Here is a 288,358-nt window from a genome sequence, read left to right as displayed (position 1 = left end):
CATTCCTTTTTCCTGTTTGTCTTTACTTCATTAATGTTCTTCCTTCCTTAATTTTTCATAATTTTTCCTTTTTTTCTTTATGTCATTTGTGTTCTTCCATCCATCCTTCCATACTTCCTTTTTCATAATTTTTTCCTGTTTTTCTTTACTTCATTAGTGTTTTTCCTTCCTTCCTCTTTCATTCCCTTTTTCTGCTTTTCTTTACTTCAAGTGTTTTCCTTCCTTCCTCTTTCCCTGTTTTTCTTTACTTCATTAGTGTTTTTCCTTCCTTCCTCTTTCATTCCATTTTCCTGTTTTTCTTTACTTCATTAGTGTTTTTCCTTCATTTTTCAATATTTTTCCTGTTTTTCTTTACTTCATTAGTGTTTTTCCTTCCTTCTTCATTTCTCTTTCCCTGTTTTTCTTTGCCTCATTAGTGTTTTTCCTTCATTTCTCATTATTTTTCCTGTTTTTCTTTACTTCATTAATGTTCTTCCTCTTTCATAACCTTTTCCTGTTTTTCTTTACTTCATTAGTGTTTTTCCTTCCTTCCTCTTTCATTCCTTTTTCCTGTTTTTCTTTTCTTCATTAGTGTTTTTCCTTCCTTCCTCTTTCATTCCCTTTTCCTGTTTTTCTTTACTTCATTAGTGTTTTCCTTCCTTCCTCTTTCCCTTTTCCTGTTTTTTTTTACTTCATTAGTGTTTTTCCTTCCTTCCTCTTTAATTCCTTTTTTCTGTTTTTTTTTTACTTCATTACTGTTTTTCCTTCCTTCCTCTTTCATTCCTTTTTCCTGTTTGTCTTTACTTCATTAATGTTCTTCCTTCCTTAATTTTTCATAATTTTTCCTTTTTTTCTTTATGTCATTTGTGTTCTTCCATCCATCCTTCCATACTTCCTTTTTCATAATTTTTTCCTGTTTTTCTTTACTTCATTAGTGTTTTTCCTTCCTTCCTCTTTCATTCCCTTTTTCTGCTTTTCTTTACTTCAAGTGTTTTCCTTCCTTCCTCTTTCCCTGTTTTTCTTTACTTCATTAGTGTTTTTCCTTCCTTCCTCTTTCATTCCATTTTCCTGTTTTTCTTTACTTCATTAGTGTTTTTCCTTCATTTTTCAATATTTTTCCTGTTTTTCTTTACTTCATTAGTGTTTTTCCTTCCTTCTTCATTTCTCTTTCCCTGTTTTTCTTTGCCTCATTAGTGTTTTTCCTTCATTTCTCATTATTTTTCCTGTTTTTCTTTACTTCATTAATGTTCTTCCTCTTTCATAACCTTTTCCTGTTTTTCTTTACTTCATTAGTGTTTTTCCTTCCTTCCTCTTTCATTCCTTTTTCCTGTTTTTCTTTTCTTCATTAGTGTTTTTCCTTCCTTCCTCTTTCATTCCCTTTTCCTGTTTTTCTTTACTTCATTAGTGTTTTCCTTCCTTCCTCTTTCCCTTTTCCTGTTTTTTTTTACTTCATTAGTGTTTTTCCTTCCTTCCTCTTTAATTCCTTTTTTCTGTTTTTTTTTTACTTCATTACTGTTTTTCCTTCCTTCCTCTTTCATTCCTTTTTCCTGTTTGTCTTTACTTCATTAATGTTCTTCCTTCCTTAATTTTTCATTATTTTTCTTTACTTAATTTTTGTTCTTCATTCCATTGATCCTTTGTAATCTTCCTTCCTTTCCTCCTTGTTCATTCTTCCGTCCTTTTTTGCTTGACTTCATTACTTCCTTCCTGGGTCTTTCTTTCATTCTTTTTTTCTCTACAATAAGTGTCTTCCTGTACCTCACAAGATCTTGGTAGCACTTGAGATCATTCTACCAGCAGTTCTGCTTGTCAATGAGATGAGTTACCAGCCACAGGTGAAGGACAAAGTAGGGGGTATCTTTACAACACTGGACTCAAAGTGGTTTCTTGAGAATAACTTGCTTGAAATCCTATGAAAAGAAATAAGACCTAATTTATGCAATAGTCAATGCTCTACAAAAGTGCTCATTTTCTTTTAATCTAGAGTGCTAAATGCTCCAAAGGTACAGAAATCAATTAAACATGTGTACAATAAAGGATGTAGTAATGGGGGCACTATGTGGCAAGTCCACAGCACTTTTGTACCATGATTAGAGTGGCAATACCACTTAATATATGAGCAAAAAGAAGATATACACTTTTGCAATTAAAATATCGGTAGATAACACATAAGTGCAACTCCTGGTTTTTATCTTTATACTATAGGTATGCGAAAAAAAGACTATCATTATTACAGCCAAGGTTTTGCAGCAACTTGAATATTACAATAACAGATCACCATGAATGGGCTTTTAAACATTATCACTTGCTTTTAGATACAGTAATTCTACCTAAGATGATATGGCCAACATGGCAGAATAATGCTTTCTGGTATATATGCTTATTAGCACAATATACTCAAGGTAAAGGATGACTTTGAGGTTACATGAAAATCATTAATGCATGCAGAGAGGACACCCACGCTATGTTCTTAGGCAGGAACAAAGCAGCAAACCTCTTTCACGCTCACAGTGTGTCTAGAAATCAAAGATGGGGCATCTCCTGAGTCTACAAAATTCTACTCAAAGCGGTTTCTTGAGAGGAACTTGCTTGAAATTCTGTGAAAAGAAATACGACCTCACTTCTGCAACAGTCTTTCAATAGAATAATCCCCCACATTTTTTAAGAAATTCAGGGATTGGAGTGTACACTAGTGCTATATGGCACTAAAACTGGTTCTTGGCTTGTAATCATAGTCTTGGTGTTTCAGTGGTTCTTCACCTGTTCTTTGGCTGCTATCATATACAGGACATGTTAAGATATGCTGCTATATAGCACCAAAAGTAGTTCCCCAATGATAACGAGCCAAGAACCACTTTTAGTGCAATATAGCAAAAAAAAAATTTAGAGTGTATTGTCTGATCTGATATTTTTTGCTTGTAAAAAGTAGAATTTTCCCATGTTTCTAGTGGGGTTTCCATCTCACATCTCTCAAGGTAATGGAGTTAAATTTCAAAAAAATAAAAAAGATATTAAAAGTCAAGGCTATCTACCTGTTGTGTAAAGTTTGTGAATACTATTATAATACTTTAAGGAGAAAAATCCCAATGGATCCCATTCCGTCAGTTTAAAAGGAACATCTGTCAAGAGTTCAAAAAAAAGTATTATTACTTCCTCTGAAAATACTCTGATCATTTAGAAAAGTAAAACCTCTCTGCAAAAATGTGCACGATTTTAGGAATTAATTAATGTCCATAAATGGTTTGGGATAATAATAATCATACATTTAAATATATAAATAGTAAGCAACAATATGAATTGCCTACTAATAATAACTAATAAATCACTATTAATTACCTATAAATTGTTATTAAATTCCATGTCCACAAATGCTTTGAGGTGAGTTACATATAAAGTAACATATAATATAATATAATGAATATAATATAATTAATATAATAGAATAGAATAGAATTTAATAGAATTAATATAATATAATATAATTAATATAATATAATATAATATAATATAATTAATATAATATAATATAATATAATATAATATAATATAATATAATATAATATAATATAATATAATATAATATAATATAATATCATATAATGTAATGTAATGTAATGTAATGTAATATAATGTAATATAATGTGACCCTGGACCACAAATAAGGGTCAGTTTTTTTAATTGAGATTTATACATTATCTGAAATATTGCAAGAATAAATAAGCTTTCCATTGATGTATGGTTTGTTAGGATAGAGAATTGAAACTATTTGAAAATCTGGAATCTGAGGGTGCAAAATGAAGTCCTTATGCATAATGCATATTACTACTAATAATTATACATTTTTTATATATTTATGGTAGGCAATTTACAAAATATCTTCATGGAACATGATCTTTAATCATTTTTGGCATAAAAGAAAAATCGATAATTTTGACCCATACAATGTATATATCCCCGTGCGACTTATGACTGGTTTTGTGGTCCAGGGTCACGTAATTATATGATATAACTAATATAATAAGATATGATATAATATAATTAATATTATATAATAATATTTAAATAAAAGGCAATAATATACATGTTCTACTAATAATAACAATTAAAACACTAATACTCATCATCAATAAAATGTTATCAAAATGCTCCATTTTATGTTCTAACTGCTTGATTTAACATTCTGACATTCAGACAATTTTAACCGACACAGCGAGGGCAATTAAAGTGCTAGTTTGTGTTATTTCAGATAGTAAGACGGGCTCAGATAGACTGATGATCACACATGGCAATTAACTAGATACCTGAAAGTGTAGATACCTGGCATGCTGTTATTTCCTTCTCCTAATTCAAAGCAGACAAAGGCACAGGCATATCAACTATACGTCTGAACATTCCTCATTACTGCTTCATTTCTCTACAGTCGACGTTTCGTGAAACAACTGTGAAATGACTTTGTGTCTTTCATGCATGTGGAAGGAGCAAAATCAGAGTTTGCTTATCAAAGTGAATCAAGTCAAGAGACCTCATCTAATTCTGCTTCATTGCATCTGAAGTTGTCCAGACAAATGCAATTCACAGCAGAACCAAGTCAAGCATTGGCTTCAACAGTGTGTTTCACACACACACACACACACACACTGACAGTGCCAGTGTGGTAATCGGAGTGCAATGTCGAACATTTGATCCATCTCAGGCCTGGCCGAGCAGCTGGTGTGTGGCTATGGGCACATCTAAGCTGTCAGACTTATCAGAAAGGGTGGTACATTGGGGATGGAGACACTGATAAGGCATCAATTATGCATGAAAATAGGTACTCTACATCGCTCGCTCTCAGGGTTGTCTTCGCCTTTCTTTTCCAACCATTTTTATCCAGGAGCACTCTGAATGCATGACTACTGGACGTGTAATTCATCTCATAACCTTTTCTTTTTTTTCCACAGACGCACTCAATTTTCCATTCCTGACCATCACGTCTTGGTCATAATTTTCTAGTTGGAAGGCCAGATAAGGCCCTGAAAGTTTTATGAGGACAAATAAGATCCTCATCTCATCTAAGGGCCGGTGTCATGATGTCATCGGCGACTGCATACGAGAAGACCCCAGATGAAAATCCGATACCTCAAAAGTGAGACTTTTCATGCTGGGGAGAAAGAGAGAGAGAGAGAGAACTTAATCTTATATATTAGATGGTCTCTTATTTCTACATTTTTTCAATATCGCTCTCTAGGGTATCAAAGTGGCCTGATATTACAGGGACTACAGGACCTGAAAGAGTAGGGCATAGTAATTCCCAGATGCAATACGATCCCTATTTATTTCTCCCGTTCTGTACGCCAAATGGCGAGTTTAACAGAGGTCATCAGCCCATCATTACTCATAACCCTATAAGAGGCCAGTTTTAAAAATTCATGTCTGACTGAAAAGCCCAACAAGAATTCTTTATCAATTATTGGACCTTCCGGGCTTTTCTCTCCGTTTGTGTACTGATATTTACTTCTGTGGAGGCGGAAAATTGGGCCAGTGAAATTGGATGAAAAAATTAAGCTGACAGGTAATAAGAGTGACAGTCAAAAAATAATCTGCCCGAGGTACCCAACCCACGTGGGAAGAAACCCACAGGTGCACCGTCTATCATCTTGCTTTTCAACGTCTGCCACTGCAGGATATCCATAGGCAGCACTGAGAGCTTTGAAGAGGCCTAAGAAATCATGTGCTTTTCTGGAGGGCTTACTGGCACACGTGGAATGTCAATTTAAGAGCATTTGTGCCCATATCTGCTTGGATTAGTAGAACCCAGGGCAGCGAGTGACTGTGGGAAGAGATATTGTATTTTTGTCCTGTTTCCATTCATCACTCTCTTGGGCTCTTTTGAATTCAGAACTCTGAGTTTTCTTGCAGTTTAGTTCTGGTAATGACTGTTACGGCCACGTAGGTAAAAAAAATCACAAATTTTAGTTTATCTGCATGTTGCTTGCACTGCCGGTGCTCAGTTTTGGGGAGTAACTAACTAAAAGTAGCAATGCTAATCATTTACAGTCTCTTTCCAGCAGGTTGTTGGGTAACAAGTAACTTTTTCTTACAGAGAAAATAATCAAATGCACTCCAATTCACTGAATCAGTTAATTCAAAAAAAATTTCACTGGTTAAATAAACAAATCATTTTCTGTCTTTTTTTGCTAAATATTGCTGTTTTCAACTAAATTATGTATATTCAAGTTTTTTTTGTTGTATTTATTTTCTGTCAACCAAAATTAGATCCTCGTTTTTGCGCCAGATAAATACTGCTCTGATTATAAAATTGAATCATCATTTATGAAGAGATTTCCCTATTAAATAGATCCAATGCTACTTTTTATTAGTAGTTTGTAGTGCTGACCACTTTTTGAAGGGTAACTTGACTGTAGTTCAACTACTTTAAAAATATAATAACTCATTTACACAACTGAGTCAAAAAAATGACAAAGAGCACTAAACGTTTCAATTAACAAAGGATGTAAAGGCTTGTGCAGAGTCAAATGAATCAGTGAATCATTAAATTTTTTTTCCCATTTTCAATTTATGTGGTTTACTTACATTCACTAAAATGAATCAGCTTCCCGAGGCTGTCACGTTTTAGTCCGATGATGATGAAGATGGGCACAAATGATGAAATGGTAGCCTAATTATTAAAATAACTCAAACTCAGGAAAACAACGAAGGCAAGTGCAACATTTTCACTTGCTGCCTATATATCACACCTACTAAAAGGTGCCATGATGAAGAGATAATCAGTGTTATTCACTGGTCATAATGTTATGCCTGATCGGTGTGTGTGTGTGTGTGTGTGTATATATATATACACGCATATATATATATATATATATATATATATATATATATACAATAACCAAGGAGACTAGCTAGTCTGAGAGCAAAGGAACACTAACTAGAGAACTAAGACAGGCTGAACAGGAACAGAAGACAGTTTTTGCCTAATTCATATACACTGAAAAAAATGATTTGTTGAATTTACTAATTTTTTTTATCGTAAGTGGTCGCAATCAATTTATTTTATCTCAATTTAAACAAAAACACATGCAATTCCCATAAAACCAATTCATTTTTTTTTATTAAAATCAAAAAACTAAATTTTAATTATTTAAACGAGCACAAATTAATTATGCTTAATTTAATCGGGCCATAATAATTTTTTTCAGTGTACTATCTGTCCTAAATAGTATTCGAAATTAGTATTAGTGTGTCCCAAATTGTAGTATGTTGAAATGAGTATTCCAAAGATACCCAGATGGTTTACTTTTTCCAGTTAGAATCCAAAGTGCAGATCCGTGCGCACTCTAACGGCTGATATTGCCCACAACCCATTGCACGTTGGACGAGGATTCGATTAGAACTACAAACATGGTGGTCAATCAAACCCCTTTATCTATAAACATCTCTATGAAAACCGCCGGGTGGTTTCATAGGGATGTTTATAGATAAAGGGGTTTGCTTTGAGTGATTAATAATTAGTATCTAACCTGACAAATCGATATGTATTCAATGTTATCCACATTATATTTTATCTGCAACAGCATTGTGAGCTTTTGTAATGATATGTTTGGCCACTTTTAAATGTATCATTGTGCAAATTGCAAACACATGAGACGAGTCTCCGCATGAAAGACCCACGACTGGCAGATCAACGTGCTACTACATTTCTCTCCGATATGGTAGGAAATTAAATTAAATTTAATGTAGAGGATTTTAACTGTGACAAGATGATTGACAGGGCAGTTTAAACTGTGACATGATGCACATAGCTAAGCGAAAGAGCTGTCCGTTAAAGGTCCTGTTCTTCGTGATCCCATTTTTCAAACTTTAGTTAGTGTGTAATGTTGCTGTTAGAGCATATATAATACCTGTAAAATTATAAAGCTCAAAGTTCAATGCCAAGCGAGATATTTTATTTAACAGAAGTTCCCTTTCAAAGCCTACAGCAAACGGCTGGTTAGGACTACATCCTGGTATTTCCTGCTTTAATTACGTCAGTAGAGCAGTTTGTCGACTAACCTCCGCCCACAAGAGTACGCGAAAAAGGGGGCGTGGTCTTGTTGCTCCCGCGTGGATAAGAGGAAGTGTTGCGTTCGGTTGCGTTTGTAGAGTTTGTTTGTCGCCATGTCGTCGAGACGCTGTTATTTTCATCCCGGAGTCAAGTCACCTTTGTTTGGCTTTCCCAGGGACGCTGTACTTAGAGATCATTGAGCGCATGCATCCCCGTTATGGTGAGAGGCGTGACCTTTCCGGTAACGTGCGCTCTGCGTGCGCTAAGCTGTTGTCGAATCACAACACGGGAACCGCTGGCACAATCAGAACTCGTTACGTGTTTCTGAAGGAGGAACTTCATAGAACAGGGAAATCTTTCAAGCCGTTTTGAGGACAGTGAAAACAGCAGTATACAGATAAGTAAATTGTGTGAAAAATACTGTGTTTTTTTACATGCGAAACATGAACACGTTATATTGCACACTGTAAACACAATCAAAGCTTCAAAAAAACACGAAAAACGGGACCTTTAAAGACCCAATTATGGCGAAGGAGCTTGCCTACTCTTCTGCTACACACTCAAAAGTACGCACTTTTTATTCACAAAAACAGAATAAGTAGGCGAATTGGAAGTAACAATGAAAGCAAACTGAACATAACTGTTAGGAAGGCTACATACATTAGGGCCTTGATCCACTAAACAATGGGACACTGATGACTCAATTAACTGTGACAGGATTACGAGGCTGTGCATTAAAACGTAGCTCGTATTTATGAACAACATTGCTGCGTAACGTACATATCAATTGTTTGTTTATCGAGCAGCTTCATTATAGCCGTTAGTTCACTGGCATAAACTTGCTCTCATCCTTTATTTCTGATGACATTTCTGGTACGTGACTATAGTGAGAGCCTGATGCTCAGTGGTTGTACAGTGAATTTCTAGTTTACTCGACTACTGAATGACATATAAACCAAACATGTTAAATAAATGTATGTCATAAGGCTGAGATCCTCAATCTAACCTCTTTAAAGATCCGTAATTGAGAAAGAAGAAGTGAATGACATTTGTTTTCCATCAATCTTTTCGCCATAGAAAAGGGTTCATGGGCCAATTTATCAGTTCAGAGAGATTCAACATCAGCAAATAGTGTTTGAAGCCAAGAAATATGAATACCCTCCTTGCCACCCCTGATAAATCTCTGCCGGAAAATCTGTGCTGGCAACCTCAGGAATGGTATATATCAAGATATGAACCCTGAGATCTGAGTGAGTTATCTATATAATACGTCATATTCTTTATTTTAACTGTGTGTCTTTATCCAAATCATATTTGCTGAGAAACAGGAGAATGCTCCAGGCTATTCAATTATTTGAAAAGGATTTTATCACTGTCACAGTGTTGCTGTCAGAAGAAACTGCAGTCTGCTGTACTCAGCAGTTCAATCATCTATGAATAAAGCGATCACTGCCGGAGCACAGGTTGGAGATGTGATGAAATCCGTTGTGATGTCATAAAGAGAGTAGAACTGAATCACTTAGAGTAACTTAGTAGGGATGGGAATCGTAAAGAATTTAATGATTCCAGTTCAGGTTCACCTTGGCGGTTCCATTAGCGCGTGTTTTATTACTTTTAAAGAACAAATATTTGAAAAAAATAAAAGCAATTCCACTGTGAAATAAGACAATTTAAACAATAAAAAAAGGCAGATTTTTTTTCCATCCATTAATATTTATAAAATACTACTGACTAAACGCATAATGTACATCTTTAACTACATTTTGTCAAAGTAACAACTAATTTATCAGCACGTTTGATTCACTAAAAATAACATACTCAAAAGAGTCATTCATTTGGGAATGGATGTTTTTGATTCACTAAAAAGAACAGACTCAAAAGAGTCATTCATTTGGGAATGGATGTTTTTGATTCACTAAAAAGAACAGACTCAAAAGAGTCATTCATTTGGGAATCAAAATTGGCTGCACTCTATGTTTTGATTAACTAAAAAGAACATACTCAAAAGAGTCATTCGTTTGGGAATGGATGTTTTTGATTCACTAAAAAGAACAGACTCCAAAGAGTCATTTGTTTGGGAATGGATGTTTTTGATTCACTAAAAAGAACAGACTCAAAAAAAGTCAATTGTTTGGGAATCAAACGGCATTGGTTGCGCTTGATGTTTTAGATTCGCTAAAAAGAACCAACTCAAAAGGATTCATTCGTTTGGGATTCAAAATTGGTTTGGCTGGATGTTTTTGATTCACTAAAAAGAACATACTCAAAGAGTCATTTGTTTGGGAATGGATGTTTTTGATTCACTAAAAAGAACAGACTCAAAGAAGTCAATTGTTTGGGAATCAAACTGCATTGCTTGCACTGGATGTTTCTGATTCGCTAAAAAGAACCGACTCAAAAGGAGTAATTCGTTTGGGAATCAAAATTGGTTGCGCTGAATGTTTTTGATTCACTAAAAAGAACTGACTCAAAAGAGTCATTCATTTGGGAATAAAACTACATTGTTGTGCTGGATGTTTTTGATTCACTAAAAAGAACAGACTCAAAAGAGTCAATTGTTTGGGAATCAAACTGCATTGCTTGCACTGGATGTTTTTGATTCGCTAAAAATAACTGACTCAAAAGACAGCCATTTGTAGTGGTGCCAAAACCATAGTGAACATTATCGAGTATACTCATTCAATCCCACAATGGACCACAATAACGAGTGTACAACCGATGTACGCTCAACGCCTAGGGAATTACCCATAATGCACTGTGACAGTCGCACCGAACAAATTCCCGCGTCTCGCCAGAAGATGCCGCCTGCAGCTGAACCGTTCATTCATCCATTTTCCAAACCGCTGGTCCAATGTGGGTACAGCGTAATATCATACAGGTATAAATTCCTTTTTAATTGATTATTCAATTGTTTAATTAAGGTTTATACATTCTAGTTTCCATGACAGAGTTATAAATTGTTCCATTAGGCTACTACTGGAGCTGCCAGTATGCTAAGTTTCAAATGATTACTAAACAGCAAGCACAAACTCTGCAAAAGCGGCAGCCCTTCCGGCGTACTCAGTGTCCAAATTAACTCACTTGTTTTCAATCACTCCTTCAAGTGGACTATATTAGTGGAGTAATGTAGGGAATAATGAATGAGTATATAGGGGGCGATTCCGAACACAGCCCTTATTTGTAAATCGGAGCGTCACTTCAAAGCGCCATCAGCTGCACTCAAGGGATTTATGTTGTTAAAGTTTGGCTATTTAAGAAATTCATAACAAATCTTAATAAAGCAAGATGCCCTGTTGAAATATGTTAGATGTGGGGTTTATTTAAACTGCAAAAAGAGAACTGAGGCTGCGTCCAAAATCACATTCTCTCTTGAGTGAGTATATTTGAATAATTACTGTAATAATATCATGAAGTAATTACTTCATGAACGCTAAAAAATGAATGTATGTAATCCGGACATACTACATTCACCATGTTGCCCTACCAGCGTCAGATGTATCTAGTCACCGCCATTCACAAATCCTCTCCCATGGCCATCATACGAACATTTCCTAATCTCGCCAGGTACTCTTTGCCTACTCTTTTATTAGTACTGTGAATTCAGACATACTTCTTTTGTCACATATTGTTTTCGCCTACTATATAGTAGGGAAGTATGCGATTTCGGCCGCAGTCAGCCAAGACTTGAAGGGGTTCAGGGTCACAGGCTGGAGGACGGAGCAGTGAGGAAACTAGGAAGCAAACATTTGTGTTCTGAGAAGCACCCTTATTTTAGCCTGACAAGCCAGACCCAAATCAAGATGTTGGGTCTGGGAACTCACCATTGGCAGGGCTCAATCCGAGGGGCAGGATAAACGGTTGTCTTTCAAATTCCCTTTGCACGCAATAGGATAGCGCTACAACCAACCAGAGCAACGAAGGTGGAGCGGAGCTAGTTGATAGATTAAACTTTAGCCGTATCTGGTCGGCAAAACTCTGAACACATCTTCCTTTCTTAAGAATGACTTCAGTGCCGTTATTTGTTCTTTTCTCAAAGAAAAGCTTAACAAGTCTTCCAGAGTCGCGGACAAAGACGATTTGAAAGACCGCCGTTCGCCAGCTTCTTTGTTTACGAGTAGCATGCGAAACCGCGTCAACTCTGCCGTCATTATGTTAAGCCCGCCCACCGACTCTATACACGATGGGATTGGCCTGACCAGAGTTTTGTTTTTTCCAGCTCGCAAGCCAACGGAAAGTTGCTAGAATACCCTGGCTGCACATTAGATTTTCTGCTGCTATGGTGCGTCTAGATTTCTAGGCTACCCTTATTTTTGATTCACTGAAAAGAACCAACTGAATAGAGTCATTTGTTCGGGAATCGATTCGAACTACATGTGCTGTATGTTTTTGATTCACTAAAAAGATCCGTCTCAAAGAGTTATTCGTTTGGGAATCTGACTACAATTGTTGCGCTGCACATTTTTGATTCATTAAAAGAACCGACACAAAAGAGTCATCCATTTGGGAGTTGGATACAACGGGATCGCTGTTTGTTTGTCATTCACTAAAACAAACCAGCTCAGTAGTCATTCGTTCTGCATCAGGCTGGTCAGTTTTGACCTGTAAATTCAGAAGTGGTGTTGCGCCGCTGTGATTTTAATACAATATTCCATCCAAATCAGCAGAAGAATATGAGAACTGTTTACTGAACTTACTGAACATCGATTTCTGTCTTTTTTTCAAGTCGTCAATCATTAGTGCTTGATAAGACTAACATCACTATTAATATTCAAACAAACGACCAACCCTTTTAAAGTATCAACTTTGGACATGAATGAGAGCTACCTCAAGTCACGCAAGAAATGTCCTAGCAACCACCTATTAACATTAACATCATGACAGAAACACCACTCACATTTTCCTCATAAAAAAGTGTTATATAGATGATTATTTAAGTTCAAGACACACAGAGTACTGCAGCTTTAATCAGTATGCAAATATTTCATTCTCTTCTACTCTTCAGTCAAGCTGATATCATTTGTACTTTGTTGTCATTGTTCGACCTGTATAAATATGCTAGAAGATTGTACACGAGTCTCTTGATTGGTGGATTTATAGGGTACAGAGAATGTAATTTCATACTGCATCTAACGCTTAGGGTGGCCCAGCCCAGTTGATCATTTCAACATAATTAATTTGTTTGTTGGCACTGACTGGGTCCTAGGCGCATATGCGCATTAATGTTAATTAAATGAGATGTAAACTCCCTCCAAGTAGAGTATGAAAAGAAATACTTGCCTGCAGATCGGAGACTGCACACTATATGTACAGTCAAACCAAAAATGATTCAGACACCAGATATTATTTTTTACTAGTGGGTGCAGGACACTATAGCTCGTTTATGTAAGTGAGGAGAGCAAAATAAAGTAAACTGTGACATACACTCACCTAAAGGATTATTAGGAACATCATACTAATATTGTGTTTGACCCCCTTTCGCCTTCAGAACTGCCTTAATTCTACGTGGCATTGATTCAACAAGGTGCTGAAAGCATTCTTTAGAAATGTTGGCCCATACTGATAGGATAGCATCTTGCAGTTGATGGAGATTTGTGGGATGCACATCCAGGGCACGAAGCTCCCGTTCCACCACATCCCAAAGATGCTCTATTGGGTTGAGATCTGGTGACTGTGGGGGGCATTTTAGTGCAGTGAACTCATTGTCATGTTCAAGAAACCAATTTGAAATGATTCAAGCTTTGTGACATGGTGCATTATCCTGCTGGAAGTATAGCCATCAGAGGATGGGTACATGGTGGTCATAAAGGGATGGACATGGTCAGAAACAATGCTCAGGTAGGCAGTGGCATTTAAACGATGCCCAATTGGCACTAAGGGGCCTAAAGTGTGCCAAGAAAACATCCCCCACACCATTACACCACCACCACCAGCCTGCACAGTGGTAACAAGGCATGATGGATCCATGTTCTCATTCTGTTTACGCCAAATTCTGACTCTACCATCTGAATGTCTCAACAGAAATCGAGACTCATCAGACCAGGCAAAATTTTTCCAGTCTTCAACTGTCCACTTTTGGTGAGCTCGTGCAAATTGTAGCCTCTTTTTCCTATTTGTAGTGGAGATGAAGCTGTTGTAGCCCATCCGCCTCAAGGTTGTGCGTGTTGTGGCTTCACAAATGCTTTGCTGCATACCTCGGTTGTAACGAGTGGTTATTTCAGTCAAAGTTGCTCTTCTATCAGCTTGAATCAGTCGGCCCATTCTCCTCTGACCTCTAGCATCAACAAGGCATTTTCGCCCACAGGACTGCCGCATACTGGATGTTTTTCCCTTTTCACACCATTCTTTGTAAACCCTAGAAATGGTTGTGCGAGAAAATCCCAGTAACTGAGCAGATTGTGAAATACTCAGACCGGCCCGTCTGGCACCAACAACCATGCCACGCTCAAAATTGCTTAAATCACCTTTCTTTCCCATTCTGACATTCAGCTTGGAGTTCAGGAGATTGTCTTGACCAGGACCACACCGCTAAATGCTTTGAAGCAACTGCCATGTGATTGGTTGATTAGATAATTGCATTAATGAGAAATTGAACAGGTGTTCCTAATAATCCTTTAGGTGAGTGTATTATACCCAAAAATTCTTCATACAGTGGACTACCAATTGATAACAATTTGGGACCAAAATTATTCAGACACTTTGACCTGACCAGGTGTTTTTTCTTTAATTGCTAATGCGACCGTTTACACCACAGACTGAACAAAATGAAGCATTGCTTGGTCATTGGTTGACCTAAATTGGTATTATCAAATTGTGTACATAAATTTAACAGCTGACAGCTGATTGGTTGATTGTAATCCATTACATACCTTTCTATCAAAGTTAACTGACATTATCAAGATTAATTTTTTCTGACACAGTTCAACTCTGAGTTCTTGTCATATTTTATTCCCATTTTCTAAACTATAGCGAATAAACTGTCATAATGTGAGAAAATGTTGAAGGTGTCTAAATAAAGTGTGTATATGTTGTTAATCTGAATGTTGTTTGCTCAAAAGTCACGCTAAAGTGGTTGCCAGGGAGTTGCTATTGTGTTCTAGGTGGTTGCTAGGGCATTTGGGGTGGTTTCTTATTGGTCCAAGTCTAAAGAGCCCACCCCCATCTCTTTGATATTTGCATCCCAAGTGTATGACTTAGGTAAGCATGAGAAATAACAGTGATGGTTGCCTTAATAATGAATAATAACATATATTACCTGATAACATAAATGCTCCTCCAGGGTAATTTCACTCTAATCTTCTGCATGTGCTTTGACACAGGGAAGTGGAGAAACATTGGCTTCCATTACCGAGGTCACAGGCAATAGCAGACTCGTCTGTTTTCACCATAGGAATCTCCCGTAAGCCTTGTTCAAGGTGAATGAGTCAAATGTGGGTAACCAGCTCTGTAACAATTCAGCGTTTTTCCTTTTCAGGGTCACCTGCGGTAGATCAGGGAACAAGCAAAGGCTTCTGATCTTGTTATGTTTGCAGATTGTATCTGTAACAGAAAAAAAGAACCGCATTGTTGACTTTTTGTTCATTGGAGGACACACATATTTAACCTCCTGGGTAGTTGAATAACGAAGTCCTATAAACAACATGTCTGACTTACCGAAAGCTATTCGCAAGCAGTCCCAGACTAAAATGCACGTTTGAACTGTTTTAACTGAAATCAACTTGCACGAACATGTCTTAAAATATATCAGTGTCATTGTTTTCTCTCAAGATGCACACCAGTAATGTTTTTTCTAAGGCATGTTTATGAAAGCTACTTAAATCTAAGCCTTGTCTGTGAAACCAGGCCATTATGTTACATTAAAAGTAGTTAACATTAACACTTGTTTTTTTTTACAGAAAGCATGTTTTACTCTGCCTTTTCATCGACTGAGCCTCCCCTCCTATATGCTTGACTTTTATCTCTCAAACTTTGATAAATGCTAGCCACATTTATCTACTAGAAATACAACTCACTTGAAAATGTACTAGACTATCACAGATTATGAGAGTTAATGTCAAATAGAAAGAGTTCAGTTGTTACAAGTTGCAACACTAGCTGGGGATAGAAGTAACAATGAGAGGTAATTTGTAAGGGATAATGTACATCCAGACGGTTGTTATCGCAGAATAAACCCCGACAGGGTGATCAGGGCGGTCTTTTATCAGCCTGAAGGGGTTTATTCTGCGATAACAACCGGCTGGATGTACATTCTGCCGCTTATTACACGGCTACTTGCCACATAAGTAAATAATTAGACGTGAAATATTGATCTGAGTTGAAATATTTTACTAGTTTTTTAAATGCAAAGCTTCCACTGAGAGAGCAGTTGCTAGCAAACATTAAATTCACTAGACGGACATTTAAGGGATACGGGGCAGCCATACTATTACACTGTATTTCGCATACCATACTATTTCGCATACCATGCTATTACACGGTATTTCGCCACATAAAAATATTGACTTTGTATTGCGTGAAGCGGCCTCCTAGTTATTTCTGATGTATAACAAAAAACAGAACAATGTCTAAAAGCTGCTAAATGACAGAGTGTTCAGCAAACAAGCTAAAAAACCCAGAACTAAGTTTTTATAAGCGTTTAAGGAGATAAAAGTGGATACAGGCAATAAGATGTGAAGCATCAGCAGGAAGAATGGGCAAATTGTGGGATCCTGACACTCAGTATGCCTACGTGTGCAGTAAACATTATGTCACTGGTAAGTCAAATATCCAAATGGCAGTTTTTATATTATATTTTAGCATATCCTGTCGCCGATTACGTTCTCCTCCAGTGGGCGTAGTTCTCAGAGTAATATGACCTGTTGTGCTCTGTCTCAATTGCCTGTATCCACTTTTGTGTCCTTAAACGCTCAGGTTTTTTTTAGCTTGTTTGCTGTACACTCATATGTCATATAGCAGCTTTTAGGCATTGTTCTGTTTTTTGTTAGAAGTCAGAAATGACAAGGAGACCGCTTCACGCAAAGTGAATAATGAATGAATGAAAATGAAATGAAATGAAATGAAATTAAAGTTGAATACAAAGTCAATGGAGAGGGTTGGATTGTTCGGATTGTTATCGGGGAATAACATAACGCTGGATGGCATGATTGACCAGTCAGAGTCAAGTATTCCACAGAGCCGTGTAATAAGCTGAAATACGATCCACACTATGTAATTTATGCAAGAGCTTTATTAAAGAACAAAGAATAATCCGTTTTGAATAAAGTGAACAATATAAAGTGACAAAAAATATTGTATTTCTTTTAGGTACACACAAAAACGCTGTGAGTGTTCATATGTACTATATTCCTGTCACATAGGCTAAGGTTTCAGTCACTAGCTATGTTGCCATGTGAATTATGTGATATCACATAAAAAAATGCTGGATGGAAACATACATTCCAAAAATGTGCACAAAAAAAGGCATGTGCTCAATTGAGGAAGATAATGTTTTTATCTTATTGCAAGACATGCACATTAACTACGATAGAAACACATTTATTGAATAAATCCCTCAATGCGCAACAAAAAACTCTTTGCCTCAACAGAGCATGTGACTTATAACTGGACTCATTGTTTGGAATCACCATAAGTGGTTGGTTGTAGCCTTTTTAATGAACTGTTACAACTATTCAAGCAATTTTGCGTTTAAAAGACATCTAATAGCCGTCCAAACACAGCCTGACGTCTAGGCTAAAACAAGGCATAATTTGGGCTGTCAGTGAAAATTTAATATACGTCCAAAAAAATGAAACCAAACACCTTGTAATCACTGTTGACTTTGCTTACATGGTGGAATATTATACATCTCGCAAGTTATTTAGCAAAAATGACATGTAATCAAATTTAAGGATATTTTGGCTAGAAGTTGGTTACTCGTAACCAGACTATATCAGGTCTATAGTTATGGTGAAATGACGGCTTGCTGGGTTCCCACTCCAAACAACCATAACATAGCGGTTTTAGCATGTGGGTTTGAAGTTAGCATGAATTAGCAAATCATCAAAATAAACTAGAGAAATGGCTATTTTAGGTTATGTAAATCAAATAATTGTATCTGCAATACAATGATTGCTAGACCAAAACATTTTTACTTTCTTTCCTGAAAATCAGTTTTTTGGTCATAAAATCTACAATGTTCATCACAGTCAGGTCACTTCTCCTGTGAGCTCAAAAAGGTAATGGGAGTGTATGATATTGCTGACATTACCACAGCTCTTTTCTGACTTTTCAAACTGACAATGTTACAACTGACCCCGCTGAACACTCCCCGGTCTCCCCCTATAATAAATATTAAAGATATGTGTTATGGTTTTTTTTTAAAAACTCGAATAACACATAAGTCTAAACCCCCACTACTGCTCACACGTACAGTTGTCACCATCGATGCAACAGGACCATATGGATATTAAATACCTGGTCCATAACAGCGATGTCTCAAGTGCTCTCTACACATCCGAGCACTGCTCTTTGCTCCCTAGCAGACCCCCACCGCCTGCAGTCTCCAGGTTCCCTTTAATCATTTTAATGGACAATTCTGGGATTGCAGGAGATCTGGCAGCTTTTAATGAGATGGGCTTTTACCTCATATACCTGCTGTGGTGTTTTATAGTTGTGGTATAAGGCTGCTCTATGTTGTAATCTGTTTGTTTTCTCTCTAGCTTCCACCCCTCACGAGTCGCCTTTTAAAACACTTGTATAATCCCTTAGGCGAGGAAAATGTCAATCAGCTTGCTCTATACATTCGGCATTGGATCTATGAGGTGTGAAAAATGTTCAAAAGACACGGATAAATACGCTCGTGTTTAACCTTGTGAATCCTGGGAAGAGATTGAAAGCCTCTAGTGGGTTGTAAAAGTAAACTAAAGACAACTAAACAGCTTCTGTTTGGTGCACGTGAAACTTGCAGTTCTTAAGAACAGAATCTCAGCTATATCTACAGCTTCATTTTCAGGAATTATTTAGTTGTTTAATTATTGAAATGTAATTTATATATTGTCCTAATATTAAAGGGTTAGTTCACCCAAAAATGAAAATTCGGTCATCATCTGTATACATTTCTTTGTTCTGCTGAAAACAAAGGAAGATATTTGGAAGAATGTTTTAGCAGATCTCGGCAGACATTGACTACCATAGTGGGGGGAAATACTATGCTAGTCAATGGCTGCCGAGATCTGTTTGGTTTCAAATGCAGTGTGTTTTTGTATTCACCGTGCTCTGCCCCGCTGATGGTCATAAATATGGCGGGTGAAAAAGTAAAGTGACTGAAACAGATGAATACACACACAAGGAGGGTATGGACAGGAGCAGTTCATCACATTAACTATGAAGTATGATTTTAACATTTAAAGCCAAATAAACAAGTTCAACTTGAAATATAGGCTATATATGACTAAATAAAGAATATAGGCCTATATAGTCATATGATGAACTTCACATCAAAACGAAAAAAAATTCTTGTCAACTTAGATCTCACAAAAGGGAATGATTAAATGAAAAAGATCAAAGTTAACAAGACGGCTATGGCAAATCCCAAGAAAGTTTGAGTAAATCTAAATAAATACTGGTTAGGATATACTTGTTGACTTTCCACTGAATTTCATATTTGTCATCTAGAATATTCATTATAATACAGTACAGTTTTTGCATTGCAGAATGTCTGAGTGGCGCCCTTCCATACAATGAAAAGTCGATGTGATCATCATGCTCTTTTGTTGGTGTACTACATTCCAAGTTTTCTAAAGCTTTATGTGAGGAATATTCATTGAAAATATTGGTCAGCATTCACTTCCATTGTATGGAAAAGAGCAGCTAAACATTCTGCCTAACATCTCTATTTGACTTCCAAAGAAGAAAGAAACTTGTACAGGTTCTAATGAGGGTGAGTAAATGATAGCAAACTTTTCATTTTATTACAAACTTTTCAAAATATTAGGTAGCAAGTGAACATTTTGTCCTCAAAGTTGATGCGTTAGAAGCAGGAAAAATGGGCAAGCGTAAGGATTTGAGCGAGTTTGACAAGGGCCAAATTGTGATGGCTAGACGACTGGGTCAGAGCATCTCCAAAACTGCAGCTCTTGTGGGGTGTTACCGGTCTGCAGTGGTCAGTATCTATCAAAAGTAGGGTTGGGAATCGTGAGAAATTTTCCGGTTCCGGTTCCGGTTCCGCCTAACGATTCCGGTTCCGATTCCGGTTCCATTAAAATTATTAAACAACTAGTGGTAAAGGAAAAAGGCACAATACGCAACTCAAACAATCCATTTTGTGTTTATTACTTGCTCTAAAATTAATTTACAGGTTGGCAATGTCAAAAAAGTCCTTTACTGTACATAATTACAGTATTATTAAGCCATTCTTGCAATTTTTTTTCAAATGAACACCTCTGAAATTGTCTTATTACATTTTATCTCTCTGTCTCTGAATAAAACCAAGTTATAAATTATATTTATTAATTAGTTGTATATTAATTTAATAGTAATTCAGTTATTCAGTGAACGTGTAAATAATAAATTGCAATTCAGCATTACAAAGGTAATTGTGCCTAAACGCTTACCTAAACCATGGTGACTCAACGGTTGACAATATATATATATATATATATAGGCCTTTCACTATAAATCTGGTATAAGCCCTGTGGCACTCTGTGCTGTAGCAAATGTTTTGTCAAATTGCTAGTGCAGCCTCCTTTGCATGTTATTAACTTTTCACATGTGTTACATTTTGCTTCATTATCATTCATTCTTTGGAAATGAATCCATACTTGTGACTTTCTCTTCGCCATGCTGGTGGTCAACGAGAAAATATCTGACGCAAAACCGTAAATGTGTAGCGCGAGGGCTTTCAGTGCTGAACTGCGTTGCACTCCTGGAAGCGGTAGGCAACGTAATTAATATTCATGATGAGGTGAGCCAGGGTTGCCAGGTTTTCACAACAAAACCCGCACAATGGCTACTCAAAGCTAGCCCAAAACAAGCCCAATCGCGTTTCAGGGGGGCTTCTCTGGTCAAATTCGCATTTCCGGGGCTAATTATCACATAATTGGGGTCGCTTCAACCCGCGGACATGAAACACAGCCCGCGTCAACAGTGTTTAGTAGCCCAATTCCGCGGGAAAACCACGGACTTGGCAACACTGGCTGTCACTCGCTATTAAAGGATACGCTGCCAGCGCTTCGCACACACATTGCACCAGAACCGTTTTCGGAACCGAAACTTAGGAATTTCGCGCGGTTCTGGTATTTTTCAAAAATCAGTTTCGGTTCTGCATAAGAACCGGTTCTCGGTTCCCAACCCTAATCAAAAGTGCTGCATGGAAAGAACAGTGGTGAACCGGCGACAGGGTCATGGGCAGCCAAGGCTCATTGATGCTTGAGGAGAGTGAAGGCTGGCCTGTGTGGTCTGATCAAACAGACGAGCTACTATAGCTCAAATTGCTCAAGAAGTTAATGCTGGTTCTGATAGAAAGGTGTCAGAATACACAGTGCCTCTTAGTTTGTTGCGTATGGGACTGCATAGCCGCAGACCAGTCAGGGTGCCCATGCTGACCCCTGTCCACCGCCGAAAGCGCCAACAGTGGGCACGTGAGCATCAGAACTGGACCACTGAGCAATGGAAGAAGGTGGGCTGGTCTGATGAATCATGATGCGTGTGCGTCACTTACTTGGGGAAAACATGGCACCAGGATGCACTATGGGAGAAGGCAAGCCGGCAGAGGCAGTGTGACGCTTTGGGCAATGTTCTGCTGGGAAACCTTAGGCCCTGCCATCCATGTGGATGTTACTTTGACACGTATCACCTACACCCTTTCATGGAAACGGTATTCCCTGGTGGCTGTGGTCAATTTCAGAGGGATAATGCGCCCTGCCACAAAGCAAAAATGGTTCAGAAATGGTTTGAAGAGCACAACAACAAGTTTGAGGTGTTGACTTGGCTTCCAAATTCCCCAATCTAACCTCAATCCAATCGAGCATCTGTGGGATGTGCTGAACAAACAAGTCTGATCCATGGAGGCCCCACCTCACAACTTATAGGATTTAAAGGATCTGCTGCTAACATCTTGGATCTAGATACCACAGCACACCTTCAGGGGTCTTGTGGAGTCCATGCCTCGACGGGTCAGGGCTGTTTAGGCAGCAAAAAGGGGACCAACACAATATTAGGTGGTTATCCCTGATCTGTGTATATTTTCCAAAAACTGTTTTACTCTAAAACTGTAAGAAAATCAAAGACATAAAGTTGTCCTCCAAATTGGAAGTTGATATCTAAAAAAAAAAAAGCTTTCAGTAAGAATTTGTCTCCCATTCATTTTCAATGAGGTCATTTTTGACTGCAAACAATACAAGTGACTATTTTTTTCAGGACCATATAACCTTTTTGAATCATGTCCATGATTTGTGTGTGTGTGTGTTCACACAGCAAGTGCCAAAACCTTTACCAAGTTTCGTACCATTCCGATAAAGTAAAAACATTTTTTCAAAAATGAACTAACAGCACCATGCGCTTAAGGCAAATGCTTGAACACCCCCAGGATCAGCCAGAGATCGTTTTAAACTCCTTTTTAGGACACTTGAGGCGATTATAAAAATGACACGTGGGGGGGTAGTATCTCTACTAACTAGAGATTTTGTCCATTAGCACTCATCTCTTTCGTGAAGATAATATGATAAGGGTGGTATATGATAACTGAGCTATAACGTTACACAGTCGTGATGCTGGCAGTCTCAGAGCAATCAAATGGTTACTGTGCCAACAGACAACATTTTATAATAATCTGTGCCAGAAAGATTTTATCCATTCTGTAGTTAACAAACATTATTCATATAGATTATTTGTGAGACTGTGATATGCATCATTTTGATCATTTAATACAATATATCTATAGTACAATCACTGCTAGCATTTAGAGGCAGGGAAGCTTGCACTGGATTTTGCGATAGTAGTTAGATGGACAAAACTAGAGGCCACACCGCAAGGGACAATTGGAGTCTGAGTGGAGACATAATGGACAGATAAGGCCCAACAGCAAGGGGAGATTAAATGACAAGACACTAAGTGGCTTTAAAGATTACAAAGGGGAAGCAAATGGAGACACACACATTCCATTTTGCAATCTGCTTGGAACTGATATTAAAGTTGTACACAGAACGCAACTAGGGCTGGGCGATACAGTACATCAAATATTTGCAATGATTTTGCTGGCAAAATAAAATTATGCAACATTGTGAGTATGATCATTCTAATGGCCAGCAAAATAAATGGACAGTTTAAAAAAAATCGGTCTTTTAACTCATTTCGCAAGTTTGAATGGCTTTTCCAACAGCAGCACACAAAAGAAAATCTTTAAAAAAAAAAATGGTTTCACCATGAAAGTTAATGGGGCCCAAAACAATGTGTGGAATAGTGTGGAAAAACATACATTTATTATTTTTTAACACAGTAGCATTTAAAACCTGAATGAATCAGCGTTTCTGAACAAAACAGTTAATAAATCAAGGGCCTAATCAAGTCACTTGTTTTGTTCCTGAATGAAATAGTTTTTTTTACAAATTGGTTGAGTGAATGATTCAGCGAGTCACTTCCTGAATTAATTAGTGTTTTGAATGGGCCAATGGGTCCTATCATACATCCGGCCAGGCGCGACGCAGTTATCATTTTCAGCCGACGCAGTTATCATTTTCACATCCTGCGCCACATTGTTTTTAATAGCAAATGCATTTGCGCCCATCTGTTCACCCATATGCGTGCTGGTCTGAAAACGAGGTGTGTTCAAGCGCCTTGTTGGAGCGTTAGAGCTTAGATCGGGCCCAAAAAATCAAGCCCGACCCTACCCGAGCCTGTACACATTGTGTCCGAGCCGGGTCTGACACATTAACTGTAATTATGAGCCCGAGCCCGATTTAAACCCGACCATTTTTTAATACTCTATGCCAGCGCGCTCCACTCATGAAACGCTCACTGGTAAAATGACATTCGCTCAAATCCAAATTGTCAAAATTACTTTTATCTGTACTGTAGCCTACTATACTTGTTGTGGCCATTAAACAATGTATTTTGTTTCATATTTATGTTTAAATATTATAATGTTGTTTTTAAATTTCCTCTAGGCTATATTGATTATGAAAAGTGCAAAGATGCGAGGGGGTCAGAAATTATTTTGACCACTTCATTAAGTATTGTTTTGTAGAAAGCCTTTCTTTAAAGTGAATTTCGTTTTGTATTAATTGTATCTTAATTTTAATCAATGTTTCATCAACCAATTGCCTGGATTTAATAAATAAGAAGCAAATAGGCTACAGCAGACAATAACCGTGACATGGAGGCGCCGGAGCGATCACTTGCATTGCTCTTGAATATGTCTCATAAATAAACCGAAACTCAGCAGGCTACTTGCCTCACAGACATGAGAAATATGTGTATAGAAAGCATGCAATGTCTACTTTTAAACGAAGCAATTCGAAACGAAAATAAATAGTTAAGCAAAGCGCAGTGTTCACGCGAGCAGCTCATGACTGGCGTCTCAGAGCGGTTCTGTTCAGAATGCTAAACTTCATCAGTGCATGTGCTGTGAGTTTAACACGCATTTTTAGACTAATCCTGACTTGTGCAACTTTGTACACATTTGTTTCTTAGTTGTTCTATTAGTTCTTACTATATATATATATATTATTTCTGATTATGGCATTGCTCTCTGCCCACCCAATTAGGCTAATAAAGTAATGATTAAAAAAAACACAAATGCTTGATCAAGGGCCCGGCCCGGCCCGGCCCGGCCCGAGGATAGTGGTGGGAAATATCGGCCTGACCTGGCTCGCGGGTCAAGTTGGGTCAAGTCGGGGCTCGGTCAGAGAATCCAAACTCTATGGAGCGTTGCTATTTTGAGGCATGGAAAACAACTGTATCATTGACCATCAAAAACCTGGACTAAAGTCAATAGTGCAGTATTTTTTGTGTTATTTAAAGGGCACGTCAGTAATATGCACCTATAGGAGAGTATACAACGCGTGTACGCTCTGCTTATTACACACACAGGGACGCGCAGCAGCACACAAACATTTTTAAATATTAAAAATAAAAGGATTCCTCTCTGTAGAAGCGTTCAGTCTTTCCGCTTGCAAATTCCGCCATGTAAATAGCGAATGCGCCATGGTGCAAGCGCAGCTGGCTTTTAAAGGGAATGGGAGATGAGACTCTGATTGGTTTATTGCTGGTTACGCCCAAAAACACACCCATTAATCATTATGAGACTAGGTACAACCCTTTTGGACCAGTTAAACCAGCAAAAGTGGATTCGGACACTCCATAAGTGCATCTGCGATTAAGTGATTAACTTGTCGCCACCCAGTGGCGTATCAATGTAATCTACAGAAAGAGATACCGAAAAAGCATATATGTTTATAAGTAATATCTCACAAAGTTATTTTGCAGCTGCTCAGCTTAAAATTATATATATATATAACTCTACTACATTTGCATTACACCACCAAGAAACAAAAATGAGCGTCTGTCCGCAGCAGATTACAACATCAGCACTCTTTTTTCTCTCCTTTGTTTTATTTTAAGCTTTCCAGCAGTGTGTCATACGATCTAAAGCAGTGTGTTCAGCAGTCTTGCTGTTGTTTAATTAGCACCATCTACCATGTAATTACACACACGGCAACACACACTGGAAACTGTGTGCCAGTTTTATCCGATCTGAATCAAAACAAGAGGAAGGGGACGCAGATATTTTCTGACTATGAGCATAACACAGAATTGGATTATTATGGCCCTTTGCTCAAAGGAGATAAGAGCAGTATAAACTCTCATAATACATCTTATAAACATGGCCGCTGAGGCTGACAGCACAGGCTGATGTAGTCAGGATTACTCTGATATATTGCTCTCTCTGTTCTTTTTAACCCTATAGACTTTAAGAAAATAAACTATTAAAACACACACTTACTTTAGTTTAATTGGTCCACCAACAAATGTCCAGCAGTTATTTATTCATTTTTTTGAACAAATATTTTTCATCACATCTCAAATCATGTGTTGTGTTAACTCTTTCCCCGCCAGCGTTTTTGATCACTTTCACAAAAATGATATGAATATCTGCATTCCTTTTTTATCAACACTTGAATATGGGTAATTTTCATTAAAAAAAAAGCAACAAAATTTTAAGCAAAAGGCTGAGAAAATCGCGTTTTTTTGTAAAACCCTTTAACACAGCAATACTGGTAAATTACCTTAAAATTACCAGAACAACTTTACCAATTCACACACACACTGTAAAAAATAAAAACGGAACATGTACTGGTAATTTTCTGCCAGGACATTATCCAGTAATTTTACGGAAATTTCCGTTAACGCTTAAAACACAAACTAATGCGATGTGTAATTCAAAATACAGGTAAAACACCTGTAAAAAACCAATATGCAAAATTCCTTCATATTTATACAGTACATTGTGCCCTATTTTTATGGACTTTTTTTTACAGTGTACAGTCTTAACTGGTAAATTACCGGTAACAGATTATGTGTGAACAGGACCTTTTCAAAAATACTGGTAAATTGCCGGAACCAAAGGGAAGCTGTAACATTACCAGTAAATTACCAGTAATGTGCTCTGTGTGAACGCGGAATGAAGATTACCGGTATTTTGCACGTACGAAGTCAAAATGCGCTGACGTAAGTCTGCATTGAGCCAATCATAAAGACTTGCTGCACTGTGTACGGTAAGCTTTTTAATAATTTTTCTTTTTAAGTCTGAGATTGCTGGCCTGGCTACAAACTTTTTAAATCTAAGTAGTTGATCTACGTTGGCTCATATACAAATGTACCCAAGCAACTGCATAGCAACACCCTAGCAACCACCCAGAATACCCTAGAAACCACATAGCAACACCCTAGCAACCGCATAGCAAAAGCAAATTCTTGTTAAATCTGTTTTTGTAAAAAAAAAAAATATATATATATATATATATATATATACACTCACCTAAAGGATTATTAGGAACACCATACTAATACTGTGTTTGACATCCTTTCGCCTTCAGAACTGCCTTAATTCTACTTGGCATTGATTCAACAAGGTGCTGAAAGCATTCTTTAGAAATGTTGGCCCATATTGATAGGATAGCATCTTGCAGTTGATGGAGATTTGTGGGATGCACATCCAGGGCACGAAGCTCCCGTTCCACCACATCCCAAAGATGCTCTAATGGGTTGAGATCTGGTGACTGTGGGGGCCATTTTAGTGCAGTGAACTCATTGTCATGTTCAAGAAACCAATTTGAAATGATTCGAGCTTTGAGCTTTGGGATGGACATGGTCAGAAACAATGCTCAGGTAGGCCGTGGCATTTAAACGATGCCCAATTGGCACTAAGGGGCCTAAAGTGTGCCAAGAAAACATCCCCCACACCATTACACCACCACCACCAGCCTGCACAGTGGTAACAAGGCATGATGGATCCATGTTCTCATTCTGTTTACGCCAAATTCTGACTCTACCATCTGAATGTCTCAACAGAAATCGAGACTCATCAGACCAGGCAACATTTTTCCAGTCTTCAACTGTCCAATTTTGGTGAGCTCGTGCAAATTGTAGCCTCTTTTTCCTATTTGTAGTGGAGATGAGTGGTACCCGGTGGGGTCTTCTGCTGTTGTAGCCCATCCACCTCAAGGTTGTGCGTGTTGTGGCTTCACAAATGCTTTGCTGCATACCTCGGTTGTAACGAGTGGTTATTTCAGTCAAAGTTGCTCTTCTATCAGCTTGAATCAGTCGGCCCATTCTCCTCTGACCTCTAGCATCAACAAGGCATTTTCGCCCACAGGACTGCCGCATACTGGATGTTTTTCCCTTTGCACACCATTCTTTGTAAACCCTAGAAATGGTTGTGTGTGAAAATCCCAGTAACTGAGCAGATTGTGAAATACTCAGACCGGCCGTCTGGCACCAACAGCCACGCTCAAAATTGCTTAAATCACCTTTTTTTCCCATTCTGACATTCAGTTTGAAGTTCAGGAGATTGTCTTGACCAGGACCACACCCCTAAATGCATTGAAGCAACTGCCATGTGATTGGTTGATTAGATAATTGCATTAATGAGAAATTAGGAACAGGTGTTCCTAATAATCCTTTAGGTGAGTGTATATATATATATATATATATATATATATATATATATATATATATATATATATATATATATATATATATATATATATATATATATATATATATATATATATATATATATATATATATATATATATATATATATATATATATATATATATATATATATATTAGCTTTTATTAAAATAAAATGTATTCATATTTTTTAGATAGATTCATATTTTAAAACATTTAAATCTGGGTCTGGGACAAGGTAAACAAACAAACAAACAAACAAACAAATAAATGGTCACTTGCAAGGTAAGATATGTAAATGAGTAAGGCATGGTAGAAAGTTTCCAAGAACTTTTTTTTTCAGTCGCTCTTGAGAAACTTCAAGCAAATTGTAAATTGCTTGTAATACAACGTGCAAATTACAAACGCAAGCCGTGCAAACTAAAACTTGCAAATTGCAAACATAAGTCAATAAATATTAAGCATAAATAAACAAAACTGAAGACAAAATGCATTAACGAATATAGGGAAGGTGCCAACAAGATAATCATATCCACCGCCATCAATCTAGATCTGCCGCAGATCTTATAAGAAAAAAACACACACCTGAAAGCCAAATTAGGAAGCAGATGAAGTTCAGCTTAGTTCAGCTGAGCATAACAGCTTCTACCAGGCATGTGGCGGGTACCCATCATCCACCTCATCTGTCATACCGGCATCTATCAAACTGACAGCCTTTCATTCTCTTCACATGTTGAAAAAGAGGAAAATAACGCACTAAACAAGTGACAGTGATGAAGAGCAGTCTTCCACAACTGACTCTATCACTCTCTACCTTGTATCAAACAATCTCTGCCACGAGCAGGTTTGATGGAAGATAGTCCATGACTTAAATGACATGTTCTTTTTAATACAAAAACACGTGATGGCCTCCCCTATCATTTAACATCAAAAATGGTCCTGTGAGAGCATAAATGCATTTATATCAGCGGGACATCTGAGAAAGGACAAACTCAAATATCCTGAAGCACATTTCCTGATCCTCTCCACCACTGGGACTAAACTAAAATGGCAGGACTAATAGTGATTTCTGGGTCATGAAGGAGAAGAGCTGCAAGCAGTAGAGCAGACATTTTTATTTACTGAAGAAGGAACATTTCAAAGCTTGAGAGGAGTCACAACCAGTACAGATGTACGTGTTACTACAACTACAAACACTTTGATATCCCAGCTGAGGACATCAGACAGACTGTTACAAACTGCTCGGAGACGCATAGGCTGAGGATCTAGACTTTATTCCATTTAAATATCTAAACGTTAGTGAGAAGAAAAAGTATATATATGCGAGGGACATTGGTTATACTTATCTTTGCTCGCTCCTTTTAAGTTATCTCGAGTAAAACAGCTACTTTTTTTAACAAAGAACATACAAAAAACGGAAGCGCTGCAATCTGTTTTACAGAACACGGACGTTAAGTTGCACACATAGACTGTAAAAAAAATGGACGTAGTGTGCGTGACGTCACCTATAAGATTTTGATGAGCAGTTTTGAAGCGCAAAGTATGGACGAGATGGCCGTTGCCATCTTGGCAGCGCCACTCCCGGATAACAGAAAATGGCAAAAAGGCGGGACGTGGGCGGAGCTGAAGTGATGCGATAACTAACAGACAGCAGATAAATGGCTATCCACCTGTCACTCGAAGTAACCACGCCCTTAATTATGCAGAACTTTAATGCTTTATATAATGTAAACGAATGAGTTATAAAAAAATTCACCCCCATCACAGTTGTCATGAAGGGCAAAATTAGCCGTATAGACCAAAACCACAATTTGTACCAGGCTGTAAACATGTTTTAATCTGCTGTAAAGTTGGCCATTTTAACATGGGGCTCAATGAGATTCTGCTCCCTTCTGGAGCCTGTCCCTAGCGGCCAGTCGGTGTATTGCAGTATATGTCACTTCCGTATTGGCTTCACGAGAAACTGCGGGAGGTTGCCGCTTGGTTGCACATAACCCCTATCCAAAGACATAATCCAAAACAGGCAAAAGGTCAAAACACAGGAAAATAATCCAAACAGATTCCAGGGGTCCGTTCTTTGTACCTCGCTTAATACATCTGAGATGATTTGACAGATGCTAGATCTTCTCATCGTGATAACTGAACTCTGGCTAATTTGGTCCTTCAAATATCTGGATTAAATTGTCTGAGATTACTGCATGTGTCCCAAAACGTTTGGCAATATAGTGTATATCTATCAACTGAAGTTTCTTAAGGGTCAAGCTATGACATTAGAAATATAAACGAGTTTTACAAATGTTAAAGATGTCACTTCCACCACAAAATGCAGTGAAACATGATGCATCCTTTGAGATGGGGTGGAAATTACATTTCTGAATGTCCTGTCCACAGGGTCAAAAGATCGCTCCTATATTTCTGACAGCTTTACTTTGTGAGACAATTTCATTTTCTCACATCTCCATTCACTGTCAAGAGAAGCATTTGCACTTTTCTTGCTCTTCTGAACCTAGTATTTCACAATGTTCTGGGGCATTGTTTTGGTTGTTCAGAGAAATTTCTTGGAAAACAATTTTGGAAGGTCCAACACTGCTACCTTGTAAAGCGTAAGAGAAATCCATGCATACCTGTCCCGGTTCAAGTGCTGAAGAAGAGATGAAGTGGAGGGAAACGCATTCCAGCCGTGCAGTTGAAGACAAGCATCTACAGATAACAGGAGCTGAAACACCCAAGTCACCCTTTAAGCATTGCACAATGCCACCTTGATGCTTTTCAGTCTTTTCTGATGAGCTCTGGACAGCTGAAGCGGTTTCTCAAGAGGCTCTTCCAGACAAGCCCAATTCCTGCTCATCCCACACAATGTGCGTGTGTGTTTGGTTGCTGTCCGCGGTGCTGAACGGCCGTCTGTGTGTAAGCCTGGCTGACAGCGGCCTCACTTTGTTTGAATGCGAGTCAGTTCCTGTTATACCTATAACACAAAGCCCCAACAACCTGTTTTAATAGTAGAAGTAGACTACTTGCTGTGCAGGAAGACGCACGGTTCACTTCCTGCATGATTAGATCTGAACTGCCAAATAACTGCAGCTGAAAACAGGGCATAATTGTAGGCTTACAATGTGAAAAGTGTTGTTGGCAGTGCTGCACTGCATTATTTGGAGCAGCTGTTTCAAGTTTTCAAAGTTCTTTTTGACCTCTCCCTAAAGTTTGGAAAAAACAATGATACAAAATGTCCTATTTAATCTATTTAATATGTTTTATTTCGACGTCTATATCTCAAACAATAATGCAACTTTATAGTACCTTATACATGTTAACTGTGGCAAGCAAATGGAAAATAAGAGTTATTTCAGTGACAATATTGTAATTAAGGTAGGTAAAATGTCAATATTGACAAAATTGAGTTCGGCTTGCTCGGCTTAGGAGATTAAATGTAATTAAATAAAACATTTAAATTCAGACTTTAGTAAGATGTTGCATAAAATCACCCCCCAAAAATTAAAATAATAATATATTTCTATTAGTGCTGTCAACGTTAACGCATGCAATACTTTTTTTCAGTTTAACGCGTTGAAAATATTGAATGCAGCATCCGTTTTTTGTCATCCTTTGGCTAGCGTTACATTATATGATCACGCTCTTATTCATGCAAATGCTTTTAAACCAGGGGTCTTCAACCTTTTTCAGGGCAAGGACCCCTTAGGCGATTAAGACATGTAGCTGGGACCCCCGATACAAAATGTGTCAAACAGAGCTACATATTAAGCATATAGCCTTCGATATTAAAAGAAACTAACTATATGATATATACTAACTATAACTCTATGATTAAGCATACGATATATTATGCAAAGACAGTAGATCAGAACTATGCACATTATTGTTGTTGCACCCCTGTCTGCATATTACTTGCCATTGTTAAAATGAACAACATGCTGCGATAAAAATCACAATTCATTAGTTGTTTGCAGTTGTTGTAAATTATTTGAATTGATTTGCAGAGTCATACATTTATTTTACTTATCAGATGGACAATTAAACATTTACCTGGACTTTAGTTTCAAGTTTACTAAAACAAAATTTTTACTGTGAGATGGACAGTTAAGAATCAAATCACTATATATATATTTTTTGTGTTTTTTTTTATCTATGATTCTGTATTTACATCGCATATATGTTTTGATATACCATATTTTTGTCCCGTACTAGTTAGCACTGTCGAGAGTGAATCACGCATTTATATGTAGACGTCACTTCCAAAACTTTGCAGCGTGTAATTTGGCGTCGTTCCTCTTAGCATGAAAAAATGGTTTTTATATATGGTTTGAACTCATTTAATAGTCCATAATTCATAAAACATATACTACAAAATATTTATTTGGATCTCCTGAGGTGCATAATAAACTTTTTCTGAAGGTTTTTCCTTTCACTGATCTGTGGGCTTTTTTTTCAACTGAAAAAGGAAAAAATCAGGAACAGGAACAACTCATGGCTTCACTCTGTTATGAACAGAACATTAAACATGCCCTGATAATCTTGTTCTTGCAAGTTTTTTTTTTTTATGATTGGGTCAAAAAAAATTCACCTGAGACTTTGCCACTCTAATTAAAGAGGATCGGAAGCCGTTCCTCTCACGGACTTCTCTTTGTTCCCTTCATTCCTGGCAGAGTTAATACTCTCTTCCTTTGTAATCTCCGTCTGTCACTTGTGAAACCTGACCAAAATGAACGATGGAACAGAAAAATATGTTAAGGGAATACGCCAATTTGTCATCCAACATTGACTCATGATACATTAAGAGGAAGAGGATGTACTGAAGCAGAGTCCAAAACATTTCAAATATCATCAACACAACTAGTTTCACAACATAAATAGTTGTAGTTAATACTTTTGGAGATTTTTTTCCCTCTGGCATCACATTCTCTTTTTTTTAATGTAAATTAAGTGCACAATTTTAACATAACCCTTTTTTTGCTGTCTTGGCTGTGTTCATTTTAAAGGCAGCTGAGCTTATCTAAGCTTTTCATCACCAGATGCTGAATAGATTCAGTCAATAACAGCGAAGCTTCTAAATCCTAAGGAGTTTGTCCATGGCAGATTGAAATCATCTTCGGAGGAGACTGTAAAACCATTAAAACCTTGCATAGCCTACTGATAGCTATCTTTACTAAAAGCTGCACTTTTATACTGGAGGCCAAACTACATGACCACAAAAAGTATTTGTAAAATGAAGCTGCACTTAAAAAAAGTATAACTTTTATTGCATAGATAGGAAGATTTCAACCCAACTGGCATCTGCAAACAAATGATGCTAGACCTTTCCTCTATTTAGGCTATTTCTATTGTTTAAAACAAGCAGGTTTTTGTCAACTGCTTTTCGCGCTTTACTGTCTTTACAGTACACAACTAATGCAAATTTGTAAATGTGGCTTAAAGGGTTAGTTCACCCAAAAATTAAATTTCTGTCATTAATTACTCCCCCTCATGTCGTTCCAAACCCGCAAGACCTTCGTTCATCTTCGGAACACAAATGAAGATATTTTTGATGAAATCCGAGAGCTCTCTTACCCCTCCATAGACAGCTATTTAATTAACACGTTCAAGGCCCAGAAAGGTATAAAGACATTGTTAAAATAGTCCACGTGACTCCAGTGGTTCAACCTTAATGTAATGAGGCGACGAGAACACTTTTTGTGCGCAAAAACCAAACAAAAATAACGACTTTAATCAACAATTTCTTCAGGTCTGTGTCAGTCTCCTACGCTGTTGACGTAGTGTTAACAGGGCAGCGCTTCCGAGTTACGTCAGTGCTTAGTGTTGTAGCCAAAACCACATAATCCGAGACCAAGACCAATGTGTGTTGAGACCAAGACAAGACTAAGACTTTGAGGGGTTGAGACCAAGACAAGACTAAGACTTTGAGGGGTTGAGACCAAGACAAGACTAAGACTTTGAGGGGTTGAGACCAAGACAAGACCAAGACTTTGAGGGGTTGAGACCAAGACTGGACCAAGGCAGGGCGAGACCGAGTCAAGACCAATACCAGACCAGCACTCCTTAAATTCATAAAGATCCACATTACTGCCTGAGAAATTATTTTTCATCAATAAACATAATTAGAATAAGACACTATATAGAGCTGTTACCAATCAAATGAATATATCGATATATCGATAGTAGATGCCTCATTCTACTGATCCGTGCAGTCGCTAATGAGGCATCTACGTATACATCTATGACCACGATCTAATTTGACCTCACTTGCCGGAAGTTATGGCGGAGCTCAGAGACGATCGCGTTCATCTGTTAAGAGGTAAAATAATAGCATAAATACTGCTCGGTTTCTCGCAGAAACTGATCGTTTCGCAAGATAAGACCCTTATTCATCGTCTGGTATGGTTTAAAGCCCTTTGAAGCTGCACTGAAACTGTCATTTGGATCTTGAACCGTTTGGAGCCCATTGAAGTCCATTATATGGAGAAAAATCCTGGACTGTTTTCATCCAAAACCTTAATTTCTTTTCGACTGCAGAAAGAAAGACATGGACATCTTGGATGACATGGGGGTGAGTAAATTACCAGCAAAAGTTTATTTAAAAGTGAACTAATCCTTTAATAAATAAATCAGACAATGCACTTGCAATTTATTAATATCCCAGCAGTTGTGGTCTTGACTGGTCTTGAAACAAAATCCAGAGTCCTCTAAGTCTGAGTCCAAGACAAGACCGAGTACAAATGTGGTCGAGACTGAGACAAGACCAAGACCTTCAAAAAGTGGTCTTAAGACCGGTCTTGGTACTGCAACACTATCAGAGCTACACCAGAACGCCGGCTTACTATTGGCCGACGCTGTTCACATGAGCACCACGACGCATGCGTGTGATGCTGACGCAGGAGCTGGCCAATGTAAACTGCGTAAGAGTCTGACACAGACTAAATGAAATTGTTGATTAAAGTCGTTATTTTTGTTTGTTTTTTTGCGCACAAAAAAGTATTCTCATCGCTTCATTAATTTAAGGTTGAACGACTGGAGTCACATGGACTATTTGAACCGTTTTTACTACCTTTCTGGACCTTGAAAGTGTTAATTAAATTGCTTTCTATGGAGGGGTCAAAAAGCTCTCGGATTTCATCAAAAATATCTTCATTTGTGTTCCGAAGATGAACGAAGGTCTTACAGGTTGGGAATGACATGAGGTTGAGTAATTAATTACAGAAATGTCATTTTTGGGTGAACTATCCCTTTAATTGTTGAAATGCATTTTTCATTCACTGTATATTTATGCGCGTTTCTGTGGATGATGTGATTAGCATTTATGCATATCAGTTTAAATGGAGTGACAGAAAAGGACACAGTTAATGAGAAATTGAGCAGTGTTTTAATTACCGTAGCCGCTGACCTAGAACATTCTCAGGTCTTGGTAGACATCAGCTGATTTATTTTAAGGCCTGCCATTCTATTAAAAAAAATAAAACTTAATAACTAAAGGTTTTTCTGTGCAGCTAAGCATTAGAATCACAAAATGTTGGCATGCTTACAATAATAATAACAACAACGATATCTTTGTATCACACTGATTTGTATTATTTGTTCTAGTTTTTATTTTATTTTTATGTCGTCTTTGTATTGTCTGGTTTTTTAGTCTGTAAACAAGTTTGAGGATAATAATTCTTATGGTGATGGTGACGAATATAGGGTAAGGAAAAAGTCTTAACTCTTAAACGTAAAATTATCTTGTATATATCTTCATCTTAAGATCTTATGCATCTTATATTATCTTCATTAAATATTTATTTAGACACATAAACCTCACATAAAAGTTCTGGCACTGACTTACACACTTTTCCAAACTTCTAGTACAGAGTTTGGTGTTACGAAATGTCAGAGCCAGAATCAAACCTGAGCAGAATGAGAATCAGGGAAAAGAAAAAAAAAGAAAAAGAGAGAAGAAAAAAACGTTTGCACTGAGATTGTGGAATGACCTATTTAAATTTTGGGAATTAAAGACTTTAGAGATTTAATCTTATTATATCTTTCTGAATCGAATGTGGTAGATGTTTTTATTTATTTATTTGCATGATCACAATGCATCAATATTTAAAATCTGTTTTACATTTCCAATTCCATTGTTCACACTTCAGGAAATTTCTCTTTCTAGTTCTTTCATTTTCACTCCTAAAGCTGAAGCGTGTAAAAATCAACATCACCAAATAATGCACAAATAATGATTGTATTCAAACAGGACAACTCCCCCCCCCAAGCCTGCCATTGGTCAGAAAATAAATCTAATTGACCAAATATGATTATGTTTGAACTCATAATGCAATAATTAACTCTCAACAAGCCATCATTTCAAGGTGAATGAATCTTTAGGATGCCAAGGCACAGATGGAGATCAAGGTGGTAAGCGTATGATTGCCATCTGAAAAAATGTTGGCCAGATCTGAAGGAATATTATCATTGACTTCCATAGAGCCACATTGCGAGCCTCAGGGAAATAAAGATTTTTAAACAGGCCCCTCCCCCCAAAGTATGCCATTGGTCAGAAAAACAGTTAGCCCCGTCCCACGCTATGTTTTGCCTCACAATTAAAAGAAACTTGGGTTTAACTGTTGAAGGCGTTTCAAACCTTTTCCACAAACGATCAAACATTTAATCCGAATACTTTTTAATTATAAATGTAGAAAACAAATGAGCATTTCGTGGAGTTGTTATAAAAGAGACTATTTTACAATTAAGTTAGCGGTCGCGCCGGCGCCGGCGCCATCGGCTCGCTTTTTTTCTTATCAGTGCCAAAGAGACTCAAATAACTCAAAAAACAATTCTATTCAGTAATTTGTGCTCAATCAGTGATTGAGATGGAAGTTAATTATGATCTAAAGTTGATCAAATATTTAATACAAATGGACTTTTAAGACTTGTTTCCCACACACATTTAGCAGTATTTCTTATTGAAAACATCTACAGTGCAAACCTTGGGGGAAAAAAGGTTTATTTTGCCAATGAGCCATCAAATATGTCTTTGTATATTCTGTAACATATGCTGTTTACTATAGTCATAAACATATTCCTCAAGAATGGCACTATACTCACTAAGTTCAGAAGTTTGCTGCTGTGTGTTCTCTGAAGCATAAAGTCAGCTGTATTTTAGCTCTCACACATGTCAGAAAGTCTTCAGATAGGATCCACACAACCCACGCTATCCTCTTTAGATCCAGCTGATATCCACAGGCACCTTATCGCCACGGGACACACTTGTTTCTGGAGATCCCAGAAACAAGTGTGCGACATTCACATACCTGAATACAAACAGACATTTGGTTAGTCTTTGGTAAGTCTTAATCATCCTCCTAATACTGCTGCTTTAAGTTACAATGAATGCATTATAGTTAAGTGCCGAAGGCCTGGACGTCCCCGCGGAGCAGATGGGATGAGAGGGTTCACAGCTGGCCATGTTTACCAAGCATTTACTTTCCTAATGGGAGAAAAGAGAGCAGGAGAGAAAGGAAAATAAAGACACTGACTTGGCAGGAAGTGGCACACAGCTCAGTCAAAGAGTTTTTGGCAGAAACAGGGATGCAATGTACGGGATATGCAGTGCTTTTAGGGAATAGGATGCAAAATGAGTCAATCGTTAATCAAGCTGGGGGAAAACAGATCTCCTGAGGTCAGGTCATTTTGAACCTGTTAAAGGAGTGATATTTTCCATATAATTAATGTCTTGATAAACTTATCAAAAGGCTTATTTATTTTTGTTGCATTTGGAATATATTTAACAACAATACTATTAATAACGCATTTTAACAATAAATGTTACAAAACAAAAAAAGTATAGGTGTGTACTTTGAGTAGAATTTCCCATTTAAATTGTTTTAAAGTCTTGGTTTTTAAAAACATTTCAGGCTATTTTAAAGCTGTTAAATGAACAATGTAGTTCATAGAATTAATGAAATTCTAAAGCTTTTTTCTTTTTCATTTGTTTTCTGGAGGGGGGAACCTTATATTATTTATATGTTGTATCTGAGATAATAATAATACATTGTAACAATAAATATTTTTATATATTAAACACACTGAAAAAAATTATTTACTCAATTTTTTTATCGTAAGTGGTTGCAATCAATTTATTTTATCTCAATTTAAACAAAAACACATGCAATTCCCATAGAACCAAATCATTTTTTTTAATTAAAATAAAAAAACTAAATTTAAATTATTTAAACGAGCACAAATTAATTATGCTTAATTGAATCGGGCCATAATCATTTTTTTCAGTGCAGTTGCGCACTTGTCATTATGAATTTCCCATTTAAAAATGAATATTTTTATAATAATTTCAGGCTATTTTGAAGATGGTAAATGATCAATATTTATAGAATGATTAAATTACATGAAACTGACTTAAAAATGTGTTGAATATTGAATAACTTATAAAAAAGTAAAAAATTGCTTAACTTATATTTATGAGTTAAAGCAATGTAAAAATCATATTGACTTCTTGATATATCCAATGTTTCCCCCCCCCACCTTTTTTCTTTATATTATTTGTTTAAAAGTTAACATTAAAATATCAAATTGCTTGTATTTGTAACTGATGAGCATACATTTAATAATAATAATACATTGTAACAATAAATATTTTTATATTGTCAGTTGTCATTATGAATTTCCCGTTTAAAATGAATATATTTATAATAATTTCAGGCTATGTTGAAGATGTTAAAAGATCAATATTTATAGAATGATTAAATTACATTAAAATCTCGACATTAAGGCTTGTCCGGGACAAGTGGATTTTTTGAAGGGGCAAGTGAAAGAGAATTTTACTTGCCCGACGGACAAGTAGCCTGATAAAAAGTCATTAACAAAAATAACTAGGGAATCAACAAAATGCAAGAATGATTCTGCATTCATTACTGTAAGTGGCGATTGACAGTGAATGATAATAATGTATAATAAACTGACGGTAACTAAGTTGCACTGTTGACGCTTGCGCAGCCTCTCGAGGAGAAATCGAAACAAATGTGCGCCGCTCACACAGAGAAACTCAGTTAACACACTGCCCTATAAATGTAGAAATGTGGAGTTTATTTATATTTATAACATGATACAGTTGCAACGTCACATTACCAAGAGTGCTGTTTTCCTGAATAACACCACGACTGAAAATGACACTGATTTCATATGACAGTTCCAAAACAATTATTAACATTAAGTCACTTACATTTTAGATGCAATATTGAGTGTTTTTGTTCTATTTCAGCAGCGAAAATAGTTCCAAAAGATAACAGCGTGTCACAGCAACGTGTTAGTGAATGATTCAGCGTTTTGAATGAATCGATAGAATCAAAGATTCAATGAACTATTCATAAACGACTGCCTCATTCTTGAATGAATCAGCGTTTGAACGAATCGACTCAATGACTCGCTCATTAAGACGGTCACATGCTGCCACCTACTGGTGGTTTAGTTTCATCTTTCCAACATTTCTTATTTATATATTCAAAAAATATTTAAAACAATCTCATAACATTATTTAATGCAGTTGTAATTTTTCAGTGTATATTATTTAATTTGACTGGTAACAGCCTATAGTGTCGTCTTCTAATTTAATTTATTGATCCAATTTAAGAATATAAAAGGAAATCTGAATCATAGCCTATATTTAATAAGATAAAAGGTACAAATATCACAAATATGCATATGTCAAAGCTGATTGAACACTGGTGAGAATATTGCTTCAGAATACATTTTATTTACAACACACACAAAAAAAACTTTTTTTTTTCCGGACAAGCACATTTTTTACTCGGACAAGTGGATGACAGATTTACTTGTCCGAAGGACAAGCACGTGAACATGCTTAATGTCGAGCCCTGTTAAAATTACTTAAAAATAGTTAAATATTGTATAACTTATAAAAAAAGTTGAAAATTGCTTGATGTAAATTGATGAGTTAAAGCAATGTAAAAATCATATTGACATATCTTGATATATCCAATGTTTTTTTCCCCACCTTTTTTCTTTATATTATTTGTTTAAAAGTTAACATTAAAATAAATAATTTAAACAAAATAAATAACTACATTTTAAATGATGAGCACTTCCCATATAAAATTGCTTAGTTTTAATAATAGACATGAACCAGCATGGAAACAAACTAAAGTGACATTGATGATCAAATTGCTTTATCAAATCAATCGATACATATATGAATGATTAGTTAAGCATTGTCCAATGAAGTCTGGTAGTGTTAAAGTACATTTTATGGAAATTAGATAACAGAAATTACATATGTTTGTAACTGTTGAAGATACATAAAAAAAGGAACAAATATTTTGGTTCACGTTTTTTTTGTCTCATCGATATACGCTCCCCATCAGCCATTCAGCACCAGTAAGTCACTTCAATACAGTATAACAGCAGGAAGTGTGTCCAGCTTCCCTCTGCCCTCTACCTGCCTGTGCCTGCCAGTGTATCCTGCTGGGCAACAGACATTAAAAATTGATGGTGCCCATCCCGAGCAAGACTCCATTATTTATTTACAGGAGCGGTTTCGTCCCTATCCCTTTATGGAATACAAATGAAACATGGCTATTTGTATTCCAGATTGCATTCATTCCCGTAAATAAAAACACATTTCTTTATTTCTTCAAAAACACATTCTGTTATTTCTTCAAAAAGCTGTGCTGTTGTTTAAAACCACTGTGGTTGTTCTGAGGTGGATTTAACCGTGTAATGAGTGTCACATTGGTGTTAATGTATTCGTAGAGTGAAATCATTTGAGTTAAATCTGATGTGGCATGAATATAGAAACATGATCAGGGAACAATCTGTTCCAACTCATAATGCGACAATCAACTCTCAACAAGCAGTAATTTCTGGTATATTCAAGGTGAATGAAAATTTAGGATGCCTGGGCGCAGATGGAGATCAAGGTGGCAAACTTATGATTGCCGTCTGAAAAAGTTGTTGGGCAGATCTGAGGGAATATTATCACTGACTTCTGAGGAACCTCAGAGAGATGTTGAAAAAGCCTCAGGAAAAGAAGTTGACCTTGAATTTTGTAGTCTTTCCTTCACTTTCCCAGGTCAAATATTGAGTTGTCTAAATGTATTTATTTTTGCCGGAAAGACAAACACGCATTTGCTCCATGTGCTAGGATTTCCACAGACATTCTTCTTGATTTTTAACTCAAGCTTCTCGAAAAACACATAAAATCTCAAACTCTGCTTCGAGATATATACCCATTAGCTGGGCAGAGGCGAAAATGATAGCCAAGGGGGAGAGAGAGATGTTATTTCTACAGCGTTACGAACAGGAAACCAAACAAGAGACAGACGATCATTCTTGTGTGGCTCTGTTGCCCACAAAACATATAGAGGCACTAATTTAATTTCATGTTTCATTGGCTGCTGGTGCCACAGACAGGAAAGTTAGAATGGCATCCCGAAGGTTGATGTTTGACTTTGCAGACTGGAGGAAGGTCCTGATTGCTGAAGTTTGCAACGATTTACTATCATCTGGTGTCAATGTGATTGGTTAGTAAGTTCTCAGGTATTTCAACATGATATCATGAGCAATCATAGGTTTTAGTGTAGCTCAGTATTAGCATTGACTGTATCGAAACTTCAGAGACGTAGAAATGTTCGCAAATTCTTTCATTAGGTTCACAGAATTTTAAACACATAATTAGCTTAAAATATGTATATATATATATATATATATATATATATATATATATATATATATATATATATATATATATATATATATATATATATATATATATATATATATATATATATATATATATATATATATATATATATATATATATATATATATATATATATATATATATATATATATATATATATATATATATATATATATATATATATATATATATATATATATATATATATATATATAAAACTATAAATATAATTGTATATTATTTATTATATGATAAATAATATTATATTTATTATTTCAATATAATATAATTATATTTCTATTATATTATTTATTTGTATTTAATCAAATATCTACAAATAATTATATATATTTTACATTTTAAATATCTATATATTATGTTGTAAATATACAAATATATTTATAATATACATATTAAATAAAATAATATAAATTATTAGCATTACATAATAATAAATCATATTATATGTATTATTTAAATATAATATAATATAATATTTTATTTGTATTATATTACTTATTTATATTTAATTAAAATATTTACAAATTATTTTACATTATTTATATATATATATATATATATATATATATATATATATATATATATATATATATATATATATATATATATATATATATATATATATATATATATATATATATATATATATATATATATATATATATATATATATATATATATATATACTAATTATTATTATAATTGTTATTTTTATTATATTACTTTTATTAAGTATGCATTTAGATGCTGTCAAAATGCCAGTATTGGTCATTTCAACATTTGTCCAAATTTACACAAATATTGTGTAATAATTGTTATACAAATAGAAATATTTACTATTAGTATTTAAAGGCTTATCATTAGACAAACTAAACTACATTTCTACTACAAACTTGGAAAATACCATCAACACAAGTGGCTGTACGATTTGTATTTAAATGTAATTCAATTCTGTTTGTTGATATAGGAATTCATATTAATATAGAGATAACAAAAACTTGAAATACATGATTATAACACTTTAGTCCAGATGATGATGATAAAGATGCAAAAAGAGTTTACTTGACAAAAAGAGTTTTTTAAATTAAACTAATTCAGATAAATTATATGCCTAGCGGGAAGCTAGAATAAAGGAAACAGGAAACTGAAATAAAACAAACAAAAAATCTATGAAAATTAAAGTAAACATTTAGGAATCATTAAGCATGGTCCAATGAAGTCTCGCCCCAAACGGCAAGTCTGGTAGTGTTAAAGTACATTTTATGGAAAGGGAGAAATCATTGTGACAATGATATTACAACTGCAACATAGGTTAAAAGGCCTTCTTCCTCCATTCAAAATCCTTTACTTAAAATAAATTGTCCCCCTCAAGAAATAATGAGTACTCATTTAATTATTTAAATGAGTATGGACAAAGCAAATCAATAATAGGATAAAACCAAGTGGATATAGCTTATTAATATTTCTCTCCAGTCCGCATTTAAGGCGGTGAAATGTCACCTTATCTCCTTGGTTTGCTTTTTTTGTTCAGCTTTCTTGCGGTCTCTCTCCAGAGTGATTGTTCTAATCTAGGCCATAATGAAATTCCCTGCAGAGAAACATTATGTGTAGGAGGGGAGGGTTGAATGAGGGGATATTTAAACAATTTATGAGAGCACGACACACGAGCAACTGCAGTCACCTTTTTCATAAAGCAAAACTGATAAAGACTCGGACACGTAATAAAACCTCAGATCACAATTAAACCGAGTGTTAAAGTGGAAGCTGCATTGTGTCCCTGTGTATTTCTTACAGCAGACGTTATTGACTTGGAGTGGGATTTGCTGTGTTTTATTTATTGCAGATCATCTATGGCTGAGTTCTTGTTAAGCGTGACGATCTGGAAAAGTTATGTTGGAAAAAGCAACATAAAAACATTTACAAAAAGCCACGAAACAGTACAGGCTGAAATCACGTAACTGCTAAACCAGCCGTGAAATGTTTTCGTCTGGATGTGGGTTCGATCGATTTGGCTGTTGTTGGGGTCAATGCTCTACATGTGCAGGTGAGAAACGACTCAAAGCTGATATTTAATACACAAAACAACCCTTAGGCTAACAACACATGCTATAATAATTTCAAACTTTTTGTATTGTATGCTGGTTGACAAGATTTTAAATTGCCCATAAAACGTTCACTGAGGTTACACATTAAGGGCCCTATTTTAAGGATCTGAGCACATGGTGTGAAGCGCATGGCGCAGGTGCACTTAGGACTTGTCCGAATCCACTTTTGCTAGTTTAACGATGGAAAAAAACACCAGGCGCATGGTCCAAAAGGTTGTTCTCTCTTGTCATTCATTTGTCATCTTCACTTTATTTTTCACAAAGCATTATTTTGCTTCACTTCAGCTATGATAAAGAGACGTTCACTCTTACATTGCGTGTTCATGTACTAGACACCGAAAAGATTTCCTTAGTGTTTTTCGCGTACAGGCAACAATGTCGAAACGATCCCCATTCACACAAAAACGATTAAAAACGTGGTAATATGCTTCCAGGCCAGTAGTTGGCAATGTTACACCTTTAAAAATAAAGGTGCCAGGAAGAACCAAAAAGGGGTCACAGTGATGCCATAGAATAACCATTTTTGTTTCCCTGAAGAACCATTTTGTGAAAGGTTCTTTAAAGAACCATTTTTTTTTCTAACCATTTTATAGTCTAAAGAACCTTTCTGCACTACAAAGAACCTTTTGTGCAATGGAAAGATTCTTTGGATATTAAAGGTTCTTCATGATACCATACACCCCGCCAAAGAACCATTTAAAAACCTATATTTTGTGTAAAAGCATTTTTGTCGTTTACACAGAGACGCTAACAGTATCGTATTAAAAAAACCTGTTTTCAAAGTTGCGTTTCCAGGCCTCCAAATAGCCAAATAATAGTGTAAACACCCCCCTAAATGAGTTTTTACCATAGATGGTAAACTAAATTTGGACATAGTGTCCGTGACGTCACTACTAGGTTTCTGAAGAGTCTTTTTGAAGCATAAAGTCGGCCGTCGTCCTCTTGTCAGCACGTCACTACCATACTCTGTAAGAAAATATGGACGTAGTGTCCGTTACGTCACTCATAGGATTCTGAAGAGCAGTTTTGAAGCGTAGGGTCGAGCTGGCCGTTGCCATCTTGTCAGCGCGTCCCTCCCAGATAACAGCAAAATGGGCAAAGAGACGGGACGTGGCTGGAGCTGAGGTGACGCGATGACTAACAGACAGCAGATAAATGGCCATCCACCTGTCACTCAAAGTGGCCACACCCTTAATTATGCAGAACTTTAAAGGTCCCATGGCATGAAATTTTCATTTTATGAGGTTTTTCAACATTAATATGAGTTCCCCTAGCCTGAATATTGTCCCCAAGTGGCTAGAAATTTTGATCGGTATAAACCGAGTTCTGTCTGTCTTTCTCTGCCTTTGAGAAAATGACAGCTCAGACGAGCTGATCTTGAATTTTCCTGTTATGACGTCATAACAGGAATGGTTACCTCCCTTTCCTCTGTCCAGAGAATTTGGCATGCCCATGTGAGCACCATATTTGTTTGTCCTCGAGAGATCATGGCTTGTGAACGCTGGCAGTTTCTCAGTGTTCTTTTTTCAGAAGTCTTTTTTCAGTTCCTTCTGATCTGTGATCAGTGATTTCTGATGCGTAGCTAATTATTCAAGTTCACACAGAACTTTATTATTCGTGCTCATGCTGCGGCTTCTCTCTCTCCTGACAGAACGGTGTTTTCGTGTTTTCTATCTTGTGAGTCAGTGTTTTTGTACATCCTGTTCGCATCTTTCTGTTCTAAAATGTGCATACAGTCGTGAGTTTCTGTTCAACATCGGCAGAGCAACATCTTGAGAGATAAACCTCATGCACGCCGAAGCTCGGGCTGCACTGACCGGTCGGCCTTCAATATCACCGACCCCCAGTACTGCATCTGGCCCACAGCGGAGGCGCCATATGCGGCGCGAGATCAAGCAGAGAGGGGGTAAGCGTGAACGTATCCGGGCTAGGCTAGCCAGCTATCCCCACAATAAACTGGATTACATTTGATTACTGTGCTGTGTCTTTGTTTGCACTGTGTACTCAATGCTGACGCTTTTCATATGATAGGAAAATATCTAAAAATAATGCTATAATCAACACTTATGTGTGCCTCGAAGACCTCGTTAAACCCCGCCCCCTCCACTCATTTCAAATGCAAAGATGTATATAGACCAAAACCACAATTTGTACCAGGCTGTAAACATGTTTTTTTCTGCTGTAAAGTTGGGCATTTTAACATGGGGCTCAATGAGATTCTGCTCCCTTCTGGAGCCTGTCCCTAGCGGCCAGTCGATGAATTGCAGTTTAAGTCACTTCCGTATTGGCTTCAAGAGAAACTGGTGGAGGTTGCCGCTTGGTTTTTACAGAATAATCCAAAGGCTTTAACAAAAATATAAGATTCAAATTTTGGCTTTAGAAACCTTTAAATAACTGGCCACATTTATTAAAAGTGCCTTAAAAGACGTGCAAGAACATTACTATGATTTAAATTAATTAATTAATAAAAAATAAAAAAATAGCATGTAAATATCTGTGAGGCCACCAAAAGCAGTTTTGAAGTCTTGTCTTTGTCCTGTTTATGGTGGATTGATGATGCTGTTCTGTTAGTTACATGGATCCACAACCCTAGGCTGAGCCCGAGGTGCTCAGATTCTCAATGCTTCAATTGAAAACACATTATCTGGAGATAGCTAGTTATACAGTACCATAGTCACAGTTATAATGAGATATTTGGAGTAGGCTAAGATCACAGTCAGTGCTGTAAAAAGCTAAAGCTACAAGCTACTTGGGATTTGATGGAGTTAAACTTTAATATGCTGCTTTTGAGATCTGAAAGGTTCTTTGAGGAACCCAAAAATGGTTCTTCTATGGCATCGCGAAAACTCCTTTTTGGAACCTACATTTTTAAGTGTAGTCGTAATGTTGTCTTGCAACCTGTATTGGGCAAGTATGCCGCACAAGTCCTGAAAAGTGAAGCCAAAACGTTTCAATCGCCCCCCAGATGGCTGGATGCATTATAGGTCATAAACCCCGCCCTCTAATCTAATGGGACGTGAGACAAACAAAAAAAACGTATTACACTTCAAATAGATTTTTTCCAAAGATGGTTTCTGTCATTCTAGTTTTTATCACGCTGATGTAAGTTGAAGTGTTCATTGTTTTAAATAAGTTTGGTTTTAGGTAGTTATTTGATGCTATAAAAACAGGAGTGTGATGTCATGATTGACAGAGCGAAGTAGTAACTGAGGGACCAACAGACTTTTTTCAGGAATTTTAGGAGATGGGAGCTTCAACTTTAAATTCTACATTTTCATAACTGTTTATTTCATGAGTTGCTCTGCAGTAAACTACTAACCAATTCGGTGGCGGCTCCACTTCACGCTCAGTGCTGTGCAAACTCGGGCTCCAAGATGTCAGCCCCATATTTGGACATCGCTGGCTTCACTTCTCTACAACGGAAAAGAGTTGAAGGTAAGTCATCCATATATATATCTTTTTTTTTTCTCCACATTTTTTTTTACAGTCTATGGTATTGAGCGCCAACCATATTTGCAACACAAGTCATTCGTGGCCATCCTTCCTCGTTTTGTCAACAGAGCAGATAGCTCTCCTGACATGAATGGTTAGTAGTGCAACACATTTTCAAAGTTGTGCATGTCTCCCTGAGAGTAGTGCATTAAATCCCCTTTGCAAGAGCAGAGAAAGTGGTCAATTATCCACTACAGACAAATTTAACACAGGTAATTTAGTGTCACACTATTTTTCACGACCCTTATCTGCTATGACAGTGAAGCCTGAGGCGAAAACAGACTTGAAAGCAAAGTGTACAGGGGCATTACAAGGGAAAGGATAATTCTCTAAAAAAGTGCTTTTTATTTCTCTTTAAATGTAAGAAAGTTTGTTCTATAGGGAATACGCTTTCTAGTTTCCAAATGTCTACCAGTCAAAAGTTTGGACATCCCTTCATCGTTATCATTTTCCATAGTTTCGGGAAAAAATTGCGCCTTTCAAAGCTCTTGGATGCTTTGTAAACAGAAATGAAAGAATTTCCAATGATGTTCCTTCACTATCCATTCCAACCTCATAAAAAATCAAATGAAAAAATGAATATAATAACACTTTAGAATAGTTTTGCACGATATACCGGTACTATAATTTGTTACATTTATAAAGCGCTTTTCTAGGCACTCAAAGCACATTACATAGAAAGGGGAATCTCCTCAACCACCACCAATGTGCAGCATCCACCTGGATGATGGTGGGCATTCTGGCGCCAGAATGCCCACCACAAACTGGCTTATTGGTGGAGAGGAGACCGATATATATATATATATATATATATATATATATATATATATATATATATATATATATATATATATATATATATATATATATATATATATATATATATATATATATATATATGGGGATGATTAGGAGGCCATGATGGACAGGCGCCAATGGGCAAATTTGGCCAGGATGCCGGGGTTACACCCCTACTCTTTATAAAAGGACATCCTGGGATTTCTGATATTAGCACTGTTTGTTGTTTTTCTTGTGGTATGAGATCCCGGAAGCGCTGCCGCATGACGTCAGACTTATGCCGCGTTCCAGGCAACCCGTAACCCGTGTTTTTCCAACCTTCTACCCGTGAAAGTGTGCTGGGACAGGTGTTGTGCCGAATTTCGACCCCCTGCCAAATTATTACCCCCCTCGTTGAAGTCACTAGCTGATTGCCTAATCCTAACCTCACCCCTAATCGTAACCCCTCCCCCACAACTAATCCTAAACCTACCAATACTAGGGGGGTAATAATTTGGCGGAGGTCAGAATTCGGCACGACAACGGCAGTCAAACCTGTGACTTCCCACCCGTGAACTCGTACTAGATCGATTTACTTCCAGTTACGAGATCTGACGTCACATAGCCCACGAAACAACAATGACAGTCCAGTACGAATGCGGTGTTTATGAAACAAATATACAATTATCGTTAAATAAATGGTATAACAGCTTATCTTGCCGCCGTTTCCCTCAAATAAGCAAGTAAGCATCTTTGCGCTCAGGCAGTTTGGCGTGACTTTGCCTGGAACGCAACAAAGTCGTGAGTCGTGGTTTGAAGTTGTAACTTACTTGCTCAAAAAAATATATATATATATATATATATTTTTTTTTACCTCTAATACACCACTATTTCCAACAGCCTTCAGCGCGATCACTCCAGATAAGTAAGGTCAAGTCAAAACTTGAATATGATGAGCTTGTGGGAAGTACATTTCCGATAGCACATGAGGCAGTATAACATTAGCTAACATTGTTTATTGTTTAATTTTTTTAGATTACTTTTGGAAATTAAAATCATTAAACATTAAATCTGTTTTGAAACAATTATAAAAAGCATTTTCCAAATAAAACTGACTTGGCTTGACTAAGTTCATATATGATCTATTCCTTACCTGTCTAAAGGACCATTCACACTTTAAGAACAATAATTATAACGATAACAATACAAATAGTTCTAAAAATTCGTTATAACGAAAAGAAAAAAAAAAACCACGAGTCCACACCACGATAATGGCAGAGGAACGATCGTTAGAAACACTTCCATCTGATGAATGATAACAAGACTGACAGCCAATCAGAAAGAATCCTTCCTGCTCTAAAGAGCTCGAGCATTTAAAGAGGCAGAACGATTTTTAGAATGGACAAAACGTATAGTTGAACGGGCCTTGATTCTAATGTGTCAAGATACAAGAGATCCACGGCTGAGAAAAGTTATTTTACAACCAGCAGGACCATAAATCAAAAAATGACACATAATATCCAGATGGCCCACTGACAAGAAAAAAACAAACGGCAGAGTTAATGATCAATGTAAACAGGTTTCAGTTTGATAGGAAGATGTACCACACAAAGCATCCAGCAAAATCTAATCAAGTTAAAAGGGAATGACGCTCATTATAAACAGAGCTTCTAAGCAATGTTTTATTCATAACACTCGGATGCTTTTCAATTCTATCCATTTTGGGAAATATTAAATTTCTCCTGAGGAGTTAGAGGTATAAATTAATGATGAACTGCCGTCTTTCTTGAAATGATCCTCCTGTCGAAATTGCATGCGTTTGACATGCATGTTTTTTTAAAAAGAATAAAGCACCTGTTTTTCTGAAGGACTTGATACACTTTTATTTTATCGGAATAAACTGAAATATGCATAAGCAACATTCATATTAATAACAGTAAACTTAAGGAGACCAGCATGTTTGGTAGGTATCCAGTCCTGGAGGGCCACTGTCCTTCAGAGTTTAGCTCCAACCCAAATCAAACACACCTGAATCAGCTAATCAATGTCTTCAGGATTACTTCAGGTTTTATCAGGGTTGGAGCTAAACTCTGCAGGACTGGAAGTGCCCACCCCTGGTCTACAGCACCTGCACTGACCTCTAAACCCCGGAACACTTCTTAAAGGGATAGTTCACCCAAAAAGGAAAATTCTGTCATCACCCTCAGTTGTTCCAAACCTGCGTGAATGTCTTTCTTCTTCTGAAGACAAAATAAATTATTTTGTAGAATGTCAGTAACCAAACAGATGATGGGCCACATTGACCTCCATAGTCAAAAAAAATAAAAATAAAACATTAATGAATGCATCAACACATGACTTAATACTGTACATTTAAATAAAAATAAAAACTGCACTTTGGTTTTGAGAAACTTTACATGTCAGTCGTGGTACTCATGCAGGCGACTCATGCAAGTTCACTTCCAGTCTTGCAATATATATATAATATTTTTTTAATGTGATGCAAAGCAGCCATTTATTTGTAATAGTACCCAATATTATATTTAAAACGTCTTTACATTTTGATCAATTCAATGTCCTTGCTGAAAAAAAAAAAAAAAATCTTGCTGACACTTTTAAACAATAGTGTCTATATTAAATTACAACAAATTTAAAGAGTGCTTCTTTAGGCACTTTTATTTTCTAGACTAGAGGTTAATATTTAATAAAAAAAATAACATTTTAAGGTATCTTATTTTTGTTAGATAGATAAAACTGAAACTTTTATCAAGCCTTCATCATTTATTTATATTCAAATGCCTCATATAAGGATTTCTTTGAACTTGGTGCAGACATTCACTCTAAAAATATGAAAATCCTCACAATGAAAATGTTCAAACTATATGAAGTTTATGAACTAAAAAGTGTACATTTTTGAAGAAACAACCCAAAACCACTTTTCATAAGCAATATCCCTTAGAAATAAATGTTGTATATAGAACCTGTGTTTTTTCCTTTGTTACAAAAAGTCCTATATAAGAAGATATGTCATATTATATGGTAGGCTATTATATGTCATAACCCTTGAATGTTCAATGGGTTAGGCTATTTCATTTGTTTTCTAGCGATAAAGTATGATTAAAAGCAGTTTATTTCACAAAATGTAATTTAAATTAAAATTGATTAACTAAACTAATTCAAACTAAATTAATAAAAATGATCCCATGATGGGAGCCCCTAAAAGTTTTGAATGAAGCACCTGAATATGAATGCTTGTTTCTCCGCCATAGAATACAAAAATAAATGTGCAATTATGACTTTTTTTGTCATCATATTTTTTGTGCAATTTATGACACAATTGAGAATTGTGAGACACCGTATCAAAAATACACGTAGAGTAATACTGAGAAAAAAATAATTGTGAGGTAAAAAAAGTCTCAATTATCCTTTTATGTTATACCAGTGTGTAGTATTTATGAGGATCTATTGACAGAAATGCAGTAAAACATACATAACTATGGTTTCAGTGGAGTATAAGACCTTAAATAATGAGCTGTTATGTTTGTATTACCTTAGAATGAGCCATTTCTATCTCCATACACCACGGGTCCCATAGATATCCATAATAAAGGCTAGATATCTTACGGCGGAGTCTCTAACGTCATCACCGGCGGCCATCTTGTCACAGTCCGGTACCTGATGATCTGCATGAACACAAATACTCTAATCTCACTGAAATCTTGACGGATTTACAAATGATTTGGTTTCTTACAAACGTTATTAACATGGCTATAATTTTGGATGCTTGAACAAATTATGAATAATTTTTCATAAGTATGCAATGTCCTAACTACATCTCTGACGTTTATAACAAACCAAACAGTTTGAAAATCGGTAGAAAATTTAGCAAGTTATGGTTATTATAAAAGTGCATGCACCCATGAAAACAATGTTACGAGTGAGCGAGCTGCCTGTCGACCTCCATTGGCCAGCAGCGCGCACGAGACATCTAGCCTTTATTATGGATATCTATGATGGGTCCACCTACTGCGAAGTCCCCATTTTGACCGCCATGTTTCTACAGTAGCCCCAAACGGACAAACTTCTCTACAGAGCGCTAGCTAGTCTCTGCTCTCACCGACGACGACATTTTTGTCCTGTTGGCCACCGTAGCTTCTCTATGTGCTCCTAAAAGGGAGGGGAGGGGGGGGGGGGGGTCAATTCACAACCTCATCGCTAGATGCCGCTAAAAATCACACACTTCCACTTTAAGGTTCTATATATAAAACCATTTTGCACGTGTATAAATATCGGCATTTGATAAGTCTTTTGGCAACATTACAGCCTACAGTCCTTCCTTGCGTCCATGCACTACAGATCAGCACTGTGTAAAATCGGAGCCCCCTATAGCTATTTAGAGAAAGCCACCTGCTAGCTGAACGTATGTGATAATGTAGTTATCACTATCACAGGCCTGAGAGCTCCTGGGGGGTCATTCGGCAGGGAGGGGAGAGTAATGCGTCTTCCCGCTTCGTCTGCGGTGGGTATAGTGGCAGACAGAGCTGGAGAGAGACACAATTAAGAAATGCAGTGGTGTGTGCCGTACCCCGCGTCTGCAGCATACCAATGAAGACCTGCCCACCTCTCCGTACTCAGGTAGAGCCCACCCCTGCCAGGATCTAATTAGACCATCTCTTTGTAAATGGGAATGAGATTACAGGACAGGATAGCATGCCGTTTGCTGCGGGTTGCTGGAGGTCACAGCTAAGTCATTACCTACCCCTAGATTGAGCCCTGAATGACACAGGGAGAATGAAAATAGAGTCATTACCCATACTGCCTTTATTCAGAGAAACAGTGCACTTACCCCTCTGTTTACTAAGTTAAATTCAGTGCATTCGTTTTTTTCTGTGGGTAGAAACTTTACGGTTGTTTTAACTCCTGCACAGTGTGTGTAGGCTAAATATGATTGGCCCTATGATTTATAAGCACTTTTCTCATTGGGACCACACAATTTTTTCCCACAAGGTCAAACATTTCTGGTATTACTATCCTTGTGGGGACATTTGTTGTGTCCCCACAACATAGGATTCACCAGGACCACACACACACACACCTCTGGTTCGCTATCTATCCATAGGCGTAATGGTTTTTATACTGTACAAACTGTATATTCAATCCCCTTACACTAATCCTACCCCTAAACCTACCCATCACACAAAAGGTTCTACATTTTTTCTGCATAAATCATACAGATCTGCATCTGTATGACTTATAAGCGGCTTCCTCACGGGGAAACACATTTTAGGCGCCCATGGTGTCACGAGTCCCCATGAGTCTGTGCGCATTCATGTTGAAGTGCCCACTGGGATAGAAAAATATGAACACATTCACATTCACACACACATACACATACAAACACACATGTTGCACTTAATAACACCCTTTAGCCATGATTATATTCATAAAATGGCTATATTCATAAAACATAGAAAACATGATAGAAATACAGTAATATTGCTAGTTGTGAAACTTCTGTCCCACAGACCGAAGATGAACCCATTTAACGCTATTTTGTATACCTTTGAGCTAAAAGTGTCAGTCTGTAATTGCTGGCTTCTGTTGACTCCTGAATTTGGACATGGACTGACATGAGTTAGTCTTTGTAGCTTTGCTCCCAAACCAAAGGTTGTCCAAATTGTGCAGAGATGACGGGACTCATTATACGAAACATTCTGGGGAGAATTTGGATGAAATCTGTCTCAAAGGCTTCGATTGCCTTTGTATCAAATTATATGTCTTATCAAAACTCCAATATTCCCTTAAATTGGATAAGATGAAGGAAAAAAAAAACACACACACAAAAAAAGACCAAGACCACAAACAGCACATATCTGACTGTATTTTACATTTAATTTGGTGTCCATCTCTTTATATTGTTTCAGTGCCCCGTATATGACTGCCCTTATCAAAAATTATTCAAATTATGAGTTTTGTTCACCTATGAAAATGTCACTGCAGATTTTTTTCGTAAACACCAATATTCTTTTCTTTTTTTACTTGTATATATATATATCTATGTATGCATGTATAAACATAAATATATATAAAAAAAGAAAAAGTGATACAATATCTCTCTCTCTCTCTCTGTCTATACATTTTATATGTAGAAGTATTTGTGCGTATTTGTATTTGTATGCTTAGAAAATCGCACATTTGCCTAGCAACATGTCACTAACAGTATGTACACACACTATATTGCCAAAAGTATTGGGATCCCCCTCCAAATCATTGAATTCAGGTGTTCCAATCACTTCCATGGCCACAGGTGTATAAAATCAAGCACCTAGGCATGCAGACGCTTCTACAAACATTTGTGAAAGAATGGATCGCTCTCAGGAGCTCAGTGAATTCAAGCGTGGTACTGTGATAGGTTGCCACCTGTGCAATACGTCCATTTTGTGAAATTTCCTCAATACTAAATATTCCACGGTCAACTGTTAGTGGTATCATAACAAAGTGGAAGCAATTGGGAACAATAGCAACTCAGCCACGAAGTGGTAGGCCACATAACATCAGAGCGGGGTCAGCACATGCTGAGGCGCACCGTGCGCACAAGTCACCAACTTTCAGCAGAGTCAATAGCTACAGACCTCTAAACTTCATGTGGCCTTCAGATTAGCTCAAGAACAGTGTGTAGAGAGCTTCATGGAATGGGTTTCCATGGCCAAGCAGCTGCATCCAAGCCTTACATCACCAAATGCCATGCAAAGCGTCGGATGCAGTGGTGTAAAGCACGCCACCTCTGGAATCTAGAGCAGTGGAGACGTGTTCTCTGGAATGACCAATCACGCTTCTCTGTCTGGCAATCCGATGTACGAGTCTGGGTTTGGCGGTTGCCAGGAGAACGGTACTTGCCTGACTGCATTGTGCCAAGTGTAAAGTTTGGTGGAGGGGGGAGTATGGTGTGGGGTTGTTTTTCAGGGGTTGGGCTTGGCCCCTTAGTTCCAGTGAAAGGAACTCTTAATGCTTCAGCAAACCAAGACATTTTTGACAATTTCATGCTCCCAACTTTATGGGAACAGTTTGGGGATGGCCCCTTCCTATTCCAACATGACTGTGCACCCGTGCACAAAGCAAAGTCCATAAAAACATGGATGAGCGAGTTTGGTGTGGAGGAACTTGACTGGCCTACACAGAGTCCTGACCTCAACCCGATAGAACACCTTTGGGATGAATTAAAGCGGAAACTGCGAGCCAGGCCTTCTCGTCCAACATCAGTGCCTGACCTCACAAACGCGCTTCTAGAGGAATGGTCAAAAATTCCCATAAACACACTCCTAAACCTTGGGGAAAGCCTTCCCAGAAGAGTTGAAGCTGTTATAGCTGCAAAGGGTGGGCCAACTCCATATTAAACCCTACAGATTAAGAATGGGATGTCATTAAAGTTCATGTGCATGTAAAGGCAGACATCCCAAAACGTTTGGCAATATAGTGTTTATAGTCTGAACTATCAAGTACCACTTTGAAACTAACCACAAAAACATACATGACTACTAATCTTCAAAATCTATGATAATAAATACACATTATTAAAGGTAAACTTTATATGCAGTGCTATCTTACAATATCGAGTGCTTACTTATGAGTTTCTGTGGAAGGCTAGTTCTATGGCAGAGTACTTTTGTCAGCAAGCTACCGGCTTCTAGTTTACAGTAAGAGCAATCGTAAACAAACCCACCTGCAACACCCTGATTCACCGCAAACACCAAAGCGCCAAAACACCAATGAGTTCATCATGCCATTATCATTATGCAACAGTGAATTACTCTTCAAGTGCTGTTTTATGTGAGAAACACATTCAAATAGTTTATATCGGTGAGCACAGGTGGAATCTACTAGCAAATGTTTTGCAGGTGTGCACGTCAAGACAAAATGCTAAATATTTCTGTTTCACCCTTATGATAAGCTAATATGAAATATAAATAACAGAAAAGACAAACAAAAGAGGCCTAACACAGGTAGCCGTTACTGATGTCAATGCCGTTACACTGTCCACTCTTGATTGTTAGAGTCTCCAGGGCGTCCTGTGGCAGGTAGTGAGGAACAAGCTGGGACTTCCTGTCGTTATGCCGCCTCCCGTTCCTACAGACTTCCGCATCATCTTCATCCTCATCCGCACTGGACGTGTTGCCGTTCACCTCCATGTCCAGTTCGTTGGCGCCCAATGGGTCACTGCAGGATGAATATTCGATTTCCTCCGTGCAAGGTGGCTCGTCGTCCTCGAAACAACTGCCGAAATAAACACAAGGGTAATAAGTGTTGTTATCATTAACTAAAATTATTAAAAAACAATTCAGAAGCGGAAATAACATTGATATTAGATGAAAAACTAACTACAATTAGAAAAGTTGTCTTGCCAACTAACAAAACAAAAACAACTATTTTTTGGAAAACTAATACAAATTACAAAAAGCACATGCAAAAACAATGTATTACAAAAAGAAAACTGAAAAATAAAAGCTAATTAAAAATATTAAATCTATAATGGTATATACAGAATACTAAAAAACTGCAGCAAGGCTTTTGAAAAAGGCCTTAGTTTTGAAAAAAATAAATAATGAAGTGCTCTGTAAGTCATCACTTCATCACCACAGAGCGAAATTAACTTGAACGGAAACACATCGCTCTGTCCCCGCTGCTGCATCTGCCGAAGGACACTGTGACCTTGAGTTCGCTGAGCATTTTGATTGACAGTAAACATAAAGCCCAGTCACACTAATCAGATCAAAACCACAGGGATCCATGGAGAACGTGGATGTGACGAGCAATCCGATTCGGCCGTCCTCGCCACCGGTGTGTGTGTGTGCGCACGTGTGAGTCTGTTTATCATTTTCTCTGCCCTGGGTGGAAATTAAAGGGGAAAAAATAACATCTGGTGTGCCACAATGTGAAGAACAACATTGTATTTTTCCCTCTTCATTATATGGGAAAGATGAGATGATGCTCTGGGAGAAAGACAGAGTGTGTGGGAGCGGTCTCATGAGACGCAGGAGACACGTCCCTTTCACAAACAAATCACGTCCTCTTGACTCGCAAAATGAACCAATTTGTTATGCAGTTGTCAGTGCGGCAACAGGTGTGTGTTACTCGTCTATTCTTCTGGCTGTTACTGGGTGTCCAAATTCAGTGCGGGACACATAACAAGCAGGGATATTAGTGTCTGTTTTGTGGTCGGAGCACCTGTCATTTGTAAGAAGGCATGATTTGCATATATAGAACTCTAAAGCGGCCTTTTGAGTATTTGAACAGTTCTGTTTATGGAGTTATCATATGTTTTAAAAATCTTAAAGGGATTTTTTTCACCCAAAAATGAAAATTATCCCATGATTTACTCACCCTCAAGCCATCCTAGGTGTATATGACATTATTCTTTCAGACGAACACAATTTAATATATCCTGGCTCTTTCAAGCTTTATAATGGTAGTGAATGGCACTCAAGATTTTGCGCATCTATCCATCATAAAAGTAATCCATACAACACCAGGGGGTTAATAAAGGCCTTCTGAAGAGAAGCAATGCTTTTTTTTTGTTTATTTATAACCAGTGTTGGGAAGGTTACTTTGGAAATGGAATAGGTTACAGATTACAAGTTACCCTATATAAAATGTAATAAGTAGCGTAACTATTTCAATTACTTTATTAAAGTAATCTAACTGATTACATTTGATTACTCTTCGATTACTTTCCTATTTTCAAGCACTGGAACACATTTTTATCACTCGTCATGATGGCAACTCTCAGACAAGGTTGTAGCCAAAAGCTTTCAGCGGCAATGTGGATTGATGTAATTGGCAGAAGTACCAATCAAAAGCATCAGAATAGCATCGCTTTACTAAACAGCCTTTAAATGGCAGGAGGCATTGTGCACATCAAAAACAGGCAAAGCAAATGAATATAATTCAACATATCCCAACTTTTTACAGAAAATATTCAGATGTAACCTCCTTTGTAATTCTTAACATTTTCATGTTTTAACTGTAATTTAATTACACATTTTTTCACAGTAACTGATTACAGTTACATTTATTTTGTAATTAAATTACGTAATCTAGTTACATGTAACTAGTTACTCCCCAACACTGTTTACAACCTTATAAACTATAATAACTAGCTTCCGGCAAAAGGCTGTACGCATTGAGCTATGGCGGAAGAGTAACCTCTGACGCGATGAATGATGTAGGAAGTAGCGTAAGCTTAGGTGAGAGACGCCTCTTGAGGTTCAAACAAATAGGGCTGGGCAACAAACTCAAGCTCCTCTTCTCTTATATCGAAATCCTCTGACATTTCTCTTTAAAAATTCTCATTTTAGACTTCTAATTTGAGACGCGCACAGTCATTTCCCGATAAAGTGAATTTGCCAGTGGCAATTTCCCGAAGGACAAAGCTGCTCTCGGTGGGTACATGAGCGCTGGAACAGCCGCTGACGGTCTGGAGCTCACATCTGCGAAATCATCAACAAATTGTTAAATTGGCGCTTATATTGTTAATATATAAGTCAAATGTTTGGGGTCTAAATAACTACATTCTTGACTAAAAAATTCTTAAAACTACATTCCATGACAAAACAACAACTGTCTTTGTAAAATGGTGAGTTTCACCATGACACTCGCTGTGAAGCGGAGTGATACAAACAGTGAAAAGGTTCTGTGGTGATACTGGAAGAATATCACATGGCTGGAAAAGGCTCTCAGCCAATCAGATTTGAGGACCAGATAAAACTGTTGTATAAAAGAATTTATACTACGGGGCTGTCGAATGCTTGAATCAGATTTTTATCTGAGATTTTCAGAGAAACGCACAGCTAAAGTAGTTCCAGGCAGGTCTTGACCGCATTACAGTTCCAAATCACTTCGCCAAATGATTTCAGTAATTTCGCCAAAATGATTTCAAATGATTCTATAGCCTACAACAGCAAAAGAATCAAAACGCACAGAAACGTGTTGTTAGCACTGCTCTGACGATTTTATCAGTAAAATAATTTAGCAACTTAAAAGCTACATGACATTTCTCACTAGCGATATCATAAAGGAGCTGTTCTTATAGTTTCGTATTAGTAGACGCTGCTGCCGAACACTGTTCAAAGAGACGCACAGACTGAGGTAATAATTCACATATTCTCTCTCTCTCTAATAACTCACAGCATTAATAACTGCATCAGTCTGCTATCAGGTGCTCAAGCCTCTGTTAAAAGCTCTAAAATGACTCTAAACTCTGCTTCACATCGTGACCGCATTACCACCTCAGGTGTGTATTATTTTTCTAATAATCGACCTGTCGTCAATTATTCCTTACATAAAAACGTTTTTAACAAATGTAACTAGCTAAAAAAGCTCTTTCCCTTGAGTAAGAAAACATCTCTTATCAAAATCTCTCTTATGGCCTCATTTGATGTTATTTTACCGGTATAAAAATACACCATACAAAACTTTTATAATGATGTTTTTGTGAAAAACCATTTATACTATAGCAGTGAAACAGATGTGTGCATTAAGGCGGACCTCCATTTAATTCTTGGCAGAAAAACACAAAATCGGAGCCAAATATGAAATATGTTTGGATAAAATTACAAAAAGGCAACAAAAAAAATGCAGTACATGTACACACACATTATAATTATTCAATTGTACACATATTTGTAAGCAATTTTTGTCCTTTGTACTTTGTCCTAGTGAGCTCTGGAGACTCGCACATTGAGTTATGACACTGCAGAAAGGACAAAATCATTATCGACTTCCATAGCAATACCGCAGAGACATGTCAATAGCCAACAGAATGAACTCATAATGATCAGATTTGAGGAAACAGGGCACCTTCATCTGTGTAAGCTACACCACCTCAAACTACGCGGTTTGCAGCAGTTCAACAATGATGCGGGTTTCGGACTTGATGAGCTCTATTCTTGACTTCTCTGAAAGCAAAGACTTGTGTACTTATGCAGGGCTGCTTTCAATTACTTTAAGTGGCCGCTGAGAGTGAGAGCTGTGTTCATTTCTGTGCCGCCCGGCCACGGGGAGTCCATGCATCTTTATGCCAGTCAGCAGGTCGGCTTTTCAGCACTCAATCATAAAAACACAACACCGCACATCTTCAAAGATCATAAGATGACAGTGTAGACAGAATAAGACAGAACATGAGATAGATACAGGGGAAACTTGGCTAGTTGTCTCACTTTTTTTCTCCATATTTGCTGACTTTCTGTAATTGTCTCTATAGACACGTAGCTTAAAGTGTTCACTAAAACCCCAGCATTATTGCCTTCGGGAAAAATATGCAGTTTAATAGTGTTTTTTTAGTAATATATTTAAATCCAAACTAAAAAACTAAGCAACTAAAATAAGTACTAAAATGACTAAAACTGAAATAAACAAATACATCTAAATAGAAATATAAAAAAACCCCATAAATGCACATGTATTATTATTTTGAATTAACATTTATTTTTATATTTTCAGTTTCAATTTTAATTTTAGTTTCAGTAATAATGTTATTTTCTTTTGTTAGTTTGTGATTTTTATCAGTTTTTTTATACTTCTATTTAGATTTATTTATTTATTTAAGTTTTAGTAATTTTAGTACTTCAACTTATTTTTAGTTGGCTAGTTTTTTAGTTAAGTATTTCAAATAATATTTATTTCAGCTTATTTCTAATAACAAAAATAAAGTTTTTAATAGTTTTATTTGACAATAACAACACTGTTTAACCCCACTGAACCTCTGTGACAACATGCCCCAATAGTGGGCACTATAAAGGATAACATTTCACAGTGGGAACCTGCTATTAAAGTCCACATGAATTGGCATTTACAACCCATTTTGTTTCTTTAATGTGACATATTTCCAAATTAAATGCAATTCAACAAGAAAAATAAATGCAGAATGGGACATTATCGATCGAGAAATTACTGGATGTTGAAAAGTAGGCGTATGCATGCCAGAATGGAACTAAAACAGGGCCAAAATAGCTATTTGAGTATTGGGTAACATTATCCAAAGGAAACCAAAAGTTGTTTAAGAGGGAAAATTATGAATGCATTATGATTTAAGATTATTAACATGGTATTTTGTGCTCTTTATAATATGTAACAACTACCCTGTCTCCTTTTTTAGAAAAGGAAAGCGCAAAATGGAAGAAGACAGCATGAAATCTATAATTCAATTCCCTAAAGTCAACGGTGTTTTAGGGGAAGTTGAGTGTTCTGTGTGGCTAATTTGCTGCAGGTTTCCAGAACACAATCACCTGCCATTTCAATTAATCCAAGATCACTTGTAATTCACTGTACGGATGGAGGACGATCAATGACTATCAGGAGGATTATACTGCTGTGGCTGGAGACTGAACACAGGGACTCTGGGGGATAGATAAACGGACAGTTGCAGGGTTTGCGGTTGACCACTCGGCACATAGCACTTGCTTTTACATGCGCTTCCACTGTCAACCAGCAGGGGCTAACTGGACTGTGCTAAACAGCCAGACATCGACTCTTTGAGTTCACCATCCTAAAAACAGAGGAGGAAACAAAACAAGGTTGTTCTTGCTTTTTAGAAATACAGTATCTTGCTAGATAGCACAGCACAGCTTCAGGGGTCTAGTGGAGTCCATGCCTCAACGGGTCAGGGCTGTTTTGGCAGCAAAAGGGGGACCAACACAATATTAGGAAGGTGGTCAAATAGTTATGCCTGATCTGTGTACATGTGTGTATGTAAAAGTTAACACATAAGGTATTACGTAAATATTTTAATATTTATTTAGTTATATTTGTCATATATAATAATAATTAATAATAATAAAAAAATATTTTTGTTTGTTTTATTGCCATACCAGCTTCAATGACTATTTTCATGGCAAGATCAATGTATTTTAAAAGAAACAAATAGTGGTAACATTTAGTATTATTGAAAACCAATATATAATATAATATAATATAATATAATATAATATAATATAATATAATATAATATAATATAATATAATATAATATAATATAATATAATATAATATAATATAATATAATATAATTAATATAATATAGTTAGTGCTGGGCGAACGATTAATAACGTATGTACTGTGTATAATTATTATGCATATATATAAACACACACATATGCATGTATATATTTAAGAACTATTTGCATATATACTGTGTGTGTATATATATATATATATATATATAAATAATTTATCTTATATATAAATATAAATATTTTATATATAAATATGACATTTTTTCTTAAATATATACATTATGTGTGTGTATTTATATATACATAATAATTATACACAGTACACACACACATATAATATAATACATGTCTTAAATTCACAAATGATCAAAATAAAATGGTAATTAAAGTAAAAAGAAACTTTAACATTATAAATGAAGGAAAAAACCTTCTGAAGTGTACATTACGTGTTCCTCTGCTGTATGATGTCACAGCAGCGTGAAGCTCTTTAAAAGTCATTTATGGTGTCAAACCTAATCCCCTATGGGTGATGACCTCTGACCCCTACCCATAATTCTTTATGACTGTCCTCTTTATATGTCATTATGCTTGTTATATATGACGCCATAAATTCAACATGACTGATGGTAGTGTTGATGAGCCAAATACCTCTGGAACAGTTCAATCTATCAAAATACAATTAACAAGATTACAACGTTTCAACCTCTTTCTTGGAGTTGGGAACACATATTATATAAAACATTTTCAGCGTTTAACTTGTCAAACGCTCGTCTGATGTAAAGATAAACATTTTCTGCCCTAGTTTCCTTCCACCCCCTCCAGTGTGTTTAGTTTACCCAGCAGAAATAACTTCCGTCTTATGTTTTGCTATAGGTTTGATGGTTCAGAGCCTTAAATATCTGATTTGCGCTATTGTCAACTCCAAATGCAGAGAGTCATCTCTTGGACACGGGAAGCAGCACGACAAAGCCACTATTTTGGTCTAATGATCTACAGAAGTCTTTGTTGGCTCGGCTAAATTGGTACGCGTGCATCTGAAACACCAGCGTGTTCTCTATTTGTCATCTTGCCAGAACGAGTTTGAATTCCACTTTGGATAGTTGCTAAGTAAATATATCATTCAGTCAAGTATTATGCAAATATTTACAAAGCCTGTGCCACATCTCGATGAATATGAGTACAGAAATGTGGCAAAGACAAGGACTTTTTTTCCCTCCTGTTGTATAAAAAACGAATCAATGGTGCACAGAAACTGACCCTGCAATCTACATACACATTGTGAATGCAGACATTTGATTGCATTATTATTCCGGCAGGCTGTATATGTCTGCTGGGAGGATGATTTCAAACAAACAAGAGTTTCTAACAATCTGTTTATATTGTAGGCTATAAACTGCAAAAAAGCAGCTCAATGCTCATTATCATTACCTTGGCTAGCCTCACCGAGTTAGCATTTTGGCTGTTTTCAGCATGTTTTGTGTTTACAATTCAAAGGTATTCTCAGGTCTTGTCAGGGGTGATCAATAGACCACAAACTGTGGCTTAGACATAATTAGGAAAGCTTATTTCTGTTTCTATTCAACCAATATTCAACAGAAGAAAGAATTTCGGGGCCAAATCTTTTGATATGGTTTTAAATAAATAAATATATTACCATTCAAAAGCACTTATTTGATTATAAATACAGTAAAAGAGTAATATTATGAAATAACTTTTCTATTTTAATATATTATAAAATGTAATTTATTAATCTCAGCATTTAATAGTGCATTTTTAAGATCAACAATCTGTTACCATTAGTTAATGCACTGTAAACTTACATGAACATTAACAAACTTACAAAAAAACAACTAACATTAACAAAGTTAATACATAAATAAATAAAACACATACATATATTACCGTTCAAAAGATTGTACGATTTTAATGTTTTTGAAATAAGTCTCTTATGCTGCACTTATTTGCTCATACATATAGTAAAACAGTAATATTTTGGAATAGTATTCGGCTACAATTTAAAATAACTGTTTTCTATCTTAATATATTTTAAAATGTAATTTATTAAATCCAGCATTTACCAGTGCACTTTTAAGATCAAAAATAGTATGTAAACACTTTATTAAATAACATTACCAAAGTTATAAACAAAAATAAAATAAAAAGCATACATATATTACCATTCAAAAAATGGTAAGATTTTAATGTTTTTGAAAGAAGTCTCTTATGCTCATTAAGGCTGCACTTCTTTGATCATAAATACAGTAAAAACTGAAATATTGTGAAATATTATTACAATTTAAAATAACTGTTTTCTATTTTAATATATTTTCAATTGTAATTTATTCCTGTGATCAAAGCTGAATTTTCAGCATAATTACTCCAGTCTTTAGTGTCACATGATCCTTCACAAATCATTCCAATATTGGTAATTTGCTGCTCAAAAAACATTTATGATTATTATTCATGTTGAAAACTGTGCAGCTTAATATTTTGGTGTAAACCGTGATACCTTTTTATTGAATTTCTAGGTCATTATATTTATATATTTATATACACAGTCAAACCAAAAATTATTCAGACACCAGATATAATTTTTTACTAGTGGGTGCAGGACAATATAGTTAATTTATGTAAGTGAGGAGAGCAAAATAAAGTAAACTGTGACATATTATACCCAAAAATTCTTCATACAGTGGACTACCAGTAAAATTGTAAAAGATTTGTGACCACAATTATTCAGACACTTCGACCTGGCCATGTTTTGCTTAAGTGTTTTTTCTTTATTTGCTAATGCGACCTTTGACACCACAGACTGAACAAAATGAAGCATTGCTTGGTCATTGGTTGACCAAAATTGGTATTATCTAATTGTGTATTTAAATGTAACAGCTGATTGGTTGATTGTAATCCATTACATACCTTTCTATCAAAGTTATCTGACATTATCAAGATTAATTTGTTCTGAGTTCTTGTCATATTGTATTACCATTTTCTATACTATAGAGAATAAACTGTGATAATGTGAGAAAATGTTGAAGGTGTCTAAATACATTCTGGTTTGACTGTATATATATAATATATATATTTGTTAATAACTGAAGAAGTTTTGTGAACATGTAAGAGTGGCATTTCATACTGGTTATAGATTCATTGTCAGTCCTAAAATGAGATTTATGTAATTCGACCACAAATATTTTATTTACATAAGTCATTTCCTCATTTACTCTCCCATGGCTTGTCTATTGTGCATGTACAATAGCAGAGAAACCTTTTGTTAGTTTTGTAATTATATGCAATCTCTATCGGATTATCTATATCATCCCATCGACAAATTCCAGAGCAATCAGAATCAACAAATCAACACACAATGGAAGTGAGAGACGGGGGCCAATCTGCTCCCACCATCACCTACAGAAGAACAATCCATGGGTCATTAGAATTCTCCCCTCGCTTGTTTATTAAAGAGTCTTAGCAGCTTGAATTTTAAAAGCCTAATTTTGCAGCGAGAAAAAAAAGAACCCAGCTTCAGTTGGGGCTGGAGAAGACATTTTTTTTTACATTTTTGCTCTATTCAAATCAAAAAGCAAAAGCAATGAAATAAACTGGCCAGCTCATTCATACACAAAGCTGCTGTTCTGACACAAGCACAAGATGCATTCAAATCACTATATTCATGCACAGCGGATTGTGCCATAAAGTCCATTTGACCAATTTCAGTTTCAGCAACTTCATTTCTGTGTACTCCAACTAAACTATGCAACCATCAAAACTTTAATAATACTACGCTCACAGAGAAATGCCACTATAAAACACTGCTACAATAATATGTTTGAATATTTGGTAACACTTTACAATAATTTTAGTTAACAGTGAACAACACTTCTACAGCGTTTATCTTAATGTTAATCAGCATTTACTAATGCATTTTTAAGATCAAAAAATTGTTAATGCACTGTGAACTTACATGAACATTTTTATTAACTTACAATAACAAAGGTTAAAAATGCTGTAAAAATATACTGCTCATTGTTAGTTTGTGTTCGTTAATGCATTATCTATCTAGTATTGATTTGTTGAGCAACATAAAGTCTTAATGACTTATAACCCTCCCTGAATAACTGAATAAATAAAAAACAAAAGCATTTTTGTCATGAATTAAGTTTGTCTGTACTTTGTGATGAGGACAGATACAATTTTGGTCACCAACTTCAAAGTCATCTTTCTACTATGATGCAGTTCATAAGCACAAGATGCAAATGACATTACTAATATTTTAGCTCATTAAAATGCAGAACCATGATTTAAATCCACTTCAAACTTTGCTAGTTATATCTGGAGAGAGGTGATCACAACCACATGGCATGTAATTGCTTCTCAAATCCCCTGGTAAAGACCTGCTCCAAACATAAAATAAAATATCATAAACTACTCACAATAGATTACCGTTTCACATCCATAAACTACTTATGAGGTGGCAGTAAGTACGGATAAGACGGATATACTTACTTTCTCGAAATATCATGATCTTTACTTTTGCTAGTCAGTCTGACTTTTGACTGCAGTCCTTTGTTAGTCAGTGTCATAATTCTGTAATCTTTTATATATACTAATAAATGATATAATATAATATATGTAAGGAATAATTGACGACGGGCCGTTCAATTATTAGAATGATAATGCACACCCGAGGTGGTGATGCGGTCACGACACGAAGCGGAGTGGCCGTTACACCTCGGGTGTGCATTATCATTCTAATAATTGAACGGCCCGAAGTAAATTATTCCGCTTATACTACGGTTACCACACCTCAAGACATCGATCCGATTATATATTTAATGGGATTCGTCCGGTTTTTGTACTTAAATCGCTATTGTGAGTAGGACTATTTCTTCCGCGTCTCATCCAACAGCTCTTTTGCTAGTTCCGAAACGTCATTTTAAAGCTGTTAACGAAGGCTTGAGCCGTTGATAGCATTCTACTGCAGTTATTAATAAAGTTATTAGAGAGAGCGAGAGAGAGAGAGAGAGAGAGAGAGAGAGAGAGAGAGAGAGAGAGAGAGAGAGAGAGAGAGAGAGAGAGAGAGAGAGAAAAAGAGCACTTGTGTGAATTAGGCTACCTCTGTGCATCTCTAAACAGCGCTGTTATTACCTCGCTAGTGAAAAAATGTCACGTGTAGCCTTTAAGTTGCTCCACTATATAGGCTAACTGATCAAATCGTCAGGGCAGCGCTGACACCTTTTTGTGCAAACTGTAGTGCGTGTGCGAGCATGTGTGATTTCAGTAATGAGACAGAAAAGCTTGCCTTTGATGTTTTTCATCTGGACTGTCTAATACTGCTGCTGCCCAGTTGTTGAACGTGTTATATTCACTGTAAATATTAAGATTTACTTTAGGAAAATCGTCTGTCATATTGTTGTTTTTTAGTCCTGTAATTTCCGTTATTACAGTTAACTATGCGACGTGATATGGAACTGTAATGCGGTCAAGAGAGCTGCCTGGAACTACGTTCGCTGTGCATCTCCCAGAAAATAATTGCACACCTCAGAACGTTCATCAGCCAATCAGATTCAAGCATTCAACGGCCCCGTAGTATAAATTATAATAATAAATGTATTATATTCAAGATTTTTACAAATACTGTCATTTGAAATTCCAGGACTTTAAGCACTACTTTTTTGGTTTTCAAGGACTACAATCAGAGATCTCACTTCTCAAACAATATCTTTATTATCTTTCAAAATCTAAAAAAAGGTAAATAGATAAAAAAAAAAATAATAAAACAAAAGAGGTACGAATAAAGTGCAGCACAATGACTGGCAACTATTGAAATATACTATGACAAAGATATCGCTTATTCAAACAGATTTTTTTTCCCCTCATGAATGATTGACCTGAAGAATGAAAGCTGTATCATATACTATACTATCATATATATTTATATGAGCAATATCACGCTCATAGTCATGCGAAATGGCTCTATATATACAGTATAAGATTGGCTGCAGCATTAATTTCACATGGAAATATATTTAATCATTAAAATTAAAAACTAATTTCACATATTTGTCTTTTAATAATTTAAGCACGTTTAAAGTACCTTTTCATAAATATGGCTGTTTTTAAGTGTGACTTAAATTAAAAATTCTAATTCAAGTATTTGAACTTTAAACACCTTGTACAAACTCTGAATATTAATATATATTAACATAAGTTCAAATAAATACATTATTTAGGGATTTAATTATTTACATTTAATAATATTTTTGGCATTAGCAATTAAAAACATATAATGGTCGGATTTATTCCTGTTCAAACTAGCAAAACTAATTGTATTTATTTACTATGGTAAATAATATATATTATAACAATATAGGCCTACTAATAAATGTACTTTACTAGTATAAACTAATATATTTAAATTTAATATTTTTAATACAATTATTTTAAGATTTAATTATTTAAATAGATACAATTATTATTAATAATAATAATTAGTATTATTATTTTTATTTTTGGCACTAACAATTAAAAAACATATTATGGTAAACCACTACTTAAAGGACAAATGTAAAAAAGAAAAAAAAAAAGAAACGCAAAACCAACAGGCATTTTAAGACCTCAATCAATGGCATGCATTATTTCAAGAAAATGCACCATACATCTTCTACCCTGAACAAAATGTCAAGCTCTCAGGTAAAATTACTTGAGTTAAAAAAAAAAGGAGTCCAAAGTTCCGGAAATAATTTCATTTGCAGATTAGAAGGGGCAAGCTGTGTGCCGCATGTCGGGCGAGGGAGTGTTCGTGTCTGCGTGACGGCAGGGGACAGCGATTCAATCAGCTCTCTCCTGGGAGACGGCCATCGCTGCACAAGGATACGCAGCTCTTGTTTACAGTGTGTGCTCTCACAAACCATTACAGACACCTCATAAGAGATCTGCCAGCAAATATCTCCTAGAAGGCATTAAAATCAACGCCACTCAAAAGCTGTTTGCAGCCCACTTTTCAAGCTCTTATCTTCCCCTCCCTTCTCTGTCTCAGCGTCTGAACGCATGCTAGTAAAAGATGTGCAAAGGTAGTTTCATTTTACAACACGTCCTGCTATCAAGCCTGTTCATGCGGGGACTGTAACACAGGGAACAGCAGCTCTGAATTTTAAGTATGCGTATAATGATTCTTTTGGAGGGTCTGTCCAATTGCGCATTCATAATTAAACGTGCAACTGAACAACTGAACAATATGAAGTTCTGGCAAACTTTCACAGAAGCAGAACAATTAGCGGAGCTTCCCTGCGGTTGATCAGTTCAGTGATTTTGGTGGAATATATCGAAATTAATTCTTAAGATGCCATTTTCATGGATAAATAAAGGGGCTGAAAAGTAGATTTTGTGCAAAAACACTTAATGGATTGAATATAATATAATGCATAAAATATATTTTGCTTTTTTATATATAGAATACATTTTATAGCTGGCAAATAAAAAATATAATTTTTAAGCAAAATACATTTACCATTATATATATATTGCTTGATAATAATAATAAAAAATATTAGCAGTTTTTTTTTCTTTCTCTCATTTTCACCATGGTGAACCAAAATTCCAAAGCAAATACAAGTAATTTTGTCCTCATTTCTGAATATTTGGGGTAGTTATACAAAAAAAATGCTATTTTTCTGAACCTATGACCAAAAAATGTGTCAATAACACTCTTCAGGATCACAAAAATTAAGAGGAATCCCAACACAAAAATGTGAAAACTGTCCCAATAAGGTAAATAATATTTAATATTTAAACTTATAAACTAGTCCTCCCTCAGAAAAATAACTAAAGAATGAAGACCGCCTTGGAAAGCAGCGTGATACACGCCTATTTCTCTCTAAAGACTTCTTAAATGCTCTAAATAAATTGAAATGAAGCAAGCTAACTGGCGGGTTCAACCTTCCTCAGTTTCCTGAAGGGCGACCATCATTTCAGAGTGGATTAACAAGTTAATGTAGTTTGTGGTAACTTCTGATGGAATAAGTTTCACAAGTCGGCTCAATTTTCATTGTTGGAATAGCTGAAGGTGCTGGGTGAATCTGAGGACAATTGCAAATGGATGAAATGGGCCAATTGGCATTTCAATTCGGCTAGAATTGTCGAGGAAATATTTAAGATTATTATAATCAATTGCTGTTGTTATTATTAGCGTTATTTCTTGTTCTTTCCCGTCTGTTTGTTTACACTTCTAAAGATCCCCTTTTGTCTCACAATTGAATGCGTTTCATGGTTGACTAAGCTTTCAACTTGGAGGCTTTGGTGAACCGCTCTGATGTGGGGGAAGAAAAGAAATCGAGCCAGAACATACCGTGGGGACTCATTTCCAAACTGCGTAATGAAAGAACTGAACAAATGTGTCAAGCTGTAATATAAAATGTCATGAAAGGTGTGGAGACGTTCAAAGCCGTTTTTATGGGAGCTTGTTATCTTCTTAGGGGTCCGGCATCAAAACGGCTTCTTGGACGTCTTTCGTTCATTAGATAAGAAAACACTTGCTGTTAAGTGACGTCATCGGGAAGCGTTTCTAAAGAGACTAAAATTGGGGTCAGACATTTTTTCATTTCGACGCGCAGCCTTTGATAGAAGCCTATATCCGAATCTGTTTTTTTTTTTTTTAAGTCATGCTTTATTATTAGAAAATCAATTCTGTGGACTTTTTTTTTTTTAACTATGAAAGCAAAAAAGCTGAACTTTTGACACTAAATATATAATAGACTTGAATATGAAAAAAGCCAGAGTGTTCATGCGAGCCACATCTAGCAGGTATTGAGCGTTCTGTCGGGCTACTTTTCATTCGGAGGTGCATAACTAAAAGTGTTGGGCAGGAAAATAGCATCCATCTGAATGGGAATTGTTTCCCTCACAGAGGAGTCACTAACAAAAAGGGCTTGCTGTCAGCTCTGAAGCGCTCGCTTCTCTTTTGTGTCTGGGGCTTGAGGTGAGTTAACCATCCACATGACTTTGTCTGGTATGATTTTGGATGCGTGGCATCAGTGGAGCCGGCTGTCCTGGACTGACTTGCATAAAAGCACAAAAAGCAAGACTAGAGCCGTAAAGCTGGCGGTCACTGCCTTTGAGTGGAAAGTGATATCCATCTGTTGTCATCGGCTGCGTTGGCTGTCAAAAGAAACGAAAGCTGATCAAATCACTACAGACCTTAAAGCAGAAAAGACATCCTTAATAGAGACGCTCTCTCTCTCTCTCTCTCTCTCTCTCTCTCTCAGACACACACACACACGCGCGCTGTTCCGTGTTTTATGGGGACTTTCCATTGAAGTGATTTTTATACTGTAGAAACTGTATATTCTATCCCTAACCCTAAACCTACCCAATCACAGAAGACCTTCTGCCTTTTCAAAAAGCATCATTCTGTTTGATGTATAAGCTGATTTCCTCATGGGGACCAAAAAAGATCGTCACTCAACACGTGAATACCAGGTGTACACAAACACACGTTGTGTTTTATGGGGACTTTCCATAGAAATAATGATTTTTTATACTGTACAAACTGTATATTTTATCCCCTAACCCTACCCAAAACTTTCAAATTTACAAAAAACATCACTTTTTTAAGCAGTTATCCTCATGGAGACCAAAAAATGTCACACACACACATACCACACGCACACACACACACACACACACACACAACCAAACTCTAACCCTAAAATACGACTGACCTTTTCATTATTTAGCATCTTTATTAACCAATTTTACTTTCAAAGATGTCCTTTTAATGAACTCTTTTCTGATGATAAGTATTTTCATGTTTTGTATTACCTGTAATTGATAAATGGCTTATATTAAAATGCTATATAATTTTATCTAGTTAAATAAAAAAACTATATAAAAGTGAATTTAGCCATCACAATACTTTTTATGTACAGTATGAAATATAGATATTCCTTGTGAGATCTATATAATATTTATAAAATAAATATATAGAATGATAAATATAAAAACCAAGCCGCTTGTCCTATGTTGGGTCATGGGGATGGTACAGCTAAAAATAAACATCAAAATAAGAAAGAATACATAAAAAAGAATAAAAAAAATAAAAATAAAATAAATATTCATACATATATACATACTGAACAAAAACATTTTTTTAACATGATTTTTCAAGTGTTGCAGTTATTTCAGTCAGTGTATTTGTTTGTCTATGAAAGTAAAAAAATGATGGGCTACATCTTACATCCATCTAAGAAGAGCTTAGCTGAACCAGACAAGGCTCATAAGCAGAATTCTGCAGTTGCGCATAACTGAGTTATGCAATACTCTCGGGTAGGACCAGTCAAGTTTACAGTTTTCTCTTCAGTAAAGGGAAGCAGAAGAAGAGGGGAACAATAGGAACGCTGTGAAATCCTGGAGAAGAGAGAGGGGTGGGATAATCTCCTCAGAACACTGAGCGGTCTGTGTGGACAAGATGTAACAATTCAAAACGCACACAAAAGGGATTTAATTGAACTCCGTAGAAATCAATAGCTCTGCTTTGGTCCATTTCATTCCATGACAGAAATCAAGACTCTAAGTGAATTTTAACTTGAGGATGCTGGGGAATGGAAAATAGAGGGAGAGTGAGAGAAAGAGTGTGTGTAGAGAAGAAGGGAGTTGGAGAGACGAAAGGAAAACAGAGAAAGTGGCAGTGCTCCCAGGAAACCCCTTTAGTGGCAAATTGAAAACTTGAAAGGGAGCTGATGCACTTTGAATGGGTCTCTGTCCACGTCTCATAGCTTGAGATCATATTTAAAAAGCCAAAGTAAAATGGCTGCCTCACTTGGCAACAGCAACTCTGGAATATGACTCTTAAAAAACACTAACAAGGTCACTTTGGGAATAATCTCATATCATAATGTGGTATAGCGCTCAGAAGGCGGCATTGCACAGATTCTATTTTTTACAGTTCTAAGCAAACTGAGAGTGATCACTTCATTGTTCTATTTGCATACTGATTGCAATTGGTTGTCTTTCTTGCATATATTTGCATACTGAATTCTCACATAATTAACCATCTACACAAGCTTCATACAGAAAACAAGACGAGCAAGTCATGACAACAACAAAAAACCTCTGATGCGGCATTTCCTTTACCCAGAACCAAATCCTAACATTTAAAGGGGGCATGAACTGAGAAATCAAATTATCCTTGAGCTTTTGACATATAAGAGGTCATCATACTATAAGAATATCCTGTAAGTTTCAGAACTGAAAACTTCCTTGTTAACAGCTTTTATTGTAACCAAGAAAATCAATGCCTACTTCATCATTGCAACTTTGGCCCCGCCCACTGGCATGTTAGTGAGATGACGAGGATAGAAGAGCGATACAGGATCACTGGACTACAAATAACATTACCTTCCAAAGAAACCTAATGCTAGTAATGTGGTTATTTTATTGATTTTCAACAGCGTGAATGTCTCAGTTGAGCAATATTTATTTGTATTTGGTAAATTTCACTGTGGATTCTTTGGTACATCAGTCACTATTTCGCCACAGGCTTTGCAAAAAGACTTATGGACTCGACAGTAATGCGACAACATGTAAGTAACCATGTTAATTGTTAGTTCTTTTGAATGTTAGCTCTTTGTCTGTGTCAGTAAATCAAACCATTGACTAAACGGTCAAAATGACTAACCAGTGACTACTTCACATGGTTTCTCTTCACACAGAGACGCGTTTACTTGTATACATAAAAAAAATGTATCGTTGCGCCGTTTCGTCCACACGGATCCGCCGTTTTGGGAGCCTGAAACCGCTATTTTTTGAAAACTAATGGATAAATCATAGATTTAGAATTTCGATAGATTTCATATGCAGCCAATCACCGCAGTGGGCGTTTACACTGAAGTCTCACAGCAGCCTTTTATTTCAAAATTATGACCATTTTTTATGTAAAAATCTTACTGACATTACAGGGAGTGCAGAATTATTAGGCACGTTGATTTTCTGATCATATTTTTTTTCCAGGCACATTTGACCAATTCCAAACCACAGTAATCCTAATAACTACTATTGATTTAGTATTTAATAATGTATAAGTGATATCTAATTGTTCATGAAGGCTGGAAATGAAAATCACCTTATATTCAGGTGTGCAGAATTATTAGGCATGTTTTCTTTTACAGATAAATTGAGCCAAAAAAGAGATTTAACTCAGACTGAAAAGTCAAAAAGTATTAAATGCCCATGAGAAGGATGCAATACTAATGCAATACTAGACATTGCAGTTAAGGCATGACCATTGGACAGTGAAATGCTCGTTGGGTCAGCAGGATCTGACAAAAACAGGTGGTGAAGAAAAGACACCTGTTAACTGCAAAAGAATTAAGAATTAAGGTGAAGAATTAAGGGTGAAACCATCAGGAACCCTTTAGTCTCCAGCGCCACCATTTTCCAGAGCTGCAACCTACCTGGAGTCTCCAGAAGTGCAAGGTGTCAGGATCTCAGAGACTTCAGTTAGGTAAAGAATCCTAAAAAATGACCCCCAATAGATAAGAATCACAAGCTGAAGTGTTGTAAAATACATGAAGAAGGTTTTTTTATAGGCTTTATGGACAGATAGGTTGAGAGTGACTCTTGAAGGACCAGCACCTCATCCTCTAGTACCACTGTTTGAAGAATTCATCTTCAAGAATCTGGCAGTACGTTTTGGGAGTTCATTTTAGTCCATCCTGAAGTCCGTTTTGCAGAGATGGACTAAAATGAACTCCCAAAACGTACTGCCAGATTCTGGAAGATGAATTCTTCAATCAGTGGTACTAGAGGATGTGGTGCTGGTCCTTCAAGAGTCACTCTCAACCTATCTGTCCATAAAGCCTATAAAAAAACCTTCTTCATGTATTTTACAACACTTCAGCTTGTGATTCTTATCTATTGGGGGTCATTTTTTAGGATTCTTTACCTAACTGAAGTCTCTGAGATCCTGACACCTTGCACTTCTGGAGACTCCAGGTAGGTTGCAGCTCTGGAAAATGGTGGCGCTGGAGACTAAAGGGTTCCTGATGGTTTCACCCTTAATTCTTCACCTTAATTCTTAATTCTTTTGCAGTTAACAGGTGTCTTTTCTTCACCACCTGTTTTTGTCAGATCCTGCTGACCCAACGAGCATTTCACTGTCCAATGGTCATGCCTTAACTGCAATGTCTAGTATTGCATTAGTATTGCATCCTTCTCATGGGCATTTAATACTTTTTGACTTTTCAGTCTGAGTTAAATCTCTTTTTTGGCTCAATTTATCTGTAAAAGAAAACATGCCTAATAATTCTGCACACCTGAATATAAGGTGATTTTCATTTCCAGCCTTCATGAACAATTAGATATCACTTATACATTATTAAATACTAAATCAATAGTAGTTATTAGGATTACTGTGGTTTGGAATTGGTCAAATGTGCCTGGAAAAAAAATATGATCAGAAAATCAACGTGCCTAATAATTCTGCACTCCCTGTATAAGTGCATCACAGGAAACAGTATAAAACAATAAAACAACGCATTTCATGACCCCTTTAAATTTACCCAAAACTTCAACATTTGCTCCCTTGCAATATGATTTTTCCTTCAGGACATGTTAATCTAGTTCTTCACCTTCTCACACTTTTCTGCAATTAATTCTGCTTAAAACCACCTAATATACTCCATCTACATGTTGTTTTGTAGATAATTTCAGTTTTACATTTATGCATGAGTAGTTTTCACAAATTTTTAGTAATTTAAGATAAAACTGTTTAATCTCCCATTGATTTACACTCAGGCTCCATTGACAGCCATTTAAAAGTAGCCATGTAATACAAATCTAATCAAATAATAACATTTATAAAAAATAAAAAAAGCAAAGCAACATAAAACAATTGCAAGTGCCTTTGTGATGAATGGAAAACATAACAGATAACTTCTTTGTATCTAAGTTTTAATCAAATAAGTTTAAAATGAGTAATAAGTAATAAAATAAGTTTTTAAATAAGTTATCAAACATAAGGTTCAAGTAGTTTATTAATAAAAAAGTGAACCATAAATGCAGAATCTTCATCAATTCCTCTCTCCCTCTATAATGTTCCATAATGTTTCAATGCTAATTTTAATAAAAACTTTAATGATATTCCTTTGCTGCTGTGGGTCTGCACTGGTATTCCTTTAGAAAATGCACATCTAGCTCTAATTTTCATTCTCCTCCACCGAAGAAGAATATAATAATTTAGTTACAGACAATTATAGTTATCGAATATAAATCCCACAAGGCAAGCTGAATGTGCCTATACTAACAAAAAAAAGTGTCTGTTAGTATGCTAATTTCAAATTATAAAAGTAATTTGTATATAGCACAATACAAAGATTTATATTTCAAATTAATATTCCAATTTTTAAACAATGCTTCTCATATCCTTCGTTTTTAACATTTTGTTTAAGGCCATGTGTCTAATTAGACTCTGCGGAATTCGTATAAACCTTTGATTTAGAAAACCTTTTTATTGTGGTCTATTTTGATGAGTTTTGAAGCCTGGGATGTGTCTGAGGTCAAAATATCTTTATTTAAAACTCACGTATTGGATTTGTGGTCGAGCAGCCTGTCGTCCAGGTCCAGCAGGGCAGGCGCGTGGTGGATCAGACGGCTGTTATAATGGATGGAGTTCCTCCTGAGGGTGAGAACACTCTGGCTGAACTTCATTCCCATCTCCTCCAGCTCCCGCGTCCCTGTCTGCAAGCCCTGCAGGGTGAAAAAACATTTGAGATTGGCTTTTGAGATTTATGATTGACAGACTGATTGATTGAGGCTGTCAAACCACATTTACAGACTTGTCTCTTAATTCTGGAGCCGTTTTGCAAGTGACCCTACGGCATTTGCTCTGTGAACCTTTAGGAAATTTAGAATACATGAATGTCACTGATTTAAAGCACAAAATAAAAGTAAAATACAAGTCAATCAAAACAAAAAACAAAAATAGACAACAAAATTTCAAAACAAAAACAAAAAAGACAACAAAATCAACATAAAAAACAAAACCAAAAACAAATATGAAACACAAAACAAAAATAAAAACCAAAACAAAATAGACAACAAAATCAACATAAAAAAAACAAAAATAAAAGCAAAATAGACAACAAAATCAACATTTAAAAAACAAAACAAAAATAATAGCAAAATAGACAACAAAATCAACATTTAAAAAACAAAACAAATATGAAACAGACAAAAAAAAAATCACCAATTCTGATGTAAAACTAAAGGTTTATGAAAAAACTTTTGCATTATTTGTTTGCAGATGCCACTTGGTTTGATATGTTTTAATCTAGTAACATTACGTGAGACTTTAGTGCCCAAATATCTTGTGTGGCCTCTGTATTTTCAGCCTTTTGTAGCACTTTTGCTGAATGTTTTCCTGAGAGTAGCATGGAGTCAGGTCCCAAAATGAATCTGCATTGACACCACAATGTTATTGCTCACTTCCCGCTGTGCACAAACTCTCTACTCATATAATGCATTGTTCCAGAAATAACCGTTAATGGAAATCTTGACACTAACAATCTTTTCTGCCACCAGTAAACAAACACCGCACAGGCATTGAAACGTTCACGCTTTTCTAGGCACACAAACCCCAGCAATAGCCCAAAGTCCTGACCCAGTGGTTCAATGAGCTGTGGATTACTGCAGGTTAACAAAATCAATAAATCTGCAGCGTCTCCGTGTTTCTTCAGCGCTTCACTCACCGGTGAAGCCAAAACAAGCAAGCTTGTGGAGTTTTTATCTGCTCATCTACGTTTCCATCAAATTCAAACCAAAGCATCCATAATATATTTTCATTTTAAACTATAGACATTTTATAGAATACCAACAATCTATGGCTTAGTATTTAGTATTTATAACAGGTATTTATATAGTATTTTATAACAGGATTAAGTATTTAATATGTAGTGGACATTAAATACTTCAGAAAAGTTGATATGCCCTGCTATGTGAAACTATTTTAAACTGCATTTTGCTAATGCACAATTATTATGCATGTTGCTTTCATGGTTCCCAAACATTTTGGCTAATGAAACTCAATGATTTTTCTAGTCGTTCAAAATTATCATTTTGATAATATTTTTTATTTATGAATAGATTTTAAATAAGTAAATTTAGAAAAATTTAGAAAGTCTCCAATAAGACCATTGTAAAATCTAAAAACCGAATTCTGAATTGAAGAAACTGTATTTTCATATACATTTTCATGACTTTTTTTCATTAATTTTGTAATGCTGGAGATAAGTTTTGAATTCCTTGATATTTTCTTGATGAGGAAAACTGAACTACATATGAAAAGTAAATTTAACAAAAATACATTTAGTTTTTCAATTAAATGTATTATATATATATATTAGGGCTGCAACGACGCGTCGACGTCGTCGATGACGTCGACTACGAAAATACGTCGACGCGCGTCGACGGCACATTATTTACGTTCTAGAATGGAACAGACGATCTAGAATAATGGCAGCTTCTGCTCCCGGGCATAGTGAAAATGATCATTTATCATATAAAGCCAGACCGCGACATTCAAAAGTGTGGGAGTACTTTAAACAGAAGCCGAATAAAACTGTGCTTTGTTCGCTCTGTAACGCCGGTTTCACACTGCACGCGGTGACAGAGCAGGAGCTGTGCGCGTGGAGAGCGGGAGCTTTCACACTGCAGTCAGTGTTGCCAAGTCCGCTTTTTTCCGCGGAATTGGGCTACTTCTACACTGTTGCCGCGGGCTGTGTCTCATGTCCGCGGGTTGAAGCAAAAAAACACACATATTTAACCCCCCGAACGCGATGTTTACCAGAGAACCTCCCCGAAACGCGATTGGGCTTGTTTTGGGCTAGTTTTGAGTAACGAATGGGTGGGTTTTGTTGTGTAAACCTGGCAACCCTGCTGTCAGTGTTCTTCTCCATGGTTCTCTCGCGCAGCTGAACGCGCCACGCGTGTATTGCAACAGACGGTCACATTTTCCGGGGTTCTTCTCCGACCCCAGTACGTCTCGTGCTTTTATTTATTATGGGCTGCATTTATCTCCTGTATATGCGACCTGGTTCCGCTCTGTCCCAAACACATATGCATAATAACTTGCTGTATACAGGTAGTTTACATGATTAAAGTAACATTACAGTTAAGATATGCCTCTAGCTTTAATCATTTAAATGTGTCTTTGAAGTTTGGGCAAAAACTTCTGGCAGCTTTAGTCGTTGTTTATGCACATGTATCTTCAAAATAGACGACTAGTTATACATTAACACTATGCTGAAAGCTCCTGTATGTGAACCTTTTGCAGATAAATACAAGTGCATTTTCGTTTACTATTGACACAAATCAATAAGTAAATCATACTCAACTACTATAGTAAACAACTTTTCCTAATTAGGCCTACTCTGTATACATTTTATGATGAATAGTATCATTATATATTATGTTTAAAAAGCTTCTTGTGTTCATATATTTAATTATAAAATGGCATAATATGTACACTACCCTTCCTGAAATACAATTAATATTGTCATCATTCATTGATTTCATGTTAAAATAATATACAAATTCACTACCCTCTTTGAAATACAATAATCAGTAAAAAAGAATAATAAGATTAATCTGGAAAAAATAATCGTTAGATTAGTCGACTAATCGAAAAATAATCGTTAGATTAGTCGACAGAAAAAATAATCGTTAGTTGCAGCTCTAATATATATATATATATATATATATATATATATATATATATATTATATATATATATATATATATATATATATATATATATATATATATATATATATATATATATATATATATATATATATATATATATATATATATATATATATATATATATATATATATATATATATACACACACACACACCGACCAGGCATTAGATTATGCCAATACTATCCCTTCAGTGAAGCATGGTGGTGGCAGCATCATGCTGTGGGGATGTTTTTCAGCGACAGGAACTGGGAGACTAGTCAGGATCGAGGGAAAGATGAATGCAGCAATGTAAAGAGCCATCCTTGATGAAAACCTGACCTCAGGCTGGGGCTAAGCACACAGCCAAGATAACAAAGGAATGGCTACGGGACAACTCTGTGAATGTCCTTGAGTGGCCCAGCCAGAGCCCAGACTTGAACCGGATTGAACATCTCTGGAGAGATCTAAAAGAAATGGCTGTGCACCGACGCTCCCCATTCAACCTGTTGGAACTTGAGAGGTCCTGCAAAGAAGAATGGGAGAAACTGCCCAAAAATAGGTGTGCCAAGCTTGTAGCATCATACTCTAAAATGCTTGAGGCTGTAATTGGTGCCAAAGGTGCTTCAACAAAGTATTAAGCAAAGGCTGTGTTATATATAAAAAAAATAATGAATTTAATCCATTTTGGAATAAGGCAGTGACATAACAAAATGTAGAAAAAGTGAAGCGCTGTGAATACTTTTTAACCTAAAATCTTCCAATGAAGACATTATGCATCAACTATGTGCAGTCATTAGATGAAGTCAAACAATATGAAAACAGTCATGATTACAGGTCTTTTCCCCCCATATCATATTGATTCTTGTCCAAATAAAGTCTTTAACCTTGCCTGTTTCAACATTCAGTTTTCTGTCAGATTACGCCTTTCATAACAACATAATGATTACAGATTATTTCTGCAAGAAGCAGCTGCACCTGCTCGCTCAAGCATGTTATTAGCGTGTGAACGCCGCACGCTTCCCCTGAGAAAGCGCGACAGCGAATCCCCGTGAGCCCTTCATTCACTGCAACCTCGGTCTGGTGAGATTGATCCCCGTTAGGCTGCAGCGCAATCTCCATTAGAGACGATTCATTACGAGTGATCGCCACAACCTCGCAGGGACACAGTGCATCACCGCCGCTCAAGCCATGTAGAAATCAAGCGAGAAAAATATGCCTATTTTTTAGATGAGCCTGCACACTTATTTAGTCTGCATCTTTTACCTCATGTAATACCTTCATCCAGTGCTGGGTAGACTACTTACAAGTTGTAGACCATTACTGAAGGCATTACATCAAGGAAATTGTAGTTAATAGCGCAATCTATTACATTACACATTCAAGGTAATATAATCACACTACTTTTTGATTACTTTCAGATTACTTTTGACCTAACTTTTGATTTTTTACATTTATTTGAATAGGATAATCTTGTACCATATTTGACCCGTGCTGACAGAATAAGTCGCAATAAGCAAATTGTCTAAGTTATTGTTATTTTTCGCATTCTCTATTAAAGAAACCTTAAAATGATATATGCTTTGTTGGAATCTGACAAAAAAATGTATTAGAAACTCCTATTTTAAAAAGATTTAATCAGCAAAGACAATTTTGAGAAAAATTGTTTTCTGAAGGTTCCAAAACAAAATCACCTAGCAACTATACCTTAACATCCCTGGTAATAAGACAAAATTTGACACACACCAAGTCAAAACCAAATATCTATAGGAAAAAAATATATATTCAACTTTTTTTCCATGATACCACAATTGTGTAACATTAATGAGACAAACATACTGTAATTCACGGATCTTATATAATGTTACACATCAAATGTTTTTCCCCAAGTTAACTAAACATTCACTTAAGACATAACGGATAATCTTTGTGTGAATACTTGTCAAGACAGGCGTTTTGAAATACTGTAATTTTGTGTGTATTTGTATATCCGGATCATGGCGTTTGTGTGTACGCGTCAGATCTTTCAGTCAGCACAAGTAAGATTGTTTTGTTTACATCAGCACGAGTTTGAAAATCACATTTCATTGGTTCAGACTCATGCCATCGAGAATTCGCTATGAATATTCACAAAGTTGGAATGCTGCACTTTAAAACGATACCAAACTTGTGCAGAGGGGAAGCGCTAGTTGTCGAAACGCGAAAAGAAAAACTGAAAAACTTACATTTTTCATGAATTATTAAAACAAAGGAAAGATTTAGGTAGGTAATACTCTCAGAAAATAAACAAATAAAGATAATTTTAGATGTTTAATTGCTATTTGGAGCATTGGGATTGCTGGACGAGGGCTTAATGGACTCATTTTTGTGAAAACCTCAAATTCGACCCAAAATTTTAATTTATTTTGCCTGTAGCTTGTAATCAGCTCAATGCGCATTCAAACTCATTTTTCCAGCATGGGTCACGCACATACACACACACTGCACACACATATTATGTGCAATTGTGTGCAAACATATATAAGCAATAAACTTTTTTAGAAAAGGACATTTTTAGAAAGAAGATGTCATTAATTCTGAAAATTGTACTGCCATTTTGTGAATATTCAAGGATTAGTTCACCCACAAATGAAAATTATGTCATTAATAACCCTCATGTCATTCCAAACCCGTAAGACCTTCGTTCATCTTCAGAACAAGAGATGGTGGGATACGTCACCGGTGTAGGAGACTGACACATACAAGATAAAATTGTTGATTAAAGTCGTCATTTTTGTTTGTTTTTTGCGCACAAAAAGTGCTCTCGTCGCTTCATTAATTTAAGGTTGAACCACTGGAGTCACATGGACTATTTTAATGTCTTTACTACCTTTCTGGGCCTTGAAAGTGTTAATTAAATAGCTGTCTATGGAGGGGTCAGAGAGCTCTCAGATTTCATCGAAAATGTCTTCATTTGTGTTCTGAAGATGAACGAAAGTCTTACGGATTTGGAACGACATGAGGGTGAGTAATTAAAGAAAGAAATTTCATTTCTGCGTGAACTAACCCTTTAAGCATTCATGTGTAAAAAAAGAAACGTAATAAAATGTAACGTAATCTAATTACAAGTATTTAATTTTTGGAATCTGATTACGTAACCCAGATAACATATAATCAGATACTAAGTAGCACTGCTTACATCCCTCTCTCTTTCCATTTCTCCCGCTGTAGATAAGTGAGTCTTGGTAGTGAACTCAGCATGCCAGATGAGTCAGAAGTGAGCTAGCGTCGGCGCTAATACCTTAAGAGTCTCGCCACACTCTGGGGAAGCAGCCAAATTAATGGGAAGCCGTGTAAGGAAGAGAATGATGGGCGAGCAACACCAGGCACACCCACCTACACCTGACCTTTACGCGATCGAGAGACGCAGCGGACAAAAACACACACACACACACACACACACACACACACACACACACACACACACACACACACACACACACACACACACACACACACACACACACACACACACACACACACACACGTCCACGCCGCAGACACAAACTCTCTCTGTCAAGACGTGCGCAACATAAACAGACGTTTACCTACAGCCTCCCTCTAACCCGCCAATGGGACGCTGAGGTGCCGAAAGCGAGGGAGATCTGCTCAGTATGAGTGCGGCGGTGTGTTCTGGGTATCGCTCGTCAATAATTTAGAGGCAAACCGGGGGGTTACATGTGTAGAATGCATAGAGCCTGGGCTGTTTGCTCGGAGTCGAAAATCGATTCTCACCATGTTTGTATTGCGAAGGCCACACTGATCATTTCAACGGACGGAAAGCCCTTTTAACTTCCGCTCGGATGCAATCGTTCATGTTAAAACACTTGTGCTTGTATGTTTAGAGCGGAAGCCGAACCCATCAGCTATGTTTGCATGTAGCTAATTGAAAATTAAGCACAGCAAAGCAACTATGTTAAGAACAAACTGTTTTTTTGTTGTTGCATTATTATGATAAACAGCTCCATGATTAACAACCATCTGACAATCTGACATAGTTTTAGATTCAAAAACAAATAAAATGCTGATCAATAAAAGTTTCCAGATGGAAATGTGGGATCATGTGAAAGAAGTTATGAACAGAGTTCAGTACAAATACTCAGATGTTTATACAACATTCAGAATTATGATTCAGAATGCGCATGAACCTGTCCTCTTAGGATTTCAGATATTCCACACTATGTACTTAGAAAGTTCCCACACTTTCAGCAGAATTCATTTCCATGACATTCAGTCGTTTTTGATGGGTCATTTAAAAAAGAAAATCTATAGAGATTGCACTCACAAAGTGTCATTTCTACGAGTAATTTTCAGATTTTTCACCACAATAGACAACTTGAATAACAATACAACAGACAGACATTTAAAGGTAACTGCAGTTTGTTACTGGCACAGTCTCATACATTTATGTTGAGCATTTGCATCTGCATTTGCATCCTTGCATAATGTGTTTCTGGCCTAACGGACATCTTGACGATGTGTGTGTTTACTGAATAAAGACATTCCAGGCATCAGAGCTGATTAACTGAGCAAAGAATGCAAGTAACGTGAAGTTATAAACCAGTTAACAAGCACTGCTTTAACCCTCGCCGAGGAACAAATGAAACAAAAATGACTCACGTAATAGATGAGTCCCAAACACAGACAAATACACACACTTTGCATGCTCTTGTTGGCAAATTAGCCAATCTAAATCACTTTGAGCCTAGACTTTTTGTGTGACAGAGAGAAAAGAAAAAAAAAAGCCGCTTGTTCGCTTATGCAGCAAAGCGTTTCGGTCGGCAAGGGCAAATTCCTTGTTTATTGGAGTGACAGTTTTTCCCTTTGATAAGGCCAGAGTTGAGGAGAGCCAAGCAGGCAGCAGGAAGACTGCCAAACACACACAGGCATAGCAGCTATCGTGCCCTTTCAGAGGGCCCAAGCCATTAGAGAGGTAAATTACCCCTCCTGATCGCTCTTATTAACTCTAAGCTAATCTCAGCGGCATACGGCTTGATCACCATGGCACTGTGCCACTGAATAGACTGGTATCAATCGTAGGAAATGGCCCTGTGGCTCGATTTTGGCGCATTAATGTCAAATGAAAGCGCATTCATAGGGATATGAAAACTAAATTTTTTGTATAAAATAGCATATAAAAGATATTAAATATACACTAGCATATATATATATATATAACATTCACATATGTACACATAAAACATCAGTGCTCAAAAGTGTACAAACAAATTAAAGTCACTCCGATAAAGGCCCTTTCACACCAAGGGTGATAACTATAAAGAGAACTATATGGATAACTATATTGGCCTCCATGCCAACACATGATAATATCATTTTTATTATATTGATTGTTTGTGTCATGTCCGGAAGTATAGAAAAGAAGCACCAGCTACTATGGTGGCAGAGATGCTAATACCTTGTTCAGATAAAATACTTTTCAGAATTATGGTTATTATTATCCTCAGTTAAAATTGCTGTGAAATGAATTAAAATTCATTTTTTTTGTTTGAACAAATGCTTTATTATAACAAACTTGAAACCATTTGTTTGTTTTGTTCATTAAAATGTCATTAAAACATGTCTAATCAACTAAAATGATTAAGAATTAGATTAACAACTTATTTTTATCATTTAAAATGTTTAAGAATAATAGAGTCCAATGAAATTGATATAGTTATATGCAAAAATATTTTATCAAAAACGGTGGTAATCAAATAAAATGTAACAAACTTTTATCATTACATTTTTTGGCAAAGTGCTGCAAAACAGAGATTTACTAAATTAAAACATGGATTAAACATGTATTCGTAAATGATGTTTAAATTATGTATTATTATTATTTTGACAAGTACATTCTATTGTTGGCCTACAATAGTAATATCTTTCTGTCATAATTTCTAGTTAAACCAAACTTTAATTTTGACGGGTTGTAGTGAAGACCTTATTCAGAGTGTATTTGACAATAAACAAATAAAATGATGAAAATGCTCATTAGGGATTCTCTCAGATCAGCTCTGGAAATGTTCATGTGTTCATGTCCAAATATGGTTTGTGAGACGTTAAAAACACCATGAGAATCATACGTACGTGAGTATGTAGTATATGAAACCGCGCTGCTCATTCACACAGAGACAGAACAAACAGATCATATATTTATATAGCAGTGTTTTGCGCTTTAATATTCAAAGACCATGTCACGATTTGATTTATTGTACAGCTCTACTTTCGATTTATTCATTCATCCATCAGTTTGCGTGCTTTACGTGACATCAGCATTATACTGTAAATTAAATTTCCATGACTGGATTCCGGGATTCCCTCTGCATCACAGAAATCATTCGGCCTTGAGTTATAAACATACCTTTATCTGCACAGAGGGATGGTGTTCACAAACATGTTCTATGTGTTTCCTCCTCCGTTTGCAGCCACGTTGCATCCACATTTTTTGCAAATGGGATATCCTCCAGGACAACCACACGTTGATTTTTTTTATTTCTATATCCAAAGTATTTCCATACAACCAGGGGTTCACGATGGCGTTTCACTTTCAGCTGGGTCTGCATCACTGATATCGGTCTCGTAGGCCTACGTCTCCATCTCTTTGTGATTTTTGTGTGCTTGTTTCCCTGCCCCTTCAATTCAATGCAGTAGCCTAGTTTTCAGAGTGCGATTTTCCCCCCATTGTATTATTTATTTTTACTCAGTAACGGATATGGTTTAAAATGTAGCGACGTACACTACTTCAAACAAAACATACTTAAAGGGGTACTTCACCGCTGGAAAGATGAATGTGTATTTAAATTGGGTCATTTATGTAGTAGAAATGTGACATTTTTTAGAAGTTGGTGCCTTCTAGACTGAGAAAAGACAGAAAAAATGTATTTTTCGCTCATATGGATGAAAGACAACAACTCCCAGAATGCACTTGCTTCGCTGCCCAATGAGGCCACTGCCAAGCCACGCCTACCGGTTACATTTCTTGCCCACCGCAGCACCACCCCACCGTCGTTTTGATTTTTATAGTAACAAAATCATTTAGTTCAGTTAGAGAACAGACACTGAAATTAAAAACTGAACGTGTCTGCTCAATACAGCACGAGCCCAATGAGTGTCGCAGCACAAACGCAGCAGCAGTCAGATTTCATTCATCAGAGAGTGAGGAGCTGACCAACCAGATGATCGCAGAAGATTTGGTTTCAAAGCGAAATGCGCATATTTAAGTGAGTTTGTCATTGTACCGTTTTGTTGTTGTGTTTTCATGAACCCGCCCCCAAATTGGCGCTAATTTTAAACTGAAACTATAATGAGCACGGCCGACCGGCATTCATTCACGGCCACATTGTCATTAATTCACGGCTGCACAGTCATTCACGGTGCGTGTCCAGTCTGTTTCAGTTCATGCCTATGGAAGCTTAACTTTCATAGGAATTCATTGAGAACACTCGCTTTGCTCTACACCGCTCCGTTATCAATGCCCAAGCGGCCGTCTGTGTCTTACATTCTGTGAGTGCAGTGGTGGGGTGTCAGGGCCATCAGGGCCTTCTCTGCTGGCCCTGTCAAAATCAAAAATATATATATATTTTTCCATAATTAACCCTCTGGTGCTCTTCGTTTAGGGGTTGCATTGGTTGTCTTCCCGGTCATAAGTGACCGGACACCTAAAAATTAAACTTCCTCCACCCCAGTAAAACCAATGCAATTTATAATATTTTTTCTTTTTATTTTTGTATTTTGAGATGATTTGATGGTATTTTGTAATATTTATGCAATAATTATGGTCTATTTTTGCCATTGAAAATTTTGCAATTTTTTTTTAACATTTTTTATTGCAGTATTTCAGGTTAAAATAGAGGCTAGGCCTTCAAAATAATTTTTTTGAAGGCAGATTAGTGCCCTCTTTTGGAATTATTTAGGAAATCATGCAACAATGGGTGTAACCACTAGAGGCTTGAGAATTCCCTAGTTCTGTTTTGGACACATTAAATGATTTTTTTTTGTTGATGGATTTGAATATATATTTAAAAAAATCTCAAAGACTATTTATTATAAAGTTTTAGATATTTTTTTGTTTTGTAAGCAATATAGATTTTTTCTGTGAATTTTGTGCTTTTGCAGATTTCCCACTCATTTCCTATTGTGTCATTTTTGACCGAAGAGCACAAGTGGGATTATTTTTTTTACGACCACTTAGCATGCTTGAATCATGCCCCCATTTTGTGTGTGTTCACATACCTAAAGCTAGATAAGTCACCAAGTTTCATATCATTCTGATGAAGCTGTGATTTTTTAAAATTCCAAATGTGGTTCATAGGTTCAGTTTTTCATAGGTGTGTGTGTGTGTGTGTGTGTGTGTGTGTGTGTGTGTGTGTGTGTATGTGTGAGTGGATGTGTCAATATCTCATTCTTGATGTTTTAGAGTGTCACCCCTTTACTGCTGTGTACTTTTCTTCCGCATCGTGGCCGATTTGTAGATTGTACACACAAATATTCTGATAATTTTTGTGTTTTTGCCGATTTCCCATTAATTTCCTATGGTTGGTCATTTATGACCGAAGACAATGAACGCTACTTTTTATTTTTTTACGACCAATTAGCATGCTCGAATCATGACCCCAATTTTTTGGTGTGTTTACATACCTAATGCTAGAAAAGTCAACAAGTTTCATATCATTCCGATGAAGCAGTGATTTTTAAAATTTAAAAACAGAAAATTTTCCGGTCAGAAATGATCGAAGACCATTAGAGAGTTAAATTAATGTGTGTCTGAACGTGTCTAAATTCAATTACTGTCTATTTCAGTACATTACAATTATATTTCCAGAAATAATGTGGTTATTTTTGTGAGGCTGAGCTGTATTTTCATCATCTAAAAGCATCACAGCTCCGCGGACCAGCACTAGAGGTATAGCTAGCCTTCAGTTGAAGCTGCCATTTTCCATTGGATTATAACTTTGACTGACGTGGGTCATCAGCCAATCAAATTTTGATGTGTAGTGATAGAACGCCCCAGAGGCCCAGCGATGTGTCAGTGCTACCCCCCGCTGATGTCATCAGCCGTTTGAACTTTTCATGGGTTGTGAGTGAATCGTGAAATAAGCTATGGCCGGTGCGAATAACGGGCTGCGTGAGCTTTGTGTGCATCCTGATGTCAAGCCGGTAACGTTAGCTGACAAGCTGTGTTTTTCTGTGTTTCTTTCAACGTTCTTGTTGGTCTGTGTTTTTGTTTGTTTGTTTAAGAGTATTTGTGACCAATCACGGAAAGTAGGGACACAAGTCGGTTCTGGGGCATTTTGAGTTATTCACAGATTCTGAAAGTGTAGTTTTCAAGATTTCCAACAATGTGGCACTCAAAACAGCTTAAAAGTGAGAAAACAGCCTCTAAAGATTCTCACCTGTTCTCACCTGCTGGGAGTGACAATAGGGCTCATTTACATCTCATTTAGATAAGCCATACCCCTTGTAAAGCTCCCCCCTGTAAGGACCGCGTACTATTAATAATAAAGGATAAAGTGCATTGTAAATGTCAGTTATTTGTCTTTTTTGACTTTTATAAAAATGATTTAGAGGCTGAAATATGTGAGTTTTATCTTTTTATAAAACCTGTTTTGTCAAAACTCTATTTGAACTTGTGCATTGTAGATAACATGAAGATAGCAAAAGAGCTTAGGCTCATGTAACCAGTCTATTTTTGCAATATTTCACGGTGTGTCTGTGAAACGCTGAGGTACCGTAGTAGTTTTGTGTGCGCGTGAACATCATGGCAACGTACAACACAAAGTACCTCACGCGGGAACTTAACGTAACGCATAAATGCAAGTAACAAACGTAAATCAAGCATAGTCCATGAAGTGTTGGCGAAATAACACATTATCGGACCGGAGAGAATAATATGGAATTTCTTCCAGAAAACTTCTTGCACAAAATAAATTCAAGCACTTTCAAGGACCTCTAGCCTATGTATGTTTATTTTCAGTCATGTCGTTGTACTCAGCCCTCTCTTTCTGCACAAGGGAAAGATGATCTTGTTGCTTCTTTACTGCTTCAGACTTTCTATCATCTGGGAGGTTTGCACTTCGTATCAGCTGCTCGTTATTGCTTTAGCACTGCCAGCAGAGATCTGTGTGCAGCCAGCCACCAGGGTTGCCAGGTTTTCACAACAAAACCCACACAATTGCTACTCAAAACAAGCCCAATCGTGTTTCAAGGGGGCTTCTCCGGTAAAAATCGCATTTGGGGGGTAAAATATGTGTTTTTTTTTGGCATGGTTGCCTACTAAAATTTGCATTCTCGGGGCTAAATATCAATTGGGGTCGCTTCAGCCCGCGGACTTGAAAAACAGCCCGCGGCAACAGTGTTGAAGTACCCCAACCGCGGACTTGGCAACACTGAGCCACGCTTCCCTTGGAGGGCGGGGGCAATAACAAAAGAAACATGCCTCTGCTGCATGCTAGAATCTCTGAAAAACAAGTCGATTTCAACCTCAAAGTGTATGCTTTTAACTATACCAATACTGCTATCTCAAACACGGAGAGGCTTCTTCGTGATCTCTACTAACAGATTCTGGAAAAAAGCGAAAATTACCAATTTTGAAAAAAAACCCCGCTTCCTTCTCATTTTGCTCGAAAGTTGTGCTGCCGACTTGTGTCCCTACTTTCCGTGACGGGTCACATTTGTGTCAGTGAGTTGATTTTCATTCATTTCACCAGTTGCCTAAACGGTGACACGTGAGTGCAGTGGTAAAGTTATCAATAAATAGTTAAATTGCCTTTTTGTCTCGCGTGTCCTTTTATGTTGCTTGCGCCCTTCCCAGCGAGCACTTTGAAAGCGTGGTTCAGAACAGTAGTGCATACAGTATATGATTGTATTTTGTGTGTGTGGTGTTGTTATGGCAGCGGGCGTGGGGTGTGTTGATTGTTAGTGAAGGCCTTGACTGAAACCCCTACGGTACGCTACTGTGTGAGTGAGATCCCACCCCTATGGGTGGGTTGATAACATGCAGAACTAGCTCCTGCTACTGGCTGTAGTCTTTAGCCTCTGGCCAAAAAAGCCTCCGATGACGCAAAATTACGACTTTTTTCCAGACATAAAATACATAAATCTCTCATCTCAGAGGGATATGAGGGGCAGGGAAGCACCACCATTCGAATATACCACTCGGTTTCTACTGATACAAAGCTTAATGCTAAATCGCTGAAGTAAGCCTTTAAGTAAAAGTAAAATTACAGATTTTTAAAACTACTTAAAAAAGTAGAAGTACACAGATTACTCAATTACAGTAACGCGAGTAGATGTAATTCGTTACTTTCCACCTCTGATTATCTTACTAATAAGCTTTAAACACTTTGTTGCAGGAACAAAATGTTTAATGTAATCAAAACACTTCATTTCAAAAACTAATTGACTCATCAACCATCCTGGCCAATTACCATTTTTGGCAGGTTCCAAGTGATTTTGTACATTTTAATGATTTTATAGACAGTAACTTTGCTAATTAGCATGTCACATGCTAATGTCACTGTCGGCATTTCAAACGACAGTGATGTATTGCATATGAACTGGTCCTGTGCCGCATGCCCACTTACCTCCTGACATATACGCACAAAACACACCTTTCTTCCTTTCAGCCTGCAATCATAAATCAATGACAAGTCTCACAAATGCTAACTAGTTGCTACCTGGACATTTTCAACCAAGTGCTTCATTTCCCCTGAGGCTTCTGTTGCTACGTCTTGTGGTTAAACAATCTAGCAGGACATTTTTTTTTTTAGCAAAGAACTCAAACTGTTTTTCAATAGCGGGCCAAGCATATCAGAGCTCTGCTAGCAAGCCTCAGTGTCATTGATGAAGTGAGTCCTGATGGAAACAGTTATCGACTCAGCGGCTCCCTCTAGTTTTAAACTGTAACACTGCACCACTGGAAATAAACTAACGTGTTCCTCACACAATCCCTATAGTAAAAATGCAAATTAGCTACTGTTTTCTCAGATGACCTCTGAGAAATATCTGTAATATCTTTGACAGAGGAATATTATTTTTATCACAATGCTTCTCCTCATTTATTCTGACCTTCGTCGAGTACAGTGATTAAAAGCTAAACTTTTCTTTGTGTTGCCTGGTGCACATTTATAATATATTTAGACCTTTTTGCCAATTTGGGGGAAAAAATTGTTAGTCAAATCCCAGAAACTGCTCAGAAAAGCCTATTTATTTTACTATTCTTTCTATGCATGATAATAAGATTAGCTGCGTTTTATTATTAGCATAAAATTTTTATCACAGCTGTCCATGGCCAACAACATTAATATAGTCTAATACAGTCGGGCAGCAGCCAGCAGGATTTTGGTGCTTCTTTGTTAATCTTAACATCAACAAATGAGCAAAGCAAATCTCTTTGAATGCTAAATAATAAAGTACAGATAAAATAATAAAGAATTTGGAAACAAGCCCGGTGAAACGTGCGTCTTTCATGAAGTCCTACTAAACACAAGGATCAGAGGAACCGTGTTCCGTTGAAGCGGAAGTCTAAAGACAGTCAGGGCTGGTTATGATCCACCATATGTTCACGTGGCCCCTGGAGTTCAGCTAGAAACTTTTAAAGATTGATAATCACAAACTAAGTGGTATTATTAATGAAGATTATTAAAGAAGCTCATGCAAACAACACCTGTTTATTCAAGCGGTAAACATCACACTTTCAAAACATATCCCATAAATATGGTTTGTACATTGTGCCCGTGTATGCCAGACAAAAAGCTGTGATTGACATACTGCATGTGAATTATTTTCTTTCGAAAATGGTAATATCCTGAGACACAGAGGAAGCATCTCATTTCTATCCAAGTGGATATGGGATTTTTGGCCTTTAAAAATAAATTAAATATTTTAAAATACTAAAATGCTTATTAGCAGATTTTGAATTGCACGTTTTTAATATGGACTCTTTTTATCCCCACTGTATTATAAAAATACAGGCAGCTTTCTTTAACCTACTTGAACATGTCTATCTATTTGTGTGTGTGTTTGTGCATGTCCGAATATCTGAAATCCTTGTCCTTAAGGGGACATTTTTTGGTCCCCATAAGGAAATCAGTTTATAAATCAGACTAAATTATGTTTTTTGAAAATGTAAAAATGCTGAAAGTTTTCGGTGATGCGTAGGTTTAAGGTTAGGGGATAGAAAATACAGTTTGTACAATATAAAAATCATTATGGAATAAAACATGAATTATGTTGAACATGAAAACCCAACATCTGTGTGTGTGTGTGTGTGTGTGTGTCCGTGCGTGTTTGTGTTCACGTGGTGTGCATCAGTGTGAAATGAATCCTCATTTAAAATCCACGCTCCCTTCCAGTAGACCAGGCAAGAACTGACATTTCCTCTCACATTCCTGCATGACACCATCATTTAACATCAGCTACTGATGAATAGTGAATGGAAACAGAGATCCGATTCTAAAAGCCTGACCTGCAGAAATGATTTAGAGAGGTCTGTGGTGTTCATCGTTTGAAGTGCCAGCTTTCCCTTCACCTTGGAGAACATTTGAGATGGAGACGCTGGAGGCATCCAGAACATCTAAGTGCATATCACACCACCAAGAGAGAGGAAGTCCAGACGAACATCCAAGCGCATGAGAATTTCAATGGCACAACATCTGCAGAACACTAAAAAGGAGGAATTGCTTCATTTTTAAACGATAATGAGCTTCAGCTGTACTTATCCAAAGGAAATATACTATTAACTATTGCTACTACTACTATACCTAAAAACGAACAATATTTTAATTATTTTATTTTAATCTATAAATAATATTGATATAATATTTGTAAATATATATATATATATATATTTTTATTATTATTATTCATTTTATTTATTAACATTACATTTACATTTTAAATTAATTATAATTCTTTATTAATGATATAATATATGAATATTTTTTATTTTAATTATTTACATTATATATATTTAAATTACATTTATTTAATTATAATTATGTATTTACAATATGATATATACAGGTATGCAATTGCATGAAAAATAAAATAAAATGAATAAAATAAAATAGAAATATTTCTGGCGGAATCTATAATGTAACTGGCTTTGAATAAGATATAATGATTTGACAAGCAACCAACAAAAGCAAAACCTGAAAAAGCTCTTTCATGCATGGTGCAAGCACATATTAAACTTTTAGATAGACTCATCTTTGGCGTATAATTTAATGGACGTTCTCAGCTGATTGTCAGACCTGCACACTCAGCACAGTCAGTGTCCTCAGTTTGCTGCGCCTCGCAAAATATTGCCGTGGCCATAATTAAAAGCCGTCCTTTGATATTAATCACATATTATGTGAGTTGCTTTAATCAATTTGCAAACATCAAATTACTGTCTCAAGCATATGCTCCTCAAAATGGCTGTAGCCATCATTTTTTTTTTTTTTTTTTAAGAGATCCAATTAAATTTCTGGAAATCAGATGGGTCATAACTCCACTTACTGTCCTGAAATACAATTATCAGATCAGTCATCGTCTAGGAAACGCCTCTCAGTGGCAGCCATAGAGCAGCCCATCCAAACAGTCGATCTGATTCATGTCTCCAGCCTGTCGCAATTGATCCACAATTCACCTTGTATGACACATTTATCCCAAAGTGAACATGAAACTGAACTCACAAGCCATTTTACTTCTATAATGTCACATATTTTTGCAGGATGGGATATGATTTGAATTGATTGGATGAGTAAAAGTAAATACATGCCAGAATAGAGCTAGGTGATTGAAGGGACTAGGCCAACAACCTAAAGTCCCCCTGTGGTGAAGATCAATATTTTAATATTGTTTATATGTCTATGTGGTGTTTTTAATATGTGCAAATTCATAAGTCAACACCATTGCTGAGTATTTTCTCCTTAAAACTGCAGTGATAAACGGGGTTTGAAATCGCTGGTGTTTCTGACGTCACCAACTACCTTGTAACCAATCACGTCAATGTGTGATTATCAACGAGTGGATCCTTAGCTGGTGCGAGTGAATGGAGGCGGGGATAATTTGCATATTCATAGAACCACGCATACTAAATGAGGCAAGGGAGTAGTTACATTCAAGCTAGTTTAAGGCATGAATAAATTTTTTCTAGGAAAAAAACCTTTTAAATATGTAATTTCGGTGATTAAGGGATACAATTATTGACTACTGGGGGACTTTAAGTGGCCTTGATGATGTCAGCCATGAAGGAAAGTTGCTTCAGATGATGAAACATTGTGAAATTATGAACATTATGAAAGCAAACCAAATATTTATTTGGACTAATGTGCACTGATAAATCGCTTGCATATAGACATAAAAATGTGAATTATGAAAGAAAACAGGGTTAGTTTTGTTTAGCATTATTTATTTTTTTAGTTGTTTAAATGTATAAATTCAGAAAAATTGATGGGAGGCTCACAAAAAACAAGCTACTAAAATATTTCTTAGTATATATTTAGTATATTTTTTTTATTTCATGAAATGAAAATCAATGCCTGCACTGAAGCTCTATTTTCAGAGTTTCTCCAACCTTCAAACTAACAAACTACCAGGTCTAAACATCTGATGTTGAAACAGACAGTATTTACAGCCTATTACATGATTTTAAGATGAGGAGATAAATTACCCACTGAAAAATGTTCCACAGTTGCTGCAAACTCCCTGTAGGACTCACTAAGCTAAAATCAAACTTTGCTTCACAGTTTTGTTTCGACACAAAAGTGTTTATCCCAGCTGCGACTAAATTGAACCTAATCAGAATGTAGCACTCTGCATACTTAATTAAAGGAACTTTGTACCAATTTCATCAAGCCTCTCCTTTATCTTAATCCACGTTTTTCCTCAAAAAACGTCAATAGCTGATTAAGTTTAGAAGAGAAAAGAAGTGCAAAGGAAAGGAAGTGGGGAATTTCATTCGGCAGCCTGAAATTGCAAAGCTAAGGTGATTAAAGGTGCCGTCTTTGTGATGCAAATGAGATTCCTTTTGAAGATTATCCTTCGTTTGGCAAAAGACACCTCTGCTTTGAGTGGGAGACCGTCAGAAAAGGTCCTACCGGTGTCATTGGCAATCTGGGAAAATGGATAAATTTCACTTCATTTTCAGTCTAGAGCAAAAATGCTTGCCGGGATCCCACACTCTTCATGGAATCAACAACCACAAGCTATGTTGTTTAATGCTGCGTTCACACCGAATGCAAATAGAGCGTCTGGAGCGAGTGATTTCCATGTTAAGTCAATGTAAAGGCGTTGACGTGCGTCTGGAGGTCCTGTGGCGCGATAGATGCGATTTTGTCTCATTCGCGCGTACAGTTCGCACGAAAGACGCAAATTGAGCGTCTTGTGCGAGTGATTTTATTTGGTGCTTTTTGTGCATTCGCACGTTTGAAGCGAATTCGCATCTGACGCCCGAGTTGAAAAATCTGAATTTTGGCGTCTGTTCGCGCAGCGTTAACCAATCAGGAGCCTGCTTGCTGCTGTCACGTGGTGAAGTGACGTGATAAACTAATGGCAAGTCAATAGTGGATGAGAAACCCTGCGTAATTTAAAAATACTACTGTTATTATTGTGTCACAAAATATAGTTTTAAGACTTTTTCAGGCAAGAATGTAGTTGTTTAAAGCTCAAATCTGTGGTTCATTTATAAAGAGAGCGCCTTTTTGAAAATTTTATCTGCCGTTTTCGGAGTTGTGAGATCCAGTCGATCAGCGGGCGTTCATCGCTCGTTAACCCCGGCGAGAGCAGCCTTTCCTCGGCTAATCCTTCTGACGTTTGCCGCTGGCTCTGATGTCTCTGTAGTGGTTAAACACGAGATATCATTTATGTAGATCTAACAGGCAATATTTGGTCTCATGAATATATCATTTGTTGCCTGCCAAATAGTTTTGACTGAGGGCAAAGTGAAGTTTCGTAACTTTATATTTTTATTTTATAACGCTGCTGTTCCATTAGCAGAGTACCGGACTTGTGTCCTCCCGTCCTTGGGAGTTTGTTCACCTGAGTCCAACTTGGCAAGTCTGAACTTGGGTGCGGGACAGACGGAAGTACCGCTGAAAGTGGTCGTCATCCAGGCGCAGCTCCTTGAACGCAAGATCAAACTACAAGCTTCAAACACTCGATTTATATGCGAGTCCAATTCACTGTAGACGCGCAAATGGATTCATAATGTTCAAGCTAGACAAGTCCAACTAGACATGATAGACGCGAATTTGACACTCTATTCGCGTTTGGTGTGAACACAGCATAACAGCTGATTGATTTGGTAACGTTACATGTCCATCAAAGTATGCAAAAGCAAGCGTTATTCATCGTCCCCGTAGTTGTGTATCTGATCAGTATGGAAGCTTGTTTCCACCACTGAATAAAAAATAAAAAAGGTAATTGCGACTTTTTATCTCACTTTTTATCTGACCTATTCTCTCGCAATTGCGAGTTCACAAATCTGACTTTTTTTCTCAGAACTGCATGATAAAAACTTGCAATTGCGTGATATAAAGTCAAAATTGTGTAATATAAAGTCGCAGTTGCTAGTTATCAAGTCAGAACTGTGAGTTATAAAGTCAGAATTGTGTAATATAAAGTCACAGTTGTGAGTTATTAAGTCAGAATTGTGTAATATAAAGTCGCAGTTGTGAGTTATAAAGTCAGAATTGTGTAATATAAAGTCGCAGTTGTGAGTTATAAAGTCAGAATTGTGTAATATAAAGTCGCAGTTGTGAGTTATTAAGTCAGAATTGTGTAATATAAAGTCGCAGTTGTGAGTTATAAAGTCACAATTGTGAGTTATAAAGTCAGAATTGAGATATAAAGTCACAATTGTGTAATATAAAGTCAGAATTGTGTAATATAAAGTCGCAGTTGTGAGTTATAAAGTCAGAATTGTGTAATATGAAGTCGTAGTTGTGAGTTATAAAGTCAGAATTGTGTAATATAAAGTCGCAGTTGTGAGTTATAAAGTCAGAATTGTGTAATATAAAGTCGCAGTTGTGAGTTATAAAGTCAGAATTGTGTAATATAAAGTCGCAGTTGTGAGTTATAAAGTCAGAATTGTGTAATATAAAGTCGCAGTTGTGAGTTATAAAGTCAGAATTGTGAGATATAAAGTCAGAATTGTGAGATATAAAGTCAGAATTGTGTAATATAAAGTCAGAATTGTGTAATATAAAGTCAGAATTGTGTAATATAAAGTCGCAGTTGTGAGTTATAAAGTCAGAATTGTAAGATATGAAGTCAGAATTGTGTAATATAAAGTTTCAGTTGCAAGTTATAGTCAGAATTGTGTAATACAAAGTCGCAGTTTCTAGTTATAAAGTCAGAATTGTGAGTTATAAAGTCAGAATTGTGAGTTATGAAGTCAGAATTTTGAGATATGAAGTCAGAATTGTGTAATATAAAGTTGCAGTTGCAAGTTATAGTCAGAATTGTGTAATATAGAGTTGCAGTTGCGTTTCACAATTTTAACTTCATAACGTTCAATTGCAAATTTATATCTCACACTTCTGACTTTATAACTCACAATTGCAAGTTATAAAGTCAGAATTGCGAGATATAAACTCGCAATTGTGTGAAAAAAGTCTGAATTATGATGTAAACGTGCAATTGCAAGAAAAAAAAGGTCAGAATTGTGAAATAAATGTCACAATTATCTTATTTATTTTTTACTCTTTGGCGGAAACAAGCTTCCATAGATCAGGGATTCCACAAGGCAGTGATGACATTTCAGAGAGAGCGTTACTCTGAATAACCCAGGCTCTGATTTACTGACTGAGAACGTAATTAAGCTTCGCTCCATTCCCGAATCCCAGAGCTTGTCTGAGCTGCTAATTGGCATGAATTAGCTGTGAACAGAGGGAGTGTTTCTATCCACTCCCCACTCTTTTCTCTCCCTCTTTTTTTTAACGTTTCCACTCTCGTCTAGCTCACATTAAAGGACCCGGAGAGGGCCCACTTGAATTGGCTCCACAGTCTAATGGTCTGCCAGGTTCCTGACATCGGCAGTGAATATTAGTACAGACTTTTTAATCAAGAGACTCTCGGGCTGCCGCCCATTGCTAAAAGTACATGTACCAAAACATCTGGCCTGCCAGCTGCACTTGTGTGCGCCGCTCGTAATGAAATGTCTGATTTTCTGATCCATTAGTCCAAATCTATACACATTTAGAAGCTCATGCGTCCTGCATATTGTCCGACACGCTCTTCAGACACCAACAGGGATTCGTTTTACTCTGACATTGGCCATTCGGATAGGTTCGGAAACACAAACAATGACGTGTAGTTGTCAATCAATGAAAATATACATTTATACATAAAAATATATCAAATATTAATTATAAAATAATAAACATAAAATAAAAATTATGTTAATTATGTAAAAAAACTTTTTTATTATTTATATTTAATTTTTGTAAAATCCTATTACACTGTGTATATATATGTTATTATTATATATTAATGAATATTAATATACACATTTTATGTTATATACATTTATTAATGACGTATTTAAACATCAATACAGTGTCTATTTTAGCTGCTGAAGTATTGAGTGCACAAAAAAACATTTTTCCACATTAACACATTTTTCTAGAAACAGTGTGTTATATTTTTTGAGTGACTAAGGCTGTTCCACACACTACTGCCTTGAACGAAGAAAGCAAAATGGATCTAACCAGCACAGTGAGAGACATGGACATTCCAGATGCACAACAACAAGACGAGGAGTACATCAGAGTCTCTAGTCTGAGAAACAGACCCCTGACTGGTGCTCTGCTGGCAGCTTCATTGAACAGAACAAACTAAACATCAACAGTCAAGAGAAGACTCCAAACTTTTAAGCAGAATGCCAGAGAAGATCTAACACTGAACACTACCAAAAAAAACTGTAGATAAATAACAAAAATTGGATGGTAAACAATAATGAATGGATAACTCTAAGGTCTTGTTAGTCAATCATGCCTTTCTGAGAAAGAAAAGGGCTGTTCTCACCTGTCCACCTGCTAGCTGGCACATATCCTGTCTGTTTTATTTGAGCTAAAAGTCCCATTTTGACAGGAAATAAGGACTTAAACTTAATAAAACATCTCCCTCAAGAGCTGACATTCTCCTATCAGACATTATTCCTCAACCATTAGTGCTTTCCGAAAACATTTTTCTTACGTGCAGAACCTTTAGAGGTGCAGTCCTTGGTCAAGAGTAATTCGGCACCCTGTCCTTTATTAAAGGGCTGCCAGACCTCCCAGAACGTTCGCAAATGTCACCGCGTTAGAATCACTCTACTTTGACTAAATACCATCTGCCAGTATCGCTAATATTACCAAGTTTGGCCTGTACAACATGACTGTTTGCTAAGCTAGCTGAGTCCCAAACCAAGTCCTTTTAAGGCAAGTCAGTTCACTCGGTGGCCACCTAGGTAACGTCCCCAGGGAGCTATTTCTATAGCTACTTCCTATCCACTCGTACAATTTGTCAAGATCACGTTTCATTAACAAATATCAAATCAGCAATACAATCACGATGCATATTTGTTCCATCTGCTGTATCAAACTAGGCAAAAACTCAGCAAAAAAAGTGAAAATTAAAATGAATAAAAAACCTTCTGAAAGTTAATTGTCAGGGAAGCTAATACGCAGTTATCTAGGCTACGTTCTGAAACCGCATGTGGCTAAATAAGCAGGTTAATGAATGATTATTAAACTTGTAGATGGGGAGAGGATGAGTGGATAATGAATACCTGGGAAAATGAGGGATGGTCCCTCAGACGGCATCATTAGAGAAGAGGACGGCAGTGGGAAGGCCAGACGGAGAATGCCAAGGGATGAAAAGAAGGTCAGATTTAAGCTAGGCGCTTGCAGCTAATCTGCTTAAAAATGGAGTGTGGTATGTTTCAGCCAGGGATAGTTCACCCCAAAAAATGAAAATTCTATCATCATTTACTTAGCCTCAAGTTGTTCTAAACCTATATGAGTTTCTTTGCTCTGTTGAACACAAAAGAAGATATTTTGAAGAATGTGGGTAACCAAACAATTGCTGGTCCCCATTGCCTTCAATAGTATGAAAAAAAAAAACTATGGAAGTCAATGGGGACCTAGTGTCGTGTAGCCAGACCTTCAGACTGACGGCAGAAGGTCTGGGCCCGGTTGCATGAAACCTCTTAAGTGGTTGTATCCCTAAGGAGGAAAAATCCCTGAGGCAGAGCGTTCTTTAAGAGCGTTGCAACAAACGCCTTAACCGTCACCCTTACCTAAGTGTTTAAACTAAGCTTTTCGCGATAGTTTCTGGCAAAACACGGCAATGGAGAAGCGGTTGATATAGTTACGAAATCTCACGCAATAAACAGAACATAACGGACCACTGACTTTTAAACAAGTCTGACATTTACTAAACTATACAGCTGTATTACAATATTTGAGTTATGGAAAATATTAAAGGCGGTCTGACGAACGACCAGAGGTGGACAGTAACTAAGTACATTTACTTGAGTACTGTACTTAAGTACACTTTTTGAGTATCTGTACTTTCCTTGAGTAGTATTTTTTCTGGAAACTTATGACTTTTACTTAACTACATTTGAAAGACAAATATCATACTTTTAACTCCATTACATTTCTATCAAGGCCCTCGAAGTAGAAAGTCGTAGCCGCTTTGAAAGACAGTGGATTATTTGTTTTCTTCTTTAAAACGTGATTCTTTTTTTTTTTTTGCAGACAGCCTATCAGTAATCACTCTTGTAGGATCACATGAAGTTTCCAAGTATTTTTTGAACACTAATCAATTGATGGCAAGGCGGCAGTTCCCAGATGCAGTGCGCGCAACCATGGTCATTACTTAAAAGTTAAAATTCAGAAGAGCAGACGTGGATAAGTCTGAAAAAGTGCGACGACACGAAAGTGCACACAGAAAGCTGCCTCTCAGACGCCAGACCACAAGTACTGAATTTAAGTCTATTGAATCCACTAAAATGTTAGACTAAAACAAGACTAAACTAGACTAAAACTAAAACAATTCAGATGCCTAAAATGTTATAATCAAAAGACTATAACTAAAACTAAATCACAATTTTCTGTCAAAATTAAAACTGGTATGAAATATGGTTGGTCAAATGATTTTTATAGATTTACCCGCCAAGTTGCCATAGACTTGTGGATACAGCGCTAACGCATAGGTAAGTTCGACAATGATGTTAGTTAGCATGCAAAAACGTAGTTGGGCTAATAATGTTAACTAAAGTCCTTTCAGAAATGTGTTTTACATAATCCTGTCAAATAAACACAATGTAGAAACCTTTCTTTTCTAGTATGATTTTGACTTTGATAAGAGCTTTGTAACTTTTAAACAAGTATTTAAATGAGTTCAAGGCATGTCAGATGGAGCATGACTGGCTTAAACCACCATGATGGAACAGAGTGCATTCATACAACAATGCAACAATAATAAAATAATGCGTTTACTTTTACTTTTGATACTTAAGTACTTTTAAAAGCAAGTACTTCTGTACTTTTACTTAAGTAAAAATCAATCTTTACAACTTTCAGTTGTAATGGAGTAATATTTGACCAGTAGTACTTTTACTCAAAAAAATGTAGTTGTGTACTTTGTCCACCTCTGCGGACGACACAGGCCGCGCCACTCACATTATTTTCCATTAAATGACATTATATACGTCCAACTCGTTGTTGTTGTTATTGTATTGTACTCACGCATCAAAGCCACTTTGTTCACAACTTCAGTTTGGTGATTATTCACTGATGCCTTCGGTTGTCCTAGACGCAACGTGTGCTAACCAGCTTTACAGTAATGGAAACAAAAAAAATCTAAAACAAACTGGACCAAGGACAAACAGCATTTTTTTTAAAGACAGGGGAAAAACACCCAAGCCTGCCACTATAATCAGTCACTCTTGCGCACAAAATGAAAGCCTGCCATGAAATAATGAATTCAAGTGCACAGTGGAAGTAATGAAAAAAATATGAAAAACTTTGGTGTTGAATGTTTATTTAATCAATATACACCATGTCACGTCATACTTTCAACAGGCTTATTTTTATTGATTGGTAAAAATGCACATCGGTGCATTCTTTCTCAATTAACATGAAATCATCCATCGCGTTTGAGTTCAGCAGATGACTTAAGGGACCTATTTTTTTCCCTTCATTTTTTAAGGGCTAAATGGTTACTAAGGACTTTGTTGCAACACATAACAGAACTTAAGGGAAAACTTAAGCATTCAAGGGAAATAATTAGTAACAGCCTTAAGATTCCTTAAGTGGACCCTTAGGGTTTTTTCTTGCAACTCATGTTTCACTAAGGGTACCCTTAACCTTGTAACTAAGGGTTTTCTTAACTTAAGGGCTTTCATGCAACCGGGCCCTGGACTCTATCGCAGCTTTCATTGGTCAAGGACCGCCCAAGAGGAGTTTGACTGACATGTGACGCAACCAATCACAGTTCGTTTTGTTCCGCATCATGTTAAGGGGCGTGAAAATGTAAAGTTGATGTCCCTGCAATAACAGAACGCCGCGCATCTATAAATGATTCATTCAAGAACGTTGTGCATGTTTACTACAACAATGGAGCCGCAAAATTCACATACTTTAAAAAATCCAGCGTTTAGTTGATCCTGGTAAGCGCTCATTGTCACAGTTGTAAACACGACGGCGTTCTTCTTCCACGAGGGAGTTTGGAGTCGCGGCATTTGTTTCCAGGTAGACCGTTAAAGAATGCAACACACATGTCTTGTGGACATTCTGTAGAATTCAACCAATCAGATGACGACTTCGAAACTCCTGAAGTGTTTCCAGGGTGTGCCATATGCATCAGACGTTCAGCCAACGGTCCGTGGGCGTGACGTCTTAGGCTGAGACTAATGGGGATCAGAAACTCTTTGGATGCCAACAGAGTTGTCTTCTTTTGAGTTCACCAGAACAAAGAACTCATACAGATTTAGAACAACTTGAGGGTGAGTAAATGATGATAGAATTTTTGTTTTTGGGTTAAAAAGTTAAAGTCTCATTAAAAAGTTAGATTGTTTGAACATGTGTTTGACTGTACTGTATGTCTTGATATGTGGCAGCTTATAATACTCTTATCCATCACTTGATCCTCATTAGTGAATGAGATGATGATCTTTGTGCTAAAATTCTGCATACAAAAGTGGCGCAACCATTTAGTGAACCCTCTGAGGTTTATCAAAACTACAAAGTACAGAAAAAGAAAAATAGTTAATTCACTAAACTGTGTATTCGGCCCCTTCATCTAAAATGGCTAACCTTGTAGATGCCCTGATTGCAGCCGTTGTAAGTGCTTTCCATGGTGTAGCTTCGGAGAACGCCGATCTCCCTCCAAACGACCACCCGCGCTGTGGACGCCCGAGACTTCTCCACCAGATAGTTGCAGTTGTTGAAGGAGAACGCAGGGGCTATTCTGTCCAGAGTTTTTGCGATGGTCTGTCGATACAAACAATGTATACAGTTTGAAAAAAAATCATGTACTTCATTATATATTGCATCGATGGCAGACATCAGACAGACAGACAGCTAGCGACGCCATATTTTTCACATTACAGATTCCACAGATTTACATACGCCTTTAAACTGTCCTTTAACTCAATTCATCACAGCCTGCATGTTGGGGAGAAACTACCTTGGGTACTAAACTTCAAACACTGGCTCACAAAACAAAAAAGTTCCATACAGGATGGAGACATCCATGCCAATCAGAAAACAATAAGTCAGACAATAAAGTCATTCTCACTGTATAATTGGATACATATTACAAAAAAAATAAAGATGATAAAATATATAAATGCAGTGTTTTTCTCTCTTTCTGTAAGGCCAAAAATAGTTTTCGGGGATGCTGTAAAACAGACAGAATTTATTGCAGCAAGGTTGCTTTTTTATTGCTCAGAAGATGTAATTGAGACCTCAGTTTTGTAACACTGACAAATCAACTTTTTTTTTCAGATATTTCTCCTAAAATAGGAACCATAAAAATGCAAATGTACAGTACCTACACACACAACCATTCAAAAGTTTGGGGTCAGTTTTCTAAGACTTAATATTTGTATTCACCAAAAAAAAATTTAATTGATCAAAAGTGACAGTAAATACATTTATATTGTTACAAAACACGTTTTCCACAAAAATAAAGCAGCACAACTGTTTTCAACATTAATAATACGAAATGTTTCTTGAGCAGCAAATCAGCATAATAGGATGATTTCTAAAGGATCGTGTAAGACTGAAAACTGCTTTTACATTGTTACAATGTTAAAATATATTATTATATAAATATTTCACTATTTTACTGTATATACGATTGTGGCGAGGTGGGCGAGCGAGAGACGTGGGAGGAGCGAGCGAGACCGGTGCATGATTGAGAAAGAGCGTCACCTACAATGCCTGATCCTCTCTCGTCCTTCACTGGTGTCGCTCGTCCTTATATGCCTCCGGGCTCCCTCATGAGAGGACTCGAGGTGACGCTCATTTTCAATCACGCACCAATCTCGCTCGCTCCTCCCACGTCTCTTGCTCGCCCACCTCGCCACAACGATCAAATAAATTCCGGCTTGGTGAGCATTAGAGACTTCTTTCAAAAACATAAAAAAAATATTAGTGACCCCAAAATTAATATAATTTTTTTTATTATAATTTTTTTTTAATCGTAGACTGGTATCTTGGAAAATCTGAGCACAGTTTGAGACAATTTAGACTATGGGCCAGATTTACTAAACAGGGCAAATTAGTGTGACAGCGCAATTCCATTTGCAATAAGGTCAGCCACAAAAAATAACCCTGTCCACGCCTTTTCAGCACTAATTTATCACTGCGTGTCTTTAGTAAATCCTAACAGTAGTTTGTTTTTTAACGCCAAAAAGAGGGTTTGCGCTGATGCAAGCTGTTACTAAATCTGGTTTCTCAGGAGAAAATCTGCTGAGCGATGTGACGCAATCACAGCCAATCAGAACATATTATGTTTAATATCCACCAATGTGGATCGGGATTTGGGGCCAATGAGAGTTTACTGTGAACAGAGAAAAGTGCAATGACATGGTAACAAAAACCTACAAAAGATTAGGACTAACCCTAACAGGTCTACAAAAGATCTACAAAATCTTGTCAAGGGACAAAAACAAACATTCACCTCTTTCTCCATTTTTACCTTATTATCATCCAGAAGAAACATTTGAGGTATTAAAGGTGTGTTCACACTTGTGGTTCGGTTCCCTTGGTTTGTTTGGTCTGGACCAAAAAAAACATAGTCCTGGTCCATGTTCAGATTGGCATTTTTAACACGGAACTTAAAGATACCGAACCTAAAGGCATTGGGATACATTCACAACTTGATTGGTCGGCTTTTATGACGTATTGCCTATTATGAGACGGAACTTACCGAAAATCCAAAACAATGCTGTGTGTTGTATGTGCATAACCAACAGTATTTTGACCAGCTGAGAACTAGTGAAGAGCTTATAAAATGTGTAAAGGAGTCAAAACAACAGCAGGAATCCCTCTGTCACACACACAAATAAGATCTGCTGCGAGGACACGCGTTTCTGAAGCCTGTACCGAACTGTGATGGGCAACGTCACGACTGTGAGGAGAAGACAACAGGTTTGCGTGAAAATTCTGTCTTTTTTAGGGTCTCATCTTCCAGTTTTTAGTTCGTTTATATGTCTTTGGTCCTTGTTGCATTAATATTTCATTCAAACCGCACCAGAGTTTGTTTGGAAGCTGACCGAGACTGCAAAAACTGTGCGTTTGGTGCACACAAGGGTTCGGATGTCAGCGTTCACAATTATTCAAATGAACCGCACTAACATAGCTATCGCACCTGGGTTCGTTTTAATCAAACCAAACATGCCAAGTATGAACACACCCTAAAGAGATCTTTTTATGAATTTCTTTGTCATAGGCAGTAAGCGTACCCTGTATCCTGGGTCTTCTTTCAGGGAGACAGTGTTAATGGGAGATCCAGACTGCCACAGGGTTTCCTTCATACTGCAGCCGTACAGAAACACATTCTTCTTCCTGGAGTGACCGTGGTAATCGCAAAACACCTGTGGGATGTGATAACACAGCAGTTTTTCAAAAGATACAGAGCCAAATGGCAAGATTGTGTTGTATTTGTACGTGAATAACAGCCAAGGACAATGAGTTCAAACGCCAGGTGGAAACAAAGGTTCTTTTTTAGCTTTCCTGACATGACAGCAACACAGCGTTAACTTTAGGCAGAGCGGCACATAATTAATCTTGTGACAGGACACACATATGCGTACGACGAGGGGAATAAAATGCTAGACAATGCATCGAGTTTAGACTCTAACTCAAATTTTGTCTCTTGACACTGTGGCTGCTAATTGGAGACATGATGCATGTCAGCTTTTTGTAAAGGCTCAACAAGAGAACTCCATCTTCATTCATTAACTGCTGCAAAAGTCACATTTTTTTCATTTTTCATTGCAGGTTTTGGAGAAATGACAACGTTCCTTTGACCAGGTAGGCTGAATAATTATTAATGTGATCAATTATGAATTGTGGCATAATTGATATGTAAATCTGGCTAATTGTGTCAAAGTATTTGGTTCTTCGCAACAGGTCAGTACCACTCAAAATTGTTGGTGAACCTACTTCTGTTGCTTTGTTTTTTCCCTCCTGACTTGCATAGATAGGGCAATGGGTCCATTACTCCATTTCCTGAGAAGCCTCTTTTGATAAAGGACAGGGGGTGGAAAGGGACGGAGGTAAAGATAGATGCTATTCTTCAGTGCTTTAACAGCATCAAAAGAAGCTCAAAGGCACAGGACAAGACTCTATGAATAGACCTGACTAAAAATAAAAAAAGCTCTTAATTTTGTAAGGAGACACAAACTAGAGGTCAACTAAAACTCTGACTCTTTCTGCAGGATAGATAGTTGCGGCAATAGGTGGCAGCGGTGACTGTCTTTATTAAGACATTCAAAAACTGTCTTTATGAGTGTGTTATTGAATAATTTACTCAACTGATTCACTCAAAATGCAGATTCATTCAGGAACAAAACAATTGACTCTTTATGAGTGAGTCATTTGAAACACTCATTGATTCTGGAAAGAAAAAAGAGACTCCATTTTGCATGCTACATAAATAGTATTCTGGATTATTAATCTTGAATAGTATTTAGGGCGGATAGTATGCAAATTAGGAAAAAGTTCTATTTAATAAAATAGTTTTATTAAGGATTTGTTCAAAACCTCTGATACATCTAGTAATTGAACAAGTGATACAGTGAGTTCGACTTGAAGCAGCTTAAATGAGTATTAATGAGTGTGTCTTTGAATCCTTTAATCAAGTGATTCATTCAAAAACATTCATTTATTCATTCATTCAGGAACGGAACAAGTGAGGTTCTGTATGAGTGAGTCACTGAATCCTTTACTCAGCTGATTTAATTCAAAAACACTAATTCATTTATGCAATTAAATGATATTTGAATGATGATATTTAATATTTCCATGCAAAAATATAGAAATATACCCCTGTCTGTTGCCTTGTCACTGAATTATTAAATCATTTGACAGCCCTAGTGTCAATTTATCAGTCGGCTGAGGTCAATGAATCATTTATTAACTAAATCTAAAACAAAATCTTTTTTGCAATGAGCAATGATAATATATCTACTCGTCTTAAAAAATGCATCTTAGTTAGTCACATTTAAGTCTTTCTGACATGATTTCATTACTTGTAATGAGGTTCATTTAATCAATTTGATTAAATTAGTCATTTCAAATTGCATTTGTTTTTTGATCAACACTGAAGTGCATAGATCCACACAGGCCTCATTCTTCAGTCTGTATGGTCTACTATCCAAATCGGTCTTACTCAACACACATTCATGGCTTTGGTCGCCCCTGACCTGCATCTAGTAGCGGAAAGCTTCAAGATCATGGAGCAATTTCCGGCGAGCCCCTCGTGGAACTTTAGGATTCAATAGGTCAGTTACAGTGCAGCGAGATTTAATGGAAACTTACCAAAGGAGTCCTGCCTATGCTGTTGAGGTAATAGAGGAAGCCTTTGGTGTGGTAAATTGTGGGGCTTAAATTAGGGTCCGGCTTCAGCCACTGTCTGTTGAGATCCTCAGCGGTGAGAGAACAGCGATTACTGAAATAAATGAAAAGAAGAGAGATTACAAAGAACAGAAAGCCAACTTTAAACTAGTCTAATTTGGATTTCATGATCTCTTTAATGCATTTCCAGGGATCAAAGTAACATCAAAACCCATCTGAATTCGCAATCCAATATCTGATTTAGCGTACCTGTCTGTTTTAAAACAAGATAACCAATCTGACTCTCTCTGTGCTTGTCCGTGTACCTGTGTGAATGTTAAAACCAGCAGAATTGTGACGCTCCCATATCAGCGTTTTCCTTTACAGGTTACTGAAAGGTCGCCGGTGAACAGAGCTATCTAGCACACCACACAACCAGTCTGTTGATTGGAGAGCGAGTAGCAGCTGAGCTTTATCTCCAGACAAAATCCTACTGGCATTTGGAGGCAGCTTGCCAACTATAGACTCCCCCACATTCAGCTCCTGAAAGCCAATTATAAGACACAATGTTCAAACATTAACAAATTGATAGGCCGCGTTTGAATTGTTCTCTGATCACAGGTGACCGTGTGATGATTTCTCTGCGTCGCTCTTGATCTGGAATGAGCTGAAGCCTGTAATATTTTAGTAAAACACAATCGCCACCTGAAAATAAATATTACGCAACAAAATATTCTGGGTTTTTATCAAATTCTGTGGTTGTTTTCACAGACATCTTCAAAAACAAAAGATGGAAGCTGCAGTCTTTTTTGCCTCTGAACAGTTTGCTCAACCAGACTTTTTCAAAGGATATCGGCGATTAAATGCCGTTAGATGCATTAGAAATTAAAGGAAAAACAGAACCGCATGGCTATAATTACAACACTCTCAGAAAAGCTGCGTCTCACTGCTGAAGAAGTTTGAGCAAAAAGCCACAATCTTCAGAGACTTTCATGGTAAACAAAAATGCTATAGTCGAGGGGTCTGGAGACAAGGAAATTACTGTATTTTGTAGGCGACAAAACACGGTTGTTCTGGACGGTTTCCAATGTACCCCAGGGGGCAGCAAAGCGGAAACGGCAAGAAAATTGTTCCTCCCCACAGCTGTCTATAGTTTAAAGTGAACCTGCATAGGGGAAATAAGAAAAAAAAAAAAAAGAAACACTGGATGTCAGCTGAGATGACTTGAGAGTTAGATCAACATTACCCGTCTGTCTGTTCAAGCCATGTTTACACCACGCGATTTCTGACTTGGATTTCCAACTAATTTTCTCTCATTATGTATTAATTGCTTGATATTTAAATAAATATCGTAAATATTTGATGTACCAAACTGAGGCTTTTGCAACAAACGACATCAATGACAATGTTTTTTCCTCTCTTTTTGGGGGGCACCATTTTGCTCTTGGCAGGAATAATTTATGAGCACTTCTCTGCTCTTCCGTCTGATGACAACTGAGAGGTGGAACAGTATTTTGTCCCATTTTATGGTTCTCCAAAAACTGACAGCTCCTTGAACACGTACTGCTTTTAAAATGTCTACTTCTCAATATTTCACCCAGTGCACCGCAGTGCATGACACATTCTGCAGTAGCCCAAAGCAGCCCTGGTCTCAAAGGCCAAATATAATTCAAACAAAATAGCTCCAGGTTTAAAATGTAAGAGAACAACACAATTACATCATCCAATAACAATTAACACGTGACCCGGATGTCTATGGGCCATTTGACTCAAATCTCAAAAACACAGCATTTAATGATAATTTTGACCCCACCCACCTCAAAATAAACCCCCATTGGGCATTTGACTCCACCCACCCCAAAAACATAATTTCTAATGAGCATTTGACTCCATCCACCTCAAAAACAGAATGTCTAATGACCATTTGACTCCACCCAACCTAAAAAAACGGACACCACCTACCACAAAACAGAATGTCTTATGACCATTTGACACCACCAAATCTAAAAAAACAAACACTCAATGACAATCTTGACTCCACCCAGCTCAAAAAGGAACACCCAATGGGCATTTGACTCAACCCACCTCAAAAACAGAATGTCTAACGACCATTTGACTCCACCAAACCTAAATAAACGAACACTCAATGACAATCTTGACTCCACCCAACCTCAAAACGGAACACCCAATGGGCATTTGACTCCACCCACCTCAAAACACAATATCCCACAATAGCCATTTGGCCTACGATTAAAATACAATGGTTGGGGTTTAATATTTACCAAAGAAATAACATTCATTCATAAACATGTTAATAATCAAGAGAAAGTGCTCAAATAGTAATTAACCCATGTATTATAGGCATTTGACTATCTAAAAAAATGGTAATTTGACTTCACCCACTTCAAAAACCAAAAGTTTGATGATCATTCGACTCCGCCCACCTGAAAAAAATGACCAATTATCATTTGGTCTTCGCTCACCTCGAAAACTCAATGAGTACTTGACCCAACTCGACCTCACAAACGAAATACCCACGGGCCATTTGATTCCGCCAACATCAAAATCCTCCAATCAAATGCCTCCTAACTAATTGTCAAAAGCAAACACATCACGCTTCAGCATGCAAATGCTAACTGCTCTAGAAACATTTATTTCACAGCGGGCGAGAGCTAGTTAAGACTTTAATTAAGAATACTGTTGTTCAAGTGTATACGGATTATAATACAATCATCGTTTATACAGTTTATGATCCAAAAAGTTATAATGAAGCCATTAACGCAAGTCACTCCCCCTTTATAATCACCCGCTGAAAAATAGAAAAGCATTTGATGCTCACTGAGATAAGAAATGACAGAACAGTGGGAGTTTTTGGAGAGAAAACTGTATCTCATACATTTGTTCACATTAACTATTTATAAGGATATGAAGTGGCTGACAATGAGAGGAATCAACGCAAGCATCACCTCAGAGAGGAAGTGCTGTAGCTGTAGTGCTCTGTTGACCAGACACATCACTTCATCCAGAGATGAGTTACAGTTCACGCTCAGTTTAGCTACAACACAGATAAATTAGAGAAGGGGTGGGAAGAGGGGTTATCAAAGCCCCATCTCGCTCTTCCAGTCACATCCGTCCTATACCAATCTATTTTATGGGTCTTCAGTGTAACTGCTAAGCATTATGCAGTGCGATATAGATCTTGTATAATTTGCTTATGATTGATTTGGGAACCATTAGGAAAGGACACAAAAACGATTGCTTGTGCCACATGATGTAACAATAATCACAGAAATCGATAAGCAATCCTGGAGTTACTTAAATTGTATGATTGTTGGTGTGGAGCAATTCCCTCCCAAAGTGCTGTGTTAAAAAAAAAAAATATATATATATATATATATATATATACAGTATATATGTATGTATGACAGGTGAAGTGAATAACACTGATTATCTCTTCATCACAGCACCTGTTAGTGGGTGGGATATATTAGGCAGCAAGTGAAAGGTCCTGTTCTTCGTGATCCCATTTTTCAAACTTTAGTTAGTGTGTAATGTTGCTGTTAGAGCATAAATAATACCTGTAAAATTATAAAGCTCAAAGTTCAATGCCAAGCGAGATATTTTATTTAACAGAAGTTCCCTTTCAAAGCCTACAGCGAACGGCCGGTTGGGACTACATCCTGGTACATCCTGCTTTAATTACGTCAGTAGAACAGTTTGTTGACTAACCTCCGCCCACAAGAATACACGAAAAAAGGGGCGTGGTCTTGTTGCTCCCTCGTGTAGAAGAGGAAGTGTTGCGTTCGGTTCGGTTCGGTTCGGTTCGGTTGCATTTGTCGCCATGTCGTTCAGACGCTGTTATTTTCATCCCGGAGTCAAATCACCTTTGTTTGGCCTTCAGGGGCTGTAGTTTGAGCGCGTTCATCTCCCCGTTATGGTAAGAGGCGTGACCTTCCCGGGCAACATGCCCTAAGCTGCTGTCGAATCACAACACGGGAACCGCTGGCACAATCAGAACTCGTTACGTATTTCTGAAGGAGGGACTTCATAGAACAGGGAAATCTTTCAAGCCGTTTTGAGGACAGTGAAAACCGGTATACGGATAAGTAAATTGTGTGAAAAATACTGTTTTTTTACACATGAAACATGAACACATGTTATATTGCACACTGTAAACACAATCAAAGCTTCAAAAAACACGAAAAACGGGACCTTTAATACAACAACAAAAGACAAAAGAGAAAATCACTCTCTGCTCTTGACTGAAAAACTAATACAGTAGCTTTAATAAGAATCAATGTATATTTTATAGTGAAGACTATGTAGTGTTTTATTTTCACATTTATTCATTCAATTTCATACTTAAATGCTGCTGTACTGCTCTGAGCTGCAAGTGTAAATATTTATATATATTTATTTTATATTACACAATACACTAGGAATGTGTACAAGGTTTTTTTTTAAGTAAAGTTAAGTTTTTCAATTCTTTTAAAGTCCCTGTAAAGTCAAAACTAAACATGTGTTCTGAGTTCCTCACACCACAGATAAATGTGTTATTAACCACCCAGCCAAATTTGAATCATAAAAAAATCCGGGAAGTACATAAAATAGCTTATCAAAAACCTGAAAAAATGAGCAGCATTCTCTGCTCTCAAACGCTGGGGGTGTGTCCGCTGTCGGCGCCGAAACCACGCCCACTCGCGGGAAAGCGGCAGTAGCACACAAGACAACACTCACTGATCACGAGCGTCTATCACGACGCACCAGATGTCGGCGGGACGGGAGGATGAAGGCCTGGGCGGGGGATAGTCGGTTCTGCAGCGGATTATCAGTGAATCCCAGTTGTCTCCGGTGAAACTTTGTAAAACGATCCGGTGTAAAGTCACTGCAGAGGTAGGTGTCGGTGATGATCCTCAGCTCTCTCCATCAAGGTTGCTGTTCACAAAATTAATCCACCTCTTCATCGTTTTTGTTTTGTAAGCTGTAATGTAAGTTGTTGACTAACAGTAACTAACAGTACTAACAGTAACTCGCTAGTCGCGACCGAACTGATGCGAATGTGCTCTAGTTATGATCGTGTTAGGGGAGGAGCCAGGCTCGGTGGCTCCAGTGCGTCATCGAGCCACCGTTTTAGCCCCGCCCAGAAAATCCTGAACACAGCAACGGTGAAAAACTGTTTAACGGTCTAACTTCTGAATTCAGTACTTCATAGTTCACAGTCTTTGTAATTTGTTTCAGCAATACATTTCTAACATTTATAATGTGTTTAGAAACAAATCTCAGAATTGCCTTTACAGGGACTTTAAGTAAAATAAAGAAAGAGTATTGCAATAAAAAAATAGTCTTTATTCTCCTAACCTCTTGCTGTTCCTGTCGCTTAAGAATAGAATAGCAAAAAACTGATGTGACTAGCCATCAGAACCGAACCGAACCGAAAACCGTGGTTAAAAACCGAGGTATGTATTGAACCGTGGACTAACTGTATTGTTGCATCCCTAGTACAAACCATATAATCTATCCCCCTACACTAACCCTACCCCTAAACCTACCCATCACAGTTTACGAGGCCACAGGGAGTGTTCTCATAAACCATGTTTACATTGCAATTCCCATGTAATTATACACATTTGTGTCCTCATAAACCACATATACCTGTACACACTCACACGCCCCTCATTTTCAGACTGTTGAAATACTCAATTATCAGACTGTTATAATACTGACATCATCTTTGGGTGACCGTAAAGTGAAAGACACCTGCTCTCAGCAGACGTTAACCCACTGAACTCACACACACTAGTATACTGCGCACACAGACACTTCCTGATCAACTTACTGAAGCAGGACAGTTCAATTTACTCTCATGGTTACAGATAGATCAGTTGGATCAGTCTCAATAGCTTTTCGTCGCCTCGGCTAATGAGGTTATATCCTCGTTTTCTACTCAAATCTCCATCAGCTGGAGATTGGGGCAATCAGTGACGTTTAGTCGAGCGAGAAGTAAAAAGAAAAGCTATGAAAGATGTCAGTATTGTGAACTGACTGTTTCTGGGGAAAAAAAAGGATACTATGGATGTTTTTGAGCCAATCATTAAGGTCATCATGACAACACTGATTGGATGCTGGTACCATTAAAATGTATAAGAATGTAATTGACAATCTAGCTAATAATACATGTATACATACAACAAGTACACTTGTCACTGCATGGTACAACAAAAGCAAAGAGGACATGTAGGCTGGATTTACACTGGCACAAAAAAATCTTTTTTACTCACATATGACAAAGATCGGAATTTGTTGCAAACGTGAAACACAAAAATCTACAGAGATCAGATTTTTTCGCATCTGATCTGAGCCACTTACAAATGTGGTTTTAAATCAGATACATACCCGATATCTGAACATCTGACCTACATCTAAACACGTATATCGGATTCCCTTTGGAATTGCAAGCCACCGCAAGGTGAGGGCGAAACGTTTGCTGACAAAGATAGCTTTTTAATGTTGTATTATGAAGCAGATGTGTGTATGCATTCGCTCGCAGCTTTTTTAATTGAGGTGGGAACTTTATAAAGGAATTTGCGCCGACAATGAAATATTCAGGAGCTGGTTTTCAACATCTGCCACATAATGCTGGGTACACACTAAAAGATAATCGGGGCGATTTTTGGCCGATTTCTCCCCTTCTGACAATCCTAGGTAAAGTCCCGATTTTCTTAATGGTTCAACAGATTATTTTATCAGATTTTCCTGTGGTGTGAGGTGTGTTAAAGGGTTAGTTCACCCAAAAATGAAAATTCTGTCATTAATTACTTAACCTCATGTCGTTCGACACCCGTAAGACCTCCGTTCATCTTCGGAACACAAATTAAGATATTTTAGTTGAAATCTGATGGCTCTGAAAGGCCTCCATTGGCACAATGCACGGTTCACTATCAAGACCCTTAAAAGGTACTAAAGACGTCGTTACAAAGTCCATCTCACTACAGTGGTTCTACAATAACTTTATGAATCGGCGAGAATAGTTTTTGTGCGCAAAAAAACCCTAAATAACGACTTACATAGTGATGACGATTTCAAAAAACGGCCTCATGAAGCTTCGAAGCGTTATGAATCAGTGAGTCGAATGAGCAGTTTGGATCGCCAAATTTCAGCAGTTTGGCGGTTTGACACGCGATCCGAATCATGATTCGACTCGTTTTAAAGCCTTGCTAACATTTTAACATGCGCTTTTCCGAGCGCGCGCATTAAACGCCTGTCAAACACGTGATTACCGGACTAAGTAGTCTTACTGCGCTAATACTGTCAAATACACACAAGGTTAACATAAACACAGTCGGTTATGTCTAAAGTGAAAGTAAAATTGGCGTGTCTGAATATCAGATGCACGCAGGTCTTAAATTGACAGCAGCACAGCCTAGTGAACACGCTGTCCTTAAAGGGACAGTTCACCTCTAACATGATGTCATTATTTAGCCTACTCACTCTAATATTGTTTCAAACCTGTATTCATTTCTCGATGACAGAATTTTCATTTTTGAGTGAACTATCCCTTTAATGTTAATACAACAACAAAAGACAAAAGAGAAAATCAGTGGTTCTACAATAATTTTATGAATCGGCGAGAATAGTTTTTGTGCGCAAAAAAACTCTAAATAACGACTTAAATAGTGATGACGATTTCAAAACACGGCCTCATGAAGCTTCGAAGCGTTATGAATCAGTGAGTCGTATGAGCAGTTTGGATCGCCAAATTTCAGCAGTTTCAGTACTGATTCATAACGCTTCGAAGCTTCATGAGGCCGTGTTTTGAAATCGTCATCACTATGTAAGTCGTTATTTAGGGGTTTTTTTGCGCACAAAAACTATTCTCGCCGATTCATAAAGTTATTGTAGAACCACTGTAGTGAGATTGACTTTGTAACGACGTCTTTAGTACCTTTTAAGGGTCTTGAGAGTGAACCGTGCATTGTGCCAATGGAGGCCTTTCAGATCCATCAGATTTCAACTAAAATATCTTCATTTGTGTTCTGAAGACGAACGGAGGTCTAACGGGTTTCGAACGACATGAGGGTAAGTAATTAATAACAGAATTTTCATTTTTGGGTGAACTAACCCTTTAAGAGTGACTGAATCTGCTCAGAAGAACGTCACCCCGATTTCGAACATGTTGAATATTTACGATCTGAAATCCAGTTGTGTGGGGGGAACCCCGAGGACAAACGTGCACATGAATTATCACATGAAACAAAACAATACCCAATCAGAAAGCAAGCTAACGGAAGACTCACCTCCAGCTCGCGCTGTAACATGTAAAGTCCATCTTCACACTGTCTCCATGACTTCATCTAAACACCCCCCCCTAATTTTTTAGTAAATAGCAGTCCATACACTACAAGCGCAATTTCTTCTTGCCGGTCATCCGCCATTTTTGTTTACTTTAGTCTGGTTTGAGATGTTTTGATGCGAGAGATTTTGCGAGATTTCCTGTGTTCACAGGCGGGACATGCCATGTTTGTGGTCTCTCAAATTTTGAAAATATTATTAGAGTTTAAAAATCTTTTAGTGTGGCCCCAGCTTAAGTTTTATAAATAAAACCGCTTTACTACTGAAGGCTACATTATATTTCTCAGCAATGAGGTGATAACTTAGCTATAATTAAACCAACAAGCTTCACTATTAGGCTACTCTTCCTCTCCCTGTCTCTCTCTCTCTCTCTCTCTCTCTCTCTCTCTCTCTTTCTCTGGTTAATTATTTCACTTCAGAATTCTAGATCTAATGAGCTGTATGGATAAAATAACAAAAACGGAAAAAAATTACTGTTATTTCCCTGTATATATATGAAATCTGAGAGCCAGGGGCCAGTTGCATAAACTAGGCCATTATGTTAAGACAGTGTCTTAAGATCTAGTATGAGCCACTAGCAGTTAGGCAAGTGGCATTCAGTCTTACTTTTCGTATCAAATAAGGCCAGTCTATGTTTTTATGTAACTGATTTAAAAAAATTATGAACAGTCTTATAGAAAAAAATGTATGTCTAACTTGTAAGACTAGTCTTAACGGTTTATGCAACCGGCCCCAGATTTTGCACTTTTCGGTCAGATTTTGCACGGTTATCTTGGCCATGCTGGCAAATAATCATGGCCACCTGACATGAGTCATATAAATAATAGGACGGCCATTCAAAAACCAGAGGGTCTACCATGTGCAATCACCGGCAATCATTTTGAGTGAGAATTAATATAAACATCGGATACCAGTTGTGTCTTAAGTGAATGTAAAAAGGCAGGCCAACATTTTTTTTCGGATATTTTACGCATTAAAGGTGTAGTTCACCCAAAAATGAAATTTCTGTCAATAATTACTCAATCTCATGTTGTTCCAAACCTGTAAGACTTTCGGAAGGATCTTCGGAACAAACATTAAGATATTTTTGATGAATTCCTTTCCATTCCATTGCAGTCTATTGAGGGTCAGAAAGCTCTCGGATTTCATCAAAAATATCTTAATTTTTGTTCTGAAGATGAACAAAGGTCTTACAGGTTTGGAACGACATGAGGGTGAGTAATTAATGACAGAAATTTAATTTTTGGGTGAACTAACCCTTTAAGCCTTGCAGTGTGAACACAGCCGTAGAGTGTGCACTGTTTGGTGGGACACAAAGAACTGCCATTAACGGAAATTGGAAAGTGAAAATTCATTTTCACTTTTGTTTGTAAGGTGCTGATGGCATGGATGATAGAGGTTGAGGTCAGAGAAAAACCAGCCGACTCTGTGAGCCCAGATCTGATGATGTAAAGCCTTTCTCCCACACGTTTTCTCTGACTCATCAGTACTTAAGGGAACGGGTGTTTGTTGGTTCACCTTCAAGCTGAAAGTGTAGTGTTATTTGTATTTCAGCCATCAATAATGGATAGTGCTGTTGGCTGTTGTTTGATTCATGAAGAGAAACCTGCAGGCCAGTTTTGACAAGTTTTCTCTTCTGTCTGCGTATAAAGGTCTGTTCACATCAAGTCCAATGATTCTCAACAATAGTGCTTTATTGTTTTTAAACAAATCCGTGTTTTTTGATCTTTTCGGAGAACTGACTTGCAGGCGTCTTTTAAACTTTCTTTTTTCTAACTTAAAGGGGGCATAACACAGTTTCTGCCAATCTCATCTTAATCTTGAGTACATAGAGTAGTATTGCATCCTTCATAAGTCCGAAGAGTCTTTCGTTTTATCATATTTATAAAAGACAGATATGCTGTACTGATTATTTTTCCGAAAATAGCTGAACTCGTGAAGGCGTGCAGTGGGCGGAGTTAAAGAATCTCAAGCACACAACATTCCCTGGATAACTTTCAATTCACTATAAGTTTGTGTTGTTGATATTATATGCACTTACATGCAATTTTGGCCATATTCACCATGAGAATCCAAATATTTAAGAATACTTTCCGGATGCACTGTATGTATTATATACATCCAACCAGCCCCATTGTGAAGGAATTCATAGACACGTTAATCATAGAGTGTATTGTTTTAAAATCATGTCAAAATTCTGACTTTGTGCACATAAGCCACAATTCTGTAAACTTTTAAACTGCACAATGCAGTAATTATGCTCTACCTTTATAGCACATTCTTATCGGTGGAAGAAGAGGGGCAAGCAAGCGTGAAGAGCATTTGGGAAGTGAATATAGTGAGACGTGACTGTTATGGTACAATATAACTTTGAAGAGAGGCTGCAAGGATTATCATGTTCATAATGACGTTCCATTCACAATGAAAACTACAGGAAGAGAGAATGATGAATCATTAAATGATAGGCGTTATCTTGAGGCAGAGTCTTCCATTTAGTGTGCTTAGAAAAGCAACTTTTGGCATTTGTTTAGAGCTAATGTTCCTAACAGTGACTTATAAATGGCAGGACAGCAGTGCCAAAACAAGTTTTGAAAAGAGGAGCTGCTGGCGAGCTGCTTGTGACGTCAGAACATGGTGATGGTTCTGTTCATGAATATTAATTTGGTTAGGTGTCACTAAATGGCACTTTGGATTACCTAGCAACCTAATTAACATTATTTTGCCAAATCCTTCTCATAGTTGGTTTCAGAAATCCATGTCCTAGTCTACCACTTAGAAGATTAGGGGTGATGGTCTGCAGGATGAAAATTAATTTATCTAAAAATAAAATATAGCTTTGCTGTCTGTCCTTCTGGGAATTGGTCACGTTTCCCTGTGGTAATTTCAAAAATAGAAGCGTTACAATTCTTATAAGTCTCTACTTAATGACCGAAGAGACAGTAAACCTTTAAAAAAAAATCTAATGAATGATTTCCAGTGTGATGCTTTGCATCATTTCAAGAATAGGGAACAATCTGTCACCCCGGTGAATAGTGTGGTGGGTTGCTGATTGACTCTGACTCTGCCACAGAAAATCAGTGGAAAAGAAAATGGGGCACCATCTTTCATAAGCAACACAACAGGGACAACAGAGAGAAAAGGTGGGCATTAGCTAAACCTTGAGTTCTCATCACAACACATTATGAAAGAAATGAACAAAAAATGGATCTTGCCGCTCAAGGTCGCAGAGGATTTGTGTGCTTTAATAAAGCAAGTAAAGCCGGTGAAATCTGCAAACAACTGTCTTCATAAAGAAAGCATTCTGTTACATAATGTACTCAAGTTTGACAGAAGCATCATGCCCCCTCAGATTTTTGAACGTAATTTATGAGAAAAAAAAAACAGTATGTTGCACCCGGTGTTGTGGAAAGTTACTTTTAAAAGTGATGCGTTACAATATTGCGGTACTCCCTAAAAAGTAACTAATTGCGTTAGTTACTTTTTATGGAAAGTAATGTGCTACGTTACATTTGCATGACTTTTTCTCTCCAGGGCTGGGCTTGCTCGTTTGTGTTTTTAATAACAAAAAAAAAGTGAAATGAATAAGCCTCAATCTGAAGGAAAAGCAAATTAATGCCTGTACAGTAGAGGGAGCAGCTCAAGCACTTACATCAGCAATAAAACACAAAAAATGAAACACAAATGTGATCCTGGACCACAAATCCAGTCATAAGGGTCAATTTTCATCACCTGGAAGCTGAATAGATAAGCTTTCCATTGATGTATGGTTTGTTAGGATAGGACAATATTTGGCCGAGATGCAATTATTTTAAAATTTGGAATCTGATGGTGCAAAAAAATCTAAATATTGAGAAAATCGCCTTTAAAGTTGTCCAAATGAAGTCCTTAGCAATGCATATTACTACTAATAATACATCTTTTATTTATTTACGGTAAGAAATTTACTAAATATCTTCATGAAACATGATCTTTACTTGGCAAGGCAAGGCAAGTTTATTTATATAGCACATTTCATACACAATGGTTATTCAAAGTGCTTTAGATATAAAAGGTATTAAAATATTGATAGAATAATCACAACATATGCATAAGAAAATAAAATACCATGTATAAGAAAGAAAATAACAATACTAAATTTGGGGCTCTGACTCTGAACAGAAGAGTCAGAGATTTTCGGTTCGTGAGACACACTAGTAGCAACCTGGCTTCCTAGTGACCTCCCTAAATATTTATTTTTAGTCATTTTAAAAGTAATGCGTTAAAAAAGTAATCAGATTACGTAACTCGCGTTACCTATAATGCGTAACGCAACACTGGTCGCACCATCTGCAGATCATATGTTTTAAAATAAACACTATAATTTACCCTGAATCCCCTTGCACACTAAAAAAAGCATTTTTTATGATGCTGAATACTTGAGCAACAGTAAACAAAACAAGAAAACAGCCATATTTGGTTCACTTCCAGAAAATGTGTCAAATATCTGTTCTTTTTGCATTGACATATCTGTGCTGAATTACCTTGGCTCTGCAAATTAGATTTCTCAGACTTCCTCAAACAGTCACGATGCATACCTTTACTTTCCGTTAACCTTGAGCAATGAAATTGAGATGCTTTTCTCCTTGTTAGTAGTGACTGTCCCTTCTTTGCTTCTGAGTTAAATATAATTTCCAATACAACATATGCCTCTTTAGTCCCTCATCCCCATTCAAAAATCTGGCGGAACTATCGTTCCAGTGCGGAACCGGCTACATGACTGACATGTCCCGCAGGACAAATCCTAGGGAATGAGAATGGGGAGCAGATGTAGGACACGAGAATAAATGACAGCTACAACAGACACTCTATTTGGTTAAAAACGGCTTTGTTGTTAATATAACCAATCAAGCAATTCCTCAAGCACTGAGTTCAACCTCCCACATAACCAATGAATATACAATAGATTTTGCCTAGCAGATTTTACATTGAACATCAAGTGGCCACACAACACAGTACCAAAATGGTTTATCATACAAAAGTAACAATAATTTTTTTAAAGTGCCCCTATTATGGCATTGACAGGTTCCTATTTTTGTCTGGGAGTCCCCAACAACAGGTTTTTTGTCAACAACAACATTGTCTTATAATATGCATTAAATTTGACCTTATTTGCTCAACGACTCACAAAGGATTCGCTCAACGATTCATTTTTCCAAACCCCTCCTTTGCGTGACGCTAATCTGCGGTGATTGGTAAGATATACTGCATGCAGCACATGTCGGAAATGGAACACCTATAACCATTACTGGATTACGGCTTGTGAAGTCTTGAAAATTTTATACAGTGTATAAACAGACATGGCATCAATTTTGCCTTACAAATTCGAGCCAGAGTCTGACGAGGAAACGTTTAGAGTTGCTGATGAATCAGAAAGTCAATCGCAAACACGACTGGAGCAGGACCTTTCTCAAAGGTAATCTGATTAATCTTGCTGTCTGTCGCCATTTGTTAATTCAGTGTAACACGTCACAGACTAATTAATTGCCGAATTTATTTAGGTGCACGTGGAACTCTATTAAAATGCCAAGTGAGGCTGAAAATGCAAGCTATATGCTGATGTTTAGTCTTGACGTCACAACGAAACAGCTTGGGATTTGTTTTAAAAACGATTTGTTTAATTGACTCAGAGTCTACTTTTAGTTTTGAGAGACAATAACTTTATATACGGTGCACTTTCAGATTGAAAACTTTGCAGGATGTTTCATTCACTTAGAGCTATGTTACACACTACATGAAAGGTAATTCTGAGCTTCTCTGAGAAAATTGAGGAAATGGTGTATGCTGGAACCAGACTATCACACTCAATCGCTGCAAGCCCCCAGACATCCAGTAAAAAGCGGCGACCACCAAAGCCGATGGGCCCAGCTCGTCGACCCCCTCCTCCTGTGAGATTTCTTCAGTCACAACGCCAGGGTCCACACCCTCCTCCATCTGTTGTAGGTGAACCAAAAACAACTGATACCAGCTCTCAGTGATGTGTGTCGCGGACCCACTATGATAACACTAACTTTATCAAATATTTACAGAACAAGCGGGAACCCAGTGTGCCTCTAGCTTTCTTTATTTCTGTTCTATTACGTGATACAAAATCTAAGGCCTTCCCAAGCCGTAAGGCAAACCCCGTCCAATCTGCTGCCTATTACACATCAAACTAATATTACTATGGGGACAAAAAGTAAGACTATTAAGTTAGCACTTTTAAACATCCGCTCACTTAAAAATAAATCACTTCTAGTCAACGACTTAACCACAAACAACCTGGATATTATGTTTCTAAATGAAACATGGCTAGAAGACTGCAGCTGTGCAACAATCCTAAATGAAACAGCCCCACCTAACTTTACTTTTGTGAATGTGTCTGGAGAGCAGTTAGGAGAGGTGGGGGTGTAGCTGATCTATTTAAAGATGTCTATCAATGTAAACAAGTGTCATTTGGTGATTACCTGTCGTACGAATATCTGGGTATTGTATTAAAAGGTGCTCCACGCATTCTACTTATCATTATTTACAGGCCTCCAAAATACTCTCCAATCTCTTCTGAGTTTGACTGTTTTACTATTGCTGGCGATTTTAACATTCATATTGACAATGCTGAATCCAGAAAGATCTCATGACTGTTCTTAACACTTTTGATCTGACTCAGCATGTACATTGACCCACACACAATCGTGGACACACTCTAGATTTACTTATCAGTAAGGGTCTAAACATTTAAAGGGCATATTGCAGGTTAGAGACTCCAGTGAGTCAATGTTTAGAAAAATAATGTAGGAACTAGATTTTCTTTAAAATATACTTTAAAATACGCTATTAAGGCTTTTGGAGTCATTTTTGTGAGAAAATTGTACTTCCGCATCTAAAAATGCCAAAACCGGACGTGACATAACGAGAGGGAGTGCGGAGAATCTCAGCGATAGGAAAACAATGAATCGCAATGACGGGTCGGACGCTGAGGACATTATAAATGTTTATTAATACTCATATGGCAGACAACAGCCATACAATTATGACACACAATTAGGGACAGACCAGGATTAGACAGAACAACGATTAGAGGATATAAATTGAGTTGTTGTGTGAGGAGAAACTGTGGAGAACAGCGGCAGGTGTCTCCGTGAGAGACCAGTGTTAGCTTATATATAAGCTAGCTAACGATATGAACACTGCTCAGATTACAATACTGTACTGATTATTATCATGTCTCAGGCAATAGCAAAGCTGGTTATTGTCATCTAGTATACTTAACGTTACCAAATAACAGAAACTAATAGGCTTTGACCATCAGGAAAAGTCACACTCGTTAATATCCGTCCACACTAAACGTTATGTGATATAACGTCAGCGGTTTCTCATCACGTTGACTGATTTGGTACTTAGCAAATGTTTTAAAAACAAGACTCACGGTGCACAGTTCACGTTTTCTCCGAGCTGCATCTCTGACGGATCCGGGACCGTCACATCCCACACAGCAAAAGGGTGTCGCGGCTTCCGGAACGCACCCGCGAAACGGACCAGTATCGGAATCTATATATATCTTCCGCTGGCGGCTAAACCACAGACAGTGTTATTGTGTTTATCCTTTATTCATTAATTCTGTTATGGGTTTATTTCGTGCCAATTCATCGATAGTGTGTGGATGCGTATGACGTTTGATATTTGAGTGAACTTGAATGTACATACATGGCATGAATAAAATATTTCCATTACCAGCACATAATTCAGAACTTTTTTTCGAAAAAGTGTGTTCTTAAATAAAAAGACTGTATTCAGTTGTGTTAATGTACACTTTGAATTCATCAATGTAAACACGACGGCAAAGAAGCATCGCGTGTGGATGTTTATTCATCCTTTAGGCAAGCTACACACTGGCTGCGTGACACGCGCGGCTCGAGCCGAAAGCACATGCTAGAAATAGAACCAAAGCGCATTTTTCACGGCACGCAAGAGTGTTGGAAGCGTTTCCAGGCAAAAAAGCTGTTTGTCATTTTGACACGAATACATATTAATAAATGACATTAGTCAGGGCACTGATAAGGGAGTCAGCCCATTGACTTATAATGTCCTGATCAGTATCCTGAGTACTGAACTAGGGAGCTCATTGAGACCATGATTGCGACGCACGCGTGGTCTTTGCTATGTTTAACAGGAATATAGCCCTCACTGTACGTCACCTAGCATTAGCAGCGCCGCATCAGACACGCTTCAGGTGTGTATAAAGACATAGAAAACGCCACGCTCAAGTCACGTAGCCAGCTTTACATGAGTATAACAATGTTTGACTCCATCATATCACTGGGATGATAATCCTCCGGTCTAAAGCACTATACACACCACCGTGTGTTTCGAAGCAGATGCGCAAAGGGAAGTCCCGTTTCTTCACCTGCACAAAACGCCACCATGCTGAATTCCTAACTTTTTTTTTTTTTAGGAAACCTGTAGACTCGAAGTCCAGACAGGCTGGACACAATAATTTAACATGACAATGATAAATTGAAATAGAAAAACTACCGAAAATACAGACTCTACTGAATACCAACCTATTCTGCACTGAGCCAACGCAGAGCTGGCCAGCGACTCCCTCTCGTGATGTAATATGACGTGATGTTGAAAAAACGCTTTTTCCAAGCGGCCAACGAAACGGCCACTTTATCTACTAAATTTGTGCTCTTATGTCTTTTTAAAACATTTTAAATCCTGCATTACCTTTTCATATGGTATTTTCATACAAGGTTATATATTAATCTAAAAAAAATTTAACCTGCAATATGCCCTTTAATCGATTGCTATTGTTCTGTATCATCTATTTCTGGATTCATGTAGCTTTCTTTAAAAATGGTTGCCATAGTAACATTCCAAAACAGTTAAATTCAGTTAATTGCATCAGTTAAAGTTAGTTCAACACAGAAGAAACTTAAAGCAGCCATTCTTCTCATGATCCTCTGTAGAAAGTATTGTCTGTAAGTTTATGATTAATTTTGTATTCTATCTATTATATTTACTATTTATAAAGCTGTGTAATGCAGAATTCTAGACATTTAAGAACCTATATACTATTCATTTATATTAGTGTTATGTTGTTGGAGATAACTAAGCAGCTCTATTATTTACATCTCCTTTCTGTAGTTTCACTCTGTTTCAACATAATTGTTGTGGTGTGGAATAAAGCAGCATTGTCCCACAAGCCTACGTGTTGAAGGAATTTATCTATCTGTCTAACTTTGGGAAGACTGACACCAATGTGAGAGCAGAATAGTTATTAAGGATGTAGCACTGTCTGATCATTTCTGTATTTTTTTTTATATACTGATCTCTTCTGCCATTGAAGCTAGATCAGTCACTGTCAAAAAGAGATGCTTAAATGAGAACACTAGTGTACTATTTATGAAGGCCATATCCCTAACACCAAGTATATCTGCAGGCTCTGTTTATTTTCTTCTTGAATGCTTTAACTCAAAAGTCAAGAGTTTAATTGATGATATTGCTCCTGAGAAAGTCAGGAAAAAGTATGGCAGACATAAAGCTCCTTGGAGAAACACAACAGCAGTTCAAAGTATGAAAAGAAAATGCAGAAAAGCTGAGCGCATGTGGCGGAAGACACAACTTGTAGTCCATTATAACATCTACTGTATAAAGACAGCCTTCATGCTTTTAATGTGGAACTAGGCAAAGCTAGACAGACCTTCTTCTAAAATATTATAAACAGAAACACTCTTTTTGCTACTTTAGAGAGACTAACAACCCCCCCCAAATCACATTCCCAGTGAACTGCTCTCTGAGAGCAAATGCAATGAGTTTGCCTCCTTTTTTTTCTGAGATGATCAATAATATCAGACAGGCTATCAGTATATCATCGTGTTGTGCTGATGTCAGACAGACTCGTCCAAAATTTCAGAAATGAGTCACCATGTCTGATTTGCGAAGCAATTGACGATAAAACTTTAGAAGAAACGGTACAGCACCTTAAAACATCAACCTGCACTCTTGACACACTCCCCACTTCTTTTTCAAAAGTGTGTTTAACTGTTTAGAAGCAGATCTCCTAGAAGTGGTACATTCCTCACTTCTTTCTTTTCCAAAGTCCCTTAAAACTGCAGCTGTTAAGCCCCTCCTGAAAAAGAGCAATCTGGATAACACCATATTGAGCAACTACAGACCAATCTCAAATCTTCCCTTCATAGGCAAGATTATTGAAAAAGTTGTTTTCAATGAGCAGAACAAATTCTTAAGCTCAAACGGATACTTTGACAATTTTCAATCTGGTTTCCCACCGATAATAAATGATATTCGCCTTAATACTGATACAGGTAAATGATCAGTGCTGGTGTTACTTGACCTCAGTGCAGCATTTGACAATGTCGATAACAACATACTTCTCGACAGGCTGGAAACTGGGTCTGGCTTTCTGGGATGGTCCTTAAATGTTTCAGGTCATATTTAGAAGGGAGAGGTAACTATGCGAGTATTGGTGACCATAAGTCTGAGTGGACATCCATGACATGCAGAGTCCCACAAGGGTCAATTCTTGTGCCACTCCTATTCAACCTGTATATGCTCCCACTGAGCCAAATAATGAGAAAGAAACTGCTTACCACAGCTATGCAGATGACTCAGATCTACTTAGCCCTATCGCCTAATGACTTCAGCCCCATTGACTCCCTGTGCAAATGCATTGATGAAGTTAACAGTTAGATGTGCCAAAACTTTCTTCAGTTAAACAAAGACAAAATTAAACTCATTGCATTTGGAAACAAAGATGAAACTCACAAGGTGAACGCATACCTTGACTCTAGGGGTTAAACAACTAAAAATCAAGTCAGGAATCTTGGTGTAATTCTGGAGACAGGCCTTAGTTTGAGTAGTCATGTAAAAGAAAGAACTAAATCAGCTTACTATCATCTCAAAAATATTGCAAGAATTAGATGCTTTGTTTTCAGACAAGACTAAGAGAAACTTGTTCATGCTTTCATCAACAGCAGGGTGGACTATTGTAATGGACTCCTCACCGACCTTCCCAAAAAAAAAAACATTAGACAGCTGCAGCTCATGCTGCTGCCAGGATCCTGAGTAGAACCAGAAAATATGACCATATCACCACAGTCCTCAGGTCTTTACACTGGCTTCCAGTTACATTTAGGATCGATTTTAAAGTATTATTACTGGTACATAAATCACTAAATGGTCAAGGACCTCAATACATTGCTGATATGCTTATAGAATATAAACCAGATCACTCATCACATCAGCTAGTAATACCAAGGGTTCACTCAAAGCAAGGAGAGTCTGCTTTTATTTTATTTGTTTCAATTTAACCGTGTTTTTATTTTTGGTTACAATTATATTTATTTCTGAAGAAAAAAAAGGGGGGGGGGGGGGGGGCAAACCATAGAGGTTGGGCTGGCTCTGTGGTAATGTAGCATGGTTAAGAAGTTTCTGGAAGAGAAATTGAGATAACGTGGGTAAATGCAGCGCAGTTAAGAAGTTTCAACAAGTGAAATTGAAATTGCGTGGGCGATAAATCGGAGCGTGGACTGAAATAGTCCTAGCTCTGTCTGTCCGAATTTAGGTGAAAGATAGGATATGCTGGAGATTATTTAGGCGCGCTGAACGAAATCCACAGAGACAACCAGTATGGGGAAGTCCCAGAGCAAGTGGGGGAAATTAATTAAATATAAGAGACAAACATAAACCAGATTTCTTACCAGATGAGAAGTCTATCTATGCATCATCTTTTTACTCTTTTAATTCCTTTTATAACTGTATTATCTTTGCATCTCGATTAATTCCTTTTATAACGGTTTTAATTTTCCTTACTTTTATTTTGTGATTATTTTAATTCCCTTTTCTGTGTAAAAAATGAATTACCATAGTGTATGAATTACCATAGTGTATGAATTACCATAGTGTATAAAATGTGCTATATAAATAAACTTGACTTGCCTTGCCTAATTTTAAAAAAATCCATAAAAAGGGCACTTTAAAATCGAACATTTACATCTATTAATTTGACCAAGAACTGCCTAGGCTCAACAATAAGCAATTTGTTTAAAATTCTGAATAGGAAAAATGATCATTTTGGTTACTAAACATGACATATTTTCCATTACTTCCATGTCAAGCAATCTGTCCATGTTGTCATCTGCCAAATTTCTGAAAGAAATTGCACCAAAATACCACGAATTCCAAGTCTGATTGAATGCACAACCTTTGACACTCTCTCCTCCCACTTAAAAACTTAAGAGTCTAATTATTATGCTATCCAAACTATGCCTGAAAAAAATACCTATTTAAATTTTTTAAATGGATAGTTCATTCCAAAATGAAAATTGTCATTTACTCAACCTCATGTCATCAGTGACAATGAAAGCCAAATGGGGTTCCAGTGTTGTTTGGACCCCAGTATTCTTCAAAATATCTTTTGCGTTTTGAAGCAACTTGAGGGAGAGTAAATGACAGACTTTTCACTTTTCTGTGAACTATCCCTTTAATGGGTTCACCATTGTTTTTCGGTTTCCAACCCACCAGTTGAGAACCACTGACAAGTTTCATCAACCGAAACGGCTAATGATGATTTGAACAGCCTAACATATCCATCCGCGCTGAATTCAATCTGCATTTCAGCATAAATGGACCATGTAGGTAGCATGAATCCTACAGTAGTCGCGTATAATTCAGCTGTCAAACTTGACCTTCAAGCTTCCTACGTACTCTTCCAGAACACTTCATATATTTTAGCTTGTGTGTGGCACTAAAGTGCGAGGTAATCAGCATCTGTGACAGGCCAACACAAACGAGCCACTTGCCACTTCCAGACGCCCCCTGCTCCTATACCGGAATAGAAGCGTCTTTCAGGTCTGAACGCCCTGCCTACACGTTCCTCAAGCATCTGCGCTGCCAAACCCTGTTAATATCCATCAACATAAAAGGGAGATGGCACCTCTTTCAGAAATGTGAAATGAACGTAACATACACGGCAACCGATTACCAGCGGTTTGTCACCGCTGGGAGGTCCCCGCATTGGGCGCCACATGCTCCTGATTTCCCCCTAGACAGCAATAGTATCTCTAATGTATCCTATGCTTTTCCTCTAAGTGTTAATCTTAAAGAACAGTAAGAATGGTAAGTGTGAGCGTGATACTGCTGGTATTTCTCCATTCATAATGACCATTTCTAGCTAGGAATGAAAGTGGGTTTGATAAAAATGCCTTTTTGTTGTGCACGACTGGGCAGCGCGGTATTATCACCAGTGCAGATTGCATAAGGGAGATCTGAAGTGGCCTTGTCTTGAATATTCATGTTTTGCTTATTAATGCCAGCAGGGCACACAAATTCTCCCGGGGGAGACGTAGTCATAGGAGCTTGTTTAATATCTCCCTTTTGTTTGGTGTGGCAATTATAAAAAATGAAGAAAATACAAAGAGTCATTGAAGCTCAATCGACTCGTTCGCCTGTGAATTCAAATATTCATGATGAACTTGGGGGGAAAAAAGTAAAATCAAGCGGTTGTTTCATATTCCGTTTGTAATGAGGACTGAAATCTTCATTACACATGCTCGGTATTACACTTTCATATTATGTGTAAGATGCCAGAGTATGATAAAATATTCAATTATATTCATAATGCATAGAAGAAAAATACCACAATGGCAGCAGAAAAACGCTTTTGAGTATAAATAATCAGGAATTGGATTATGGCACTTTGGAAACACGACACCTTATTTCATTTGACGTGAATGAAAACAAGGCTATGAGGCATTGTTGCCATGTTCCCCTAATATAAGTGAATTTGGGCTTGTTTATTCATAAAGTCCCTTTTAAATATAAGAATAATGGTATATGCAACTTTTGACAGTGATTGAATAATTTTCCACTTTGTTTCTATTTTTCCCAGCCCCTCTCCAACCCCGATATTCAATTACACCTTTATATTATATACTTTGTATTACATTATACACCTTTACCTGTTACATTTCTTTAAAAAAAATTCTGCTGTAGCAATCAAAAATACAAGAAAAATAAAGATTTTTCCAAATATTTTCCTGCCCTTATGTTTTTTTCCCATGCATATTTGGAGTACACATAAAAATGCATAAAAAAGGCAAGGGCGAAAAAAAATTAATAAATACGTTTTACTGTATAGTGCACTACAAACAGCTAGAAATTCCTCTTGCATGTATGTGTGTTCAATACTGAAAAGAGAAGCACTCCTCACAACATCTACTGTAAAATATTCCCACACACCAGCACACATGACCGCCCACACACACACGCTTGAATCTTTAAGAACGCAGAGGTTCACTTCGGCTTAGAATAATCACATCAACCGCTGTCTACGGCCAAATGGTCACACCGTGGAATTCAAATGAGTCCCATGTAAAATACACAGGTTTCAGCTTCATTTAAATAAACAAGTAAGTTTAACGCAACGCCTCGCTCTTCAAAGGCATCTCATTACCTTTGTTGAAAAAAATATGAAAGTTTAGGCTTGTCATTTATTAATTCATCTCTTTTTATTCTTATACATTCATACTTTTTTCCATTGCTGCAATGCAGCGGCTTTTGTGATCAAATGTTTTTCATACCTCAGAAGAAATAAGATCAAATATGTTGAATGATTCACAACTTGGGTTTTATGCCACTGCTGGTGCGAAACGATACATTTCAAAAATATGGAAGATAGTGCGGAGTTATGCATAATTAGGGGTGATGTTGGATCAAGTGCTTTCAAAGTCAAACCTCCCACAAACACAGGGTTCAGGTCCTTGTTTGGTTTCAAATAAGAGAAGTCAGGAGCTAAATAACTAAAAATAAACATTATTACCAAAAAATATTTAGATAAAGCGGGTGCTAGAGTTACCTTCAAATCTCTGTGGCATTAAACTAGGGCTGAATTTGCATGCTTAAGGCCTGGGTATACTTCATTTTTCGCATCCGAACGAGTCTCGCACGCAGTCGTGTCCATACAGCTTTCAAAGTATATTCAACCGCAGATGAGTGCGGCCAAAGACTATAGATAAAGACAGACGGTTCACTCCTACTACTTATGAATGGGCGAAACTGCAATGCACAATATGGCGGAATAGTCGCGCCTGCTAAAGTAAAAGAGCCAATTGCTGATTGGTAAAGTCATTGCGTCACTGCAGCTGCTATTAGAAATTCTGGTTCCCATAGAAACCTGAAACTCGCGCTTAGGACTGCACATGCGCATTGGCTCATCTAGCCTAAAAATACGCTTTTTAACTTTAATTGATAATAGAACACAACATTTATGGGACCGTTCATGTTAGATTTTGTTGCTGATTTGAAATATGTTATTTAATTGTGAGTTCGGCAAGCAATTTTTGAGATTCCAGGATTTCCACATTCAAATAGATAGGACTTGGTCTTGTATGCCCGGAAGCGATATTTTTTTCCCCAGGATGATAGGGGAAGGTACCGCCTTTTTCGTCTATGATTGGCTAGAAGGGCTCTCCTCCGATTGGTTATTTGATTTGGCCGTGAAACGTTATCTCACGTTCATGGCAGGCCAGGCTGTCGTGTGCGTGCCATCAGATTTATATTCCAAGTTCACATGGTGTATCTAGTTGAGGCAAACACTATGGGTAAATCGACTGTACAGTAACTTTAAAGCCACACAGAAATGTGGTGGTTAAGGGCCACTGTGTCATGCCAATGTACTGATTCGTCCCATCTTCTATAGAAACAATCTCTTTCCAAAACAAATAACATTTGTTAGCCATTTCAAGGTAAGGATTACACAATATTAGTGCATCACCATTAACTGTATGTTAAACATTACTAGTAATTATTGTGTGTGTGCATGGGGGTCGGAAGCAAAAACAATGTGGGTGGGTCCTCAGAATTTTTTTACTGGAGTAGATGCCAATTACATTAAGTACAAATATACCGCTTTACTTGGTAAACGTATAGGTCAGAAAGACAAAATTACGTAAATCGCCATATCATTGAGAGCGACAGTAGTGTAGGGGTAAGACGCACGGCATCTAGTTTTGACACAAATCGACCCGCGGTTCGAGTCCGGCTTTCGCCGAAATCAATCTTCTCCGTTTTCCCATCACATATCAAATCGGAAAGGCATTTATTTTCAATACAAATTAAGAAAATATTAGAAAAGTGGAATTAAAGCGTCTAATATGTGTTTAATAATAAGTGTTTATCGATTAGGGGTAGGTAAACAGACATGTGCTGAATGTTAGAGACGATAAAAGTGAGTGGGTCCAATATCATTGATCGTTAAAAGTGGGTGGGTCTTGTCCCACCCACATACAATGGTTCCGACGCCCATGTGTGTGTGTGTAGCCATGAAAGTTAAGTGTCGCTGGTGTCATATTTGTGCAAAGGAGAACTTGGAGAACATCATACCGGATCATCTTGAGGTTAGGATTAGGTATAAATCAACAGACAGGGAGAACAGCTCCAGTAATAAATGGTTTTGGCGCAGGTATTGAGAGGTTAGGGTTAGGGTTAGGAAACAGCTAAGACTAATCTAAACAGGCTATGAAATTGTGAACTTGAAATATAAATCTGAAGACACGCACATATAGCGCTTTTCTTAGTAGGCTATGTTGGATTGACTTCGTTTAACGAAGCCTGCCATGAACGTGAGATATGATGTTTTATAAACAAAGTTCGGGAGGAATACGTTCAGATAATTGACACAGGTGGAGAGCACTCAGCTAATCAACAGTAAGAGGTATATATACACGCAGCAGTCTTACCTCCATTCATTGAAAGTTTTCTAGCACGGACGGCAGGTCGCCCCGCCCGCCCACGCTGTCTACACGGCTCGAAGCAACTCTACAATACTTCAATACTTTTTCCTTACAAATTTATAAGCTATCTAAAAACCCCTTTCGGCCGCTTCCATCAGCATTCACGAGCCAACCGCAAGAGCAGTGCTCGGACAATGTAAAGGAGTGCACACAGCACAGACTTGCAACAGGGAGACCTACAACAGTTCCTGTCTTAAGATAAAGTATTACAACTCTTTTACTTTTTCTTGCGATCTTTCCGCCTCTGTGTACTACAGTTCAGACAGATACTTTTCACACAGGAAAAGTGCGTTCATCATGTACGCGCACGCGGTCGCCGTGGTGATGAACGATCAATTTACTTGCAGCTGGTAAAGCGAGCGAACGTATTGTGAGGCTAAATCACTAAAATGCTGTCAATGCAACAGGGCATATTACGCCAAACAATCAGCTACCAGTTGGACTCAGCTGATAATCACCGCCTTGATTCAATACTTCTCAACTTGACGCTCACATAAGCTCGGTCACACAGGGCTCAACACAGTGCGACCATACTCGCTTTTGTGACTATAAATAGACGTGTGCGAACTGAACAATGTATTTGGGAGCACCCGCTTTTTTAAATGTAACATCAATACCTTTAGGGCAGGCTATCGTATAACAAGCATATCAATGATTGTTATAGCCTACCATCTTATTATGAAACAGAAGAAATTCAAAGGCTATGATTTCACTGAATTAACGTGAGCGATCACGTTTCAAAACCTGAATGTGGCACCATTGTGCGTTCTACTGGATTGAACAATGCTCGAGTTCAGAGCATTTCACAATCAATGAATAGCATACATTTATGCAAAGCGAATTTGTATCAACGACAACATATTAAGATAAATCACTGTAAAGAAAACGGTGTATACAGTTGTAAGGCTGTATTTTCTCTGTGGCTGCGCCACGCCTCTGGAATAGCCTCCCTCGGCGTATCAGATCTTGTGACTTGTTAGGACGGTTTAAATCTGTGTTGAAAACACATCTCTTCTCTCATGCTTAAAACTGCCCATAAGGACTGGGAGTTTGAGATGTGTGTTTGTGTTTTGTGTGTTGATGTAGGGGTGTTTTTTCAATGCTTTATTAGTACCGTTGAGAGCGTAAAGCACTTTGGTCAACTCATGTCGTTTTTAAACGTGCTATAGATATAAAGGTTGTTGTTGTTTTATCTCGTATGAATTTGAATGAGCATCCCGCAATAATAAGGCATAAACATTTCAAAATAAGAGTCCTTTAGGTTACACAATGCGTTTCTCCATTTGTCCGTCTAACTTTTTCTCCTTTTTCTCCCACAGGAGCTCAGTTTTCTCTGGCTAATTCTCCACTGCCACAGCAGTGCTGTTCCCTCGGCTCCTACAGGAGCTCAGTTTCTCTGGCTATTTTTCTCCACTGCCACAGCAGTGCTGTTTCCTCGGCTCCCACAGGAGCTTTGTTTCTCTAGCTAATTTTCTCCCACTACAGCAGTGCTGTTCCCTCTGCTCCCACAGGAGCTTTGTTTCTCTAGCTAATTTTCTCCCACTACAGCAGTGCTGTTCCCTCTGCTCCCACAGGAGCTGAGTTTCTCCGGCTAATTTTCTCCTACTACAGCAGTGCTGTTCCCTCGGCTCCCACAGGAGTCCAGTTTCTCCGGCTAATTTTCTCCTACTACAGCAGTGCTGTTCCCTCGGCTCCCACAGGAGTCCAGTTTCTCCGGCTAATTTTCTCCCACTACAGCAGTGCTGTTCCCGGCTCCCACAGGAGTCCAGTTTCTCCGGCTAATTTTCTCCTACTACAGCAGTGCTGTTCCCTCTGCTCCCACAGGAGCTGAGTTTCTCCGGCTAATTTTCTCCTACTACAGCAATGCTGTTCCCTCGGCTCCCACAGGAGTCCAGTTTCTCCGGCTAATTTTCTCCCACTACAGCAGTGCTGTTCCCCGCTCCCACAGGAGTCCAGTTTCTCCGGCTAATTTTCTCCTACTACAGCAGTGCTGTTCCCTCGGCTCCCACAGGAGTCCAGTTTCTCCGGCTAATTTTCTCCCACTACAGCAGTGCTGTTCCCGGCTCCCACAGGAGTCCAGTTTCTCCGGCTAATTTTCTCCTACTACAGCAGTGCTGTTCCCTCGGCTCCCACAGGAGTCCAGTTTCTCCGGCTAATTTTCTCCCACTACAGCAGTGCTGTTCCCGGCTCCCACAGGAGTCCAGTTTCTCCGGCTAATTTTCTCCTACTACAGCAGTGCTGTTCCCTCGGCTCCCACAGGAGTCCAGTTTCTCCGGGTAATTTTCTCCCACTACAGCAGTGCTGTTCCCGGCTCCCACAGGAGTCCAGTTTCTCCGGCTAATTTTCTCCTACTACAGCAGTGCTGTTCCCTCTGCTCCCACAGGAGTTCAGTTTCTCTGGCTAATTTTCTCCTACTACAGCAGTCCTGTTCCCTCGGCTCCCACAGGAGTTCAGTTTCTCCGGCTAATTTTCTCCTACTACAGCAGTGCTGTTCCCTCTGCTCCCACAGGAGTTCAGTTTCTCCGGCTAATTTTCTCCTACTACAGCAGTGCTGTTCCCTCTGCTCCCACAGGAGTTAAGTTTCTCTGGCTAATTTTCTCCACTGCCACAGCAGTGCTGTTCCCTCTGCTCCCACAGGAGCTTCGTTTCTCTGGCTAATTTTCTCCTACTACAGCAGTGCTGTTCACTCTGCTCCCAAAGGAGCTCAGTTTCTCTAGCTAATTTTCTCCACTGCATCAGCAGTGCCATTTTCTCTGCTCTCACAGGAGCTCAGTTTCTCCGGCTAATTTTCTCCACTACTACAGCAGTGATGTTCCCTCTGCTTTCCCAGGAGTTCAGTTTCTCTGGCTAATTTTCTCCACTGCCAAAGCAGTGATGTTCTTTTCCAGAAACCTCAATCCTACATGACGGCCTGGAGATGTTTAAAGCATTTCACTTCTCTTATAAACATACCGTTCCATGATTTTTCTCTCCTTTCAATCACCTCATTTATTTTCTACCTTAATACATCAAAGGTTACTTGAGCTGCATGCAGTTTTCCACAATTGATGTACGGCGATTCCTCCCCCGAAATAAACAATTAACCAAACCCTCTCTGATCAAAGGGATTCAAAGATCCCAGCCCACCCGTCCCGACACCAGACAACCTATAACGCTGGTATCCTCAAAGAAACACCTCAAATCCGTTCTCCAACTATCAGGGGCTCAGCAAAGAACTTTTCAAGCCACTCCTTCCGTATTGGGGTAACAACCTCAGCAGCTCAAAAAAGGCCTCTCCCAACAGCAGATCCAAGCTCTCGGGAGATGGTCTTCTGACGCTTTCCAAAGCTATATCAGGACCAATCGATTCCACATCAAAAAAGCCCACCAAACCCTTATTGACTAGTACACAGTGAGAATATACCGATCAAACACTCATCTTTTCCTTCTTATGTTCTCAGGCTCCAGTAAGAAATGGAAAGTTTCCATGGACGCAGCACAGGGGGAAGTTCCTCACAGCTTGAAAGAGTGGAACATTTCCACGCCATATGAAAGAGTGGAAGTTCCACGCAGTACGTAAGAGAGGAAGTTCCTCGCAGTATGAAAGAGAGGAAGTTCCTCGCAGTATGAAAGAGAGGAAGTTCCTCGCAGTATGAAAGAGAGGAAGTTCCTCGCAGTATGAAAGAGTGGAAAGTTTCCACGCAGTATGAAAGAGTGGAAAGTTTCCACGCAGTATGAAAGAGAGGAGGTTTCCACGCAGTATGAAAGAGAGGAAGTTCCTCGCAGTATGAAAGAGTGGAAAGTTTCCACGCAGTATGAAAGAGAGGAAGTTCCTCGCAGTATGAAAGAGTGGAAAGTTTCCACGCAGTATGAAAGAGAGGAAGTTCCTCGCAGTATGAAAGAGTGGAAAGTTTCCACGCAGTACGAAAGAGTGGAAAGTTTCCACGCAGTACGAAAGAGTGGAAAGTTTCCACGCAGTACGAAAGAGTGGAAAGTTTCCACGTAGTACGAAAGAGTGGAAAGTTTCCACGTAGTACGAAAGAGTGGAAAGTTTCCACGTAGTACGAAAGAGTGGAAAGTTTCCACGTAGTACGAAAGAGTGGAAAGTTTCCACGTAGTACGAAAGAGTGGAAAGTTTCCACGTAGTACGAAAGAGTGGAAAGTTTCCACGCAGTACGAAAGAGAGGAAGTTCCTCGCAGTACGAAAGAGAGGAAGTTCCTCGCAGTATGAAAGAGTGGAAAGTTTCCACGCAGTACGAAAGAGAGGAAGTTCCTCGCAGTACGAAAGAGTGGAAAGTTTCCAACACAGTACGAAAGAGTGGAAAGTTTCCAACACAGTACGAAAGAGTGGAAAGTTTCCAACACAGTACGAAAGAGTGGAAAGTTTCCAACACAGTACGAAAGAGTGGAAAGTTTCCAACACAGTACGAAACAGTGGAAAGTTTCCAACACAGTACGAAAGAGTGGAAAGTTTCCAACACAGTACGAAAGAGTGGAAAGTTTCCAACACAGTACGAAAGAGTGGAAAGTTTCCACGCAGTACGAAAGAGTGGAAAGTTTCCAACACAGTACGAAAGAGTGGAAAGTTTCCACGCAGAACGAAAGAGTGGACAGTTTCCACGCAGAACGAAAGAGTGGAAAGTTTCCACGCAGAACGAAAGAGTGGAAAGTTTCCACGCAGAACGAAAGAGTGGAAAGTTTCCACGCAGAACGAAAGAGTGGAAAGCTTCCACGCAGAACGAAAGAGTGGAAAGCTTCCACGCAGAACGAAAGAGTGGAAAGCTTCCACGCAGAACGAAAGAGTGGAAAGCTTCCACGCAGCAAGGAAATGTTTAATGTTTTAATACTGTTGTCTCTCCCATGTTTCTCTTTTTACATTTTTCTATTGCAGGCAATCCCCCGGCATGATGTGCCACAGCAGCCCTCAAGGGCCTACCGGTCAAGCAATCAAGCCCCTTCACGAATGCCAGCCCGCCAAGCTCGGCTCTTCTTGGGGGGTATTTAGCAGGCGGCTGTCCTATGCTTAGCATTTTTGGGGGGTACTTTGGGTTCGGGCCAAAATTCCGAGCTCGAAGCCCTCCCCCCGGACAGCACGCCAAATACGCATTTAAACTACTCTCCATAAATTATATGTAAGTGTGAACTCGTGAAATGATGTTTTATAAACAAAGTTCGGGAGGAATACGTTCAGATAATTGACACAGGTGGAGAGCACTCAGCTAATCAACAGTAAGAGGTATATATACACGCAGCAGTCTTACCTCCATTCATTGAAAGTTTTCTAGCATCCCTCCACCACCCCTTCTCCACACTTTTATTTTATCAGCCACTTACATATACGGGGGGTACTTTGGGTTCGGGCCAAAATTCCGAGCTCGAAGCCCTCCCCCCGGACAGCACGCCAAATACGCATTTAAACTACTCTCCATAAATTATATGTAAGTGTGAACTCGTGAAATATAACCGATCGGAGGAGAGCCCTTCTAGCCAATCATAGACGAAAAAGGCGGTACCTTCCCCTACCATCCTGGGAAAAAAAATATCGCTGCCCGGAATAGCTGCTCGGAGGCATTGCAAATATGGCCGCCAAGTGAACAGACTTTCCTTTAAAGGGACTTCGACGCAGATGGCCGAGTTCGACACATAGTACATGCTCTGTTGTACGCACACCGTCTCCAAAATTGGGCTGCACGTGGACGCGGTGTGCGGACGTCCGCGAAACCTCCTGAGGATGAAAATAATGTCACAAGGTGCGAGGATGGCCGAAGTATACTTTGGGCTTTAGGCAGCTGACTTGCCTTGCCTTGCCTTGCTGCCCTATCCGGCAAAGACTTTGCAGGCAGCATTTACACACAAAGATACCTCACGCTGAGGCAGAGTAATGGTTTACAAAAAAATAGAGAGAGATTTGGTGATAGCTAAGCAAATATGTAATCATATCAACAGCAATTCCTTGCTAGAAATGACATCAAAAGTGAAAAAATTTGGTCAAAAACATACATTTACACACAAACTGACCATAAACGGCAAATTTCAGACGGCATCTTTACTTTGACCTTAAATGTCACATGATTCCGGGATATCATAGGCTTTCAGAAGCACAGTAGTGGAACTAGACTTTTATACATGGGGTGGCCAAGGCTACTTTAGGGGGTCTATAGAAAGAATATTATGTGTAATATTTGATTTCATTGTTTTGACCGATGTAACATTGTATTCTAATAAATAAGCTACCAGACATGTAGATACAGTGAAATTTCACAATTCTCGATTCCAACTGATGTTCCACAGCAAAAATGACTAATATAAGCCTAAATCATTATTGAATACAAGTAAACAGTCAGCAATAAAGTAAGAACAGTGCTAAGAATTAAGTTTCAGGTCTAACAGTAATTCAGGTAAAGAAACTGAATCAAATGTAAAATAACATTGCATAATCTTCACTGTATAAATTAAATATAGAATAATGCATGTTAAAACTATCTACAAAAGTTATTCAATCAGAATCAGTGGGTGATTTATGTTCTTTTATTAACTTGACAGACGTACGGCAGGAGGTAGGCTATAGCGGTCACTTTAAGACACGCATCCAATTTCATTTGTCACCTGCTTACATTCGGTTAAGACATAGCCGACTGTGTTTACTATGATACTCGCTATTTTTGGCATACCTTTATGCGTATTGTATTCACGTTATAGATGAAGCGCCATATGCCGCACGTTATCATGTTCAAGGAGGTAAAATAAAATAGTGAATCTAATCACCATATAGGCAAAAAATTTCACTTCAAAAATGAAACAAAGTGTTGTCGATGTGTTTTGATGTAAGAACTGCACAACGGAAACAGAAAGGACAATCTATATTATATCTTTCTATAAACACAGACTTTACACAGAAAGAAAAATACAGAAAAATGTCTATACACACACTTCCAGCCAAAGGTAAAGTCATTATACATTAACAACGTTTAGACAAATTGTGTTGTTTAATGGAAAACAATGTGAATGGCGCAACAGGATTTTGAACAACTCTGCGCCTATGCACGACCCCCTTTATTATTAATCGTTTGTTTGTCAACTAACGTTAATATTCTCTTAATATTCAATGTTAATACGTGAACAATACGTGAACAATGTGCCGTGCTGCTGCACATCAAAATAAATGTTTCTTTCAATAGGAGGTGAAATCTACATTTCAATCTACAAATCAACATTTCATCTACATTGTAGAAATCTACATTTCAATTTTTTGATCTACATTTTGGGGTGGCACCCTGGGTGGCCAGTCAGATGTCGCTCCGCCACTGCAGAAGCAGCCCACATATTACGCAGCTCCAGCTCTACAGGATTCTCCTAAAACTATTAGTTCACCATGACAGTATTTAGGCTTATTAATTAAATTGTCGTTTGAGAAACTGATACATCAATTCAAATAACAATAAACCATAACAAACTGTGAAACTGCTACATTTAAATGAGTTAAAAAAGATTAAATCAAGTAATCAACTATAAATGTGGATAAATAATGTAGAATTTGACTATCAAAAGCAATCAGTTAATAAATTAATATATTGAAAACAAAAAAATACCAATTCATTTAACCAATTTATAATAATTATAGAAAATGTTCATTTAATTGGTCTACTCCCCTTTTTATTGACTTCCCACTGAACCAAATCTGCTGTGATTCACTGCTCATCTCCAATGTAACAGAAGCTGCCATTGGTCTATGTGACTTTTATGATTAAACTGATTGTAGAAGAAGAGCGTAACATTCATTTTGCAAAAGCCCCTTGTGGCAAGCCTGATGCACCTGTGTTTTGTAATAAAACACATTCTGGCACATTTCAGAACACAACAACGGATGAAATCGAGAAGTATTTGCGTTCACGAAATTGTATAGAGAATGTTTCAGGCCTTAACGTGCCGAAGCTTCAAGTCCTCATTTCATCTCAAACTCCTATTTCTAAACAAATCAGAAAGAGAAAAGCTTTTTCTGATAGCATGCGTACCAGCAATCTGTCTTAGTCTACATTTGGGTTTCTGCAACAAGCTTCAATTTGCCTAGGCAATACAGACTTACAGTTTCATTAGGAACATTATGTGTTACTGACACAAAGCTGTCGCTTCACATTTACGACTAGCGGAAGTTCTGTTCTGGTGGGTTAACTGGGGTTGCTGGGTATTCATTTGGCTCTTTTGATGGGAACAGAACAGGCTAACATCTAGATAATAGTTTGTTCTCGTCTCACACTTAATACTGAACCTCGTTTTAACACTTTGAGATGAAAGCGACGTCAAATATGCAAGTTTTGTTGCTACCTGCTAATTCTTGACACTCATCTGCTAAGTCTAAGTAGCATCAAAACAACTAGCATGACACTCCAGCACGACACAACTGAAGGATTAAACTCTTATTTTGCTCTCAAATGAAATGCAACCTAAGCTACATCTATCATTTGCGAAATGACAGTTTTATCATACATTTACACTCCTACATTCGGCTTGTGCCTGGCAATCACTGGATCGGAGTTTAGTCCCGGGAAGTTCTGTACGAGTTGAGGGGGATAAAGCGAAGTGCTTCGCTTACTCATAGCACTCAGTGTTATCTTGCCCGGACAGCATGGCTGTAATACTGGCTTATGTCTAGCTGCATAAAAATCTAAACACATACGTGGCAGTGCTATTGTACAGTTCAGGTGCTTTTGCCAGTCGAGGACGGAGCATTTTGTGAGGCCTGCAGTTTTATTCAGATATACCTCACTGTGTCTTAATTTGTCCCCAGGCAAGAGTTGGCAAAGGAACAGAACTTCTTCCTGAGCTGAAAAATAGGCCGGACTCAACTGAAAAAACAAGGCAGTGGTCATATGAAGAAGAAAATTAAGACCAAACAACAAATGCCCTCTTATTTCAGGTAACATTTGATACACAAATTAAGCATAGTAATGAAAACCTCTTCATATTCAAGTATGACACTCAACTGTTTTACAATGGTGCCATTCTTAAAGGTCCCATGACATGAAAATTTCACATTATGAGGTCCCCCAGTGGCTAGAAATGAAGATAGGTGTAAACCAAGCCCTGGGTATCCTGCTCTGCCTTTGAGAAAATGAAAGCTCAGATGGGCCAATCTGGAATCTTCCCTATATGTTGTCATAAGGGGACAGGTAACCTCCCCTTTCTCTGCTTTGCCCACCCAGAGAATTTGGAGAAAATGGATAAATAATGTATAAAAATAATCTTCTTTTTAGAACCATTATATGAAGTTAAATCTTATTGTAGTTTTGAAATCTGGGTACTGTCTTACTCTCAGCGAGGCACACAAACATGACAGTCACGCGGCTCTTAGATGGTAAGCTTTTCTTAGACTGTTTGCGTTTTTAAGACTGTCTTTTTGCGCAATCTTCTAACAATACACTCTGACACCACATTTCTTGGCACACTCGTTTTGCGCATATTTGGCACCACCTATTGTTGCAGGTGTAAAAGTCTAGACCCTGACTATAAGACAATTTTTTTCAGATGTATTTCTAAGAAAAAAAACATTGTCTTATATTCAGAACAATACAGTAATCTTTAGGGATGCACCGGTTGACCGGCCAAAAACCGTAACCGGCCGGTTTTTGCTTCTAGCGCACGATCGGCAACCGTTTTCTTTGTATTTTTCTGCCGATTTATCCGGAAGTGCGCCCGTGTGCACATACGCCTATATTGCAATCATCCGCGAACATGTCACTTGTGTGTTACAAACGGAAACTGGAGAACGGAGGGAAGAGACGAGATACGCTGAAGGGAATGAAGAGCCGCTTTCCTGCGCGAGCTGAAGTTGCACGAGCTTACCTCTCCGCGCCCTGCACAAGCGCAGATAGTGAGCGTTTGTTCAGCTCAGCTTCTCACGTGTTGGATAGGATGAGAACGAAACAGACTAACTTGTGCAAAAGCCGAAATACTTCTTTTTGTAGCCTAAAGAAAAACATGCATGCACTTTAGAAATGAAATACTATCAGTTCTGTAGCCTATAGGATGATCATTTTTATTTGGTAACACTTTAGAATAATGGTCATTAGTTAACATCAGTTAACTACATTAATTAACATTAACTAATAATGAACTGCACTTATAAAGCGTTTATTAATCTTTGTTAATGTTAATTTCAACATTTACTAATGAGAGATAACTGCATTATTAAAATCTTGTTAACATTAGTTAATGCACTGTGAACTAACATGAACAAACCATGAACAGCTGTATTTATTTTAACTAACGTTAACAAAGATGAACAAATACAGTAACAAATGTACTGCTCATAGTTAGTTCATGTTAGTTAATACATTAACTAATGTTAATTAATGACCATTATTCTAAAGTGTTACCTTTTATTTTACCTTAAAATTACATTGACTTAATTTGATTTAAAAAGCACCATGCTGTAGCATCTTAGTTTTTTTCATTGCACTAAACATTATTTGATTTAACATTTTGGAACAATTATATACTTTGGTTTTATTGAATTTCACTGGTAAAGACTTTTTTTCTTTACACTGAATTTAAAAACAAATGCTGATTTAAGGAACATCTTTGTTTGGATTGCAGAATATGCAGTTGTTGCCTTTAATTTCACGTTTCAGCCTTTTAATTTCCAATTAAATTTCCTGTTAATTTCAGATTGCGGACTTGTTTTCATTAGCCAAAAGCCAATTTAGCCTGTTAAATACCAAATAAACATATTGTTCACGTATACTTTCATTATTTTATTGTGTAAAAAAATCGGAATCGGCCAGTTTTCTTTAAAAAAAATCGGTATCGGAATCGGCCATGTAAAATCATGATCGGTGCATCACTAGTAATCTTTAATCAAAGCAACTTCCCCTCCCTCTTACAGCAACATCTCTTCTCTGATGATGTGTTTAGTTGCATTAGAGCAGGGCAACCTGTCACTCACACAAGATCGTCCAAGAGCAAACCAGAACAATCCAATCAATTCCCAACTGAGAAAGTCAAGTCCAATCCTACATTTTTTCTTGCTCGAGAAGTCGTTTCACTCGAATATACATCACAATTAGAAAGAAAAGACAATTGGAACTTACGTTTCATGCCAACTTTAACCCTTAAATGCATTCCTCGGGTCTTTAGCGACCCGAGACGTCATTCATTTTTTAAAGTTAGACATCAACCTTCTTAGTATTCCTCACTCAATCCATTTTAAACAATATAACAAGAAAAAAAAATAGTGTTTTTCAACTCGTTTTTTGTCAAATTGTATAAGGGTCGCTAACGACCCGAGGTGTGTAAGATTGTACGTATTTTTCCCCTGCACGATAATAAATTAATCTATAATGACGAAAAACTGCAATTCACCTTTATCTATAATGTCTGATACACAATGATGAAGTGACGTTTCACTCATACTTACTGCAGACTGAAAACGAAACAATAATAATTATAATCTGCAAAACTTGAAATGGCTCAGCAATTTACTGCAGAGCAAGAACTGAACACAATCAAATATTAGTGTCACTGTCACTTGATGATGGATCCGGATAAGGAAGCTGTCAGTGATCAAAATATTTATTTTCAAGACGTTGAAAATGAGTTTTGAGAATATGCGTGAGATCGCGAATATGATCCAGATGCAGAATGTACTGGGAAATTAGTTCTGATGAGGACAGTGGTGATGCTATAAAACATCTGTTCAAACTGAACCCTTCCAAGCTCCAAAAGGTAACGAAATATGTTTTATTTTATTCTTCTGTAATTGTTGCTCTAATATCAGGAGTTTTATATATTATCGCGACAGGTATAGACCTATCCATGTTAGATATAGATCCGGGTCGTTAAAGACCCGAATATGTAAGAATGTTTTGGTGAAACCGTCATGCATTAAAGGTCCCATGGCATGAAATTTTCATTTTATGAGGTTTTTCAACATTAATATGAGTTCCCCTAGCCTGAATATTGTCCCCAAGTGGATAGAAATGTTGATCGGTGTAAAACCGAGTTGTGGCTGTCTTTCTCTGCCTTTGAGAAAATGACAGGCCAGACTAGCCAATCCTGAAGTCTCCTGGTTTGACGTCCAAGCAGGCACGGTTTCCTCCCTTTCCTCCGCCCAGAGAATCTGGCACGCCCATGCAAACGCTCGTCGAGAGATCATTGCATCATTGCTTGTGAACGAGTGAACGCTGGCAGTTTCTCAGTGTTTGGATGTACAAATGAAAACAGAAGTCTTTTTTCAGTTCCTTCTGATCTGTGATCAGTGATTTCTGATGTGTAGCTAATTATTTATTATTCGTGCACACAATGCGGCTTCTCTCTCTCCAGACAGAACGGTGTTTTCGTGTTTTATATCTTGTGAGTCAGTGTTTTTGTACGTCCTCGTCGCGTCTATCGGTTCTAAAATGTGCATACAGTCATGAGTTTCTGCTCAACATCAGCAGAGATAAACCTCACACACGCCGAAGCTCGGCCTTCAACATCCCCGACCCACAGTACTGCATCTGGCCCACAGCGGAGGCACCAAACGCGGCGTGAGATTAAGCAGAAGGGGGGTAAGCTTGAGCATATCCGGGCTAGCCAGCCTAGCCCCACAATAAACTGGATTACATCCGATTACTGCTGTTGTGTCTTTGTTTGCGCTGTGTACTCAACGCGCGTCACTGACGCTTTTATTTTATTTTAAAAATAATGCTATTATCAACACTTACTTTTAACTCGTTCATCTCGACAGCTGTAATGGTACTTTGCATGTGTTACAAAGTTGGTAGAATAATGATGAAGAGACGGACTCGGTGTGACTGTTTATTCAGAACTCTCAGATACAAACACAATAAACTCGCGCTGACTGACAGCGCTCTCATAACTCAGTAGTTACTATAAATAACTTTGTTAGCAATCGCTGAGCTCATTCTCTGATACATTAGTGATGTCCGGTTCGCGAACGATCTTTCTTTTGAACCAGTTCTTTTTAGTGAACCGAATCAGTTCACCAAATCGGACTGAATCGTTCTAAACGGTTCGCGTCTCCAGTCAGCGCTGATCCATAATTTACTAAAGTTACTAACTTTCTGACATGAGTGACAGTCCCTCCGACTAGAAATAGACTAATAACCTAAAGTATATGCTGTAACTACAACAGTTCAGACATGCTGAGAACTGATGTGAAGTGAACTCAGGTCCATCCGTCTCCCTGGCAGACTCGTGCCTGCTCGTGCCTCGATAAACCACGCCCCCTCCGCTCATATAAAATGCAAAGATGTCAGCCAATCACAACAGTGGGTGTTTTTACTGAAGTCTCACAGCAGACACGCCTCTTGAAGCAGGGCATTCAGCCACAGGGCAAACAGCAGTATAGAAAAAATGCCTTTTATTTCTAAATTATGACATTTTATGATGTAAAAGTCATACTAACAATATAAGTACAGCTCAGGAAACATTATAAAATAATAGAAAAATGCCATGCCATGGGACCTTTAAAGGGTTAAAGCTTAAATAATCTACACTGCTCTTTTCAAAATGGTTGTCGAGTTCCAATAATTACAAATAAAATGCCCTATAGAAGTAGTCCATACAACTTGTGTTCTATATTAGTCTTAGCAATTCAATAGCTATATATGAGAAACAATCTGAAATTTAAGCCATTATTGACAAAAAAATCCCCTCTATTGAAGCTCTCAAATTTCGAAACCTTCAAATATTGTATGTCAATATGTTGCACCAGATTTGATGGCCACAGAACCCTTTGCGCAATGTGTCTTGATGTGCTATATATGAATGTACAAAAACAAAAAGTAATACAGGTTTGGAACAACATGAAGTTGAGTAAATTAAAATTTACAGTAAATTTTTGGCCGAACTATCCCTTTAACATCACAACTTTGTCATAATTTATTGTTTGATAATAATAATTATTAAGTCATCCAATTTCTTTGCTAACTTTCCTTCTCACATTACTTGAGGGGTACTAATAGTGTGTATTCCCCAGGATCCATACTAAATTATATTGTTTTGAGTTTTTTAGGTCTGAACACATTAGCAGTCCACCCTGGAGCAAAAGCAACCGAGAAGTGCTTCTTCCTGCCTGGTTATAATGAGCACTGTATTTTTAACATTCATAAGTCTCACCAAATAAGAGGGGAAAGAAGAGGAATTCACATTGTCATTTAATTTTATTATTTTTTACGACCCATCTATGACCTCCATGCTTTAATTGACAAGTTTTGCCAACAAAATAACATGGTCTATTCAAATGAGCTCTCGAATTTGGGACTGGGAAAAACACAGCATGCTCCAAAACCGCGGGAAGAGTAATTGAGTAAAACGACAAGGTTTGATCAAAACTGAGGGTGCCTATTTACAGAAAGTGTCAGCTTTCAGTTAAAACCAGTAGAAAGGCCCACGCTATCACTGAAAAGCATAGACCAGCTTTATCAACTAGTGGGACACAGGACAGCAGGTGAAAAACAATTATACATGCTAATAAAACGCAACTATGTAGTTTTGTCCCGTCAGTGAGGCACGGAAATATGACAGTCACGCGGATATTAGACAGTGAGCTTTTCTTTGACTGTTAGTGTCTTATATAGACCCTGTATTTCTAAGAAAAAAAACATTGTCTTGTAATCGGAATATTTAATAATAAACAAATAATAAATATAAAAAAATTATAATGCTTATAAACAAATAAGCTAAAGAATTTAAATGATACAAAATAAACATAAATAAGCAAAATAAACTTAAATAAATGAATAATACTAGCATAAAACAAAGAAACAAACACCACTTTTTTTCAGCATTTCCAGAATGTTACAGAATATATTGGGAGTATGCAGGATGTATCTACTTGGTTTAATCCACCTATTCAGAATAATATTTAATGAGATATCATGTTTGCTTTCCATACGTCAGCATGGTAGCAGAAGGGGAACAGATGCTACGTAATGAATCTGCATTGCATTCGCTAGAGTTATTATTAATCCGGGTCATCGTAGAATGCCTGGTGGAATTTAGTCATAAGCCACCGGACTGTGCTTTCCATCTGTCGGCGGTGTTTCAACGCGCTTCCGAGTAGCTTCGTCTCCGTCAGACAGCTGATAAAGCCAGTGAGATGAGTGGTGAAGCGTCTTCAACAAATAGAAAGCAAAAGGTCAGTTTGCTTATGAATAAATTCTTCCAGACGTTTGAATCTGTTTCGCTCTCATGCCAGCCCATTCTGTCTCTCGGTGTGCAATTTCCTGTGACGTTCAGCAGGCCATTTCTCAAGTCCTTATCACTCATATGTCCTAACGGTGATGATAATTACAAGCCCCAAATAACGTGCAGCTTATACTCGCTGACACAGCAGGCCCGAATCGAAGACAACTAATACAAGCAGTTTATTAAACAATACCTCAATTGAGTGCCACCGCTTCTGGATTCATTGACCTGCGAAATTGTCATTGCCTCCACTTATAAAGCATGACGGCTCCTTGACCCCTTATGTCACGAGTCACCTTGTGAAAAATAAACAGTATCCTGCCTAGATAAACTAGCTTACTTGAACAATTACTGCAGTTCTTGCCAAAGCACTAGGGGAAGGAGGTAACTGTAGTGATGTCAGATTCATGAATTGTTCTTTTGAGTCAAATCTACCCTAAAGCTCAAAATAATTATTTGTTTTGAGTAGAGCCAACTCAAATGAAACATATTAGTTCAATCAAATTAACTTTTATGAGTATTTAGCACTTTCTTTTTATTTTGAGTTCACAAAACTGACATATTTTAAGTAATGTGCATTGTTTCATTGTTTTGAGTTTTATGAATTTATGTACTTTAATTTATACCAGGAGTCGGGAACCTCAGTTCCTCACTTAATGTTAAGAATTCCGTTCTCATTCGCGACTTATCGTGCTTTTATTATTTCTTTTCAATATAAAGCACATCCCGCTCTTTTCTATCTCATTCATTCATGTTTCGTTTTTAATAACTTCAAACAGTATCATCAACTGAAATCTACACGGATTATCATAAATACGACACATTTATAGGACATAAAGAGTCTCTGCGGCGAAGTACCAGCAGGTGAAATGTTTTGAAATGTCTCTTTGCACAGCAAAGCACCAGTTTCAATAAAAGGATATATTAAAGTTTATATAGCCTACTTTAACATTTTCGCTGCTGTTCTAAAAAATGGTTTTCACCATTAACTTAAACAAGCCACGCAGCTGCTTGAATCCCAGTGCAGGAGCTGTAGGTTAGGCATCCAGGTTTGCAGTTGATTGCTGCCATGACTCGTGACACTCGCGAACAGCACCGAGCATGCACTTTGGCCGGTACAACTTGAATATTATTATCATCATAAACTTTTCATTAACTTTGGTAGGCTGTACAAGGGAATTGTAATTGGCTGCTTTTTTCTGCAGAGAGCAGATCTCTGTTGATGTGTCAAAAAAAAATGTATCGTTCATTTGTTGGTCAAATACCCCTTTTCCACCAGAATGAACCGGGTGCTAGTTCAGAGCCAGTGCTAGTCCCAGTTCATAGTTGGTTCGACTGAGGAACCGTTTGCTTTTCCACATGCTGAGAGCCACAACAGAGCCAGGTCTTACGTCACTGTATACGTCTCATCTTTCTCAGCAACACTAGCGAGGCAGCGGGAAACACAAACACACCAGGCTTGTTCGAGATGCTGCGCAGACCGATCAGCTTATGATATGAAAGTACCACAAGAGCGATTCAAAAGCATAATGAGTTGTATGCTCTCGCTGGACTCATTGTCATACGCCGATCGTCTGCACAGCACCACTGCAAACAAGCCTTCCATCAACAATGCAAACGTTGCGTTACTATTGATTCACATGGCTTTACGATCCTACATCGGCATCAAAACACAACGCAAACACAGCGAATCCAACGCATTCATGCAGTTCGCCGTAATTTGTATAGACAGAAATTACAAACGAGCAGCAGCTGTTAGCTCCATTAGCTGCTATTTCAAAAATGGCGGATCTCAAGTTTGTGTTCGTCTTGTTGTAATCGGTTCTTACTTCTAGCCCAGCAATGTTTTGGTGCTACTTAAGAACAACTTTTCCTGGCTCGGAGCTGGGGCTTTGGGTGTGGAAACGCAAAGAACCGATTTGAAACTAGGCTCTGGCTCCGAACTAGCACCAGCACTGCCTTGATGGAAAAGGGGTAAAAGAGCCAGCATAGGTTCCCGACCACTGATGTAGACTAACCTAAATTTATCTGAAACTGGGCTGGGATTTATATTGCAGCATGCTTTGCCATGAAACTCAAAAGGGAGAGTAAATTATAAAATTAAGTGTTATACACCCTAAAAACTGAGCTCATGAGCTCAAACTGAGCGTGGGAGATTTAGTAGTGTTTAATGTTTTGGTTTGCTAGTATAGAAGAGTTTCTGTTATGTTGGGTTTTTTGGGGGTTACTATCATGACGAGTTTGAGCTCAGTTAGAGAACAGTTATATATTGCTGTACTCCTTCAGCAAGTGCTATGCTATGCTAATGCTATCAAAGCATTGTCACTAATTAGCAAGGTAGCATGTATTGAATTAGCAAAAACTAGCTTAGTTTTTACTAAGCTACTAAAATATTAAAGTTGAGATCAAATGATCATTTTAAGTTCAATGTATGAATTAGCTTACTCAAATATTTCAAGTTAAGAGCAATTTAAATGTATGTGTACAAAATAAAAATATGCAAGTTCTGCTTAATTAAACAACATTTCTTAACTAAAAATTATTAACTTATTACCTCAAATGTTTTGAGTTATGCCAAGTGTACAATGAATAAGTATGGTCTGAATATTTAAAGGGTTGGTTCACCCAAAAATGAAAATTGTGTCATTAATTACTCACCCTAAAATAACGACTTTATTCAACAATTTCTTCTAGCCTGGGTCAGACTCTTACGCTGTTGACGCAGTGTAAACAGTGCAGTGTTTCCTTGTTCTACGGCAGAAGGACTTGTGCGCATGTGTCGAGATGTTTGCGTGAACAGCGTCGGCCAATGGTAAGCCGGCGTTCTGGAAGCGCTGTACTGTTACTGCATAAGAGTCTGACACAGACTAGAAGAAATTCTTTATTTAAGTTATTTTTATTAGTGTTTTGCGCACAAAAAGTGTTCTTGTGGCTTCATAACATTAAGGTTGAACCACTGTAGTCACGGGGACTATTTTAACAATGTTTTACTACCTTTCTGGGCCTTGAAAGTGTTAATTAAATAGCTGTCTATGAAGGGGTCAGAAAGCACTCTGAGATTTCATCAAAAATATCTTAATTTGGCTTCTGAAGATGAATGAAAGTCTTAAGGGTTTGGAACGACATGAGGGTGAGTAATTAATGACAGAATTTTAATTCAGTTATGATTTTAAAGAGGATGATGACTTTTGGAGCAAAAAGTAAGTTAATGTTAAAGACAAGTAGCAGAAATGTTAAAAACGAATCAAATTGTTCAAACAAATTGTTCAAAAGAACTGATTTACGGAAATGAATCGGACTTCCCATCACTACAAGAGGATGTTTAATGCTGAGGGCTGGTAACAAGGGCCTTAAGATTAGACCCAGGACCCTCTTTCTATCTCATCATGGCCCATCCATTGTGACTGATCAACTGCCCCAGGATGCAATGCGTTACGTGGGCCTTGCTGCATTGCTTCCTGCTAGACACTGGTGTAAATTGAATGGATGGAACTGCCAGCTCAATCCTAATCTTGGAGCCAACAGCAGGTCCCACAGCCTCTGACAGCCAGATAGCTTGTGGAACAAGGGGGAAAAAACGGTTGAGCCCACACCGAAATGCACGCTTTTCTTTCAGAATTGGGGATGGCCTGAATCAAAATAAGGTAAAATGTGTCTTGCATTCAATCCAATCATAAAAGATCTTGAAAAGCATGAAAGTATGAAAAGTTACATGCCGGTCGGTATCTTCGGTCAATTTCATCATCCTCCTCATTTTTTCCCTTCAATGACAAATGGACCATGCTGTGCTCTCTCGCAAAGATAAGCTCAAGATAGTATTCTCCCATCATCTTTTTCTGTCAGCTTTGATTTGGCCGATGCCTCACTGCGTGCTTTGAAATTTCCCTGTCTTCAAGCAATATCAAGTGTGAACTTTTGTAGAAGCAAACCTTCATTCCTCCACATAAAAGTGCAAAACAAACATCTTTCCCATATACTACATCACACAATCTCCAATCCAATATGGAACAAATGCATCACCTTGTATTTGAAGGTGATTTGTTTATTAATCACAGGCTCAAAACTTGATACAACAACCGTCATGCTCATCTTGATTAAACTGCGTTCACAACAAAACCGGACTTAAAGGGATACTTCACCAAAAAAATTTAAATTCTGATATTATTTACGGATCCCCTCAGATTCAAATAAAATGGGTACTGGAGCTTTCAAGCTTCAAAAAAGAATAAAAAAATAGTTAAAATGCATCTTTTCCACAATTTTTCAATTGTTTTTTAAAGTCATATGATACCTTATGATATATTTGTGTGATTAGTCAGTGGAAATATTGACATTTGCCTTAGATCTCAATTGTGAATTTAGAAAGTCATACTGGAAAAAAAAATTGGTGTAAAAACAATTTTTACTTCGAAATTGCAAGTATATTTCATAACGAATTACAAAGAAATAGTAAGTAACATTAAATTAAATGTGAAATTGTGGAAAAAGTGAAATAGTATTTTTTGTAAAACGATAATAATATCCAATAATCTTTTTTAACAAGTGTCTTTTGCTAGTTTTAGCCAAACACAGTTATCATTTTCACATCTAGCGCCATGTTTAAATAGCAAATACACTCGCACTCATCTGTGCTGGTCTGAAAGCGAGGTGTGTTCAGGCACATTGTTGGCGCGTTGCTATTTCAAGGCAACTAAAACGACCATTGCTTATTACACACTCTGCTTATTACACACACAGGGCAGCAGCACACAAACATTTTTAAACATAAAAAATAAAAGGAATCCTCTCTGGGGAAACGTTCAGTCTTTGCACTCGCAAACTCCGCGATGTAAATAGCGAATCCGCCATGGTGCAAGCGCAACTGACTTTTAAAGGGAATGGGAGACTCTGATTGGTTTACACGTTACACCCAAAACACACCCATTGCTCATTAAGAGACTAGGTGCAACCCTTTGGGACCATACGCCTGGCACGTCGACCATTTTTTCCGTCGACTAGCAAAAGTTGATTCAGACACGCACCAGTGCCATGCGCTCAGATCCTTAAAATAGGACCCCATGGGTTAGTAAATGACAGATTTCTCATTTTTGCGTGGAATATCATATTTATTCTGTGAAAATATTTATGAAACCAGCCGTACCAAAAGAGGACTTCATAATTCACCGCACATGGCGTTAGCGTTGTCAGACAAACAGACATTTCGCCCTGGCTTTGTGCATCTTTAATAAGCAACACAGCTGCTTCCATGGAGGCCATTAGAATCTCATCGACACATTCTGTGTAGTAAACATAGATAATCAATAGTCTGAATTTATGGTCGCTTAGAAAAAATAATCAACATACATCAGCGCTCTGATAATAGGGGATGGTTGGTTTCAGATACAAGCATAGAACACAAATGGATAGATTATAAAGCAGAAGGTCAAACGCTCGATACGGATCAAGCATCGCTCCCTGGAGATATTGCACTTCAAGGTGTTGGTTACGTTTAATTTACCTTGTGCGGTATGAATAGTGACATCTTTGTCTAAATAAATCAGCTGATTTCCGTGGTCGTGCTCTTTTCATCCGATAAGGCTAGTGGATCATCTTCACACCTCAGGTTTCGACCACCAGAAAAGCTCTTAGATAGATGTCCCTAGGTCACAGCCATTAGTTCTGGATGGGGCGGTTTCTTCAGCTGTGCGTGACCTCTCCATCCCCTTCCATTTTAAACCCTTTCATAGTGTGTTTCTCTTTAAGGATGACATCCAGCAGCTTATGAACCTGAGAGCTCACCGTGAAAGATTACCAAACAACAAACTCCTCCACATGTGAAAAATGTGTCCGTTCAGCAGCCTGCAGGCCTGCCTGATGAGTGGGCCCATATTACGCCTCACACTGTTCAACCTCAAAAGGCCATTGATTGCTGGCTCACATTATGGCTTCTAAGTCTCTAAAACCAACAAAAACCCTCTTTAAAGACAACACAATAAATGATACAGAGCGTAAACAGTGCAGCGGGTTATTTTCTAATCATTTAAAAGGAAAATAAAGATTAGACAAATGCAAACACCCTGGCATCTTTGCCATATACTCTTAACAAAAGCTTTCAAAATGAATGAATGTTTAATACATATATATATATATATATATATATATATATATATATATATATATATATATATATATATATATATATATATATATATATATATATATATATATATATATATATATATATATATATATATATATATAAAATTAAATCTCACATTTTTTTCTGTAATTAATCGTGATTAATTAATATATGTCATATTTTCCTGTGGCCTTCCTACCTCTCTAACAGGAAGGAAATATAAAAAAATGTAATAAAGTTATCAAACTAAATTATAAATGAAATATAGATTAATCCTTATTAAAGCTACAATTTTCTACATTTTTCTCTGTTACCTTTGTTCTGTGATTAACATGAATTAGTTGCTGCTGTCACTTTAAGATCTGCCGCTGCCGAACATGATGCGGATCTGACGTGTTGTCACGCTCATCTCATTTTTTTTCACAACCCTTCAAGTTCATTTAAGATGTTATTTAACTAATTTAAGACTGCTCTTATGAGAATACTCAACAAAATGGATATTTTGCCATAATTCTGAGTGTTATTGTTCGTTTAAGCGCAAAAGAGATTCTGGCACGCTGTCTGTGCGCACAATACTTTTATTATACTTTTGTACACAATACTTTTGTCTTTCTGTGCGTCGTGTGTGTGTCAGGTCATTCACAGAGAGCGTGGCCTCTTTTTTCTTGTCGTGCTTGAATGGTTTAAAAGCATTTGCATGAATAAGAGCGTGATCATCTGATGTAATGCTAGCCAAAGGATGATAGAAAAAAAAACATGCTGCGTTAATTGCATTCAATATTTTTCACGCGTTAAACTGAAAAAAAAAATTATTGCATGCATTAACATGCTAATTTTGACAGCACTAATACAGTACATTGATAGATAGATTTAGATAGAGGCCACTGAAGTAACTTGAAACGCACAGCATTATTCAATGTGTTCACGGAATTTCCCCTGAAACAGGAAGACAGGGCGGGACATATCAAGCAACTCCTCCCATATTTTTAAAACAGCCAATAGCGTTTTGTTTATATCACAGTTTGACTAGAGCATTTCAGCTCGATAAAGCCGCAGTTTCCTCCTAATCTCTAACCGTTTCTCATCATAATCTTCTCCATATTGCTTTGAAAATGAAATGGGTCCGATATGTTTTGTTGTCTGTTCTGACTCGCGCACGTGATCCGCTCCCTGTCTCTGGACCGGAACAGACCGTGTGTGTGTGCTGCGGCGGTGCACGTGAAACTAACGTGAAACCAGACTTCATTCACCTCAACTGAAAACATATTTACACTGTCTGAATCGTTCCCTATCCACTATATAGTGCACTATGTGTCATCCACCATGTAGAAAATAGTAAATGTGTGCACAAGTGATCGATTTCAGATGCAGCTTCAGTGTATATTAGGGGGCGGGACGCATCTGACTCTAAAGAGCATTTGATTGGACAGAAGATGTGATGAGAAGGTGAAGTCTGCGGTGATGTAATAAATCCATGATCTACTTTAGCGGAATTGAGAGACTGTAAGTTTTGAATGCTTTGAATCTCCAAAATGTGAATTTTGTCATTGTTTTGGAACACACCAGCTTATTCATAACCTTAAGGATAACATATTCATACTAAAAGCTAAAAAAACTTACATTTTGATTTCAGGGGGCCTTTTAATGTGTCCAAATGGCCTCTAATTATAATTGACTTACTCTTATTAAAATGTGTTACTCTGATGTTGTTATTTTTTTTTTTATTGAAAAAAAAAATAAAATTTTGCACATTATCACTAAAATGTTCTTTTCATCAACCAACCACTCGTAACCCTTTTGGGTTAAAAATGAATTTAATGTATATGACATGACAAAATGTTGCCTATATTTAAAGGGCATTTAAAGGTCAAAATCTGGCAACTAAAAACAAATTAACACTGGCTGGCCAAGCACCTCAGAGGAAGAGAGAGGGAAGAAAGAGAGGAGGAGCTGGAAGGAGGAGGTGAAGATGGTGGGGGTTTGGCTGGGGTAAGTTGGCTGTGGTCACTGTTAGCCCAACGGAATGATGAACAGCACGGGGCGATACCCATTTGTCTTCTACCTGTCTGCCTCCAGCCCACGGGGGACTCCACAATATGTCACTGTCACATGCTGGACCGCCCCCATGCATCAAAACATTTTAATACAGCTCAGCCCACATCCAACCTTCTCCGGGGTTGGGATCATGGACAGGAAGCCGCCCCCGATCTGTGTTTGTTTCGTGTGCGACACACTATGAATGAATCAATCCGTGCTTTGGTGCCTTTTCACGTACACTAAAACGGTCACCTCACTCCCAGTGAGAACAAATGTTGCACAAACCGCAACATTGTGAGATGTTTTTGACCGTTCTGTTGTTTTTCAAATTGTCTAGGGGGGGGGGGGGGGGGGGGGGGCGTACAAATGAAAGGAAAGAACAAACAACAAGGCCGGAAATGGGCTGCAGGCATTGGAAAAAAGGATGATAGGACAGATGGGGCGTGCGCTGGAGATTACACTGACTGTTTAAACAAAAACGGTTTCTATGTTTCCAGAGGGACAACTGGGAAGCAAATCCTTGTTAGGAGGGATAGTTTCGGTTTGATATTGTTTTGACGTTAGGGGTGAGGGCCAGTGGGATACTCTGTGGAGAGTGTACATTTTCTAATCCAGCTAGGTTGATACCAATGAATAGAGGGATACTAATGAATACAGCACCTTCACCTTGTGCAGCAGGTGCTCTGTTTGTCCAGGCAGCCAATACCTTGAGAATAAAGCCAGAATCTGCGTCAGCACCAGCAGCTGAACAGGGTCAGGCTATCTCAAATTTCCTGTCTGAGGAGGGGAAAGGGTACTTCACGCCCCAAGAGCAGCCAGAGAAAGCGTACCTTGCCGGGACCAAATATTTCAGCGTTCATCACGCTTTACAGAGCTGAAGCATTTCCATTGACGTGACAGTATTGTACTCCGTGCTCCTGACAGGGGTAAAGCATATCCCAGCTGGGTTATTTCATTAGCTGAAAGCTGTCACCGGAGAGTTTCCGAGTGTCAGCAACAGTCAGAAAGTTGCAGAAGTGAATTAGCGCTAGGTGTGGCGCTGTGCACAGCTAAAACTGACTCGCCATGGTCACAGAGTACATTTGGGCCTTCATAATGGACAGAAAGTTACTTCCGACTGCATGGAACATGAGGTTTTAGTTTTTTGTTATGGAGCTGCGTATGCTTCATACTAGTTATAAATGTCAAGGTAGATATTCATGTGAATTCTGATTTACTAAAAGGTTTGCAGAACTGAACAAAGCGACCCAAGAACGACAATTTTTTTTTTCTGCTATAATCCACCTAAAGGCCTGTACACACCGGGACGAATATCGCGCGCGCTTATCGCCAGCGTTTTTCGTGCCGTCTTTCGGCGCGTCTTCAGTGTTCACACCCAAGCGATTTTCACTGGCGCTGCGCCGAGTGAACGTGCACATTCAGTCGATGCGCTCCCGGTACACAAGGTGGTGCTGCGGCACTTTAAGCCTCTGACACTCGCTTGTCACACAGAAGGAGAAGAGAGACAGTATTTACGTGCTTGCCAAAACCATAGATATATTATGTATATGGACAAAACCATTCACACACTTTTTGCTAACTGGCAAGCAGCATTAGCAGTTCATCTTCTTCTTTGTCTACTTACTACTTCTTCGTCGTATCAATGTGTGCTCAGCAAGACCGTTTTGTGCTTGAGCGCCACCAAGTCGTGTTTTACTGTCACTTCAGCAGCTCCAGGCACGTGAACAAAAGCGCCGATCTCATTGGTCGGACAGTTTTTTACGCGCCGCGTCAAAATAAAAAAACGAACCCGAGGCGTTTTTTTAAAAATGACGCTTTTACGCCTGCCGTTTTGCGCGTCGGTGTGAACACTCACATTGGCGCCCATTGTTTAGTCCCGAGGCGTTAAACGTCGGCGATAAACGCGTGCGAAAATCGTCCCGGTGTGAACAGGCCTTAAGGTTGAATTCACAAGAAGTGAGAGTCGAGGCATTGAAAACCATGATGTAGCTTAGCTGAATTATATGACCTATACTAATGTCGCTAAACTGTCTCAAATACATTTATTTTAGCATGGCCATTGCCTTTAGCATATGTGAGTTGCGTGTGACTGTTCTTAAATTTTCAGCATTTGAGGAGTCATGACGAATGTTTAGATATGAATGGAAATATCCAAATGCTTACAGCCGAAAAGCCTGTTCCTTATGCCACAAATAAATAAATAAATAATAGTAATAATAATAAAAAGTAAACCAAATCATAAAAAAACATTACAACAAACATAAGTAAATAAAATATAAAAAACTAAAAAGAAAAAAAAGAAAATATGTGAAGTAAAAAAAAACGGAATATAAAAAAATATTTTTTTTTATAAAATATAGGTCTGGAACACTCGAAAGCAGAGTAAAACAAACAGGTAAAATAAAATAAAATAAAATAAAATAAAATAAAAGGTCTGGAATGCTCGAAAGCAGAGTAAAACAAACATGTAAAAATAATAAAATAAAATAAAATAAAATAAAATAAAATAAAATAAAATAATAAAATAAAATAAAATAAAATAAAATAAAATAAAATAAAATAATAAAATAATAAAATAAAATAAAATAAAATAAAATAAAATAAATAAAATAAATAAAATAAATAAAATAAAATAAAATAAAATAAAATAAATAAAATAAAATAAAATAAAATAAAATAAAATAAAATAAAATAAAATAAAATAAAATAAAATACAAATGTCTGGAACACTCGAAAGCAGAGTAGAATTTAAATAAATAAAATAATTTACAATAAAAAAATAAATAAAATAAATAAAATAAATAAAATAAATAAAATAAATAAAATAAATAAAATAAATAAATAAAATAAAATAAAATAAAATAAAATAAATAAATAAAATAAATAAAATAAAATAAAATAAAATAAAATAAAATAAAATAAAATAAAATAAAATAAAATAAAATAAAATAAAATAAAATAAAATAAAATAAAATAAAATAAAATAAAATATTGGTCGGGAATGCTCGAAAGCAGAGTAAAACAAACAGGGATTCATCGCAGTTATGCTAAATGTACACTAAAACTCACTTGGCCAATCAAATGATGACCAGTTGCATAGTGTAAATAAATCAACAATTAAAATAAAAAATAAAAACATTTAAAATATTACAATAAATACTCAAATTGGCTCCATTTTCCACTTTAGTTCTTGATTACTCGGCTGACATATGTCAGCTACTTAAGAAGACAAAACATCCAAAATGCACTTCCAAGTTGCTTAAGTGAGTCTCTGAAAGAGAAATCTCTAGTTTTAAGAACACCACAGCATTTAAATATTTATTAGGATGAGAAAATAACGGTACTAATTGAGTCCTTTTATGCTGATGAGTCAATCACGATCCAGCCAGCATCTACAGCCAGTGAAAGCTAACTCACGAGCTCGTTTCCCAATTAAACACTGCAGAAACACGGGCAGTCGTGTCATAATCTCAAAGCAAACTTTCTGGAACAAACCATGGGGTGAACACACAACACTCAAAAGTGTTGGCATCCAAGCTCACACGCACAAAAGACACATCAGGGGCCTCTGTAAAAAGGTACGTATGCCTGTGTGGGTACACGGACCCAGCTTGTACGTGCAGACAGCTGTGATCATTACCTCTAAAACCCTTTTTGAAACATTCTGTGATCTGACAGGCCAGTGAAAAGCCTTTAAAGTTCCCCTGGCTCGCCAAACCAAAATTACACATCACAGTCTTCAGGTTTCCACTAGTCACAGTGGTCAAACTAATTCAATTTCAGGCATAATTCAAATCCATCTTGCATCTGAACTAACAAAGCATGATTTACTGCTTGTTTGTTGGTTCGTTTTACAGAGTCTTTAGTCAAGCAAACAAGCCGGTCGAGTTCTTATCCAACGCCATATCTGGGTCGTTAGCCCACACAAGCATTGGCAGCTTATGAGAGACCTCATCTGGTGATTCGCCACAGTAAGAGAAAGCACTGGCAGATGCCTGCTCAACTGTGCTGAGCGCAGCCTGATCCGTGCCAGCCGTCGGCCCGATGATTCATGTGAATTGCCCTAAATGGTTGCAATGTGCCAGGCTGACATTGGCCTGGGGAATAGGTGTGGAATAGTTGTCAAATATGTCCAATAATCAGTGAATCAGATAAAGCTGTCCTCTCCAGTCAATGCTAAATATTTGGCTGAGGGAAATTAAGATAGAAATAAAATGGACAATTTGAGGATTGATTCAGGCCAGCGAAATCTCTAGGATGTGCAAATCAACATGTTTTGATAACTGACTAGTTGGTTGTCTCAACTAGTCAGTCTTAAAGGGTACATAACACACACAGTTTCTGAAAGGTCTCATGTTGATACCGATAAAGTAGTATTGTATCGTTCATATCTCAGAAGAGTCTTTAGTTTTATCATATTTATAAAAGACAGATACGCTACCGATTTTTTCTGAAAACAGCCAAACTCGTGGAGCTAAAGAGTCACAAGCACACACACACACACACACACACACACACATCATGGCATTATCCCTGGATAACTTTCGATTCACTATACATTCGTGTCAGTGTTAATTTCGTTGACAAATAATTTTCGTCATAATTTTCGTCAACGACCTTTTTTCACTAACGAAAACTGAACTTCATCTGAACTTGAATGAGCTCCTGCAACTGCAATAGTAAGTCGCATTTCAAAATAAGAGTCCTGGTGTATTTCAAGCTTGTTTATCATTAAAAGTCACACATTATATATTCGTTTTTTGTTACACAATAAACTGTATTTCATTGAATTCCCATTTAATTCATAGTCAGGAGGAAAGACCATTATTTGACACATATTCAATAAAGTATCAGGGTTATAATGGTTCACTAAAACCATTCAAAAAATCTTCAGTACTTGAAATTAAATAAATGTTAACTGAAATAAAATAAAAAAACACTTATTTGAAGCTTTAGATTAACCTGATATGGCCTACTAACTAAAACAGAAATACAAAGTTATAAAAACTATATAGATGTTTTTTAGAAAACAAACAAAAAAGTGAATTGAGCTCTCTTTCGTGTATTTTTAATGTCAAAAACAAAATTAAGTCAAAATGTCAGTTCAAGTGACAGTCGGTTATGTAATGCTTAAATGCTTAATGTATTACAATTTAACTAAACTCATTCGATTTTAGTCGACTAAATCTACTGTAGATTTAGTCGACTAAAATCTTATGATATTTAGTCGACTAAAACTAGACTAAAACTAAATGGCATTTTAGTCAAAAGACTATGACTAAAACTAAATCAAAATTTGCTGTCAAAATTAACACTGATTCGTGTACACTTGCAGGACGCTGGAAAAACAAAAGTTTCCTTAACTCTTATCTTATAACTCTTACGCTAACTCTTAACTCTGAGTCATTTGGGAAGCTGAACAAAGGTTATCTTTCCCTCACAACCAGAAACACACTTCTTTAGTGACATTGTTGATTTCGTGGTCTGAAAACAAAATGACAGCTCGTCCGGGAGAAGTGCCCATACAAGGAATTCTGTCCTTTATGACCTCATACAGGGCCATACTCTTAAACTTTCCGAAACTTGTTTGAATCCCGAAGGAGTGTATTTGGCAGAGAAATACTCCGTCATACGTCCAACTCAAAAAAAATTTTAAACTTTGGCCATGTTTAGCATGAGAATCCAAACCTTTTAACAGTGTAAATAAGTCAGAAATAGCATCAGAATCCCCTGTACAATTAGGGGTCGCTGACACAGTGTTTTTGCATTTTGCATCACTGCACTGCTTTTCAGTTATTTTTCTATGTAAACATGCCAGATGTAGGCCTGTCACAATAACTACTTTTTGTTGGGCGATATATTGTCCCAGAAATAATTTTATGCCACTGAATATAGAAGCATAATATAACAGCATAATAATGCAAGTAGGCCTACACACTTTCAAATGACAATGAACTTGCTGTAACTCTTTATTTAGATTCTGGAATTGAAGCATCTAAAAATAATGTTAAATACATAAAAAATAAACATTTGCTAGCAACAAGTGAAAAATAACAAGTAGAAGAAAAAAACATGGAGATTTTTCATCTACAGATTTTACCCTGACCTTCTTTTCTCAAGTAAAGGGAGGATGCACACTACTGCTGAAAAACACAAACCATACTTAGCAGTCAGATATGAACATACGAACAAAGACACCGATGCCTCAACAGGCCACATCTGCTGCTGAATCTATTTTTCTAGAGGCGTGTTTTTTCAAAGTTGAAGAACTTCTTTTAACTTGAGCGCCACGAGATGCTGCGATAGACGCGAAGGTCAAACACGTCTGTCTAGCACACGTTTGCATGGAAAAACAGCGCAGTGGAATGCAAAAACGCATTCTCTGTGAAAATGAACTAGACACTTGCAACCCCCGCGTCCTGTGTGAAACAACACTTCGCTCTGTCATGTTTATATTTACACTGGTACAGGGGATTGTGGAAACCGAGTGCTAATTCTTCCAAACTGTCTGTAGTTGTCAGGAAAATACGTTAATGCCTCGAATGACGCCTTCTTTTCACCTTTCGATGTCCGCTCTGTGTACGAAGGAGCTGCATGAGCACGTTTTCACCTCCAACCCAAAGTTATTTTTGGGTTATTTAAAAATAATCTCCCTGCAACGTTCTGGGAATGTTATTTTATGGTTGAAAAAAAAAGAACATTTTTATTTGGTTCTCAAAAAATAACCAAATGGTAACCAAATACTAACGTTAGGGGAATGTTCTGTGTTTGCTGATCTACAACGTTTTAATTGGAAGGTTATTTTACATGGTTAATAAATAATAATCTAAAAATAAACATTAGGAAACATTCTGTACAAGTTATTTTTGGGTTATTTTAAAATAACCTCCCTGCAACGTTCTGGGAATGTTATTTTATGGTTGAAAAAAATAAAACCATAAAAAGAAAGTTCCTTGAACATTTTTATTTGGTTCTCAAAAAATAACCAAATGGTAACCAAATACTAACGTTAGGGGAATGTTCTGTGTTTGCTGATCTACAACGTTTTAATTGGAAGGTTATTTTACATGGTTATTAAATAATAACCTAAAAAAAAAACATTCTGTACAAGTTATTTTTAAGTTATTTAAAAATAACCTCCCTGCAACAATCTGGAAATGTTATTTTATGGTTGAAAAAAACAAAACCATAAAAAGAAAGTTCCTAGAACATTTTTATTTGGTTCTCAAAAAATAACCAAATGGTAACCAAATACTAACGTTAGGGGAACGTTCTGTGTTTGCTGGTCTGCAACGTTTTAATTGGAAGGTTATTTTACATTAGGGAACATTCTGTATAAGTTATTTTTAGGTTATTTAATAATAACTACCTTGCAATGTTCTGGGAACGTTATTTTATGGTTGCAAAATAATAACCTAAAAATAACCTTTAGGGAACACTTTGTATAAGTTATTTTAGGTTTTTAAAAATAACCTCCCTGCAACGTTCTGGGAACGTTATTTTATGGTTGCAAAAAATAAATCCCTAAAAAGCAAGTTCCTAGAAGATTATTTAGTTCTCGAAAAAATAACCGAAAGGAAACCAAATAGCAACATTAGGGGAATGTTTTGTATTTGCTGGGTGGGTTGGTAGATGACTAATTCTGTCCCAAACCATAACCTCACTGTCCTCTGCTAAATACATTTTGTCAATTATTATAACACATTGACTGAGTGTCACACTAAAAGTCACTCTCATTTTAAATAATTGAAGTCCAAATTCTTAACTGATCAATGCTTCATGTTTACCAGTCCAGCTTTTGTAAGCAGTATGAACAGGGAAGTTGATCAGAAACACTGGGACACGACGCCGCAGGCTCTGTACAGCTGATGTGCAATTCGTATGGGAGTTCGCAATGTCGGAAACCCAATTCTATTTGACATTACGAGAGACGCTTTTGACAACAGCCTCTGTGATGAATACACCCAGAGATAAAAACATAACCTCAGAACGCCCGAGTCTGTTCACACCTCTCTTGTTTTGTCCCATGCTAAGCCAGAGCAGGAAGTGAGCTCTGTAATCTCACCCCCAACGCGTCGCTCTGCAAGATAACACCAGACGCCAAACTGCTGTTTGTCACAAGTCACATCCGTTCACGTCTCCCGCTCCCTGCAGTCAACAAAAGATTGCTGAACGGATTGTCTTTTTCCAATTTCAACAAGAGAATCACACAGATCTCTGTGAATGCTAACGCTACATGCTACATAAACAGCACCGAGAGAGCTAAACTTTACACTGTTTTATCAACAAACGTGTGTACATCTGCGTGCTTCTCACAGGTTGCTGTACACATTCGAGAGGTTTAAAATGAATGTAAATCTAGCCACAAACAAAAGCTATTTTGTACCTTTCTGAAGTAAATAATATATATATAATGCTAATTTGATTAACTAGCTATCCATTACTGATCCTTATCTAAATTTACAGACACTAATCCACAAAAATGAGATTAAAGTAATCATAATCGTATTATATTATCTAACAGTATTATAAAACGGTTTGTGCTAAAAGCATTTCACAATGAACGCCGCTTTCACATCTCCATAAACACTTTTTCCTTGGTGTTAAAATACTATTCAAAGCGGACAGAGGGTTTCACGAAACATCAGACCCCTTGACCTACATTACGGATATTTCCCTTCAAAATTTCGAAAGTCTGTGATGAATTTGATGGCGGCAAATGTGACCTTTTCACACATTGTCATTTCCATTTCAAAGGGCTTGCAACACCGCTGTACTTATATCTATGCAATACTGCATTACCATATAAATGAATCTGACGAAAGTGCCCATATTTAGAAGACGTCCAATCTTAAAGGTGAGCTCTGCAGCTTTGTTAGTGTGTAGTGGACTTTGTGAATTCTGTTGCTAAACGTCTAGGTTTTGAACACACTAACAGTATCAAATTGAATAAAACCACAAAGTTATCACAACGCATACATTAATGTTGCTTTCTAACTGCACCTACAGCAATGTCACCAGACCTAGCATCTGGGTTATTGAGGATGTGAGATCTGCGCTTAAGGCATCGACCGTTCTCCCACTTACCTCATACCTGTCACCAAGCAACAAGCTGCCCTGAACCTGTTAATAAAGGCTACCCACACAGGAAGTAATACCCTCAAGGTGAATTCGCGCTTTGTCGAAGTGAAATCTAAATTTGTCACTGTAATTTGTGGGGGCTGATGGGAAAACAAACACTGAATGGTTTCAATAAGAGTGTGGGATTGCATTGGTGCACGTGTTGTGACATTCACTTAAAAATGAAAATGTATTTACTCACCCTCATGTCCAAACCTGTATGACTTTTTTTTCTTCTGTGGAACAAAAAGAAGGTAGTTTGAAGAATATTTCAAGTGTTTTTGTCCATACAGTGAAAGGCACAAATTTTACAAAACAAAAATTGGACCTAATTGAAAAAATATCTTCTTTTGTTTTCCACATATGAAAGTCATACAAGTTTGGGAACAACATGAGGGTGAGTAAATAATGAAAAAAAAGTTGCCAGCCACCATCAGTGTTTTTGATCATTTTCATACAAAAAAAAAAAATGTCATGGCCCCCAAATTTTTTTTACATGCAATATATCAAAAGAAAGAAAGAAAGAAAAACAAACGTTTTATTTTAGCATCATGAATACTATTTTTAATCAACACTTGAATGTGGGTAAGTTTAATAAAAAAAGCAAAATTTTGAGCAAAAAGCGGAGAAAATCAAATTTTCCAGATCTAGATCATATTCAGAACGATGATTAAAACATTGATGGAGTAGATCGAGTCCATTAACACCCAAAGCTTGCACAGTCCTATAGCTCGTCCTGGGTCGACATTTCATTCAGTAACATTAGGTTTTGATTTATATGATGTTTAATGTTGAGGATTGCTTTAATTTGCATATGCATCTCACTTGTTTCTGCTTCTTCTTCGCACGCGTTTTTATCCAAAGATTCGGTACTGTTTCAGAAGATGTGGAATAGCGTCCCCTAACGTATAACAGTGAAAACACGGAAATCCGGAAAATTCCGTCAATGGCGGGGAAGCGTTTTTTCACAAACAACGGAAATTTACATCAATGGCAGTGAAAGAGTTAAGATACAATTTACAGTAAGTGAAATGTGCAGCAATATCTTTGCACTGCGTAAATAGTCTATACTATTTTTGATACTACAAATTGTGGCAGATACTCTTTATACCTGAGTGCACTGTAGTATATTATAAAACAGTATGCAATAATAACATTCTGTGTATATGATTATATTTACTAAAATCATAAATGGATGCTGCCTTATTGGGGCATCACTTGTCCCTATCCCTAAACCTACACCTAACCAAACCCGTTAAACACTTTATTCACACTATTTAACACCCGTTAGCCAATTAATTTTCACTTTTCAAATATTTCCTTAATTTTTATTTAAATGAATGCCTCTCGAAGATGATATGCAATGGGAAAAGGGAGATAAATGAGTTTGGAAAAAGGTGAAATTGAACTTGGGTCGAACTCGTCAAAAGCTACCACCACCTACCTACTGCTCAATCAGATAATGGTGGGCAGAGTTAGTGTAAATAGCCACTGCCAAGGTGGGCTATTTGCACTTGGTGTGAATAGACACTCCATTTAAATTTCCTTAATGAGCTATCCTTTTAAGAGATGTTGTGATTAGAATTATGCATGTTTGTGTCTCAACCCCACTACCCTTACTCTCTTGTCCATAAAAGAGCCATAACCATTCTGATTATTGCACATTTCCAGACTTGAAGCCTATAACTTCAGGAGATCATGGGCCAGATTTACTAAACAGGGCAAAGGAGCGTGAGAGCACAATTTCAAAAAAGCGATGGCGGTGGTAAGTTCTGCAAGTGATCTACTGACAACGAAATCAAAGAACACAGACTCAATCCAACACAATATACCATGAACAACACAAATTAGCCCCTGGTTTAAGACATGCCTTTTTTGGGCGGTAAATAATGGCGCAAATACCAAAAATTGACGAGTGCAAACCTTAGCAAGTCACTTTGCGTGATTAATTTAAATATTCTCCTCCCATAAATGTTGCTTCTGAAATTGCATATGCAATAAAGTCAGCACTAATTTTTCACTGAGTGTCTAGTAAATCCTGACAGTAGTTTTTTAATGCCAAAAGAGGGTTTGCGCTGGCACAAGCTGTTAGTAAATCTGGCCCCATGTCTGAATTCATCTACACACTTGTTATGAGGTCACTAGAGGAGTAAATCCTCGCTCGGATGGAAAGAGCGAGTCTCCTTTAACTCGCCGCACACTGATCTACACCTCCATTTTCTGAGCATCCTCTCTAATACAGTTAGCATGCCTGATCAATAGCGTGGCATACAGAAGCTCCTGTACACATGACTGGAGATAAGGGGGAGGCCACGCAACGGAGGAGACCCCGGTCTCTCTGCGAGGAAATCAGGTCACCCTCGCTTGTGAGGAAGCCGTGAGGAGAATCGATCATTCCCTGACTGTGAATAGAGTGTTGATAAGCCGGGGAGGAGAGCTGTTAAATAGGCTCAGCCACAGAGTTGACCTCTGTATTGGTTTTACACATGTAAATACTATCTAGCTCAGAACAGCAGGGAAGATATGGTGATATCCGGTAGATTAAAACACGCTGGCATTTGTCTTTTTCATTTCAGCACTCAATTCCAAGGGCAAAAAGGTGACTGCCTTAATGTGTGCGGCTCTGTTGGACAAGATGGTGACTGAACTTTCCGGCAGGAAGAAATAGCCTGCTTACAGATGCCCAAGGCAATCATGAATATTATAGTGCCAAACGCAGGGACCTACTACACTGATATTATGGCGAGAGGTCACATATAACCTGGAGGCTATGATGTAAAGAAATGTATAGTTTAAAATGACATGTTTTGACATCTTTGTGACCTGTCACTCAGTTGTTGGGGGGGGGAATTACAAAACATAAAACCTCACATTCTTAAGAATAAATTATATAATTACAATAAAAAAATATATAACTCAGTCTAGCATTAAAAATCCATGTTGTGTCTACCAGGCTATCAAAACCAGAATCATGGGCCAAATCAAAAGCTGGATTAGAATCAGGATATCTGAATCTATATTTGACATCAAATTCTGCAACTGAATTTATATATAAAAAAGAAAGTATATATACATATCAAATAAATGCTACACATAAAATTATATATTATTATTATATAAAGAAATAAACTTTTTTTAGGATAATTATTTAGGATTTACTCCTAAATAATAACAAAAACACAAATGAATCATGTCCCTGATCTGTACAAAAATATTTAAAAAAATGAATGTTCCTAGAACAAGACTTGACCTTCATACAACCATAGAAAAGTTCTCGAACAATGTTCCTCCTCATAAACACGAGATCAAACAACACACAAACAGCAAAGGTGCCAGTATTACAGCACACTTCCTTGCATTCAAACAACAGAATTGAACAGAATGCAAAGGTTTGATTTTTTTTCCTAAATTCAAAGTAATAAATTAAGTCATTGTGCATGCATGTGTACATACTTGCCATGAATGACCCCGTCAGGGTTGAGCATGGGGATGATTTTGAAGATGTAGGCCTCTCTCAAGCTCTCGGCTATAGGATCACTACTGCACAGGAACTCCAGCGTGCCCTTTAGTACCCAGCTGGCATTGCTCTCTCCTGGATGAACTCTTGCTGTCAGCACCACACATGGCCGGTTACCTAAAAGAAACATGAATATAAGGAGAATAAGATTTGAATTTAGAAACATCTTGCTTAATGACTCAATTATATGACTTTATGACTAATGCATGTAACTACAAGTGGCATGAACTGAGCAGCTTCTATTGTGGATTTCTCATTTTTTTTAACAGGAGAAAGCCACCAAATCAGTGTGACGCTTTGCTGTCACAACATTACATGGCAATTAAGGCACGTCAGATTTTCAGTTGACACCTACTTTGACTCGTTTCATCTGGACAGGAAAATTACATCACCTTGCTGAGCAAGTTTACAAAGCCAAAAGAGATGGACAAAGCTTATCAAAAACACATTAAATTTTAATTTAGCTTGACTATTACGGCCCTGGCTGCCACCCCACAAAAGACGGCAGAAGGGGCAACTAATTTGTGTGATTCTGGTATTGATGATTTCATAATGAGTTTCTGCATGGCCTCTGTTTATGCGCTCTTTCACTGGCTCCGTTTCATTTTCTGTATTTAATTGAATCTGAATACGTCCATACAATTAGGCTGGAGTGATTTTTTTTTCCCTTTTTTGAGCCGTAAAATGAGATAATGCCATTATTGCTGCCTTTTGCCATAATAATGAATGGCATACGTTTGTCATGAATAGTAAGTGAATAGTAATCTACAATTTTGCATTCAGCTTAAGGGTCAATGATAAATAAGGATGGCCAAGATGATGACAAGAAAATTATTTTGAAATAAGTGGAAAAACATGAGAGTGGAGGAAAAAATAAGTCAATGCTTTTCCGTTCTCTCGCAAATGTTGGCCGAGCAGCTCATCCAAGCCTTACATCACAAAGTGCAATGCAAAGCGTTGGATACAGTGGTGTAAAGCACGGCGCCACTGGACGACGTGTTCTCCGGAGTGACCAATCACGCTTCTCTGTCTGGCAATCCGATGGATGAGTCTGAGTTCGGCGTTTACCCTTAATTCCAATGTAAGGAACTCTTAATGCTTCAGCATACCAAGACATGTTGGACAATTTCATGCTCCCAACTTTGTGGGAACAGTTTGGGGATGGCCCCTTCCTGTTCCAACATGACTGCACACCAGTTCACAAAGCATGGTCCATAAAGACATGAGTGATTTTGGTGTGGAGGAACTTGACTGGCCTGCACAGAGTCCTGACCTCAACCCGATAGAACACCTTTGAGATGAATTAGAGCGGAGATTACGAGCCAGGCCTTCTCGTCCAACATCAGTGTCTGACCTCACAAATGCACTTCTAGAAGAAAGGTCAAAAATTCCCATAAAAACACTCCTAAACCTTGTGGAAAGCCTTCCCAAAAGAGTTGAAGCTGTTATAGCAGCAAAGGGTGGGACAACTCCATATTAAACCATATAGATTAAGAATGGAATGTCATTACAGTTCAAGTGCATGTAAAGGCAGACGTCCAAAAACTTTTGGCAGTATAGTGTATTTATGTACTATTTATAATGAATGTTAAATAAAAAAACTTTTAAATAATCCCAAGCATACAATAGCCATAATCTGTTTGTAAATGACTGTTTATATATAAAAGGGGCCCATTATTGACTATTAAACAACAATCTGTAAGTTGATTGCAGATAATGCAGTTTAAATGCTGAAAATAACTATCCCATACCAAAACAATCCAGAGAAAGCACAGGTATCTCTAACAAAATGTCCTACAGATAAAATATGCTTGATAAATATCACATCAGCTTTGTGCACGGTGCTCAATTCCCCTCAAGAGCCGGCTGCTTCAACTCCGCAAAAAAACAGAGATAATTTAAATTCCAATTCAAGTCGGAATCAGAGACTGCAGGCCCTCAATGCGTTCGGCTGATCTCCTGATGATGTCTTGCCTGCAAAGCCTCTGTCCTCTCCACTTAAATTCTCTCTCCATCTGTCCTTCATCTCTGCCTTCACACACCCTCACTTTGGTTTTTTTGCACATCCGTTTGTCACTACTCTGTCTTACCGTTTTCGTGCAGTAATCTGTAAACAAATGTGCTTCTTCCATTCTACATCCAACAGCAAACTACACTGCACAAATAAGCTCAAGGAGCTATTTTTGTCCATCTGTGAAAAGAAACCCCCACATATCCATTCCATGTGTATTTTCGCCTTGATCCCATTTATTTACATGTTCACACAGCTAAATGGCGAATAAAATATATGTTGTCTGCCACACACGCAAAGTGAGTGTATAAAGACGTGGGAGTGTTTCGTGAAGCTACGAGAGAATGGAGTCCTTCGTTAGATTTCTTTGCCGCTACCACACAAGTCAGTCTTCCCACGCTCCCAGTGGGAAGAGCACAGCCCGATCCTTTAAGAGCCTTTCACTCTGTGTACGGAGGAGTCGGTGGCACATAGTCGACTTCAACCCAAATGGTATACAGAGAAAGAGCAAGAGAAGTGAAAACAGAAAACATAAAGGAAAGGGGAAGATGAGAGGGCAAAAAAAAAAACTCCCTTTTGTGTCTTTGTCTCTCCTGCTGCTTTGCGGCTATCTGAGCAAACTTACCTCCCACTGACATTGCCTAAAAACATGCTGGTTTATCTCCATCCTATTTGTGTGTGTGTATGTGAATGTGGGGTGTGTGTGTCAGGGTTTAAATAGCCAGGTTTATGTGCCTCTGTTGAACGGCACTTAAGACATTCAAAGGAAAGGCTTTTGAATGTGCGGCTTATAATACTGCACATTATGTGAAGAAAAAATACAGGTTTCATGGGTTCCTTGAGTGTAGTCGATTTCCATAAAGATCCACTAGAGTATGAAATGTTTCCCAGTCCTCGGATTGATAAGAATGTGTAAGTGGCATTCTTAGACTTAGACAAAACCTAGACTTACACTGAAGTTGCTAATATTACACGCTTTAAAGGGTCCATATATGTACACTTAGACTTATATCCTTAGACTCTGACTTAGACCTTGACCCCAACTTAAACAAATTAAGCTGGTAGTATTACACACCAGACTTAGATCCAGCCAAAGACCCAAACAGAGATGCAGAAGTAGAACTAGACTGTGGCAAGCAGGGCGGGGACGAGAGCCGTGAGAACGGAGTGAGTCTCACGGAAAGAGATCCGGGAGAATAAAAGGAGATGAGAGAGGGCCAGGCCTGGGCTTTACGTTGTGTTTTGTTTATGTTTGTGCGTCAGACTGTTGTGTCTGCAGACTAAAGGTCTTTGCACACTGAATTCAAAATTTTCGTATGCATATTTTTCGTATTCATCAACCGGTGGCTCTGAATGGTCAAAACCCCTCTCAAAATGCTTGCTGCGGGTGCGAAAAACGCAGAAAATCGAACCCAATCCAATTTTTTTAATGACGGACGAAAGTTTCGGAGGCAGTGTGTAAACGTGATTGACACAATGTAAGGTTGTATTTATTTTTAACGCGCAAAAATTTCGGACTTTCAAGGACCTTTAGACCCAGACTTACACAGTGACTTTGAGATAATTTTACACAATTTTAAAATGTCTTCAGACATTTAACCAGACTTAAACCCAAATTTAGATCTTAACTTAAGTTAGTTTAACACACTTTAAGTCTGGGTCTAATTCTCGTTATATGTCTGCAGACATTTTAAAATGTGTAGAACTAACTTACTTTTATAAGTCAAGGTCTATATTTGGGTCTAATTCTGGTTATGTCTGAAAATATTTTAAAGTGTGTAAAACTAACTTAATTTTGTTGGTCGTGTAAGTCTGGGTCTACGTCTGGTTCTACGTCTAAAGGTATTTTAAACCACAACTTATAAAATTGAATTAGTTTTACACACTTTAAAAAGTCTCCAGAAATATAACCATAATTATTTCGACTTACACCCCAAACTTATAAAATTAAGTTAGTTTTATATACTTTAAAAAGTCTCCAGACATATAACCAGAATTAGAACCAGACTTACACCACAATTTATAAAATTAAGTTAGTTTTACAAACTTTGTCTGTAGACATAGACCACAACATATACCCTGACATTACATACAGTACACCCCAAATTATCAAATTAAATTAGTACTTTTAGAAACTTCTGAAATATCCATAGAACCAGATTTAGACCAACGTTGGTGGTCTAATTGTTAGAGAATCAGACTAGTAAACCAAAGGTTGCGGGTTCGAGTATTAATACCAACATCAAGGGCAAGGCACCTAACCCCCAATCACTCCCAGGGCGCAACAACAAAAATGTCCGGGTGTGTTTGTTCACAGTTTGCTGTGTGTGTTTGTTCACTACTAACTACTACTAATGAGTGTGCACTAACTTGGATGGGTTAAATGCAGAGGACAAATTCCGAGTATGGGTTTCCATCAGGTCTTGACATTAACTTTTTTGCTCACCAGCCACTGTGGCTAGTGGTTTTCCAAAGTATATGGGAAAACTACCATATACTGTAGATATTTTAAATATTATGTCATAATTTGGCAGCAGGTACATTAGGCGGCTGTCACTTTAAGACCTGACACCAGGATCCATTATACTGCGTTACACGTGTTTTCTTTCTCAACTGTTTATGTTCACTTAAAACATAACTGACTGTGAATGTGAATACTCACCAAGACCGGCATTTTGACATTATTTTGCGTGCATTTGACTGTTTACGCACAATACCAGCAAAAAATAACTCAATTTAGCACTGAGAGGCAGTTTTATATGCGTACACTTTGGGTGTGAGCACAAAATCTATGGGAATTATGCACAATACGCGCAATCCCACGGCCAAATTCAAGCCCTGTAACACCAACAATATTCTTGAGAGAGAGAGGGAAAAAGCAAATCGTGTTGGAATTGTTTCAGATATTTCAGTATCGATATGTATTGAAAAATCCATATTTTTGACAACACTACATTGCACTTAGTTCATTATTTCAAATGCCTTTTTAAAAGACTACAAATGAAAAATGTATAGATCAACCCACCAAAGTGGCTAGTAGGAGTGACTGTGTTACACGCCACTGCATTTCAAGTCCTGGTTACCATACTTGGCCTTCACATGTCACTAACGTCAGCTAACTAACTCATATACACGCCCAGGGAGAAAAAGTCTCCGCCTCTTGATCGTGAAGTACAAAGCCAGCCTTAAGCTATCAAAACCAATCTCTGTAATCCTTTCCTGTATATGCAAATCAGGTCCAATTAGAACATATCAGACTTGTCCATTGGTAATCATGAGATGAATTTGCCCTGCAAAGCTTATGAAAATGCAGCTTTTAATTTAGCCTTTTATTAATTAAAAGTGTTTCATAGGAATCTTGCTCGTGCTCATTTCTTGGGTTGTTAATTATCAAGAGTAATCCCGTTTAGCATGACAGTTTCGCCAAAAGCGATCTGCGGGGAGACACTTTCCGCGACAAGAGGATTCACTGTTATATGCATCTGTACTTTTTATAATGGGGTCATCCTTGTTTTTACAATGAAGGCATCTGTATTTTACAACCATATTATCTGATTTTATAACTGCATCCTTCATTTAGCGGCCTAATCTTTATTTTATGCGTTCAGATTTATTCTTGTGTGTGACTTCAACACACCCATAACAACAGACGACGGGCTGTTAAGTGAATTATTGAAAAGCCAAAAGAGCTGAGATAAACACATTTCACAGTAATTGGAAAAGGCAATTTACATATTTTATTTCTATTAAATATATTAATTAATATTAACATATCAATAATATACCTAATCAAAATCCTATATTAAATATAGTATATATTTTATTTAAATATTTTACAACTGAACATAACTACAAGTGCACTGGCTGTAAAATACAATATTAAATAATTTTGTATACAGGAATAATTTCCTAATGTTTCCACTAATGTCTTAAAATGTACTACTTTTAGACTTTCCAGGTTTGGAGTCACACTTTTAAAATTCCCTGATATTTTTCAAATGACCATGGAAATACTGACAATACAGAAATATATTTCTTTAGTTTTAATCATTTAAATAATGTTTGATCATTGCATCAAAACCATCTCATAAAAGCATAAAGATGCTTAGTCATGTTATGCATGTTAAAATGTGTCCTAAAAACTCAAAATCTTTTTCTGCCTAAAATAAAAAGGTAGGCTAAAATCATCAGTTCTGAGAGCTATTCTTCAAGCTGAGCGTTGGCTCCAGCAGAATTTAAGTTGAAAAAAAGGGGTAAAATCGAACAGCGAAGTCATTATTTTCATGTAATGTAACACAGTTTCTGGATTCTGCCCAGTGGACTGTGGGTGAAATGGGGGTTATGACGTCTATTCAAAGAGACTATGTGAACATGAAGGACAGAGCGACAGAACAGATGGCGATATTAAAAGAGAGAGGGAGAAAGAAACATGTAGGCTGCAGGATGCATGGAGGATGGGCTGTTAATGTAGAGTCAAACGCAAGCAGAAAGGTATTGCAAATAGGATTTATCATTCTGTCAGCAGAAGGCATGGGCAATGTGACTAACCGATAAGAACCTGTATTTCTGTTACACGACTTTAAGGGGCTTTTCTAAATTGTCAACGGATGGAAAACATTTTAACATTTTTCACGGCCCAGTCAAATAAATGTACATGTAATTTTAACAATTGTGTCACGCCTTTTTTGCAACACACTGAATTTTTTGGAGGTTGTGTGAATGCCTAAAACAATGCTCTTTTAATCAGAAAGGCTATGGTTGAGGTTTTCTTTTTGTGTCTCTTACCATGATTTTGCTTTGGACAGTATATACATCAGGTATAACATTATGACCAGTGAAGTGAAAAACAATCTCCTCATCACAGCACCTATTAGTGGGTGGGATATATTAGGCAGCAAGTGAACATTTTGTCCTCAAAGTTGAATTTTGACAAGGCCCAAATTGTGATGGCTAGAGGACTGGGTCAGAGCATCTCAAAAACTGCAGCTCTTGTGGGGTGTTCCCGGTCTGCAGTGGTCAGTATCTATCAAAAGTGGTCCAAGGAAGGAACAGTGGTGAACCGGCGACAGTTTCATGGGCGGCCAAGGCTCATTGATGCACGTGGGGAGCGAAGGCTGGACCGTGTGGTCCGATCAAACAGACGAGCTACTGTAGCTTAAATTGCTCAAGAAGTTAATGCTGGTTCTGATAGAAAGGTGTCAGAATACACAGTGCATCGCAGTTTGTTGCGTATGGGGCTGCATAGCCGCAGACCAGTCAGGGTGCCCATGCTGACCCCTGTCCTATGCTGAAAGCGCCAACAGTGGGCATGTGAGCATCAGAACTGGACCACGGAGCAATGGAAGAAGGTGGCCTGGTCTGATAATTCACGTTTTCTTTTACACGGCCAGGTGCATGTGTGTCGCTTACCTGGAGAACACATGACACCAGAATGCACTATGGGAAGAAGGCAAGCCGTATTTCCCTGGTGGCTGTGCCTCTTTCAGCAGGATATTGGCCCTGCCACAAAGCAAAAATGGTTCAGGAATGGTTTGAGGAGCACAACAGCTAGTTTGAGGTGTTGACTTGGCCTCCGAATTCCCCAGATCTCAATCCAATCGAGCATCTGTGGGATGTGCTGAACAAACAAGTCCGATCCATGGAGGCCCAATCTCGCAACTTAAAGGACTTAAAAGATCAGCTCCTAAAATCGTGGTGCCAGATACCACAGCACACCTTCAGGTGTGTCAAGTTATACTATAGTGCAATATTATACATATAGGCTTGGAAGTCACAGGTTTACAATTCCTGGATATTTCCCTTTTTTATGCAAAGTCTGACGATATAAAAATACGTTTCAGCATATAAAAAGTTTAATTTCTTGTAGAGCACCCAGAATGTCCCAAATACATAATAGCAAAAAATTATAACCTCCCTTAGTGATATACACCTCAAGGCAACGCACACAAATAACAGTCAACAAAAAATTGTTTTTGTTATGTAACGTGACATCTGTGTTACTTAGGGAGTGCTGCAAGACATTTTGACTGACGCTTTTTGTAAGAAAGCACAAACGTGTAAATGTACAGTATGCTGGTGTTGTTTACAGGTACAGCTAATCAAAGGGATTTGTTTAATTAGAAGCCTGTGAGAATCCCTGAGAGTTATGCAAATACACCGACCACATATTAAGCCGTTAAGTTTTGCTGCCGCATTAATCCATGTTGCTCTGTTGGTCAGCTACACAACTTTAATAATAAACAAAAGCTGACACGGCTCGTCTGAAGTGTCATATTAACAAGTCTTCATTCCACAACGGTGTCCATTCGCATGCTCTCCTGTACGCACAGAAACAAGCCGTGACCCGCACCACCTCCTAATCACCATTGGCTTATAAAAGCGGCCTAATTTGTTTGTGGTGATTGATGTGGGGCGCCATGATTACAGTTAATCATATCTGAGGCCTTTAATTCAATAATGCAGCGGACAGGAGTTCGCATAAGTCCTGCATTTGAGAGAAACCGTAAAGTGATTATGAAAATCCTAGTGTAAAGGCAAAGCTCATGTGCTAACGCTGCTAAACACCAATGTGCTAATTAAGGTGTAATCCTCAGACAGGCAAATGTCAAAGTTTGTTAGTTTGTTGCCACATTTTGCCACAGATAGCAGCCACATGTGTACAGTTCACAAGTACAGTAAACTCATAAGCACATGTTCATTTGAAATTGTTCATGTCATTCTATGAAACGGGTAACATCAAGCTTAAAGCGTCATAGCAGAGCATTAAAGTTGACAGATAGAAAGATAGATAGATAGATAGATAGATAGATAGATAGATAGATAGATAGATAGATAGATAGATAGATAGATAGATAGATAGATAGATAGATAGATAGATAGATAGATAGATAGATAGATAGATAGATAGATAGATAGATAGATAGATAGATAGATAGATCAGAAATCAATTAATCTATACAAGCAAGTCTGTTTTACTGACACAGCCTCTTCCTGTTGGAGGAGGTTTTTTTTGTATGGATGTTCAGATTAATGAAATGCACTGTGATGTTTCGGCATGGTGTCAGCTGGGACGACACACTCAGCAGGACGATGACAGATGGATGAGTTGCCCTGCATGTGTGAGTGTGTGTGTGTTTCGGGCTTGATGTTTACACAGAGCCACGTGAATCTCGCTGGATGCTGTTCACTGCGGTGAGGCTGTGTTTGACTGCTGCTGCGGCTGTCACAACAGCACTGTGTGTCAACTGATGGGAAAACTATTTTCTTCAAATTTGGTAGACTAAACATATTTGGATAGAACTGTACTAGAACTTATTTCTATTTAAGCAGCGATTTTAAGAAGAATTCAGTTACAGTTGCAAAAGTTTAATTGGCATTAATTGGTGAAAATGCAGCGTCCTGATGATATGGCCACTTGTAGAAGACGCAGCTCACACAAAATGTGCATACTTTTTACAATAAAAATTCATATTCTATTCAGATTGAATTGCATTAGATGTGTTGTGGTAACATGAGCCTCAATTACAAGAAATAGAGTTGCAACTGTAAGATACAAAGTCAAAATATGAGCTATAAAGTCGTAATTACAAGAAATAATGTGTCAATTGTCAGATATAAAATTTCATTTTGAGAAAAATAACTGCAACTGTAAAGTCATAACTACATTTTTCCTAAATAGAAACTGGCTTCCATAATAACAAAAATTTTCTTGAGAGAAATTCAATAAATATATAAAAGTATGTTCATTTTAAAAGTAACTTTCCCAGACACTGTGCTTGTTTCTTACATATTTTGCTTATATAATTGGTATTTTGATCATTGAAGGGTTAAAATAGCCGGACATCTATTTACAATTAGTGAATCATAAATAATAAGCTCTTTAAAAAAAATGTAGTTCTAGAATAATAATCATCTAAGGGTCCCGAGGCGGATAGTAGTCATATTAAAAGTGTGATGCTGTTAAAACAATATCACATAGAATATCATCATTTCTATGTCACTGATTTCACAAACCATTGAATTCCTGAAGAAAGTCCATTTGTGTGCTTTCATTGTGTGATATGAGTACACTAGTGTACGCAAATGCGTGCGCACATATCAGGCACAGCTAATGTAAACGGGCTAATAACTGACAGTCTTTGATCAATGGCACAAGTTTCAAGTTAGCGAGCAGGTCACTGTGTTCGGCAGTCTTTGGGAATTGTCAGCAGGTCACTTTGCAGTATGTCGGAGTGTCTTGGGGACTGTCAGCAGTCGGTTGATCGGAACGGGGCGTCTCTCCACCCCCAACCGAGCCAGATGCTCCATGTCGGTCTATGGGGAGAAAGCTGCAGATGTCTTGCCTCCATATTCATCAGGAGATGAGGGTTGGTGAGCACCGTGCTACCCAGAGGATCTGGCCCACAGCTGGGTCAGCATGTCCCAGCGTGTCCCTCTAGGTCTTCCTTCAGTTTGAAACATCTATCTCTGCAGTTTCACCTGCAGCTGACAGTCACACCTGTCAGCTCTAATGCAAGAGCGGGTATGAGTACCGGTTCAAGAGAGTAACCCGCCACTAACTGCTTTTGCTAGATCCTTCATTAGGCATGAACATGATCAAATGAGTTCAAAAAAGTGTGCCACTGAAAACTAGGTGGAAACTAACAAAACTACAAACATAATTCACGCGCACACACACAGCACAGATATTTGATTGGTCGGATCACAAAGCTGTGCATCCCATTTACACCTTAATTTATCTAATAAAAAGTAAAAAGACAAATAAATAAGTAAACAAATCAATCAATCAATAAATAAATATTAAATGTGTGTATTATTTATTTATAAATAGATAAATATATAAATATGTTTGTACAATTTATTTCATAAAAAATATGATGCTCCAAGTGCATTAATACCAAATAATATATATTTTTTAAAGTATATATATATATATATATATATATATATATATATATATATATATATATATATATATATATATATATATATATATATATATATATATATATATATATATATATATATATATATATATATATATATATATATATATATACACACATTATTTCAACACTTTATATTATTTCATTATACTTCTTTTTTTGTATGATTTATTAAAAAAAAGTATGCTCTAAATTCAAATCAATTTATTGAGTAATAAAAACCTAATAAATAATTAAATGTTTATTTATATTATTTTATTCATTTATATTTTTATGTATTGTCTTTTTGTCTTTCATCAAAAGGTGTCTTTCGTGAAAAATAGGCTATGATATTATTGGTTTAATGTACGGCCTTGAACAAAAATGTTCTAAATAAAGGACACTGCTAAATTAAACAATAATCCAAGGATATTTATTATTAAAGTAAAATGGGTTAGTTTTGATTTCATGTTGCCTTTGAAGCGACTACCAACAAGAAAGAACCTTTCAACCTGACTTCCTCTCCATCCATATGTGCTCTCCAAGTTTTTGGCATAACATATGTCTCAGGTAGTGAGTCAAGCACCGTCATCCACACACACACCCACCCAACCACACAAAAAGGCACACACACACACTGAAGCTCCTCAACTCCTCCTCTGACAGGAGACGTCAAAGCTCAGATGCTCCGAGCACCTTGAAGATCTGCCAGACTGTACGAGCACACACACACATACTCCTTTCACTGCTGAATACAAACCCAAAGCAGCATCAGACGCTCAGTACACAGGTGTGTTGACACACAAGAGCATAAATCTGACTCATTGCGAGTTTTACTGTCAGACTTACGTAGCTGGTGCAGATGTTTCCAGGCTCTGGAAGTGGGGCAGGCTGTGATCGTGACTAAGGAGCAGGAGTTCCCTGCCAGCGTGTCGCAGAGGTTTTGTTGCCTGAAGAAAATTTTCCGTGGGTCGACTGACTTCTCCAACATCTTCAGATGGGTCTAAAGAACAATTTGTAAAAACATCTGCTTTAGTCATTAACCATGACTAGTGATGCACTGAAAATACATCAGTTAAGGAGGGCTGAAATCATTGACATTTAATTAGCACTCTGATGGCGTGTTTTGACTGTGTCAGTGTCTATTTCATGAAGCTAGGTTGACAAGAGCGATATCTTTATTTAAATCGATTTTGATGAACTGAGATATTTTAGTGTATGCTGTTTTCAGCTGATGTGTGATCAAAACATCACAACACATTATTTGTAGCGCACATATCGTCCTATAATCTTAATAAGCTTTTCGGAAGTCAGAGCTTTCAAATGGTGTACATTTTTAAACGAAATTAAAACAATAAATGCCGTTTTGACGTGTGACAGATCGCTGTTGCCACCTCAGTTCAAGCAGCATGTGAATCGAACATCTCTTCCTCTTTACTACTAATTATAGTAGAGCTGCAGGATTATGGATAAATTGAGGATCACAATTTTTTTGTGTAAAATGGAGATCGCGATTCTCCCACGATTCTGAAGGGATATAAACATTAGACAACTAAACAAAATAACATGCAAACTAGAGGTTCTGACAAAATGTCCATTGCTTTAGTCTATTTAAAAAATATATTTGAATGGAGCCAATGTCTCGTTCATATAAAGACTTGTTTATTTATTGTATGAATCAGCAATTGTGAATAAATCTTTCAAATGAATGATTCAATGATGTTTTAAACCATTTTAAAGATAAGCAATACCATACATACAAGTGTCAAAATACTATTAAAAAGATGATTTACTCTTATTTTGATCACTACCTTAAACATCATTGTTTACACACAAACTATAAACTTTCCCCCTGTTATTTAAATATTTGTAACACTAACACATAACTAAAAATAATGTGTGGTTGAAAAAACTGTTTGTGAAGCTGCTTCTTACTGTACATTTACTGTACATGGCAGCTCCTCTCTTGGGATCAGCGGCAGCGCAAACTCAGATTTGAACTTTGCAGTGGGATGATTGTACTTTCAAAGGTTAACCAAAGTCCCTAAAGTCTTTGGTTTAAACAGTTTCACATCGCAAACGTCAGCGGAGCATGAGCAGCACGTGTTTTGTCGATGTCCATATCGATGAATGACACAGCCACGGAGCAGAGCATGCGAGCGTTTCCAATTAATTCCTATGGAAGTTGATCTGCATGATCTGAAAACGCTGCTCTGCTCCGCTCCCTTCGCCCCAGTATGCACACACTATGAAAGCACTCACATTATTTAATTTGAATAAGATGTCAGCCACCGTTTAAACGTGGGGTTTATTATTATCTCCATGACAATATTAGAGGACACATATACATACAAAGTGGGCGATTCCAAGCACCTGAAGGGTGGTGTACGTGTAAGGGTAGTGGTAGGCCAAGTAGCACACGTCATCATCATGGCGAAAGGTCACCGTGAAGGTCAGCGTGTAGAAAGAACATTGTTGACCTCTTCTAGGGCAGAAATGATTTCTGTGGAAGTCAAAAGCACAATTAGACGCTACAAGTGCAATATATTGAATAAAGAAAAGATATCACCTTTCTATAAGAAAGAGTACAGTAAAGCGAGGTGAAGTAAAGAACTGTGGGGTTAAATGTGAAGAACTGAAGCGAAATGCGAAAGCAAAGTACCTGTAATAGCAGATTTCAGAGCCTGATCGCACCCAGTGTGGTCTGCCCTCCAGAGCCTCTCTCACAGAATACAGCACAGGCTGCATGCCTGAAACAGCACGGGCTACTTTAAAACCATCTAACATACAGTTGTCAAACATTTACCCCCGGTTTCACAGACAAGGCTTAAGCTAGTCCCAGACTAAAATGCATGTTTGAGCTGTTTTAACTGAAAGAAACTTGCAGTGATACATCTTAAAATATGTCAGAGCCATTGTTTTGTCTCAAGATGCACACCATTAATGTTTTTTTTTTTTTCTAGGGCACGTTTATAAAAGTTACTTAAATGTCCTAACTGAGCTAAGGCCTAATCCTAGCTTAGTCTAAAGCCCAATTTATACTTCTGCGCCGTCGAGTGTACGCTGTAGCAACGTCGTTGGCTGTGTGTTGCACACATAGCCTACGACGTACCCTGACGTATACCTCTCCAAAAATGTAACAGCGCGTCAATTCAACATGGACCGCAAGCGCTGTGATTGGTCTGCCAGAACCTCTCCCTCAGGGGTACACATGCTCCCTCTGCATGTGTAACTGCATGGCGACGCTTACAAGGATAGAGAAGTTTAAATGAAAATCTATACGTAGCAGAAGTATAAATCAGCCTTAAGCCCTGTCTGTGAAACCGAGCCTTAAAGGTCATTCCCTAATTGCTAGACATGCAGATTGTTTGTTTTTGTACAATAACAGCGACAATAAAAGTGGATGTTTTTATCAAATCATTTTTGGTTCTACCCTGAATTAAATTTGTAGACATATACAGTGTGTAGCATCGCATAGATGTGGCACTCAATAAAAAAAAAGTTAAACTTTTAAAAAACATGTCTCTAGACCTTATGGCTTTTTTCCCTATTCCAGTAACCTGTGTCTCACGTTTTTAACCGCAAAAGCGCATTCTGTGTGAACATTACAACATGTGACATTAAATACATTTATTATATTACAAAAGATTTATATTTGAAATAAATGCAGTTTTTTTCTGTAATAAAAATGTTTCTTGAGCACGAAATCCACATATTAGAACGATTTCTGAAGGATCATGTGACACATTTAACCACATGATTACATGTATTAAACTAAAAAACAGCAATTAAAAATTTTATAGATTTTTCTCATTTCAAAAAAAGTTGTTAAGTTCAATTCAAAATACTTTAACAACATTGAACGAGGAAAGCTTAAATCACCAAAACTGTCATAGTGTATATATATTTTAAAAAAATAATTAAATAATATCAGCAAAAAAAAAAAAGCTGATAGGCTCTTTCAACGGAAAGGCACGACGTAACTCTCCGAGGAAGAGATGTTGACAGAATTCCCAGAGTAGGATGTTTGTTGGGAGTAAGTTTTACTCAAACTCAAATAAGGTCAAAAGTAAAGGACATCTCATTTAATATAGAGACATAAAACACTGACTTCGGGCCAGCATGAGTCTCTTAAAATGCCCAGCTGCACACCAAAATGAAGAAAAGGCAGTCAAGGGCCATTGAAACGCTTTATCGGGGGAGGAACTCAGAAATGCCGGAGCACTGTATTTTTCTGGGAATATACGGCTAGTGTCAGATTTAAGAGCTGCTCAGGCCCACCGCTGTCTCTGAGAGCAATGTGAGGCTAAGATATGATTTAGCTGCTACCACTGTGGCATATTCTTAAGCTGGGTGTGCAGGTGGCGATGGAGTACTGTATTTCTTTTGAGGAGAGGGATGTCAAAATTAGTGTTAGCTCAACTGGCCCACATAACAAACACAGCATTGTTTACACAAGTAGGACATGATTTTATTTGATTTTATTTGATAGTTATGTACCAAAATTTAATATTAAAAAAGTGTGCTTTGCATTAAAAGTGCACTGTCTAAATCTTAGCGGCATCTAGTGGTGAGGTTGCGAATTGCAAATGCCCACCGCTCAGCCATCCCTTTGGAAGCACATAGAGGAGCTACGGTGGCCGACACAGGACAAAGATGTCATCTGAGACAGCAGGGAGTAGCTAGCGCTCAGTAGAGCAGTTTGTCTGCTTAGGGCTACTGTAGAAACATGGCGGCACAAAATGCTGACTTCACTGTAAGGGGACCCGCAGTGTATGGAGAAAGAAATGGCTCATTCTAATGTAATCAAATATAACGGTTCATTATGTAAGGTCTTTATACACCATTGGAAACATAGTTGTGTATATTATACTGCATTTCTGTCAATAGATATACATAAATACTACACACTCCACTTTTAAAGTGTGCATAAATACTCATTACTTCAATCAATTTTTGTTCCTGTTATTTTAGTATCATTGAGATACCATTATAGTTTTATAGTTCCATATTTTGAAATAGTTTTTATTTATTTTATTTAGTTTTAGTCATTTTGTTGTGTGATTTTGTCATTCTTATGAGTTAGTTTTTCTTTATAGTCTTTACATATTTTTGTTTTAGCTTTAGTTAAATAGAACTAAAGGAATAGAATAAACTACTTGTGTAAACCACATGGCTCCATGGTAGTCGCTAACGCATGGCTTACCGTAATTATACTGGCTGTTTCCTTTCTCACAATTGATGATGTTGAAACGATAAGGCACGCCGGCCACCATGCCGCTGACTTCAAAATAGAACCACTGACAATGCGCAGAGGAGTTGACATCAGCATTGAGAATCAAATCATATTCATGACTAAGAGAGAGTGCGAAAGAGAGACAGACAGGAGAAAATCAGACAAAGTGGGCGTAAGAGAGAATAGGAGATATGTAATGAGAGAGAAAGACTAAGAAATGTGTTGCATAAATGACAGTGAGAAATCTCTCACTCCATCCCTATCTGTTGTTACGCCGCCACATTTTATTTGGAAAACTATAACGTCGGCTCTTTTATTTAAGCGCATCGGAACTGCTCTGTAGACAGCGTCTTTGATTTGATCTTGCATGCGTTGACGAGACAAGCTTGCTGAAAGAGTGGAACATAAGAATGAATGAGAGAGAGAGAGAGAGAGAGAGAGAGAGAGAGAGAGAGAGAGAGTGTATGATTGCGAATGCACTACAAATGAGGCCCAAGGGCACTCGCCGTGCTGTCTGCAGTACATGTTTGCACGTCTGTGTGCTTGTGTACGTGCACTGTATTGCAATGCAGTCTCACCTGCGGACTTGAATGGCTTTTCGCAGGTTCCCACTCTCAAATTTGGAGAAGAATTGAAGGGAACTGGGACACATATCGGTGGAACACTGTGGACTAAAGAAAGAAAGAAAGAAAGAAAGAAAGAAAGAAAGAAAGAAAGAAAGAAAGAAAGAAAGAAAGAAAGAAAGAAAGAAAGAAAGAAAGAAAGAAAGAAAGAAAGAAAGAAAGAAAGAAAGAAAGAAAGAAAGAAAGAAAGAAAGAAAGAAAGAAAGAAAGAAAATAGAAAGACAGGGAAAAAAGATATGAATGAAGGAAGGAAAACAAGTGTTTTAAAAAAAGAAATACAGGAGGGAAAGAGAGAAGGATGTAGGAAGGAAGGCAGGAAGGCAGGGAAAGATAAAAACAAGAAGGAAGGACAGAATGAAGGAAGTAAAAAAGAAAACAAGAAATGTTTGAAGGAAGGAAGGAAGGAAGGAAGGAAGGAAGGAAGGAAGGAAGGAAGGAAGGAAGGAAGGAAGGAAGGAAGGAAGGAAGGAAGGAAGGAAGGAAGGAAGGAAGGAAGGAAGGAAGGAAGGATAGAAAAATAAAGGAACCAAAAACACAATACAGAAAGGAAGGAAAAAAGAAAGAGAGGAAGAAAGGAAGGAAGCAAAACAGAAGGAAAAGAGAAAGAGGAAGGAAGGAAGGAAGGAAGGAAGGAAGGAAGGAAGGAAGGAAGGAAGGAAGGAAGGAAGGAAGGAAGGAAGGAAGGAAGGAAGGAAGGAAGGAAGGAAGGAAGGAAGGAAGGAAGGAAGGAAGGAAGAGGAAGAAAGGAAGTAAGCAAAACAGAAGGAAGGAAGGAAGGAAGGAAGGAAGGAAGGAAGGAAGGAAGGAAGGAAGGAAGGAAGGAAGGAAGGAAGGAAGGAAGGAAGGAAGGAAGGAAGGAAGGAAGGAAGGAAGGAAGGAAGGAAGGAAGGAAGGTGAATAGGAAAGGAAAGGAAAGGAATGGAAAGGAAAGGAAGGAGGAAGAGAGAGAAAAAGGACAGGAAGACATGAAGGAAGAAATTACAGAATTAAAGTAGAAGGGAAGGAAAACAAAGAAAGACAATGGAAGCAGGAAGAAGAAAAGGAGGAAGGAAAGGAAAGGAAAGGAAAGGAAAGGAAAGGAAAGGAAAGGAAAGGAAAGGAAAGGAAGGACAAATTAGATTAATTGGATATGTCTGATGAACAGAAAAGCATGAAGAGAAGAACAGATGAAAGAAAGAGAGAAACATTTTTGGACAGCTGTGCTGATTGAGCATGTTCCACTCCACCATATTGTCACATTAGCTTAACAAACACGTGAATTATGACCATACTTGTCCCAGATATTGATTCACACTAAGCATGATTCTTGCTAAATCATTCATTCTATACCGTTTGCGTCAATAAATTCCAGTCACGCTTCGAATGACAGGGACAATCACCGCAGAACACTGTCCACATGATGGAGGCACACGGCTCTGATAACACAACACTGCTCTTTATTGCTAACCTGCTGCAACCCTCAAACTACATGACGGTAAACAGCAGCTACAGACGACAAGCTGTCCATCAGCATCTGAGCGGGCAGAGAGACACTGTCCATTCAAGGGTTTATCACCCAGAATGCCCCTGACACTGACGGTCACGTCAAACCAAGCTTGACTGGATAAACACACACAAGGTGAGGAACTCTAAGATTAAAACCCGGTCGCAAAAGACTGGACCTACAAATGTATTTCTACCACAGTTAACCTTTTCAAATCTCTATTGTAATTGTTTTAATCTCTAGAGCTTTGAAAAAATAAATCTTGAACGTAACACTGAAAATCTTTCAGGTTGTGGTTGCCACCAATTTCAAAGAGCGCCCGTGAAAATCCATCAAAGGCACTTCATGGATTTATCAATTAATTTATCAGCGTACTATCTAGATGGTTCCCATGCCACTGATGTGATGATCTAATGAAAATGCTTTATCATAAAAAAAATAGAAGTGTGTTACCTGGGATCGTCTATGTCAAAAACAACCTTGTTGATGATGTCCTCTGGACAGATGTGACGCTGGATGTCTTCAAAAACTTTCTTCCTGGAATAAAAAAAAGGAATAAGAGAAAATAATTGAAACCAGTGAAGGAAGGCTTTCATTTCCAACAGTAGAACTCATAACTTATATAAATTATGTATTATTTTGCAATGTATGTTTTTAAATTGTATTTTATGTGAAAATAAACACTTTAATTTGTAAATATATATATATATATATATATATATATATATATATATATATATATATATATATATATATATATATATATATATATATATATATATATATATATATATATATATATATATATATATATATATATATATATATATATATAAGGGCTGTCAAAAGATTAATCGCGATTAATCGCATCCAAAATAAAAGTTTGTGTTTACATAATATATGTGTGTGTACTCTGTTAATTATTATTTATATTTAAATACACACACATTCATGTATATATTTAAGAAATATTTGCATGTATATACTGTATATACATTTATATAATCTATAATATATATAAATATAAATGTTTTATATATAAAAATAATATTTTTTTCTTAAATATATACATGCTTGTGTGTGTTATTTATATATAAATAATAATTAACAGAGTACACACACATATATTATGTAAACACAAACTTTTATTTTAGATGTGATTAATCACAATTAATCTTTTGACAGCCCTAATATATATATGTATATATATAGTGCTGTCAATCGATTAAAAAACCCAAATTAATCAATTTTTTTCTGTAATTAATCGCGATTAAAAACGTCTGCGTTTTTAAAAATGTCATATTGTAATAATTTCACAGTTACTCTCCAATCCAAATGAACGTAGAAACAACTTAAATACAGTATATTTGAAACATTTCTTGTAATGGCATCTTTTATGAATGCCAGAATCACTAATACTAAAACTGTTACTGATGTCTCTGAAATAGATTTTTTTTTTAAACATTAATGTTAGACATTCACCATTACAGTATAATTAAAAGCTCATTTTCAACATGTATTAGGCTTTAAAAAATTACTTTTAACTTAAGTGAACTTAAAACAATCTTCACATAAACCCATTAGGCCTAAAATAAATGCCATATTTACCTGTGGCCTTCCTAGCTGTCTAACATATTCATGGATGAGCTAATGTATTAAAGATTTATTAGCGTTACTGTAGTATGAAGCAGGGTGGGGCTGAAAGCCGTTGGAGCGGAACAAGGCCGCTGGATCGATGGCTGTCACTTTTTATTCGATATTCGAATATGCATTCGAACATGACGTGAAATATCCGTAATCTAAACTATAAATAAACTATCCGGTTTTTAAAGTGCCATGTAGCGCATTTTTTACAGTCTAAGATTAGACCGTTTGTTTTTTATTGTTTACCATCTCATCCAATAGAGGGCGCTCTAAGCGTATTTTTGCAAAGGCCCATGATCAAATCAAGCGAATAATAGCCAGTCTGTTTTGAAAATGGAAGATAACTCTCAGAACGGCCAGCCTGAGCGGACAATTACGACCCCAACCCATCTACTAGTGTCTGGAAACATTTTGGGTTCTACACCGTAGATGGTAAAGTAACCGTTAAAGATAACCACTTCTCTCAACATTGACGCGCAAATACCTGTGTGTGCCAGGCACGTCTGTGTGCTCCGAATGAGTGTTCTCCACCGCGGGGAACATTGTCAATAAAAAGAGAGCCGCACTTGATCCAGATCAAGTTGATAGATTAGTGTTTCTAGCAAACAAAATAAAGAATTGGGCTAGGCCATAGGCCGTACTCCTGCTGCTGTTTAAGTTGTCACGTTATTGTTTGTGCCTGTTCTGATACTGTTTTTTTCCATGTAGCCTGTGATTGGCTATGCATAGTGGCACTTCATATCAATTAAGTTGATAACCTGCTGTTTCAAACATTAAGTTAACAATTTGTTTTTCCAGACAGGCTATGGCCTGAGTCCTGTTTATGGCTGCAGACTGTTAATACATCTGTGATTGAATCTCCGTTGCGGTGTTGTTGTTGTTGTCTTTTGTTTTCTTTTTTTTTCGGTTGGGGGCGGCGCTCGTAGATATTCGAATATATTCGAATACATTGCTTGACATTCGAATTAGATTTTTCTCAAAAATGACAGCCCTATTGGGTAATTCAGCGCTGTTTTATCATATTACATACATTTGAGAGTTGAAAGTTATGTTATAATGCTACTCTGTGCGTTCGCTCTGCGGCTACTATGAGACACTTGTTGGTAAAACATGGTACTCAGGGTAAATCAAGAAACTGGAAATCAGAGGTAACTTGGTTATGATGTCATTGTCCTGGTTAATTTCTTATTTCTCTGGATTTAAACATTCTTGGAAACATTTGGGATAACACAAGTACACAAGTCAACAAAATATATAACATTGTTATAGTGGTTTTTGGATATTGTAATCTAAAAATCGTACATATTTTGCCATTAATTAGCGAGTCCACGAATGGTTTGGGTATGCAGAGCATCCGCAGCTTATATGGACTGCTCGCCCCGGATATATACATACATTTTCTTAAATTACATAAAACGTTAAATAAAAGTGGTCCATATGACTTGCGTGCTATATTGCTGTATTATAATATAATATCATCCTATATTATCTGATTTATGAATTAATCACCGTTTTGAATCAATTCTTTCAATTCACAAGAATGGCCTTAACGTTTGATTTATGAATCTAGTTGATCCAGTTCACGAATTCAACTTATTGGAAGATTATTGGTGAATAACAACTTAAAGGGTTAGTTCACCCAAAAATGAAAATCAGCCCATGATTTACTCCCCCTCAAGCCATCCTAGGTGTATATGAGGTTCTTCTTTCAGACGAATACAATCGGAGGTATATAAAAAAAAAAATCTTGGCTCTAACAAGCATTATAATGGCAGCCCAAAATTAGGAAGCTAGATATTTTACTTTATAAAGTTTTAAATATGTATATTTTTCTTAAACCCATCGATTCACTTCATAACCTCCTGGAGCCGTGTAGATTACTTTTATAATGGATGGATGCATTTTTTAGGGCTTCAAATTTTGGGCTGCCATTCACTGCCATTTTAATTCTTGGAAGAGCCAGGACATTTTTTAATATAACTCTGATTGTATTCGTCTGAAAGAAGAATGTCATATACACCTAGGATGGCTTGAGGGTGATATGGGACATTTTTGGATGAACTATCCCTTAAAATTTTCACCCAAACTTATTTTTAGATTTTAAAATCATTTTGACTACCATTATGGTGCTGTTTTGACATGTTGGAGCTTGACAAGCTCAGTCTTCATTCACATTAATTATACTGTACGTGATACACAAAAGATAGTGAGTGAGTAAATGATGACAGATTTTCATATTTGGGTGAACTATACATTTAAGGTTGATCTGTAGTAGTTTATTAGTGTTATTATTATTATATAGTATAATTGTCTCATCTGCAGAGGGAGCTCTCGCAGTAAACACTGTACACACAGCATAACAAAGGGTGTGACAGTCGTATCATTAGATATTACTTAAACAAATGACACGTATCAAGCGGCCAGGCGAAATAATACTGTATGCAGAAGTCTGCCTAAAGCAGTGATAATTGGTGGGGTTGTTCTCAATTCTGTTTGGATGATGCCATTTCCAAATCAAATCTATGATGCCTCATCTTTTTGCACTGTATTATGCTAATTGGCTAATTTTCATGTTTTTTTGTGTGCATTATTTTCTTTGTCGCAGATAAACAATAATAATAATAAGGCCTTTCTCCCGATGTGAATGAGCAAAATGCGAGAGAGAGCGAAAAAAACAATCTGTGTGGACTTTTCAATCCCGAGAGCAAATTTCAGATGATAATGGGGTTGAATGAATGAGCAAAAACAAAGTTAACAGTCCGCCGTGGCCGGCAATAAACTGGGAGAGCTCTCATCAAACGGTTTATTCATGGAAAGAACTATAAAACAATAAGACATAAACAAGCATTATGTCCTTCGTTAATGTTAAATTCTGAGTGTAGACCATCACGAAGGGTAAAAAACACACTATTTCCGGCAACCGCTACCACTTTAAAAAGTTTTAAAGAACATTTTAGGATGTCAAATTCAACTGCAAATGTTTCAGACTTATCAAATGTTAATGGTGGAGTATGAAGCAATTTGTGGAATTAAAACTGTCACTTCTGTCAAAGTGTCACTGGCTGTCTGACACTTTCTTCTTAAAACTCCAAAAGTGCTATTTTTGAGTTAAAATGACACGAATAGAACCCATATAAACTTATCTTACCCTTGAGGAAACACAATAAACTAAAGAAATGACTGAAATAAATGTCTATTCCCTTTAATCTCTCCCTTGCACATTGAAGAAAGTTTTCGGCAAAAACAAGTTTTCCGAAGGGGGCGACCATAATTAGATATAGATTTAAGTGCTTTTCTTCAGTAGAAAAGAGTTTGGGTGTCTGTAGAGCAAAGCAGCCACCGATAGCAAAATACTCACTTAAGGCGAGAGAGTTTAACACAGAGAGAAAATATTTTAATGGATTTCATTTCTACTTACAGTGAGTTTAATGACTCCGTGCCGATGTTTACAAGCATTTGCATATGGCAATGTGTAAGTAACGATAGAGAACAGGCCTTAAATTGTGTCCACGCCATCTGATTTAGACAAATGAGACAATCTCAACATGCAAACGTATAAGGTTAAAAACAGCTGCAACACAGAATTTGTGCAAAAACCCAAGACGAAAACTAAAAGTACAAATTAAGGCACCTTCAGGGAGTTGTTTTGAAAGCGTCTTTATGGAACCAAACATCTTTTTGTTGTTTTTCCATGAATGCTTTTCGCAGTCTGTAATGGCACAGTTTTTACGAGCAAACAAAACACTAGAGTAATTCATTCCCCAGATACGTCTCTCAAAGTGGCTGTCTCTTTAAATCTTTTAATATTGAACATTAAATGTGATCACGGCTAAATGGAGAGCTCCTTGATGTTGAATCAGGATTGTTTTTGCAATACAGACTTTCATAGTTGATCAGAAGAAGAATGCTGTGCTAAATCTATCTGTTTGATAGAGTCAAAAACATCAGGGGAAAATACTGCTAGATACAAAAAAAAACAACAATTCACTGTCTTAATGGGTAAGTCATTCTGTCATTCATTCAACCGATTCAAAATGGCTTATTTGTTCAGGAACGAAGCAAGTGAACGGCTTTATGAATGGGGCACTGTATAGAGTGGTGCAGGTATGACATCACTTTATAGGCCAAAATGCGGAAGCGAGTTAGCATTTTAGCACTTCTGGTTCCCTCGTCCCGAAATCAAAGTTTTTTTTTAATGGGGTTTTTGGTTAAATGGTTGAAATAAGGTCTGTGGTGAACACAAACTCAAGCCACTTTCACGTTTTATTCTACGACATAAAATACATCAGTATTACCACACTCGTGATTTTTTTGAAGCTGTTACATGTCTTTGAAAAAGGCGGTTGCTAAGAAGTGGCTAAATGGGACTACAGAGGCCGTCGAGGAGATTAAACGTCATCACGCCGAGCAGTAGGGCTATGCGATATTGAAGAAAAATGCGATATCCTTGTTAAATAATGTGATATTCGATATGCAATACGATATTGCTTTAAGTGTGTAAAATCTATTTATTTCCCCAACTGATATCGTTCACTTAAAGCATAACCGACTGTGTTTACATGAAAACTCATCAAGACAGCCATTTTGACATAACTGTGTGTGTATTGGACAGTTCGAGTGTGTAACAAGACACGAAAAAAAGAACGGCTTATGCGCACGTTTCGGTGTGTGTGTGTGTGTCAGACAGCAGACAGCACAAGACTGCAAGGAGTTGTTTTTTGCAAGTTTAATAGTTTTGCGTTTAATAACTCTTTTTGACGTCAAGCAAGTCACATAAGTAAAAGTCATGTGCTCAGTCTATTCTCTGCCATATGCATCAACCTAGTTGAAGTCCATTCATCCATCCATCCATCCATCATCTTCCGCTTATCCGGGGCCGGGTCGCGGGGGCAACAGTCTAAGCAGAGACGCCCAGACTTCCCTCTCCCTAGCCACTTCCTCCAGCTCTTCCGGGGGAACCCCGAGGCGTTCCCAGGCCAGCCGGGAGACATAGTCCCTCCAGCGTGTCCTAGGTCTTCCCCGGGGCCTCCTCCTGGTGGGACGTGCCTGGAACACCTCCCTGGGAAGGCGTCCAGGAGGCATCCGAAATAGATGCCCGAGCCACCTCAGCTGGCTCCTCTCGATGTGGAGGAGCAGTGGCTCTACTCCGAGTTCCTCCCGGGTGACTGAGCTCCTCACCCTATCTCTAAGGGAGCGCCCAGCCACCCTACGGAGAAAGCTCATTTCGGCCGCCTGTCTCCGGGATCTTGTCCTTTCGGTCATGACCCACAGCTCATGACCATAGGTGAGAGTAGGAACGTAGATTGACCGGTAAATCGAGAGCTTTGCCTTGCAGCTCAGCTCCTTCTTCACCACGACAGACCGGTACATTGACCGCATTACTGCAGAAGCTGCACCGATCCGTCTGTCAATCTCCCGTTCCATCCTTCCCTCACTCGTGAACAAGACCCCAAGATACCTGAACTCCTCCACTTGAGGCAGGAACTCTCCACCCACCTGAAGCGGGCAAGCCACCCTTTTCCGACTGAGTACCGCAGTACCTAGTTGAAGTAGCATGTTAAAATCATTCAGATATTGCGTGCCCTTGCGATATGTACATTTGCGATATTTCGATATATTGCGCAGCCCTACCGAGCAGGTAAACTCAGTCTGCTGTTACAGCCTCATTATGCTTATAATTGTGCTCTTATAAACTAGTCTAACTCAAACGTTCTTGGAAAATGTTTTGAGATAAAAACTGAAAGAGATGTGGGAAGCTTAGTGATGATGACATTGAAAATGTTGGTGTAGTTGGTTTATAGCCTACCTTTAGCCTTTTAATTCTGGCAACTGCACTTAGGCTTCAAAATGAATTAAAGTTGTGTTCATCTGTGATAATTATCTTGATGGACAAAACGTGTAAGTATTATACACTTGTGCTGATTACAGAGCTTATTTTTTGCAATATTCCAAAAGCCTATTCAAATATTGTATTTTGTAAGTATTTTGATAAATTACAGGTTTTTTTCTGTATTTTTGATCAAATAAAGAGGCTTCTTTCAAAAATATTAAAAATAGTAATGTTTCCAAACTTTTGACCGGTACGGTTTTCAAGAAAGGCATAATTAAAATGAGAATTTTTATATATAACTCTTAGAGTAAGATGGTGAAAAGGCAACATTACTAAAATATAAACTATTTCTTAAAGGGGTGGTAAAACACATTCTTTTGAAGGCTTGACTGTGTTTGTGGGGTGCACTGTAACATGTGTTCATGCTTCGTTTTAAAAAAAATTGCCTTATTTTTCATATATTTGACCTTTATTCTACACTGCTCTGTCCCTCCTTGTAAAACGGTCTGATGCTTTCCGGGTTGTATGAAGCCGATCCCTCAAAAATACGCGATGGGCTCAGATTGGTTAGCTGGCCCAGTGTGTTGTGATTCGCTAAACGCCTAGTGCACGTCGGAAACGTCACGCCCCTTACCGGAGGCTGTTCAGTATTAGAAACAACGGCGTCAATAAAACCATATGAGCTCGAATCAGACCCAGAACATTTGAGTGAAGATGATCGAGCAGAACCTGTTCAGTCCTCAAGAGTAAAGACTGCGGATCTATAATGATCGCTACGGAATGGCACTTTAACTTTTGTATTTTTAGAACGATTATAGCCAAATATCTGTCGCAAGAACTAACCCAAAACGAACACTAAGCACTGGCTTTAACTAGTAAGTTAGCCAAATCACACACAGAACCATGTTTAGCATGCCTGTAGATAAACAATACATAAAAGCTCTAATCAAAGAATCATTTACACTAATGTCAGGTTCGCTGTTGAGATTTTAACGTTAGTGTTTGTAACGATAGGTGTTCGTCGGATAACGTTAAGTATGAATGAGCATTTAACAGACTGGTTTGCAGAACAGTGTTGTCATCTGTTTACTTCCTTGCTACAACATATTACAGGAAAACACATCGATGAAATATAAATCAGACTTACAGGTTGTGGCCCGTAAACAGCTTCTGTTTGTAAATCCAGCTTTCAGGACAAGCCGTTGTGCATATCCTGTATTGAACTCGCGAAGTTTGTGGAAGTTTGTGTTGTCCTCCGTGAAATGTGCAGCGCGCGCGTCGTGCATCCACGCACCGGCAGTGTTTTTTTCACGCAGCTGACGTTGTGCAAATCTGGCATTGAAATCGCGAAGACGGTGGATGTTTTCCTCTTTTAGATGTGCTGCAGAGAGCCCTGCGTGCCTGATTCCCCGCTGACTCAAACACACGTGCATATAACATGCTGTATGTTAAACGCTCTGCAACGCACCCCCGTCCCAAGGAAGGCTGAACAGAGCAAGTACCCCAGACCTGCAATCCGGATGAAAATAACAGCGTTTCCTCGGCATCGCGGCAACAACACTCCAGCCTGACTATACCACAACAGCGCTGCGATACAAAATGGCCTCACCCCCCCTTATTTAATATTCTCGGAGGAGGGGTTTATGTAAATATTGAGCCTGTTGATGTCACCAACCCTGGAGGAATGTGTGTAGTCGCCTATTGGCCGTTTACTGTAGTTCTTAGAAACTGATTTCTTTAAAAGCAAATATCTCCCTTTGCTTTAAACTTTGAACGTTGTAACTTTGCAGATGTTGTTTATGCTCAAGCAGCAACATTACACGTTAGCTAAAGTTAGAATAGTGAAATCGTGGTTTACCACCCCTTTAAAACATCTCATACACAGTACATTTTACGAATGTATTCTTTATTTCTTTTTTTTCTTTTTTATAATACTTTAATGTTGTATTCATGAAACACTGACTTTATTATCATTTAAAGCAGCACTAGGTAGGTTTTGCTCTCGGGGTCCCCCTACAGTTGTGAAACAGTATTGTCCTCTACTACTGTCGTAAACTCTGTCATTCTACATCAGGGGATGCACCGCACGTGCATTTGTTGACATGACAACTATGATAGCCCTGAACACTGCAGGAGTTCACATCCAGGTGTTCTGCTTGCGTCGCGTGTGAAATGTCTTCATCCCAGGTACAGTGGCATATGTTTCAGCATGTCATATGAATATAATTTCAAGGGTTTTATTTTTTTCAAACACCAAATGATCGCAATACTCACATTTACAAGCCAGTGTCATCAAAGTAGCCTAGTCAATTGGTTACCGTTTTACAGAATCTATATGATACTTCAATTCAATGTTTGAGTGGTAGGAAATAACCATATATCGTCAATATTATAATATCAAGCTACCATAGATGAATCTGCAAATTTGAAAAATCGATTTGCATTATAGCTTGAGGCAAGACAAATAAACAAATATCACAGACATGTTAGGTATCCTAAAATATGATTTTGTACGTCTTATATATTTACTTGCAAGAATGTAGCCCCTCCTCCTTCAGCTCACGCCAACGAGCAAACGCTGGCCCAATGTTGATCCTCGTCCTGCCTTTAATCCGATCACTTTCTTGTTTCCTCTTTTTGCTTTCCTCCGACAAAACCTTTGCTTTCTTATTTTTCTGTGCTGCTTCGGCCATGACTATAACATTCGGCAAACGATAGTTGGGTTTGTACGTCCGAATTTAAGAAATTGGGGGTGGTGGTGGAAGTGACGTATATGCTTTAAAGCAGTCGAATTTTGTAGTTCTTTTTGTTCTCGGGTTACTACCCGAAACCCAAAGTTTAAAAGTACGATTAAAAATGATACAGACCCCGTCAGGCTATGGCAGACGTTTCATTCAACCTATTGTAAGATGATGTATCATCACAAGAGTCTTGAAAATAAATTATAAAGGTTGAAAAGTTACCTAGTGCTGCTTTAAACTCTCAAAATATTTGATTTATCATGTTTTTTTTAAACATGGTGGCACTAAAAAACTGTAGAATTTTCCTATTTAACCAAAGTAATATGAATAATTCTTCATATTTTTGTGCCAGTGCGTCTTGTTACCATGCAAGACCTTTTGTTCCTTTTGCATAGGAATCAATTTTGGTACCTTATTGGGTCGCCACCTGAGAAACCAGCTAAGAATGTGGTCTGAAAATTCATCAACTCCTTTCCTTTAGTCAAAATATGTGTGTGACATGTTTAAAATGAAAGATATAATTGCTCACCTCTGCACATGTGGTGGTCTTTTAGCCATGGGCTCTTGCTCTTGTGGAGGCAGGTGTCCCCAGAAGTCAGGGAAGGCTAAGATGGAGTATCCAGCAATAGACTTAGTATTGGCTGCAGTGGCAGTGTACAGACGGGGATCATGGTTGGGAATGCAAGTCCCATACTTCTCCAGAAGCCTGTCCACCATGCTAGAGTGGCCTTCTTGGCCTTTCCTGGAGCAGTTGAGGTAATGTTTATGAAAGTCTCTTGTCTGGAGGTGGTTTTCTTCGTGGTCGGAGAGCGGCGGGGAGTCTCCCTGGTCACTTGGCGTCTTGTAGTCCAAGTCCCCGTCCAGATTGCTGTCATCATCTGAGCTTTCATCGACCTCTGAGCTGGAGTCCAAATCCTAGAAGACATGATTGCCGAACTGTTAGAAAGAAGCTGCAAAGCTAATATTGACATTCATGGGGGGGGGGGGATCATCCACAGATGTCAGCTCTTTATACTTGTGGCCACATCAGCAACTCTGGAATCAAAAGTGTGAGAGAAAACAGCAAAAAGAAGACAAAGAGAGATTACAGTAAACATCACCCACAAGATATCCTGTTTTCCCCCGGCACCGCCAACCACTCCGTGCAGTACCGCAGAATAACAACCCAAAATAAACTCTGGAGGAAATAAAAGGATTTTTTGAGAGACTATTGAGGGAGGAAAGCCAAAAAAGGATAAGGAATTGTTTTGAGGATGCAGCCCAGAGTGGTGCACATCACTTCCAGCTTTCTATTGACTTCAAAAGGGTGATACTGACAGAAAATAGGGTCGTCCAATTACAGTCTTTGACAGGCATAAAATGAACTGTATCAAAATAGCCAAGGGCCCTAGCTGCTTTTAGAGCAACCAAATAACAATTTAAGCTCACGCCTCATACATTTCCATAAATTTAGCGGGAAAAAGGCCCGTGGTCCAATTCTCTGGCTCATCCTAAAGGTGAACGTGAAATGTCCAAAAAACACGATAGATAAGATGTGCTGACTGGTGCAAATTTCAGTGAACATTGTGCCGATAAAAGCCTCCATCATCTGCTTTCACCTCCCTATGGAAGATCTTTGATTCTGAACGGCGTCCCACGTTCCATCAGTTGCTCTGATCTTCGGCGCAGTGCTCATAAACTGTATACCATCAAAGTGAATTTGTTAGATACAAAACTTTAGTACTGCACCCTCTGCTATATCATTGCATTTAAATTTCCCTTTTTCCCCCTCCTCACACTCCTAAAAATATGTGTAAACACAAAGACGCCACAACTTCCATGAATACCAATAGCCGAGGATGCATTAATATAAATGAACCCTTGCTGTATAAAAACGTCTCGGGTTTGAGGCTGCATATTGCATCTCAGGGGGCCCTACTTTGTCATATTCGTTTTTCGAAACCACAAATAACAACATTAAAATAATGTAGCAGCACTGAGATGTTTTTCAAAGACTTATTTTAATCATGAACTTGATACAGACAAGTACAATGGCCCTTTTGATGAGCTCTGGGAGTGGGACTATGGGAACGTGTGCTCGGTTGTTCCTTCAAGTGGGTGAGAGGGAAAAAGCAGCAATTCAATTCGCATAGGGAACGAACAAATCTGTTTGAGGTCAATTCAATTATACAATCTATCATCCATTAAAACCTATTCATATCTGACGTTTTTGAAATCAGCACATATAATCAGCAAAATAAAAAAAAATGTGTGACACATTTGGGAAAAATTTCCGCAGCTGTCAAACTCAATTCAGAATGGATATTAGTGGCTAAGTAAGTTTGCAAATATCATTAATTGACTTGAGTTGCTACTAGCCGTTCGGTACGGCATTCACGGTTCAATACGCGCTTGTGAATTGCGGTTTTTCAGTTTTGCATTGAATTAATTATTTTTCTGCAAATTCTATCATTTTCCTCCATCCCAATATACTGAACTACGCGACATACATTCACATCACACGTTAGTGGTAGAGTTATACTCACGGAACACTATAGTTATTCATAATCACGAAAGTTCATTATTTGCATGCGTTTTAAAGCCTTGCCGGTTAATTCGCATGCACGGTTTTAACATGCGCTTGTCAGAGCGCGTGCACTAAACGCCTGTCAAACGTGATTACAGAACTAAGTAGTAGTCTTACTGCGCTAATACTGTCAAATACACACAAGGTTAACATAAACACAGTTGGATATGTCTAAAGTGAACGTAAAATCGCGTGTGTCTGTATATTAGTATATACTGTATATTAGATGCATTAGAGGTCTTAAATTGACATCAGCGCAGCCTATAGTGAACACGCTGTCCTTAAAGGGACAGTTCACCTCTAAAATTGTCATTATTTACTCACTCTAATATTGTTCCAAACCTGTATTCATTTCTCGATGACAGAATTTTCATTTTTGAACGAACTATCCCTTTAATGTTAATACAAAAACAAAAGACAAAGAGAAAATTACTCACTGCTCTTGACTGAAAAACTAATACAGTAGCTTTAATAAGAATCAATGTTATTTTATAGTGAAGTCTATGTAGTGTTTTATTTTTACATTTATTCATTCAATTTCATACTTAAATGCTGCTGTACAGCTCTGAGCTGCAAGTGTAAATCTTTATATACATTTATTTTATATAATCCAATACACTAGGAATGTGTACAAGTTTTTTTTTTTAAAGAAGTTAAAAGTTTAAGTAAGGTTTTTCAATTCTTTTAAGTTAAATAAAGAAAGAGTATTGCAATAAAAAATAGTCTTTTTTCTCCTTAACCTCTTGCTGTTCCTGTCGCCTAAGAATAGAATAGCAAAAAACCGAACCGAACCGAAAACCGTGGTTAAAAACCGAGGTATGTATTGAACCGTGGACTAACTGTATTGTTGCATCCCTAGTTGCAACATACACACAGACTTGGGGGAAATTTTGGAAAGTGTAGCTTTCCAAGGTATAAGGTACTCAAACTACAATTAAAGGATTAGTTCACTTCAAAATGAAAATGTCCTGATATTTTACTCACCCCCATCTCATCCAAGATGTTCACATCTTTCTTTCTGCAGTCGAAAAGAAATTACGTTTTTTGAAGAAAACATTCCAGGATTTTTCTCCATATCATAGACTTCCATGGCAACCAAAATGTTGAAAGTCCAAATCAATGCAGTTTCAAAGGGTTTCAGAGGCTCTGCGCGATCCTAGACAAGGAATAGGGTCTTATCTAGTGAAACGATCGGTCATTTAAAAAAAAATAATAATAATAATAAATTATATACTTTTAACCTAAATTGCTCATCTTGCGCTGCTCTTTGACGTGTCACGGATTGCACAATCACGTCAGAAAGGTCACGCTAGACATAGGCGGAAGTACCACCCCAAGCAAACGTGCGACGACTAATACAAACGGCCTTTACCAAAAAAAACCCTCCATCTTCAACTTCAAACCCGTCCGACATCGTTGTTTTACCTTTTTTTTTTGTGCTAAAGGACGTTTGTATTAGTCTTCGCATGTGCGCTTTGTAAACACGGAGCGGTACTTTTGCCTACGTCTAGCGTGACCTTCCCGACGTGATTACGCAATCCATGGCACATCACAGAGCAAGATAGAGAAATTTAGGTTAAAAAGTATATCAATTTTAAAATGACCAATGGTTTCGCTAGATAAGACCCTATTCCTCGTCTGGGATCGTGCAGAGCCACTGAAGCCCTTCGAAGCGCTTTGAAACTGCATTGATTTGGACCTTCAACATTTTGGTTGCCATGGAAGTCTATGATGTGGAGAAAAATCCTGGAATGTTTTCCTCAAAAAACATAATTTCTTTTCGGCTGAAGAAAGAAAGACATGAACATCTTGGATGAGATGGGGGTGAGTACAATATCAGGACATTTCATTTTGAAGTGAACTAATCCTTTAAGCTATTCTTATAAAAAACTATAAAAACTAAAAAGCAGCTACATTGAAGCTATTGCAGGGGGCAAAACAAGAATAAAAACGCAATATATAATATAATACAAAAACTTAATTCAGAACTTAAAAGCACAGTATGTAAGTTTCACCACTAGAGGTTGCTTATTAAAAAAAAGGCATAGCTTGATGATGCTGTGAATGAGCATGGAATCATGGGAGTTGTCGTCTTCACCTCCACAGCCGATGGAAAGGAATCTGACGGACTCATGTTCATGAATGAGCGAATGTATTAAAGTTTTATTAACTTACAGTGGTATGAAGCAGGACGTGACAAGAGCCCTTAGGAGCGAATGCTAATGAGAGAGACCAGCTCGTAACACAGGTCTCAGAGCTTTTATTATGCTTATGCCGCCGTCGGCCGCTTTGGCTCTTATTATTACGTATGTGGGGTAACGCAACGCTGTTTTACATGGTTAAAACAATCATACTTAATACATTTGAGTGTGTTGAAAGTTATGTTATAACGTTACTCTGTGCGTTTGCTCAGTGGCTGGTATGAGAGATTTGTTGCACTTTGCAGTAATCTAGATCGATATTACAATATCATAGTAATAAAAACAGGATGACTAAATGACATGCTAATAATTTTAAAATATATTGTATGATGCAGATTATGCTATGTTAGCCATTTGACAAAATAGTTTGGTCTTAAAGTGATAAAAACGTTACTTGTGGTGAATCAAGACAGCAAGCGATTCAAACAAAAAGACTAAATGTTTTACGTTGTATAACAATTCGTTTTCTGTCGATAAATGTATATCCAAACAGTTGCTCACCTGTCTAATAAAATACATCTTATATTTAAGCGACTTTGGTGTTTCCATGGTTTCTATGGAAATAAAGGGTAGCACGGATATGACGTCATTGACAGGCGACACAAGGACACGGCCCGTGTCCTGGTTAAAACTGCTTATTTCTCTGGATTTAAGCATTGTTGGAAATGTTTGGGATAATGTAAGTACAGAGGTCAACAAAATATATAACATTGTTCTAGTGGTTTTTGGATATTTAAATCTAAAAATCTTACATATTGTGCCTTTAACTATTGATACATTATATATACAGTATAACAGAAGCGTAACAGAAAAGGAAATTCTAAACTAAATATTGAGAGTAAACTATTTAATACTGTGCAGTAATGCTTGTCATGCCTTGACTAAGGAACTGTGCCAGATACTAAACAAAAAGACTCATGCATGTCGAGTCCTTGGCTTAGTCAGCAGAGAAACTAGGATGTTGGTGTCATGCTGAATGAAATGCACATCTAATTTTCAACTCCTGGCTGTCCTGTACAGTATCACACAAAGAGTTGAATATCAAAGGGAAACGTGTTATCCTGAGGCGAGTCCTCGGGGGAAGAGACCCTTCCGTTACCCTCCCTCTGAGAGCACAAGCTCTGTGCCAATCTCGCTCTCCGTGCTTATGTTTCAAATCTCAACCCTTTATCTAGCCCGCAATATTTTTGACAGCTCTGCAGTTTTACCTGTGTTCTCTTCTGCGGAACCACAGCGTGTCGCTATGAATTAAATCCGTTTAATCGTGGCCTTTGTTTTGGCCCGAAGATTACAGGTGGAGCATCGTTGTCATGCAAGATTAATAGCGGGGAACTGATTGGCATGAATGTCCTGCTGTAAATTCTTTTCATCTTGGTATTTTGCACAGCATGCATAATGCAGCGATGTGATTACAACCCTGCATCCAATCCAGTCGCAGAGTCTCCAGATCACAGTGGCATTTAATGATAATGGGAGAGATACATCAAAAACACGTACAGAGAAGGGGGGCCAGGATGGACAGTATGCTTTCAGGGTTTGGTTTACTGAGCTGAAACCAGAAGAAAACAATGGAAAAGTGTATAATGAACATTTGTACATTATAATTAATATTATCTTAATATAATCAACTATAGACAATCCCCCCCCCCAAAACAATTAATTTGTATAATAATATAATATAATTAATATAATATGATTAGTTCTTCTAATCACATCCAAAGTAAAAGTTAATGTTTACATAATATATGTGTGTGCACTGTGTTGTAATTATCATGTATATATAAATACACACTCATTCATGTATATATTTAAGAAATAGTTGCATGTATATACTACATATACAGTATTTTACATAATTTACATTATATCTAAATATAAATATTTGTATATATTGTTATATTGTTCTTAAATATATACATGCATTTATATATATACATAATAATTATACACAGTACACACACATATGTAAACATTAACTTTTATTTTGGATGCAATAAATCGCGATTAATCGATTTGAAAGCACTAAATATAATATAATATAATATAATATAATATAATATAATATAATATAATATAATATAATATAATATAATATAATATAATATAATTAATATAATATAATATAATATAATATAATATAATATAATATAATATAATATAATATAATATAATATAATATAATATAATAATATATACCTTAAGCATAAATGAGAATTCACAAACTGAAGTTGTGGTTAAATGGTGTCAAATTCCTACACTACTTAAATTAATGTCCAAAAACCCAGTTATAAATGGGTTTGATCAAGTTTGCAATACATAAATACATTTCATGTTGTTGGGGTGATGAACATTTTGAATAATTTTGAATTTTGAGTAATTATAATAGCAATAATCTTTTTTTTCACACCGCCAAAGTATTAAACAAATCAAATTAATCACACATATAAATGGGACAAATACATCTAAGATGGTGGGGATGAGTAAATAATGACATACTTTCATATTTGGGGTAAATTTCTCCTTTAATAACTTCATTATGAGGAAGAAGCATAGCGAGATAAGAACTGCTTGGCCTTTATGTCTAGCATTTGCAGATAGAATTGATTTCAAAAATGTTCAATTGAAAGAAAAAAGTGAATTAGTAGCTCATAATTTCCTTTCGAGAGCAGGAATTACAACATCAATACGTGCGGGAGGAAATGAACCAAGGAAAAGCAGCTTTTCAACAGCCGTAGTACATCATGTTATATCATTTGAATTAAAATAGTGTCAGCGTCTGAATAAGAAGGGAGTTGAACGTCGATGAACCGGAGGTGTGCTGACATTTCTATTAGTTTGAACTCATCCGCATGCTAAAGGCAGCCACGCAGGGATTTCTGCAAGACAGCCGCAGGCGTGTTATTGTGCTGTGAGATCAGCCGTCAATCAAAGCGATACCAGTCGCTCATGATGTGAAGGGTGGTGACACATTTAAAATGAAGAGTCACACTGAACATATTATGGAACTTGAAATGTCATCACTCATTTCTGTCAATGGCCCTACGGTTGACTGACCCGCAGCAGGGTTAATAGCAGAGGGGTGAAATCACCAGAGGTTGTGCAACAAGCTATAAAGACAGTTTGATACTGATTTATGATTTTTCATAAATTGATTTCTGATTGATTGGTCCTCAAAAAAGCCCAGAAGTCCACACTTAAATTATTCAAAAATAAAGGTAAGATGTTGAATTTAGGCAAATGAACAAGAAATATTTAAGATTCAACACTATTTCTGGATCACTGAAAATTTTATTTTATAATATTTTACATTTACATATATATTAGGGCTGGGTATTGACACATTTCATGATTCGATTTCCATTTACAAGCTTTCGATTCGATTACGATTTCCATTTGATACAATTCGATATTGGTTATTGTGGATATGAAAAACTGATTGAGCGATTACATGTGATATGATAAAGATTTCAGTGCGTTGTCCTCTATCTTTTAAACATACCTTGACGTTCATTCATGTTTATTTGGCGCTGTAACTGGTATTAAAGTGGAGGAGATGATCCGTTCACGTGCGCTCCGCACTGCAGCTTCTTTTGAGCTGAGCTGCGCTACTGTGATAGTAATCGTTTCGTAATAATACCCTAACCCTAAATCGGAGACTTTGTATGTTATCAAAAGTAACAAAGCACAAAGATTATTGCGATTTTTTGGATGTGAGGCGCGCAACAAATGTTCTATTCATTCATCAACTGACAACAGGATGACTAATCGATTCTTGGGATTTAAGAGTCGATATCGGTTCATAAAAATGAGAATCGATTAAAATAGAGAATTTTTTTTTGTTTTTAAACAGCCCTAATATATATATTGTAATAATATTAATAGTATAACGAGCTAATAGTAGTGAATAATAATAATGGACCCGGGGGTGTTTATTTTAACCTCTTCCCTGTCACCGTCCCGCTGGCGGGACACCTGGCACTCTTTTTTTGATCAGCTTTTTTTTGTATCATATATTTGAGTAATTATCATAAATTAGGTATCATTTGAAAGCTTACGAACTCAAAATTCATCCTGTGAAAACCGTTTTGAAATTGGACATTGCGTTACCATGGAAACGGTACTTTAAATTCTTCTTGTGGGCTCCTCCCCTAGTTGGCGTCGTCATGTTTTATATTACAACATTTATTTTAACTACTTTATAATAAAAATCTTTTCTAATCTTGACAAAACACATATCATCGGAAAGGTCTGAGTCTCAGGGTTCCATATTTGGGGACCATTTTGTGATGGAAGGGATATTTGGACAGAAATTTACAGAAAAATGCATCAAAAAAACAATTAATGGAATATGTGTGACACCCGGTGGCTATTTGTGGTACAGCGCCTAAACAAAATCTCATGGGAACTTCAATTTTTGTGATATCAACTTCAAATTTGGAACACAACTTGGTTAGACATATGGCTTTGATTTTATAGTAATTTTAGATTAAAACATTTTTGTAAAATATATATTTTATAGAAAATAAAAATATTTAGTACAGTATTTTTTATTTACAGTAAATTTCAATTTCCATAACTTTTTCATACTTTCATATTTTGAATTGTGTTCACTTCAGCAATAATCTGCCGAGTGTCTGCTTTAAAACAAGACCAAACTTAGGTCTATATTCCAAAGCATTCTTGAATTACAGCCCTTTAAGTTTGGATAGTGCAATGTCATGTTTATTCTCAAAAAGGGGGGTGACAGGTAAGGGGTTAAACAACATATATAAAAAATACTTTTGAAATAACGGAAAAATATTTACACAAATGCATACATTTTCTTTGACTAATAAGCGAAAAGCTACCACATAATTATTGTGACTACTACGAGATCAGATGAATCATTTCTTGCGGACGTTCTGCCAACAGGATGTTCCTCATTTTTCTCTAGAACACTTCAGGTCAGCAAAAACCGGAACAAAATCCCTCTATTAAGATGAAGAGTGAGGCAAACATGCCGCTGTTGTAAGGATTTTTTTAAAGCATAATGAGGTAATTTTCGGTACAAGCTGTGTCCCTGTTGTGCTCTTAAGCTGCATAGTGGTGCCGTTGCAGTAGGTATTATAGCACATCCTGCTCCCATCAAAATCTCTTACTGCTTCTACACAAGGTCCATATTCACCCCAAGTGCACTTAGAGACACTTCATATAAACTTTATCCTAGGTGTCTACCATTAAACGCAGTACACTCGTAACTTTCACGCCTGGCTGCAACAACTAAACCCCAGAGATGCTGACGGTTTCGAAAAACCTCTTTGAAATATTTCTCGAGAGAGGATTAAAGTGAACATGAAATCAAATTTCACCCCATTTACATTCTTAATGCACATTCATGGTCTTATTGTGCATGAATTATCAGGCACGTTATTCTAAAGAAAAATGAACGCCATTCCATGATGTCGTCATCTTGAAGTTATGCGTTAAAGGGATAGTTCACACCAAAATGAAAATTAGCCCATGATTTACTCACCCTCAAGCCATCTTAGGTGTATATGACTTTCTTCTTTCAGAAGAAATCAATTAGAGTTATATAAAACAAATGTCCTGGCTCTTCCAAGCATTATAATGGCAGCCCAAAATTTGAAGCCCAAAAAAGTGCATCCATCCATTATAAAAGTAATCTACACGGCTCCGGAGGGTTAATAAAGGCCTTCTGAAGCGAACCCATGGGTTTGTGTAAGAAAAAATCCATATTTAAAACTTTATAAAGTAAATTATCTGGCTTCCGGTGGACTGCCTTCAGTATTCAACTTACGGAAAAAGCATAGCTGGCGCGACGATAATGTCGGACGTAGCGTAAGCATTTTGAACTGCGCGAGGCGTTACACTTTCTGCGTAAATAGACGAAGAAAACACTGCCGTTATAATGCTTGGAAGAGCCAGGACATTTGTTTCAATTGTATTCGTCTGAAAGAAAAATGTCATATACACCTAAGGTTGGCTTGAGGGTGAGTATATTATGGGGTCATTTTCATTTTTGGGTGAAGTATTCCTTTAAAACAAATATTCTGGGTTCTTCTATATACTGTAATTTACACTCAATCGACAGCATTTGTGTATAGTTTATAGTTATTGTGTACAGTTGATTAGCACAGAAATTAATTTCTACTTGCACCTTTTTTTCTAAAAAAATTGTAAAAATCTGGGTTACACTCAGACATGGAAGTTAATGGGGGCAATTTGTGAACAAAATACTCACTGTTTCAATAGAATAGCCACAAGATGTCAAGAATATGCATATTAGCATGATTATAGTGTGGGGGAAAAAATCACTTGGTAACCCTTTCTTTCTAAAGTTATACCCAATTTTATAACTTTGTCACCATAACAACAGCTCAAATAATACACACATTTTAACAGAATATCTATTGTAAGTGGTTTTATGAAATGAAACCCTTCACATTTGTGCTTTTAAATTCTCAGAAAACAGGCCTCATTCACTTCCATTGTAAATGTCTCAACCGTAACCTTGATTATTTTAAAGAAAACAAGGAATGTTTTTTTTTTATGGTTATTAAAATCTATGGCTCCATGAAAAACCTTAAATGTCCATGGAAACTTTCCATTGTTCTTTATAGTGATAAAAGATTCTTTATATTTTTAAACTGTTCTTCAGACTAAGAAAAAAAATGGTTATTTTAAGAACTGTTCACTTTCTTTGGGGAAGAAAAAATGGTTCTTCTATGGAATAATTTGGAAAACCCTCTTTTGGAACCTTTTTTGAATGTAATCAACATTATGTCGCAAATGCTGTTTAAACCTAACTTATATTGAAGTCTTTTTTGAAGCATTTTTTTAAAGACAGTGCTGATGTAGGTATGGAGGTACAATGCTTTTGGTTTACTGCATCAGATGGCAAAAACGTTCACCTGGAAGTCGTGGTGCAGCTCAGGGCAGAGGCGCATATATTGTCCCAGCTGCTCCAGGGGTCTGTCAGGCTCTGGTCGGGGACGCAGCTTGTTCACATCGGTTTCCAGGTCATCTTCCTGCCATGGAGAAACACAGAGCTATAAACGCTGTTCACTCATAAGATTGAAACCTATATCTTCCCCTGTCACTGCATGTGAGGACCAGAGGCCGTGTGACAAGCTCCAGCCAATAGAATGCAGCAGACTCTGACCTCTGATCTTCACTCTGTCCATCTCTATGGCAAGTGGGCCCAGCAGCAGACAAACAGCAATTACACACCTCATTTGCCAGGTGAGGCACATGTAAGCGGTCAACCCTCCAGCTGTGGTGTAAATGTCAATCTCACACTTACATACGGAAAAGTTTATTTTTGCAGTTCTTTTTTGTGCCACTAGGGTAAAGTGATGCTATTAAGCCCACCCATGGAAAAAGTTTTACATATTTATCTTAATATCTTTCCAACAAAGTGAGTATTAAATCGAAGATCAATCTATCATCTAAACACTTGGTGTCAAAATTAACGCATGCAATTAATCCTTTGGCTAGCGTTACACTATATGATCATATTCATGCAAATGCTTTAAAACCATTCAAGTACGATAAGACACAAAAGAGAAAGCAGTGTGGTACTGGTTCGTCTCTGTGAATCTCTTGTCTGTGTGACACACGAAAATTTAGAAAAAAAAATATTTCATAGAGACATCGTGATACTGGCCTTCTTTCATAAAAATATGCAATTAAACAAATATTTAAAATATAGGCTACTACTACGGTCTACATTCATTTGGAGATTAAATGTGAAAGTATTACGATCTAAAAAAAAATTACGTTAGGTGAGATTAATCCCGATTAATTATGCAAAAATGTGCGATTAATTAGTTAATTTTTTAATCGATTGATAGCACTAGTTTTGACATAAATTTAAATTACTCTTTTATAATCGCAAACGTCCGGAGTTGGTACATGTGTAGCGTTTAAGCTCCACTGCAACACAAATACACCCATGATGCTCACATTTTATTAAAAATAATAATAAAAAAAGATAATAATAATAATAATAATAATAGACCCTTCAAAGCGCCTTAATATTCTTATGTTATTTGCATTATACGGACAAATTGGAAGAGAAAAATAATAAGTGGATAAAGTTTAACAATTTAAATATGTGGCAATGTTCTAAACCTAATTACTTTAAAGTAATATATCTGGATTATAATCACAAATTATTTTGCCTCAAAGAAAATCTAAAATATTAATTTAAAGGTTAAAATTAAGATTATATTATTATTAATTTATATATTTTGCATGGCATTTATCTGCTGCAGATTCACATGAAATTGAACACATTGAACTTTTCAAATACAGAAAATTGCCTTAAAATATCAGAATAATATCAGGTTTAATTTGATTTATTAATCTCAGAATTTTTCTATCAAGACTCAGATAGATCAGCTCCATAGGTAATATTTCACTGTAAATGTCCATAACTAATTCCTAGAGCATGAATTCACGCTACAGAGCACTATGCATGCATCTTAGTCATGGCAAGAGGATGAAGCGCAGACATTGAAATAAAAAAACGCATTAACAGTATTTGAAGAGAGCGTGTAGGGCAGAAGAGGATGAAAGCACTTTGGTTTGGTGGTGCCGTCTCAGCAGGGACAGGATTGTGAAGTCATTGATTTATGGCTGAATCAGGGGCCCTATTATTGAAGTTATGTGAGAACAGGAAGCCGCTTGTGTCAGGCACCTGTCAAACGCAGAACCTGCTCTTCAATCACATTTTAAGAGGGAGAATGAATCAGTGGAATTTACCGCACATCGTTCGCTCAGTCAAAATTACGGCGCAGGATCGCACAGACCGCGATGTGTGCGTGCATGTGTTGAAGGTGCTGCTCACGTCTTCCTCGAGAACGAATCTCAAAACACTCACGTAGTCCCTGTTGTCTTGCTCCTCGTTCTCCGTGTCTTCATCGCTGTCATCTTCTAAACTGCCATCTTTCAATGAGGAAGAAAGATCAACAACACGTTAGACTAAGGCGTAAATGTCAAGATGAGCAAAATATGGCAGTTCATCTGTAGGATCAAACACGACCTGCCCAGAGTCCTCAAACATTAGCTCTTTCTGCCTCTGATACGTTCACATAAAAGACATCTGCCACACACTCTGGTGGAGTATGTTGTGCTATACCACAGAGGACAGACGATAATCAAACAAGAAGACTTTCGAAGCATAATTCGGATGATATATATAAAAACACAATATATATGTGTGTGATATACATTTACACACATAAGCCCAATTCGGACGGGATTAGTTTAACATGGAGACTAATGGTAAAGTAATTATTACCCGAGCTTCTCAGTGATTTTAGTCCCGTCCGAATGTGCCATCTCAGTAATCATTACGGACAATGTCAGCAAAGATTACGGCGACTTTTACCTTCTGTAAAAAGGTCCGGAAAAATTTTCTCAGGTAATACAGAACATGTCCGAATAGACCCGAGGTAAATATGTATGTAAATATGGCAAACAGTGGCAAGTCTGAAAAAAAAAACTCCTGAAAAAAAAAAAAAGTGTTTCCTGCTTAGCATTCAGATAAAAAAAAAAAAAAAACGGTCGAAAGCACTTGTCAGAGGCACAACATTTCTTTTGGCTTTAGGTAAGTGACTATTACCAACACATGATGACAGGTGGGTGATTGCGGTGCGTAAATCGAGTTACCCCTCCCACTTGTGCTAGTTTTACTGAGATTTCTTATCCCATGCGAAATGGCCATTACAGACGTCCTGTGGTAAAATTACTTTACTACATCTACCCTTGTAAAACTAATCCCGTCCAAATAGGGCTATACATTCACACACGCACACCACATATATACACACAAACCCATAAATATTTATATATAATATAAATTATATAAATATATATAAAGTATATACATGCAAATATAAAAAAACATATATATATATGGTAACACCTTATTTTACAGTGTCATTGTTATGTTACATGTAGTTACTATAATAATAACTATAAATTCTGCATAATTGCATGCAACTAGCCCTAAATCAAACCTATCCCTAATCCCAACCCTATAGTAAGTACATGTAGTTACTTAATATTATCCAGTACTTAAATTTATATTAAGTGTAACAAAATGTACCCATATATATACACATGCATACATACGTACATACATGAATGCATATACACAGAGATCTTTTAAATAACTTCTAGAGATAAATTGAAATAGAAATAAATGTAGTCATGCCTCTTCTGAGTTCGCTTCACATGCTTTCATCTGATGTAATGACAGCAAATCAAAACATAACACTAAAATCACTATAATTTTATTACAGCCTCTGCTAAACCAAATGACTGGTTTCATTAAAAAAAAAAGCGTGTTCAAGGTATTTTATTTGGTGTGGATGAAGAGTAAATTGACCGTGTGATAAATTATGACGCATCATATATTTTAGAGGGAGGTTGTGAATTAATATAACCCAGTTTATGAGAGCTAATAATGTTAATGGCAGCATTGCTAAAATGTCAAAATCACGTTAAGGTCTTGCTAAGTAATAGAACAGTATTAAATATTGAGTTAATAGTATTGAGTTAATATTGAGTTAAATATTGATTAAAATAGTCTTGGCTTAGCTTTGCTATAACTTTGTATTTAGCTGGTCACCAAGCTCCACATACCCCTGTAAAACCATCAAAATAGGCTAGCCTGATAAGCTTGATGGCCAGCTAAGACCAACAAACCACCTTAGGCTAGGCTGGTTTAAGATTTTTTTTTCCAACAGGGTTTTAAAACAGGTATATAAATAGATTAATGACACTAAACCACTGTCACAATCTCTTACATCACCTAAGGGTGTTTTTCTGTGATTTTCACAGCTAAAAGCTAATAAGACAGACGAAACAGGGTAACAAGGAAGTACTACAGCTACAGTCCAATCGTCTCGGAGGTGAACATCATCTTATCTGCCTGGCCAGATTGAACAGCAAATAGGCTCAGCGTTATGGGTCGCTCATGCCACACATGTATCTTTCCATTTAGAAGTGCTTGTCGTCAGCAAAGATGCTAACGTTAGCAGTTAGCATATAAACGGTGCAGAAAAACCTGCAGAAACTCCTCGATTAGAAAGCAGGGTGGGTTGCCGCGTTATCTCAAACCAGATAGGGGCGTCAACACATATCATCCCGGTGGGTATAAAAAGCCAACCGCACTATTCATTACGATAAACAGATAATCATTTAGTTCGGTCTGATATCGGCCTTCCCAGCTCTCCGGGTCCCTTACTCAAGATAAAAGCAATGGGAAACTCATTAACTCTTGCCAGGCGTCTGGATCTATAAGGTGTTATGTATGAAAAGTGTGTGTAGTTGAACAACAATATTCCAGACTCTTGGGCAGAGAAAAGGAGTATTAGCGCATTATGTGGTGGAGATGTGTGTTAAGTACATATATAAAATCGTGCACACTAACGCGCTTCACTGCTGTAGTGAGTCGAGCACCCACGGTGTCATTGGGCAGGGTTGCCTGGGCAACCACCTCAGAGCTCCCTGCAAAACAAGTGTGTATAGAGTATTGTGGGTCAGCGAAGAGCAATCTGCTGGTCTCTGGCCAAGCATATCTTCCGTTTCTTGTTTTCCTTCACTCTGTTTAAGGCTGCTCAGGTTCTGACCTTGTTTAAAGAGAACATTTGCATAACACGACTTAGTCAAAAAGAAACACGTCTGCCGAAAGAGCTAGGCTAGGCTGTAGTTAATTTATGCTGTAGTTAATTTATGCACAATACTGCCGTACAGCATAAGAGAGTTAGAAAAATGCATCTTAGTCAAAATTTCCTCTGAATCTGGTTTTAGATCAACTGATTCCTCACGTTGTCTGCTTTCACAAGGTCCAGTCTTCACAGCGAAGGTCATTGGACAGGGATAATGAAGTGGCTCAGTATCTGTGACGTGTCAAATTTAAGTTAGTTTTAAATTCAATTCAATTTAAATAAAAATGTATCAGTCTTTTGTTTTTGTTTTTTGTCTGGTTTACATATTTGTTGAAAATTGTCTGCAAGTTATGAAAAACTGTGTTGCTTGGAAGCAACCAATGATATGTTTGGATATAAACACTTTCAAACTTTCCCAACTCACATACTCTACATTATACTACTCCTACTATTGAAGTCTACTAGAGGAAAAATGGGATAGATTGTGTTGACACTGATAGAATTTTCTAGACTCATTAAATGCCCAGAGCCTATGTGATAACAGGGGCAAATTTGGCCTGGCCGATAAGGACTTTGTCAGGCACTAATAGCCAAAGGCAGTGTGTAAAGGCTAAATATCTCTAGTGGGACAGACTCAGTGTCCCTAACAGACAGACTGTGCGAGGAGAATAATAGTAACTGTTGGGTGTTTGGCAGTGTAATAAAGAAGCAGGCTTAAAAACCCAGGGAACATAAACCTTACCGTAAAGTCCTAAATCAGCATCCCAGTCATCGACAGGCCTCCCAGGAAGAGGAAAGCTGTAGGCACTCTTATCTGAGGTCAGTGGAAGAGGGACTTTGGGATTGCACTTTCTCATCAGCTGGATCGCCGGTTCCACCAGAGATTCAAGGCCTTTCATGGTCAAGCAGGTCTTCAGACGAAACGTAATCAGTTAGAAATACTTCAAGGCGCTACATTTCCTCTGAGAAAAATATGCAGCAGAAGCAAAAATGTACTTCTTTACAGCACATTAACAGACAGTTAGAGCATCTGGTATCAACTGGGGCTGGTTTACTTAGCAAGGTCGATAAAAATCAGTGTGATTTAAAGGCAAATGATTAAAGCATTACGAAAAGAGAAATGTAATTACGGGAGGCAGTAAAAAAAAACAAAAAAAGTTCAACCACATAAAAAATATCATAATATGAGATGAAATGAGGACTTTGAGACCAAATAGTGGGCTGAAATATCACCTGAGTGGTCTGGAAGAGAAGACTAATGCCACCTTCGGCGACAATGGCGTCTCTGCCCACAGCTGAGTTGGCGGCACGGCGCAGGCAATGCAGTAGGGCTCTACGCATAGGAATGTTTTTAAGGTTGCTGTCATTGTTGTGCCAGTCTTCGTACACCTTCAGAAGATCTGCGATGTAGCCTTTTGTGACGGCAGTCCGACAGTTGACCTCTGTAGAAGAAAATTCAGCATCTTTAATCACACAGTTAACATTGATTTATTCTCTTAAACCTTAATAATGGATTCATTGCTGAGAAACAGAACATAAATCAATTAAGATCTTCAGCCTGACCAACAGCCTTAAGGCTGATTTATACTTCTGTGTCGGACCTACGATGTAGTCTTTTCATTTATACTTCTGCGTTGTTATCCGCGTCAATGTGCAATTGCACGTGCGACCACTACTAGACAGTGTCCATGGGCAAGTTGATGGTGTAACTCACAGTATCAGGTCAAAAGCCAAAGAAGAAGCTACTTGTTGTGTACGGTGTCTGAGAAGCAGCAGCAGTGATTGCGGCAAATAGACATCGACTCTTGTTGCAGCTTGAGATATTAAATATCGAAGAACAGATCATTTATACTCCGCAAGCGGAAATGCGTATGAGGAAATGCGACGGAAAATGTGAGAAAATTCTAGCACACCACTTGCGGTCCGCGAAGAATTGACGCAATGTTAAATTTTTTGAGAGCTGCACGTCAGGCTACGTGTGCTACACACTGCCTACGATGTAGCTAGTTCGACACAGAAGTATAAATCAACCTTTAAATTGTAATGTTTTGTCAGAGAATACGTGTAGAAGACAGTGTTGAAGCTACTACAACTTTAGCTTGCCAGGCTAAAAGCTAATCATATTAACTTTACTCAGCTAAACTACAAGCTGCTATACGTATCTACATTGAAGCCAACTAAATATTTAGCTATAAAAGAGACCTGTGAAGAGTGTTGGGGAAAGTTTTTTTTAAAAGTAATGCGTTACAATATTGCGTAACTCCCTAAAAAAGAAACTAATTGCGGAAAGTAATGTGTTACATTACTTTTGCGCTGCTTTTTGTCGGCTTGCTTGTTTGTTTTTTTAATAACAAAAAATAAAATTCTATTTTTGACAAATGTAAAGGCCCTTTCATACCAAAAGTGAAATGAATAAGCATCAGACTGAAAGAAATGTAAATTCACGTCTGTATATTTGAGGGCACAGTTCAGTTGTTCTACCATTCTGAATTGAAGAAGAATAGGACGCAGGAGAAGAACGCTTCAGCAATAAAAATACAAAAAATTAAAAATTAAACGCAAATGTGATGTTATTCTAAATTCATTTTTGCTTATTAGTATGGCTGAAGTGGATCACCGAAGGTAAGCAGCAAAGACATTGGTTAATAAGGTGAGATTAAATACATGTTTGTGTAATCTTCTGAGATTGCATTTCCCTGTTTTTATTCGTTTTGAGTATTACTGAAACTGTGAGATGAGTAAAAGCCTGCACACATTTATTCTAAAACTACAATAACCATCATGTTCACACAGTGCACACAACACCTCTGCCCTTGATCCTGATTTCTCTCAACATGGGGACAGGAGAGCTGTCAGTCAAGACATTGAAAAAGAAAGTAACCTGCGTTACTTATTTGAAAAAGTAACTCCGATATTTAGTTGTAAATGTAAAACGTAATCTGTAAAAGTAATCTGATTGCGTAACTCAAAGTTACTTGTAATGCGTTACCCCCAACACTGTCAGTGAATCAATTCTGTTTCAACTATTAGCCTGAATGAAACCATCTGAAGAAACTGATTCGCTAAAACAAATCAAACTGTGCTACATATGAAAAAGGACAGTTTAGGAGTATGTTTAACTACTCAATAGCATGTTTTGTTAAGCTACACCGCGCTTGTAGAAAGAAAAGTGTTTCTGCTGTCTTGAGATTTACAGCAAATATGTCCAGCCAGACCCAAATATATTTAGAAAAATGTTTCAGGGAAGTTAATACAGCTGTATTATGATTAGCTTTTAGCTTGCCAAGCTAAAAGCTAATCATAATAAAAGTAGTTAGCTTCACTACAAGCTGCGAAAATGGTATCTATATTGGAGCTAACTAAATATTTAACTAAAGACTAACCAATTCACTAAAACAAATCAGACAATGATACATATAGAGTGGGAAAAAGACAATTTAGCAGCATGTTTTGTTTAGCTTTTGTAGCTTGTTACTGTGCATGATAGGCTAATAGTAATGGTAACATTTGAGAAATGTAGCTTAGTTAGTAACCACTCATTACCTTTATCATTATTTATATTGGTCTTAAATGAAAAAAAAAAAAAAAAAAAAAGATGTATATCGTTCATGATCACTCTTTCCAAGCCCTTGTCCATGAGGCTTTTTAATAATTAAAGTCTAAGAGGCTGGCATCCATTTAACCAAGAACACCGTGTCCAACTGAATAAATGCTCGTTTGTTTTTTGAGAAAGAAGCTTTTTTCCTAGTTAGCATGTTCGAAACAGGCTAATATTTATTGGAAGCATCTGTATGTATCATTCATATTCAAATTGACCTCTCTTTCTCTCTCACTTTCTCATGTCACGCTCTGTTGTGCTGTTTATTAATAAAATGTAATAAGAACATACATCATTCGGGCACTAAAGAGCCATATCAACAGAATGCAATAACACTGGGATGATGGAGAGGGAACAAAAAAGCATGTGACTCTGCCTGTCAGAGCGAAAAGATTTCTCAGTGTGGCACAAAAGGTTAAATGAGATCAAAAACAAGATGGCGGAGAGAGAGAGCGCCACTCTAGGCGAAGACTTAATTTCCGTTCTTTAAGTCAATGACAGGTCTGATGCCTGAGGTAAAGCGCGGTTATGTCTCATAGCGCCCCTTAGTTCTCCATGTCGTGAATCAGTATATCGTGAACGAAAATACTGCCACTAGCAAAGGTCTTGTTCTACTAAACATTAGGACACTGATGACTCAATTACATGTGACGAAATTACGAGGTCACGCACAATGTAGCTGGTATCAATAACGACGCTGTGTAAGTACATGCCATTATGAAATATGACTTTGTCCTTCACTTTTTATTAAGAATTACAATGTACAGCCATAATGGCATTGACACATAAATATAGCATAAATACAAATATAGAAATCAAATAGGACATAATATAAAATAAAAATTTTAAATTGAATCATAATAGTGAAAAGAAAAAAGTGAATCCTACATAGAATGAAACCCACGGATGCAATTCTTTGTTTATGCCAAGAATCTGTATCTTAGCAACCAAGTTTGATGGCACAATTAACTTCTAATATCTAATATCAAAACTGTCACATTACTACAAAGACAAGATGTCAGCTATAGGAATTCAAACAGTGACTCATTCAGTCACAGCTTTAGATTTATATATATATTTGCATAATTTCTGCACTCAGTATTCAATGTTTTATATGAATAAACACTTAATTCAAAGCTGTTTATATGGTTTAAAAACCTAGTGAGCCATTTTAAAATGTAGTGAGATGGAGTTTGGCATTAGCATGTCGCTAACCTAACAGGAAGAAATAAACAAAAATACATAACACACAAATATTGGGTAAAATGGTCCGTTTTTCTTTAAATGTAATTAATTATTGTTTTCTTGCTTTGCCAGCCATTTTGGATGGATTTTTTAAAGAGTTTGTCGAAATACATTGCGGATCATCTTCTCCACAAATGCACGCAACACTGCCCTAAATAACTGAAAATGTGAAAAAAATGTTGCATATAGCATAATACAGTGAAAATAAAAATATAAATGCAAAATAATTATAAAATCTAACGAATAAAACTGTAGAATACATAAAAGAAAAAATAGATTTAAATAAACCCGTTAATGTTTCAAACAGGGGTGATTCTAGGATTTTCATTTTAGGGGGGCTCAGCCCCAAGTGAGGGTATGAAAAAAAAAATGGTAACACTATTGACTAGTAGCTTATTAATATGCATGTTAGGATATTGGCTGTTTATTATTACTTACACCTATAAAGCAAATATTAATGCCTTATTCTGCATGATCATATTGTACATCCCTTAATCATACAATGTATTCAGGTTTATAATCAATGATATCCCAAATGTGAGTTTGGGGGGTTTGGGGGCCATGGCCCCTTGATAAAATTTTGATTTCTATGATCTACATATGTGTATTTTAAGATGCTCTGAAAACCAAAAAAAATTGTTAACAATAGCTTGAAAACCATGTCAGTGGGCAGATATGACTGATAAAGTTTTTCCATTTTTGTCAATGAAGAAAGTAAACATATGTTTAACTGATATTTATATGTTTTATGAATCATTTTTGTAGACATGTTAATTTACTGAAGGCTAATAGGAAAGCAAGGTAACTAAATTTATTAAATGAATTCACAATATGCACACATTCATTACTAATCTTATGCCCAATACAGGCTGATGGAATTATTTATTTACACATATTTATTTACACATAATATGCACACATTTATTACTAATATTACTCTGTTAATATTTCTTGTTTGTTAATTAAATTATAAATGACATTACATAGGCCTATTTCAAATCAAAATGGCGAAATTAGACAGAAGTTTATTAATTTTAGAATATTTTTGTCATTTGTTTAACATTTCTGACTTGAAGCAGCTGAAGCCCCCCTAAAAAGGGCCAAGTGGTTTCAAACATTAAGGCTACGCAACAGAACCAGCTAAAGAACATGGTCACTGGTGAGATCTATCAGCAGATAAAGCGTTTATTCAAATGAACTAAATGTTTGACTTACAGCACTGCACTGAACCTTGAGTCCATTTGGGACCAACTACTTCGTGTTGATCTGCTTTGTGGTTTCAAAAATGCACTAATAGCATTACAGAGAGACAAACAGCTCTTCACAATGCTGTTGGTGAAGTGAATATTGTGGTTCATGTGTACAATTAAATGGAAGTATTTTTGTGCCCACAACCTATACAAATGTTTTTTTTTTTTCAAGAGTCCACCTCTGGGACGTTATGAACACCTAAAATGGTCAGAAATGAAACGGTTATGATTAGATGAAAATGTAGTATTATTCCAAATAGAAAATGCTACATTTAAATGGCATTTCAATTCTAGCTCATTTTAGTTGAATTGTCTGTCTGTCTGTCTGTCTGTCTGTCTGTCTGTCTGTCTGTCTGTCTGTCTGTCTGTCTGTCTATCTATCTATCTATCTATCTATCTATCTATCTATCTATCTATCTATCTATCCATCCATCCATCCATCCATCCATCCATCCATACATCCATCCATCCATCCATCCATCCATCATCCATCCATCCATCCACCTCCTATCTATCCGTCTACCTCCCATCCATCCATCCATCCATCCATCCATCCATCCATCCATCCATCCATCCATCTGTCTACCTCCTATCTATCTGTCTATATCTACCTATCTACCTATCTATCTATCTATCTATCTATCGATCTATCTATCTATCTATCCATCCATCCATCCATCCATCCATCCATCCATCCATCCATCCATCCATCCATCCACCTCCTATCTATCCATCTACCTCCTATCTATCTATCTATCTATCTATCTATCTATCTATCTATCTATCTATCTATCTATCTATCTATCTATCTATCTATCTATCTATCTATCTATCTATCTATCTATCTATCTATCTATCTATCTATCTGTCTATCCATCCATCTACGTATCTATATATCCCCATCTACGTATCTATGTATCCATCTATCCTCTGTGCAGAGGATTTGTTTCAGATTCACTGTGTTTCTTCCACTGATCTCTTTCCAGGATTGAACTGACATTATTAAATCAATGTTTGAAAGCCCACCTGCGAAACTGTCAAAAGAATTTCCACTCTCCTTGTTTTAAGAGAAATCCTCCAAGCTCCGTAGTCGGCAGGTTTCTCCATAAATTTCTCAAGCCGACGACGCTCAGAGAAGGGCAGGGGCCTCCATGCGAGGGAGTTCGCGGGACTCTGAGCCCAAAGACTCCTTGCTTCTGTTGAAGGGGTTGGAAAGCAGCCAATCGCACTGTGCACTCAGTGCATCTAATGGAGGCCGTGGCGGAGAGCAGCGGGAGTGTTTGCTGTATGAAGGTCAACGGTATTTACTTCCATGTGCTCAAACCATTCAGTGATGGAATTACAAAAGGAAAAAGGGGAAAAGAACAACACTTTCATGTTTTTTCTGGGTAGTTCCAGAGCCTTGGGAATAATGTTATATATATATATTTGTTTTGTTTTTTATAATGGAGAGCTGAAACTTAAAGGTGTGTGTTGTGAATCTACTTTGGCTTGTATCCCTCCAGAGCTCCCAGTATGGGAGTCATGAACTTAAGAACACCGCAGTTCTATGACTTGCACAAATACAGCAATCTGAAATATTAATGCCTGCGATGGTTTCTCTCAGGCTTGGACTTCTAGAAGGAATTTTTGGTGTAGCTAATGTAGCCTTAGGGTTTCTAGGAGTTTAAAGCAAGCTCTGGAACAGTGGAATATGGAATATGGTCGCAGAATATGAAAATGTCCTGTCATCGCGGACTCAGGAGATTAGTTCTGTTATAATCACTGTTACAAATGCCGCAGCACAGATCTGACGTGTAGAAAACATGACAATACTTCTGCAGAGCTCGCTGGAGGAAATATGGCCACGTTAGATGATTATCAAGCGTTCGCCATGTCCTCCGGAGAAATAAAACGCACGCAGACAAAAAGGCACAGACAACTAAGCTTTGCACGACAGAGGAGAATTAATTGCGGCATCACTGGCCAGACGTGTTTCTTTCAGAGGAGGCTCCTAAAAGCCCCACAGAGCATTACGTTATTCACAGGCTCACTGACTGCAGAGCATCAACAGGTGCAGCGCCTGTGTTCTCAATGGGAGAGCGCAGGACGAGACTCACAGAGTCACACTGCCCCCTGCAGGACCATACATGAACTGTGGTAGAGTGTGCACAAGAGGGTTAAGATGGACAAATAGCTGCATATTCTCTGCTCTTCCTCTATTTTGTTTAAAGCTAAAAAAGTAACGATTTTGATTCTTGTGGAAAAAGAAGAACGTTTTTTTGATCATGGTGTAATTTAGTGTTAACCTGTTTATGAAAATGCCTCAAATCGAATAGATCAGCAACAAATTGTTAATGGTTGTAAGAGGCAGATTTTTTTATACACACACACACACACACACACACACACAAATGTGGTAAAACATTTACATACACCTTGAAACAGAAACTGCAAAATGTTCATTATTTTAACCTAGATGATCCATGGCTGTTTTATGTTTGTGAGGGTTGTTTATGAGTCCCTTGTTTGTCCTCAAAAGTTAAACTAGGTAAGGCGGAAAACATTTGCTGATGCTCCAGAAGGAAACAAGATGCATTAAGCGGGGAGGTGGGGGCTTTTTTAATTTGAAGATCAGGGTAAATTGCACTTAGTTTGTCTTCTGGGAAACATGTAATTATCTTCTGTAGCTTCTGAAGGACAGTCTTAATCTTTAAACAAAAAATGAGGAAAAATGTACACATCTTCATCCTGCTCATAAGTTTTCACCCCCCGGCTCTTAATGCATCATATTTCCTTCCCTGAGTCCCTCAATTGTCTTCAGTGTGAAAAGATGGATCTCAAAATCATAGTCACAGCTGGAAATTCAAAAAATGTGCAGGACCTGGAGGATTTTTCTGAAGAACATTGGACAGTTTAACTGCTCAGGACAAACAACTCAAGAACAACCATCACAAAAAAAATAATAATAATAAAAAAAAAGCCTGGATCATCCAGGTAACAAAACAGAATTAACAATGAAATGTGTGTAAACTTTTGAAGTCAAAAGTCATTTTTATAAATTATTATTTATTATAAGAAATTATTTTGTCTTGTGGATTATATGTAAAAATATTTTATGTAAAATGTCTTATTCAGGACAGTACTAAATAAAAAATTTAATAAAAAAAAGTATGATCCCTTATGATCTCTTATAATACCTAGAATTTCTCAAATCTATATATTTTAATTACTTCAATTCACTTTATATATTACATTTATATATTCATGTCCCTAGCAATATTATTGTGATGCACCCAGCATGTTCATAAAATGTAAAGCAAAAGGCAGCTGGGCCTAATGGTTAGAAAGTCAGACTGGTAACCCAAAGGTTGCGGGTTCGATTCTCAATACTTAACCCCCTGGGCGCCCCAGCAAAATGGCTGCTCACTGCTCCGGGTGTGTGTGTGTCCACGGTTTGCAGTGTGTACTTCAAATGTGTGTGCACTAACTTGGATGGGGTAAATGCAGAGTATGGGTTACCATACTTTGCCTTCACATCATAAAAGAGAAAAGAAACTTACTTGAGCATAACATTGCAGCAAAAGCATCGGTGGCTGCCCTGTAAACAAAAGAAAACATATCTGACATTAAAAATGTATATGAGGCATTTCAATTCTGCAGTTGCGTCATGCGCACAGCATTCTATTCCTCCTCCGAACACACATAAAACTAAGTACCATGGGCACACTTCCAGCTGCACTTAGCATTGGCTGGGGGGTGGAGAGACTGCTGCCTTATATAAGAAAAAAAAAGAGTGCTGTCATTGTGATCATGAGTATTTATCTTGCAGCGACAGGGCTGCTGATTCAGCATAGTCTCCATATTCCTGAACCCAATACACATGGGGGCGAATGTAGAATAATTATGAATGGCTTTGCAACAATCTGCCAATAAATATCGCCACTAGCCTGTCGGGTGACACAATTCAATGTCTTGAAATATGAGGAGAGAGCAAGCTACGTTTTTGTGTTTCTGAGAAAGAAAGAAAGAAAGAAAGAAAGAAAGAAAGAAAGAAAGAAAGAAAGAAAGAAAGAAAGAAAGAAAGAAAGAAAGAAAGAAAGAAAGAAAGAAAGAAAGAAAGAACAAGTGCACCACTTGAGACTGAGTCAAAGAAAGACTTAATTCTGTTTAACCCATCGGCCCCTTTGTTTTCGTTAAATCGTGGCCATTTTTTATGCATTCATCCCTTATCAATATTAATTACAAATTCTTACAAAATGTTCATGTTTTAACTACAATGAAGGAAGGAATTAGAAAGTGCTCAACGGTTTCTTAATTCATGGACAGATAGGTCAGAACGTCATGTGCAGGATCTACAAAAGTGTTACAAAAAAGGATAGATAATTATTAAAAGTATATACATTAACTGATGAAATGTGTGGCATTTTATTAGTGAATTATCAATTAAACAAATATAAATTTCAAACAAGTGTATTTGTGACAAATATTAAATAACATAGCAACATACATTAACATACAGCATATAAATCCATGTATTAGGAAACAGGCTACCACTTTTAAAGGGATAGTTCACCGAAAAAATAAAATTTTATCATCACTTATCAACTGTTTGGTTACCAACAGTCTTTAAAATATCTTCTTTTGTGTTCAACAGAAGAAAGAAATTCATACTGGCTGGGAACAACATGAGGGTGAGTGAATGATGAGAACATTTTCATTTTTGGGTGAACTAACCCTTTAATGCTCCCATGCGAAGTAAGCCACCTTTTATGGCAAGGATAATATCAAATGATTCAATGAAGTAAATAACACTGCACGTTAAATGTGTACAACTCTGAAATACGGTAGCACTGTGAAACCTACAGTAAAACATAAGCACAGGCTCAAAGTCTTGACATTTACTATGCTTCCTGAATTGGTACTAAATAACAAACGCATACACATAAATTCAAAAGTATGCCTACTAAATTTGCTCATTTCAATTTAAGATTTTCCACCGACTGCAACTGTCAAATCTATTTCATTGGCAAATGCTTACCCTGATAACAATCTGTAAAAGTCTATGGTTAAAGACCCTCTTAGTGGTCAAAATCTGCAAAAGCCGCAGACACGGCGGCGCTACCCACGGCAACAAAATACTTATTCTGGTTCTGTACCTCTCATTTTACCTCATTAACCATTTCATTGTGCATCTTATTACACGATTGGACTCTTAGCTCCTTTTTCTTCAACAAAAAAGAGGTGCATCTCGGTCCTTCGTGTACACAGCACAACGGACTCCTTTGTGCCATCCTCACAAACATCATTATCTAGCCAATATCGACTCTCATCACATCACAATTGGAATCATCTTGGAGAGTTTTGATAGGGTTCACACCGCAGCTATGGACCACGTTATCATCACCGGTGGGATCGAGACACGACACTGAGCAGATCAATGTCGAGACCACGTGTGTTCAAACCGCATGCACTGTGAACAACAACACTGGGCCTATTATCTACATGGGGTATCTGGCTTTAAATGCTGCCCTTGTCATTCAATTATCAGACTCTGTTATTCTTTGTTGTGCATCATGCGGTCTCAAACACTTTGTTCGCTGACCATCTGATGCAAGTTCCACACAAAACGAGAAAGCCTGTCTGAATTCCTGAATTCAGGGTATCTGCTGGGTTTTTTAAATCAAATTAATTAAGACCTTCACAAATAAAATTAAGACCATTTGGGCGGGATAGGGCAATTTCTACCATAACATCCTAAACCATAAAGCGGCTGTAAAAACCTCACATTTTAGTCTTTAAACCATTTTTAAGAAAAGGAATGAGTCAATTAGAAATGATTATATTTATATTCCACCGGTTAACAACACTGTGTGAATGGCGCATAAAAATGTGGATACATTTTTGTTGTGGGCTGAATAAAAATGCAAATTCACACTCTTAACAGCAGAAATATAACGGTTACCCTAAAGGCCTGTGCACACCGGGACGATTATCGCGCTCGCTTATCGTCAGCGTTTTTCGGCACGTCTTAGTGTTCACACCCAAGCGATTTTCACTGGCGATGCGCTGAGTGAACGTGCAAATTCAGTAGATGGCGCTCCTGGTACACAAGGTGGTGCTGCGCCACTTTACGCTTCTGACACTCGCTTGTCACACAGAAGAAGAAGAGAGACAGTATTTACGTGCTTGCCAAAACCATTCACACACTTTTGTTAACTGGCAAAGCAGCATTAGCAGCTCATCTTCTTCTTTGTCTACTTGCTTCCTCTTCGCCGTATCATTGTTTGTTCGGCAAGACCGTTTTGTTACAGTGTTTTACTGTAACTTCAGCAGCTCCATGCGCGTGACAAAAGCGCCAATCTCATCGTTCGGCCAGTTTTTAACGCGTAATTTTAAAAATTACGCTTTTACGCCTGGCATTTTGCGCGTCAGTGTGCACACTCACATTGGCACCCTTTGTTTAGTCATAAACGTCGCCAATAAACGCACACAAAAATCGTCCCGGTGTGAACATGCCTTAAGTATACAAAGCAGCTGCAATTACTAGAATGGCAAATTTCTCTGAAAAGCGACGAGTTTGCAGGTGATATAAACACCATAAGATAAACGATGTTCTAATTCATCAACAGTAAAACATTAGCAATCTGCAATTGCTTGGCATAAATCTGTGGTATTTGTTTATTGCGAACTGCACTGAATGAGCCTGTAAGCCATATCGCGATTCTTGTTTTTCTGACCTCTTCAAATGATAATTAAGACTTTTCTTGTCACATTTAAGATTATTTAAGGCTTTTTATAGCCTACCGAGTTGTGCCTGCCATGTTAGATCAATAAGAGGCCTACATGGTTGTTAGTTCATGTAAACTACTGTAGTTAACTAATGTTAACAAATTAAACCTTATTCATTGTTTTCACTTGACGTCACACCATTATAGGAACAACACAAGGCTTTCCTCCATTGCCCCGCCAGTTAAACCTTAAAGCTTTAAGCGTTAAACCTTGCTTAATGTAATCCTTATTGGTGCAACTCACCCTATAAGTATTTTTAATGTTAAGCGTTTTAAAAACATCCACTGTTTTTAGTGATTGAAATACTGCAGCAGGTGCTGTGTAAAGATCACAAGTGCCCAAAACTTGCATCTTGTTCACATATTTTTAAAAAATTGACAGGCTTGTGCTGCAGTTCTAAGGCTGTTTTGCCCTCCAGGGCTCCGCGACAGTCACGTGACTGCAAACTATGAATTGTAAAGTGTTACTGATAACGTGGATGAATTACAGAATGACAGATAAAATAACGAACAGTAGACAGAACAAAGGACAATTATTTTTTACAAAACGAATAATAGATGGAACAAACAAATAGAATAATAGATGGAACAAACAAATGTTAAACAGAACAAGGGATAGAAAGGACAAACAAATGTTATACAGAACGAATGATAGATAGATATATACAACAAACATTAGATACAGACAGAACAAACGTTATGACAGATAGACAGACAGATAGACAGACATCTAATTTGTTGTCTCTCTCTGTGTTTCTCTGGTCACACCATGGCATTGTAAATCTTGAAAACCTCATTGACATACACCAGTATGTAGCCAGACCCCTACAGTGAGCAACATTGTTAGGCTCCATCACAGAGACAATATGTCACTCCCTGTTCACCAACTGCAAGAGAGCACAAACAGCCCAGCGGTTGAGCAGACGGGAGCTCGCTGACGCAAAACTGCTATTCTGTCCTCAGGATCATCAAGCCGCTTTACCCGCAGCCTCTCTGTTTGCGGACTCTGGGAGCTCCATAAAGAAATCATATCATATCTCGCCGCCGCCGCTGTCAGAGTCTTTGAGTCACGCTGCTGATATTAATGCAAACAACGGCGTATTGCAATTTCGGCGGCAGGCAAATGCCATTGTTTCCCCAAGCAAACGGCTTGTTGCTTCTTTGAAATGACAAGCGGTATCAGTCGGTAGGACTACGAGCATCAGTGCACGGATGTTCCGCAGGGATTTGAGCAATGAGGCCAGGCTGTCAGCAGAAAGCCAGCAGACAAATTTGACAATATGGAAGATCTGTTGATCTGTTCTGCCTGTGGATTTTTTTTTTTCTTTTTTCATAACCATCAGAGAGTGAACAGAGAAATTCTCAATGTAGATTTGAACTCTTTGCAGCGCACACTGTACAGGCCTCAGAGGCCGTTTTTAACCGATGTATGTATTACAGAGATATAGGCTTTCAAGTGATACTGAAGTGCTGTCAGCAGTCTAAAGGGATTGAATGTGTGGATGTTACAGCTTATGACATTTATACTCTTAAGTTTACATGAAATCAGTGTGGGTAAAACAGTCCATCCAAGGGGGAAACTGGATCCAAAAGTGCAACTTTCCCAGACTGATCGGTTCATTGAAGTGTTTAAAATGTGAAATATGTCATCACAAAACAAAAAGAAAAGCATGTCCCAATGGTCATGTTTAAAGGGGTCATGAACTGGATTTCCTGTTTTCCTGAGGTGCACTTAAATGTTAATATGATTTTTACATCAAAACATTGTCATAATTTAGAAATAAATTGCTATTTTCTATCCTGATTTTAGCCCTCTGATTTGAGCGTTCTGTTTGAAGGGGCATGTCTGCTGTGAGACTTCAGTGTAAACGATGTGATTGGCATCTTTGCATATGAAATAATTATTACATGTGGAACCCTCTTGAATACTCGTATTATGTTTTTACTATTATTACAGCTATTGTGAAAAGTGTTAATTGTTGCTTTGTATTTAGATATATTCCCATTACATGGAAGGTTGCAGTGATGAGCATTGAGCAGATGACAGTCTGTTGATCGCGTGAATGCAGTGATCTCATCATTGCAATGCAATTTTGCACTCTCATGAATGCTTTCACCATAACTAACAATGCAAATACGATGTGAATACAGTAAAAGATTCATTGTGTAGTGTTATGCTGCGTTCACACCAAATGCGAATAGATCGTCAGGAGCGAGTGATTTCAATGTTAAGTCAATGGAAAGGTGCGTTGACGCGCGTCTGGAGGTCCTGCGACGCGATGGACGCAATTCCGCCTCATTCGCACGTCCAGTTCGCGCAAAGGACGCGAATTGTGCTTTTTGTGCATTCACGCGTTTGAAGTGAATTCGTGTCTAATGCCAGAGTTGGAAAATTTGAACTTTGGCGTAAATTTGCGCCGCATTAACCAATCAGGAGCCTGCTTGCTGCTGTCACGTGGTAAAGAGACGTGATGAGAAACCCTGCATAATTTAAAAATACTACTTTTGTGTCACAAAATGTAGTTTTAAGACTTTTTCAGGTGAGAATGTAGTGGTTTAAAGCTCAAATCTGTGGTTTATTTATAAAGCGCCTATTTAAAAAAATAATCTTGTGTTTTTGGAGTTGTGAGATCCAGGCGATCACCGGGCGCTCAGCGCTCATAAACCCCGGCGAGAGCAGCCTTTCCTCGGCCAGTCCTTCTGACGTTTGCCGCTGGCTCTGATGTCCTGTAGTGGTTCGTCTTGTGTGGATTTAACGGGTGATCTTTGGTGTCATGAATCTATAATTTGTTGTCTGCCAAATCGTTTCGACTGAGGGCAAAGAGAAGTTTCATAACTTTATTTTTTAAGGATATTTAAATATACATGCAGTGAAGATAATGTAGTGCGTTGCCTGGACCACATTTGTGTGGCTATTAATGTTTAATATATATTTTTAATGAAAATGAAAAGAGGCAGAGTGCTGTTTTATGACACATTTCTCCTGGAGCGCCTTGAACGAGCGCCTATTTCGCTTCAAACGCTCGATTTATACACGCGTCCAATTCGCGGTGGCGTGCGAATGGATTCAAAATGTTCAAGCGTCCAACTAGACGCGGTAGACGTGATCTATTCGCGTTTGGTGTGAGGGCAGCATAAGAGCATCACTATAACAGGAGATTTGGCAAGTGTCCAGATAAACTCAGCCATTATAAAGAGAGCACTCTTTAAAAATTACTAGGATTATTAATTATGAATTGAACTGCCATTACCGGTTTACAAATAAAATCCGTTAGCTACAGTTTGCGGTAGGGATGGGGTGGCATCAGTTTCACGATAAACCATGATAAAATGTACTGACGGTTAGTATTATCGTTTAAAATGTAATTATCACTAAAACTGTGTTTGATTATCATGATTTTGAAAACTCGCAGAAAATCCTGTCCAGACAGCATCAGTCTGGCATTTTTTGAACGAAAAGAAATGGCGGAAGGCAGAGACAGTGCTCTGGAGATTTTTCAGCCTTCTAAAAGGACCAAATCTGAGATGTGGTCATATTTTGGCTTAAACAAAAGTCCTGAGGCAAACTTAATCGAGGATGGTCACCCAGTGTGCAGAACATGCAAACAGAAAGTCACGGCAATAGGGGAAACACTTAAAATCTGCAGAGTCATCTTCGTGACTATCGCCCACTGTTGTATAGCGAACGCAAGGCACATTCACTTTGACCTCAATACCAAAACTACGTCGGGGAAATAATTGGACACAAAATGTTGTTGTGAGTTGAAATATTTTATCTCACTCACTTGAAATGAACGTGAAGCTTCCACAAAGAAAAGTTTGCAGCAAGTGGCTTTGAGCCAAAGACAAACAAACAAGTTCAGACAAGATCATTATGAGTGACATTTAAGGGATAATAATGTATATTCATTGTACACTTATTACACATATTTCTTTTTTTTTTATTAAGACATAAATAATAATGGGGACAACTGAATTGAGATTAATGTTTTAAATCTTATCCGTTTATAAATCCATTTTGTACAGCGTACAAAAAATCATCCAGACAAAATGATCACAACAATATTACAGTTGTATTAATAGTAAAGTCTTCTGATTTAATTTTCAATAGAATCAAAAATGGAGACGCACGACAGCAAGTTGCATTTGAATGAAACAAAAGCGCGTCCGTTGTGATACATGGATGTAAGCTTTGTTTTAATGCGTTGCTATCGACGATGGTCATTATAAGGAAGGGAATGTCACAGAATAGAATCTTGCTTAAAAAGTGCATATAGCTGCTTGTTTTATTTGTTGTTTGTTGATTTTCAAATATAAAACTTGGTTTAAGTGTGTGCATCAGTTCCTTTTGAACACTTTCATCTCGTTTTAACAAAACCTTGATAATATTGAAAATCGTGATAATTTTGATCACTATAATCGTGAAATTTCTATACCATCCCTAGTTTGCGGGGTCCTTGCTGGTTCAAACAAAGCTTTTTTACCGCGTGATTATATAAATGCTTTTATATCCGCTCCATCTCGTGCCTTACAACGCCCCTTAGCTGTTATAAATTCACTGTAAACTTGGGGTTTATTGCTTTATTTTATTGATGATGAGGTCGTTTTAAGTTGTGGAACTTGCAGGATGTATTAATGATACAAAAACCTCTAATGTGCCAAAATATCACAATTTGATTTCCCCAATGTCACGTCGTGACCTCTTTAAAAAGAATTTCTTCCTTATACTGATTAGTGCGCCATAAATACTGCATACTTCGGAGACCCTAAAGTAAAATAAGGAACTTCTCCAGTACGTGCACACAAGAAACTGTGGCATGGGGAAACCATATTTTTTATGCATGGGAAGATTTTTTAAATTTTTTCATGCACAAAGAAGCTTCATGTGCACAATAATTTTCTTTAGTATGATTTGTATTAATGGAAATACTTAACAAACAGGCAATATATATATATATATATATATATATATATATATATATATATATATATATATATATATATATATATATATATATATATATATATATATATATATATATATATATATATATATATATATATACACACACATATATAGGTAACACTTTATTTTAGGGTTCAACTCTCACTATTAGCTAGTTGCTTATATTAGCATGTCTATTTCTAGGATATTGGCTGTTTATTAGTACTTATAAAGTACTAATAAACATATCATATTACTATATACATATCATACTATATACATATACAATACTATACTATACTATATACATACTATATACTATACTATACTATATACATATCATAATATACATATCATATTACTAGGACAGTTACTATCAATGCCTTATTCTGCATGACCTTATTCTACATCCCTTAATCCAACCCAATACTTAAAATTAAAGGCTACAAAAACTACCTTACTAACTATTAATAAGCTGTACATTAGGAGTTTATTGAGGCAAAAGTCGTGGTTAAAAATGAATATGTGTTCCCCATACTATTGTTACCATTTTAAATAGCACTTTCCATTGTCCACAGTATTACTACTATACAGTGTGCTAGTATGTTATTCTGAACACAGTCTGTCTCCGCTGGTCTCCGAAGGGCCAGGCTATCTTGCCTCATTCTCTTGTTAATTTGGTGCTCACTGCCAACAGGTTAAGTGAAGCATCAGTGTCTAATTGACGGCCTGACCAATTAGTGTCCAGAGCTTCTGCTGATTGTGTAGCTGCTCTTAAATCGGAACTAAAGACTAGAGCTAATCAATGCCTCTTTGAGTCCATGCGATGACCTAAGGACCCTCTCTGGCTGCTTGACTCCAGGAGCACAGCTCTGAGGCAGATAATGTCAAATTAAACCAACAATATTGAATGAAACACCCACATCTGATGCATGTGCTTGCCGGCTTGGTGCACATGCAGATTTTTTTTTCTCTGGTGCGTCCCACACGACAGGAAGTGTACAAGAGAGTGCTCTAATTAGATGCCATTCTGCTGTAATCCGCCGTATGCGTGCAGGGAGCTATCAGCAACACGATATGGAATCGGTCCAGCTTTCCAACCGTTGGCAGAAGAAAGTACAGCGCCCTCTCTAGGCTCTCTACAGTTACCCAACAAGGCTAGTCTGGTGCCAACAGCATGTGTGCAGTGTTGTATCTGTCAGATGATAATATTTGGAACGAGATCAGCAATTCTTTGAATTTAATGTTACAGAATTCCAGCAGAAGGATATCTATCTCCCAGTCATTGTATGCCGCTTCAGTACTACACAAACTTTTGGTAACACTTTAGTTTAGGGTCCACTATTAACTAGTTGCTTATTATCATGCATATCATATTACTAGGACAGTTACTAAGTACTTATAAAGCACATATTAATGCCTTATTCTGCATGACCATATTCTACATCCCTAAACTACCATACTACCTAATAACCAGTAATTAAGGCAAAAGTTGTAATTAATAGTTGAAAATTGGACCCTAATCTAAATTGTGACCAAACGTTTTTATGACATAACAAATTTTGTTAAATGAAATGCACTTCTCTTGATATCCCCTACACAGTGTACACTGCATAGGGATCCTGTGAATCAGAACACAGCTTGGATCAGGGCTTGCTGCTCAGTGCAGCATCAAGTCACACTCAACAAGTGCCGCACACTTCATGTGGGAATGCGTTTCCTGTCACTGCAGGTCAAGCACTGTTTACCCAAGTTAGGCTAGTAACTGCCAATCAGTGCCTGGCTTACACATATCTATGCAGCGTGCAGGCGCCAAACCCCTGTAAACAAGCATGTTCTGAGCATTTCAATGAGCATGGCTGCTAAAATGAGTTGTATCGAGCATGCAAATTTCCCAGGACTGGATTTGATCTATGAGTTACAATATAAGACACTGCTTATACAAGACCAGTGCACCGCGGGCCGCACCAAGGGTTGCATTAGCATTTTTGGTTTGATAATCTGTCATGCCACATGCGGCGCAGCAAACAAACACACAACCCCCTACAGTCGGTCTACTAATTTCAAAAGAACCAACCTGCTTTCCTGTGCAGGGAAAACACATGTTCATCTGAGAAACAATCAAGTAGCTAAATATCTTAGGTTAAAAACTAGAGTTACACAACTTCACTTTAACTAGAAACCTTTTTTGACACTGGTTTAAAAGAAGAAAAAAAAGAAGGCCTTGTCACCTAGCTGTGTTTGAGAAACAAGCTCAGCCTTGGAGCACATATTTAACAGAACACCTGCTATTTCATGGATTTGACATTAGGATTATGCTGTGGCCTTTATTATAGCAAGGTGATTCTGGTTGCGCCTGCAGGTGAGAAACAGACTCGCATTGTGCAGCGCCTTAAGTCACACTGCTGACCTTCTGGTGTTGGAAGAATTTGAAATCACTGAAAGTCAAATTATGACCCACTCAGATTCCAGGTAATATTGCGGTTTAGAATAGGATATTATGTCCCAATTAAAAGTACAATAAAATGAAAATGAATAAATACAATAAAATATATATGATATTGTGGATATATTATATCAATATATTTTTCCATTTAAAATCAATTATATAAAAAGTGGTCATACATGGCTTACTGCAGTTATTAAAAGCTCAATAAATTGTTACAATTATTTATTCATTCCTTTTTTCATTTATTTATTTATAATATGAATCCCACATTAGAACCAATATATGCGACCCTGGACAACAAAAACCAGTCATAAGGGTCAAATTAATAAGCTTTCCATTGATGCATGGTTTGTTAAGATAGGACAATATTTGGTCGAGATGCAACTATTTGAAAATCTGGAATCTGCAAAAAAAGAAATTGAGAAAATCACCTTTAAAGCTGTCCAAATGAAGTCCTTAGCAACACATATTACTAATTATAATACATTTTTGATATATTTACGGTAGGAAATGTACAAAATATCTTCATGGAACATGATCTTTACTTAATATCCTAACGATTTTTGGCATAAAAGAAAAATCGATAAATTTGACCCATACATTGGCTATTGCCACTAATCTACCCGTGCGACTTATGACTGGTTTTGTGGTCAAGGTTCACATATATATAATTTAATAATCATAGTATAAGAAATGCAACAAATACTGGTAGGGTCAGGGTTTATGTATGTGATAATTACAATCAGTTTTATATAACAATAATAGAAATCTACGGTATGCCTGCGTCGTTATTTTGACTAGTGTAAGCATGCAAGTGATTAATGTTGCAACCAGCCTCCCCAGCATGCAGAACTCTTTTACTGTCTTGTTGGAGAAAGATCAGCATACGCCAATGACGCACCCACATGAAATGTAATACTCACCTGACAGTGCGTAAGTGCTTGGTGGTGTGTGGAGATATAAGCTTGAAGACCACATCCAGCCCTCGGTTCTTCCCCAGCAAGTCGGCTGTGGTCACTAAAACACCAGATATGTGATTAACACAACAATAAAAGTCTTTGCAACATTGCTGAACCCCAGAAAATATCACATTTCATAGTGCCGTATACCGGATCCCCCTGTCAATCTTATGTGGGGGTGATCGTTCTCCACAAGGATAGACTCAAGGGAGAATTTTAAGAGACCACGAAATCCAAACTTCATCCTTATAAACAAGGCATGTGCCCAGATGATATTTCTTCTATTAATATATTGTGCTTGCTACAAGGCTACCTAGCATCATAAACACTGACGTTCGCTATAGAGGAATCTCTTCTGCATCCGAGAGCCCACAAGGCTGTACATCTAGTGTTTCAAAAAAGAGAGAGAGATATATTTCAGCTTTTATGATAAAGCATAAAAGAAGACTTTTGGATGCCTTTTCGGAATGATAACTGAGAGGTGCATTCCTCACGGTCACAACCTGAGAACTGAACTTCCTGTGCTGGTATCATTCTTAGGATAGCTGTCACATAACTGATAAACAGACCCCACACTATCATCTCCGCATACAGCGAGAAGACGACTGCATTTGAAATCAAATCCAACAAAGGCCGATTTGCATTTTATGGCCGGTTACCCGTTATCGCATTTTCCACAAAACAAGCACTAGTGGAATTGCATACCAACAGTAAATCAAAAGTCCTCCTACCCCATGTAGAGCACAATAAACACAATATATTCATCTTTAAGTTAGATTTGAATACGGCGGGTGCATAAATACAGCAGTAATGTAGTTCCAGAGCAAATGGCACAATAAGTAACACTTGGTTTGCAATTTCACCTGAACGCTCTATAGCTGGAAATATGTTATGAAAGATGGGAAAATAACCATGGATATAATGAAATTGAACAGATGTGCAGCAAACAAATCTGTTATAAAGGCAGAAAGAAAGGTGATGGAACAAGAAAATAAAAACGAGACTCTTCTTAGTATGGAAAAGCCACTTTTAGGGACTGTGAAATTTAAATTGTTGTTTTCAATTCTGTTACACTATCATTCAAAAGTGTGGGGTGAGTAATTTTGTTTTTGGAAAAAAAATACTTGTATTAAATTGATCAAAAGTAACCATTTCAAATAAATGCTGTTCTTTTTAATTTTTTGAACTTAAAAAAGTATCAAGGTTTCTACAAAAATTAAGCAGCACATTTAAAAATGTATAAAAATAGAAAACAGTTATCTTAAATAGTAGTAATATTTCACAATATTACTGAGACCAACACACTGGCAAATCCGCTCATCATAAAACCAAAGCTTAGGTACGATGTAAATGAGATTCATTGTGCGGTGTGTAGTTTAAAGCTTTGTGTGAGCTCAGGCGTGCTATAAACAAACACGCTTCTCTCGCTTTCTATTTATAATCCATTCATAATTTAAAGGAAACTTTTGTTTGTCATGCAGAGACGACCAGCTACTGACAGACACATTTAATTACGGGAGTGAATCCACTAAATTCTTTCCTCCTGAAATTGCTATGATTGACAGCGATAACCATTGTAACGTACTGGACAAAACATCTGACAAGCCTATGTCAAAATAGCTCAGTGAACAAAAACAAGTCTGTATTGGCTGAATACGTTCAGCAGCTTCTATTGTTAAAGAAAAAAAATTAGATTTTTTTTTACAATAAGCTATTCAATGCGTTATTCAAATAATTTATTACATTATTGGTATTAATAATTAAAATGTTTATTTATTTTGTATTTTCAAGTAATCACAGTAGTTCAATAATTAATCCTTCTAGACTGTTGGGGTCTGGGCTTCATCTAAACGGCATGAGGCTTTGTGACTTTTCCTGTACTTTGCCATCATACTTCAGAACAATAAAAGTACTAAAGTTTGCTATAATAGTCATTTAATAATCGGTGAAAATAATTATGGTAAACGAGCTAATGAGTGGTCCTCTCCAGCCATCTACTGGTTGTAATGGTAAATGCCATTTTAAGTGCTTGTTTACCAACAGGTGGCAGAAATCGTCCACTATGCATGGCACATTTTCCATGTCATCTCCATGAATGAAAATGAGAATTGCAGGTCTTTATATTGAATTTTACTTAATGTTGTTGTCAGGCTGAATTGTAAATGGATGTTGTTTGGATTGTAGTCAGAGATATTGGGTTATATAAACAAAATTGACAGTGTTATGTTCCTGCAGTTCGCCATTTTGGGCAATGAAAGAAAAGGTTTTCTTGTTAAGGGATGCATTTTGCGTCCCCTTTATGGGATTTTATACTTGTGCTACAATTGTGCTGACCTGTGCTACAAAACGTTCAACCTCTGTAGCACCAGTGCTATGTGCAAAAAAAAGTTAACGTACAGCCCTGCATCTACTTTAAATCATGAGTAGCTTGTAGCTTAGGCAGGCAAAAATGAACTGATCTCAGATGTGACTCACCAGAAGAGCAGAAGACTCTGAGGACCCAAAGACAGGCTGCGGCTCTCCGGGCATTATTTGCATTCTGCCTTAGCAAACCCAGAACCACCAAAACAGCATCTGCCTTCTGTGCTTTCAGACCAATCTGACGATCTGAGGGAAATAAGAAAAGTATGTTCTTTGACATTCATTAAATGTACATTTGTATCGTCTTGTTTGACAGTGCTTCGCTCACTACAGGGATCTGAGAAGGCAAAATTTTTGAGCTGTTGGCAGCTGTGATGAAACAGATTACTTTGGTTTGGAGATCAAAACCACATTTGCTTGGATGTCTAATAGGGAAATTGGGATATCAAAGGGACATCATCACTTTCAAAATCAAATACAAAATCAGATTAATTCGAACTCTGAATGCAAGAACAGGAGTGATGCAGAAGATCTGCCCTAAACCATTTAAAGGCACAATATATAATTTTCGCCACTAGAAGTCGCTTATTCAAAACAAAGGCATAGCTTGATGACGCATGAAGGAGCATGGATTCATGGGAGTTGTGTTGCTAAATGACATGCAATTACTTTGAAAATGTATTGTGTGATGAAGAAAGTTCTCTCTGATTATGCTATGTTAGCCACTTGACAAAATAGTGTTGTCTCTATGAGGCATGGTAAAAACATACTCGTGGTAAAACAATAAAAACAATAAGAGATTGAGCTATATAACAATGATTAGTCTTCTGTCTATGAATGTATCCAAACAGTTGCTCACCTGTCTAATAAAACACATAATATATTAAAACGTCTTCGTGTTTCCATGGTTTCTGTGAAAGTAAAACCAAGGGTAGCGCTGATATGACGTCATTGACAGGCGACGAAAGGCACGGCTCGTGCCCTGGTAAAAATGGATGATTTTTCTATATTTAAACATTTTTGGAAACATTTGGGGTAATATAAGTACGCAAGTCAACAAAATATATAACACTGTTCTAGTGGTTTTTGGATATTTTAATCAAAAAATCTTACATACTGTGCCTTTAAAGTTAACATGAAATCATAATGATCCTATTTACATTTATAAGCACATTCATGGATTGAATGTGTACAATACCTTAGTAAATAAATAAATACTGTAGGTAGGCAGGCTCCAATATTCAAATTCTGGTAGATACCGAGGAGCTATTAATTAAAGTTATGGCCAATAACATTTCACTAATCTTATGATTCTATAGTAATTTGTCTAAATACATTAAAACACTAAAAATATTTAAAAAAAAATAAATGCTACAAATAAGAAAAGGTAGAATCACTGCGCTCAACCGTTTTTTTGGGTGTGTAGATCAGTGGAAATTTTGGTAACACTTATCAATAAGGTTCATCAGTTAACATTAGTTACTACATTTGTTAACATGAACTAATAATGAACTGCACTTATAAAGCATTTATTTATCTTTGTTAATGTTAATTTCAACATTGACTAATACATTATTAAAATCTTGTTAAGGAGAGACCACTGATCCCATTATAAAGCACTTTGATAGTACAGTAGTAACTAAAAGCGGTATATAAATGCTTAATTTATTAATTCATTTATTCACAGAAGGACTCATACAGGTTTGGAACAACATTATGGTTAGTAAATAATGACAGTATTTTTGGGTGAGCTATCCTATTAAGATGAGAAAAAGAAGAGTAACGAAAACGCTGTAGGATGTTATAGTATTTCCACACCGTACATCAACTATTTATGGATCTGAAAACCGGTTTATATCATTGCACCATTTGAAACAGACAATGATCTCTGCTTTGTAAATGCAAATGTATTATTGAAATCTCTGTGTGGGGTGGAAAATGCGGTCTGTAAAACCTCACTGCCCAGAGAGAAACGTTATAGAAATAACTCAAATCTACCACATGACCCAACATCCCGCAGCCGCACCATGACTACAAGCGCTTCCAAAAACAGCTTGATCACAAAAAAAGTCCCCGCTTGCGAATGAGTTTACGCTCTCAACAGATGGAGTTTGTTTTTAGACATGTTTTGTCTAAATGGAAAAGGAAGACGTGAGGACGAAGGAAAGCATGCCCTGCTGAGGTTCATTAGGACAGACATCAAAGTGCAAGAGTGGAATGCTGACAGACACAAGATCCAGCGAGGGATCAAACTCTCACTCCTTAAGTTACACAACATCGAAACATTGACCATGCTTGTGCTTATACAGTGACCTCTGACCCGCAGGATTGAGGGCTTTTACCTGACCTGACAGTGAACCTACAAATGCTGTCTGCACCTTCTAGACGAGATGTGACTTATGGGCAATCCGCATATGAGAGGCATCTATTTTTGGGGAGGTGCTATTTATAGCAATTCAGAAAGGAATTCAGAAATACTCAGCACTAAAGATGACTAAATTATAAATCGTAATGAGAAATAAGACTGTTTGCCCTAGTGAGAATGTCAAATTAAATTGGAGTTTAACCAAGGTTATTTTGGGTCCACACCAAAGGCTAAAATGTTGGGCAAAATGACAAAAATTCCAGTGGTATAAATTTTAAATGATATTCAAATGCTCTTTTATGCACAAGCTGACATTTAAGTCACTATTTACCAGTGTTGTTATAGTTAACTAAAACTGTTAATAATCATTTTCAGTAATTGAAATAAAGCTAAAATAAGAAAAGAAAAAAAAAGAAAAAATTTCGATGGGAAAACACAGAGATTAGATGTAATATAAATATAAATATTAGGGGTGTAACGGAACACGTATTCGTACCGAACCGTTTAGGTACAGGGCTTTCGGTTTGGTGTACGCGTGTACCGAACAGTTTCCGAATGCAATCTGTTAACAGTTAACAGTAGGCTTGTTTTAAGCACGGAACACACTTCAATCCGAGTTCCCACGCCAACATCGATCATCATTTATCACGAAATTCAAACGATAAATGCCGTTTTGACGCTCTTTAATGTGGCGTGACTGATCACATCACAGTTCAAGCGAAAGCAATCATATGTGAGTGTGATCGATCATCTCTTCCTAAAAAATAAACATGAATGAACATCTGAATGTATGAGGATACATTACAACATACTGTCACGTATCATATGTGGTGTAATCGCTCAATCGGTGTTTCAACGGCGGAAAGACCTCAATATAACCACTTGTAAACTAAACAATGTCATGTAGCATCACATTTACCTCAGGCAGTCATTCAGTGTCCACAGAATTGTATTCACTAGAAAAATCAACTCTTTCACTAAATATATGCACTATATTAGCCTATATATTCATTATATTCTACTGAACCTGATAATGATGTCTTGATTATTTCATGTATGTTTAAATAAACCTATCATGAAAATGACAGCCATGTGTAGGCTAAAATGATTATATTTCAACGAGTTGGAGAAAAACTTTTATAATTAGATTTAGAAGTTATTGCAAATACTACCTTATGTGAAGTTTACATGTCTGCGTACTATGTTATTTGAGTGTTGATTATTATACCTAAAAATAAATAGCACCTGAATTTAGGCTAATAGTTTGGGCTCTGTTGTCAACTTTTACTATTAATGTGAAAGTAAGGGCTCCCTCTATAGTTTACAGCAATATCTTCAATAAACTTTAAGTTATAATTTAATTAATTGAAGGACAGATACTTTTTTTTTCTTCAGTAAACCAAAAAATAAAAAGCCATTTTGTAAAACTGCTGTACCGAACCGTGACTTCAAAACCGAGGTACGTACAGAACCGTCAGTTTTGTGTACCGTTACATCCCTAATAAATATGTATAAATAAGTATTAGAAATTATGCCTTGACAACTAACTGAAATAAGTTGAAGTACTAAAATGAGTAAAACAAACTAAATTAGTTAGAAATAAATAAGAAATAAACAAAAATTAAAATGAGCAAATAAAATGACTAAAACTCAAACATATGAATAAATAATATAATAGTATATACATTATACTATAAAAATTGCACGAGTAGTTTTGCATTGCTCAGGGAAATCTGTTTAGCCGCTTTATATTACAGCTAATGGTGCATACAAATCATTAGCCGCGTTTCCATTACAGATTTGCGCAAAACTTTTGCGATATTTTCTAAATGTCGATAAAAAAAACTATTGTGAAATAACGGCATTTCCATTAACCAATGTTATGCGACTAAAATGTCATTTTTTCCTTTCACGATAAGTCATTCCAAATATCATGGCAACAGATGTTGGTAGGTTTTAGGGCTGCCACTAACTACTATTTTTATATAGATTAATCTATCGACTAATTTATCGATTCATCGATTAATCGATCGACTAGTTTATCACAATAATTTTCAACAATTTTACTTAAAAACATTTAATTTAACTTGCAACGTTGGCCTTCAGTAGTGTACTATAAAAAAGTATAAATGTAAACAAGCCCTTGACAAAATGTAAAACTAAAAGAGTAAAAATGTAAAAAGGTACAAATTTGTAAACCAACATAACAAAAAAAGAGAATATCAGCAGAGGTGTCAAAAGTATTCGCATTCATTACTCAGGTAGAAGTATAGATACTGGGGTTTAAAAAGACTTCTGTAGAAGTTGAAGTATCAACTCAAGCTTTTTACTCAAGTAAAAGTGTAAAAGTAACTGGTTTCAAAACTACTTAAAGTATAAAAGTAAAAGTAATGTAAGGGGAAAAAATGCCATTAAAGGGGTAGTTCACCCAAAAATGAAAATTCTGTCATAATTTACTCAAATTGTTCCAAACCTGTATGAGTTTCTTTGTTCTGAAGATTGAAGAATTTTTGTAACCAAGCAGATTATATGCAACCATTGACTGCCATAGTATTTTCCCCTACTATGGCAGTCAATGGTTGCTCTATCTGCTTGGTTACAAACATTCTTCAAAATATCTTCAGAACAAAAACTCATACAGGTTTGGAACAACTTGAGGGTGAGTAAATGATGACAGAATTTTCATTTTTGGGTGAACTACCCCTTTAAGGACAAAAGATTAGGCCGCGCCACAGTGCATACCCCACCTCCTCAAAAAAACATTTTTCTGAAGGCCATAATGACTATAATATTATATTAAAAAGTTAATGTTGAACATTTTTAGATGCACTTGGCTACGCGTTTCAGCCGCATATATTCCCATTGAAAATGAACGCATTTTAGGACAATGCAAATACATTAAAGAACCATATTGTGTACTACTGAGCATTAACATGTTTCATGGAGCGGAAGATTTGATGACTAGTTGCCTATAAATATTGTAAAGGTGCAAAAAGTCAAAATTCAGAGGCATGTTATCAATAACCATTTTTTGAATGTGTGATCAGTGTGGCCAGATTGGGTCAACAATTTCCAGCCCAAAAACCTCACCAAATGTACATTTATATATATATATTTTTAAAAATGGTTATTGATAACATGCCTGGTTATTGATAACAATTTTGCACCTCTTACAATATAGGCAACTAGTCACTTCAAGAAAAAAACCCAAAACTTTAACTGCCAAAATAATGTGATATTATTTTATTGCCATACCAATCAATGTTGATAAGTAAGTTACCATTTTATCTCCTTAAAGCATAACATTGATGATTAAAAAAAAAAAAAAAAAATCCCAGTACAATGGTTCAAATATGACTATATGTCCAGGTAGAAACTGTCAAAACAGCAATCCCTTCGAAAAACACAAGATTTTCAATGTCAACAGTAAGATGCCAATTTACTTGCAAAAAGTGCCCAATATAGAGATTGGAAAAAGCAATGTAATTAACAGGCATTTCACACGTTAATGCACACACCAATGTCAAAATGCGTAATTCATTTATACTGTACAATAATCCGTCAACAAATAAATAACAATGCGCTTACCCTTGTGTTGCACTTTGCTTTGACAAAACTACAGTATGTCTTTCGTGAAGTACATTGCACATGCACTTAGCACAGTCAAAATGGATTAATCGTTGATTTAAACCTCTTTCAGCAGCTGTCGGGGTTGCTAGTTGCAGTCAGGTGTCCTAAGTGTGTATATGATGATGGACAGGAGTCACGGTTATATTTATAAAGAGTCTTCGAGTCACAGGTGTAATTCACGTTTGAGAGTTGAGTCACTCTCCCACTCTTTACTGTAGATACAACTTACTGTGTATTTATGCCACTGGCATAGCGATCACTGGAATATACAGCTACGAGTTATCGCGCTAAAAACCCGGCTAAAGTCATGAATGAGCACGTCTGCCTGCTGATCGCTGATTGGCTGAAAGTGCGTGCTTGTCGACGAGAACCCGCCCTATCTGGCAGCATGGTGTGTGATTTTTGCAGGTGCAGGCGTGATTGATCGCCTACAACCCAATAGGGTGTCGGAATGGTTTGTGTTTATCCTTCTCATCCAACCACAATCAAATTCACTCTGTCCGGATGGCGCGATTTGTCTGGATAGTTTTTTTTTTTTTTATGACAAGCCGGAATGAAAACATGCAGAAATGGAATAGGAGTAACGAGGCTATTTTTAAAATGTAAGGAGTAGAAAGTACAGATAATTGCTTGATAATGTAAGGAGTAGAAGTAAAAAGTAGGCTGAAAAATAATTACTCCAGTAAAGTATAGATACTCAAAATTTCTACTTAAGTAAGGTAACGAAGTATTTGTACTTCGTTACTTGACACCTCTGAATATCAGCAAATACTTTTTATATAGAATATAGTTGTCACGATACCAAAATTATGGCTTCGATACGATACCAGACTAAAATACCACAATACCGATACTGAATCAATACCATGGCAAAAAACTGTAAAAGTAATTGAATAATATGAACTTACTATTATTCATTGTTTTATCATTGTTTTAGGGTTAAAAAACCCTAAAAACTCACTTGGCCGGCATGTTCCTGCTTCACACAGAATATTAGGTCCGTCCCTTTAAGAGCTACATGGACCAAATTCATTGTAACACCCCGATTTCTCATTCAACTCTGTATAAGTTCACTAAAGACATATCCAACTGCGTTTACCCGAATACTCGCCAGGACGTGCATTTTTACATATTTTTGACCATTCAAACCCAATAATCCGCGAAACTGGTCGTCACGATCAGAGGTGTCAAAAGTATTCGCATTCATTATTCATTATTCATTATTCATATAAGTAGAAGTATAGATACTGGGGTTTAAAAAGACTTCTGTAGAAGTTGAAGTATCAACTCAAGCTTTTTACTCAAGTAAAAGTGTAAAAGTACTGGTTTCAAAACTACTTAAGTATAAAAGTAAAAGTAATGTAAGGGGAAAAAATGCCATTAAAGGGGTAGTTCACCCAAAAATGAAAATTCTGTCATCATTTACTCACCCTCAAACCACCCAACCAGTATGAGTTTCTTTGTTCTGAAGATTGAAGAATGTTTGTAACCAAGCAGATTATATGCAACCATTGACTGCCATAGTATTTTCCCCTACTATGGCAGTCAATGGTTGCTCTATCTGCTTGGTTACAAACATTCTTCAATCTTCAGAACAAAGACACTCATACAGGTTTGGAACAACTTGAGGGTGAGTAAATGATGACAGAATTTTCATTTTTGGGTGAAATATCCCTTTAAGGACAAAAGATTAGGCCGCGCCACAGTGCATACCCCACCGCCTCAAAAAAACATTTTTCTAAAGGCCATAATGACTATAATATTATATTAAAAAGTTAATGTTGAACATTTTTAGATGCACTTGGCTACGCGTTTCAGCCGCATATATTCCCATTAAAAATGAACGCATTTTAGGACAATGCAAATACATTAAAGAACCATATGTGTACTACTGAGCATTAACGTGTTTCATGGAGCGGAAGATTTGATGACTAGTTGCCTATAAATATTGTAAAGGTGCAAAAAGTAAAAATTCAGAGGCATGTCATCAATAACCATTTTTTGAATGTGTGATCAGTGTGGCCAGATTGGGTCGACGATTTCCAGCCCAAAAACCTCACCAAATGTACATTTATATTCAAAAAAATGGTTATTGATAACATGCCTGGTTATTGATAACAATTTTGACTTTTTGCACCTTTACAATAGGCTACTTATAGGCAACTAGTCACTCCAAGAAAAAAACCCAAAACTTATAATAATGTATTATTTTATTGCCATACCAATCAATGTTGATAACTAAGTTACCATTTTATCTCCTTAAAACATAACATTGATGATTAAAAAAATAAAATAAAAATAATAAATCCCAGTAAAACGGATCAAATATGACTATATGTTCGGGTAGAAACTGTCAAAACGGCTATACCTCAGAAAAACACATAGGCCTACATAATTTTCAATGTCAACAGTAAGAAGCCAATTTACGTGCAAAAAGTGCCCAATATAGAGATTGAAAAAAGCAATGTAATAAACAGGCATTTCACACGTTAATGGATACGCCGCTGCCAAAATGCGTAATTCACTGATACTGTACAATAATCTGCCAACAAAAAATTACAACAATGCGCTTACCTTTGTGTTGCACTTTGATTTGACAAAACTACAGTATGTCTTTCGTGAAGTACATGGCACATGCACTTAGCACAGTCAAAACGGATTAATCGTTAATTTTAACATCTTTCACTTTCAGCAGCTGTCGGGGTTGCTAGTTGCAGATGTCCTGAGTGTATATATGATGATGGACAGGAGTCACGGTTATATTTATAAAGAGTCTTCGAGTCACAGGTGTAATTCACGTTTGAGAGCTGAGTCACTCTCCCACTCTTTACTGTAGATACAACTTACTGTGTATTTATGCCACTGGCATAGCGATCACTGGAATATACAGCTACGAGTTATCGCGCTAAAACCCCGACTAAAGTCATGAATGAGCACGTCTGCCTGCTGATCGCTGATTGGCTGAAAGTGCGTGCTCGTCGCGAGAACCCGCCCTATCTGGCCAGATGGTGTGTGATTTGTGCAGGTGCAGGCGTGATTGATCGCCTACAACCCAATAGGGTGTCGGAATGGTTTGTGTTTATCCTTCTCATCCAACCACAATCAAATTCACTCTGTCCGGATGGCGCGATTTATCTGGATAGTTTTTTTTTTTATGACAAGCCGGAATGAAAACATGCCGATATGGAATAGGAGTAACGAGGCTATTTTTAAAATGTAAGGAGTAGAAAGTACAGATAATTGCTTGAAAATGTAAGGAGTAGAAGTAAAAAGTAGGCTGAAAAATAATTACTCCAGTAAAGTATAGATACTCAAAATTTCTACTTAAGTAAGGTAACAAAGTATTTGTACTTCGTAACTTGACACCTCTGGTCACGATACAGATCCACTTTTGCGGCACGACTGAAGCGTGGTGTTGTGACGCTTCCCCTCAGGTGTATGGGCGTTTCTCAAGTTTACCGCTATGGGCGTGCGTTTGAGCCAGCTGGGAATGAAAAACAAAGGACCGGCGAGAGACTTCCCTCCGTCGCCATGTGCTCTACTTCTATTGGATAGTCGCGTTGCATTCAACGGATTCATTTGCATAAAGTGGAGCTTCGGACAGCTTTTTTGATGCGCGGCATATGTTCAAATACAGCGCCGCCTTCCCGGAATGCTTTGTGAGCGCGTTAAAGTCGCTTGACGTCACCCATAGGAATAAAGTGGAGTGCGGCACGACAGAAGTTTTTGCACGGACAAGGTACAAGGCGTAGATTTGGTTTGAACATTGGGGGGGTTGAACTTTGGTAAGCTGCCTGTTATTTTTGTATTATTATTTTTTTTATGTGTATTGTTATTGGATCATTTATTTCTTCATATCTATCTATCTATCTATCTATCTAGGCCTACATGCTTTAACTGGTTACAAATTCAACATACAAATATGAAAGAGGCAACATTTAGAAATTTATTTTAAGATTTTTACATTCCACCTAAATGCATTTAAAAAATGTTTTAAAGGGAAACACATCGGGTCTTGAACAACTGTAAATCATTGATAATTACAGACACTATTAAAAAGTGAACTAGCAAAACAGACGGCTGCTTTGGTAACTTGTTATACTGATAGTTATAGCTAAATACATTGCAATGGATTAGCAAGCTAAAATATATGTAGTGTCAAGTCAAGTCAAGTCAACTATATTTATATAGCGCTTTTAACAATGCAGATTGTTTCAAAGCAGCTTTACAGTGTTAAACAGGAAAATAATGCAGCATAATTTTATTCAGCCGTATAGCCATTCTGGAGAAAATGGTGATGTCATCAGTTCATTTCAATTATCATACTGTGACAGTGTGGGCTTTAGATCAGTAATTTAGTTTGTATGGTTAATTTAGTTTAATAATTCGATTTATTGCGATATTTAGTTGAAAAATGTATTGTCCCCAACTGAGCACGCCAAGCCAGAGGCAACAGTGGCAAGGAAACCAAAACCCCATCAGGAGCATAATGGAGAAAAATAAACCTTGGGAGAAACCAGGCTCAGTCGGGGGGGCAGTTCTCATCTGGCCAATTAACAAACAGAAACTGTGTAGAAAGAACCTTTTTATTTTCTAAATAAAAAGTCCCAAAAACATCACATAATGTAAAGAAGTTGTCACAGAATAAGAATATGTGAATAACTCAATTTTGACAAAAATGTCAGATAGAACCTTATAATTCCAAGGGGACGATTTGGCAAACACTCATCCAAAGCATTGCATTCAATCTGCATTAGTTCATGCATTCCCTGAGATTCAAACCCATGGCCTTGGCGTTGCAACTCTACTGTTTTCTGCACCCTCTGAACATTTACACTAATGCATTCGGCAGAAACATTTATCCAAAGTGACTTGCAATGCATTTAATGCATACATAGTGTGTACTTAGCTATTACACAATATTCTCATACCTCATTCTCAATACATGCTTTTTTTTTTTTGCATCCCTTTCTAACCAGCAGTTAAATATAGTCCGCTGTGCAGCGCTTCTCTTCATTTTTGGTGCTAACGTTACACGTGTGCTCTCCCATTCAAACACCACTCGCGTTGTTTTGGTGAAAGTGCGACTCATTGGTTGGCCGTTACCAATCGGTTCAATGGAGGGGGAGTATTTTTTGTCTGATTTATTATGACAAACTCATATTTAATTAGGAACAAAATTATTGTTACAAAATAAATGAATTCTACCTATTTTTCATTTGATCTACTTTTTCATTTGAAATATTGGGAGGGTTGTAACTGATGGATTTGAATGGAATCCCCCCCCATAAACTACGCCCCTGTGTGCGTATATATTTGACTGTTCTGCTTCCATTGTTTAGTGAACGGTGGAAGCAGAGCTCACACACACCTCACTCCTGCTGTCACACATCGACGCAAATTAAGAAATACTGCTCTTATTAGAGTGCTGTCATTTTTAAAGTACCGGTACTAATACAATTTCATATCGTACCTAACTTACCCAGTCGACTAAAAATTTTGACGCCGACTAACTAACAGCGTCGATGCAGTCGACTGTATCGACCAATCGCGACAAGCCTAGTAGGTTTACATATATCACAGCCATTATTTTTAATGGAAGGAGACACAGGCGTGTTATCCAAGCATTAATGTCAAGGAAATCCCCTTATACTTGGGACCACATATGAATTGTTTCTGGGTGTTTCTCCCTCATATCTGCTTTTCTTTGTCATTTAGAATCCAGTATTAATAAAGAACTCTGTCTCGTCTTCTGTCCAAACATACCGCGTCAACTTTAAAGAATGATTGACTTTTGCGTACGCCAGGTGACCTATAAAAGCGAAAAAACTGATTCCATAGCAGTTTTGCGAAATAGTGCTTTTTCGAATTGCCTGAAAAACCATCTCATGCGAGCGCTAAAGCTTTTTTGCTATATATGGGAGTTTTTGCAAAATTGATGCGTTTCCAGTGGGTGTATTTTCAATTCGCGCAATTTGAAGGGTAATAGAAACACGGCTATTGCCATCAGTGAAGTAACACCATAATAATGTGTCAATCATTCCTGTGTCTCCTCCCTTTCTCTACTAGCCCCGCCTCCCCCATCACTCACCTCGGTGGCCCACCTTGGCCAGCAGGTGCAGTAGCGGCAGCAGGATGGTGTAGTTGGGCGTGAAGCTTCGGGCTGAGCTCACCAGAGCCGTCAGCAGAGCCTCACTGCCTCCTTTCGATATCATATGATGAATCCGTCTGTCTGTGCCTAAAGGAAACAGCCGCCATAATTTCACAAAATGTCAAATTTAGGCTGATAACAACTCGTACACCAACCAGCGGTGCCATATTTGCCACTGGCGCATTATCACAAGATGATGTCTGGGTTTATTTTATACTTTCTTTCAGAACTTATGAAAATTCGTGCTGATTAGAACTTTGTGCTAGAGGCTGGTGAATAAATTTGGCTAATTACTTTGCTGTGAATTCATTTCAGATTACAGGATTAGTATAGTACTGCTCCACCTCTACAAGAGTATTACTCGATAGATTTGTTGGTGAATAATAGACTAGAATAAGGCCAAGATATGGAAATAAATATCATTGAAACACTTGAGTTTATATAATTAGATCCTGGGAGAAATGTGCATTGACGTCATATCTTATTAGGACTGCTTTAAAAGGTTTCATTTTGAAGTGAATCCCTCTGGATTACTGCAGTTTTTCCAACATTTCAAACCATCATTTCTTTTCTGTGTTCTCTCAAGTTCTCGTCATTTAAATCAAGTACATTATTTACATTTGTTCATTTAGCAGACACTTTTATCCAAAGCGACTAACAAAATGAAGAACAAGGGATTTATTACGCAGTTTCTTCACACTGGGACACGATAAATTGAAATGTGCATGAAAAGTATACCAGCAGTAAACCTTTTACTGTATATGGGGGTTTCTTCAACTATGGAAACTTTTGGTCCTGTGATTGTCTTGAAAATTGCTTCTTTGTCTTGCTTTATATATTATAAACACACAACTATAGAATGTTTTCGTACATTTTGCATATTTAACAGGAAATGGCAGACAAAAGTTATATTTACCATGATTTTTCTTCGTGATTTTTTTTTTTTGTCATATCTCATATTTCATATCAAGCATGCTCTTCAGACACTGTTGTCTCCTTTGTAACTTCTTTTAAAATAATAATAATAATAAATAAGTGGGGCAAAATTGTTGGCTGTGATAGAAATGACACCACAGCTGAGGGTTGTAATGTGTACAAATTAATATAAATGGTAACACTTTACAACAAGGTTCATTAGTTAACATTAGTTAACTACATTAGTTAACATGAACTAATAATGAACTGCACTTATAAAGCATTTATTTATCTTTGTTAATGTTCATTTCAACATTTACTAATGCATTATTAAAATCTTGTTAACATTAGTTAATGCACTGTGAACTTACATGAACAAACCATGAACAGCTGTATTTTTATTAACCAACGTTAACAAAGATTAACTAATGCTGAACAGAGGTGTTATTCATGGTTAGTTCATGTTTACTAATGCATTAACTAATGTTAACTAATACAACCTTAATGTAAAGAGATACCATATAAATATTATTTGTGCAAAAAGTTGGCCTGTGTTTATTATTCTTTGTTTAGATGATCAATTTAAAATAATTATATTATTAATATTAATAATAATAATAATAATAATAGGAACAACAATAACTATAATAATACAATATATTTATGATCGATTTTCATATATTGAGGTTGAAAGTCTAGGTTCAAAACAAGAGTTTTGAGAAAACAACAAAAGTAATCTGAAAAGTACCAAAAACATAGCAAAGGCATGCTGAAAAGTTTCCAAAGCAGACTTAAATAAATAAACGTTAAAATATATTACAGTAAAAATCAATCCCCAGACCATAAAAGTGCCCAGAGGTAAAGAAACGCCCCTATATCAGAAAATGACTTTTTTTATGGCTTTATGGGACACACAAAGTGGTTTCACTCCTTATGGTTGATGAAACAAACTTCAGCACACTTGCAATCAGTGCAGAGATGTAACAGAAAGTGAACAAATTTGGCTGTATGAAAAGGGCATCTCACCTGCTGACAACAGTTCGTCCAGGACATTGAGGATGTTTAGCATGCTCTCGATGTCTCCAGCGTTCTGGAAAGAGCAGAAAGAGCGACACGACTTAAACAAGTTGAACCTGGCCTCTGAATTAAGATTACCTATAGCGGCCGTCCACACAAAATGTGGCTTAACAAACAGGAAACAATCTAAGCAACTCCAATAAAACATTCAAAGATGGCATCACTATTTACAACCCATGTGATATATAGTGATGAGTGTGTCCTGGCTGGCACAGTGAAATCTTCCAGCATTGTGTCTGTTTTCAGAATGCAATGGGGGCTCGTACCCCAGCGGGGACCCGGAGCCCTGTGGTTAAAAGCAGCAGCAGTTGACGGCTAGGCGGTCGGGTGCCGCAATCCTCAGAGAAAGGACTCCACAGCTGGGGATTCAAGCTCCGGCTCTCATTATAGGGCAAAAACGACAGAGAACGAGAGAGAGAACACAACATTGTCCTGCCTGCATCTGTGCTGGCCGTGTCATTCTGACAGTGGCCATTGAATCCTATTAGGCATCTCCACAGCCAACTGCACCGCAAAGAGATCTGTCCTGCCAGGGAGCTGTCGCTCGTACCCACATTAGTGAACTGACAAGAGAGATCCGTGTCAGCAGAGCATTCATACTTTAGAAGTCAATGAGGCTAGTTTCTGTGGGTGTGGAGACATATTGTTTAGCCCTATAATAATAGATGCATTCTGGACAGTGTTATTTTAGAATAAGTCATATTACAGTATTTATTTATAGTTAGCATTAGCTTTATTTTGAAAACGATTTTTAGTAGTTTCAGTTAAAAATAACAACATTGGTTCTGGATATATCAGCAGGATATATTGTCAAGGAGTTTTAAAGGAGTCTTGTAAGTGCTTTTCCTTTTATTAATTGTTTTTGTGGTTATCTCCATGTGAAATTCTATATGCTGCCGTCTTGACCAGGTCTCCCTGGAAGAAGAGATTGTGATATCTCAATGGGATCTGGATGGATGGATGGACGGATGGATTACATCCTATCTATCTATCTATCTATCTATCTATCTATCTATCTATCTATCTATCTATCTATCTATCTATCTATCTATCTATCTATCTATCTATCTATCTATCTATCTATCTATCTATCTATCTATCTATCTATCTATCTATCTATCTATCTATCTATCTATCTATCTATCTATCTATCTATCTATCTATCTATCTATCTATCTATCTATCCATCTATCTATCAATCTATCTCTGTCTGTCTATCTATCATATCCCATCAGCACATTCACACTTATTTTCGTCTGCCTAATATGTAAAAATGCAAAACGTTTCTTTTCACATTAAATTCAGTTATGATTTACATAAATAATGTAATATTTTCAATTCAAAATGGTGAAATTTCATTAAAAAATGCCAAGTAGTTTGCCTCACTTGATATTACTGTTGGTCACTGAACGTTTTTAATCGTAAAACAGTTGTCAAATATTAAATGTTTAGCTACTTACATCTTGCGACACACTCTTTCACTGCTATAACTAAAGTGTGGAGTTGGATTCCGCACTAACAGTAAGCCCCGCCTTCTTTGATTTGATTGGCCATCTCACTCATTCAGACAGTGACGAGCACTGTTAGACTGCGGAGGCTGACCAACCTAAAAAAAAATTACTTTTGTCATCCTAGCAACAAACTAAGCGGTGTGTAATGGAGTACAGCAGAGCAGAATATCAAATATTGAGGGGGACATTTTGGCCCTTTCTAATTATTCAGAGGTCCCCCTCAACATCTATGGAGGTTACGGCCCTGATTTATAGTAGTTTTTAGTCTTTTTTAGAGCATAATAGCCTCGTTTCGATTCTTGTTCATTGTACACTACAGTGCCGCCAAGACATTTTGCCAAACAAATCCTGTTGTGTCCCACCGAAGAAAGAAAAATCATAAAACTTCGAAACTGAAGGGTTAATAAATGATTTTTGGCTGAAGAGTTACTTGGTTCATTACTTGAACTTTGTATACATCAATATTTTAATTAAACCAATGTTTTATGCAATATCCATATAACTATGAAATATATAATGAAAAAAATATAAAATGTGACAGAGACATTTAACAGGGACATATTTAGTCCCCGAAATTTTATTCTGGGGCAGTTTTGTCATATTCTGTGACATTTTCGCTCCAAATACCCCCATTAATTTTTGCCCCTAAAGGTGAGTGGTTTTAATGAAGAAACTACATTTCACTGAGGATGATCTTTTACACTAGTAGAACAGAGCGTGTGCTCTTTCTTGGAAATTGATGGCCCTGTCAGCAACATCTGGGATAATTCCACACAACCATGTTAATTACTCAACATTAATGAGTGTGACTAGAATACAGAGCCAGCTGGCACATCATTAGAGCATTATTTGCCCAACAATCTTTTAACAGAATAATCCAGTGATACTTGAAATGATGAATAATTACATCTATTTTGGTCCGGCATCACCTATGCCAAGCTACAATCAAAAAGCGCAAGTGTTTCCCATCTGTCAAAAGGGAGAAGGACATGAGTTAATATTTTTAGGAACCCACTTGAAAGTAGAAATTTCAGATCCCAGTTCTTTATTTTTAATTCTTTAATGAGGAACACCTCTCAGTGCACACCATTAACTTTTAAGAGGATGGCAAGGACGCACCAGGAGAGCTTTGGCTGAACATCCTGTTTAAGCCAGGAGCCGCTCCGGAGGGCAAACAATTCTAAATAGCGCAGAAAATCTATTAAAAGTCATTCTGACACACCTTAAAATGTTTTTTTTTTTACATCTTAGAGACCAAAGGCAGGACATGATGATGTCTCTCTGCAAAGGTGATATGAGAGCTATAAAACAGAAAGGGAAAAGCAGAGGAAGAATATGAAAGAAGAAGAAAAACTCCAACACGGCACCCTGAGCGTCTGTGTCAGTCTCAATTTGAATTAGCGGGAATCCCATTTCAGGCACCAACAGCTTCATGTCAAGGACTGTGAATTTGGAACGTATTGCCACGTTTGATGCCAGTCATGGCTGGAGGAAGGCGACACGCTGGCTGTGGCTAATCGTGAGGGTATTACTAGCTACCCTTGTCAGTTTGCGTTGTAATAAAGGAGTCAATTCTTCAGCGCCACATGGCCAATACCAAGCAGTTGCAAGGATCCTTATTTGAACTGACAGAACACGTCAGAGGCACATTTTTTGTCTGTAAAGGACAACTATTCAAAAGCGCAACATTGTTATTATACATTTTCGTTATTACATCCAAAAATGTAACTAATTATACTGTCATTAATCATATTTACGTTTTTTATACTTTTGTATACTTTATTTTATTATATAAAAAATATATACCTCTGGCACACATTTACTGAAATGAATGAAAGGATGAATATTACAGTCATTTCAAAATATACACTGCCACTCAAAAGTTTTAAACCAAACAGGGATTAAACCAAAATACAAAAAACAGTAATATTGTGAAATATTATTAAAATGTAAAATAACTTTTCTATTTGAATATATTTTAAAATGTAATTTATTTCTGCGATTCAAAGCTGAATTTTCAGCATCATTACTCCAGCCTTTAGAGTCACATGATCCTTCAGAAATCGTTCTAATATGATATGCCGCTCAAGAAACATTTATGATTATTGTCAAAGCTGAAAACAGTTGTTTTTTAGGATTCTTTGATTAATATAGAAACTTCAAATGAACAGCATTTATTTTAAATAGTATATTTTGTAACATTATAAATGTTTTCGCTGTCACCATCAATTTAATGCAACCTTGCTGTATAAATGTATTCATTTCTTTTAACTTCTTTCCCCAAAAAAAAAAAAAAAACTTTTGAACGGTAGTGCAATGTTGCAAAAGCTTTCTATTTCAGATAAATACTGTTCTTTTGAACTTTCTATTCATCAAATAATCCTAAAAAAACAACTGTTTTACACAACTGCTTTCAACATTGATAATAATCATAAATGTGTCTTGAGCATCAAATCATCGTATTAGAATGATTTATGAAGGATCATGTGACACTGAAGACTGGAGTAGTGATGCTCAAAATTCAGCTTTGCATCACAGGAATAAATTACATTTTAAAATATATTCAAATAGAAAAGTTATTTTACATAATATTTCACAATATTACAGCTTTTTTTTTTGTATAACATAAATGCAGCCTTTGTGAGCAGAAGAGACTTCTTTCAAAAACAATCCAAATACTACAGTTTCCAAACCTTTGACTGTATATATATAGTTTAGACTAAAATGGAATGGATCAGAACAATGTGTTTGTAGGAAGCTATCAAACTAAAAGAAAAACTAGTGAGATTTTATAGGATTATAAGATCAAGATCATTTGTTTTAACAAACACATGATATGTATTTCATTCAACCATGTTCTCCGTACCTTAAAGCGATATACATTTTTCCCTTCTGAGAGATCAGAATGAAACCTTTTAAAGCTTTCGTTATTCCCACACTGAGCTCAATGCTGCGCTTGCTTTTCCCCCCTTCTCCTTACAACTCTCTTATCAGCATAGAGGGAATAAATCTCATCTTATGGTTTTCACTTGCAATTAATCGCTTTGACGCGTACACTAAATAATTTCTGCTCTTCTGAGCTTGATTTTCACGCAAGAGGTAGAAAGTTATCGGAAATTCGGCACGTCGCCTCCTGTGAGCATATTAGGCCTCTGCAGTTCATTGGCGGCAACTGATATACAAATCACTGATATGAAATCAGTCACCATAAGCTGTGGAAGTGGATAAAAATCACATTTAAAAGGTACAATTTGGATTCATATGAGACATTCTGCGAGCGCAACAAATCAACACAGATATGGAAAACAGGGAAAAATTATAATGTTTACTGGTCCTTTTATTTCAAACAAACAATTACTATTGTATTGATGCATGCTGTTATGCCAAGTGCCTCTTAATGGTTTGAATAAACACTTTCACTATTAACTACTACCAGCAGCAGTAAACAATATCAGAATCAAATCTGTATGCATATGTATCCCATTTTTACTTAATCACACGGGAGTATACTTTATTCTGAGAATCTTGTCAATCATAGCATTATTCAGTCAAATGTTTTACTAAAATGACTTCTAAACTACATAAATGGTCATTGCCCTGATTTCCTATTAGCTGTGCAAAATTTTTGCTTTGAATATAATACAATATTCCGCCAACATAAAAGCTCACATATTTGAAATTTTGAAAGTGAAGAATTGAAGACGTAAATATTAGTAGTGTAACTTGCAGTTTAAAAAAACAATTATTATAATGATCAAATATTCATTTTTTTACAGGACAACTATAATTTACAACAGTAATATATGCATGTCTTAATTTTTATAATTAGAGTTAAAACAATAATAATATAACAATAAAAAATAATAAGCAATATATATATATATATATATATATATATATATATATATATATATATATATATATATATATATATATATATATATATATATATATATATATATATATATATATATATATATATATATATATATATATGCAGCCGCATAAATAAACAATTCAAAAATAAAAAACACTAAAAAAGATTAAATATTTTATCTGTTTACTTTCAGGAGGTAGTCTAAGTATAGATTTTACATATAGCCAATATTTGATTTACATGTGTGTGTATATAGTATAATATTTTACGTCTAAGGGGTATGGCTGATCAAAGACTTTGGGAACTCCTGGTCTAGCACAACAAACAAAAAGTGCAACTTTAAATTAAACGAACTGAACATGCAATGTTTGCCTATTTCACACTATTTCAAAATAGCGCTCGCAACAATACCGCCATACAGTCCGCAGATTGCAGTTAAGGTTTCAAACATTTGCGCTCCATCACGCATGTTAACGTAACGTTTTGAATTTCACGCTGGAGGGGGGAAAACATGTTTACATTAAACCACAGGCTACATTTCATGGTACTGAGATACCAGAGATCTGAGATCTTTCTCACTCAGCACAAGTGTCCTGCATGTGTGGGCAGTCGTTGCCAGCGCGCTCGCTCGCATCAGTGGGCCGTTCCTATGCTTAGAATGAGAGACAATCCAGATGCATGCGTTCACAAACAATGTGCGTTTACCTGCAACGTGCTGAGGAGAACCTCAAGTCCGCTGGAGCTCGGCGTTGCCATGGTGGGTCTCGATCGGGCTGAAGAACGGAAAGAGGGAAGAGAATTTAAAGCGAGGTTAGAGTGACACAGAGGCAGCACCTTCTCCCTCTGCGCTTTAACAAGACAGACGGGAACAGTTAAAGCCGAGAGGGGTTCAACTTGTCGCCTGAAACTCTATCTCCCTCAGATAAACCCAGCGGGCTGCTCCAGTTGTGCACGGACATTGAGATGAGGCTCCTATTAAAAGGGCCTGACGAGACACAGGGATTAAACCAAGCTGAGCATTTCACAGTAGAGAGGACACAGGCTGGAGGGATATCAAGAGGCTGAGGAATCTTCTCTTGTGTGTATGTGTGTGTGATTAGGAAGAGAGGCGAGCGAGTGTGTGTACATGCGTGACAGAGCTAATAGAGGCAGGCTGTGCTTAAACATGGACTGGCACTAACGTTATAAAAGATGATCTATCCCTGAAATGAATCTCGACTGATTAGCGTTGAACACACATTCACAGCTGTGTTTTGTTGACATAAAGGGGCATCTGTGTCACATTTGTGTTACCAAACTCAAAGGCCTATAGCAGTTTTATCACTCAAGGCTCATTCACATTAAGGACGATAACTGTAACGATAAAGATTTAGGGCCAGATTTACTAAACAGGGCAAATTAGCGTGAGAGCGCAATCTCATAAAAGTGCAGATGAGAGTGGAAAGTTCTGCGCATGATCTACTGACAATGCACAAATGAAAGAACACGAAGCAGCCGGATCATTCCCATAATGACCAACGCAATATACCAAGATCAGCACAAACTAGCGTCTGGTTCAAAACACTTTTTTGGCAGTAAATAATGCCACAAATACCAGTAAATTGATGATCACAAACCTTAGTAAATTACCTTGCGTGATTCATTTAAATACTCTGCTCACATAAATATTGCTTCTGAAAGTGATCTCCTACAAATGCATATGCAATAATATCAGCTGCAATTTTTCACTGCGAGTCTTTAGTAAATCCTGACAGCCGTTAATAAATCTGGCCCTTAGTTTTAAAAATCATTAGGGACGCACAGATCACAATTTTTCATGGCCGATTCCGATTAGATTTTTTTGCAAGCAAATTGGCAGATTCCAATATCGGTTGCCGCTTTTTTTTTCTTTCTTTTTTTATTTGTTTATTTGCTCTATTACAAGCCAAACTGGCCTTAAACAAAAAAGTATCTGTAACCATTTGAAATTAGAGGCAACCGCTGCATTTTAATCACACAAAGGCGCTCCACATGTGTACCATGAACAGTTGTTTTTGATTTAAAATTTTTTTTTTACATTTTCAAGATTTAAAGCAAAAACAGCATGGTCTGACTTTGTGAAATTATGCTACATTAAAAATACCTGCACAAAACAAAAACAACAGATGGACTGAACGAAAATGAAAATTCACTCTCTGTCAATAAGTTGAGCTGGAACTTATAAACACTACTTTAAAGGGATAGTTCACCCAAAAATGAAAATCAGCCCATGATTTACTTTATCCTAGGTGTTTATGACATTCTTCTTTCAGACGAATACAATCTGAGTTATATTAACCCTCTGGGGTTCTTCATTTATGGGTCACACTCAGGACCTACAGGTCAAAAATTACCCGGAGGGCGGGATTAAGATAAAAAAGATTTGAGTAAAATCAATTAATTATATTTTTGTTCAATAATATTTTTTCTTTTAATATATACATAATTAATAATTAGTCATAATTTTATGATTTATAATTAATATTTATGCAATAATTATGACCCATTTTTTCCCATTGAATATAATAAAAAAATTATATATATATATATATATATATATATATATATATATATATATATATATATATATATATATATATATATATATATATATATATATATATATATATATATATATATATATATATATATATATATATAAAGGGACGCCTATATATATATATATATATAAATATATATAAATATATATATATATATATATATATATAAATATATATATATATATATATATAAATATATATATATATATAAATATATATAATATATATAAATATATATATAAATATATATATATATATATATATAAATATATATATAAATATATATATATATCTATATATATAAAGGGACGCCTCCCCCATAGGAAATGAAATGAAAAAAGTCCAATTAGTCATAATTTTATGATTTATAATTAATATTTATGCAATAATTATGACCCATTTTTTCCCATTGAATATAATAAAAAAATTATATATATATATATATATATATATATATATATATATATATATATATATATATATATATATATATATATATATATATTTTTTTTTTTTTTTTTTTTTTTTTTATTAAAGCTGTATTTCATTTTAGAGTCAAGCCTAGGCCTCATGAAAGCAATTTTTTAAATGAGATTGGTGCCATCCGGTGGACACATTGAGAATTTTTATCACGCAATAGCACATTTTTACCACTATAGTGGATCTTGCGTTTTATATTAAAACAATTTAAATCGTAGCTTCATCGGAATGGTCCGAAACTTGGTGACTTTATTGGTACTTGGTATATGAACACCCCAAAAAAATTCGGGACAGGATTTGAAAAGTCTAAGTGGTCGTAAAAAAAAATTGTCACACTCAGGACTTTCGGGTCAAAAATGACCCCCATAGGAAATGAATGGGAAATTGGAAAAAATATGAAAATACAGAGTTTTTTTGTGCATACAATCTACAAATCAGCTAGGATGCAGAAAAAAAGAACTCAACAGTGAAGGGGTGAATCTCTAAAACATCAAGAGTGCAAAACAGACACAAAAACACACGCACACACAAATGAACACGTGCCATTCCAAAAGCTAATTTTGTTTTTGTGTGTGTCTGTGTGTGTGAGTTTTTTTGTCTGTTTTGCACTCTTGATGTTTTAGAGATTCACCCCTTCACTGTTGATTTGTAGATTGTATGCACAAAAAAACTCTGTATTTTCATATTTTTGCCAATCTCCCATTCATTTCCTATGGGGGTCTGAGTGTGACTATTTTTTACGACCACTTAGACTTTTCAAATCCTGTCCCCAAGTCACCAAGTTTCGGACCATTCCGATGAAGGTACGATTTAAAAAAAAAAATTATAAAACGCAAGATCCACTATAGTGGTAAAAATGTGCTATTGCGTGATAAAAATGCTCAATGTGTCCACCGGATAGCACCGATCTCCTTTTTGACCCGAAGAACCCCAGAGGGTTAAAAAAGTCCTACTAATACAAGCATTATAATGGCAGTAAATTGTTGCCTCGTTTATGAAGTCCATAAAAGTGCATCTATCCATCATAGAACTGCTCCACACGGCTCCGGGGGGGTAATAAAGGCCTTCTGAAGCGAAGTGGCGCATTTGTGTAAGAAAAATATCAATATTTAAAACTTTATAGACTAACTAACCTCTAGCGGAAAGCCGTACCTACGGCACAGGGTAACCCCTGACGCAATTTATGACGCAGAATGTAGGAGTATCGCAAGCTTTGACGCCTCTCGCAGATAGTGCTGGGCAACAAACTCAGGCTCTCTTCTCTTATATCGAAATCCTCCGCCATTTCTCTTTAAAAATTCTCTATTTAGACTCTAATTCATGACCAGTGTTTTGTTTTGCTCTATCCTCTGCACTTGTCAATACGCATGCGTCAAGGGTTCAAAGGTCAAGGGTTACTCTTTCGCGGTAAATCGATGCATACGTCCATCCGCCGAGAGTTAGGGCGTTTTCACACCTACCTTGTTTGGTCCGGATTTTCGGACTTTTCAGTTTGGTCCGAATCAAAATGACAGGTGTGAAACCTCCCCCGTACCACGGTCCGGACCAAACAGAAGAAATTTGGTCCGACGAAAAGAGGTAGTCTCGGTCCGGATCAAACTGAACAAAGGTTCGGTTCGTTTCTAGTGTGAAAGCATTTTCTGTATGGTTCGAACTTTCAGAGCATTTACAGGAAGTTCCTGTTTATGTTTAAATATTATAACGTTATTTTTAAATTCAATCTAGGCTACATTGATTATGAAAAGTGAAAATATGCGCAAAATGTCAGAAGACAGAAAGTCAGAAATAATTTTGAACGAAATTTTTTATGATTTTGCTTAGAAAGCATTTCTTTAATGGGAATTTCGTTTTGTATAAATTGTATCTTAATTTTAATCAACGTTTAATCAGATAATTGCCTGGATTTAATAAATAAGAAGCAAATAGTCTATAGCAGACAATAATCGCAGGAGCGATCACATGCTTTACATGAACTGGAGCGGGTCTCAAATAAACCGAAACTCAGCAGGCTACTTGCCTCACAAACATGAGAAATATGTGTATATAAAGCTTGAAATGTCCACTTTTAAACGTAACGAATAAAAAATGCGCACTGTTCAATAGTGCCAATGATATGCGTCCGTCCGTTCATTCATTTTTGTAAAAGACGCTGACGTCAGACGCACGTCCGTTTACAAACCAATCAATGTCGAGATGCAGCCCACATAGATGATGACGAGTGGACGCAAGTGCGTCATGTAAAGTTCTTTAGTCCGCTCACATAATTGCAATGTGAAACCAAACCAAAACTAACCGAATGTATAAAAAGTATCAAAACATGAACTTCGGTTCGGACCTTGGTGCGGACTTTCAGGTGTGAAAACACCCTTAGTTATTGTAGTCTCTAAAGTTTTAAATACGGATATTTTTCTTACACAAACTTGCCACTTCGCTTCAGAAGGCCTTTATTAACCCCCTGGAGCTGTGTGGAGCAGTTATATGATGGATAGATGCACTTTTATGGACTTCAAAAATGACCCATCAAGTCAATGCAATTATAATGCTTGGATTAGCCAGGATGTTTTAAATATAACTCAGATTTTATTCGTCTGAAAGAAGACTGTCATATACACCTAGGATGACTTGAGGGTGAGTAAATCATGGGCTAATTTTCATTTTTGGGTGAACTAACCCTTTAATAGGCATTATACGGCAGTAAGAGAGAAAAAAATGGTATATGAAGACAGTCTGTTCCCTTCAGAGATACATTCATATAAACCCCCATTCCCCATTCAATATTTATGTTTTTCTTCCAATATTTCGAGCATTGCAAACAGTGCACTTGCTGTGCTTACTACAGTAGGCTACTATTTTCTCTGCTGGCACGCGCGTCTGTGCTCTTGTCTCCTCTTTGTGTCCATCGTCAGATTGTCCTGTTGTTATTGCCATTGCTATTATTCTTTTAAATTTAGAACGATTTTTAGAGATGAACCAGTCGACTGGCCTTAAATCAGAACGGGGTTGTGCCGAATTCTGACCCCTGTATGTGGTTTTAGTATTAAGAGTGGAGGTGGGGTTAGGATAAGAGGGTGGGGTTAAATGCTCAAGCTTTAAAGAGCCTGAGCATTTAAAGCAGAAGAAAAAAACTGCAGCGCGCACTTAATAAACAGAACGATATTGTGCGTTGGTGTGGACTCTAAAATAGTTATCGTTTATAGTTTTTGTTCTTTGTGTGAACAAGCCTTTACAGTAACTCGTTTTGACTAAAAGTTACATTAGGCGGACAATTTTATCCAAATGTATTTACGGTGAGAATAATACATGCAGAAGCAAATGAGAATGTTAACAATTGTCTAGAAGAATTACCACAAACTTTATAGGGACAGTCTTCTTTAATGAAAATGTAAGTGGTACGTTTGCTTTGGTGTATCTATGGAGACAAACAGACAGAGATTCTCTATAGACATTCCCAGAGCTCAGATATTATTACAGTACATGTTGCTTGTGTTCGAATTACAGATGTTACAGCAATAACTTTCCACACGCAGTGCCCCTGGTGTCATCAACAGATGACGAAGTAGCCTACTCTTTAACATGGAATAAATGCGCAAACAAGAATACACAAATGCTTGTTTCATTTTTCTGGACGATTCAAGTGCACACAAAAACACTATGAAAAATAGCAATATATGGAGCTTTCTCATAATGAAACCTACAGCAGGGGTTTCCAAACTGGGGTCCGGGGACCATCAGGGGTCCTCCAGAGGGTTGTAAGGGGTCCCCAGAAAATTTCAGAGAATAAAAAGAAAGCAAAAATGGTGCTTACATTTGTGAAATACAAATAATGTTTAATTGAAAATGTTCTTCTTCAGGTTTATACATCCAATATTAAAGTATAGCCAATTTAAGTTTGGAAACAATATGTTGGATTTACAATGTCACACTTACTATTTATATAACAGTTTAAATATTTTTTCATACATAAAAATAGATGGATTTTAGTAAGGGGGTCCCTCATAAAAGGTTTATCAAATTTGGGGGTCCTTGGCATCATAAAGTTTGAAAAACCCTGACCTACAGAACATCAGTTATTGGTATAAGCCTATTAGTAATGACTGTTCCCTGAAAAGATTCATAATAAAAGGTTAATCAAAATCGTATTAGTTATAATAACATTTAAATTGCAAAAGGGCAGCTGCATAGTGTGAAAGCTTTGGTTCTTGTAACAGCTTTGCGCCTCTAAACGCCTTTCCTAAGCCAGGTTATGCATGAATCGGCATATTCAGTGTGTGATTATGCTTGAACAAAATGATGATGCTTTGGAAAAGCGAGCCAAGCCCTTCTATTCCCCAAAGCCCGTGGTTTGACAGCTTTTTGGCAAAGCTACCTGTGGTCAAAAGTGTGCTGCTGCTGCTTTCAAACTCAAACTGAGGGGAAGTTTAGCAAAGCCATTTCCTCGAGTCCTAAAGAGACACAGCACTTCCAATTTCATGAATAGGAAAGAAAACGTTGACATTTACTCACCATCAAAACATGTAACTTATAGTTTTCTTCTGTGGAACACGGTCATTTTTAACGAAGGTGGGTTGTAAAGTTCCAAATGACAAAAAAGCACCAAAAAGGTATCATAAAAGCGGTCTATACGACTAGTGTGTAATCTTCTGAAGCCATACGATCATTTTCTGTGAGCAACATACATATATTGACGTTATTCTTGACTTAACATCTACTTGAAATCATGAGAGAAAGTAGCGATGACGGATTTATAAATGAATCGTTCTTTAGAGTCGGACCTTTCGAACCGGAGGAATCGGTTCACAAATATGCTCTGCATGATTCGTTTGGGTCCTGAGCTCAATTGTTTAGAAGCGATTTAACGCGTTTTTAATCAATCGTATGGCTTAAAAATACCTTTAATACAGCAATTTGAATTAGTTATATGAATGTAATAATACTGTAATGGTGCTTTTGTGTCCTTTAAGCTTGAAAGCGTCAGTCCCCACTGTAATTGTACGGGGAAATGACCAGTAATTATTAAAAATGTATCCTTTTTGTAGTAAATGGAATATAGAAAGTCACATATGGGTGAGTAAATGACAACACCTTTTATTTTGGGGTGAACTATCTCTATTTACGTTTGCATGTTCAAGGTGAACGTGATTTTACCAAGTACAACATCTTTGTTGATCCTGGAAAAACATTCCAATGAATCAACCAATCTGATTTGAGGAACAGTTTACAGTTTATGTCAAGTTTAGGCTTACAACCAGGGTTAGGTGCTTCTGCATCAGTGTAATTCACCAATAATTTCCCTCTGTTTTTAGGGATAAGTTATACTTTAAAAATGTTCTAGACATTTTTGGAAATTAATGTTGTTTCAGGATCAACAAAATATGTCTTACTTGACAAAATCACGATGACTGACACACATGGTCATGGGGGGAGAAAGTAGGACAGTATATCTACAAATTTACAAACTTCATCTCTCAGTCAGACCTTATAATTTTCTCTATCATGTCCACAATTTAATCACATCTGCCGACTACACTATGTGAAAGATGTATGTGATCTGTGCATAAATGTTCCATCAGACCAAAGCAAGCATATTGTGTCCGGCTGCGTACGCACAGCTATTTTTAGGCCTACCACTGTTTTAGGACACGGAACATCAGTAGAGGGCATGAATGCTGGGTGATGACAGCTCTGGTGCAACTGATGAGATCAAGATGTTGTTCAGAGAAATCAAAAGTGAGGACAAAATTGGCCTATGGGAATAGTTTTCTGAATGACATTTAAATTGCAATTATTTTAAATAGGACATCAGCAGGTCATTTGCTTTGTAACTTTCCATTTGGGATTAAAATCACAAAGCACATCTTTGAAACACATATTTTACATGAGCACCTAGGGTAAACTTGTCCCATCCGAATAGGGCTTAACTCAGGACATTTATTTAACATAAAAAGACAAGAGCGGCAGCACCTGTCGTGCCGTTCTATTTGCAGTGCGTCATCAAACCGTTTTGCATTAATTGTCCTATCAGAAAGAAGGTTTATAGTCAGCAGCTGATGAAGGCTTATGTGCATTGTTTTCATTAGCTGAATCACTGGAAGTAACCAGAGTCATTCCTCTACACGGGGTGATATTATGTTTAAGAAGCCAAAACAGACAGGCTGTCGGAATAATAACAACAACAACAGAAAGAAAAAAAAGCTGAGTAATCTTTGCAGAGGGAATACAATATGCACTATTGGCATTAAAATGTTTTCAGCAGACTTTTCGTAAAATCCAGTGATCTATGCACACACTTTTTATGCTGACTTAAAACACTGCAAAAAAGTAGCTGCAACCGACATTTAGTTTTTAGTAAATTAATACCACTTCTTTATAAAACGGATAGTATATATATATATATATATATATATATATATATATATATATATATATATATATATATATATATATATATATATATATATATATATATATATATATATATATATATATATATATATATATATATATATATATATATATATATATATATATACATATATACACTGTATACACACACACACACACACACAAGAACACATGAACTTTAATGACATCCCATTCTTAATCTGTAGGGTTTATTATGGAGTTGTCCCACCCTTTGCAGCTATAACTGCTTCAACTCTTCTAGGCTTTCCACAAGGTTTAGGAGTGTGTTTATGGGAATGTTTGACCATTCTTCTAGAAGTGCATTTGTGAGGTCAGGCACTGATGTTGGACGAGAAGGCCGGGCTCGCAGTCTCCGCTCTAATTCATCCCAAAGGTGTTCTATCGGGTTGAGGTCAGGACTCTGCAGTTCCTTTCCCTGGAACTGAGCAGCCAAGCCCAACCCCTGAAAAACAACCCCACACCATAACCCCCCTCCACCAAACTTTACACTTGGCACAATGCAAATCAGGCAAGTACCATTCTCCTGGCAACCACCAAACAGTCCATCGGATTGCCATACAGAGAAGCGTGATTGGTCACTCCAGAGAACACATCTCCACTCCTCTAGAGTCCTGAGGCGACGTGCTTTACACCACTGCATCCGACGCTTTGCATTGCACTTGGTGATGTAACGCTTGGATGCAGCTGCTCAGCCATGGAAACCCATTCCATGAAGCTCTCTACACACTGTTCTTGAGCTGATCTGAAGGCCACATGAAGTTTGGAGGTCTATAGCTATTGACTCTGCAGAAAGTTGGCAACCTCTGGGCACTGTGCGCCTCAGCATAAGCTGACCCCGCTCTGTGATTTAACGTGGCCTACCACTTCGTGGCTGAGTTGCTGTTGTTCCCGATTGTTTCCACTTTGTTATTATACCACTAACAGTTGATAGTGGAATATTTAGTAGTGAGGAAATTTCACGAATGGACTTATTGCAGGTGGCAACCTATCACGGTAGCACGCTTGAATTCACTGAGCTCCTGAGAGCGATCCATTCTTTCACAAATGTTTGTAGAAGCGTCTGCATGCCTAAGTGCTTGATTTTATACACGTGTGGCCATGGAAGTAATTGGAACACCTGAATTCAATGATTTGGAGGGGTGTCCCAATACTTTTGGCAATGTAATATATATATATATATATATATATATATATATATATATACACGTATACATACATACACACACACACACACATAATTGTTTTCATTGTTATGATATTTTTATTATAAAAATAATAAACTCTGCTAAACAAAAAAATATATAATTTACATAATCAAATAATATACAAAATATATTATAAATAATAAATTGAGCAGAATTGTAGAAAGTTGAAGTATTTTGAACACGATCAGCAGTGTTATTAATTGCAAACAACATTCAAATTAGTGATCCCAAAACAGTTCTGTGTTTTGGGTAACAGGTTGTAGCCTGATACCAAGGGACCTCGACCCTTCCCAGGCGTATACTGCTGAGCTGACGCAGGACATGCTAACAACAGCTCCTGGTACAGCATCCGTCTTCACCTCTGTCCTGTTCCCAGTGACCCGGTCAGTCATTATCCGACTTGAGATGTATTTCGCAAGTTCGAGTTTCAGAGCTGCGAGTTTCCACCCCTCCATTTGTTCCCAGGCTAAAATAAGAATTAGCAGCTCTTGCTAATTGCAGCTGCGATCAAGGTCTTAGGATTTCATTTTAGTGCAGCGCACAAGTCCATGAGAGGTCATTTTGGTTATGTCAAGAATCTTTCTGCAGTTTATAGAGATCATAAAGATAATAAAGAACTTAGTTTTTTTCTCCAACCACCCGAGACATATATATTTTTTGTGATAAAATGTAATTGATGAAATGTAATTCTCATCTGAATTGAGTTTTCAAGAAGGATATATATATATTTTTGAGCACTGCTAGGAACTGTAGAGTTACTTTGTGCAGTAATTTGGCTATTTGGCACAATGGAAGCTCATTTTAGAAAACAGTTTGAAGTATAATAATGCATGGATGAAATTACATCTCCACCACGCCACAGTTACTGGGAGCGTATATGGAGAGAGAGAGAGAAAATCAAAGAAAATCAAAAGCCTAGCTGGGTAAAATGGACCATTATAATGAGAGAGCAACATGATTGGCATAACATTCAGTATGTTGGAATATGGTCTTGTGACCGACCATGTGTAAAATAAACTCTTGTAATTTGTGAATTAACTCCCATTTGAATGCATTGGAAGTTTATTGCATAGGAGGCATGGAAATGTTCTTTAAAAAATCACCATGAAAGACTGAAAATACCATCTGAATAGGGTTTAATATGATCAATTTGGCCATGAAACTAATGGTGATAAATGGTGAAAATGGTATTTATATGCACAGACATTTTGGTTTAAGGGTAGCATACCTTGTTTAATCACTAGAGGGCAGTATATGAAACATGACTTATGCCAGTGACAACACATAATAATAATCAAAATGGAGTTAATGGAGTAATGAATCACATCAATAGTTTTTTTTTCACAGATGTTAGCTAAAAAAAACCAGCATGAAACATTTACAAGAAATTGTCTATCATACATCAAAAAGGAAAAAACAAGAAGAAGAAGTTGTAGACAGCATAGAAAACTAACATCCGAGTGCAGAATTCCTCAGATAGCTGGACAGTTTGCCATCCGCTCTGACGCATCCAGAGCAAAAGACTGAACTAATTAGATGAAGTTGCGAGATGTTTTCTACTCACTTCTTGCCCCCGTAGCATTACTCAACATTTCCCTCGAGTACGGAGCTCTATTTAAAAACATTTTTGACCTTCGTGTTTGACTAGGCTAAAGAGTAAGTGGATTAAGACAAGAAAAAAAAACACCCCTTCCTTTGCCAATCTCCTCCCACTCATCCACCAACGCTAATGTTGTCGTTCACATCTTAGCCTTTATCATCATGTCATTTATATACCAATGACCATTAGTAAAATTCAAAGGGGCCTGGGACAAAATTGGTGAACCATAACAAATTATGGAAGTATGTTTCCACCTGAGATTTTTTAAAAGCCTATGAAGTCACAATTTACAAGAAAATTTGAGAAATAAAGTCCTAAATATGCAAAATATAAACAGTCACATGTAGTGCATAGAATACTATTTAACTTACACACTCTAAAAAATAGCGATTAGTTTGTTTTAAGCAAACATTTAACCCAACCCAATTGCTGGGTTAAAACAACCCAATTGCTGGGTTAGTTCATTTTCAACCCAACTTGGGTTGTTTTTAACCCAGCATTTTTTATAGTGCAGTTGATCCAACCTTATAGTTGGTTATTGTATTGTATGTGAATATGTATAGTATGTTTAGTTACACATTGTCATGTTAACAACCAGTAAGTAAATCTCACAAACTTAAAGTGCGGTAGGATTGATGTCAAAATCAAAACCCGAAAGACTCATTTCGCCACTGGTTCTCTTGAGATTGATGTGACCCGTACTGGCAAAACGAGTCGCATTGAGCAAATGAGTTATTGAGTTATTGTTATTTTTACTTTATCTATTAAAAATGATGTAAGATTATTTGGAACCGGACAAAAAATTACCGAGCTACACCTGTTTGAAATCGATAAAGTCAGCAAAGTCAATTTTGCGCAAAATCAAGTTAAAGTTTTCTGAAGGTTCCAAAACAAACTCACCTAGCAACCATACACTCTAACAATGCTGGGTTAAAAATAACCCATGTTGGTTTGAAAATGGACTAACCCATCAATTGGGTTGTTTTAAGCAAACATTTGACCCAACCGCTGGGTTAAAACAACCCAATTGCTGGGTTAGTCCATTTTCAACCCAACTTGGGTTATTTTTAACCCAGCATTTTTTTGAGTCTACCTTAAAATCCCTGGTAATGACACCAAATTTGACACACACCAAGTCAAAACCAAATATCTATAATTTTAGAACCACTGTAGTGAGATGGACTTTGTAACGACGTCTTTAGTACCTTTTAAGGGTCTTGAGAGTGAACTGTGCCATTGTGCCAATGGAGGCCTTTCAGAGCCATCAGATTTCAACCAAAATATCTTCATTTCTGTTCCGAAGATGAACAGAGGTCTTACGGGTGTCGAACGACATGAGGGTAAGTAATTAATGACAGAATTTTCATTTTTGGGTGAGCTAACCCTTTAACTACATTAGTTAACATGAACTAATAATGAACTGCACTTATAAAGCATTTATTTATCTTTGTTAATGTTAATTTCAACATTTACTAATGCATTATCAAAATCTTGTTAACATTAGTTAATGCAACTAACATGAACAAACCATGAATAGCTGGATTTGTATTAACTAACGTTAACAAAGATTAACTAATGCTGAACAGAGGTGTTGTTCATGTTTAGTTCATGTTAACTAATGCATTAACTAATGTTAACTAATACAACCTTAATGTAAAGTGTTACCGGAAAATATATATATTCAACATTTTTCCATGATACGACAATTGTTTGGTTAACATTAATGAAACAGGCAGCCTACATATTAAGAAGTATTGTACCGCACAGATCTTATATAAATGTTTTTCCCCTACAGTACCAAACGTTCACTTAAGACATAACAGATAATGTGAATACTCGCCAAGACAGATGTTTTGAAATACTGTAATTCTGTGTATGTGTATATCGATATTCCAAGCGCTCAAGTCACTCGCACATGTGCTGTTGTACACGCACAGTCTGCCCGGACACTAAAATTGGGCTGCACACGGACAGTGGACGGCCGAAGTATACTTTGGGCTTTAAGGAGCTCTGCATAGGTCTGGAGGCTATGTGTGAACCTCCATTTGAGCCTTTAGAATCCTTGAATCTAAGGATGCTGCCTTGTCATTGGTTCTGGCATCAGCGAATCACGTTGGTGATCTTCATGCACTGTTGGTGCATCCCTTTTGCATTCCTCTGATTTAGATGAAGACTTGCTTTGTACACGGGTACATTGAGCAGATGCAGGCTGTGTGCTCGCTTGACCAGCTTTTTGTCATCTTTTCCAACTCGGCCAGTGGGAAGCCGCTATCCAAGTGATGTCTTTTGAATTGGATTGTAGAAAGCGGATTGTGGATTGGGTTGGTTCTGCCTGCAGGGGTGCGTGCACACTCTACGAGGGGCAAGGAAATGTCATGGGCATGTTTTAAGATTTGTGTGCAACTCTTTTTTCAGTTTTTAAACCAGGGGTCGTCACTCCCTTGAACAAGGAAAAGGGGTATGTGGCAGTGCTGGTCCCTTACGTTTAGTTCAGCGACTTTGTGGGGAGTGAATATAAGTCCCATAGTCATGTACCGAGTGAACCAGCTGAATGGGAACGTTGAGTTATGTATATAACTACTGTTACCAGAAGGAGGGAAACGAGGTACAAAAGTGAAGAGCTGGACTGAACAAAGGGAACTGCATTTATATGCTGTGGGCACGTAACCCCGCCCAACTCGCCATACGTCATTGGCCTTTCTGGCATGAATAAAGGTGTCTTCAGCAAATGGTGCAAGAGCGCAATATCCCATAGTCATGTGTTGTACCTCGTTTCCCTCTGAAGGAATTGAAAATAATCAAAGATATTTGATATTTGAAATCCAACAAAGAAATTAGTTTACTGTGGTCAACACATTTGCTTATCAGCGCGGTTTTAACATGCGCTTTTCTGAGCGCGTGCACTAAACGCCTGTCAAACACGTGATTACAGAACTAAGTAGTCGTCTAACTGTGCTAATACACACAAGGTTAACATAAACACAGTTGGATATGTCTAAAGTGAAAGTAAAATCGCGTGTGTCTATTAGATGCACGGAGGTCTTACATTGACAGCAGGCAGCCTAGTGAACATGCTGTCCTTAAAGGGACAGTTCACCTCTAAAATTATGTCATTATTTACTCACTCTAATATTGTTCCAAACCTGTATTCATTTCTCAATGACAGAATTTTCATTTTTGAGTGAACTATCCCTTTAATGTTAATACAACAACAAAAGACAAAGAGAAAATCACTCACTGCTCTTGACTGAAAAAATAATACAGTAGCTTTAATAAGAATCAATGTATATCTTATAGTGAAGTCTATGTAGTGTATTATTTTTACATTTATTCATTCAATTTCATACTTAAATGCTGCTGTTCAATTATTTTAAGTAAAATTAAGAAAGAGTATTGCAATAAAAAATAGTCTTTTTTCTCCTTAACCTCTTGCTGTTCCTGTCGCCTAAGAATAGAATAGCAAAAAACTGAACCGAACCGAGAACCGTGGTTAAAAACCGAGGTATGTATTGAACCGTGGACTAACTGTATTGTTGCATCCCTACTGTATATTAGCCAAACAGTGAATCTGTGCTGAAAAAAACTGTAGAGTTCGATTAAACACACATCAACAAATATGGAAACTACCAATCTGCTAAAGAAGGTTATCAAGCTTTTTGTCTAAAGCCATCTATGGGCAGTCAAGTTGATGTTGATGAAATATATAAGCAATACAGATGGACATTACTCTCAGTAAGCGCTTAGGGAGGCTCTGGTTGACACCTCTGTCATGCAGATAAACCTGAAATGATAAGTTGGGATTATCAGTTCAACTCCTACTGTGATGAAAAGGGCACGATGAAGTTCACGAGCACTCCGTGTAACTTGTACTGAGCCGCTGGGAGTACAGCAAGTGCCAATGACCGCGGCCAAACTTCGGTGTTGAGTCAAGTTAAAGGACACAGGTTCATCAGGCTACATTGGCATATTCATATATTGACAAATGCATGCACAACCCAAGCACACGCACATACACAAAGCAACTCCCACCTAGGCATGTCGATCATCAATCATCAACAGAGGATTTATGGAAAATCAGCTTTCTCAACGATAACATTAATCAACTCAGTGAAATTCCAGCACTACACCCGATCAAAGGTAGAAGCCTATATTGCATGTCAGTAACTGCATACGGTTTCTTAAAATAGTTTGGCAAAAGACTTGGTTACTACACTACAAATCACAACATAAAGGCTTGATATTCTATTCTCAGCACTGAGATCCAAGGAAGAAACCCAGCCATTCACTTCTGACCAGAATGATAAATTAGGAGTCACCGAGCTGTGGCAGACAGATGGAAAAGAGATAAACCTCTGCTGCGAGCCAAATGAGCCACTGAGAGGGGTGGGGGGGGGTGTTATGGGCTTGTATGTGTGTAGACATTTCTCTCCACTACTGTATTAATAATACAAGCAATAAATCCACAGTTTATGTACATCATACATGCAATATAGGTTAATTTGTTTATTAGGTATACATTAATTCTGAAGTAATATTGAAGCCACTGATGTTAAGTGATTATTTTCATGTTAACTTTAATAACTGACAAATAGCCAATATTATAAATCTGTCTTCTGTGTTTTACATATAAAATCTATATTATCTACCCAGCTAACGAAATGTTTAAAATGTCCAGGTTTTTTTTTAATAAAAATGTATTATCTTGGTTATATGAATATTAAGGGAACAATCCATTTTGCCAACATTATGGGAATGTTACTTTTGAATGTTTTCTGAAAGTTCTGAAACAAGTAGTGACTAAACAGACTAAAACGTTTCAGGGGAAAAAAGTTAAAAAACAATAAAACAAATTTTTTAAATATGCTAAAGTTTGGAGAAGATTATTAAACAACAGATGACTTTGAACAAATGTTCTATTAACGTTACTGGAAGATATTTCTTCATATGTTTAAGAGAACCTTGGCAGAAGTTCTGAGAATGTTCTACTGGGATAATGGTAGTATGTATTTCCCACATATATATATATATATAGTTTTATCTGGTAATATATTTCCCACACTATAAAAAAAGATAATAATATTATGGCATGCCGTTCAGGAAATTATTGTATTTATAATAAGAAGTTTGAATGTATGGAATGAAACTCAGAATGTATGGAATGAAAGTTGAATATATGGAATGAAACTTGATTTTATGGAATTAAACTCAGAATGTATGGAATGAAAGTTGAATATATGGAATGAACCTTGATTGTATGGAATGAAACTCGATTATATGGAATCAAACTTGAATATATGGAATGAAACTGAAAATATGGAATGAAACTGAATATATGGAATGAAACTTGAATATATGGAATGAAACCGAATATATGGAATGAAACTGAAACTGAAACTTTCATTCCATATATTCAGACTTTCATTCCATTTAATCAGGTTTCATTCCATATATTCAAGTTGCATTCCAAACATTCAAATTTGATTCCATATAATCAAGTTTCATTCCGAGTTTCATTCCATACATTCAAGTTTGATTCCATATAATCAAGTTTCATTCCATATATTCAGTTTCATTCCATACATTGAGTTTCATTCCAAATAATCAAGTTTCATTCCATATATTCAGAGTTTAATTCCATATATTCAGAGTTCTATTCCATATATTCAGTTTCATTCCATATATTCAGAGAGAGTTCTATTCCATATATTCAGAGTTCTATTTCATATATTCAGTTTCATGCCATATATTCAGTTTCATTCCATATATTCAGAGTTCTATTCCATATATTCAGAGTTCTATTCCATATAATCAAACTTCATATTATAAATACAATAATTTCCTGAATGGCATGCCATATAAAATAAATAAATAAATAAATAATTTTCATGTTTTGACAAAAGAAAAAAGTTATGTTGTTCAGATAACATAAGTTTCAGGTTACTTTAACCAACAATATGTTTTTACAATATACTTATTTTAATACATTTATCTGAATATATAAATATGTATTTTCTAATTAAGCTGCACTAAATGCATGCATTACATTGACATCCATAGATAAAATATGCTCTAAGCTCCTGCCATGTTTGTACATTTTTAAAATTGTTACTCATGCATGTCAGTATATTGCAGTATGCGTTTACACAAGAATATATAAATGTTTGTGTTCCTTGCCTTTATCGTCAGCAGGTCATGAATGTTACAGGCAGGCAGCCATGCTTCACCTTTGACCCTGGTTGCTGGCGTACTTTTGGTCAAAGGCTCAGAAACGCACCTGCTTAAAAGGCCAGCTGCTCATACCAGATATAACTTTATTGCAGACCGTTCAACCCTCACATTCACTTTACTAACAAAAAGATGCCTATACTGCATAACCGGATTGAATTTGACTGTTCCAGGCCTTGCTCAGGTTTCTTCCAAACCACGATCATAATCATCCAGATAAAAGGCTATTCTATTTCTATTAAGTCTTACATTCAGAATTGAAAGAACCCAGAGGAAAATCATCAGTAGCAGTGTCTAAGGGTTGATTACAAGGTCTGTGTGTAATAGTGAACAAGTCAGACATGTAGTGAAAACTATAATTATATACCATTTTAAACTCTTCACATTAACAGCTAATAGGGCATATAGGAGCTGGCCCTTCACATACAAATTACACTCATCTCCTCCTATTAAATAGCAGCTGCATTGAAGACATAATTATGTCAGACTGCTATTAAGTGACATTAAGATTGTGACTCAGAGGAAAATAAGGTCACATCACCTATATTTACAGTATTTGCTCTCATTTAAAGGGGAGTAAGAGGTAAAAGCTGAAGAATACATTAAATTATCTATCCTGTTCTGACGTATTTCCTATTCAAACAGGAGGTTGGGGCAGAACAAATTACACATTGTCCTTTTTTTGAAGCCAGTATGTGCCTGCATAAAAAAAGCAAAGATGACATAACAAATTTCCACCAATGTATATGCTGCTTGCAAAAATAATGCTTAATCAGAGTACAAAGCTACTTTTGAATTGCTGCTAAAGGAGAGAACAAAGTTTTGCCCCAAAATAGGGTGGTTTCATTCTACCAGTAGGGGATAAAGCTAACCAGCTAGAAGCAAGGGCTAACTAGCTAAACCTGGTCAGAAGCATAACTACTTGGCATTAGGAAGATGGGACATTTTCATTGTATTTTACTGGGAAAATGTATTTATGGGCATTTACACAACAAAAATTGATAACTTTTTATGCGTTTGGGCTGTTCATTTACACGACAATGGCATTTTGGGGGCCTGAAAATGCAAACTTTTGAAAATAAGTTTTTGAAAACAATTATATGGTCAGACGATAGCCGCATAGTTTCATTACAAAGTGACATCGCCAACTACTGGCCTGGTATGCATTAAACAGCGTTTTTAGTCATTTTCGGTGATCGTTTTGACAAATGTTGTCATCTGTACGTGAAGAACACACCTTTTACAAAACCTTAGACACATGAATTATCAATAGTCCATATTTCTAGAAAAGAAAGGCTGTTATCTGCTAAAGCTTTTAGGAAGACATTAGCATCTAGATGACCTCAAAGCTAACAGACATTGAGACAAAACACTCAAAATTTTGGATTCATGAGGTCTTTAAGGTTAACTCTAAGTTTAACTCTAGTTAAATTATCTTTTTTAAAAAGTGTTTCATTTCTTCCTCAGTTCAAAGCAAAACAGTATTTCTTAGATCAAATCCAGCAATTACAAAATGAGAACGCAAAAAAAGATTTTCCAGTGTCTCATTTTCCCAAATTGACTGTTCCCTGGGCAACGTTCATTGCTTAGCAACTGTCACATCTGATATAATATGCATCAGAATAAATAAATCTAAAACACGACTTTCCTACTTTGACAGCTTAGATTTTACCTCAGAGCATTAAAACAAAGACTGAAATAGAGCAGTTGTCAAATCAATGTTTCATTCAATAATTATCACAAGATTTAGTAAATTAACTAGTCAAAGACCATATATATATATCTTACATACACTATATTGCCAAAAGTATTGGGACCCCCTCCAAATCATTGACTTCAGGTGTTCCAATCACTTCCATGGCCCCAGGTGTATACAATCAAGCACCTAGGCATGCAGACGCTTCTACAAACATTTGTGAAAGAATGGGACGCTCTCAGGAGCTCAGTGAATTCAAGCGTGGTACCGTGATAGGTTGCCACCTGCAATAAGTCCATTCGTGAAATTTCCTCACTACTAAATATTCCACGGTCAACTGTTAGTGGTATTATAACAAAGTGGAAGCAATTGGGAACAACAGCCATGAAGTGGTAGGCCACATAAAATCACAGAGCGGGGTCAGGGCATGTGTAAAAACAATTCCGGGCTCCAATTGAACATTTTCTAGTGACCGATCACATCTAAATTTTTCAGTTGACCAAATTGAATTTCTGTGAATTGATGCAATTTAATTCAATTAAAATTCAAAAAATTAAATTTGGCCAACTAAAAAATGTAGATGTGATCGGTCACTAGAACATTTTCAATTGGAGACCTGATTTTTTTTACAGTGTGCTGAGGCGCACAGTGCGCCGAAGTCGCCAACTTTCTGCAGAGTAAATAGCTACAGACCTCCTAACTTTGTATGGCCTTCAGATTAGCTCAAGAACAGTGCATAGAGCTTCATGGAATGGGTTTCCATGGCCAAGCAGCTGCATCCAAGTCTTACATCAGCAAGTGCAATGCAAAGCATTGGATACTTTGCACGCCGCCACTGAACTCTAGAGCAGTGGAGACGTGTTCTCTGGAGTGACCAATCACGCTTCTCTGTCTGGCAATCCGATGGACGAGTCTGGATTTGGCGGTTGTCAGGAGAACAGTACTTGCCTGACTGCATTGTGCCACGTGTAAAGTTTGGTGGAGGGGGGATTGTGGTGTGGGGTTGTTTTCAGGGGTTGGGTTTGGCCCCTTAGTTCCAGTGAAAGGAACTCTTAATGCTTCAGCAAACCAAGACATTTTGGACAATTTCATGCTCCCAACTTTATGGGAACAGTTTGGGGATGACCCCTTCCTGTTCCAACATGACTGCGCACCAGTGCACAAAGCAAAGTCCATAAAGACATGGATGAGCGAGTTTGTTGTGGAGGAACTTGACTGGCCTGCCTCAAGTCCTGACCTCAACCCGATAGAATACCTTTGGGATGAATTAGAGCGGAGACTGCAAGTCAGGCCTTCTCATCCAACATCAGTGCCTGACCTCACAAAAGCTTCTAATGGTCAAAAAAAAAAGTTCAGGTGCATGTAAAGACAGGCGTCCCAAAACTTTGGCAATATATTTTATATATATATATATATATTAACTTGTGGATCATTTGGAATCCTTCACAGACTATCAGTAATCCACCATTAGGTTTGAGAACCACTTATCTAGCCAGTGTCATTAGTGGCCATAATCATAATTGCGTGCTATGCTCTGTCAAGTAATTTTTAGAAACTTTTAAAAGTCCTCCATGCACAACATAGCTTGTGCCATACCACTGCCATGTCCATTCTATAAAAGCTTCACTCATTCCTTAGTAATGATTCCTATGTAGCACTGTGGGAAATACAGACAGATAACTTCGATGCCAACGCACTGGTTCCTAAGAGTCACTTAAAGTGCCTTCTCAGTGGACTTCCTGTCCTTCTACCAAAAAAAAAAAAAAAGGTGGCAAAAGTAATTTGGCTAATCATTAGAAGAATTATTAGCTGAAAGGTAACACTCCCAGCTCATGCTACAATGATAAATGTTCGTGATGGGGTCAGATGCTTGGTCAGAACTGCCAACAGTTCCTTTTGGCTTCCTCCTCTATGGGTAAACCATACAAGATGTATATCATCTCCCATCAAGCAATTTTGCATTTAAAAGATGTCAAAACACAGCCTGACGTCTAAGGTAAAACAAGGCAAAATTTGGGCTGCCAGAGAATTTTTCATAGGTGTCTAACCATAGCCCAAGAATAGACTAGTCATCTAGAACATGAACATGTCAAAGAAATGAAACCCAACACCTTTTAATCGCTGTTAACTTTGCTTACATGATGGAACATCAAACATTTCGCAAGACATGTAACCAAATTCAAAGTTATTTTGGCTAGAATTGAGTTACTCATAGGCGGACTATATAGGGTCTATGGTTAACCAAGATGGTGAAATGACGCTGTTGCTTGCTAGGCGTTGAGTCTAACTTGCATGCAAGTCAACTTACTCCACAATATTTCATTAGCATTCAACTTATATTTAAAATTGCAACAGGGCTACTACAATGGTGTTGCATTCTTGTTCTAATTAAGGTTTTTGTGAGGTCTTCTGAATGATAAAATACAGGAATGGTAAATGGAATCACCTATGCCTTTGGGAGCAAACAAATCCAAGCCGCCTCCGTCAGAGCGACAGCTGCTGATTAAAACAAGCACCATGAATGGTAAGTAGAAATGGCATGACTTATCCTTGAACTTCAGTGGGAAACTAGAAACCTGCTTTGAGAAAGAAAAAAACAACAACAACCAGCAGCTCACATTTGCTCAGGCCGAGTCGCTGGGTTAATCGTGTCCACTTGAAAAGTGGCATTAGCCCAACGTTAATCCGCTACATCAAAAATAAACATCCCATTCCAGCAGGTAAACTCAATTAGAGATGATTATCACATTATTTTTTGCACAATAGAGAATTATAATGTCTTCAAGGGGCAAAAGTTGGACCACCATTATCTAGGGTCTAGCCGACCACTATCAGAAAACATTCTGCACAAAAAACACGAATCTGTGAATAATGTACTATTAATAAAAAACAGTTTGACCCTGAAGTCCCCTAGCAGTGTTCAGAGTTACTGACACATCAGCACTGCCCGCTGGGTTTTTGGCTTAATCTCCCTAAAGCTTCTAATGGCACGGCAGAATGAACAAATATTTAAATGCCTCAGTGGATACAGCCACGTCTAAAATTACACAGAGGGGGTCATGTCTTTTTTTTACCAATATTATTGAAAAGTGTAAACAACATCTAGAGTGCCACACACACACACACAAAGGCGTGCGAACATTCAGTTCTATAACTAAAAAATAGCGTCAAAGGTTGCAGATATCACATCCCCATAAGTGGCAAGGTGATTTCATCACAGACAATACCACTGAATCCCTCTCTAATCCAGACAGACAGAGTCTATAAATTATAACCTACACCTGTGGGAAATAGACTCCCTAAAGCCAGAAGAGCTTTAATGCTTTCATTCTCTCTCAATGACATTCTCCTGGCACGAATGTATTGTGGTAGTGACTGTCACTCAGCAGTGGTCCTTGTTTAGTTACATAATACCACAGGATAAATATCCCGACATTTGAGAGGCAAACTCATGGATCGTGAAAAACAAGACGGGGTCGGGGTCAAGGAGGACAGATATTGAAAACTGCTGAGTTCACTGTTGAGGCTGCAAGATAAAAATAATGCCGATGGAAATAACTCTATCTCTCGTCTTAAGCTTGGTTAAAAGAAAAGAGCAGGTGGGGCTTGAGACATTCCATGAGGTTGCCCAGAATCCATGAGAAGTGCCAAGATCAAGACGGCAAAGACAAGAGCTCCGCCCATCCCGCTGGCTCGCCAATCACAAGGTAGTGCCTAAGCACACATGCAAATGTACGCCTATGTCAATCGGGCCGAGTATCTCGATAATCAAGCATGCATTTCGAGGTTGACGAACATTTTGTAAATGTACCCTGTGATCCTTTGCAACAAATACTTGTTTCCTTGAGCGCTCTTCCAAGACTTAAAAACAAAAGGTGCAACAAGCTCATGCAACCTGGTCAAAAAGCTGCAAAAGCACTGTACGCGAGTAAAACAAGACATTTGCATGTGCAAGCTCTGGTGTGAGCTTTCTTTACACACAGCATGCTCTTGCCAAGTGTTGATGTGCATTCAGAGCATTGCAGAGATTCATCTTCTTGCTTACCCCCATTAGTGAGGCTTCCACACTCTCTCAATGTAGCTGTCCAGGTGAAGTGACCCGGCTTACTGTAGCTGTACATCTTGGGATGGTCAATAGAGTCAGAGCCAAGTACAAAAGTATATAGGACAAAGAATAACACAAAGTGCCAGTATGTCCAGTGTAGATTCCTGTCTGCTTCTACCTCCTCCCACTGCCTCTAGCCCAGTCACTGAGTCCTGAATTTAAGGGTCGCACCTGGCCGTTTTTTAAAAGCCCCCCCTCCTCCCTTTTGGTAAACCCCAGCTGGATTCCGGCCTGACAAAAAGTAACAGGGTCAAATGTACCGTAGGGGCCACTGGGATGTAAATCAGTCCTGGGTGCACAAGCTGTCTAGGGTGGTGTGGTGGCTTTCTGCGGGGGGTTGGTGTTGTGGTTTTATGCAGCTTCTTTAGACAGCTTATGGCAGGGTTTTTAAATGTGTGTGTCTGTGTGGTTGCATGGGCGGTAGACTCAGAAGCTGCCAATGGCGGACGTCCAAACTGAGTCTCGGCCTCTTGATGTGTCCGTCCACACCACACAATATGAATAGCATGTTATGCCAGGAATGCATGAGTGAAAATAAACCCCATTTACGAAAGCATGCAACAGGCTTCCTTTGATCGGCATGACACAAAAGCTAACAAGTATCACTGCATCTATGTTGTCCACATTTAAGGTTACGTATTCTTTTACCTTAAGCTCTACTAAACTGAATCAGAACAAAACAGCTGTAAATCACCACCTAAAACCCCCATTAGCGTCAACTCGGTTGCCAAATTCAGACAGTGATGTTTAGTTGCAACAATCACAGGAACTTCATGTGGTGCAAGAACATTAGCCTGCCAAGAAGGAAAGTGCACAAAACCGTTAGGCATGCATGGAAAGCTCGGAGAAGCATATCTTCTAAAGACGGCTGCCTACAACTACAAATTTACGACTGCTTGGCCGTCTCCCAACCCTTTAATTAACACTTTACATCGGGAGAGTGACTTCTGCTTGCTGCAGAGCTTGTCAGAGGGCCAAATCTCTTCTGGTCTCTAGGTCTTGCTTTCCAAACCACTTACTTGCTGTCCTTACATTTTGCTCAGGTGAAGTGTGGATTTCAGCTGAAAATCCGTCTTTAGCTTAGCTACCCTAAAAACGCCAGCATACTTGGATGGCAGTAAGTGATACACAACATTAGTCCATACAATAAAAGCCATTGGGGTCCAATATTGTTTAGATCCCATTGACTTTCAAAATGTTCTTTTGTGTTTCAAGTCATACAGATTTGGGACAACATAAGGGTAGCGTTGACTTCGGTAACTTGTCGTTACTGAAATTTAAAAAAATGTGACAATACCAGCATTTCCCTCTAGCATTTTGAACGCTGTTGAACGGATTTTGATTGGCCATAGTGTTTACACTCTCAACATATGTCTCTGATTGGCTACAAAGATCAACGCTCTTCACCGAGCGCTTACAAAGATACACATGGGAGCGTTTGAAAGCAGGCGTCTTAGACGGATCAGCTGATATCATATCTGGCTATTACATGTCATATAGCCCATAACGCTCTCACACATTTATTTTTTAGCATTGTTGGGAGGAGTAAAATGTTTCAACAACTAGATGCATTTAGACTTTAGTTTTGACTGTAATGCGGCCCAGACCACCTCCTGAAGTGGCTTTTAGTATTTGTAAATTTTTTCTAAATGCTCCTGTTGTCTTCTGAGCCCAGACTTGAGTTTTGCTTAACATTTGATACATTCAAGAAGCGTGTTTTCTTTGAGCAGGTAAAATTAAAGGTTCAGTTCATATAACTGACTGACAAAATGATATACATGAGGATGCATCGTGACATCGAACCGAACCGAATTGATGGCATCATAATCGTAATCGAACCGAAATGTGAGACCCGTGTAGGTTCACACCCTTACTCCACACACAAGACAGTCCCCCGCGATTATGCGATCGCATGATTTAATGCATAATCAGCCAAAGTCCGCATATTTATGCGGGGGCCGCATTTTTTCAAATACGCCGCACTTTCGCCGCGTAAATTGCCTATTTCCGCGTGCAAAATATGCGGGGCTAGCATGATTTCATAATCCCCGCATTTTCGTTGCAAAAAAAGTCATATATATTAGCAGAAAGTTGAACATTTTTTGTTTACTTCACACAAGAGCCGTCATTTCCCCCTATTGCCATGGGAACGTTTTGAAGTGACGTAATTACCCGACGTGAACGTCATCGAAAAGCTGCAAACCCCGTGGTGAAACCATAGATATTGGTGAAACCATGATGAAGCACGCAAATTCCCATTTGCCAACAAAAATAACAGCAAAAGACCACGCAAAGCAGTTTCCTGGTGTGTTGACCGATTTAAAAAAACAGCATCATGAAGCTTCGAAGCGTTATGAATCAGTGAGTCGATTCAGCGGTTTGGATCGCCAAAGTCACGTATTTCAGCAGTTTGACACGCGATCCGAATCATGAATCGACTCACTGATTCATAATGCTTCGAAGCTTCATGATGCCTTGTTTTGAAATCGGTCATCACTATATAAGTTGTTATTTAGGTTTTGGCACAAAAACTATTATCGTTGCTTCATAAAGTTATTGTAGAACCACTGTAGTGAGATGGACTTTGTAACAACGTTTTTAGTACCTTTTTATGGGTCTTGAGAGTGTAAAGTGCATTGTGCCAATGGAGGCCTTTCTGAGCCATCGGATTTCAACTAAAATATCTTCATTTGTGTTCCGAAGATGAACGGAAGTCTTACGGGTGTCCAACGACATGAGGGGAAGTCATTAATGACAGAATTTTCATTTTTGGGTGAACTAACCCTTTAAGAGATTGCACTTTGTGCATTGGAAGCATTCAAATGTCTGTTTTGTATAGCTACCTCTGTAAAACAGGAAGTTATTTATTCTTTTTTTCAGAAGTTGTAGCATATACCTTTTGTAAAGCTACAGAACTTGTTTGACTCAATGTTTTGTAAATTTGAGCCATGTGTTTATTAAGGCCTTCAATAAAACAAGATGAGAACTTAAATATTCCCAGCACTTTCTGTGATGTAGTGCTTTTTTTCTCTTTTTCATCAAACCACAGTTTTTGCAAGTTCCCGCAATTTTATCGCATAAATATCCCGCATTTTCCATCACATTTTTTAAGAAAACGTGCCGCATAATCAAGGATTTTTGCCCGCAACAATCACAAAAAAAGCCGCATTTTCCTGGAAGCAATGACTAGAGGAACAAAACGGTTACATTTCTTATCATTATGTTTGTGGTCTCTCACATTTTGAAAATCTTATAAGAGTTTAAAAATCTTTTAGTGTGGCCCCAGCTTAAGCTGCAAGACCTATTTTGTCCACCAGCATCACATGAAAAAACTAAATGGTTGGCAAGGTTTACGAGAAAAGTTTCCTCCACACTAGGCTTCTTAACTAGCAAGCTGCTAACTGTTTGAGCCTTGCTGGCAAGGTTGTGCAACCATTTCGAATTTAATTGAGAATGCCTTTTGAATTGCAATTAAATTCTTGAATATTAATTGAGGTAGAAAGTAATATCCAGAAATTCAACTTAAATATGACTGCAGGAAGAAGAATTACAATGAATGGAAAGTCGTTTTTAGGGACGGACAGACAGACAGATAGATGTAACATTCACAAGTGTAGAATGTTGAAGTTCTTGAACCAGTGCAAATGAGACCATGCATAATCTAAAGTTGTGTTTCTACTGCTTCAAGAGCTTTCAAAAGGGAGCAGAAGATGGTCTTGACAAGCATCCAGCTTCAATGGTACAAGCATGGGACCTGAGGCGGATTTTGTAGCTATTGTTTATCTCTGAGAGGGGCAAAATATATATAGAGCTCAAGGTACACAAGCTGGCTCGAGAACAAACAGGTGGTTGAAGGGGCTTATGAAACCACAGGTCCAGTAGCCAACTGGGAGCCGTGGGCAGTTTAATCCCAGCCTAGGCAGGCAGAGCGTAATCATGTTTTCTGAGGATACGTTTCCGCAGACCCCATCAAGTCCCTCACAAAGAGGTTTATCTTCATCTCTAAAACAACGGAGCACTCCTCTTTCTCTCTCACCTTCCCTGTGGCATCACTCTCCTTAGACAGGGAACAGCACTTCACTTGTTCTTCCAGAATTTTGAGCACAAACATGTTAAATAAGTTATCAACCCGAGTGATGCAGGGCACCTATGACAGACTTCTATGCCAAGCCCCTCAGAGGCCCATAAATAAATAAGAGCAGAGCTGAGGATCCTGGGAAGAGTGTTCGCTACTCAAAGCTGTCAGTTAACAATCCATCTTGAAGTCCTGATGTGAACCATTCCCAAGTTAAAAGCACAGAACATTTTTTTTTGCTTCATGGCTCCTCCATCCCTTTTGTAACACTTCACAAACAAGCTCCGCAGCGTCAATTGTTTGGTTTACAATTTTGTGCATGATACAGAGAAACAGTAGCACAAACATTGTTGGAATCTCTGTGGTTCAGTGAGGAAAAGAAAGCACATACAAGCATTTGCTTCCTGAATCAATAAGTGAATGAGAAAATCAAGTACACAGCGGGCATCAGGAAATTATTGATGAACCGTGTGGGCTGGGTGTAATCCTTGAAAGTCTCACCAAGGACACACTCTAAACTATGAAGCCAAAATAAATTATTGCAGTCCAAGCGGAACATTTTATAAGCAATACATTCATTTTAATAAAACACTACTGATAAAACTCAATGTGCACCATTAACTAATTTGAACAATCAGTCATTAAAGTCCCCATGATATCAAAATAGAATTTTTTTGGGCCTTTAGTATGAATATGTTACCCTTACTGTTATCTAAAAGCCGAAACAATGACAAAATTTGCATTTAGAAGATATAAGCATTCAAAACTTACAGTCTCTCACTTCAGACAATATGGATCAATGACTCTGAGACCTTGCATAATCTAAAGCTGTGTTTCTACCGCTTCAAGAGCTTCCAAAAGAGAGCAGAAGATGGGCTTGACAGGCATCCAGCTTCAAAGGTACAAGCATGGGACCTGAGGCGGATTTTGTAGCTATCGTTTATCTTTGAGAGGGGCTCAAGCTGGCTCAAGAACAAACGGGATAAATATGGATCAAATAATTTGATGACATCATGCTCCATTTCATCTTCTCATCAGATTTTCTGTCCAATCAAATGCTCTCGAGAATCTACAGCTGAAATTAATGTTCACATATTTACTATTTTCTACATGGTGAATGGCACATAGTGCACTATATAGAGCACAGGGAACGATTCAGATAGCATAAATATGCTTTCCATTGGGGCAAATGAAGTCTGGATTCACGTTAGTGTCACACAAATTGCCACAGTACGCTCCAGAGACACGACAGCACAGAGCGGATCATATTCGTATTGGACTCATTTGAATTCTGCACAGAATGCTGTATTTTAAAGCGATATGGGAGATTAGGAGGAGAAACGGTTAGAGATTAGGAGGAAACTGCGGCTTCAACAAGTTCAACGGCTCTGATCAAGCTGAATTATAAAGGAAACGCTATTGGCTATTTTTTTTAAAAAGGAGAGGAGCTGTTCGATATGTCCTGCCTTGTCTTCCTGTTTCAGGGGAAATTACATCAACACATTGAATAATGCTGCGCGTTTCAAGGCACTTATTTGTTTTAAGTCTGACAAGACTTGAACATAACATCAGGTTGCAAACTGATTGCATGATAAATATTAACGCTACAGAATTTTTTTTTAGACCGTATAAAGTCATGCAAAGAATACCCTCACAGTCCATAAAACAAGTTGT

General features: G+C 37.3%; 1 protein-coding gene across 2 annotated transcripts; it reads right to left on the bottom strand.

The window, feature by feature from the left end:
* Nucleotides 1–54,156: 54,156 nt before the first annotated feature.
* On the bottom strand, nucleotides 54,157–282,763 carry agbl1 (AGBL carboxypeptidase 1). 2 transcript variants are annotated; one of them, XM_079809969.1, is made up of 24 exons: nucleotides 282,550–282,763; nucleotides 259,002–259,069; nucleotides 252,858–252,921; nucleotides 250,857–251,003; nucleotides 238,885–239,016; nucleotides 236,374–236,467; nucleotides 224,829–224,866; nucleotides 216,427–216,635; nucleotides 215,936–216,104; nucleotides 212,397–212,461; nucleotides 210,424–210,540; nucleotides 199,275–199,660; nucleotides 188,984–189,067; nucleotides 187,003–187,095; nucleotides 186,395–186,543; nucleotides 183,851–183,938; nucleotides 183,562–183,691; nucleotides 182,038–182,191; nucleotides 170,190–170,370; nucleotides 109,101–109,230; nucleotides 107,021–107,152; nucleotides 104,364–104,540; nucleotides 76,879–77,042; nucleotides 54,157–56,566 (listed from the first exon to the last, which is right to left on the bottom strand). In XM_079809969.1, exons 1-24 carry the CDS (start codon nucleotides 282,623–282,625, stop codon nucleotides 56,287–56,289), a joined length of 3,327 nt encoding a protein of 1,108 aa, XP_079666095.1. In that variant the 5' UTR covers nucleotides 282,626–282,763; the 3' UTR covers nucleotides 54,157–56,286. The 2 variants fall into 2 exon arrangements, with proteins under 2 accessions (XP_079666095.1, XP_079666096.1); XM_079809970.1 differs by lacking the exon at nucleotides 282,550–282,763 and adding an exon at nucleotides 265,859–266,137.
* Nucleotides 282,764–288,358: the final 5,595 nt, after the last annotated feature.

This window comes from Gobio gobio (assembly GCF_949357685.1).
Source record: "Gobio gobio genome assembly, chromosome: 25".
In the NCBI taxonomy this organism is placed as follows: Eukaryota; Metazoa; Chordata; class Actinopteri; order Cypriniformes; family Gobionidae; genus Gobio; species Gobio gobio.
The sequence above is the reverse complement of the archived record's forward strand: the minus strand, read 5'-3'. Positions and strand labels throughout refer to the sequence as shown.

Coding starts and splice junctions, on each gene's coding strand:
- agbl1 (XM_079809969.1), bottom strand. CDS start 282,625: ATGTACAGCTACAGTAAGCCGGGTCACTTCACCTGGACAGCTACATTG. Junction 259,070..282,549: donor TGGAAGCCTCACTAATGGGG/GTAAGCAAGAAG, acceptor TCCGTTCTTCAG/CCCGATCGAGACCCACCATG. Junction 239,017..250,856: donor GGCCAAGGTGGGCCACCGAG/GTGAGTGATGGG, acceptor TATTTCCCTCAG/ATCGTCAGATTGGTCTGAAA.